Source organism: Seriola aureovittata, chromosome 11 (assembly GCF_021018895.1).
Source record: "Seriola aureovittata isolate HTS-2021-v1 ecotype China chromosome 11, ASM2101889v1, whole genome shotgun sequence".
NCBI classification, from domain to species: Eukaryota; Metazoa; Chordata; class Actinopteri; order Carangiformes; family Carangidae; genus Seriola; species Seriola aureovittata.
The window spans coordinates 5,684,572-5,972,929 of NC_079374.1; the positions used below are offsets into that span (position 1 = coordinate 5,684,572).

The 288,358-nt window shown below is 40.6% G+C and overlaps 4 protein-coding genes and 1 long non-coding RNA gene across 11 annotated transcripts in view; 3 read left to right on the forward strand and 2 right to left on the reverse strand.

The window, feature by feature from the left end:
• Positions 1–1,246: 1,246 nt before the first annotated feature.
• Positions 1,247–175,457, reverse strand: sema5ba (sema domain, seven thrombospondin repeats (type 1 and type 1-like), transmembrane domain (TM) and short cytoplasmic domain, (semaphorin) 5Ba). 6 transcript variants are annotated; one of them, XM_056388964.1, is made up of 24 exons: positions 175,122–175,457; positions 143,042–143,106; positions 105,930–106,154; positions 86,609–86,708; positions 85,980–86,025; positions 60,205–60,267; positions 59,322–59,420; positions 58,960–59,173; positions 51,733–52,018; positions 39,561–39,690; positions 38,628–38,835; positions 38,243–38,450; positions 25,732–25,849; positions 25,085–25,269; positions 22,543–22,686; positions 21,926–22,073; positions 20,958–21,183; positions 18,767–18,979; positions 14,790–14,960; positions 12,568–12,642; positions 11,913–12,050; positions 9,749–9,793; positions 7,923–8,128; positions 1,247–4,198 (listed from the first exon to the last, which is right to left on the reverse strand). In XM_056388964.1, the coding sequence occupies exons 3-24, from the start codon at positions 106,105–106,107 to the stop codon at positions 4,022–4,024; spliced, it is 3,378 nt and encodes a 1,125-aa protein (XP_056244939.1). In that variant the 5' UTR covers positions 106,108–106,154; positions 143,042–143,106; positions 175,122–175,457; the 3' UTR covers positions 1,247–4,021. The 6 variants fall into 6 exon arrangements, with proteins under 6 accessions (XP_056244939.1, XP_056244937.1, XP_056244940.1 ...); XM_056388962.1 differs by having other exon boundaries at positions 39,561–39,696; positions 175,122–175,455; XM_056388965.1 differs by lacking the exon at positions 9,749–9,793 and having other exon boundaries at positions 39,561–39,696.
• LOC130177331 (uncharacterized) lies at positions 61,009–68,571 on the forward strand. Its single transcript, XR_008828999.1, has 3 exons — positions 61,009–61,223; positions 66,953–67,088; positions 67,206–68,571. It is a non-coding gene; the product is annotated as an uncharacterized LOC130177331 (long non-coding RNA).
• An 802-nt stretch (positions 175,458–176,259) lies between the features above and the next one.
• On the forward strand, positions 176,260–229,592 carry pdia5 (protein disulfide isomerase family A, member 5). Its single transcript, XM_056389613.1, has 17 exons — positions 176,260–176,682; positions 188,526–188,652; positions 191,386–191,473; positions 196,502–196,585; positions 196,717–196,762; positions 198,592–198,684; positions 199,640–199,700; positions 200,575–200,642; positions 202,478–202,569; positions 205,655–205,726; positions 207,849–207,985; positions 214,104–214,174; positions 214,925–215,088; positions 215,582–215,712; positions 220,774–220,844; positions 226,389–226,523; positions 227,092–229,592. Exons 1-17 carry the CDS (start codon positions 176,617–176,619, stop codon positions 227,170–227,172), a joined length of 1,587 nt encoding a protein of 528 aa, XP_056245588.1. The 5' UTR covers positions 176,260–176,616; the 3' UTR covers positions 227,173–229,592.
• Positions 229,593–234,636: 5,044 nt separating this feature from the next.
• sec22a (SEC22 homolog A, vesicle trafficking protein) lies at positions 234,637–247,832 on the forward strand. Its single transcript, XM_056388835.1, has 7 exons — positions 234,637–234,757; positions 236,709–236,919; positions 241,182–241,345; positions 242,248–242,427; positions 243,970–244,088; positions 244,630–244,695; positions 245,057–247,832. Exons 2-7 carry the CDS (start codon positions 236,738–236,740, stop codon positions 245,255–245,257), a joined length of 912 nt encoding a protein of 303 aa, XP_056244810.1. The 5' UTR covers positions 234,637–234,757; positions 236,709–236,737; the 3' UTR covers positions 245,258–247,832.
• A 1,599-nt stretch (positions 247,833–249,431) lies between these two features.
• The window catches only part of adcy5 (adenylate cyclase 5), a 92,987-nt gene continuing 54,060 nt past the window's right edge, over positions 249,432–288,358 (reverse strand). The window contains exons 5-21 of one of the 2 annotated variants that reach the window (XM_056388834.1): positions 285,855–285,982; positions 285,231–285,389; positions 284,987–285,128; positions 269,601–269,738; positions 266,088–266,110; positions 263,045–263,189; positions 262,019–262,116; positions 260,090–260,177; positions 257,727–257,843; positions 257,450–257,608; positions 256,442–256,626; positions 256,296–256,316; positions 255,826–255,958; positions 254,910–255,173; positions 254,188–254,392; positions 253,777–253,901; positions 249,432–252,545 (exon numbers count right to left, since the gene is read on the reverse strand). In XM_056388834.1, the coding sequence (XP_056244809.1) occupies positions 252,417–252,545; positions 253,777–253,901; positions 254,188–254,392; positions 254,910–255,173; positions 255,826–255,958; positions 256,296–256,316; positions 256,442–256,626; positions 257,450–257,608; positions 257,727–257,843; positions 260,090–260,177; positions 262,019–262,116; positions 263,045–263,189; positions 266,088–266,110; positions 269,601–269,738; positions 284,987–285,128; positions 285,231–285,389; positions 285,855–285,982 (2,259 nt within the window). In that variant the 3' untranslated portion in view covers positions 249,432–252,416. Of the gene's footprint in view, positions 252,546–253,776; positions 253,902–254,187; positions 254,393–254,909; positions 255,174–255,825; positions 255,959–256,295; positions 256,317–256,441; positions 256,627–257,449; positions 257,609–257,726; positions 257,844–260,089; positions 260,178–262,018; positions 262,117–263,044; positions 263,205–266,087; positions 266,111–269,600; positions 269,739–284,986; positions 285,129–285,230; positions 285,390–285,854; positions 285,983–288,358 lie in introns of both variants that reach the window. The other variant, XM_056388833.1, reaches the window with a different exon arrangement.

Sequence of the window (288,358 nt, forward strand, 5' to 3'; positions counted from 1 at the left end):
TGCTCTCAGCCCATGATATAGTTGCTCTTGTGTAAAAAACAAACCGTACACTCAGTTATTTATGTGAGGGTGCACACAGAATGTTTTATGATTTCATTGAGTGTCTTTTCCTGTCCTGTGTGATAGTAGCTGTTCTCCAGCTTTGATCTTGATATTCTGCACAACAGCAGAATCATTGTGGTGTCATGATAGAGTGCTGGTGTCTAGGCCACTGGCACCAGCAGTGATCCACAGGCACTCTGCTGGACACACCCTGACTACTTGGCTCATTTGTGCCATCCATCTCCCCTCTTCTCATACAGTGAAGGATTCCAGCACTGCAATCATTTGTTCTGGGGATGAAGGGAAAGGATGCACTTCAGTGACACGTGTCCGAACGTGTAGAAGCATATCTCTAATATGCCCGTATAGACATTTAGAGAAAAAATAGTTTCTTATAAAGGCTAAGACTAATGTTAATTTTGTTTACTTTTATTACTTGTATCCCTGTCAGGAAGTCCAGTCCCCTCTGCAAGCTCCTCAGTTCCCCTGTCAGTGATGAGCTTCTGGAGGGTCTAACACGTTCCACACTGTCCCACCAATTCATACCAGAAGGTGCAGCAGCAAGGACAAGGTCGCACATGGACTTGCTACAGCCATGTTTATGGCTCAAAGGCAGCAGCTACAACAGTTGATCACTAAACAGATATAAAATAAAATGTCGTGTTGTTGGTCTCTTCAGGGGAAGTGTTGATAGAGTGTTGAACACTAACCTTATTATTCATTTCTCAAGTGCTATTTCTGCAAATAGCTGCCAACAAACTGTTATGAGCAGAGACACTGTCCACAAGTGTAGACAGTGTGTAGACATTCGCTTTTTGTGATTACCGTATTCCAAAGTATGAGCCTTGGGCTGGTTGACAGCAGAGCACAAAGTCGGGTAATTGGCTCCTGTGTGTTTACGAGAGGGGAGTTTTAGCCTTTCTGATGGATGGAGTGAACCAGGGGGGTTCACTCTTTTTGAAACTTTTGAATTTTAATTAGTGGCAAGGTAGTGTTTGGTTTAGATGGAGTAATGATTAAAGGAGGAGAGAAGGGAGAAGCTGTCTTTCTGACTGAACCTTACACATCTTCATGAGACATACTCTATTGACTTACAGTGGCACAGACTTTATTCACTCCTGCACAGCTGAAGAAGCTCCGGAGCCAACTGGCAGAGAGTAGGACAAACCACTGAGAAAGATATATATAGATATCTGCAGAGAGGTCAGACCGCACCATCTTCAACTCTTTATTGACACCTTCAGTTTAAAAATACCACAAATGTCAGCCTTTAAAAAAAAAAAAAAAAAAAAAATTCAAATCCTCCCCAAAACTGTAACTCCAACAGAGCTTACTAGCCACACCGGGTGCGTTGGCATCAAGGTTTATTATCCTTTATAATGTACAATATACAAAAATATAGGGTACCAAAAAATTCACAGTGTCTAAAAGGCAGTGATTACAGTCTACATGACAGGTCTAACAGTACACCTGGTAAGTTGCATAGAAGGGCACAGAGCCTCACATCGCAGGGGACAGAGCTCAAAATTGACCAATCAGACGGCAGGCTTTCACAACAGGCCAATAGAGGGTTAGCTTTGATCAAAAAGCCGACTTCTGAATTCTGAATTCAGAAGCTGTCTGTACTATTTGATACTCTCTCATATTATCAGTGCTATGCTGAGTTATTTTCAGCCGGGGTTCATGTGTCTCTCTGGAAATTTGATGTTTGAGCAGCTGGGAAAGGTCGTAAGCCACAGGCAGTTGGGTCACATTGTGGAGCTCTGTCCCCAAACAAACCTCATGGTTGGTGTGTACTTAGCTGCTGCACTTTTTTTTTTTTTTTTTTTTAAACAACTATAAGGCTTTTTTTTTAAACAAACAGTGTTAGCTATACAATATACAGATACATTTACACGATCCTCTTCAGGGTCATTAGATGGGCTGCAGAAGGCTGTCGCTCCTATATACAGATAGAGCTCTCATCTCGTGCATGTACAGTAGCTGATGTGAAAAGCATTGCTGGGTTAGCATTCATCGATCAGGCAATAATAATAAAATATAGCTGTGAAAATGCCCTTTTATAAACCAAGCTTTGACTATAAATAGAGTCTGTTCCACCTCTGTGGGAACCAGAGGTGCGATGCTTTAACTTACAATGATTAACATCTCATACATGAAATATAGAAAAACCAGTAGAGTGCCTGGAGTGTCAGTGACAGAATGTGGAAACAAAATGCACCAAAGAATAAAACAAAAACAAAACAAATGTCTTCTCATATATAGTCATATGTATGAAAGCATTTACATTGTACAAAATACAGTTACACCCCTTTGCTCATTCAGGCATACAGACACACATAGAGTACATGTGTTTGCATGTACACACATCTACACACACATGCACTCAGTTTGATCTTCACACAGGCAAACTTCTAAGCAAGCATAATTTACTTTTTTTTGTGTTTTTTTGTTCTTCTTTTTCAAGCAGGGCCAAATAAATGTTTTGTTACAATAATTTTTTTTGTAAAAACCATATCAGTAATCTTTTTCTTCGTGTTAACATTTCAGGTATTGAAGATGCGACAAACTGTTTAAAAAAAAAATCAAGAAAGCAAAAGGAATGTGTTTGTTCATTGAAGTGAAATTAGAGAAACAACAATTAATCAGCTATATCTTATTTAACAAAATATGTCCTCCTATGCTACAGCTCATCAGAGCATAAAACAATTATCTTAAAAAACAAACACTAAAAAAAAAGAAAAAAAAAAAGAACAAGTGCCAGTCTACTAGCTTATTCTACCATCATAGAAAACCCAATCCAGTTGTTCAGCACACTGGCCATATTTGATATGACCACCGAGCTATTTAACACTCAGTAGAATTGATGCATCCTTTGGAGAATCAATTGGAGAATCAATCAATTCTCTTTCAGAAGTCTTTATTGTTCTTGGGAAAAAATAAAACAGAAGAAATAGAAAGGAAACAAACCTCGCCCCTGCCCTCTATTGCATACAGGCACCCAAGGCATTCCCAAAGCTTTATGTACATTTCAGACCGCGTCCCACAACCCCCCTTGCTTCGACTCTACGAATGAACGTCCTTGTCCGCAAAAGGCGTGACTCCGATCACAGGCAGATTTTAGAGATTATTTCTCTCCACCTCAGGCTGATGTTTAGCGTTGCGACTCCTCCAAACATCCATTCAAACACTAAATCGACTCTGAAGTTCTTATCTTTTCTGTCACGTGAAATTCCAACAATGCAGGGTGTGCATCCGCTCCCGAAGAACCAAGCTGATATTGATCTCTAATTTATTTCATCATCGACTTCATTGAGTTTTCTCTTTTGTTGTTGCTCTCTCGTGCCGTGCTGTGTGGCAAGGATGTAATGATATGCGCTGTTTGTTCTCAGTAACTGCTTTTGTTGTCGAGGGACTCCAAGTTCATTACAGGCTGAGAATGGGGCTTGAAATGGAGAGGCGTAAAGCGGTGACCCAATTCCAGAGAAATGGATTTTTTTTTTTTTTTAAATGTTCTGTTCTCGTTCTTTTCTGCAATTGTGGATTCTAGACTCAGCACCTGCGCTGAGGTGTTCAGGTCACATTAATCAGTCTAAAGCCATGACTCATCGTTTTCCACTGGATCCCCACATGAAGACGAAGCTCCGGGTTGACACTGCTTTGTCAAGTCAGGCCCTTAAAATAACACCCCCGAGCTGGTTGCATCAGTCCCTGACTGCACCAGGACATGGGCATTGTTGTCCAAACCCACGTCTTCTAATGGAAAGTTCCAGAAACGCCCTTGAAAACACAAACCCTACCATGCGGAAGAGACTACGGGGGTGAGGAGAGGGGCGATGGCGAACGGAGGAACCTCTGGCTCTGAGAAACATTTCAGTTCATGTCGGTTCAGTTATGTCACCATGGCATTGGGGTGGTGTTCGTTTGGGGCGGCGGCAGGGGGGGCGGGGGAGCAGGAGAGCCAGTTGTGGGGCGTGTCTCAGCTGTTGTTGCTGTGGTTGTAGGTCCTGCATGGCGAAGGGGAGGAGTTGGGCTGGTAGTCGAACTTGCCGAGCGCTGTGGGATAGTAGGTGGTGGTGTAGACGTTCGTCTGCTGCAGCGGTGTTGGGTAGAAGTTGGATCTTTCATCTGGCAGCAAGTTGTTTTTGTTCAGTGTCTGGAATGACAGCAGAGAAAAAAAGTTGGATTAAACTCTCCACTCTTACAGCTTATCCATCACATGTAATATTCATGAATATTTTCAAAAAAATTGACTGAATTAACTCTGACGAGGAAAACATATCTGTCCTGCTAAAAGATTTTCTGTGTCTAATCAAGTTTTTTAAGTTTGTCTTTAAGGAATAGCTCTAGATTTTAAATTTTTGGGACTCTGGACAGGCTAGCTGTTTTCCTTTGTGCTAAGCTAACTGTCCACTTGCTGTAGCTTCATATTAACCATACAAGAAAGCGAATAAGCGTATTCCAAAATGTTGAACTGATCCTCTAAAATAAAACCTGCCAAAGCAACAAAATACTTCAACCTGTTTCCAATGACAATCAGCTGTCACGTATTTCCTAAAATATCTGCTTATTCTATTCTAAGATACCAGTCTCCTCTACAGTCACATCCCGCCTCCCCCAAGAAACCAAAATTTAAAAAACAAGATATTCTATTTAAGTCATTTACCTAATTTATGTGCACTTGTTTCATTTCAGCTGAGTGTGAGAGTCTCTACTGCGTTTTGCTGTCATTAACGGTCACGTACAGTCTCCTCTCCTCTGCTTTCTATTTCACTGTGTGTGTGTGTGTGTGTGTGTGTGTGTGTGTGTGTGTGTGTGTGTGTGTCTTCTCCCTACACACAGCAGAGGAGAGACAGGTTGACAACTCGTTACGTTAAGTGCAATAAAAGCTTTCCAACAAGTGTTAGAAAACCAAAGATGGACAGACACCGACCCCAAACGTTTGAAAGTCAGGCCCAAAATATGTTTTTTAAATGCACTCAATCTGGCGAGGGTGTCTGCTGCTGACGGCAGGGAGGCTGGTCTTGGCCCTCGCACTCACAGCTCTCCTGCTGTTACAGCTACAAAGCAGCCACCCAAGGGAAACACTGGATACAGACTCTCATTTCAGGAAAATCCTGTAAACAAGGGCGAGGGTTGGGTTTTTCATTGGAAGATGTTTTCAGTTATTATCTGAAAATAAAGTTTTGAGGACTTAATTATAGCCAGAACTGATAGAGATTGTTTACAGTGTGTTTTATTCTTGCCCTGCAGATGAATAAAATACCTGCACTAGTGTTGAGGTTATAGCTTGTGTGCTGCAAGTGTATTCATAACCAAAGCAAACCAATTGAACAAATTTAATTTAGTTCATGTCAAGCTTACTCAATACACTAATATACGAGATGGAAGGAATTCACTGCAGCTCTCTTAAATAAAAACAAGTCTAAAACCCACATTTTATTCTAATGCAATTGCTGAGTCTTGGTAAAAGCTGAACATAAGGTGAAACACTTTCCAGGGGAAGCATTAGACTAATGTAATCCATCTGAATAGCTCTGGGGACTGAGGCAGGAAGATAATCAGGTTAGAGTCGGTGAAATACACAACGCTGGGCATCATAAATTGGCCTGGAGGAGAGGGAACCTGCTGGATAAACAGCGCTGTAGTGGAGCACAGTGACATCGGCTGCAGATCCAGCATAGGCTGGCCGCCCCCTCTGGTCATTAAAGCTAATGAGTTCAGGCTCTCAACACCACAGCGGCTGTCAGCGCGGTGTCCACACACCAGCAACAACAACGGCAAGGACGGCAAGTGTCAGGAGGCTGACGCGATCAAAAAGACGGGGACGGGTCGTTGTGGTTGGGCACCATGTTCCTGCCACGCTTTGGTAGGATCTTTAGGTACGGCTTCATTGATAGCAAAGGTTAAGATGAATCCCTGCTGGCACTTGATAGCTGATGTCAGACACCGAAAATAGCTCTGGGTTAAAACAAAAGCAGGGGGTGCCATTTAGAAGATGAAATGCAATCCAGAAAGTGCTGTTTGAATAATACGTCCATAAAGTGAAGGCCTATCAGCTGCCAAAACACCACACAGCCGTTTATAATATCTAAGACAGGATTTTACAGAAAAGTTCACAAACACAGTGACACTAATTTTATTTTATACACCTTGATGATTGTGGGGTAAACAGTAGTCTACCAGCTAGTGTTAACTTCATTAATGTGAATCGTGATGAAATACATTCAACCTCTTTTCCCCATGATGAAGCAGAGAGTCCCCGGTTTGACTCCCGCTGCATGTCGTTCCCCTCCTCCCGCCTCCAGTTTCCTGTCTATCTCGACTGGTTCTAATAAAGGCAAAAATGGCCAAAAAATGACTTTAAAAACAAAAATGGTGACAATATCAATCGAAATCTCTATATTCATTGATGAAAAAAGAGGAGACATAATTACATCAACTTTTTTTTTTTTTTTTTTTTAAATGACATAATCCAAATGTCGTTTGAATGACTGCTTTACACATTTCTCTTGTGCATTCAAACATCCTCCCAGTAACCCTGCACACCAGCAGCACAGCGCCAACAGCACCAGCTTGCACCCAGCTACTGTATGGGCTTTAAACAGCACAGCTTTTTTCTTTAACTCAGGCTTTCTGTCAAATATCCTCAAGCTCAGCGTGATATAACCCTGATGACATCATCAGGGTCAGTCAAACAGTGTTTTCACTTCCTGATCCACAGTATTAGTTTAACATAACATGAAGCCCCACAGACTCTAAATGGTTCTGTCGACTGTGTCGTTGGATCAGGAAGCTGTTATACATCAAAAAACACATTTTCACCCAAAATGCAGTTTTGCAGAGGAAGCCATGACAATCACCTCACAGTGCAGTCTGAGATGCAACAAGTGTGTAAGGCGCGATGGATTAGTGTCAACAGGAAATGTGATGTCGTCTCCTGATAGGCATGTTCACTATGTGTCTGAAAGCGATGTCAAAACATCTGTTTGTTATATCGTTTCATGATCTGAGCTGATCTGTGACCACAGAGACTCAGCAGCGACGGCGACCTGTCCAACACTCTCAAGGTAAGACGGATGCAGTCGCTGATTTTGGATGATGTGACCGAATATAAGAGAAAGAAATGAATCACTGTGCTGCTTCTGAAATGCAGAATAATATATTTTGGAGTATCAAGTTCAACTTGGGAAAACAACGTGGGCAACAGTCATGAGACAAAAGTGGTTGGTGTAAGATCAGAGAATTTAATTAACTTAAATCAGTGATTAGGAGAAAAAAGCCTGGAGCGTCCATGCTGACAAAAAATGAAATGGTGGTGACAAAGATCAAACTGAACCCAGCTGTTTATCACAAGCTTGCTTTGAAGCACTTTACAGTGACAGGAAAATCAATCATCTCCCTGAATCAGCGATCGGTTAGGGAGCAAACAACAGAAATCGCAGAGAACAGGACATAACTTTGCACTGAAAGTCTGTGAATCTCCGGTGAAAACAGTTTCTTGACTTGCTGTAAATGTGAATGCACAGTAGAGCGATAGCAGAGGGGAGGTCAAGGGCTGACTAATGCTTTAGAAAGTTAATGGGGCCCATTAATAAGGACTTGGTTTGTGGGCAGGTAGAAAGGCTTAAAGCCTATAAGTTCTGTATAAGAGCAAGGAGGAATAAAAATGAACAGTAATTCATCTTCTGTGGTTAGCGCTCTATTGAGATAAATGCATGAATAAAGGCTCTAAATAAAACATGAATCACATTCACTGCCCTTGAATCCTCAACATTAACATTGGGTGTGTTTGTGCATGTGAGTAAGACCAGGTAAACAGTCCCTTTTACTTTCATCTGTTAAATATTTAGAAACGAAGCCCTCTGATGATCACGTACCTTGAACTCCATGGGCGTGTACTTCTCGTTCTTTGGCGTGGTGTTGCCCTTATAGTTGAGGTGGTTCGGGGTGGTGGGGTGAATGACGGCAGACTCCTGCGAGGGCTTGTGGAAACGTTGACAGTAGACGTAGATCAGGAAGGACAGCAGCCCCGCCCCGAGGAAACAAGACACACCGGTGGCGATTAGGTGGATGGAGGTGAACGCTGGGAAATGAAGCAGATACACGGGGCGTCATTAAAGCGTCAGCATACAGTGCTGCACTGTGAATGTGATAGAAGATTAAATTGGCGGTTTATCATTTTTAATTTACCATCATTAGTTGACGACTCATTCAGTTGAGTTTCTCCTATGATATTGATTGTGTTATTAGAAATAAATGTGCTTTTGTTATGCATTGAGGAAGCCCACTGTTCATGCTTTAGGAGGTCCGGGTTCAGAGGTTAAGGAGACGTCTGTATGTATGTATGTATATCTTGTGGGTGTTGTAATCATAAGCTGATATGTATCTTAACCAATCTGCGTTCATTTCTTTGTCCCTTGCTGTATGAACGGCTCAGCCCGACTCTGTGCTGTTGGGACAGGGAATGATTAAACTTTGTGTCAACCCTTTCCCATTATTGATCAATAATAATCTTTTTTATTAATCTCTAGCTCGATCAGCGTCTGTGTCCAGTGCTTTAACCAAAACTCCACTACATTATTCTCTTTTGAAAAAACCTGCTTCTTGTACAAGATTTATCACAATCCTCACTCTGAATTAGATTAAGACAGATCTTAAATAGGCAAAACAATATCCGGTGGCTTAATGGTTAAGACACCATATAATCCTAACGTTACTCCCCCAGTTTAATTCAAACATCTGTTGCATGTCATATCTCTCCACCCTCCACATATTCTGGCTTTATTTACACTGTAAGCTGTCCAATAAAGAAAAAGGGAGGAAAACAAGAAAGTAGAACCAATAATTAAAAATTCACTACTTCACTCAAAGTCTCTTCCAACACTTGATTAAATTATCGGGTCGTCACTGTTCTTGGCTTCCAATTTTCACCCTGGAAACATTGTCAAATGCTCCAAAAATCAGACTCTGAATAAATTTAGCTGAGAAACGAGCCTTTGCAGAATTATTCATACAGGTGGACTGCTCAGGCCAATATTACCTGGCGCTCCTCAATATTACTCTGTTGGTAACGCTCATGCCAACGTTGTTTGCCGTCACAGCTTTCGCCAAACAAAAACCTCGTCCAAGTTTTCTATTCGGTTGAATTAACCAAAGCGTAACACTCATGTATGTGTTTAAGGGGGGGATTAGGTCTCTCAGCAAAGTCCTTGGATTCTTTCACTGCTCCTTCAAAGAGCCGCTTCAGTATGAGTGGCCAGTTCTCTGACGCAAGTGACTGAGCTATTAGATAGTTAGGTTAAACGTAACCTCTTTTTTTCTTCTTATGATGGAATACAGCAGTAACTTTACAAGGGCTATGACATTGGCATCTCTTTTTTGTTGATCTGTCTTTTCAAGGACAGGGATGTGCACTTGGGTTTGTAATTTTGGTTTTGTATTACCGATCAGTAATTTATGACGATGTGAGTCAGGCATTTCTTTATAGTTATTCAACCTGCGGCCCCTTCCCGTTTCTTTCCGCCTCCTGATTGTTAGAGTTTTGCACAGACTGAAATAAACACATGCACGAAGATGCACATATAAATGTATGAAAACTCACATCGTGGACAGACATCTGTGGAGACATACAGGGGCATAAAAATAAACAAAAACCCTAACGTGCACACAGAAACAAAGCGAAGGCAGCTGTTAATCCACTTACCTCCACAGTGTTTGTCCTTATCAAAACCAGATGCAGGGAGAATGACTGCAGAGAGGAGAGGAACACAGGGTCAGACACACACATGCATGCACACACACACACATGCACACACACACACACACACACACACACACACACACACACACACACATACACAGTCCCTGGAGAAACAGCCTTCAGAACACAACAACCACCGACTGTAACACCAGGAGAGTTGACACATGGAGAAACAAAAACAGTGAATGAGAAATTGAAATGTTATTTAAAATGTTATGCAAACGGTCCACGGTGATTTATTTGTTTCGGTGAATTCCACAACTTTCTAAATAAAAATAGACCGTTGGGTGAAAAAAAACAGCTCTGCTCCGTCGTATTGAAAATCTCTAGCGGCTGTTACAGACACTTGACGTCAAGACAATAATTTAAATCTCCTACACATCCTGTCCTAACATATCCAAGAAGGTAAGAAGAAGGGAGCAGGGAGGGTTGGTATGTGTGTGTGTGAGTGTGTGAGTGTGTGTGTGTGTGTGTGTGTGTGAGAACAGTTTTAATTGCAGTGCCACATCTCCTGATTAATTTTTTGGCCTAATTCTTCAGCTTCCACAGCCGCCTCCCCTCTGCCAGTGACCTTAACAAATCCATCCATCGCCTCATTGAAATTTGCACTGAAATTAGATGTGATTTGGTGTTGTGACAACCCATTAATATTAATCGCCTTCGTCTGGACTCATTAGGGAGTCTGAGTGTGGAGAGGCCGGCTCTGGCAGGCCATGAAAGATCATTTCAGCAGAAACTTTCTGAAATCGTCATCAGCATAACAAGGTGCGCCGGGGCCAACGGGGTCAACTGCTAACTTGTTGGATTCACATGGACTTAATTATCGTTAATTAACAGAAGCAGATGAGTTTAGTGCACAAACAGGCTACACACACACACACACACACACACACCACACACACACACACACACACACACACACACATACACACATACACACACACACACACACACACACACACAAGCGACTGGGTGCTTGTGTGCGTGGACGTGAGTGGATAGGGATGGTGAGGATGATGATCATGCTGACACTCAATGACTATGACACTGTGTAAATATTTGACAATGACAGACGAGGTGTCCCAAGAATCACAAGCTGCTGCTGCTGCTGCTTCTGAATGATGCTAAAGGAGGACGCAGGGATTGTGGGCTGAGCCTGAAGCTCCTCCCACAGTTACACGGTCTGACCTCACAAAGTCGTCAAACCTCTGATGGATGATAAAGCAGTAAAAAAGTTTGATGATAACCTGATGTGTGTTTACCTCTTGTTTTAATCGCTTTGCACAGTTAAAACATCATAGTAAAAAACTAGTGCTGGAATTATTAGGCAATAAATGGACTAGTTGATCGTAGGGTTTGGTGATAAATCAGCACTATTTTTTAATTTTCAGTGGAATTATATTGGATCATATGATCTTATATTATTGTTCTAATCATTCTCGTCCAATGTAATTATTCCTTTGAATGATATAAACCCTAACCCTTCTGGGGTTTCTGTTTGTTTTTTCAACTGTTTACTTTTGTTGTCAACAGTTTTCATGTCCCTCAGATGACAATCTGTATTTTTGAAAAGGCGAACAAGCCCAAGCACAATGTGTACTTTGCTTTCCACACTGAAAGTACAAGCTTACGTGTTTCTATTTGAAGGTGTCAAAAACTAAAGGCAGTGTTAGCCTCGAGGTTAGAGAAGGGAGCTTGTGACCGGAAGATTCCTGGACCAGAAAAGTGAAAAGGCGATGCTTGCCCTCCCATAATAACATCACTGTGCTGCCCTTGAGCCCATCTGCTCCAGCGGAGCTGCTCAGTGGCCGGCAGGTGTGAGCAGCTTTCAGGTGTGAATGTGTGTAAGTGAGTGAATGTGATCAGGGTGTTCCTGTAAAAGAGGTTGCCTCTCAGCAAAAAACGAAAACAAAGCCAAGCTAAAAGCATGATAAAACAAATGGAAAGCATGCAGGGTATTTCAAGATATTCAGGGCTGCAAAGGTCTCACACAAGTCGTCAACGCAACATTTTGCCAAAAGAACATCGCACTAGAGGAATTCAACCTTGACCTCCCATAAAGGAGGCTGCACATGCAGGTTGTGTATCTGAGAGCTGACTGACTCACCAGGTATTTCATTGCAGTCTCTGCGCTGAGTGCTGTTCCCCACACAGGGGGTGTTGCCCTGAGCACCACACACCCGACTCCTCATCTGCAAGCCTGAATCATCACAGGCCGACCACAGCGACCAGGCCATCCAGCCACCTAAACACAGAAAAAAGAACAATCAATACAAACCCAGACAACCAGAAGGCCGCACCAAACTCAGACAGCCTGGAAACCAACGCGCCCACCCAGGCTGTAGCCACCCGCGGCCACGAACCCTTCCTGGCCAGCCAAACGGCCCCAAACACACCGAAAAGTGTTTGTGATGTAAACAGGATTGGAAGAGTAAACCCGTGGAGAGTTTGTTTAGTGCATAGCGGAGATGTTTGTCTCCTGAGCCAAGCTTTAGTGCCGTTTCCCCGCAGCAGGCAACCGAGCAGTAAACAAAGGCTCCTACCCAAGAGGAAAGAGAAAATTCCCAACTCTCCGGTCCTCCCTTTGAACCACATACTCGCTGCATTCTTTCACCCTGTATTTAAAAGCACCGGAGTGGAGGGAGCGCAGGCTACTGCAATGAAAGGCTGATGAAAAAGCTGGTTTGTTATTCAGGGTGCTCTCAAGTGTGCAGTTTTGGCAGAGAGGGCCAGAGTAGAGCCACAGGACAGGCCTCTTTTACCTTCCCTATCAGTCTGGTGCTCAGCGACAGGCTGCTCAGTCTCCACCACCTGTTCCCTTCTCGCGGCACAACCATCTAGACACACAAAACACACAGTCCACCTCAAAAATGTTTAATAACCGTGCATCACTACAGCCCACTTTAATTGCTTCATTTATTCCCATTTATTTTGGTCACCCAGACGACCTGCATATTCGCACATGTCGAGTCAGAAGGAACGGCGTCAGGCCCGAGGCTCCTCGTTAGTATTCTGTCCCGACAGTTCCTCCTGCTGTCCTCCATTACTGGTGGACACTTTAATCAAATGACCTGCAACAGGGGCATCAAATATCCCTGTGACTGACAGCCAGCTTGCCTCTAATTACACATGCAGTGGCACCAGGAGGACCCCCGATAGATGACTGATGTCGTGCCCGTCAATAATGTACGGGACAAGGAGACAGATCGGGGTTGGAGAGGTTGTTAGCAGACAGTCGATCGGCGCAGGCCCAAAGGGATGTGTTGGTCCACGTCAAACAGGAAAACATTAACCTGATAAAGGAGCCTGATTAGCATCTCGACAAAAGTAGGAGAAAAAGACAGAAAGCCATTTACCTTTCTTTGTAATTACCAGGACGGCTGACTGTAAGCGTTACTCTCCCAGTGAATGACAGCTGGGCTGATTCAATATGAAAAGCAGCTGAGGAAAACCACAGTTAAGGGGAAACTACCATTTAATTCAGGCAGAAATCATCCGCATCACTGCACGCACGCACACACACACACACACACAAACACACACAAACACACACACACACACACTTTCAAAGATATACGTGAACACCCCATGGATATTTGCCACAGCCAATTTTTGTTTTCCATCAAAATGAATAAAAAAAGAAAAAAAAGATGAAAATCACACTGTGGTGACAAAACGTTGAAGGCTGTTTGATATTAAACTCTAGACTCTTTATTATGAGTTCTGATACTGGACTTTTTTCTCTTCCCGGATTAGCAGGCAGATCTCTCATGAATATTTCAGTGTCCTTGAACGAGCAAAATGGGAGTAGACGGGAGGGGAACATGGAGGGCGTTGTTATACATCTCACATCTCATCATCACATGATGTGAGACTTTGGGCTAACGTCCAAATCCCAAAAAAATTAACACCATTAGAACATTAAATTTTATTTCAACCCGACTGTAGCATAAGCCACCTGCTGTTTCACGTTTTATCATACGTTAGTTATGTTATTAAAGGATCAGTTTATACAAATGACTAAAATACATTTACCTGCAGTGGTTTCTTGATAGTTTTGTTTTTAATTTTCAAGGCTTTAAGATATCCACTTCTGATATTTTGGTCTCCTTCCAATGGAGGTAAAAGAAATTACATTTGTTGAGCTCACAGCATTGAAAAATACCATTTAAATAACATTTAAAAGCAAAAAAAAAAAAATGTCGCTCTTAAACTGGAGGCTCCTCAGAGCCTCCTCTTTAAGTTTGCTTTCTACTGAGGAAACAGTTCGGATGAAAACTGTTGGCAGTGTGTTCTGTGGATTACCTGGAGCAGGTGGACTCAACACAGGTCGTAGGTCTGGAACAATGGCATAAAAGTTCACTAGCAAATAAGAGTTAACAAAAGCTGTTTTTGTTCGTTTTGCAAACTTTAGAGAATAAATGAGTTAACAGATTCTTTCATATCACTCCTGTTTTTCACTAATTGTTCTGTTAATCATTGTTCTGTTTATAATTGTTCTGTTAATAAATCTATTTTGGTGCAAAAACTTGGCTTGACCTAGAAAGTTAGACATAAACTCGATACTGTGTTTTTGCTTTTTACTACCAATATCCAACACGCACTTTACATTCACAGACTTTTCAAAACTTCAGATGAGTCATGTGAGATTTTCCATATGGTTGATACATCACAAGTGCCTCTCTTTTTAAACCTTTCTAGAGAGGTTGCCATGGCGCTCAGAGCTGCAGCAGCAGCAGCACAGTGGGAAAAACACGGTGGGAGGATGGGTTGTTCTCTCAGCAGGACTCTGTTTATCTTTTTCATACATCTATGACCTGGTTTATTCAGTGGGAAAAGATGGAGGAAGCAATTTAGCAAATGGGACAACACAGAAATGACACGGTGTGGGAGATGACTGCCTGCCTGCCTGGAGGTGTGATGAAAGCACACCAAGCTATGGTGGCATGACAGGGTTAGGTTCTGAATTTATGTGCGGCCTTACCATCGCAGGTGTGTGTGTTGCACAGGGCCTCTTCTGTGTGCAGTCCTATGCAGATGTCCCCTCCGTTGGAAGGCACAGGGCTGTTGCAAGAGCGCGTGCGTTGGTAGTGACCGCCGCCACAACCCACCGAGCACTGAGACCAGGACGACCAGCAGGACCACGCACCTTTCACTGTAACGCACACACGTACACGTTACAGAACATAATCTCATGCTGCCTTTGTAGATGTGATGAGACGCACACTAATCCAAACTATCCTGGCTGCCAGTTAAGACTAATGTTCTTCTTAGTGGCAGACGCTATCAGGAAAAACATTTTCTTCAGTAAGCCTGGATTGATTTGGGCTCAGTTTGAATGTCACAATGACTTAAGACTTGGCGGCTGTGATGCTTGACTTCCTTAAGACTTCAAAGAAAAAGAAACATTCTTAACTTCTTAAGTTTTGACCTATTAAATCCCAGAACAATAAAAACATCTTTAATATCTAAATATTTGGCCAATTTAAAAGACTCTAAACTATGTGAACAAAAAAACTCTGTTTATACAAGTAACATTTCATATTGGTGTTCAGTATTTACAGACTTGCTCATGAAGACTTGACAAGACTCCTAGACCTGAACCTGCTCTGCTGGTATCTTTTTGCTCTGTGTTATTTGCCGGTTGCACCAGCTGAATGTTCCCCAGGGCTGCTAGTAAAATGTGTTTTTACCCTGAGGCAGAATTCATATCTGTTGCACCACCCGGGCACCTTAACTTGTTTTTAAATATTTAGATGTTGTTCAGACCTTTATCGGGTCAAATAAAAACTGTTCATTCACCGATTTTTTTCACTTTCCTTCTCATGCTTGTTCATGTGAAATCTGATCACATTTTCATTTTAAACACATTTTTCATTCATGTTTGTCTTACTGCGCCCTGCACACAATGCAATACACAATACATTTTGTATTTCATATATTTTACCACTTAGTTTTCCACAGTTGTAATATCTTTTTGAGGTTTAGCTCTCTTGCTGATCATAGTCTACTTTGCCTTTGCCGTGTCCTGTCTTTACTGTTGCATTTATTTAGTCATTCCATGGGGACCGTTAATGTTTAATCTGATCTAATCAGAGGAGCATGACCGACTAATTGACTGGCTGGTTGAATGGCTGATGTCTGTCTGACTGACAGAGAGAAGCAGCGTTGCCAGGTAACATCGCAGCGCTGCAGAAAACTCCATTAGCTGAGTGGATTAGTGTGACATAGAGGCAGGAAGCAGGCTGTGGCCACTTAACTCTGACTAGCTCTCACAGCCAGCCACCGCTCTGCCCGACTGACTCTCTGACTAACTGGCTGTTTACCTGGCTGACTGGCTGAGTGTCTGACTCACTGAATTACTGAGCGGCTCACTGACTACCTGACTGACATACTGTTTTTATAGCTATTTGCCTGTCCTCCTGCTCAGAATAATGAAGTCAGAACGTGGTCAGAGTGGAATGCCTCTCGCTGTGTTTTCACCTGGTGCTAGCTAGACACCTGGCTTGTCATATCCATAGACTGTGGGTCATATCAGACACTAGGGTTAAGGATGACGTTAGGGGGTAAGTTGTTACCCAGTGCTTGTTTCAATTACACCATCTGTATTGATTGTTTTCACAGCAGAATGAATCGAAAGTCTAGCAACAACTTATAATCAACTCTCAAAACGAACAATACATCGTTTCAAAACCAAAGACTCACAACATTATCAGGAGAGAACTAGGCTCCTGTCGTCAGAGGACACACAAATATGAATCTGTTGAACAATGAATCGCATCGTGATCTCTTGCATACTAATTAGGTATGTTCTGGCACTGGATCACAGCCACAACTACAGCTCCATTTCCAACCTTCATGTGTTTGTTTGGCCGCCTCCAAACAACAGCTGTAGAGACTTGAGACTAGATCTGACTGACTTGTCTCCTCTAGCTGAAGTCTTAACTCAGACTTGACCTGAGCTGACTCGGATTGACTGGAGACTTAATGTGTTTTGAGCTGTGAATTGAGACTTGAGTCTTGGCTCGGACTGACTTGATGCTTGACAAAGGAGTGACTCGGAATGACTTCAGACGTGACTTTGACTTGTCCTGAATGACTTGAAAATTGATTTGAACTGAAGTTAGACTTGAAACGGGCTTCGTCAGCTGACTTGAGGCTTGACTTTGACTTGCTTTGAAAGATTTAGAATAACTGTGTTGAGCTGATGTTTAAAGGCTCTTTAATTGCACTCCTGAAGAAGAACTAATGTATTGCTAATGTACACTTGAAGTGACTTGAGGCTGGCTTTGTTAATACTTCAGATAGGATTTGAACTTCACTCACAATAAGTACTTATTGGACAAGCTCTATAGTATAGTGGTTGATTTAAAACCAAGCCATGTTGAATACTGAATTAATAATTACTTTAAATATGAAGTCTGCAGGGACAGTGTTGCTCGTTTGACATTATGCCGTGGAACTTGGGATTCAGAATACAGACCTGACTTGTGAATTACCAACTAACTCAATGACTCTTTCTCTTACACACTCACTCACAAACACACACACACACTCAGAAACCTGCTTCCTCCGCACATGCACTACCACGCATTTCAATCTCCTCTGTAATTTGTTTTATCTCCATCCTTCTCTCTGATCTCATCATCAATTGCTATTTCACACTCATTCTCTCTTTTGTCACTGGCCTCGTCCTTCTCACCTGCGTGTCTACCTGAGACAGACGCTCCGAGACCGGCTGCACTTGTGACACTGATTGCAAAAGGCTTCCTGATTGGCCGTCTCGCCTGGGCTTATTTAGGTTCTACGTGTCAGTCGCTAAGCAAACCAATAAATATTTTCATGTATAACAACTGACATTTAAATACACTACAGAATGAATCATTAATTCATAAGGTACGAGCCATGACTATTTAAGGTGACCTCTTAAGAGGAGTTCAGCCCTCGTGTGTGCATGCCTGTCCTCGGTCTGGTTTAATAAGTGTAGCCTGTCAGTGCAGCAGCCTGTGGTCAGCAGAGTTTTAGGTCAGCTGATTATGGTTTGATGAGTAGTTTGAAATAGACAACTTCATTTGTTCAAGGACTCTCCCTGCACTGCTGCTGCTGCTGGTAACCATTAGCTAATGAAGCTAATGATCCACTATGCAGTATTTTACCATTGACCTCCCACTGTCTCTGTCTCTACTTCTGCCTCAGTGTGCATGTCTTTTCTTTATGAACCCATAATATACTCCAGAGGTCAACTAACAGACTTCCTGCATTCATGTTGCATGGGAGAGTAAAAAAACAAACAGCACATGTTTTGTTTGTATCATTTTGCAGACTTTGGTGCCAGATATGCACTTTAGGTAAGTTCTTTCTTATCTTGCCAATTTAAAGCTGGAGATTTAAACCATATTTGTTGAAAATCTTTATTTGATTTATCTGATTTTAAAATGTTCTTCTAAGCTTCAATAGACATATATTGTGCTGTACTATATTAAAGAGATCTGGACCTGTTATCCATTAGATAAAACGTGATAGAAAAGGTGCCATCAGCAGCCTTAATGACTGTACTTGTGTTTTCTTTTATTGTTCTTTAAAAATTTAGAGATTTTATGCCCCTGTATCTAAAAACAAGGTTTTCTGCTCACAGAAGAAAACACTGTTCACCGCAGCTGGCAGTAAACAAGGTCATCTTGCTTCAAGCACAGGTCAGAATAGAAAGTGAGGAGACAAATGTTGAAAGGATGCACATATGATGTTCATTGTACGAGTCCTTTAAAGTAAATAAAAAGAAAAATGAATTGTGAAACTACAGTGTTTTTTTAGCCCAGATTTTTGTATTATTGAGCAATTTGTAACTGATTTTCAAAAGAAAATCTAAATAAAAAAAGAATATTTGTTTTCTCCCTTTATTCTAAATGAGCCCTAAGTAGTACTAGTCATGTAGACAATGGTTTTTGGTGTGTCTTCGCTCACCAGGACATGCCTGGACATTACAGTCCTGGTACTCCACAGGCGAGCCACGGCACGCAACAGGAGCACTCTTCCCCTCCGGCCCAGCACAGGTTCGCCGACGGGTGCGGTAACCTTTGGCACAGCTCTGTGAGCAGCTTGACCAGGTCTCCCATGACGACCAGCCAGCGCCCGCCACTCTCACCACCGGTGTCTTCAAGAGCTCCTCGACGAGGGCTGGTGAGAGAAGAAAGCCGGTAAAAGAAAAAAGAAGAGAAAGGTTCCAGGTTATATTAAAGTCACAAAATATATTCAGTGCTGGTCGACCGAGAGTAAAGAATTTAAAGAGAGCTATGAAGCATGCAAATTCTTTGAGTGTAAGTCTCACAGAGTATATGACTTTGCCAGCAGGCAAATTTCTCTCTCTGTCCTTCTCTCAAACTCTGTCTGTGTCTCTCATGTCGGCGTTTCATCAGTTTGTCAGAGTGATGCGGCCCCCCCAGGAGGCTGACGGGAGGGGGGGGCAGGTAATCGATTCAGGACAGGGGGGCATGAAAAAGCCACCAGCGGAGAGCAGTGGATTATGACCCTGTGTAGCTGTCTCAGTGTTAATGTGTGTGTGTGAGTGCTGGACTGTGACCCCTTCACTAACAGCATTTAGGGAGGCTAACAGGTCTACAGGAGAGCCCTTTCAGCATGTCACGCTCCAACTGGGAGGAATGCGGGAGAAACGCTGCTGCCTCCTCACTGTCTTCATACAGTGGCTATTTTGTGTGGTGTGTGTGTGTGTTTGGTAAGTGTGCAGTGCTGTGTGTGTCTTTGAGTGAGTACACATAAACACACAGATAGCAGATTATCATCCTATTGAAAATTCCCCGCACATGCACTAAAAAGAAAAAATCTTTCCTGTCTGCACATTTTCTTTTGTATCGACTCCCACGTAAAACTCAGATAATTATAGTTAAAGGAAAAATCCATACAGAATACATATTATTATTTATTCCCATATAAATGAATGCAGGCCGCTGTGTCCTCAAGGTGGATATTGGAGCATTAAAGTTGAACTGACTATGTCATCAAGTGACTTTAACATTCAGTTTATTTATAGCGCAGCATTACCCCAAGGAGTCTCTGCACAGATTACAGAATAAATAAAAACATCCGACACACACCATGGCTACACAAACACATGAATCATAGAATATAATGATTAATGCTGATAACAGAGACAATTAAAATACAGTTAAAGCGAGGGGTTAATAGTCATTAGGTAGAAGGTTATTCAGCCAGTTAAAACAGGGGTTCTGAGCCTACATTTGATAATGTGAGAGCACCTCCGTCTCATTCAAAAGGAAGGGAGTGCGGTAAGCAAAGGCTCGATCCTGTAGGAACAGTTAGATATCCAGCACCGACAAGAGTGTAACGCCGGGAACACACTGCCTGTGTGGCAGCTGCGTCGCAGAACTGCTGTGTGTTCACACTGGTTGCATCTCTGCTGTGTTACTGCTACTGCCAGCTCTGTCTTTCTATTTAGACTTTGCAGGCTACTCGAATGTTGGATTTCTCTTCATTATAAATTGATTTCTGATTCATTTTTTGACAGAAAATGTCACTTAAGTGCCACTATCTCCACATGCAGGTACTAAAATGATTAAAAAATATACAGTATTTCTGTTTCTTTATGTCTAATATTCAGATTCAGCCTAAACATAGACAACTATAGTGAAAGGTGTGAATTTTATGTAATGTTGCTGGTATGATGATAACAACAGCAGGTCTTTTCTCTGTCTATTTTTGCTGTGGGCTGCGCGCATCTCACGTGAAGAATAGGCGAGGCGAAGAATCTCTAGATCATGTGACACAGCCGTGAGGCATGAAATGCACATGTGACGCAGCCAGTGTGTCGACTCTAGCCCCTTAACATGGTTGCTGAAAATAAATCCAAGGCATTCTGCATCTGCCACGCACCCAGTGTGCTCCTGCCTCCTGTTCATAGTGTGTGATGAGCGTTTATCCCAGTTTAAGTAAAATTGTACACTTGGGAGGTCACTTTATCACCAAAGCCTGTGTGATGTGGGGCCTTTATGAGGAGGGCCCCGTCAGCTAATGTGTGAATTCTATTTTATGGTAGCTTTTCCCTTTGAGTGTATAGCTGTAATTTACCGACATTCACAGACCTGAACACATCACTGTATCTGTCAGCTGGTTAACTTACTGTCTGTCTCACAGGCTGCTGTACCATCGTTGGGACAGAAGCGCGTCTCCACCTTCCTGCGTCCGATCTGCAGCTCGTGGGGATCAGACAGGTGCGCTCGGCACATGTAGCGCATCCTCTGCTCCTGACGAGCTCCGCCCTGCGTAACATTGACGGGCATCCAAGGTGTCCAAGGTGTGTTCCTCTTCACCTCTGGACACGCCTCCAGGTTACAGGCCTTGTATTCCTGGAAGTAAAAGGTGGCGGAAGTCCATTCATTATTGAAATACGTTTTATATCAATCTTCAAATGTCAGTAATTTCATCCCAATCTCTGAGTCTTTTAAGATGGCAAACAAAGGTGTCTCCTGTACTGTGTATGTACTGTGTGCACAGTGATACTGAAATATTGACACTGAAATTAAAATGTTCCCTGTTTTCGGCTGAAAACTGAGCTGCAGGTGGTCCCCAGAGATTGTCAATCATTGCACAGGGCCGAAAAACATTCTGCATTTTCTGCATAAAAAAATGAAATGTGACATTTTGTTTTGACATTAAGGATTTCATTGACATTTAACAGACATTTTCTGTAAACAACAGGCTAAATGTGAACATCCACTCACTGTACTTACTCAAGCTGAGCCATTCAAGGTCAGGGGAGAAAATTGAAAATGTGTCTGTATTTATCTCCACTGTCATCATCACCCGCTCACCTCTATAATGATTTTGGCCTCACTTCATTAAAGTATCATTGTTGAGCCTCCAACACACAGGAATGAAAATTTTCTACAGCAACAGCACGTCTCTGTTCAGAAAAAAATTTAATTTATCCTTTCACAAATGTCTGCTTTGAAGAGGGAATTTGCATTTGATCTACGAGTTCTGTCACAGAGGCAGGGAGACGGATTCTGCTGAGGCTGACAAATGTTCTTCTGCGTCTTTGTTTGTAAAATCGATGTCGAATTTGTGTGTGTATAGTATATTTCCTACCAGTGCACATCCCGGGCAGCTGTTGCCATTCTCACAAGTACGGACCCTGGAGTGGACACCACCCCCGCACTCGGTGCTGCACTTGGTCCACGATCCCCATGGAGACCAGAAGATGGGCTGAGGACAGGACACCCCTTCATTGCAGAACCTGTGGCGGTGGTGGGAGAGCAGGTGGGGGAGTTTAAGAGGATTGATCGATAGAGTCTGACTTGCCAAAACAAACAAAACCTTCGTCATAGCGATCAGTGGAAGTTATTTGTATTTATTATAGTTTTGGAAGGCACTGATGTCCCACTGATGGTGGCAGATATGAAAACATTAAAAGGCTTATTTTGGCTCTGTTTTGTTGTTTATATAAAACCTGTTGGGACATCCTGTGAGACTTTCTTTGACAAGCCCCAAAAGACACAAACACAGTTCTGGTATCTAGTGAGTAAAGACGGGATAAATCTAATCTCTCTGGCTCGTACCGTAGCACTCATAATATGACTGTGGCATTTATCAATTTCAGCATGTTTGCTTACTTTATTAGTACAGGTGCTGTCAGCAGGAAATGATATTAGAAGATGATGTCATTAATTGATTGGAAAGAAGCATTTTTATAATTTCACCCTCACCTCTCGTCCCTGCTCGGCCCCACGCACACACGGCCGCCGTGCCGGGGTGAAGGGTTGTTACAGGAGCGCTGCCGCAGCTCGAAGCCCGTGCCACAGGTTGTGCTGCACTGTCCCCATGACGACCAGGGCGTCCAGCCTCCGTTTCTATGGCAACAGACATATGGAAAAGTATTAACAACCTATTTCATGGTGGTTCAAAAACCTGCATAATTATTTACCAGTGCTTTTAGTATAACTCTTTAACATGGTGTTTTCTAATGCTCAGGGTAGAAAAAAAAAAGCTTTTTAGTTTTGTCTAATTATTGGTCTGATTCTGAGCTTCTGGAAACAAAAATGCAAACACACACAGTGAGCACATTTGACTGGGAAACATTCATTCAATTTGCTTAAGTGCTTTGTTCCTGGGTAGTACTCCTCATGATTTAATTGCCACTTTCTGCAAAAGCACAATTCAATTTCGACACCAAGGATTAAATCTGGCACAGCTATCCAGTGGGATGAAAGTGCCTAATCTTTTTCTCTCTGCTCTGCTCTCTTTAACACTGATTGGCCAATTCCTCTGCATACAGAGGTGGTGAGAGGAGTCACAGGGAGAACCAGGATGTCACCTGCTAGGTGAATCTCTAATAAGATTCACCTTCATGATCTATCTCATGTTCGGTCAGAGCGCAAAAAGCGGCCTGAGGTGGATGCTTCAAAATCAGTCAGGACATTGCTGCTATAATAATAGAGTTTAAGTTCCTATATTGTATAAAGTGAGAATTCCATGTCTTTTTTGATTATAAAGCAGGACTAGGTTTTATATTAATACTGTGAAGGTATCAAAGTACTTAGTCCAGAGAGAAATGCACACAGCCTGTATTGAGAAACTGAGCCTTAAAACGAGCCGACAGGACGTCTGTAACTTTGTGATGTCACAACAAAGCAGTCACTGCTCTCGCCATGCCCAAAGCCCGCCCACCTGGATCCACCATCCAACCTTGCAGGATTTGGTTTACCTCAAATCTGTTATATTTTTTTTATTCAATTACTCAGAAAACAGTCAGCCAATCAGAAGAGAGGCTCAGACTCTCTCTTCTGATTGGCTCAATGACCAAAGAGAAGCCTGAGAGATGAGATGTAAAAATACAATGAGATGGTTTTGGTTCTTAAAACCACAAATGTATCTTCTTATGGAACAACTCTTCTGATTCATTTTTGACACAGGAAACATGTAAAATATTGGACCTTTAAGAAGAGTGTGTCTGATCCTGGACTGGACTCATCTGCAAAATGACAAGCTTGATGTGCTGAATCACAGTAATCACTTGTAATAGTTTCCATTTGACAATGTCCAGTAGACTCAGCCAAAAAACATTATAGGATCACACCATCTTTTTATTTATGATATACTCTAGATCATATTATTCATCAGTATATTTGCTATCATATATTATTTTTGAGGTTATGCCGCAGACCCACAGCATCAGTTTGGTTTTTGGCAGGGCATGTTTGCACATTAGTAAAGTACCTTTCTAATATGGAGAAATGTTCTACGTAACGCAAAGAAATCCATTAGACAAACGGTTAAAATACAATGAAGAGAGAAATAAAATCAAATAAAGTGGAATAAAATTAAATAAACTACAAAAAATAACAGACAAGGAATGGAGTCTAAGTCCGTTTACACTGCAGTAATCAGATGCCAAAATTAAATAAAGGAAACGTGCAGAGAAGAGAAATGAATAAAACTGCAAAGTAGCTAAAAGCAGCTTCACTGCAGTTTTGGTTCTTACTCAGGATAGTACAGACTGACAGTCCTAAAGGTCTAAGGGACCTACAGGGTTTATATTCTTCAAGCCTATCAGAAAAGTGCTTTGCCCACAGGCTGCTGAGTAATTTAAAAACCAGCAACAGCTGTAGAATCTATCCTGAAGCTAACTGGGAGCCAGTGTAAAGATTAAAGAACAGAATTTAATGTGCTTTGTTCTCCCGGTTCTTGTAGGAACTCTGGCATTTCTGAATGTGCTGCAGTTTTCTAATTGTAATTATAAGAAGACAGGACAAGAGACTGTGGCGATAATTCATCCTGTTGGGGATGAATGAATGAATGAATTTCTCCAATTCCTGTCTGAGTATAATCCTTTTAGTTCTTGATTCTTGTTTTACATGATAAAGGGCAGATTTAGATGCTGCCTCGATGTGAGATCTGAGTGGATTAAAACACCCGAGATTTCTGACTTGGTCTTTTCACCTTATACTTCTTCTTCTTCCTTGTTAGAAAACAGGGATTTCTTTGTCTTTTTTCAACTGACTGAAAACATCTTTCCAACTAGTAATATAATATATAACACCGTGTAATTATCTGTTATACTGTAGTCATTGTAATATTACTTCTTAAGACCTTTACTTTATAATAACCTTTAAATCAATTATCATTAAGTAGTAAAGTATTATCATATTAATACATTTAAAATGAAAATTCAAGATTACATTCATTATTATAAAGTGATTTTATCATCATCATCATCATCATCACCACCACATCTTTTTCTTTCCCGACCTGGAGCAGTTGGCGACTTCGATGGTGGGGCCCTCACAGTTTTTGCCCCCACATCGAGGGGTGGGGCTGTCACAAGACCTGGAGCGACACAAACAGGAGCTCACGCCATCCACACCGTCATCGTTGTTGCAGGGTTGCCATGGCGCCCAGGGTCCGAAGCCACCATTGGTGGTCTGGTTCCGCAGCTGGACAACAAACGTCAGTCGTGATGAGAGAAGGGTTCGGTTAACAGACATCAGTCTGAGTTAGTCAACCATACAACACGTGTGTGTCAGTGACCACAGTGACTATATTGTATAAGTAGTGTCAGAGTGCAGGACTTTCCCTTCAAAGATGGAGAGAGAGAGTTTTCAGGGGATTATACAGGAATAGATTTACTGCAATTCACTTCAGTCAAATTCAGTCCAGTTGATCTAATTCATCTAATCTAATTTATTTCACTTCAGTTCAATTCACTTTCCTTTCTTCCTCTACTGCTTCAATATCCAGTCCTGTCTGGTACAACAGACTGAGAAGTCATTAGTCATGGACGAAGCCAACCGCTGTGATATGTGAAAGATGACACCGAGGCAGCCCCACCAGGACAGACATGAGGCCGTGTCAGCCTTTCTTTACAGTAAGCGCTGCAGTGACGTCATCACTCTTACCGGACAAACGGTGATGTTCTGCTTCCACTGGCTCATGTTGGAGCTGTCCTCTAGCGTGGTGCATCTGCGCTGCCTGAAGTCCCAGCCGCAGTAGGGGTCCCTCGCCTCCAAGCACAGCCTGCAGGGGACAGGAGGGAGGAAGAGTGTGTTGTCAGCAAAATGAGGACTTTAATTGTTAAACAAAGACAGTGCACATTAATAAACATTACAGTGAATGTACCAGAGTTAAACAGAAAGTATTTTACATCTGCGTTCCCTGGACAGATGTGACATAAACAAAAAAATTTAAATGAAACAAAATAAAGTTAATATGTTTAAAGAGCAACTTTATAACCACGCCCCCCTCAATTATGCAAAATATATATAATAATAATATATCATATGAAATATAGTAAATTCAAATGCAGTCCATGCAAGAGTTGGGTATGTTTATACAGATGGAGTTTATTTCTGTTTTACATGTGTTGGACTGAACGTGATGTACTCTTGTACAAATCAACATAATTGATTTTTTTTTTTTTTTTGCAGATTTCACATTCACTAAAATGTTCTCTGCAAAAACCAAAGAACTGCTGCAGTAAACACTGTCGACTGGGACCTGAATGAGTTGATGGTAAAATTAGAGATTTTGGATTCCATGTTTTAAAAGTTAAAAAAAAAATATATATATATATATAAATACAAAAATAAAAAATAAAAAATACAGTGAAATTGTAGTAGGAGAAGAAGTTAATTAAATAAAGACAGCGTGAAAAGTCCAGTGTTTAAACACCAAGGCACCACTGTGACCAAGCCTCTCACACAAACACTATACATGGTACATCACCCAAACAGAGATTAAATATTTGTAAGCTCCACCAGTAAAACAGAGGCTTAATGACAGCTAATTAAATCTAAAGCTGTTAATGATGAGGCTAAGCCACCAGAGCTGATCTTGATGCCTCAGGAAAACAGGATAAAAGGCATCTGAATAACTCCTCTCTCCTCTCAAAGACTCCCCTCCACTTTCTGCCTCCCTTCCTTTCTTTCCTTCATATCCCCCCTTTTGTCCTTCTCTTTCTTCATCTATCCTCCCTCTCCCTCTCGACTCCTTCGTCACATCGCTGTAGCTCCCTTTCCTCTGCTCTCTCCATTCAGCTGAAAGGAGAGATTCTTGTTGTTGCTGTATTTTCTTTTTTTTTTTTTTTCTTTGCTGGCACAGAACATCGTGGTTTATTTGAAGAGCCCTGCAGTGTTTTAGCCTGGAGGTTGAAGAATCTCCGAGTGTTGATACAGCTCTCTGTGCCAGGTCTGGGGCTCCATGGTGAACCCGGGGTCGGCTTACATCCAACAGACCTAACTGCTTCGCCAGCACATCAGAGGTGACCCCACAAAGAGAGAGCGTGAGCAAGCGCAGGAGGAGAGAGCGAGAGAGGGAGAGGGAGAGGGAGAGGGAGAGGGAGAGAGAGAGAGAGAGAGAGAGAGAGAGAGAGAGAGAGAGAGAGAGAGAGAGAGGTCGTGTTCTTTGGTGATCTGTGGCACAGACAGAACAGGAAGACTTCCTCCAAGAGCGTGATGTATTCACCGCTAACCTTCTTGTGTGTCATTTTAATTAAGTGACACTATTACAGCGACGCTGGATGCAATCTCCAATACGGATGAAACAATAATCATAATGAGGTTGGCCACAAATTCACAGTTCAGTGAACCTAATGGCCCATTTGAAAGGGCATAGGGAGGAGCGTGTTGCCATTTTGGCTCAAGGTCGACCATATTGTATCTGTGATAGCTTTGATGTGTGGCTTTGCGTCGTCATCATAGCTGGAGAATTCTCATTTGGCTTTCTGATTACTAACACACTCACCTCCAACACACACACACACACACCATTACAGGGATCAGCTAAGCGGAACAATTAATAAGTGCGTCTTTCAAGGATGGAATAAATAATGTTTTATGAAAGGAAGAGATGGGAGAGATTTGAGGCCTAATTAGCTCTGGATAAAGTGTGCCGCGAGGCAGACAGGGAGACTTCTGACCTAAGGGAAAGACACATTTAGTCTTGGATTCACCCTGTTTGCATTAAGTCAGAGGAAAACGCTGGACAAAATATGAAAAAAGGACGACTACGGCTCAACTGAGTTCATGCTCTAAGCTCTTAAGACCAGAAAAAATGTTATCAGCTTGAAAGAAATGCTGACAAATTGATAGCAGTGGAGGTGAGGATAGGGGTCAATGCTGGAGGAAAACTATATTAACACATCTGCAGGCACATGTGTGGTGTGTGCTGACATGAACACACACACACACACCTAAAACACAAGGTATGCAAGTTGTCCCAAATCCATATGGCCAAAAGTATATGAATAGATACATATACAAACACACATACTCCAAAAGTATGTATACTTTTGTGTACTTTATGTCTGGAGCTACTTTTTGTGGTTTTTCTTAGTTTGGGTAAGTCCCCTTAGTTCCAGTTATGAAAACTGCTACAGCATATAATTCCTGTTTCCACATGATAGTGCCGCCCTGCACAAAACCAGGTCCATGAACACATGGTTTTCCCAGTTTGGTGTGGAAGAACTTGACTGGCCTGCATAGTGTCCTGACCTCAACCCCATCCTTACCATAGACTGTAAATAAAGATGGACGTAGCTTCAGTGACGTCAACCGTAGGTTTCCAAAGAGCGGTTTTGAAGCTCAGAGCAGGCTGCTCCGCTGTCGCCATCTTGCCAGTACCTGACTGTGCCGAACTCCTGGCTAATCCAATAATGGGCAAAGTGTGGCGAGCATACACTCACCCACCTGTTACTCAAAGTGGTATGCCCTCAATTATGCAAAGCCCTAAGCCTTGATAAAAAATTAAACGCGTGAGTTAAATAAAAATTCGCCCCCCGTTCAGTTGTCATGAAGAAGGAAACTAGCTATAGAGACCGTTTTGTACCAGGTTGTAAACATGTTTATTTCTGCTGTAAAGTTGGACATTCTCACATGGGAATCTATGGGGATTGACTCACTTTTCGAGCCCGCCTCAAGTGGTCATTCGCAGAAGTGCAGTTTTTGGTACTTCTGTGCTGGCTTCATTTTTCAGCCTTGGAGGTTGCTGCTTGGTTAATACCCATGGTTTTAGAAGGAGCTGTTCAATTACATACAAGTGCAATGTCCAAATACTTTTGGCTGTGTAATTCTAATCAAGTCTTGAGTATGTATAGTTGGGTGTTTACACTGGACGACACCAAAAATGACTCCATTATCTAGTGGTAGTAGCAGTAGCGTAGTTATAGTTAGATTTACACATACTGCATCGTTTTCTGCACAACAGTAAAGGACAATGATTTCTTCTACACTTATAGCAAAAGAAGTATTTTGTAACATATATAGCATACATAGTATATTATACTAGTATAATGTGGGATTAGGGCACAGAGCACACGATTGCAGTCTCAGAATTTCGTCCAATCATTTCCTTCACTAGGGGCCATTTAATAAACAATAATTTACTATGACAGAGAGAAAAGGGGGCGTACTGAGGCGTTAAGCTCTCACTCTGACCTTTCTGCAGCTGCATTAAACATCAGCCAAATACTCTCCATGCCTTCTTTTCCTGACCGCTCAGTTTTTTTAAAACAAGACCCCTGTAAAAGTCAATTAGGAGCACTGTGTGTGGAGTCGGGGCCGTGTAATGGGAATAGAAAAGCTAATTTCTCTAACAGGCAGTGCATTGGGATGTCAGCCGGGACAGTCTGGCTGAGTCTGCAGATACACTGGAATCTGAGTCATCTCTACTGTATGAGATTGTGTGTGTGTGTGTGTGTGTGTGTGAAAGAGAGAGTGTGTAAATAATCAAGTGTGTTTTCTGAATGTCCGTCCATTTGTGTACACCGGAAGGGCGTGTCTTTGCACTCTGGTTTTGCCGCCATGTGTGAGAGCATCTCTTTGACGAGTCTGCAGGGCACCGGCTGATATTTAATTCAGCAGTGTGCGTGCCCAGTGGCACACTATATCAAAACAGAGAAGCCATGGAACATGGCCTGTTAAATGTTAAACAGACTGAGCGGCAAAACCCACCAGCCCATATAACAATATGTCTGGACAATTGGCATCGGAAGATAAATCTGCAGGATTCTCTCGGTGGGGGTATAATTGACATTTTAAATCGTTTGCGAATGCTGTAAAAACCAGCGTCTCCTTTTATTACAGACCCTTTAACAACTAGACATAAAAACAATAGTTCACCTCATCTTTAATGGCAGGCCATCAGTGTATAATTGCAAATATGATCACCAGAACTGATAAATTATGGATTGGAATCATTATTAGCTATAGCACTGACACTCTGGGAATACGTTAGCAAAGGCTGTCTGGAGGGTCTGACTTGGTTAAACATATGTCTGCATATGCCTGCCTCTCTCCGTCTCTCCACACAAGCTATGTCTTTTTTTTTTTTTGCAACCACTCTCAGGAGACCACCGCTGACAGGCTCTTGCTCCTCATCCTCTCTCCAGGGGAGAGAGCTCGTCCCTGGGATTTTTTTTTCCCCACTGTGCTGGGCTGAGCTGGCCATTTAGGAAGTCTGCTCATGATGAATCAGAAATGCAGAGAACTCCTGCTAGCATTCAGCGCTAATACATCCAATTAGGCCCAGTTGGAGCCAGGCTGAAGAGTGATGGTGCGGGGTCCAAAATAAAAAAGTGAGATGGCTGTCTGCCCAAAAACGCCTGCTGTCCTCCATGTACAATTTCAGCCCCTGATGAATAAAAAGGAGCTGCATCATCACAGAGAAACAATGGGGAGGCCGAGACAGGCTACAAGACAGAGCAAGAGACAGAGGACGAGAAAATATAAATATACTAGAGGAGAAGGTGATCGACGTCAGAAAGATGGCTGAAATAGAGAGAGGAAGAGGTCAAAGAAACTGAGATAGTACAGAGATGGACAATGCAGATGTGGACAGAGATAACGCAGGACAAGAAAACAAAAAGCAATTCAGTATCTGAATCCTTTTAAATCCATTATCTGTACTGGCTTATCCTATCCCACGTCCTCGAGAGGTGGATTACAAGGATGGACAGGTCACCATTCCTGCTGACATTTATAGACTACAGCCACCTACAGGTAATTCAGAGTCACTAATTAACCTTCACGTCTTTGGATCCAGACACAGTGAGATCGTGCAAACTCCAGACAGCGCTACCCACTGCACCTCCTTCTGAAAGCCTTTATCAAACCTCATTGGGTAATCCTTCAACATTTGTAACCAGCAACTGATTTTAAGAACCTAAACCCAAAGATTCAGTTGAGATCTGTAGTTCTTCTATTGGTTGAAAAGACAGAAGCACCACAGTGCACCAAAGTACCAGCCTAATCAGTGTTCACAACCTGCTCAGTCCAACCTAAAAATGAAGCGTGCAGCGAAAGATCTGAAATCCTGACTAACTGTATCTGACACACTGAGATAACAGGTGTAGCCTACTGACTTGGCAGACTTTATATTTAACAAGCTACCTGCTCTAGATACCAGAGTTTCTGATTCAGAACTATTAAAACGATCAGGTTCAATTATTAATTTGATATAGATGAAAATTTAAATTGAAGATTCCAGCAACTGAAACTGACATGATGCAATCATCGGGATTATTTCTCTAGATAAGACTCACTGCTCCTTTTGTCTTGTTGAATTTATCTTGTGAGAACACGATAAAGAAAAAGTGTCTTTAGGGACGCTGGGAGCTCCGCGGAGTTGTTTTACAGAGTGGTAATTCTTTCTTTTACAAACTATCTTTGGTCAAATAGAGACACCAGCGTGCACCAGTCATTTCAACCAATCAATGCCTGTTAAAAATTAAAAACACAATCTGGATGTTTTGTACATTTCTGTTTGCTTTCAGAAAGGATAACTGGGTTCGATAAGAGAGTCATTATCCCCTGAGCTCAGCAAATCCAGGTCCTTTGCTGAATCCAAAGTGTAACCAGCTACCAAAGCCACTCGCTTGTTTTCATTTCTTTTTGATTTTACACCTTTCTCCACGAAAAGGGAGCAGAGTAGTTTGACTTTGTCAGCATCAGGGAATTTGAAAGGTGCTGAGCTGGAGGTTAAGACATAGTGCCAGTCCAAATCAAGGCTGAAAGAAAGAGAAGGGCGAGTTAGCAATATAGACAGAAATGGAAAGGGAGAGAGAGAATGAGACAGAGAGCAAAATGATTACACTGAGCCGCAGCCAGAACAAAGCCTGTAATAAAAGTAACAGCATTCTGGAGCAGTAATAAATACATCCGCTGTGTGAACACCATCTCTCTCTTTCTCTCTCAGTCCTTGGCCGCTGAAGTGTTCCTCTGATTGGTCATACAGGCTTAACAGCAGTGAGCTCTAGAGGCCTGCTGACAGGCTGGCAGCCACAGCCGACATTAAATTGGGTTTGCAGGGGACGGGCCTGTGAGCTCCCCTCACACAGAGACAAACAGGGAAGTTCACACCACTGCATAGGGGTGCTGTAGAGACTTATGCTGAAGTATAAGGAAAAAGCTGCTCTGCTACATGTCATATACGCTGGTTTTAACAAGCGGCCACAGACGCACACACAGACTGTAGCAGAGGTGCTAGTGGTCAGTGGTTTTCCTCGATGGCCACTTAGTGGGTTTCCCAATGATTTAAACTCCTGCTGAAGGCAGAGTGAGTGGCCTCGGCTTCATGGCGGCTGCCAGGTCACTGTTAATCACACATGACCATACATATACAACCACACACACACACACACACACACACACACACACAGACACACACACACAGCAAATGGAGCCAAAGCTCCTTCAGCAGAAACGTAACTATCACCAACAGGACAATCGCACCTCCTGTAATAAAACGTAATGTTTATGTAAGCAGATGTGCAGCAGTGTGAGGTTTTGCTGCAGGAATAGAGCTGCTACAAAAAGGCTGATTTGTTCCATTTCATCCTACTCAACATTATCCTCATCATTTATTCAGCGTTTCCTCCTTTGCCTGCTTCTTGTGGTTATTTATATTTCCATATTCCTTCTTCTCCTGCGCTTTCTCATGCGTTTTGCTTTTTCTACTCATCACAAGTTGCAAAAATAGTAAAAAAAAATAAATCTTTCACTTGAAACGTGCATGCAACAACACTTCTCTCTGTCTGACACTTTCAGTTTTGACGAATGAAAACCAATCCAGAACAGAAAAGAAGTGCCACTTTGCTTTCAAAGTTCGATTTGTGCTACTGTTCCGAGTGATACCAGTAGTTTCATCCTCTACTTGGCAGCGTGGACTTCCTTTCTTTCTTCAGTGAAAGGGAGAAGAAAGTCCTGTTGGATGCAACATCGCGGTTAAACTAGAACGCTGCTGCAGCCAAAATAAATCACTTCAATAACAGAGTAAGATAGAGAGATAGGGGCTAGATGGAGGACACAGTGGTGCTGTTAGCCTGAGGTGCCAATTGGCCTGGTCAAATATAATTACCACAAATAGAGGACAAACACACACACAGGCATATGCATACACACACACACATACACACACACACACATACCGGTACACAAGCTGCAGCATTTGTCTACGAGCTATCACTAAAAGGCTACAAATCACTGGCTGCTGAAAAGGTTTAGCAGTGTAACAGAAAAAGCACTTCAGTTGAAGTAAATGATGATGTAAATGTTATTCTACCCTCAGGGTTGCAAAGCTTGCCAGAGTTGCCGATATGGATCAATAACAAAGGAAAACTAATGTTAAAAGCACTTATACGTAATTGACTTTTCATACTGCAACAACTGTATAAGCATTCACGGCAACATATGTTTTTTTTTCAGCATTTGAGTCAGCATTTTAATTTCCATGTTTAAACAATTGCAAACATGCAGAAGTACATACATGAAGCATTTGTGTATTACAACTACTGCACATCCATTATCCTATTACAGCTGGATATTTTAAAACAAAGTTCTGGCTTTTCCATAAATCATGTCCCACCTTCCCTGTGTTGCCGTGACGCCAACCACAGCAGTGTACTGTACATACCGCCATTCTTCACAGCGTGCGTGTGCGCGCGCCTGTGTGTTTGTGTGACGGCTAAAAAAGCAGCATGCCCACCTGAGCGTATTCAGCTGTTATCAGTGTGTGAATGGACGCACAGCTTTATTTGAATGTGACGACCACACACAACGAAGGGGGGATGAACAGAGAAAGGCTCATTCAGGCAGCGGCACAATGACGGGGAGTGTGTTCAGACAAACACAAGGACAGCAGGTGGGTCTTTTTCACCTAGTCTGAACAGTGAACACCCAGAGAGACAGGCAGACACAGACGGTACAAAAGAAAAAAAAAGAAAAAGAAAAAGCAGAACTTGGTGGTAATGATAATGCAGTACCCAAGCAGCAACTTACTGTAATCACAGTAGCCTGATGCATTACCCAGTCCCTTGGGGATCTTTTCAGTGATTATTTTGGCCAAAAATGAATGCATTTCCAGCTGCTTTGCGAGAAATTGTGTTTAAATTAGAGAGATTGTTCACATTTGAGTGTAATATTTATGTTTGCAGACATGGTGGCTGTGGTACTCCATTCCCCCCGTGTTTGCAAGCTCTGAATCACCAAGTCTGTAATCTGGTTCCGCTCAGAGCTAGCAATACTGATCCCAATGGGACCAGGTTTAGGAGCTGCGTAATGGTGAGCCCGATTAATTTCTGGAGGGGATTGAAGAAGCTGTTTTCTAAATGTCTCAACAAGCATCTTGTGTGAGCCCCTTCAGCAGATTCCAGCTGGCCAATAATCCACGAAGTTTGCCTCCTGTTGTTTTCCTCAGGATGAGCAGCTTTAGATTTCATGCACAGGTAGGAACAAATTCATTCCAGCTTTCCAACACCCTCAGCTCCAAGTCCACTGTTGTCCATGTGCTGAATCTAGTTTAGCTTCTCAAGCCGTAAAAGATGAGTTTAACTCAGCAGCAAGAGCAAACCTGTGCCACACAAGCAGTTAAAGTAGTTGCAGCAATAATTTTTCACTGTTGACAACACACTCAAGAAATAAAAATCCTGATATTACACTAGTGTATCAGTGTTACACAGACAGAGTTGGTTAAATAGCTAAATGAAAAAAGTGTTGGAACACAAGCGTCAGCGAAGTTTGGAAACTGAAACCTTTTGCAAATATTCTCATAATAGAAGTCGGCTTCTATTATGAGAATATTTGCATGTTGCTGCTTGTTAGGAGTCCACACAACAGTTAAATCCTTGCAGTTTGTGAGGATTTCCTGCTTTTCTGCTTTAATCAGTGTAAATGAAGTATTTTGGGGGTGTTGGACTGTCGGACAAAACAAGCAATTTTTTTTAACACGTCGCCCTGAGGTTTCGGAAAACTGCGATGGGCATATTTCACTAATCAACAGATTAACTTTTAATGAAAAATATTAAATGCAGTCATATTCACATGCATTAATTAACTACCTGGCCTCCTTTTTTCCCCCTTTAATCTCCTGACTCAACGTCATGCATCTGCCCTTTTCGACTTGCTTCCAGACAAGTCCCTCCAGACAAGCTCAGGTGTCACACAGGCAGACAGGTTGACATCTGTCGTATTCTGCAGCTCAGTTTGCCTTCGGCTGCAGAGCGTTTCAAAGATTGTAAGAGTGAGCAAGCCGCAGAGGCGAGCAGAATATCGCAAACTGAATTAAGGACGTCCCATTCCTCCACCCCCCACCCCACTCCACCCCCCTCCTCTCACTCTTATCGTCTCACCCCACTGTGTCTTAAATAGGACTCTGGCTGCTCACTCTGCTCTTCTCCCTGTATGTGTTTCTCTTGGCTTTTCTCTCTCTTCCTGTTCCTCTCTCTCTCCCTCTCTCATCTCGCATATTTCACCCACATCTTATTAAATGCAATGGCTTCCCTACTTGATGTGTGTATATATATATATATATATGTGTGTGTGTGTGTGTGTGTCTTCCTCCCATGTGTCTAGGAGTTTGGATTTAGTAGAAATAGCGAGCTGACTCATCAGGCAGCGCGCATATGAGAACTCGTCCAAGCACCAACCCACACACAAATCACACCAAGTAGACTGACCTCAACACACGCACACACACACACACACACACACACACACACACACACACACACACACACACACACACACACACACACACACACACACGCACAGAGCGAAAAAAGCATCAAGCCATTTGTATGCTAAAATGAGGTTGACTTTGAAGAACTGAGGTGGCCGGCTGAGGATCCTGATTGAGAGCGCTGATGAGATACAGAAGGTTGGACAAACAGCCAGCGAGCCTTTCTCCCCTCACTCACCCTTGAGACGGGAGATTTTCACATGAATAACACTGAAGCTGGAGAAGGCAGAGCAAAAAAAAGGGCCCCCTCTCTCTTTCTCTCTCTCTCTCCCTGTTGCTCTCTCACACAAATGTACCTTCACAGAAACTTCTCTGGCAGTGTACAATGTAGCTTCACACACACCTTTTGTTCATCCTCTGATTCAGACACAAACAAAAGCCAGAGCAGTGCTTTTTTTCCCTCTGTATTATGCAGAACTTCATTACTGGAAAAAACCCAGCACAACAAATTAATTTCCTCTAGCGAGCAGATGCCGCCCCAGTCATTTGTCTGCTTCCATAAGGACTTTAATGATAATAGGCGAGGTCTTCCAGACATTAATCCTAGTTGGGGACAGATAATTACCCTCAGTGGAGGAACAACCAGGTTAAGATGAATCCACTGGCAAAACATATGAAACAAACAGTAAGATATACGTTGTGTATAGTTGTGCTTTCTGTCCTCAGGAAGTGAGGCCCTGTGGTCGAGTAGGAAGAAGGATGAAACTGATGGAAACCTGAACTGAGCCAAAGGGTTCCTGCCCTCTCCTCCAGCCACACAGACCCCACACCCTCCCTGCCTCCACAGCTGCTTCCCTCTCACGCCTCCCCAATGATTAATACAGACGGCTTACATTGTTCCTATCCCATTACCCCAATCCCCTTCATGGACTTTGACACAGTATCTCTCTGGACCTGCTGCAGTTTGCCTATCGCCCTCAGGTTGAAGTCGATGACCCCATTATCTGCCTGTTTCTACGAGCCCTTTCTCACCTGGACAAAGCAGGCACCGCTGTGAGAATCGTGTTCTCTCACTTCCCTAGTTCCTTTAACAGAACCCAGCCCGTCCTGCGGAGAGAGAGGCTGGACCAAGACTTTGTTAGATGCTATTTCCGGGGTAGTGGAGGGATAGAGATACCTCGGAGACCGTCTTCACAACAGACTGGACTGGAAATGCAAGCTTCCTATAACCAGAGGCTGTCTACAGGAACGGAGAAAGCAGAGTCTACTTCTTGTGGAAGTTTATGGCTTTTAATGTGTGCAGCAAGATGTTGCAGATCTTTTACCAGTCTCTTGTGGCAAGTGCAATATATTTTGCTGCTGTCTGCTCGGGCAGCAGCATGAGAGCCAGAGACACACACACCAACAAACAGAACAAACAGGAAGGCTGGCTCTGTGCTGGGGACTTGTGGCATCGGTTGTGGAGAGACGGATGCTGCACAAACTGCTGCTGTCATGGAGAACATCTCACATCCCCATCCACCACCTGCTGGTCAAACAGCAAAGCACTTTCCAGCGAGAGACTTCTTTGGCTCCGCTGGGACAAGGAACGCTACAGGAAGTCATTCCTGCCAACTGCTGTCACTCTGTATAATGATTCTCCTCTGTGTCTCAGGAGGAGGGGTTCTCCTGACAGAATACTTTTTCCTTGTAATAGGACAGACTCCTCACCTAGACATTTGGTATGTATATATCAGATTAATCTGATCTGTCAAGGTTTGCTCTATATATATCCACCCAACCTGCAGGTATGTGCAGTGTATAATAATATATTATATAGTAGTATATTATATTACCATCATTGTACCGTGTTTATTCAGCACACAGTGAAACTATGGGTCTATTTTTTTTCTAGTATTCATGTTTATTTTTTTATTTCTGACTTTATTTAGTCTATTTAGTTATTGCATAGAATTTAGGCTTTAATTGCATTGTTTATTACCTACTTCATTGTTTTTGTGATTTGTGTGAAGTGGCTGCTGCAACACTGTAATTTCCCTTTAGGATTAATAACACCATCCATCCATCCATCCATCCATCCGGCACTGTACATCAGCAGTGTGTTAACTGCAGCCCTCTGCTGTAGGAGCATCATCCCTTGTAAAATTGTTCACAGCCACAAGCTAAGTGTTGGTGCAGTAAGGAAGAACTCTCGGGCCATCTTCGATTCAAAGGTACCCTGTGGAGTTTTTGACCACTAGCACCATGGAGCCATGTTCTAATGGCTGTAGTCTTGGTTACTCATAACATCCTCCTCTGTGTAAGTACCCAGGGACATCTGCATGTGTGTTAACAGAAACATAATCCGAACTTTAGATGGATCTTAGTCGTTCTCATTGATGTGACTCTTGTCATATATATTTGTGTGGATCATGTTTCAAAAGAAATCTGGTGAAGTCTCCGGTTTAATGCTGTACTTACGTCTCTGTTTTGTAGGTGGAGCACCTCTCCAGTGGGATTTTCAGGACTCTGTTGTTGAGCCCAACGAAGAGCGACCTGTCGCTGTGCAGGATCTGCAGGCTGAGGATTGGTTCTCGTACCCCTGATGGGAGGAGCTCCATCTCCTCCAGGTAACAGCCTTGTAGGTTCTTGTTGGGCGTAGCCAGCGCCTTCAGGATGGTGCCATATTCTGATTGGACAAGGACAAGAAGAGAGAACTTGTATAAAGTTAGGCAAATTAAAATGCATTCTCTGCTTTATCTTCCTTTTTGGGCTTCATATTCTAGCTAAGGTACGTTTCTACTAAATATATGTGAGTTGTGTAAATATGCGTCATAGTTTTGTTCTTTTCTTCTGCTCTACTCACCTGTGCTGATATAAATAACATGGTAGAGGGTGTCCATGCCCTGAACAATGTCCACAACCAGGTTGGAGAAGCGAACGTCGTCCTGCATGACCAGCGGATCAACAGACTCCGGCTGGACCACGTCGTTCATCAGGTAAAGTCTCTGGGCGTCCTGCAGGCTGCGCTCTGTCAAACCCTCATTGGGACCCTCGTCATCTATAGTACCACACTGGAGGGGAAATGCAACGGGGAGGGGAGAAAATGGAAGGGTCAGATGTCAGAAAAGCATGTGAAAATGTGGGCAAGTACCTCACACTCCTGTCATTACTACAGTACTAAATGACCATGTCTGCCGAGATCGTTTCAGTTCTTACTTCTATTCTCAGTAATTGCAACTTTAACAAAACCGCTCGATGATTGTGATGTGACCATAGCAACAACACGGTAATTTAATGAGCCGCTGCAGAAGAATAAATATGAAATGACAGCCTTCAGAAAAGCTTTGTTTGGGTTGCACAGCTAAGCTGTGAATTACAGCTTCTGCTTCTTTGTGACTTGAAATGAGAGATTGATTTGTTGGTGGATACCATTTTTGGGTGGCGTTTGGAGCCGTAACACTTATTCTACAAATATAGAAGGTGTCTGATATGTATATTATTAGTGTACCGTCTTTTTCCTGTCGATTTCTCTGTGTGAAAAAAGGCCTGTCCCCTTGTAAATAATTTTTGGAGCCAACAGTGACTGAATTTGAAGCAGCTTTTCCAAAAACTCAAAAAATTTGTGACTATTTGATTGATTTTGCTCTAAATTGAAAAAATGCTGTGAAAAAAATGACCATTTAAAGATCTTGTTGAGAACTAATCAAATAAAAATGACTATCTGAATTTGATTATTTTTTACGATGAAGTGATTTGTAAAATTGTGGGCTTTTGAAAAAAATGAAAATAAACTAACCTGGAAGTTGTGGATGGGGTTGGGCGTGGGGAGCCAGGTGGAGCGAGGGTTTTCCTGGGAGCGGAAGGGCCCATTGAAGGCCTGGGTAATGGCGCTCAGGTTGAAGGCACACACTGCGGATGCTGCAATACTGTTGCTTTATAGAGAGATGGATGGGGGAGATGAGACAGCAAGCGGAAGAGAGTAGAGGCGCAGAAAGGGGAGAAATGATGAGAAGAGAAGAAGGAAGTAAAAAATAAAAATTATTATTTCAGCAATAGTATTCATATCAGTTTACATGTTGGCAGTAAATGTGAAACCATATCAGAAATCAACAGCCTCCAGCTGTGTAATGAAGCCATTCTGCAATGTGTTCCATCCTCTTAATGGAAGTCCTATCATTTATACCTGCACTAAACAGGCGTTATGTTACAGGCTTGCTTTGGCTGCAGGGTAAGCTATGGTATCAGCGCTGCACAGTGAATGGGGACAATATTAAGCTGAGGATATAGGAGGCAGTGGCACAGATTATGTACACACACAGACACATACACACACACACACACACACACACACACACACGCCTCACAGGTTTTACATACAAGAGTAAAACCCCAGCTAAACTGGCAGTGTGAGTAAAGTTATTATCGTGACACTCTTCGGCCATAATGTGCTGCAAGTTAATGAGTTCCTTAACTGCCTGCTACTGCTGAATGTTTTTCCCCCCTCTTCCTATACACCAGGCACTACACTCAGACTTTTTACTATGCAGTCAACAGCATACTGCCTTGACATGGCTGGTGAGATGCTAATAAACATAAACCATCAGTGAGAAGATAGTGAGTGATAACATCACAGGCAGACAGCGAGTCAGGAACAAAGAGAGAGAAGGAAACAGCAAGAGCCACAGAGAGGGAATCAGACAGCGAGGCAGAGACAGAAAGAACTTCATGGTGCTTTGCGAGCTGTATAAATCAGCGAAGGGCTGCTGGATGAAAAAGCTGAGGCAGAAAAGGCTCAGCAAAATGTGTCCCAGAGTTTGGTAAATGGTTTTAGTGAGACCTAAATATGTGGTTGTCAAGCCTTAGGTTGCTTTTGCTTGTTTTTCCATTCTCTTTATTTTAATTTCCTTATGACATAGTCACTAATCTTGTAGCTAGGACAATTATACTGTATACTTATTCAGAGTGAGTGCAGTTACCACTGGATTACTTTTGAAACACAAGAAAAAGGAAAGCTCTGAGGTTAGAGGGAGCGCCTCTCACCTCTCCTTTAGATCAGGCTGTTCAAAATGCACGATGATCACATCACACCTGTGCCGGCCTCCCTACACTGCCTTCCAGTCTATTTCAGGATCCAGTTTAAATTTTTATTATTCATTTTTAAGAGTCTCAATGGCATGGTGCCGCATTTCATGTCCGAGCTCTTACAGCGTCACACTCCAGCCAGAGCACTGAGGTCAACGAACCAATTGCTCTGGGAAATTCCTACATTCAGGCTCAAACACAGGCGATAGAGGCTTTTCGGTGGCGGCCCCTAATCTGTGGAACAGCCTACTTTTCACATAAGAGCTGCCCGGACCCTTGATGATTTTTAAAACGCTGCTGAAGACCCATTTGTTCTCACTGGTTGAGCAAGATACCTTGGTTTTTATCATGCAAGCACAATTTATTTCACTCTTGTTTTATTTGATGATGTTTTATTGATTATTTTAGCTCATATTTATTGCTGATTTATGTTAATAGGGATTGTTGATTATATTTATATTTGTATAGTTTTTACAGCACTTTGGTCAACTGAGGTTGTTTTTAAATGTGCTATAGAAATAAACTTTGACTTGACCTCTTTGTGGCCCATGCACGGATGTCCGCTCTAACCTCTAAAGATCCAATTACTAATTAATTGGAGCTTTATCTTTAACACCCATCAAAGAGAAGGAAAGTTGGAGGTTGTACTGACTCGAGCAGCATGTGTACGACCTCTACTCTTTCTGCTTTGACTGAACAAAGGGTGAATTTAAGTCTCCTGTGCTTAACAGAAACACGTTTTAAGAAATAAACTGGAAATTAAGAAAAACCTTGAGATTCATCTTTCTCTGAGAGCAATATCCTCAAAGATGTTTCTAAGCGTGCTTGAGAAATGTTCATTTTTGTTTTGAACAGCACTTTCTCACAGATCCAGTTCAGGATTGTGAGGAACCTAATGTGTTCTGCCATTACCATATGGTGGCAAGAGGATGTGCAGCAACAAATTAGCTCTGGCTAAACAATGGGGGAAGCCAAACAGGTGGCTCATATTGAGGAGGAGAACAGCCTCAAGACTTTTCCCCTCTCTCCCTCTCTCTCTGTCTTTTTGTCAATGGCTCCGGTGGAGACGAGAATGACAGGGAGGCAGAGACAGTGTGTGAAGCAGAGCGAGTGCTGTGGTAAGTCGGCGATAACCAAACTCCGACTGGAGGAAAACCACAGGCAAATGAGCTGCAATAACTGAGCGGCTGCCGCAACGGTTTTCTCGCCCTCACAAACAAACACACACACGGTCTGACATAACAGGAAGTTAAACTGTGGGTTTGTGGTTGTACTCCAGCTACAGCTTACACCGAAACCAAACTGTGCCACAGAAAGCCTGACGGTGTCCAGATTATTTGAGATGTGTGCTTCGGGAGTGGGTTGCTGCACATAATGGCGAGAGAACAGAGTGAAAGGGAGCACTGAAAGGAATACAGTCAATTGCACTAATGGATGCAACCCATATGTTTTGAGTCTGCTTTAAAGCCTGCGAAAGTGATGGAAAGCTGTTTGACATCTGCTATGCTGTTTGCTGTTGCTGCTCAGCTGCTCTCTGAGGCCCAGCGCCATGATGATCACTTTCATTATGAGTGAAGCTACTTCTTCAAGTGATTCATCTCGTCCTAAAAGCCTGATCCTGTCACTGGCTGTCCTCTCAGATACGTCTCCATTTGCCGTCTTGTTTTACAGAACCAGTCCCCGTCCACCTCTCTGTCGTTCTCTCCTTTTCCCTCTCTGTGCTGTGAACTAATTTGTTCAGACCTTTTTTCTTTTTTTTTTTTTTTTTATCAAATCTTCATATCCCATGTTGCTTTGGATTTCTCAGTGCATGCGCTCGCCGTGCACCCTGCGTGTCGCCGTGAGGGAGGGAATGACAGAGAAAAAGGAATCAGCAGGAACCTCAGGAGGAGGCACTGTCTCTATTCTGTTTCTTGTTTCTCACTCTCTCATTCTCTCTGATAGATTCCCTGTTTCTTCCTTTCTTACCGCAGAGATCAATGTGTACAGAGGTGCACCTGCAATATCTTCTCCAAACAGCCTGCGGTGAAAAGTAACCAAGTACATTTACATAGGTACTGTAATTAATCTTATTCAAGCTTTTTAAGGTATTTTAAGGTACATGTTCTACAATTAAAGGGGCTATCTGCAAATATTTTTCCTGCCGCCAAATGTGGTTCCTTGCTGGGAGTGAGTGGTGACAATCATGTAGAAGAAGAAGAAGGGTAAAAGAAGAAATAGTTCCTTTAAGTATTTACTTTATTTCTAATGAACTAAATTTCTTTCCTTTTCTTGAACTACCAGTATCAGACAACTCTAGTTACTGTTAAATCACAAGATTTTATGTATTAAACATATCACATTTTATACATTAGTCCAGTGTTTCTCAAAGTGGGGTCCTGGGACCACAGGGGTCCTTTAGGAGGTTCCTGGGGGTCTCCAGCAAAAAAGGGGAATAATTAATTTTCACTATAGTTCCATCCATAAGTAATGCAGTGACAGAATATATGACTATTTAGGTCATGGGCTTCAAACACTTTCTAGGGGTCCGTGATGTGAATAAGTTTGAGAACCACTGCATTAGACCACCCAGTTGCATATAAGCTGTTAAAATGATCTCCACCTCGAGGTCCTACATTAAAATGAATATCAGTAATAATATTCCTGCAATGTGTCTTTTTATATATGTCCTCTGAAAAGGACAGTATAAGTATATTTTGCTGCTAATGCATGACTATACTGCGCGGTGTTATTAGTTTTCCCTAAAGAATAAGCTTCGTGATATTCAATATCTTTCTTATTGTCAGCAAATCATCTGAAAGAAGCCAAACCAGCGATGAATTGATCCTACAAACAAGTACCGTGTGTATGTGTATCCACAACCTGATATGTCTTATTCCTCTGAGCCACCGAGCTCCGAAAACGATTAAAGACACATCAACATGCGAAACCGTTGCACCGGGATGTTCCCTCATTACCATGAACACACACCGTAGTTTATTTTGAGTCATACCCACATACATTGTCCTGCTGCCAGAAATACTCATTAGAGCAGCACATTCAGTCCTGTTTGAGTAAGATTTAAAATGTGCAGCGTCCAGCTGTTTCAGGAAATTAAAAAGGAAACACTGTATTTGACCCGTTATTAAAGATTTATGTCTTCAGTAGGAATCAATGGGTTCGGGTTTCAGTGTCACAGACAGGTTAAGTATCGAGACACAGACTAACACATTGTTGGTTTAGGTGTTTTCACAGGATTTGTCAACGATAAGACGACGGAGGATAACACCAGCCTTATCCGTCAAGTAAAGGAACTGAAGGCTCGTTTCACCTCTATTGGTTGACACCAGCCCGACACCCAGGTTACACCGCTGCAGACGTCAGGGCTGTTTTACACATAAATGAGTTGGATATGTAGCTCAGTTCAGCGCCAAAAAAAAAAAGAGGTGTTAGAAAGGCAATGAACTCCTCACTCAGCCTGGCTGTTTGGCTCCCTGAAAGCCACATTCAGTGCGGATCAGTACACCAGTGGGTCTGTGTGGTAAACACAAGTGGCTGATAAGCATCTCACTTGATAACCTAATCTTGGAGCTGGATGCTGGTGTAGCTGCTGCTGCACTTTTACACCAGATCTCAGACGTTTCCTATGATTTTTCTGTAGCTTTTTTATTGTTATTATATGATTATTTTTATATCTAATGCACATACATTTATCCATAATTTCTTTCTTTTTTTATTTTACTAAATTTCATTCATCTGACTGTATTTTTAATGTGCTGTATAAATAAACCAGTTTGACATTTGCATGTAGACATTTACATACACAGTGTATGATTGCATCACTGCAGAGAGAGCGCAGTGGAGTCCAGGTGAAACCCCAGGTTCTAGGCTAATGCACCTAACCTCATTTTTATGTGGAAAAAAAACAAGGAACAGCTAAAACCACATTAAGGCCAATGTTTCAACTTCAGTGAATACCTGCACCGCAGCAGAAAAGGAAAAAGGCCCACTCAGCAGAGCTACATGGCTGCAGGGACCAGAAATTGAACTGAGGCTGCCAGGATTATCTATACATATTTTTATAATGCACAACAATACGCCAGCAAAAGCAACAGCTTTGGCCCAAAACAGACACATTCAGAGGCAGCCTGAGTCAGCAACACCTATAGGAAACAATAAAGCAACACCACAGGTTCAATAGGTTGCACAAAACCCCCCAGTGTTAGATTTGAGCGATCATGAGGAAGTGCACAGTTCACCTCACAGGCTATAATGGCATTGTTAACCATTTCAGAAAGAAATGTTGATCCCTGTTGTATATTTTTATTTTTCATTTTTGTTGAGTCTGAGCTTGCCTTGACCTTTTTTTCACAGCATTTCCAATCAAATGCAAATAGGCCTGAAGTGAGGGAAAGCAAAGAAAACGCAAATAGAGGTTTCAACTTAAAGAATATCTGCGAGAGGAATGATAAAACCACTGGTCCACAAGCAGCAGATTCTGTCAGACTGTATTCAGATCAGGCTCAGTCTTCCACTGGGGGCCCGCAGTTCATTTCAAGGTAGATTTGATGCCAGTGAGTTGATACGACGGGTAGAGTAAAACCAAAAATACTGTACAGTTATGTGACCTGCTTCACTTGGCTGCACGGCTTATCATTTATCACCCACGTCAAATCTGATCTCACTCGGAGTCAGTCACATACTTCCCATGGATAAGGAAGGATTTTAGGATTCCTAGGACGAGTTCTGTGCATGTCAGGTTTCACACGTGTTGCGTCCCAGTGATTTTGAAATACATAAAAAAGTTTAACAGGGACGACTCCCGCATCGGATGGCCCTTTCCTGCGTGTCATTCCCCCTCTCTCTGCCTCCCCATTTCCTGTCTCTCTACTGTCCTGTCCATTAAAGGCACAAAAAGCCCCAAAAAATTCTTAAAAAAGTTTAACAATACGGAGAGACCATTCAGCGCCTTATAAGGGCTTAAGGTGTGAGGAGGCGGGACAGTGAACTTTTCTCTATTAACTATTCCAACACTATAGACTTCCTGGAAATGTACTACATATTTAAATGACGTGGTCAAAGAACACATAGTAAAAACCAGTTCTTTTCTGGCATTGTCTGGCCCGCCTGTACAGCTGTGTTGATCTCATACACACATAGAAAAAATGACTTTCACATTCTTAATCCTGCATAGAAGCTTATGTAGACAGCAATTCAGACATCTGGAACAAGTCTAATGATTAATTTCTTTTTTGTTTGACTTGTTTGAAAGATCCAAGAGCCCAAGCTGACGTTTTCACACTGCCTCTTTTGTCCATCCAAAAGTCCAAAATGCCAAAGATAATCAATTTACATTGACACAAAACTGAGAAAAGCAGCGAACGCAGATGCAACCAGCACGTTTGGCCAATTCGCCTCCTAAATGACATGAAGATAAATCACTCATCATAATTGTGAACAGCAGAATCATTTTTATATCATTCTTCTAATGAATTAATGGGCCATTTCTTTCAACACTCCTTATCCCGCCCCCAACCTTTCAGATATGAGACCCTTTGAGAACTAGTGAAGAGGAGGGGGTGGGGGTGGGGGGGTCAGTGAAGTCACCCAGAAATAGATAAGGAGGCTCATAATTAGTTAGTAATGGCAGGTTAGACACCTCAGCAGGAGAAGCTCTCTGCTATGCTGCTCTGAGCACATGACAGACGGACCCTGCCAATAAGGGCCCAGAGTTAATTAAAAGACCTGGCCGTGCTCTGAGGTCTTAAGTGTCCTCATTCTGATGGAATGCTAAAACCCTCCACTACATAACGGCTCGACAGGCTCTGTTGGCTGCTGCACGTCTCAGCAGAGTCATTCCCTTCTCTCTCCATGTCTCCTCCTCTCATCTGAAGGACGCCTGGAATTTCTGATTGTATTTCTTTTTTTTTTTTTTGACCCATATTGCACATCGAAATCAGTTTACCATTTATGACATGTACTACTCAGCAAGTAAAAAAATAGTTGTATAATATCTTCTGTGGCCCTGAAGAAGCTCTCTAAAGTCTGGAAAAAAATAAACCCAGTGATTTCATGAGGGTTATTTGGGCTTCCACTTGGAATATACTGAGAAATTTTTAAACAGAAAAATCTTGCATCAGAGTTTGGACTTTCAGAAGCATGAGTGTTAATGAGGCAGAAGCGGGTCTAAAGTACGCTGTCAACAAATATTCTAAATTCCATTATATAATCGAATTGTAAAAAAAAAACAGAAAGCAGACATTTGATTGAGAAAAATAGCCGATTGCTGAGAAAAAAAGCAGCACTGCTGAGTCACATAATGTCACTTCCATTGATTGAAAATGAAATGTAGGTCAAGCCCGAATGAACAAATAATTCAACAACTACATGTGTGGAAACGCAGCAACTCGGCCGCGGAGAGAATGATTTGCGCTCCGAGCAACTTTGGATTTTGGTCAGTAAACTGCAAAATTGTGGAACCTAAGGCTAAAGCGAGTTATGTAAGCTACAGTTAGCTCACCACAACCTGGGGGCACATCTCCAAAACATGCACCCTAATGACTCCTATGTAACTCATGTGTATAGGTGCTCATTCTGTAGTTATGTCTTTTGTTGTCTTGGTTTCCTCTCTTATGGACATGATGCGCAGAAATAGATATTTGAATGGTCTGAACATAAGCTCCTATTTTAATCGGTGGAGCTGTCTACGCAGGCTGCACAATGACTGGCGTTTCACTCCACTGGAAGCCTCTATTTACACTTGAAGTGTATTTTCTTCCTTTTCCACACGTAACCACAGTGATTTTGTATTGAGCCCTGAAACGCGGATTACCTACACTAAATACTGCGCCTGAATGCATCATGTGTAGACATGGGCAGAGGACCAAAGCTCCTACTGCTGTGGCTGTTTTTGCCATTGGGGCTGTGTAGACATCGTATAATAATAACCAAGAGATGCTATTGATTTGCGTTACAGGGAGGGTAGGCGCCAGGATTTTTGGTCTTACAAGGAGCTAAAAGTCAAGTTTTCTCAGCTTCTGTTACATTTTTGACACATTTAAAAAAGTGAAGTGCAATACTAAATCTCTGGAGTACCTCCTAAATCATTTCTGAGCACGAGATGACGTCTTCAGGATGCTTTGGGGTCGGGTTTTGTCAGATCAGACACAAAATATTTAATTTACACAATTTAAATTACACAGAACCAAAAGCAGCAGATACCCTCATCTGAGAAAATGATTAAATGATCAATTATATCATAAAAATTGTAGTTTCCTTCCTGTGAGTTAAGGGTTGAAAACACTTCAACAATCTGAAGACAGATTGGAGGTCACTCCACAGTATTGAGACCTGGCCCACATCGTGTGCAGACAGAGGGGATAAGCACTCTGTTCCAACTCTTCCTGTTTTGTTTTACAGCCCCAAACTCCTGGGAGCAGCTGTGATCCTGTTCAATTTAGGCCAGACAGACAGAGGCAGTGTTTGTGGTGATTACATTAACATATCCAACCCCCGGCGAGGGAGGCGGTTTTGGAGGGAGGATCAACGAGTCGCTTCAGAAAGGAAGGGCAAGGCAGGAGGAGACAAAAGGACAATGAACAAAAGCTTGGAGCTCACTGATTTTTCTCATTACGTCTACTAATTTCCTTCTACTCTCCATCTCTCTCTCTCTCTGTCTTTATTCCTCTGGTTTTTCTTTTCTTTTTGTCTCTCTACCATTTCCCGCCCTCTTTATCTGTCACGGAAGACGACTGCAGGCTGACGGGAGTGCAGCCATGTGGTGGCGAATACCAGCAGTGTAACAGGTGAGAGCGCAGAAGGTGAGAGGCGGGATTCAGCTTCTCCCCTGACGGAACAGGACACATCTGAACACCAACCATCATGCTGGCTGACACACACACACACACACACACACACACACACTCACACACACACACACGGTACAGTTACAGCATTTCACAAATGAAATCTGGTGTTTGGCCACTACCTGAGAGTTTTATCTGCATGTTTGTTTTATTCAGTAAGAAACCACAATGAAATAAAGAGAGTGTAAAGTCATTTCTGGTTCCATTAAGTTTTGCGTTATGCTTTAGGATTAGGCTTGTATTTGTATTTCTTTGGACAAATAGAGAGAAAACATGCATCATATGTGAACAGGCACGTGAATCCCCAGACCCAGATCTTCGAATGTGCGACGTGCGTGCATTCTGATATGAAGGGTGTGAAGAAGGGAATTTAATTCGTCAGTTGTGCCTCAGATTCAGTCAAATCCATGTGTAGCGGAGTCCCCTCTATCAAGCTTCTCATCTAACTCCTGGAAAAAAATCAAATAGGCACATTTCCCAAAACTATTCCTTTAGGTTTTCTTACTGTGTTTCTTATTCCAGTGCTCTGTTGGTGGATCCGAGAGGCTGCTATTCTCAGAGCCTCAGCAGGAGTGGAGCTCAAATGAAAAAGGCTCTCCTAATGGTGGCACTTAGGGAACGACCATGGGTTTAAAAATATGTACATATTTTGTTCTTAGGGAAGTGCATAACAGAAAACTCAGTGTCCATAATGAATGATGTGTCCACAATGTCCGTAATGAACAATGTTTGTCCTCTGAGGCGCATGAACGTGCTCAGAAAATTCCACACACTCACTGAGAACTAGATTTTACAAGAGGAAACTGTAGCTTGTCACGACGGGATCAAAACCAAATGGATGAATTCTCTCAGCATTTGTTGCAGGGGATTTTTTTTTTGATGCTTTGTCTCAGGCTGAAGAGTTGGCCAAGGGGAAAGTTTGACCTGCTGGTGACTTTAGATAAAAAGGTCAGGAGGAATCATCCTCTGAGAACCATGAATATTTATAGCCAGTACTTATTAACTGCGATATCTTCACTAATATCTTGTGGTGGACTACAGTGTTAGAACGACAGACACCGCCATCCTCTAGTCAGGCAAAAACATGATGCAATTACACTTTTGCTAACCATAAAAAGCATAACACGAACTGTAATCTCCACACGTTGACTCTCAGTGTTTCCTCTCTGTAATGAAGTGTGCGACACCCCCACCTGGAGCAATCAAACACCAGAGGGAGTGCGAGTCAGTCTGTGTATCCAGCTCAGCTGAGAGCCGCATGCATCCGCACTGATCATTAGCAGCAGCAGGAAGGCTCTAAACTCTGGGAAATTGTCTCACTCTGAATAGGAGGGAAAATGTCACAGTAACAAAGCTTATAAAGTGATGATATCTGAGGAATAAATGAAAAGATGCTGGAGTTGAAGTGTTTTGGTGGGTATGTCACTGCCCCCCCCCCCATTAATATTCTTGTTGCCATTGAAAGGGCTCTACAGCACAGCTGCAGCTTGTTTTGGTGGTGTTGTTTATCTTTTCTGTTCAACAGCGAGCGCAACGTTAAGGAGCAACACACGGATAAGTATTACATTACATAGGATTTCAATTTTTTCATATCTGCATAGATGCTTAGGTGCCGGTCTGTTCTCTGTTTGTACTATTTGGCTGAAGTTCGTATGAAGAGGCTAAACAGCAGACTCAGGATGAAATGATCTTAAAGTCCACCCAACCTGATCCCTGCATTTGTTTTCATCATCCACAGACAAGAACTGAGGTGATTTAGATAATAAATGTCAGTTTCAAAACTGTTTTCCTGCTCGAAGTATTCCCTCTACTATATTTTATTCAATTAAAATGATAGCAATAATAGACGGTGTATCGGGTTACCACTTCTATTCATGTTTATTGAGATGAATCATCTGAGCTGCGCCTTTTTAGAAAGTGCTGCAAATTTTGTCTGCTCCCAAAGGAGTCATAATGAAGGTAACAGTAAAGCGTTTGAAATGAGGAATAGGTAATAAAAGATGGAGTATATCACTTTTGAATAATGAACAATGTGCTGAAAAATCATTTCAGAGTGCATATGTTCCTTTCCAGATACAATAATAAACAGTGGGGGGGATTTGTGCTGGGGTTGAATACCAGGAAATGAGATTCTGTTATTACCAGGAATTCTTATCAAAATTTTTTCCCCAGGAAAAAAAAAACATTTACTAGAACCCAGGAGTTTTAGCATGTGTGCTCATGCGATCATGAACTAAAGACTAAGGAGATAATATGCACTGGAACACAGACACAGCCACTCGAAACCTCATTAACATGAACACCACACCAAATCCTGAAGTCTGACCTTGAAATGCTCTTATTACGACAAGATAAAGTGGAGCACCTTTTCAGCTACAACTGTTTCTTCCATTTGCTTTTCACGATAAAACAGCAGCTGTGTGAATAAATGTTCTCAGAATAAATGTGAATAAAGAGCGGAGTGCAAAATCTGCAAACAAAGACACAGGTGGTTCAACAACCGAATCAGACACAGAGGTGGAGCCAACGCTCCTGTGCACAAAGAAAAACAACATGTCACAACGGCTGTATGCAATATATGTTCCTCTGCACTAGATCAGCACTAATAATGACTAATAACGTATAGTTGTGTTTGTTCCAGCTCAATGAAAACTTTCTTTTACGAAGAATCTACCTAAAACTGGAATAAACATAATTTTTGATCAACTATCTCCAGTTCTGTGTTTGAATCTCACTTCCTTCTATAGGGAGAATGTATGGTGGCCTGGGAGAAGAGTGGGACAATTAAAGAAAAAATGTTTTTTGTGTAAATGATTGATGAGTTAAAGAATATGACAACTATTTTTTTTATTTAGCCGCAAGTTAATATAAAAAGTCATTTGATGCCTAATAAGTTATTTAATTGATTAAAAAACATGCATTTGATGATTAAAACGATGAAATTTAAATTTTGATGAGACGCCATAATTCGTTGCTCTACATTAGAATGGGTTAATGCATGTACGTGTAAACAGGAATAACCGCCCATTTGCATTCACTCACACATTGGTCGTGAAGATGCCGTAGATGAGGTCTTGCTCCGGCAGGTAGAAGGTGCTCTGCAGCTCGTTGTAGTAGAAGGGGATCTCCCCGGAGCGGGAGCAGTTGAGCCTCGCCTTCATGAACGTGGTCCAGGTGTCCTCCAGGAGGAAACGCCCGCCGATGTCATTCTTGCAGACTCGCGCTACGCGGGAATAGACCGTCTTGCCACAGTCGTGCTCCACCGCGTTCTCCCTCAGGAAGAAGAAGGTGAAGAGGCCGATGTCGTACGCTGAGATGAAGTGGGGCTCTGCCGGAGGGAAGAAGGAGAAGAAGAAGGGGGAGGGGATCATTACATGATGGCTCCAGGGATAAAGAAATATTTCCAACATTTATCTACTAGATGGTGTTGCTTTGACCCCGGTACTCCTTATTATTGATTGCAATAAAAACTTCTGCTGTTCCACTCCTGTTTAAGATGGTCTGGAAAAGAGCCTCAATGTCAAATGTGTAAATGAGAGAAGGTGCAGTGGGAGGAGGAGAGGAGAAGATAAAAAATGGTTACTAATAAATCTGTCTGATGTTTTGATGGTAAATCCATGGAGCTATGTCTGTTTAACTGGATGCCCGTGCTGCCTTTATTGCCCTGGGTGACGCAGTGAATGATTCATGGCCCTTCCTGCTTGGTGGGTTATCAGGTAAAGCAGACTGAATAACGATTTGAATGGGACGTTACTGTCATCCTTTGTAAACACGACTCATCACAGAATACTAATTCACTGCTGTGAGCGTGGAGGGAAAAGGAGCTTGAACCTCTACATCCATATTAGTCTTAAATCCATAACATTTTTGGAGGTTTCACATAAAAGTCTTTAAAACGGCTTAAAGGATTAGTTCACCCAAACTCCTCATACAACATTTTCCCTCATACCTTTTAAAGCATCTAATTGTGCAGATAGTTTTTAAGGTTATGGTTTTATGTGCAGACATTTCAAAATATTTCTAGCTGACGTTTCCTCAGATGCCTCAACACAATCTTGTTTTCGGTGCTCAGCATCTGAAAACGTGTCCTGCTTACTCCTGATAATCTCTGTGAATGGTTTTCAATAAACTGCTTCCTGGCAAACAAACGGTTCCCTGTGAATAATCAATGTGATAGAACTTAACCAGGGTTTAGGTCATTTGGGTGAACTAACCCTTTAATACCGGGATACAGCTGACGATACAACATCTGTCCAGGAAAAACCACAGATGTCAAAATGTTTTGTTTTTTTTTTAAATATCCAATCAAAACAGTTTTTAGCCGTTCATGAAAAGTTGACATCCTGGAGATGCGCAGAAGAAGGCGGCCCAGATATTGAAGTGCTAGTGTTTGTTGAAAAGTCCTTGAGAAACACAAATTTAACAAATATAATAGAATAAATAATAAAACATAGAACAAAAGGTCAGTAATTGACAATAGATTTATTCAATCCCACGTATTTTTCGTAACAGTAACTTCTTTCTTGTAACATTTATGATTTGAAAACATCGTTTCAAGCTGAACTGTCTAAAAAAAGAAACATGCACTGTTGTTGCTGTTTTGACACTGAGCTGACTGAGGCTGCATCACACTCATGTTCTGTTTTCTACTGCTGTGTTTTCCTCAATGAGGCGAGAACTGTGATGAAGAAACACAAAAAATGCTCCTCTGCTGTCTTCACTTCAGTTTCCCTCTGGGACCCATTTATTGTAAGTGATATCACACTCTCAGACACATGCTCACACACACACACACACACACACACACACACAAACGCTTACACACACACACACTTACACACCCACAAACACACACACACACACACATGCTCACACATACACACATGCTCACACACACACACACACACACTAACATGCTCACACATACACACATGCTCATACACACACATGTTCACACACACACACGAGCGCAAATGGAGGAATAAGCCTTAAGATGCACGCACACCCATAAACAAAACACAAGAGGGATGCTGATGTTGTAAACAAAGTCACACAGAAATACACTCTCACTCACACACATGCACGCACGCGCGCGCGCACACGCGCGCACACACACACACACACACACAGCGGAGATGACCTGTTAACAGCCGTGATGGGATGTGCCTGAGGGGCTAGTGAGGCTTTTTTTTAATAAGAGAATAAGATTTTGAAGCAGAGCAGGAAGAGACCAACATGGACAGAACAGCTCTTTAATTCCAGTCCGACAACAACAACCACTGGTCTGGACCGACCACAGATGAAGGCGTAAAAAAGCAATTTCAACGAAGAGAATCAGCTGAGGGAGCGATTCAAACTTTTTGAAACTAATCAATTTATATTAAATGGGCGGCCGGTCCGGAATGATGGTAGTTATTCTGCGAGAGTGTGGAGCGAGCAGGTTGAGAGTAGCAGTGCGATCTAAACAACTTCTACACTTTACATCTGATGAAGTGGAGATCGTTATCAGTTTGCATTTAAGATCAAAGGCTTAACAAGCAAAAATGTCATTATAGAACAACCCCAGCAGGTTCATCATCATCATTACTACCATTATGCATCATGTCACCCACGGGTAGGAAATCATTTAATGTTTATAAGTGATGAAAGAAAAAGCAACCTGTCCCACTGATCAATGTAATGTACAGCACATCCCGATCAGTTCATTGCTCCTGATGAACATGCAGATGGACAAGCCGCAGTCACAACGCATGAGCGCTACTCCCCCTGCAGATAAAGGCCATGTAAAGTAGCCAATTATGCTTATGTACGTCTCTGCTATTAAATGGAAAGTGTGTGTGTGTGTGTGTGTGTGTGTGTGTGTGTGTGTGTGTGTGTGTGTGTGTGTGTGTGTGTGTGTGTGTGTATACAGCATGCCTGAGCTGCTATGCATATGCACACAAGAGTATTTCTGTGTTTACATACCTGTGTTTGTGCATACACTGTACGTGTGTCAGCCAAAGGGCCGGCGGAGCCCACAGTTTCTGCACGATATTAGTGAAGCTGTGTGGGTGCAAATGTGATGAGCAGAGTTTTTTCCAGCATCCCGCAGAGTGGTAAACAGACTGTTCAATCTGGCAGGCTGGTTGGGTGCTGCAGGAGTGAAGCCTCCATCGCTAACATCACATGATGCTTTAGATCAGACACAGCATAAAGAGTGAGGCTATTTAAAGTGGAAATAGAGTTTTTTTGCTTCAACTTATCATTATGAAGTAAATGTCGGTTGCACGATGTAATGGCTACAGAATAATGACGCCACTGGTGTTTGGATTGGTTTTCCTGTGAGCCTCGCTTTCATTACGCAATCCTGTCTCCCGCTGGGCACCTAAAGTTCACGGGGAAAAAAAGTTTCGATTTACGGCATAAAGTGCGTCCGCAGCTGTCAGTAGCGTCTCCCAGGTAGCAGACATGCTACTCTACCCAGCAACCCAAAACGAGCCCCACTGACAGAGGAGGCGAAGAAGGTGAAGACGGAGAGTAATAGACAGTTAAACTTTATGGATTTTTTTTTTATTTTTATTTTTTTACAGTCCACCCGCCCACCAGGATTCATCCCAATAGCCGGTCCGACTATGAAGAGAGCTCCAAACTCACGCTCAGTTGGCAGTATTTCTACTAGATCAGTAAGTAACAAAACCTGTCTTCCTATTAATACAACCAGGTGTTTTGGCCTGAAGCCAATACCAGCTGACATTTGGCAAGGGCGGGGTTACAGCCTGGACAGGTCACCAGTCCATCATCTATATTTATACATATAGAGACAAACAATCACAAAGAACAGGGTTTTTTTTTTTGGCTGTGGTCTTCCTAAAACGAACAGTGATGAAACTCCACTATATGTTGTATATTATATATTTGTGACTGTGGCGCCAACAGTAACACCACATGGAAACACAAGGGGGGAAAGGTGAAAGGTTTCTATTCCCACTTTAATATTCACATAAAAGAATGGCGGATGACTCATTAGGGGAGGAATAATACCTGACAGTTTGATTAGATTTGGTATGAATGGATTTTTTTACTCTCAATATTTACTGCACTTGGTTATGACATCTGTATTGTGTTAGGTTAGTTATGTGTCTGGTCAGAGTGAAGACGAATAGTTCTACTACTACTAAAATCTACTACTAATTTGTTTCGCCAAATACTTTTAGGAGGGAACTTCTGCCAGGATCATGTTAGCTGGCAACTTTTATTTCCCAGTCCACAAAGGTTGGCATCCGTACACTGCACACAAGTCAAACATCTCCAATTTGTTCAGCTATTCAAATAGCTGTGGTGTTGTGATCTTTAACAGCTGTTTCTGCTGGCTGAAGAAACAGTCGACAGGCTATGACTTACAAAACTTAACAACTCAACAACAAAGACCTCTTAGTTTGATATAAAAAAAAAAAAAAAAAAAAGAAGAAGAAAGAAACAAAACTGTTTTCTTTGTTCACCTCTGGCTTTAACCAAGACTCGCCAAAACTAAACAATGAAAACATGCAGGTGTCGTAGCAAAAAGAAATACTGAGTATTATACTAAAAAATTCTATTTATAAGAACATGAAGTTGAATTTTGAATGTCACATGTTTGTATGTGCTTATATAAAGGGACTGAGAAATCTCTGGCTTTTGTTTCATTTCTGTGACTGTATGCGCCAAAATACATTTTTCACAAAAGCCGAGAGAAGGGTGAGAGCAAACAACACAAATTTGAATTGAGATTCATGTCATTCAGGTGCATGATGGGAAACAGTTGGTCAGCACCTGGCAGGCTACCAATCCAATAAGGGAACAGATTGATTAGATCCAGGACCCCCCTCCTTGCCTTTGGTTCTCTGGAGCTGGAGAGGCTTAGAGCTGGAAATGAGATTTTCATTCACACCCCCAAAAAATCCACCGGGAGCACAACTCCATAACCCTCACAGAATCAACCATGAAGGAAAGCAGCCTTTGTCTGTGATGGCACTTGTGTGTGTGTGTGTGTTTGTGTGTGTGAGTGTGTGTGTGTGTGTGTGTGTGTGTGTGGCAAGATTTGAGTGCAACATGTGTGCTTGACTGTGTGCGCGGCCAGCTGTGATTATGCTGATGAGGACATGATCTACTTAGCTACTCATCTTTTTTCCCTCCCACATACTCTCTCTCTCTCTCACACACACACACACACACACACACACACACACACACACACACACACACTGGACACACATGGATGCACGTACAGCATGCATAAAATCTATATACACAAGCACACTCACATGCACACACGGGCAGCGAGTCCCCGCCTGGTGTGAAGCGTGCTGTGTGCTGTAATTTCACCCTCTCCTTGCCGTGAGGAATAATTACGTCGCTCACTGACTCTTCAGTCTATCTTCTCTGCCTCCCTCTCATCCTCATCCTCTTCCCTGCCCCACAACTCTCACCCCCTTCCTCTCTCGCCACCGCACACACGCAGACGCACACCGTCACACTCTCCCACCTTCCGACTTCACTCGCTTTCGTTCTTGCCTTTCTCATTTCCCCTCCCCTCCCGTCTCTCCTTTCTTCTGGCCGACTCTCTAAAGTCCAGCTTTTTCACGACCCGCTTCTCATCAAAATACAGCTGCACTTGAAAATATGTGGATATTTGTTTGTTACATTTAGTGCTGATGATTATGCATTACTCGCACAAGAGAAAATTAATCAACCACTCTGGTGATGCATTAATCGATTAAGTCTTTTATCAAGCAGAAATGTCAAGCATTCACTGGTTCTAGCTTCTCAGATGTGAAGAATGTGCTGTTTTCCTCCGTTTCATATCATTGTTTTTCAGTATCGTTTGGCTTTGGACTGCGGCCGAGCTTACTTTGATTATTTTCAAATGTTATTTGTTAAGAATTTTTTTTTCTCTCTCTCTCTCTCTGTCTCCAACTGTGGTACTTCATGCATGCCATGTGTTAGAGTAGATACCAATGCCCAGTGGGAAAAGGAAAAGAGTGTAGCCAATGTGTTGCATTAGCCTGGGCCACTCAGCAAAGGATGGATGAAATAAAGCAAAAATATGTTTAACAGTTACGGTTTGAGGTCTTATTCCATTGGGAAACACACTTTTTATGTCCTTAGGCTTGTAGCGCTGACTTTGTTGTTCATCTTTAGTATTGATAGTTCAACCAGGAGAGTTTCCTGTCCGTCCAGGTAGTCACTTAACATCGTCTATGGTGCAGAAAATGAATCTGCCTTTTACGTCCAAATGCCTGAAATAACTCCTCCCATTTCGGTATTATATATATGTATGTATATATATATATATATATATATATATATATATATATATATATATATACCTCAATGAATCCAATAATCTAAGCTGTTCTGCATATCAAAGGAACTCACTGGCTGCCTCCTCCAGTGGAACGTCCATCTACATTTCTGCTGGAGTCAGGATGTGTGTCTATGGATTTGTGCAGCAGCGTGGTCAGAGGGAAAGGTACGGCGTCAGCAGCAGGGAGATTATTGACACTGACACCAGCAGGATTGACAGCATTTCATGCTCTCCGCCATTCCATAATTCCCGCCAATTCCTACGCCTAACCTGTACTGCGTGTTCCATACACAACTTCAAATCCAAACAGTCTTTGTAATCCTTTGAAAACACCCCCGTCGGGGTTGATCTATCATGGCTGGAACAAGAGAGCCGATTGTATTGGAAACAGAAGTGTCGCTCCAGGCAGGAAAATGTTTAAAGTAACAGGAGGAATTTCCAGAGATTGTCTTTACCCTGCGATTTAACCTTGTGTGGATTATTTGATAATCCAACAAGAGTTTAGACGCGATCAGATTACTAATACCGCTAGACTACATTTCTCACGTCTCATATGAAAACACCGTTTGAACACACACATTGCAACTCTAACTAGTTCACGCCGGACCATTTCATTATGCTCATTTTGCAGTATGTTGTGCTTTAAATGCTCTTAAATGAACTTGAATCAATCAATGAAGTTTAATCAACAATTTTAACAAAGCAATTAATTATCATTGTTGAAAAGAACGAGCAGTTTGAAAGCGTCACGTTGAGCTCGGGAACTTGTGATGCTGTTCTTCACAAATTTGTGACATTAAATATAAATCAAATGATTAGCCAGTTAATTGAAAAAAACAATCATTAATTGGTAATGAAGCAGAAAAAAAAAAAGCTAAATTTATGATACTAAAATTAACTTTTCAGTGTGAGCCAAGGAACTTCATATGTGGTAGTTTTTACTGTACCGTTGAGCCATTTTGAGTTGTACTGGGCGGTCCGGAGAGGCGGCATGCCCCCCAGGCTGCGGTATATGACGGGGTCACGGCCAGAGAAGTCAATAACGGTGGCGGCGTACAGCTCTCCGCTCTCCGTCACGACTGCTGTGGAGTTGTGGCGAGGATCGTACGGGCAGCGTGCCACGCCGTTCACCCGCTCCAGCACGCTGCTCATGTTGCCCACCTGCGACGGACGAAAAGACAGAGCGAGGCAGAGAGGGAGAGAAAAAGGAGTAAGCGAAAGTAACAGATCCGAGTCTACAGTGTTTTCTCTGAATTTGTACAACAAAAAAAAAAATCACACTAACACACTAACACACAGTCATTTGTACCTCTCGGGTAATACATAGTGGCAGGAATGCATTGGTTCCACAGGTCATGACCTCAGTCTTGTTCACCAGCAGGACTCTGATGTAGTTCTGACATTCAATCTGCAGAGAGGAGGGTGAAGAGGAAAGCTTTCAAACAGCTACAGCGGTTACAGTCTGAGCTGGTTAGCTAAATACTGTTCGACGTTTCGCTGAGAAGAACAATGGACCAAGTCGTCTGGTACCAGACTGGCATGCGACCAAAAGGCAGAGCAGTTCAGAGCGTGCAGCTTTTGCTCTCGTGAGTCCATTGTTCAAAAATATGAATGCTCGTTTGCAGCTGAATGGAAGCCCATTTGCGACATCGACAGAGAATTGACAATAACTCAAGTATGTGTGACAAAAAAGTCAAATCAGTTTTAACAAAGGTGTGAAATAGATTTACTGGCAATAAAACATTTTATGCAACAATTTGGTGCCGTCTTGTTTTGTGGAGAACAAATGAGGTAATTGCAGTGACACAGGTTTCAAAGAGAATTGATTGCTTTATGTATTTGGTATCACCCGTTCACTTTAAAGGCACAGTGACAGATAAAACTCACGTTGCAAACCCAAATAATCAAAGCAAGCATTGGTTATCAGCCATTTTTGAAAGGAAGTCTTTTTGTGTATCTCACTATCTAGCCCTAGGCTCTCTTGTGCACATTCTCCTTCCATTTGCCCTCTCTCTCCACTGCAAGAAAAACAACCCTTGATTGAAGGGTCTGAAATAGCTGTTCTGTACAGAGCCCTCCCGTGAGGCCCATAAGGACCTCGCCACAACAGCCAGAAGATATCAAGATGGCCTCTCTGTAAGCCAGGCAGCGCTGACATGAAGTGTTGTAATTGGGAGCGGGATCGAGGTTACCTCTGTTTTGCCTTTGCTCTGACAGGACCTCCTGGTTTCCTCGTCCGGTGCCCATTCTGTTGCCTAGGAAACAAAAACAAGAAAAAAAAAGTCCAATGATGACAAAGAGGCCGAAAAGCAGTCAGCTGAGTCCTTCAGACACTATAAAACAGTTACGCAACAACTGACTGTTGCTAATACTGTAGGCATGCACAAAAAGATGCATGAAAAGACTTTAACCTCATTGCTGTTTGTTTATTGTGTAAACATGGCGACCGGCTCGTCAGCCAAGAGCTTATTCGAGAGTAGCGGGCAAGGTACCCAACGAGGCAGTTGAAGGGCTAAGGGCAGTATTAGCATGTAAATGGCTTTCTCTCCATCTTCTTCTTCTTTCATCCCCTCTCTATCTCTCTCTCTCTCTCTGAAAGTTTGCAGCACTCGCCTCTGCTCCAATGCCCCCCCCCACCTTTTCACTCGTACTGCCCAATTATATTCCTGTTGAGGGTTTTGTCATTGGGCTTTATTATGGATGCAGGCAGCAGCACTGCACAACTGCACTGCAAACACATTAATGCATGTGCATACACATGCTGCTTGGCCGACAGAGACGCACTGGCTCTTGTTAAGAGGATTGAGAGATGTCCCTCTCTTGGCACAAACTGTATGTGTGCAAGGTGCCAGAGGACCCCCTGCCCCCCGCCCCCTCCCCTCCCTCCTGTGTGTCACTAGCCTCATTTTACTATCCTCTCCTCCTTTACTATCCTCCCCTCCTCTTCTCTGATCTCACTGCCCGAGTAGGAAGGTCGCCCCAATATCTAACAGTTAAAACGTCTGCCATTATGTAACATCACTTTATCTAATTCTACATCCTACTGTTGTTTGTGTTCATTTCATTCTCTCCTCTCCCAAAGGGATTATTGTCATGCACAAGACAACCCACCGCAGACAATCGCCCTCCCAGGACAATCGGCCAGTGGGACAAAGTTGTGACCCCACACTGAGTGAAGCCTGCCAACTGAAGCCAAGCAGCTCCAAACTGGGTCAGTATTCCAGGAGCCAAAAAGAGGACTCAAACAAACCATAAACTATAGAGTAAAAAAATACTGATCCGTCATGTAGCTCATCTTAAACACCTATATGCAGTCTTGGATAATTCCGTTTTTTTTTTTTAGGTGTGAATTTGTCCTGCGGTGACAACACTCACGCTTTTTGGATCCTCATTTTGCTTTAATTAAAGCTCAGCGGAAGGGACTAAAAACTGTATAGCCCCAAGACTCAGTGAGGGATTCTGCTGGGAAAATATAGTTTTGAATTAATCTCTTTTTTTTTTTAGATGCTCCGTGTAGAAAATGTAGCTCTTTAGGAATTTAAATGGAAATAAAACATTATAAGCATGTTTAATGAGAACTTAAGAGAACTGCCAAAGTCTTTCTGGAGACAATATGCTGCGTTTAAATTCTCCAAGTGTGAAAATCTCTTATTTCACAGGTCATGGAGTATTTCAACTACACTTGCAGGAGTGGAAGTTTATGATTTTGGATGATTAGCCTCTGCATAAATTCATGCTAACGAGCGAAAACACCAGACTGTACAGTACTATCCATCCACCGCCTAATGAGCTCGTCAAACATCTGCACATTGTGTTGGGAGTTCTTTTAATGCTTTTATACTAAGCTTATATTCATAGAAAATAAATGACTGTGTGATTGTTTTTTTGATTGATTGCACTGCCAGAACTGTTTTTGCTGCCAAAACACTGCACAACAAGTAATTCTTCCACATTTCTGATGCCATGTTTGATTGTTTGAGATGCAGCTTAAAGCTAATCAGCAAACACACCAGCCACTGTTCACTGCCTGCCGAGCACAGACAAAGTTAGCGACTAGCTGTTGAAGAAAGTGAAACATTTAGCAGCTAAAAGAACCAGAAGATTTTTGTCAGGAGGTGGTGGAGACCAAACATGAGCTAAAAGGAGACTTTATGAGGTGATTATGTGCCACGACTGTGTGTTCTTCTGCCCCCTGGTGGCAAAACAAATCATTTAATGCATCTTTAAATCTGCACTTTACCATTATTATTTTAATATTTTATTTTACTTATTATCAAATTATTATATAATTTATTTTATTTTCATTAATGTACACGTGAGTATTCCAGCTCTGTCTTTGTCTCTACTAACTCAAAAAATATCTGGTTCTCTAGCTGTTGGATGCTTCACTATGTTTACAAGGTGTTTGCTAACTTTGTTGCTGCAGCTAGACATGAAGTTAACGAGAGCGGTGAGAGTGATGCAGAACAGTAAAGCTGTGGCTGTGACTCCACAGAGGTGAATGGAGCTGCAGAGTCCGGTGATAATTCTGTGAGTTCTAGTCATTTGATCCATAATTCATGTAAAAATATTGATAAGAGCAACTTCATCCAGGCTAAACTACACATAAAAACCTCTGCACTTTACGACCATATGTAAGCGCAGGTTAAAGGTGGAGATTGAGACAGATTCATTAGCGTTATAAAGCTATGTTTAGCTGCTGCAGCTGGTAGAGAACCAGTAAGTAGGCTCTGGCCCATATTGATAGTTACAGCTCATCTCCCGGTCTCCCACAGCAGCTCCCTTCAATTAACCTGCTTCAGACTGCCCTGGAGAGAGAGACATCAGCAGGGGACAGCTATATAAAGTAAACTGTAATTAAAATGAAACTTGAGCTTCAGTCACTGAACACAAAGTAGTCGAAGAATTAGAAAAAAACAAAACAAAAAAAAACTGAAAGTAGCTAATGTGCTCTGCAGGAATTCGGCTGTAGTCACGCAGCTCACGCTGCCGACAAACAGTACGCAGACAATAGCAACCTCAAATCCACTTCCCATGAGCACAGTGAACAGTGTGGCACCTGCCATTCAGAGAGCAGCCCCGCCCCCTCTGCGGCAGTCCATCACTTCGCCTGTTGAAATGAAAACACTGCTCCTCCACAGCCCCTGCCCATCAGCCCCTGACAGCCTGGGGACTGATGTTATGACGTCATTGTAAACACACACACACACTCACACACGCACGATCACACACACACAACACACACACACACACGCAGTGATGGATGCCTTTGCGATGAATCATGGCTTGGGGCATTACCATCTTTTCGGCAGGGCCCCGTCTCCAAGGATCCCCATCGGCTTAACCCGCTGACCTTCACCAGAAAGTGCCCCCCGCCTCTCCCTTCCCCCTCTCCCTGTCCATCTCTTCTTCTTCACACCACTTTGGAACAAAGCCACACTCACACAGAGCCTGTGAGAATACCAATTCTGCTTCAACATCCTCTCCCTCAAATACCTTCCCTCAGTACCGAGCCCTGAATGGCCTGACTGCCATCAACAGATTGAATAAGAGCTGCATAATGTGTGGCAAGCATGCAGTGTTTATTTATCACTCAAAAATGCTCACAGCAAATGGAACATAAAGAAAGCTAAGAGATAAAGAGGGAAAATAATGTTGTCACTTATTCCAGCTTGATATACAAGCCCTCATTTGCTGTGTAATTATTCATGTTAAATGTAGAAGAGCAGCTCAGAGCACAGGGTTCACTCGCTGTGGCAGTCAGACGTCTGTTGACCTGGACTTATGAAAAAGTTTAAAAAGTTGCGTTGAGAGAAAAAGAAGAAAAACATCAAATAAAAAAAAAAAATAAAAAAGGTATTTACCAAAATGTCAAACTATTTGCTTCAGGGTATGAAATACTGTGGTCATGATTAAAGGAAACCAGTACTGACTGTTGGCAGGAAATGGGAATCAAACAACAGTCACAACTATGTTGACCTCTACCTCTTTACCTAACCAGCATGTCCACCACACCTGGCGCTGTCACATTCCTGTTCCTCCAACACTGCTCGAGATGAACCGAAGCCAAATTATCCGGTGTGCAAATGTCCGCCGGATAAGTTCAGCATCTGATGCAGCACAACCTCGGCTTTTTTCACACACTATCTTCATCGGCCAGGTGTTCTGCGCCTGTGAAGAGGGAACTCTTCATCTAGTGATTTGGTCATTTGTTTTTCTTGTTTGTTTGAGTCACTTCTCCTTCAAAGACCGTGAAGCAAGAAGAAAAAAAAGTTCTGAAGTTTTTCTTCTAATATTCAGGAAGTACAGATGAAAAATCATAATGCGATTATTTTGGCAGATGGTGCGATTGTGATACGAGTCATGATTTCAGTTGGAACGGTCATTTTTTAAATTTAATTTCCAGTGAAAATATGAAAATGATTTTTTTGGGGGTCATATAACAAACCAGGATGTTTGTTTACATCTGGAGAATATGATTCATTAATGCTTCATGTATGGTTTGTTGTGACACATTCTACCTTTATCAAAAAAAAAAAAAAAGAAAAGAAAATTGCACCGCCTGCCATTTGAATATTGCATGTGGCCACACTGCCATTTTGATAATAAGCCGTTAATTGTTCAGGTCTAACATAGAAGATAAAGGTGAGACAGCATCCTGCAGCCAATAGGAATCTGTTTGGAAATGTTTAGAGGTGTTTGAACAGTGACAGTGGTTTGAAGGAACCGTAGTGATGAGAGGTAAGACGTTTTCTGGCACTGTGGCAAAGTCAGTATTTCCACCTTTGCTTCAGTTAGAGATGCTCATAAGTTCCACCGTCTTATCCAGTAAACATCTACACAAGTTGACGCTGAACAAACATCAACTTGTGTTGACAACATCTGAACAAACACTGTTGTTTTCCTGGTCTACGCACAAACACCAGTATCAGGTTTGAAGATTTTATAGACGTACATTGAGCATAAATATTGGAAGAAACAGGAAACTTAAATCACTGCCTCGGATGCACAAAATACCAGACAATTAAAGAGTCAGCTTCCTCTCTGAGAAGAGTTACAGCCATTTTTCATGCTTGAATACAGCCCAAGGCCAGAGAGCCTGTTTATTATTTGCGCCTCCAGCCACAGTTGCATGTTAGAGTACATTTCCATCTATTAGCAAAGCCAACAACCATGTGCACTCGCTGCCATCAATTCCCCCTGCAAACCTGAACCTGACACTCCATTTCTCCCAATTTCGGTTCTCCTTAGACACAATAAGAAGATCTTGCCCACGGCATCTTTCTTAAAGGAGGGAAGAGGGGAGGGAAAAAAAACATGAATATTTTATAGGCGAATAAAATAGCAGAAAATACAATTAGTAGCAGGAAAGAGGATTCATCACTTTTACCGCAGAAAGATGGAGGCCGGGCAGGAAAATGAATTCTATTTTTACGAGAAACAGAGAGAAAGAGGGAGGGGAAAGAGAGGGATGGAGAGCAGGAAACACTAATGAAGTAAAGAGGGCTTGCGAGCAGCGACGACTGCAAATGCCGTTCCTGAAATGTGGTGCTGTGTTGATAAGGCTGCCTCTCACTGACACACTGCTAACATCATGTGTGACAACTAATTATAACTCATGAATATTGTAAATAAGTGTGTCAGGGGAGTAATGGTTGTTTGAATAGGCGCTGTCTGGCACTTGTTACAGTCAAGACAAATTTGTGTACCAGTTCAGTGGGATTGGACCTAACTGGTGTGAGCCGCGTCTGGGAAAGTATTAAAAATATAAAAAAAACATTGCAACAGTTGTTTAGCAGAAGTTAATCATTTCAACATCCAAACAACAGCTGAGCTATTACTTCATATGTTGAGCACATAATAACCTTAAACACTGTAACAGCCCGTTCTGCTAACACGCCTTGTCCATGACGAACTATTGCTCTGTGAGCATCGAAAATGAAAACTTAGAACATTTCCTGGATGTATTCACTCTGACTTCATGGTCTGGGGAATAAAACTTGTAAAAAAAAAAAAAAAAAAAAAAAAAAAAAAAGGTTTATTTATCATTCATGTAAGCGGATTATTTGCAATCACAAAACTCGAAGGACGGGCAAATATTTTTCACGCTGTCAGTATCTCTATAAACGACCACCTGACTGGCTCCTCGCGGTTTCTTCCTCATCTCATCCTGCTACACTTCACTGCGGGCTTTTCCTCTGAATGTTACTCAACCATTGAAGCAAGGGAGAAGAGAATCTGCATATTCACCCACCACCAGCAGCACCACCACCTCACTGAGAGAGAGAGAGAGAGAGAGAGAGAGAGAGAGAGAGAGAGAGAGAGAGAGAGAGAGAGAGATCATCTGTGTCCTCACTTCAAAGCATCCCACACTTTTACACTGTTAATTCCTTCCTCTTATTTCCAGCCCCCCACTCTTAATCTGCTATTTTAGGTAACAACCCACACCCAACACACACACAAACACACACACACACACACACACACACAGTACAATATGGCCAATTTTGGCACAAACTGGTGCCCAGGTGGCGCCGAGATGAAGCGCTCAGTCACCGACACAGCGACAGGAGTGAGCACCACTGGCGGTGTTCACAGGTGGGAAACCACTGACGCATCACATGCTTGTCAAATTATGACATTAGATGGTTCTTTAAAACATACACCACCCTGTCCCGGTTTTCATCATTAATTTCTAACATTATTAGCAACGTTAACATCATGACGCATCAGTGCAAGAGGATTTGAAACAACAGCACTGACGTCAAAGGCAAAAAAAAAAAACCTTCAACTTCCAATACTTTTACTCTCTCTGCTGCCTTTTAGGTTTTAGGAAAGTCACACTGACTCCTCAGAGACTCCTCAAAATCATGAGGTTTTGCTTAATAGATGTGTCAATGTGTCATTTCTAGTATGTTTTTTGCCTTTATTATTCGATAGGACAGTGAAGAGAGACAGGACATGGGCCAGAGAGAAGGGGAGTGACGTGCAGCAAAGAGTCCTGTCGGGAGTCAAACCGGGGAGTCGCCTGCTCAGAGCGACCACATGCTCTGCATCCAAACCACTCAGCTATCGGGTCACCGCACGTTATGAGATATTTTACCTTTATCAAAAATAATATAAAAATTTGCAAATACTGCAACATTTCTTTAATTCTTTACTCGGATTGTCTTCTCTTTACTTCCTGTTTCAGGTTCTGGATTTTAAACGCAGTGTTTCATCACGAAGAAAAAATGGGTCCACATAGTGAACACAGTGATCAGCGGGGCATGTCGTTAGTCATTGCTTTAATTAGTGATGACAGAGAGCGACTTCTAGGAAAGACTGAAGGAGTATTAACGGAGAAACGTGCACGTTCTGTGGATGTTTTCGCCATAAATCTTCAAAAGGAGTGTACTCCAGATGACAAGGAAGAATTATTCCTGTGCGGCCCTGAGCAGCATACAAAGCAAACTGAGCTGCTAAACAATTAAATGCAGGTAGCGGAGCAGAGGCTCTGTAGAAAGTTAGCAACAGATGAGTTTAATCGACTGTGAAATGGTGGTGAAATATTCTGTTACCTGCACATTTTATTGTTACAGCTGTAGGGGCCCACATGTAATGTTAAACAGCTTGTTCACGGCCCCACAGCGCACTGGGGCATGTGTAGAATAATGCACGGATCGTTTTGTTAGTTTAAGGGGGTTGTTAAGTCATTTGTGGTCGTCGGGGGCTTGTCTCAATCAAGAAATACAGTTCGTACAGTTTGCTGTTTCTGTGGTCCTCTTGATATCATTTGCATCTAACTATAACGCCCCTGGAATCTGGACTTTGACAAGAACTTTTTGGGTTGTTATTTGACATTCATTTTCTTTATCTTCAAAAAGGGTTTGCACAGTCTACGTCATGTTTTCCTTCATGCAGGAAGTGTGAGACTGCGTGCCTGTTATGCCCTGCAGGTGAAGCTGTTGGCTAACAGGTGAGACAAAGCCACTGATAAAAGCTGTAGTCAGAGGTGCAGCACTCTTCCAGAAGTAAAGGTTTGGACAGAATGTTTCTCTTGGCAGAGATGTTGAAAATCTGTTGTTATTGGAGAAAACGGTGGAGCTTGGGGGAATGTGTTTTTTGGGAGCTGAATACGCAGCGTCATCAAGAATGTCTTCAATAAATTTGAGGGGAAAATCAGGCCCTTCAATTCCGAGCATCAGCGTGGATCTGTTGTGGCAGACGGGATTTCATCAACCCCCGGCACGGACAAAACACTGAAATGCAGTTTTAAACTACAACAGCAAACGTGCCAAATGCCACTGAACCGTACATGAGCCATCACATCACACCCCTGTTTGAATTCCTCTCAGTGATTTCATTTTTTTTTTTTAAACTGCTGACTGCTGTTTATTTACTTTGTGAGCTACAGTATGTGTTCATTCGCCTTTCACACACTGTCAACACACTGTTTTAATGGGGCGCAATGGGACACAAGCCATACAGGACTGTAAACATATAGTCTTCCAAGAGTTGATACTGATCGGAAAATGTAAAAAAAATAAGAATAAAAACAGAATAAAGAAAGGCCTGAATTGGCCTTGATCTCGATCCTGTGGCCTGACGTGACGCTCTCTCTCTCTTATTAAATGAGTGATTAAACACATACACCCATGGGTCGTTATTCACTGTGTTTAACACACAGGTTTCCAAAGCCACATACAAAACCACAAACAAATGAGACACGACTTTCAACTACCCTTTGTCTCGCAGCTGAGTCTGATCGAAGGACACACCCACATCCTTTGAGTGACACACTCTCTCTCTCTCTCTCTCTCTCTCTCTCTCAGACTGAGTCGGTGCAGCATGAGGTCACTAACCTACACTTTTGTCCTCACACTGGAGAGAAACAGGCTGACAGTGTTTCAGAGTGTGTGTTTGTCTGCACTTCAGCGCACACACACACACACACACACACACACACACACACACACACACACACACACCCACCCACACAATTTCAAAAGTTCTGATTAAATGTTCACACTGTTGACAAATACAGCTCAGTGCAGACGCCAGCAGACGCTCATTCAGCCATGAGTGTGAATCTTTAGACGCTCATGACAACTTGCACTGTTTCAGCCTGACTTCAAGCTTGAAAGGCGGCATTTATTGAAACATCTCATCCTAATGCGCTACACATCCAGCCTAGTTCATATTACAGAGCTCAGTTCAACAAATTCAATCTCCCACTGAGGCGGTATACGACACGGTCCTGACGAAGCTGGGTATTTAACATCATTAGGCTTTGAGTTAAATACCAGGCTACAGACACCCACATGTGAAAGCATGAAGTTTACTTGAAAACTTTGGGGGATTTTTTGTTTGTTTACATATTCTTTGATTAGATATTACCAATTTAAATTTCAGCTAATTTGAGGTAAAGTTTGTGTAGAAGAGCTGATGCAACGAACAGTTTGTTTTAATGAAAATAAAAGGGGTAGGAAAAGCTGTTTTTGTTCCGCATATAAAAGTAGTGAAAAAGATTGTTCTGGTGTCAGTACTGTTGTTGTAATATAATACAACAACAGCCGTCTGTCAAAGTTCAAGTACGGGCAACAGGGAAGGGGCAACATACAGACAGGCAAGCTGGCAGAGCAAGATGAACCAAAGGGACTTATTCTCTATGATCATGCTCACAGACAGGCAGCTGGCCTAAATACAGATGCAGACACACAGGCAGAGACACACACACACACACACACACACACACACACACACACACACACACACACACACACACACAGACACACACAGACACACAGACACACACACACACACACACACACACACACACACACACACACACACACACACACACACACACACACACACACACGACCAGCTAGAACCACCAGGGTGAAGACACAACACAGACCACGCGGCCAATGGGAGCGAGAAAGTGGCGGTAAATGTAGACACCGAGGCTTAACGAGACGACGAGGGACAGGTGTGCAGAGGAGCGGCATCAGGTGACTGGGTGATTAGACTCCAGGGACACCTGGTGGACAGGTGGGGGATGACAACAAACATGAGACAGGTCAGCTGATCCTGGATGTATGATACCTTCTACTCTTCTATTGCTCGTATAAATAATGGTTTTGACAAATAAACCAAATTCCTCAAATAATAAGTCAAAGTTTAATGTTATCCTATGAGCCCTGAGAGGATTCTGACTAAATGTAGAGTATAACAGTATTACAGTAATAATTAACACAATTATCAATTAAATCAAGAAATACCTGATCAAAAAGATGATAAACAATATTTCAGAACTTGACATTTTTAAATTATTCTTTATTGAAAAGTAGTGAAGCTGCAATACACCGCCCTACTTTAAATAAGCAAAACAAAGTGAAAAAAATATGCTTTGTTATAAAATTCTTAAATAGATGAACTATCCTTAAAGATAACTCTGAAAAATCTTAAATTAAAGCTGTAATTCCTTATAAAGGATTTTAGAGCTGTTCAGAACTGCTTTTACTATTAACAAGTCATAGAAAGATAATGAAATGTTTAATAAATCCTAAATATAATTCTTTCATTGGAAATTTGGAAGAAATACAGAAATATGCTTCTATGAGGGATTATTTTTTAAAGAGCATTAATATGTAAAGTAGCTCTTTTACAGTCACAGTCATGATTATTTTACAGCAAGAGTGATTAAAGCGATCACAGCTGGGAACAGGAAGCTGTTTTCTCCTCTGATGTAAGTGTTGAGCTGAATACACTGTATGGTTCAGTATGTGCTAACAGTCTGTATGTGGTTGCCCACTCACCCTGCTGCTGCCTCCCACTCACTGTAATTCCACATTAGGGAGGATGGCAGGTAAAAGCAGACAGTCTCTCCATGACCAACCAACCAGCACAGTGGATTATTCCTTCTCTTCCACAGACACCTAAAGTACTTTGCTGTATGCACCCACACAGGTGCAGATAAAGATGCAGGTAGTACGGATGGATGTGCACACTAACATGGCATTAAAGCACATAGTGTACGCAGGTGGCTCATCATTTGGTTGTTTTTCGTAAAAAAGAACAATTATCACTGATTATTTTGAATGTGAAAAAGAACTGAGGGTGGAGGCAGTCAGTGTGAGAGAGCTGATTGGCTCTGCAGACCGGTGTGTCAGTGATTTCACACATTTAGTGCATTTTGTTTTCTCTGCCTTTTCTTTTATTCTTACACATCATCTTGTTCTTGTGGTCCCACTATGTCATTTCTTTTTACCATAATCATATATATTTTTATGTGCATATACTTTTTTTTTTTTACAAGATTCACAGTGGAACTGAAACATATTGTTTTTTGTTTGTCTTTCCTACTCATTAGTTATTTCATGCAGGTGTTGTCTCTGGATAGCTTGCAACTGGCTACAGCCTTGTAATCTGTATTGGTGTGTTCAGGTGCATCCTTTAATAGAAAGAAATATCTTTTGTCTTTCCCTGCGGTTAGAGTCAGGGTTATGCCGTGCTCTTAGCGTATTTATGTCTTCAGTCTCCATTTCCAAAGCACAATACTGGATTCATGAAGCTGATACCAAGATTCACAGCTTTAAAAAGTTTGATAATAATACGTATACGTAATACGTATTGTATTTTATTTGATTTGGACCATGCAGTTTAACATAGTTCCAATGCAGAGCATGAAGCTGATGTGCTGCACAGAGAGTTTAGAGCTAATGCTATTTTTCAACTCTCGTCCCTAGTTGGGCTTTTACAAACACAGTATAATTAACATATACAATTTACATATGCATTTTTCATAAAGATCTATTAGAGCAAATCCTTCAGTGATTTCTAGGATGCAATTAGTTTTTATTCATTGGCCGACATGAATGCCAAACCATTACAACTGTGATAAGCTAATATTGGCTGAGACATCAGTCAAGCTCTTGTACATAAACCTACTCAATCATATCTGTGCTCTTACATATTGTTTATAAGTACGTATACATTTCTTCATGATAAATGGTAATATTGACAGCACTCAAAGCACTTTACACTACATGCCAGTATTCAGCCATTCACACATTCACATGCTGACCTTCCGATTAGTGGTCAACCTGCTTTACCTCCTGCACCGCAGCCGCTGAATAAAACCAAAACTGAATCGAATCATTTCCCCGGCAGCAACCAACACAGCAGCTTTCCACAGTGGGAACACAAATCCCAGCAAAAATCACTTTGTGAAAAAACAAAAGCAGTGACGAATCTCTATATGTATACGCACAGGTAGCATTGCACACGGAACTTTATAGGTAGTTATTCTTTCTCAGCCAGCTGGCCAAGCTGCAGCACATTACAGGGTGACAAGCAGCCTCCACTTGCTCCCAGCTCTGTAGCTCACAGAATACCCCTCCATTCTGACAAAGAACATCAATAATTAAATCTCCGGCCAAATTGCAGCACAGAAATTAATGAAGAGTGTGAATGAAATCAGCTATGACTCATCACACTCAGGGCAAGAGAGTAGAGCTTGATACTGTGGACAAATCAAGGGTATGAATATCTGAGACGGTCGGTTTAATGTTCGTCCTCTGACCTTTCCGTCACTTTGATCCTCAGCTTTCTCCATGAATCCACTCTGCCCTTCAGCACCCCGAGGACTGTAGTTATATGCGACATGCATAATGTAGATGAGAAATCATGGATATATACCATATTATTCATACTAATACCACCTGCATGGGAAAAGGTCAGCGTGTCTCCAGCTTAACCACATGTGGATTCCTCCCGTCCCTAAGGAATCGTGAGCGTCCAGCAAAAACACCTACAATAACAGATACATTTATTTTTCTGCTGGTGTATCGGGACGTTCCCAGTGTCGATGAGGGAGTTTGCACGAGGCATTTCCTGTTTAAAGGAACAAACATTGACAGTTGACCTATTGACCTTTTAGGTCAGCTCTGCTCTCCTGACCGTGATCCACCACGGGGAAATGAAGCATGCTGGGACCAAGCAACAGCAAACAGACAAACCAGCTGCTCCCTTCAGTTGTAGCTGTCATTTCGGTTTTGTGACATCCTGTCTCATCTGCTTTCTGCTTCACCCAACACTGCTTACCGTACGTATGGTTTCACTGCAAAGTATTTCAACAGATATTTTCTGGCGCTTTCACCTTTGGCTTCACATCTAAGTGATGTAGATGGATAACTGCATTTACTTTGAGATTATTCTTCTTCTTTCACATCGACTCTCTCACCTGTTTTTGTCCATCTTTATAAACTCATGGTGTAAACTCAAACTTCGAGTTTACAAACACCAAATATGACGCAGAACATTTCCATCTGAAGGAAGGATGCAGGATTTAAAAACACTGAGTCTTGGGTTTGAATATTTCACTCAGAGTAAACTTCAATTTTGAGAAAGTTGAAGGGAAATCAGAAGCGAAGAAGTTAAACTGTTGGACTGCCTGACTACGCATCTACCACATGTTATTGCATTTCAGCTCGTGAGGAAAATGTTGCTACAGCCACTCAGAATGATGGGCTGTAAACAACTGGCATTTTTCTTCAAACAAACCAATCACAATATTAAAAAAATATCTTCAATAACAGAACTCTACCACAGAACGGCAAATATTTGAGATGTAATATTATGTTACAACACACAAAGCTCTATACGTGAAAAACCTAAACCTCAATCACCACCATCACAATATGGCTCCATTACAGCTAAAATGATTTGTCAATATATCTATTGGCTGTACTTACTGGCAACTATTCTAATAATAAATTAATCATTTCAGTTGTATAGCAATAAAAAAGTTTCTCCGATATGAGAATATTTTGCTTCAATCGAGACATTTGAAGACGTCACCTGAGACTCAAGAAAACAGCGATGGACAGAATGTTTTATATTTCAGAGACTAAATGACTGAAAAGAAAATAATTTGTAGATTAATCTTAAAGAGAATAAAATTCTGATATAATAATACTGAATTATCACCCTCCCATGACATACTGTTAGCAACTGTAGGAGACAATATACAAATAGATAAAGTGTGACTTACATTAAAAAACATCAAAAGGGGATAACTGCACAGAGAAAAATACTCTCTCCTTCTCTGAAGAGTGAAAAGTTTTGTTAAAGTTAAAAACACAGATTACAGTTTAAACACCACAGGCTGTTTTGCTTGAGTGCCACTGTCGGCCTGTATCCCAGCCTTGCATCTGGTTCTGATGTCTTTGGCTCCGAAGAGACAGACCATCATGCTGCACAGCAGGACGGCCACCTGGGGGCTGCTCATCATCAGCTGGCTGTGGGAGCCGGAGACCACGGCTCAACTCAAACAACCCCAAACACAAACAACACGTCAAGGACAAATCCCAGGACCCGTGCACACAGGGGACCACTTCTGTCTCAGAACTTCTGACGTGTTCACAGCAGGAAAATTAACAAAAAAACAAAAAGAAAAGTCCGGCAACTCGGAAAATAAGGACACAGCAAAATAGAAGTGACCTCAAGTAAGTCTGGACATCAAGCAACTTCTGGAAAAGAACAACAGCCCACTTTCAGTCCTTTCATATCAGGGATAATGGCTGTTGAAATTGGGGAGCTCTGGAGGGGAATAACCAAGAACTGTATTTTCGGAAAATGCGAAAATCACAAAAAAAAAAAAAAAAAAAAAAAGCACCGTCGTCCCCTTTCCACAACCCCATTACCCCCCATGCATTTCCAAAAAGGGCAAACCAATCAGAGGGAAACTGTGCTCTGACTGTGCTCTGCCACATGGAAGACTGCAGCTCAACAGCAGCACACCTACGGGATCAGAGCGAGGCTGTGTGTGTTTTGGAGCTTAAAGAGACAAAAATCAGAAGTCAGGCTGAACTGTTTTCACTGGTCGGCACTTCTGCACGTTTTCCACTCCTTTCTGGTTTTACGGTGATGCGAGACATCGGTTTGGATAAAATGAGCGGCTTTGCCAGTGGCATGTACGTCCATTATTGCCTGCAGCGCTGAAATAAGCACATACAATACTGCTTGGAGTTAAGGTCTGCATATTAATGTACAACCTGATTGTTCTGCACAATGGAAAACTATTGGCACGACATAATGAACGGACACAGAGAAAAAGATTCAATGGAAGAAGGAACCTGATAGAAATGCAACTGCAGTTCCACATCAGGAGCAAATATAATGTTCTCCTGAGGACAAAATGTCACAGGCTTTTTTCAGTAGATGAGAATGAAACGTGCAATGGAAGGAGGAAGAGGAGCCGATAGAGAGAATAAGACGGAGGAGGTGGTGGAGCGGTGGGTTAAGGCCAGTGGATGGATGGCGACAGATATGTGGAGATCCAGACAGTAATATGGTGTTTACATTCCACCTCCATGTTGCTGCCGTCTTATCTATGCAGGGATTATCTGATGGACTGACAAAGCCCCCCCCCCCGTCTCCTGCCTTTCCTTCTCCAGTCTTGCACACGTGAGCAAGCTGGCACTTTATATTTACTCCTGTTGCTGTTGTTGAAAAGCTTTTTGCCACAAGTGAACTTTTAACTGACCACGTGACTCGTGTCCACACTTTGCTTAATGTGAGTCCGTTTCTAGCCCGATCTTTATTTCCACCATTCCTCAACTGTTTTTTTCTTAATAAATGAATATTTTTCTGAGGCTTGTCTTTATCTTTCTATATCGTTTGTTCAGTGTGAGTTTGCTTTTTCATTTATTTTGCATCAGTGTTTGCTGCTTCATTCATTTCACACTTCTGTCTTAAGACCTATTGTAATATGTCCTCTCATTCAGTTTGACTTACACTGTAGTTTGCATTACATTTTAAATAAAAATCATTCTTTATAAGTATTACTACACAGTATGCATCGTACTAGATGATGATATTGGATTTTTTTTATTATATAATGAATTCTTAGGTGTGAATAGGATAAGAAAATAAAATCTATCAGGACTTTGGGCGTTCACATACTCTACCTGCAATCACCCATCATAAACTTCCTCTGCATCAGGGTAATTTATATAACTAATGGCTAGCAAACGGTTATTGCTTACTAGCTCACAGAATATCTTGGCTGTTGTTCGTCAGTTAACTCAGTCACATGCAACCGAAATAAACCACTAACACACACTCCCAACAAACAAAAGCTGCAAATTTAGGGTTTTAGTGTTTGTAACTTCCCTGAAAAGAAGACTGTGCTGCAGACGTGGTTTGAGAACAACCTACATTTTAACATCCCCTTCCTTTTCCCGTGAAGCTTTGTGACGGATGGGATCTGTTCAGCTAACTGCTGTGATTGCAAGATGACAACAGCTGCTCTGTGAGCTAGCATCAAACTTTCCAGATTCACCTTTCAAGCTTGCGGGGGGCGTTTGATACTAAAAACATAAGTAATTGGAAGGCAACCTATGATATAACAATCCCTTCACTTCCTATTCCGTTTCAATTTACAAAACATGCTGTTCTTTTTAGTTCCCCGAGCAGGGTGCAAAATGTATGAACTCTATTTCTACAAAAATGTCAGCAAAGAGCAGGTTACATTATTACTCTTTGCACTCCTGCATATTTCTACCTGCAGTCCGCCTCCTCCCTATTTTTCATTCTTTCTCCTCTCCTTATTTCCATCCCATGTCCTCCATCTCTGTCAATGCTGATACTTAAGCTCAGTAAAAAGTCAGGTCAGTACATCTGTGACCCCGTGCCGACAGAGTGGGTGACACAGGAGTTACATTCTTCACTCCTTCTTTCTTTTATGCCTTGCCCTTGTCAGATAACTTCACATCTGTGAGTGTATATAAGAAGTCAGAAATAGAGAAAGAAGGAATTTAAAGCAGCAGCGTGTGAAGACATTTCTGGGCATGAAAAAAAAAAAATGCACAGAGCATCTGACAAACTAACGAGAGAAACGCTGACTAGCATGACTCAGACAAACCTGGCAATCCAGCCAAAGACAAAGACATTCAGTACAATTCTGTAGCTCTGTGGTCTTGTTCAAATATGTTAGCGAGAGAAAAATCAATATTCTATCTCCTGTTAGTACCTTGCAACATGCACAAGAAAGAAAGAGCCGTCTAAACAGGGCTCTGCTTGTGTTATTTTCTGTTGCTTTCAAACTACAAAAGAAGGAAAGAGACAATGAAGGAGACAGCTGAGCATTCATTCCCATCGCAAACATGAAAAGTTTGCCGATCAGAAGTTACTCTTATTTCTTTATGTTTCTTCTTGACAGCAGTGGAATTGCTCTTAACACATCTGCATCCCGATACAAAGAAACATAAACAGTGACACACACAGGTGACGAAAACAGAGCCTTTGCCTCGGCTCTCCTTTCCCCTCTCCCGCCCATCCAACACTTTTCTATACTTTTACCACTCTCCCACCCCTCTGCTTTATCCGCCCACCACACACAGACACACACACACACACACAGACACACACACACACACAGACACACACACACACACACACACACACACACACACACCTCCCACCACCTTCTCCCTGCTGTTCTGATTGCGGCAGAGCTCAGGCTGACCAGCACATCAGCAACAGAGAGAGAGAGAGAGAGAGAGAGAGAGAGAGAGAGAGAGAGAGAGAGAGAGAGAGAGAGAGAGAGAGAGAGAGAGAGAGAGAGAGAGAGAGCTCTGTCAGTGGGTGCTTCTAGGACAGAGCATGTGGGTGGATTGCAATCAGACCCACCACCAGCACTAATACCAGCACTACATCTCACAAAAATAAAAAAGACGGGAGGAAAGGAGAGTGAGTGAAGAGTAAAAAGAGAAGGAGGAGGGTGGAGGATAGAGACACCAAACTCTAAGAATATGCAGCAGCATCTGACGCTCAGACTATCAGCTCTGCCTGAGCGGTCCCATTGTGAGGTAGCTGGGTGGGTGATGGTGCATGTGTTTGTACAGCAGTGACACTTTTTTTTTTTTCCACACTTCTCTCAAACGTTCAGGGTTCATTTGTTCATGTCAGTGTGTTCTTGTGGTGTGTGTGTGTCTGTATGTGTGTCTCATTTCTTAATGAGTGGGTTTACTGACGTCAATATTCCAGCATAAAATCATATAAAACACAACTCTAAGGGATATTTCTGCTTATTTGGCCATCATCATCTGTTAGTTTTCAACCGACCAGTTAATTGCTGAAATCTGGGAAGATGGCAACATCTCCACAACAAAGATGGTCAGACAGCAATTTAACCAGATTGTAAACTGTGATGGATGTTTACAACAGAAAGTTATCATGGGTAATAATGTCACTGTTAACAACCCGTCTTATCTTCTCGCAGCTTATGTTTCATGTCCTGTCAGGCTTCTTTTTAATCATGTTACCAAAGCTCAGCAATTAATTTGGTGACTACAATGTTATCATAACCAACAGTTGAGCCGGAGACATTTCCATCAAAGGAGTGATCATTTATAGCACACTGTCATACTGTTCGATTTGATAGAAAAGGCTCAGAGCGCTTGACAAACATATGTACAATATCAAAAACGTTTCCCATAAGGCTTCTGTATAAAAGGTATCAACAGAGTTATCAAAGTAGTAGGTTACAAAGGTCACCCAGTACAGCCAAGTAAATATGACTGGATGTAAAAGTCAGCCGGCAGCCAAGAAGCTGATGAATGTTGATGCATGAATAAAAATTTAGTGCTCTGACTGATCTGATGCAATCCTCTGCCAAAACTACCAAAATAAGATGCAAGTTATAATAAACTAGATTTATCCCATACAGTTTTGTCAATAACAGGTTGTGTTGAAATGTTTTATGGTGAGTATGCAAGATAACTACGACTTATTTGGGCAGATAAATAAAGAATTGGGATCACCTGAGTCATCCTAAAATTTTACATAAATCTCATGAGTTTCACCAGTCCGTGCTGGCGCCCCACGAGAAGACACTTTATTCAATCAAATTCTCAAATGCTCTTTTTTTCATCAGGCAGCGGGGAGAGAATCCTATTACCTATTCGGACATTGAAAACCACCAGCTACTTTACAAATCCGCTTCTCCTCTACAAAAACACAATAATGGGGAGGCGGTGTTTGTAGGTGTGTCTCTGACGGCTTTGAACGCTCTCTGCTTGTTTGACTCCACAGAGACGCAGAGGCTCACGGGAGGAAATGCCCGGAGAGAAAACGATGAGCTGGAGCAGATTGAAAGCTTGTCACCTCCCTCACACTCTCTCTCATATTCACTCCTCTCCTCTTTCTCATTTGTCTTCACCGGGGTCCTGTTTGTGTGAATTTCAGTGTTGTTCTCCTGGTCTTTGCTTACGTTTCTTTTCCTGTTATCTTTCTTGTCTTTCATTCTTCAGCTCCTTCCTACCTCTTTATCCTCAGCTCTCCTCGTCTGTCTGTCTCTTCTCCCTCCCTCTCGCTTTCTTTCTCCACTGATTGCCTACGCATTTATTCCTCTATGCTTGCCTGCTCACTAATGGCCGTGGCAGGTGTTCTCCCAGGTGCCTGAACATTACGGCTGAGCCTTTAAAAGACCTGGCATCAGCACCTTGGCCCCTCCCCTGGCATGGTCTGGCTTCAAAACCCTTTGCCACCAGAAAACTGCTAATACGGCATGTACACACTTGACCGTCTCCACAAACATACAGACACACACACACACACACACACACACACACACACACACACACACACACACACACACACACACACACACATATATATATATATATATATATATATATATATATATGTACGCACAAAGCAAGCAAAAAAATCTAGCACTTTATCTCTTCTGCTTCCACCCAGACAGTGGTTGTTTGGGCTTCAGGTGCATGATGGATTGGTCTGAGCCAACTCATTTGGTGCTGTCATGGATAGTCCAATGGATGACACACAAACAATCCACATACACGAACACATACAATCTCTAATAGTTTCACACAGGAGAGAAAAAGCGGGCACTAAAAGGGGGGAGGGATGGTGAAGGTGACAGCAGTGTGAGGTTACAGGTCCTGATAATCGCCCACTTGGAAAGTGCAGGCCAACCATGGGGGAATCGTGCAGAATGCAGCATTGTGATTAGACTGCGAGTAGGCCCACCCTCTTCGGTTTGCTTTTCAATCAATCACTAAGTCGTTTTCTAAACGGCATCAGAATGACTTTCACCTGCGCTCAATGGACAACCTTTGTTTTAAGGTAAAGCCAGTCATGCTTTGCGTCCCACGGGGGCTGTCTCCATTTCTACAGGTCGACTTGGTTCCTGAATGTAGATGCTGCAGGTAACTTCCACAGTGGCAGTTGATGCTGCCGTTAAATAAGGTCATATCTTTGACTTTAGAAGTCAAGCACAAAGTACGCTGATCGCTGGGTGACTGACAATAAAAATGAACTTCACCTTGTTCCCTTTTCAAAAGTAGTTAATGAGTTTGTCATCTACATTTCAATGACGCGCTGGGTACAACAAGGGGGTAGAAAGCAAGAGATAAAAACCCTTAAAAGTAGCTCCAGTTGTTTTTAAGAGCATCACAACTCGTGTACTCAGAGCTTTCCAAAAATGAATGAATGAATGCAAAGTCCTAAACATCAGTGGGTTGTTTAAAATGCATTCATAAACATAGTAAACGTGCCTGCATTTCAAAGCACCAATAACCTGAATACATGAGTAGTTTGGCTGCAAATCTGGTTGTATAAATACCATTTATGAACCATACCCGAATACACCTTAGTGAGGTGGTCTGTGATTGGTTCCAGGCAAAGTGCAGTAGTGTTTCAGAGCTCAATCAGTGCTTCCATAAGAAAATCAATTTACACACCATAGCATTACAGTTAATGTTGAGCATTTCGGCTCAGAGCTCATCACTCCCTGCAGTGTACAATCCCTGCAGAGCCTGCACAAAGAGATTGGGGCCTGATGATAGCAGGTGGATGTGGTTGTGATTGGGTGGATGCAGCAGTGATGGTTCTGGAGAAACCTTGCAGAGCAATGACGGAGCTGTAGCACTTGCAGAGCAGAGGGAGAACTGTTTAAATAGGCTGCTAAGTTGAAAAGGTGCTTTGGATAGCTGTTGAATAGGGGCAAGTCACATTTGAATGTAGCTGTGCAACTCCAGTTGACTACCTGTACTACTTTCTTGAGAAAATGCGACAGATAGAATGCCTCGTTGATGTACTGCAATGTGTAGCCATACTATATTTTCGTAGGAGAGTAGTGGAGTCTAGTTCTCCAAAGTCCTAAGCTGAAATAAGTTAACTGAATCACTGGTGACCGAATAAGCTGCTTTTTAAATTTGAAGCTCCGAGGCGACTCAACTCTCTGACATTCATCTGTCAGTTCCGTTGTGATCTGTATATGTATCCTGGGTAAACGCTGGTTGAAGGACAAAATAAAATACACAAAATAAGCTTACAGATAGTGATTGTACAGATCATGTTTTGTATTGAACCGAACGAAATAAATCGAACCAGACCAACTATACAAATAATCCAAGGCTAAACCGAGGACAAGAAGTACCATGAAGCGCGCAGTCCACTTATTATTGTGTTTTGCCATTTTTCCTTTTATATTTGAAGAACTCAAAGCATAAATAAAGAATAAAAAAGAAACAACAAATAAATGTGTGTTGCAATGAACTGAACATGTCCACTTTTTTATCCCTACACACTGTACATACTTCCTTTGTCCATTTGAATGGGTGTTGACATCATTTCCGGCAACGCTAATAAAGAGCTGCATTTTGATGAGGAAACCTGAGGGCCATGAGGGAGCGCAGGTAATTGAACTCAAGTTTGGACTCAAATAAACAAATCCAGTGTGAAAACAGCCTTCGTCTTTGACAGGTGGCTTGGATATTTAAGAAACATATCACTGGTTGAGGAATCTAAATTAAATGCCTTCGGGAGCCGAGCCTTTGATGTTGCAGCAGCGGCTCGGACTGGCAAGTGGGAGATTTGGGTTTGTTTTCCATTCGGTTATACAACAAAAGAAAGGGAGTATTTTAAGATGCCGCCCTCCCCCGTCTCTTTGGACAGCTTTCGTTTGCTGGCAAATGAGCACGGGGGTACAGACCCTCCTCTCCGCTTCATTGGGCAGTTTGTATAATGTTCTCATTGATTTCAGCCTTGGCATCACGGATGACACCTCCGCATTGCCCAGACTGAAGAAGGATCTACCTCATTTATCCCTATAGCTCTGAGTAAGCTGAGGATGTGTGTGTAGGCGTGTGTGTGTGTGTGTGCGAGGGAGAAAAACATTTAGAGAATTTAGGTAGCATGTTCGAGTGCGTGTGTGTTGGGTACTCGTGCGAACGCTCACTGTACATATCTATATGCTTCCTACGTGTCATAAGGACGTTAAGACAGCAGATGTCTTTTTTTTCCAGGGCAGAGGCGGAACAGTTTCGCACAGTTGCAGAGAACACACACACAACCAGCATGAAAACAAATACAAACCCTCATAAGTCAACTTCTCTCCTCCAAAACTAGACGACTAGGACATGCAAACAAAGGGTGCATTGATATCGGCAGTGACACACGGGTGGCAGCTGTACACATCATGTCATTCAGTCGTGGCTGCTGTGAAAGGGGGACTCTGTCAGATGAAGTGGAGTCTGGTGATGTGCTTTCATCCTGTGTGGAAATGTTGTGTAAAATAACGTAGGCTGTTGTCCTTGAAATTAGAATGTAACCAATGCTACAAATTAAATCCTTAAGTTGTTTACTTGATAAAGATCTGAAAAACTGATTTCCCTCCTCTATACCCTTATTTCAGTACATTTAGTCTTTCTTATTTTCTTGTCAAAGTGATATCATGAAGTTATTGTAACATGATAATACAGATGCAGATGAGAAAAATTAAAAACGGAAAATTCTGACTCAAGTATTGAACAGCAAACTTTTTCATGTAAGAATTTACTGAATTCACATTATCTATGCTGTTCATCTCGTGTTTTTTACTTTCCAACAACCAGCCAGTCAATACACGAATCTCAAATGTCAGAGCTTCCTTAAATGCAGCACCAAGGGAGAAGTTTTCAAAAGTCTTTAGAAACAAAAAAGTGAAGCTCACTGAATGTTCACAGTGACAGATTACAGCAAGTTTCCACCCTGATGATTTTCATATTGCACTGGCTTCATCTTCTGAAACCAGCGTTCTGCATGGAAGGTGGAAAAATCTATCTCATTACACGGGGTACACTTTGGAAAAAATACACAATCACTAAAGTACACAACATTTGTAGTTAATGAGCTATAACCACTACTATGGTCCTTTAAACTCCAACAGCAACATTGGATTTTCTCCACGATCAAAGATGAATCCGCGTGTATAGTGTGTTATTATACTCCGTACTGAGAATTAGAGCTGAAAGAAGTGACATTAACGATAACAGAATCAGAATATGTAATTAACTTTGCCTTGTAGCAGTTGGAAACTTTGGCAAACTAAGAAGAAGATATCCTACAGTCATTTGAAGGATGGAAACGGCGCTGTACTCAGGGTTGTATAAAGACTGCTTTTTCTTCACTCAGTGACAGTGTTATATCGGTTCAGATTACACGCTCCCATAGAGAGTTGGGGGCTTGTCATTTGTGATGCCTGATGCAACCGTAAGGCAACCCTGTGCCCCACAGCGAACACTCCCGGCTGTACCGAAGCTAGTTTGCCGCACAGCGCTCCAAATACCACAGGCCTTTCATAAAAACACACATATTACACCCGCAGGCGAAGGACACAGAGATGCATGTGTCTATGTATATACCACTCGTCGCACCCCTACATTTAATTATATCCTCTGCAACATGGAGGATAGTAAAAAATATTTACACTGGTCCAAAAGTCTGAGAACGCTTTCCCAGAAACTGGATGTTGATTCCTACCTCAGCATACACACTCCTCTCCTGAAGCTAATTCAAACTGTCATGCAAATAAATATCACCATCATTAACTTTTATAACACAACAGTGGTTTGGCCGTAGCTGGGAATGTGTTTTACTTCTTGTTAAGAGGAAGTTTGTAATAAACAGAAGAATAACTGAGGCGTCAGATCGTCATTGTGCCTCAGCAGACATAAAGCATCACCTACAGAGACTTCAACCGTTACTGACGGAAAATCAAAGAGATGTCACTTTAATGCCGACCATGTTTTACTGACATGTGAGGCGCTCATCACATGTCGAGCATCACAGCAGGAAGCGTTTGCTGCAAACATAAAATCAAATGACGAGGGACGTCAAAGATTTCAATTTTCGACTGATGCAACTACCGTATATATATATTTCTCGTTGCCAGGGAAATCTTGGATTTCAAAGCAGAAATATTTTAAATAATTGCTTTCATTTATCATCAAACTTGGCCATTTCATCAAGCTGATGCACAGCACACTGCATGTACTCTAATGTTTTCCCCAAGGACATGCCATGTAACTTCAAGTTGATGAGCATCATAGAACAAATACTTACCATCAAAAAAAAAAAGGTTATATGTTTAGAATCATCTACAGGAAATATTTCCTTAGAAAGACTATTATCATGACTTATATTATACTATTTCTAAGTGTTTTTATTAGACACATGCACACCACAGGATGTACGATGAAATATAAACTGAATTTATTGCATTAAGTCTTACAAACTATAAGAAAAACCTTGATCTAAGCATGACATGATATTAAAATAGGGTCCAACTGATACGACAGCTGTGACAAAACCTTCAGCCCTAAAGTCTGGAAATGTGATGAAAGCAAAAGTCAAAAGAGGAAAGGACTGCTCACCCGCTGTTTTGTTGCTCCCAGAGTTTCCCTCACTAACAAAAAAAAACTGTCTTTGTAGTGTCAGAAAACATGTTCAGTTTAAAAGTTCATCAAAGCAATGATATCCAAATGTCTTTGGAGGGCTCTGGTTGAGACTCTAGTAACTCATTCTATTAGATTTCTCTGGTAATCTGCTCCCAGAGCATCTAATCATATGATGTTTATGCCCACCACACTTGTAATAAATGAATATGATCTGTGGCTCTTTTCTATACCAGATGAGAACACACACACACACACACACACACACACACACACACACACACACACACACACACACACACACACACACACACACACACACACACACACACACACACACACACACACACACACACACACACACACACACACACACACACACACACACACACACACACACACACACACACACACCTGAACTCCTATGCTAAACATGTGCAGCCTATTTAAACACACATGCACGCACAAGAAGACACTTCCTCGCTGATTTGCAGTACTTTGTACTATAAGGAAGCAGCCCTCCGGGTCGCATCAGTGTTACAGTAGCTGTTGTAGCTAAAATGCTAAATTGCGGTTTTAAAAAAAGCGGTCATTATTATAGTAATAAAACTGGATCAACCTGCAGATGTTTCTTATTACATTTCATGCTACAAGAGCAGCTGCCTTAGATACAAAAGTTAGGTGGATTACATGTGAGTGAAGCAGAGTGTAATATCTGACATTGAAAGGGAAAATGTCAAAGGCAGACAACGAGTGGCCTGATCAGACACACATGCCTCCGGCTTTGAAATCACAGAACAGATTCTTTAATAGGTGAAGCATCGGATGCATAAAACAGCCACATAGTTCCCATATCTGCAAACACACCAAACAACTGGACTAAATCTCTGCCAAAGTGGCTGCATGTTAGAGATTCTCCTTCGATGCCACTGCAGGCAGCGATCACCACAGATCAACAGTACAGAAAGTCCAACAGCACCCCGCGGACACGGTGAGACTGGGAAGAGGATGTCCTGGATAACAGAACTCATCACTAGACTTTCAAAAGGAGCTACTGTATCTCATTTCTACTACTTCATTTAAAGGATTATTACCATAGGATCTGACAATTAGTGAAATAATAACAAAAAAAATCTCTCATTAAAGCCTAGTTTCACAGGAAAGATAATAACTTTAAAACCATTCATGCCCAGCAGAGAGAAAAGAGAGAATAAAAGCATCAGTTTGCCTACCTGTATCAGCGACATGTTACTGAGGTCCAGTCTGAACAGGTAGTTTCTGGATTGAGGAGAGAGGAGAGGGAGATATGTGAGTGTGTGCACAATCTGACTGACCTTTATACAGAAAGAAATGTGTTTAATAATGCAAATTAAGTATCAGAGAAGAGACAGGCCATTTTAGCTGCTGTCAACTTAAAGCCAAGCCGATTAAAGGCCACACTGTGACTGTCCCTCAACCTCAAGTCATTGTTTTTAGTTTTACTTCAGCCTGAGTTTCTGCATAATACATGAACTATTAGTTACATTTCTGTGTGCATGTGTTTTTAAGAGGGTTGAACCTGGTGAAAGCTAAACTCATGTCAGCTCATGGGAATATGTGCACGCGCACACACACACACACACACACACACACACACACACACACACGCACACACACACACTATCGTGGCATGACGTATTTCCTCCAAATCCATCCCCACTGCCAAATCCAAAGCTTGAATTGGTCCAATGAGGTCTCAGCAGAGCACTTAAGAAGCGTCATTATCCGAAAACCACAGAGTATGAGTGAGTCAGAAAGGGTATCGCGTTCTCAGTAATGTGCTCTGTGGGGTGAGAAGCTGAGTGGATTTACAGTTTCTTACCTGGCACCCACAATAAGCTCATTCCTAGTCAGGTCAAGGGTGAGCTGGGAGTAGTCTCTCACGCCAGGGTGGGAGAAAGTAGACATCCATGGACTGAGTGCTGCAGAAAGAAAGAAAGAAAGAAAGACAGAAAGAGAGAAAGAGATCTGTTAGCAAAAGCTAAACTGGGTCATAGTTCAAAAGCAATGACATCTACAGACAGTACCCACAAAACACAATGAAGTTCAGTAAAGCAAACAAAGGCTTTGTTATTTTATGCACAATTGTTGCCATATGTTTATGTTTTAAATGATCACATGACGCTGAAATCTAGAGTAATGACACTCAGTTGAAGCCATTTCAACTGAAACTGACATTAGCTGGTTGCAGCTTCTGTAATGTGAGGATTTTCTCACTTTTCCTTTTGTACATTGAATCCCTGTTTGTTTGGACCCCTGCACTATGGGGATTTGGTGTGGTGAACATTTCTTTTACTATTTTCTGACATTTTCTTGATTCATCAGTTCATCAATTATTAAAAAAAAAACATTACGGTTATACATGTGGATCATGATTAAAATGATTCGTTGCAGCTGCAGTGGTAAAAAGTGCAGTGAACAGAGGAGGGAATGGGATGTTCTCTCCTGCAGAGACGGATAAAACTGTCCAGGCCACATCAGACACAACAATCCTGATACAACCTGACATTCGGACAAACACAGCTCTGTGTGGCGTATGGGGCTGAAGCCTCAGCGCTGTTTGAAACTGGCTTCCGCAAATCAAAAATTTCAAAGCAACAGAGCAGAGGGGCCACCTGACGGGGGCTTTAAATGTCACACTAGAAAACTGCAGGAAAAGAACATTTGCTCTTAAATCTTTGTGTGTCCAAAGGGCAGACATTTAAACAGATTCCACGACATGGGAGGTTTATGCAGCATAAAAGGAATTACCATATTTCCCCTGTTGTACACAGAATCGCAGCAGTCACTGGGAATTCAGATGCCAGTTTGAAAAGCCATTTACCAGGCCATTATATGCTGAAACCAGGTTATGAAAACATGAACAATAAAAAAAAAAAAAAAGGAAAATGTAAAGCTGTGATCACAGGGGAAACATTTGGCCTCACTGCTGATTCATTAGGGAACCCGTCATCAAACATTTAAAACCTTAAACCTTAATTTCTTTAAACAGTAAAGTAGTGGTAAAAGCTCAAGGCTACGAGTGCAAGACTACATCAAAGTGTTGGAAGAAGTCAGAGTGAGCGGTGAAACAACTTCCCGTCATGTGAAGTGAAGGATTTTTAGGAGTGATAGGGCCCATATGGCTCAGTCACCTGGAAACATAACTGGAGATATGAGTGATAAAAAGACAGAAGGCTGCAGCTACACTACAGTATGGTGCTCTTCATTTAAAAGACGGATACAATCACACACACACACAGAAGGGAAACACACAGAAACTCACACATTCTGAGAGTAAGCGTGTCAGCACTGACGGGCTACATCAGTGAAATGAGAATTATCTGGTACAATCTGTTTTTTTCCAGATGTGGATCAGCAAGGGGTGGATTTCACCGAGCTGCTGTCGGACCGAAATTTACTCCGGGTTTTGCAGTTGAGACGTGATCAGAGCTGAAGGAGTCATCGTTTTTAGGATAAAATTAATATATAATGAGCGCATGTTTCAAATTACAATACAATTGTTATTATCATTTAAAGGATAAGACCGCTGTCGTTTCATGTTTCTGTCACAGTTAAAAAATCCCATGAAACAGATCAAAACAATGCATTAGTATGTAAATACACACATAAACATGTATATACTGTGTGTGTGTGTGTGTGTGTGTGTGTGTGTGTGTATGCCTGTATTTAAAACAGCTGGTAACAAACATTACTTGAACAGGAGTCAATACTGCATTTATTCTGTCTTTTTTAAGCTTCTGATTATTAAACATTCAGCGCTCTAACAGTGTGGACAGGACAATGTGTGTGTGTGTGTGTTCATGGAAATGAAGGAACATGTCACCCACTGCAACAGTGTGGCTCACTGATGTGTTTCTAATCGTTTGTGGACAACAATGGAGCTCTGCAGCAACAGGAATAAGATCTTCCTTTAGATACACACTATTTGTGAGGTCAATTTTGGTTCTGCTCTTTTTCATGGAGTTTCTTAACAATAAGAATAAATAAAATATTGCCTGGCTTATTCTTTAAAAACATCTTTGAAACTTATAAATAAGTCAAAAGTTGCAGGCAACCATAAACTTCCCATTAGACTGAGAATATTTATGTTATTGAAACAGAAGTGTCATTTTGTATGATGTTGATATTTAAAAAGACAAAGGCAGGACTGCTATAAAAGACCAACAGAGCGGTGATATTTTATTCATTTTCTCTATTCTCTATCTATTTTCACTGGGTTAGAGCCACCCCCAGTTGACATTGGGCGATACACACACCGGACCGGTCGCTTGTCAGTCCCAGGGTTGAAACACAAACAACCACTCACACTCACACCTATGGGAAACCAAGAGTCACCCATTAACCTAACCTGCATGTGGAGAGGGAACCCACACAGGCCCAGGACCAGGCACATGCAGACTCCACAGAGAAAGGCCCTGGGCGAAGCGGGGTTTGAACCCAGAGCCTTCTTGCAGATGTTTGCCATTATTAAGGTAAACAGAAAACTATGCAGCTATAAATATGAAAACATATTTGAATGTCATGATCAGATTTGGACATTTTTGAGTAATGTACCTCCAATGTAATACCTTACTAACTGTGAGCTCTAAAGCCAGAGACTTTTCTCCAAGTGACTGGAAGACCCTGAGAGGAACTAAGCAAAATAAAAGCGTAATGAACATTATAAACCCTAAAAAGGAACATGTCAAAAATAATTACATTTTTTATTGTGTTTGCACCTTCAAAACTAGATTTTTTTTTTTTAACAAACTGTTCAGTCCTGAATGTAAGTGTAACATATGCTCTGTATGTAGTGCACCGAAGCTCGGAAACAAAAAAAGTCAGAGCAGCACACACACTGCCTGAAGCAACAAAATGATACATGGTTAATTATATCAACAACAGCTCTGGTCTCATTCAGAACATTACAAGAGAAACATGAACACGGTGCTACAATGATTTTTAATCAACCAGCCGGTGCAGAGAAGTAATGTAACCTTTAAAAATTAATAACAGACTGTAAAACACTTTTACACACACATACGATTAAATCACTGATAACCTCAGCACACATAATAAATCACTGGGCACCCCAGTGTAATTCTAATACTAAACAAATTCTGCAAGAGGCCGTCTCTTATTCGCTCTATAAATATTTATATTACATGTATGCACATAGATTGTTTCCATTTCTCAAATTTGGTTCATGCATCTACGGGTTGACCATCTCTGACATGCTGGATGGGTTTAGAAACCATGCAAAGCTGGTGCAAGGAGGCGAGCAGGACCATCTGTACATCACCTCTGATTAATGGCTGCAGAGGGCAAAGCTGGACGAGCAGAGGGGAGCGCAGCGTAAGCCTCACAATCTTATATAAACAGACCTGAAGTTGACTTAAAGAATCCAGCTCGCTCACAGACTAGCACAAAGCAGCTGCATGTGTGAACAGAGCATGTATGTGTGTGTGCAGTGTCCCTGTAAATGTAAGTTTAAAATGAGATCATTAGAATGATCCAAATCAGTTCTTTAAACACTGACTACATTAATTTGCACAGCAACCTAATTAGTGTTCAAAAGATTATCTTCATATACGGTGGGCTCCAAAACTGAGATCACTGTTCAAATATTAGCCAACTATATTAAAGCTATATCCTACGTTTTGTGCAGGTATACTCGTGACTGGTGTGATAGGCAACTTCAATATTAACTTAATAAATAAACATGATTATAAAATGCTTTATGTTGAAATGCTTTAAGCTAAAATGATTTATGTTAAAACGCTGATACTGATATTGAGCTGATAAAGCTAAGAGTGATGAGAGCATTAGCTCTAATTACAATCATTGTGAGTCTGCAATATCTGCAAGTATTTGTTGCTTATTTAATGTATTATTTATGGTTTTTTCCCTCTTTTTTTGCTTTTTCCTATTTAAAAGGTTTTGTTTTCACCTAATGACTAACTATTAATGACTAGTGACTAATGGAGTTAATGGATTTGTGTAACTGAACTATCAAACTATATTGCTGAACCTTCCAAAATAAAAGGAGGAGAAAGGAAAACAGTTTGGTCATTGAGTGCACTCCAGTTAAAAAGCAGGGTAGATGGAACAATCTCTTCCAATTTGGGAAGCTGCACACACTCTTAAAGCATAACTTGACAATTGGGATGCAACACCTGGAAGGATTATGATTGGATACAAGAATATTAGGCAGTGGAACACTAACTAAACAATGCACCTTGAACAGAAGCATTGTTGATATTTGTGAATATCAACAATACTGTGCGCATAGTAATGTGATGAAATTTGAAGCGACAACAACAGTGGACTAATTAAAGCCATTGTTATGGGTCGATTAGGACTGTATGTGTTATGAGTGTACATGTAAGCACGCAGGAGGCCTGAAGGTGTATCCTGTGTTTTTATCCCTCACTTCCACCGTGAGATCATGTTACTATTCAAGACGCAGCTAGAGGTGAAATCAGAGAGGAGTGGGGAGATTATACAACAGAAGAATTGTTGTGGCAAAAACAACAGATAGGACTCTTGCTCATAAAAAGTAGGAGAAAGTTGATGTCAGTGCAGTCTGCGGGTGTAAAATGCAGCACCCATCAAATCAAACTCACGATCCACACCTTACATTACATGCTAAATATATTCTGGAAAACATCCAGAAATACAAAAATTATGTCATTTAGACAAATGGCAATCTGTTTAAAGGTGACTTATTCTCCCCATAAAATAAGACCATTAAAACAGAGCATATGACATGAACCATAAAATAAGAATGCGCAGTGGAGAAATAGATAACAAGAGAATTATTCCCACAGAGGCTTTTTGCACCTAACAGTAAAAACAAGAGCTGTTAGCGCTCAGTTCAGAGAGTTTAATGTAGAGCATAAATCAATTGAAATTTGAACTGAGAAGCATTTTGTGCATATAAACATTTCTCCACATCATGAATATCTCTTCAAAAGCTTGTAATAAAAAATATAATATCACTATCTGCCCCTCTTGGGCTTTTTGTGATGCTTCCTGTTTTATTTTGAAATCTCTGCCCTGTTGTGTTTATGGTTGTTTTGCTTCCTGTCCTTATGTGTTTTCCCACCTTTGTGATTGTCTGTGATACTAAATTTCCTTTTGCGACTTTTTTCAAAAAGCACTTTTAGTGACTCTGTAGAGGAGAGTATTGCCCTGTATAGTAGTATTACTCTGTGAGTTTGAGTCAGGTTTTCCTTCGGCAGCTAGTGTGAATGAGCTTCTAACTTTCTCTCTGAGTGATCATTTGATAAGTAAATGCAGCCAAAATCATAGCACAGCCGTTGTCTTTAACTCATGTGTTTGGTGATTTTGTCAGACGATGTCACAGTTATAAAATCAGGATTTCAGCAGTGCTGAGCAGTAGCTTGGAAATGGCTTGGAAGGGACTGCTGGTTGACATATAGTCTTAATGGGCTGCGTTTTCGGTTTCTATTTCGTACTCATTCTGTTGTCTGACGACAAAAACAGAAGGACATGTAAATGAGAACAGCTTTGGGAATCCATCTGTATTAAAATGCTGTATATGTGAGCAGAGAGTAGGAGAGAAGGAAAAAGATAAGGGGCAGAAACCAGCTGACACTAGGCAAAATGCAAATATAATGCGGTCCAGCCATTTACTAGGTTTTGATCTAGTCTTGTTTCCATGTGTTTTTGCTCCCTGAGTTTGGATTTCCTGAGTTTTGTGTCTTGTTTGCCTGAACTTCTTCTTTGATTACAGTACTGCCTCTATGTGTCTGCATTCGGGTCCACCCTGCCTGAGCCTGTGTTGCTACCAGCAACTGTGACACACGTCTGAATTTGATTCAGTAGCATGCAGGAGAGCTCATGAAGCCTGAGCTTGTTTACTCTCTTAGAAAGGCCTCTCTGACAGTGAGGGGTCTTTCACTGACTGACATTCATCCTTCTGTCTACAAGTGGTTTTATATGCGCCGCTCACTTATTCCCTGTATAACTGTAAGAATAAAGCCAGGATGAATATGAAAGCCCCCTCCCTCATGGTTGACTCACGAGCCCCAAGCTGGACTTGAACAATTATTGCGTTCTTTTTTTCCCCTCTGCAATTGGCAGGCAGATGAAGATATAGCAAGAGGTGAAATCAGAGGGGAGTGGGGAGATTATACAACAGAAGAATTGTTGTGGAAAAAACAACAGATAGGACTCTTGCTCATAAAAAGTAGAAGAAAAGTGAGGCTCATCTCAGTGCAGTCTGCTAACTCAAAACCCACCCCTTACATTACATGCTAAATATATTCTGGAAAACATCCAGAAATAGAAAATGATGTCATTTAGACAAATGGCAGTCTGTTTAAAGGTGACTTATTCTCCCCATAAAATAAGACCATTAAAACAGAGCATATGACATGAACCATAAAATAAGAATGTGCAGTGGAGAAACGGATAACAAGAGAATTATTCCCACAGAAGAATTATGCACTAATACTAAAAACAAAAGCTGTTAGCGTTCAGTTCAGAGAGTTTAATGTAGAGCATAAATCAATTGAAATTTTAACTAAGAAGCATTTTGTGAATATCAACATTTCCCCACATCATGAATATCTCTTCAAAAACGTGTAAAAAATAAATAAATAAATAAAAACGTGGTGTAACAATCTGCCCTTTTGAAATTTTCGTACTGCTTCCTGTTTTATTTTGAAATCATTTCCCTGTATTATTTAAGGTTATTTTGCTCCCTGCCCTTATGTATTTTCCCGCCCTTTATGATTGATATGTTTCCCCTGTGGTTCTTGAGTGAACTATCCTGTTCCCGTTCCTCAGTTCTCTCCATGTGTTTTTGCTCCTTGAGTCTGGATCACCTGAGTTTTGTTTCTTGTTTGCCTGCCTGAACTTTAGTTTGTACAGCTGTACGCCTGCAAGCCAGATTTTATTCTTCGATTGAAGTATTTCGGTACATCCGCCTGCCTCTGTGTGTCTGAATTTGAGTCCACCTTGCCTGTGCCCAGTGGCGCCTTAATGCACAGGCTTACCAGGGCTTGAGCCCTGGGCCTCCGATGTACCAGAAGCCTCACGAGACAAGAGCTTAAATTTATTTTTTTCCATATTTTTTGCCCCTGGCCTGACCGTGACAGGCTGGTCACCATCACACAAAATACCCAACCGCACCTATGCTGGACTCCAGATGTGGAGCATGAAAAACAAATTCTTAAAACTGATAACATCACTGTGTAAGAAGAGGACACTGACAGCGCACGGACAGACTCGACGGAGCAACACAGCGAATCAGCAGCACTGTGCTGCAGCAACTTTTTCAGACCATGGAGGGTAAAGTCAAAAATATCCACAAATCTGTTATATTGTAATTTATTCCCATGCTGCTGCTCTGAGGAGTCAGCAGGTCTTCTGACAGCAGCATCTGTCCCTCTCCTCTCAGGCAGGTGTGTGTGTTACTATGGTTACGGGGACGCTCTGTGTCGCTGTCACTCTGAAACTGTCTCAAGATTCAGGTCATTGTCTTATGCCTTTGCAAAATCATGAATGTAACTGTAACTCAATAATGAAATCTAGTCATATAACATCATTTTACATTTCTGGTTTACATTGTAGAGGGCTGCCAACACATTCTTATTCTCTCAAATCAATCTCTCAAATCTCATGTCGAATAAGAGGAAGCCTCAGAGCCGCTCCTTCATGAAGAAATGTAATATGTTAAACAGGCTTTCTGTGCACGCAGGCTTTTTCCAGAAAAAAAAAAAAGTAAATAAAATACTCCTTGTTCTGAGATAATGTAGGTTAAATGATCTGCTTTTGAAGTAATACTTATTCCTTCTTGTATAACATTACAACTACACCAGCTAGTGGTGCTATGGGAACAGCTACAACGAGAACCTGTGTGTAAAATAAACAGGTGGTGCTGGAATTAGTTGCTGTGAAGACATTTCATTCATCCAGATTGTTTGTACTTTGTTAGACTTTGAAGATGAGAATAGCAGCCCTCAGGTTTAACATTGTCTAACCAGGTTTACTTATCCAATTATATAGTGATGTGTTATAAGGCATTTTCATTTATATCCATTGTTTGTCCTTGAAGTTTGCCTTGTTCTACATTCCTTTAATAATTATTTCCTGTCATGATCCTAACAATTATAAACTGCTCATAATGCATTCTTAGCATCTTAGCATAGCACCTCAATCTCACTAATCTAGACAAGTACAGTTTAAATTAAATCACAATTTAGCATTGTTCATAAACGCATGATTTTTGAGACTCCTCTTATCTTGTTGTTATCTAACTTTTCTGAGGTTGTTGCAAATTCGTTCTGGCGCCGGGCCTGTACTTGTCAGGATTGTTCGCCACAGCGCTCTCCAAGGTGCTGAACCTGCTGTTGGGAGAAACTTGGGCATCGCCATGGAGTCCTGACAGTAGTATTACTGTCAGAACGCACTCTGTATTTTGTGGAATAACATTCCTCTGCAGCTCTATGGATCGATTTGGTGAATTATTCCATCCAAGTCCGAACCCAACCCGATTATTTGCATCTAGGGGCGGGGAGGTGGGGGCTCCAAAAATGTCCATAGTCCTGGAGCTTACAGTAATGTTAAGGCGCCCCTGCTGTGCCTGTGTCGCTCCAGCTACTGTGACACATGGCTGAATTTGATTCAGTAGCATGCAGGAGAGCTCATGAAGCCTGATCTTGTTTACGCCCTTAGAAAGGCCTCTGACAGTGAGGGGTCTTTCATTGACTGACATTTATCCTTCTGTCTACAAGTGGTTTTATATGCGCTGCTCATTTCTTCACCTTATAACTGTAACAATAAAGCCAGGATGAAAATGAAAGCCCCCTCCCTCTGGGTTGACTTGCGGGCCCCAAGCTGGTCTTGATGAACGATTATTGCGTTTTTTCCCTCCCTTCACAATCGGCAGGCAGCTGGATTAATGCATTAGCCCGTGGCTGCCAGAGGGATGAGGAGAGGGATGAGGACAGTGGCTGAGACATTCGTCTCAGACATAAATCATAACCCTTCTATCTCCTTCCATCTAACAGTTTTTAAGCATTCTGCTTTTCCTCACACAACCAGCATGTGGACAGAGTGGCACCCCAACTGATCTGAATCACTGTTGGACCAAGTCTGGACGAAGCACAGGCAAAGCTAGAAAATACTAATATCTTATGGAGCTGAGGGAATAAAGCACAACAAATTTCAGTTCCAAAAACCCTATGTCTGCACAGACAGACAGATACACACACACACGCACACGCACACACACACACAGCCACACAGCCACACAGCCACACAGCCACACAGCTCCAGCAGAGATTATCCATTCATTGCTTAAAACCAGATGGAATGTGAGATGTGAGAAGTTGGAGCGCAGAGAAAAGGCTATTTGACAAAGATTTAATCTTAATCTTACCTTCTTCTAATCACCATAAAAGGTGCAAAGTGTAATCGGACAGTTAAAGTTTGTATGTACCACCCTGAGCAAGCCATCCAGGTGGCAGAGCAAAGCCATGCTCGGGGGATGGGTCAGTCAACCACTTTGGTCCAGACTGAAATATCTCCACAAAGTTTCTATTCCATGAAGTTTTGTATAAACATTCATAGTCCCTGAAGGAGGAATCCTAATGACTTTGTAGATCCCCTGACTTTCTCCAGTGCTATCATGAGATCATATCCATACCCATTCATGTGTCCAGTGCTAACTAGCAAATATTAGCAAGATGATAAACATGGTAAACATTATACCCGTCTAGAACCAGCACAGTCTCACAGAGACACTAGCTTGGCTGTAAACTCCAAAGTTTTGTTTCCAAACAGAAGCTCAGGTTCAGTCTCTGGCGGTGGTAGCTCTGGCTTATCCCCACTGAATGAATTTGGAAGACGGTGATGGATTAGGTGCTTGTGGTCTGTCTACACTGTCTATTTTGTCTGGAATATGGATGTGTTCTACGATGGTGGGGCATTCATTCGAGTGAAAGCTCCTCCCTGGACGCATATGTCAAAAAAGTTCCTCAAGGTTCCTCAGGTGTCTGAGTTTTTGGGCCCATAGAGCATTAAAGTCCTCCTCTGGCTGTGCCTGCTGACTCCACACACATGAACTGAACAAAAATAACAAGATGTTTTAACTTTTCATTGACCAAATGTCTCAAACTGTGAAAATACAGGAGTAATTTCAGAGGGTATGTGTGGATCAGAAGCACTTAAAGGATTTCCAGCTGTTTCTGTGTATGGGAAAAGTTCCTTCGTTTCCATGTGATATTACCTGCAATTCCCACAAAATCCTCTCAAAGACCAGTTCTGTTCCAGCAGTCTACTCCCTCAACAGGCCAAAAGTAGGAATTAGCAGTTATTACAACCACTGCGTGACAAAACAGACAAAGGAAAAGGTAGCTAATATTTAAACCACTAATTACGTTGCACATTTTTGTTGCTTCCCTTTAAGGGCACATTTGTTACACGGGGTAAAAATGACTCTTTTTTCCACTATGGTGCTCCACTTTTGACTTCATGTTGAAATAATAATGAAGGGAGTCAGGCAATGCCCGAGCTCCCACTATTTCAGTACTCCAACATGGATTTTCATGTTAGCATGATGTAAGAAAGCTTTCAGAACACCAAAGTCAAACGGGGACAGAACTAAAGAGAACGAGGGGTAGTGTTGGTATACATGATGAGAGAGCTGGTGCCATTAAAGGCACTGACTGGGCGAGTTGGATGAAAATTAGTTTGACGGAGTGAGCAAAGGTTAGGAAACGGCTTTAAGATCCATTTAGAAGTCCTGGAGGAACAATGTGGCTGTTGACTCGACAAAGTCTTATAAATGCCCAGCAAACCGCCGGTGATGGACGAGGCTCAGATGACCTTTAAAACCAAATTGTGTATTTCAGTAAACTTGCTTTTTGTCACTTATGCTTTTTCCTCTCTTACAGCAAATGTTCATCTAATGACATCCTGCACTGTATCATTTTTTTTTTTTATCATTAGCATTATAATAAGGCATCTAGTTGATTTCTCCCCTCAAGCGCTGCACTGTTTAATGAGCTATGAATGACACATATTGTACTAAAGGTAGCTGTCTATCATCATCTTCCTTCAGGGGGGTACACAGGACCACAACGTCTTGCTAATAGGAAGAATAGGGAGAGGAAATATTAAAAATGGTTATCTTCAGGGCGAGGTAGTCGATTCAATATTGTTATCAAAACAGGTCACATGAAGATTCGCTGCTTTCTGCCATCTGGCAAATGGTTCTGTGAATGAAGTATCACCCCCGGTGTCAATTAGCACCATATATAATTGTATTCTGAATAAATTTAGCAACATCAACAGCAGGGAATGTGAAAATAACAACAGTGGGCAAATAATAGCATAGGAATGAAAATTTACATACAATGTCCGTTTACTGTAGGCAGGGTCTTGTGAAAACAAAGCTGAAGCAGCACCATAAATGCCACATCTCCCCACATTTTCTACTGTTGCTCAGTATTGGAGGAGAAAAAACTTTCACACCTCAGCCTTATCTGGCCAAAATCCCCTGAAATATGTTTTGTTTGGTCTTCTTCATATCGCTCTTCGCCCTTCCTTGCACCCCAGTCTCTGCCTGTCCCGCTCTTCAGTATCTCTCCTCTCCTAACTTTCGATTTTCGCTGTGGGTGACTCGCTGAGGGTGATAGTTTGAGAGAAGCTCAGTGGAGCACAACTTTCCCTCTATCCCTCCTGTCCTTTCATTCCTCCACCACTCCGTCCTCCCCTCCCCGTCCTCCCACTTGACTGAATTCAGATAGAGGGGTCCGCAGGTTACGGGCATTGTTGAGAAAGAGCCTGGGGAGACCGGGGACTGAGCAACCACAGGAGGAATGGCGCAGGGGCCAGGAGGCTAATAGCCTCTCAGTCAGCGACCGGTAAAGATGTCTGTCTGCCTCTCACAAAACCAATGGCGAAGCAAAATCCAAAACTATTGACAATTTGTCAGAGTCCCCTTATAAGGCTGACAGAAATGTGGGCGGTATTGTCAAAGGTAGGAGTAATAGCAGCAGAGCTGTTCAGACATGGCATCTGTTAAAATGCCAGCCTCATTCGTCTGTTGACTAGTTTTTCGGTATCTGTTACATTAATGTTCAGCAATGGTTTCATTCAAACATGGCAGAAGTGTTAGTGAAAGTGCCTCAAACTTCATGTGATATTTGGAGAGCAGTGGAACCGCCGGAGAACAGCGGTGAGATGGAAAATATTGATGCCAGTGATGAGGAGCGGCCTCAGTTCTCTTACAATCTGCATCAGTGATGGATTTTTGAAACTTATTTTTTGCATCTGTGACTTAATTAATGACCAACATGAGGGCAAATGACATTTTCCTACGATCTTTACCTCTAAGCAAACCTATAGATTAAGCTCTGCACAAGGCAAACTGTTGCCGAAATGTCAGCTTGTGGAATAAAGTCTAAGCTGCATATACATCATCCTAAAGTGCTGCTGCTTTCTTTTTCAGTTACTATAATCTTGTCAACCATTCAAATACTACATTAAAGTTGCAAGTCTCAGCTTTGATTTGAGATAGATCACTGTAGAAAGAACTGTGTGGGAGATATAGACCTTTTAAAACATAGTACCTGAAGTTTAGGGGTTCAAAAGTGATTGGACAGATGCACATGAAGTCAAAAATCATTATATTTTATATTTTGCAGGAAAATCCTTTGCAGCCACCTTCAGTTCTGGTCTTCATCAGGTTGCTTGCAGCTCAATTAAACTGAGATCAGGTGACTGATTCGGCCAGTAGCACATGTTCCACTTCTTCCACTTCCTGAAAAGCTCTTCAGTTGCTTCGGCTGTGTGTTCAGGACTGTGGTCCTGCTGAGTTATGAAATGTCGTCCAATGAGTTTGATGCGTTTGGCTGAATCTGAGCTCACACAATGCTCCTGTACACACCTGCGTTCATCCTGTTGCTTCCATCGGCAGTGAAATCATCGATAAATATAAATATAAGTGGCAGCCACACTTGCCCGAGCCATGACAGATCCACCACCATGTTTGACAGATGAGGTGTTGCCTTTGGGACATAAGACTTGCGCTCCTTGGTCGACCAGCTTGTTTGCTATTTTACTTTTCTCTTTTAGAATGTACTCACACCAAGAACCTTTGATATCTCTGAAAAGTATTTGTTTTTTGCTTTTGACCCTCTTTATTATCTTTTTCACTTGCATGTTCACCTCTTTACTCCTGATATTGACAGACAACTCCGCCACACTAAATAGCACCTCTCAACTCTCAATCAACTCTGAGCCACATGTGCATGAACCAACGTTGAAACACCACACAGCTGCACAGGAAACATTTAACAGCCAGTGTCCACTTATTTTTGGAGCCCTGAACTTTGGGTACTATGTGTTAAACAGTCTATACACACAGTTCTTTCTATATCGATGCAAACCTATTTAAATTAAAGCTGAGACTTGGCACTTTAATATAGTATCCATCATTTTATTTCAAACTGAATTTGCTGAAGCTCAGAGCCTGAGGAACAAAGGATTGGACTGCATTTAACTTCTATTTGCTCACACTGTGTATGTAAAGCTCTTCTGTGGAAATATTCACACTTTATCAAGTTTGTACGAGTGAAAGTTGAAAATTTAGTGAGACGTGTGATCTGATGATTATTGTTGTTTTCTGAAATTTTAATCTTTGAAAGTTTCAATCTATGAGGGGAAATAAACAAAAACACATTTTTATGGACTGACAAATTCAAACTGGCTCATTCACGGTGCTTGTGAAACTGATTTCATTTTCTTTGTGTGTAAGATAATTAAACAAATTTCTTACCTCACTTTTAAGAGGTAACATGATGTGCATTTTGCCCTTTGTTTTTTGCATGGTTTTCACTTTGCTGCTCATGCTGACATGACGCAGTTGGATTCAGAATTGAGCTGTGTTGGACCTGTTACCAGGTGGGACCCAGCGAGTCTGCAGTCTTTACTTCACCAATTGAGATGTAAAATTACCAATGCATTTGCACGTCTGAAATCTGTAGTGTCCAGTGGGACAGGAGAGGGAGCACGATCACAGAAAAACAAAGAGAGCAATTTTCCCACTGCCTGTCCACTTTTCAGTTAAAGTGCCAATAAAGCCTTTAAATGTTTGCTATTCTCTGATCCTCTTTGGTATCCCTCGGGCCTGCATCAGATATCCTGACATGCTATCAGTGGGTGAGAGACTCGCCCCAGCAGCATGCTAAACTCGGCTCCATTCAGCTGTCTGATTGATGGCTGCAAACACACCACAGCTCTGATAGCACAGCTCCAATTAGGCCCATCACTGTAATCATGAATGAGACGGGAAACAGAGACAGAGGTGGTAAAAGTAAGAGGAGAATATCAAATAAAGAATAAGATCAGAAATTCATGGCAAATATTTTTTTTCTTTTAAGTGAACAGTTATGTCTTAAAGGGGCATCACTCTCATGATACTCAAGAGCCCTTCAAATGGCGACATGGCGGCTAAACGACAGCACCATTACCCAAACGATGAAAGAGATAGAGGGACTCATACAAAGTGCGCAATACATTTCTCTGCCTATTATGGAGCAAAGAAAGAGCAGTCTGAGAAAGAGCAAATGATGGAGGGAGAGATTCGGAGAGGAAGGTGAAAAAGAGAAAGCAGCAAAGTGAAGAGAATGAATGAGAAAGGGAGGGAGATTAGGTAGGTAGAGAGAAGAATGCAGGCAGGGGATAAGAGAGGGCATAAAAACCAAATGGGACAGGGGAAGACAAGATTTGCAAGGTACTGAACAGGAAATGAGCAATGACACTGGTTGTTTCTGTTCTCTTCAGAGAGGAACATTGCACTGATTTTTTGCAGAGCAGATGACACACACTGTTTAGCCATCAGACAACTGGGGAGGCAGTGAAACCTGAGCCAGAGGTCTGATTTTCAGCCACTACTTTCTTATACATACACACTCATAAAAAAAACCCTTGTTGCCATGATGGATATTGTTGCACTGGGTGTTATAAAGGTGCAGAATTTATCTACTTCTCTTACAAACAGGGCTGACCCTTTACACACACTCCAAAAACCAGATCTCTGGGCCTTATAACATAATGCACAGCTGACTCCATAAATTCCAAAAACAGACTCCGTATCTAGATTCAGAGCGTTCCAGTTGCTGCCCTCATGCCATGCTCTTATCAGGCCTACAGTCTTACGCTGTGAGCCAGTATCATCCATCTAAATCACAAGCTGGCGGCTTGTACAGTGTGTGTGCCTGTGGGTGGAGGATACGTGATTCCAATGCTCTATTCCTGCACTGATCTGTGGCGTGTCTGACGTAAAACACTGGCACGTCCTCTGGAGCAGCACACATACAGGTACAAACATTCAGCTGACAGTTATTCACGGTGTGTTTTTTGGAAAAATAAAATGCTGTCGAGGCTGATGGAGAGGTTTGATGCCCGACGCGGCGCATGTTTGTCTAGACTGTCTCCTATCACCCACCCATCACTGCTGTCAACTACAGTGTTTGCATCGCATCACATCTTCAGGCGGTGTGTCTCTGATGTTTGTTTTTTTTCTACAGTGTGGGTGAAAAATCATATGTGTGCAGAGTGACTTTCCAAATCAGTAATTTAGAATTTGTAATCTGCAGCAGGCAGCTGTTTTCAGTGAAAGAGTTCTGAAAACCACAGACAGACACAGTTAGCACCTAGCTGGTGAACTGAGTGGAGCATTTAGCAGCTGAAGAGCCGGATATTTCCCTCAGGAGTCTGAGAACAAAAACAGAGCTGAAATACTGCTAGAATACTGCTTAGATTTACACCCAATGAATGGTAATGTTGCTCTGTATCTGGTGGATCTGTATAAGTATCCATTTGCTAACAAGTTTGACACATCATCAAAGGTAATGGTACGTCCATGTGGTGTACACAACTTGTTTCCAATCCCCCCAAGTGTCGAAAAGAAATCAGCTGTAAACAATCAAAGTGCTCACCATCATATCTGAAAGAACTAGTCTACAAATAAAAAAAAAAAAGAAGTTGAAAGAAAATTTTCCATTAATACCGTTAGGGATGTCACAAGAACCGATACTTCAGGACCAAGTCGATGCCAAAATTCAGAATGTGACGGTACAACATCCACAGTCCGCAGATGTTGAGGGTGGGAAGCTACAAGTGCCTTAGTCTGACATTAAACTTGTACGGAAGCAATGCCAATGAAAAGACAGGCATCCGCATCTGAGTGAGTTTCAGTTGTTAACTTTACATCAACAACACGTCGTCAAAATGTTCATGTCCTGAAATGTTACCGAACTGCAACAGCTGGAGTCTGTTGTAGCAAAGCTCATTGCTTTGAATTTCATTGGTACTGGTACTGAATACCAGATTCCAAAGGTTCAGGATTAGTTGTCTGTCTACAAAACCAAAAACAGTGGGTGTGCTAGTGATGTATCAGTAAATTTGTCCCGACATTTGACAAATTCAGGTTAGTTTGAATTGCTTAAAGCTTAAAAGAGAATAGAGCCCGGCTTTAAAGCAGATAGCATGCTCTCTTGGACAGCTGATCCCTTCATCCAGCTCAGACACACGCTGCAAGGATTAAATCTCACTGCATCACACACACAGACACTACCTGCCAAACAAAAACCTACTTAGCTAGCTGGTCAAATGTAAAAACACAAAACAAATACAATGACTTGTCATTATAGGAACATGCACTTAAAGCATGTATTGATGGTTACAAGCTCCTGCATGCCCATAGTAAAATCTTCTCAGCTAGCTCCCGGGTCTCCTCCAGGTGACTGAGGTAGCGCTTCAACAAGCTGCTATAAAACGCTCATCAATCACAGAAGCTAATCTCAGGTTCTCGCTGACACTTTCATTGTGCAGGCCTTTTTCTATACGGCTGCCTCCACATAATGCCCTGCTCCGCCTGCTTTGACAGGCCAACGGCCCTGCAGCTCCCTGCCATGAGAGCCATTCTCAAGTGGCATGCCTTTGAAGTGAAGCACCGGTGGAGCTCGGGCTAATCTGGACATCTGCAGGGTAAAGCAGGGCAGAGGCAAAGACTAAAGGTGACCTCAGCCCAGCTTTGTGGGGAATGAAAATAGCCATTTCACGGGTTTTGTGAATTGAAACTCCAATAAAAAGCTCTTTATGTCCATCTTCAGTTCCATTAGCCAGAGTTCAAACCAAAAACATGGGTGAACAGAGACCTGGAGAACATTACTGCCATCCAAACAAAAAAAGGAAAAAAAAAAAAAACGGGATAACCAAAAATACTTGAGGAAATGTCTCCAATATGGTTTGGAGGGGGTAGAGTATATTTCTAATCACAACAAAATCCTCTGGCCACCTCTTCAATTTTTGTGTGTCTGTCCTCGATCCCCACCAGCAATTTTTTTCGGTCCTCCAATCTTAGTCGCCCACTCTAGGCAGAGGGAACACAAACAGCCCTATTCAAAAATAAACACAGCAATTTTGTGCGTGTTTACCTTTCATTCTGCCATATCTATCTGTGATTCTGTGCCCCAAACTGTTCTGTTCCATTTCACGCCGTGAGGAAGACCTTGTTTCTTGGCCCACTGTACAGATGAATGGGCTAGATAGTGAGCGCCATTATTCTACACAATCATTTCTATCTTGTCCCCTCTTGCTTTTTGTTGTTCTTTTATAGCTGCATGCTGACCTGCCTGAATGCCAAATTGTGAGGTATTATTGCAGCTGGCACAAACGTATGTTTATGACAACAGCTTATTTTGTTGCTGGGAAAAATGGCATGTATAGAGTATGTTCCTATGCATAGAAAACATGTGATCGGTACTCAGCACTGCAAGGTATGATTATACAAAGAACTGTATCCCTTATGATACATGATAGCAATCATTTGCAGCACTGAACCTCTGACAAAACATGAAGCCCACACAGACTATTTCATTGTTAAGAGGCGATAGGAGAGATCGTAATCCATGAAAGCAATCAGGCTTTAAGGTCGATCCCATTCTCACTAATTCTTAAAATTTCATGTGTCAGAATGTAATGATGAATGCATTCTTTGGCTTATTTTGTAAGTAACTTCTGATTTTACATCGAAGAACCTTGTGGTTATTTACCATTGAAAGACTACTGAAAAGTTTGAGATGTTAAAATCAGCTCCAGTATTTTTTCATTTAAGTGAGTATGGTCATGTGGACACCTCAACATTGAAAGATAATTCAAATTACAACTCAGGTCTTATTTCTGTAGTTTTGGCCATCACTCCAATCAGTTATAATAACACTTATCAAATTACTGTAGTTGTTTATAGCAATGTCGCCAAGTTCCCTGAGGGGTAGAGTCCCACAGAAAATTATACCCATGTTGACTGATACGAGACATGATATGAGAAAGCCAGTTCCTGTAACTGGGTCAGTAATATAGGAAACCTGCTTAATTTAGATTTTTTTTTTAGCAGAGTTAAGGAGCTATTTACTGCTTTATTTATGTATTTATTAATTCATTTAAGTTTTGCTATTGCTACACAGCCATCACATTAACAGCTGTTTACTTACTTGTCCAGTAAAGAGCTTGTTGTGTTTACATTACAAGGGGTTATAATACGCCTTTAAGCAGCACTACTTCTTCAGGGCAGACTGGACGCTACTGTGATGAGATTGAGCCGACTGGGCCAAAGCTACATGGTTAGCATGCTAAGTTCAGTAGAAGAAAAGAAGTGGTAGAAATAGAAGCAAAACAACAGGGTTGCTTTCCACCGCTTACAAATAGCTCCTGTAACCAGATTTCTAACTGGGTTTTTGCAAAAACGCATGTGCATGACAGACAGTAGCTCCTGGCCTGGTAGCAATGCAATGGGATGATTATATTATATTTTCTGAAATTCAGACACATGCTGTCAGGAAAAACTACACTCACTACAGAGCCTGTTCTCTCTCTTTTCTCTCAGTCCAAATGCCCTTGTAAAAAAAAAAAAAGTTAATAAATAAATCTGATAAATCTTAAAATAAGCCACCCATGGTTCAACAGCATAGAAGAAAAGACAGATGTCTAATTACTCTCGAGCTGTATGAAAATGAAAGTTTTAAAAGTAACCATAACCTGTTTTCTCCCACTGTTCATGTGATTGTTGTACATACAGCATTATCAAATGTTTATATAAAACATACATGATGTCTGACCTTGGATGGAAACCTTTGGATGTTCTTTCTTTGTGCACTCTGGTTGGGTCAGCGGGTCAAACAACGGCGGGGTCGGGGTTGTCGGGACTGACTTCTGTGTGAAAACAGCCGGGAGGAGGAGGAGCAGGAAGAGGCCAGCCATAGACGAAGGTGTGGAGTCCTGCGAGGACGCTGTCATGGTGATGACCTCTCCTCTAACTGCCAAGGTGGGCCTCTAGGATACAGCTGGAGAAGAGAGGAGATGACTTCAGCACCTCAATACAACATTTTTACATCTGGCTTCAAAGAAAAGGAGCTCTCTCTGAGTCACTTCAAAATCATTTCTTCTCTCAAACTTTCAATTCCTGAGGGCTTCCGGCTCCAAATCCAGCATGGAAGAACAGAAAGAGAATGAAAAAGTAATGCAAAGGTATAAAATTTTGGTTAAAGGACATAAACGTGGGATGAAAGCAAGGATGTTAGGTAACTAGTGGGTGGCTGGAAAGACGAGATATAAAGCTGAGTAAACTAAAATACAGAAAAAAAAGAAGAGAGAAATAGAGAGTGTGAAGGACACAGAGTGTAAAAGCTGCACAAAAAACTCTTACGCTTCAGCAATGAGAGCATCTGAAAGAAGTGCCTCCCCTCTAACCTTCAGATAATTATTTAAAATGTGCAATTAAACTTCGGAAGTTTTAATAGCTGATTAAAATTGGAAAATTGAAAGCAATAGTGGACTGTTCAATGAGGCGTTAGCCTCCACAGGTCAATGAAGCAGAAATGAGTTACCTTAAAATTTGTGGCTCTTAAAAGATGTGCTGTAAAAATGTTTGCACAACCATATATTCTGATTCCTGTGCCCCCAAAAAACATTGTTACAGCACATGTGATTCACATCAACACATGAATAATATCCCGTTATTGTCTGACCTCCACATTCTCGCATTATGCAAGTAGCTCCAGCCGGCAGAAAGAAAGACACACACACTAGTGTTCCGACACAAAACACACATGCACTCGTTCTGAGTAAATGTAATCTCCTCCAGTCATAACATATGAGTCCACAGTGCTGAGCTGAAACCAGCAGTTCATCATCTCCCGCCCTGCACTCCTTATGATGTTAGCTTAGCGAGGTGTAATATCATTAAAGTAGATTAAAAACCGAGAGCATCAACTTTCTGCAGCACTTTGGCTGGGTTACATCTCTCTGTAGTGTTTTCCTTGCTAATGCTTCAATCAATAACAAATTATTAGCTTGGTTGAGTTGCAAATCAACCATATTGCCCTGCAATCAATTATCCCTCTCACTACAGCTGGTAACTAATTAGGCAAATGCACACAGTGCCTATGTTTGTCATTACAATACAGTGGAGTCAACAGGACTCAAGCTATTGCCGACAAACATAATGTTGATGAAACAGGTGGAAATATTCAATGTACACAGCTCTAGGAGACTGAGCCGGGCTGGATGACTCGCAGGGTTCAGAGCTCACTGTAAGGATATACAGGCACCGGAAACAGCACTGTATTTGTGTTGCCACAGAAACGTGAGAGGATGAAATACAATCCAGGAAGTCAAATTTTAGTGATGCATCAATCAGTTTCAGGTTTCATGCTGCCTCCTCATCGTACCCAGGCTTCTGACTTTGTCTTTCATATTTTCAGATTGTTGGTAAGAAGTCTAAAGCCATTTCATATCATAACATGTTAGACAAGACCTTTTTAGAGGCAACATCAGGTCACCTCCACAATAATACAGATTTATCGTATTTGAAAATGATGTTTGTATCAACAAAACTTCAATCATGCTCATACTTTCATATTATTTTCCGCTTTTCCATCCAGACTGAAAATGTCACACAAGTAGAAAAAAAAGTGAAATCCCCTCCACAGTGTACATGTGGGCCTCTCGAGCCAGCAGCTTTATTCCACTCATGCAGACACATCTCTGATTTTCAAAGAGTTGTTTACAGAGCAAGCATGAATGTTGAAGTGTGTCATCACGTCGAGACCCTCAAAAATAAATCATGCCATGCTGAGGTCTGTATCGTCTCATTCTTCTAGCTTGTCTCTCCCCCTCCCTACTTTTTATGTGTACGCTGTCAGCGTCATAGCTAAGCATTTGATCCACTCTTGTTACCTTCACCTCGGACTTGATGACTGAACTTGTCTCCCATTCGCAGACTGTAATCCTGCCCAACAACCAAGTAAACTACCTTTTAGCTCTAATTGCCATTTGCTGCCTGTCTGCACTTGGGTTCTGTTACCTGTTACCAAATCATTGGCAGGATGACATTACAGTGTGATCGCTGAGATCACATGACACTAAAATGTCTCCCTTTTCTCTGTCTACACAACAAAGTGGGACTGGAAGGATTTTTATGCTTGGAGGATCAGACTCATAGAGGTCAAAAAAGTTTCCATTAGCTGGACAAAGATGAAACTACACTTGAATGGAGATGACATGAGTCCAGCTTTTGACCCTGTAGATCATAGTATCCTCATTAGACATAGAGACAGTCAGTGTTAACCTCTGAGGGCCACACTACTCTCTTTATATTTGAATGATGGGAAATGGCCTCTTCACTTTATGACATGTGGTGACCCTCAAGGTTCAATCCTTGGTCCTTTGTAGTATTAATTGTATATAATAGCTCTGAATCACATTATCAAAGGCACAGCATTACAAATGAATGGGCTGATGACACATGTTTAATTCACCTTTATATAATTATATTCATAATAGTCATACAGTATCTGAATCATTGAGAGTGTCATTTCATGAGAAAGAGCAGTGCCAGTTTTTTTTTTTTGCAGTAGTATTTTCAAAGTAGAAAAACAAGGTATTTTCCCGTTTAATTCAGAGGTCTTTTCTTTTTTTTAGTCTTCTTATTCAAGTGAAATGAATAAGATTGAATCTGCACAGCTGATTAGCTGATGTTAAAGGCAGGGCATCTCACAAATCCTTACAATTTATTTCTATCGAAACCAAATGTCTTGTCAGAATTTTCAATGTACATGTTTTTAATTATATTTAACTTTCCTTTTGGCTTTCTGATTTATGTTTGGCTCTTGTCTTGATTTCGAGTAACATGCTAAAAAACTCTTCAGTCGTGTTTTTTTTTCCTAATTAAATAGCACTGATACCTGCTTCAACTAAAGTGAAGCAGAGCAACTTCTGTCGTTCTGAATGTTGTAGCAAGGCTTTTAATTAAAACTAAAAGTCGGACCATATGTTTCCCAATTTTAGCGTATCCTGATTGGTTGTCTGTTTGTTTCAAAACTGATATGAAGACTTTGCTGGTTACCCTTGAGGCTTTGCATGGACAGGTGCGTGGTTATCTCCTAAACTCTTACTTTCCTTTTTCCTCACCTTCTGTTTTTTGGCTCAACCAGTCTATTTATTTATAAAAAAAAAAAATTAAGGCACTTTATCACATTGATGTAAAACATCCTGTAAGTCCAGTATGGCCATTAACAGTATAGTATAACCACAGATATTAGAGAGAGAGCTACCTCAGTATAAAGGGTATGATATTCCTTCAGCAGACTATACATTCATTTTCATTTTTCTGACATTCACTTTTATTAGATACCTGACAGCAGAGAGTGACATGAAACATGAGGAGAGAGACAATGCAGGATGATATATGATTAAGGTTCCTGGGTGAAATCAAACCCAGAACATTATGCTTACAGGGCATATGTTTTACCAACTAGAATCCCTCATTCCTTTATTTCTATTATCTGCAGAAGCAGTTTTGGCAGGTGCTTAATTCACACTAAACCACTGAATCCTGAAAGTCAAAGGCTGACTCTACAAATCCTCTCATTAGTCTAAAAGCTGGACTGAGAGCAGAAAGGGCAGGAGATCATGACAGATGACCAGGACTCTGCTGTAAGTTCAGACTTTGGTGGGTGAGTTATCTTGGCACAGACACACAGAGGGAACCGTACTGTCAGCAGCAGGATGAGGTGGGCACGCAGATGTCAAAAATTTCTGTAGAAAGTCATGTCACACACTCAAGCAGACCGAGATGTGCACGCACACGCACGCACGCACGCACGCACGCACACACGCACACACACAGTCTCAGCTCTGAAAGCTGGAAAATCCAGCCATGGACAGCTGGTCACACTCCATATTGGGTCACAGCAAGTGGGCAGAACTGACGTACGCTGTGTGCCAACATTCACGCCCAAGTGTGTGTGTGTGTGTGGACTTTTATGCGAGCGTGTGTGCTTCCAAACATGACTCTTTAAGGCCACTCCAAAGAGGCCTGATAGAGTCCATCCAATTTCCTTTCCTGCTGTGTTTGGGTTTAGCAAGAGTTTGTCAGCAAGTAACCAAGACGATCTATAACTTTGAGGAAACTGTCCCTACAAACACTGACGCACACGCACATGTGCAGAGTCGCTGAACCACTGTTCAGTCAGTCAGACATCCTGCTGGATACAATGAGTTGATTTAAGGTGCAGTACATGCTGAGGATTTACAAGGTACTTTTGTAAATTGGACTAATAGATGACCAGGCACGTCTCTTTGTCAATAACTCTGTGACCAGTGAGGAGAGAGATTCACCGCCTGACTGCTGTGACAACTGTGTTTGCAAAGGAGGAAGAAAATGTTCAGTCCTTTAAAAAGCAACACCATCCCTATGTGGAAACACTGCAGTTAAAAGTCCTGCACACAGTAGTACTCCGTCATAAGTGTGCTCAAGTATTGCAAGTATTCATTGTGAAAAATCTCCAGTCTCTGTACATACTTGAGGCGTGTGTGATTAGGGTGTTGGAGCTTGCTACAGAGCCACAGACTTTGAGCAACCCACATTAATCTTCTACCCATCTGAGTGAAATAATATTCCAGGTTGAAACTCTGTTCCTTATCCAGGTCGCCAGTGAGCTGCTATCTTTGCTTTCATTCAGAAACAGAAGCACTACTTGGGGAACTTTTTTTATCCAGATGGTTAGAAGAGTCTCTTTGGGGATTCTGAAACTACCCTCAGTTACTCAATTACATAATGTGCCACCACCTAAAAATTGTAATGAAATATAACACGAGTAAATGGCTCTCGCCTCTGGCTGTGTACTCTGACAATTTACAGTAGGCACATAAATTGACCTAAGCATCCAAAGCTAGAGGCAGTGTATTTCCTGTTAAGGTACACTGCATTAATATTTCACCGGGATGCTCCAGCATGGTGCAGCATGTTGTAAACAACCCAAAGCAGTAGGTACAACACCTCAGTTTTTTTTCCTCCCAGTGGCCTACAGTAAAAAAGACTACATTGCCTTGGTGCTAAGATAATTTTGGAAAAGCTCAACCCAGATAAACATGGTAAGCCCTCCTCTTTAAAAAGATCATTTCTACTCTTTATCCAGATGGCAGTCAGTAAATCTCAACCTTTCCTTAGCACAGGCTCACGTAAGTCCCTGCCAATGCCAGCATGTATCTATGGCAACAGAGCGGCAAGTTGGTAGTCAAGCAGCGGGAACCAGGTTGAGTGTATTTCGGCACAGACCTCAACAGTCTCCCGGGAGGAGCTGGATGGCGGACTGCCCGCTGACGCAACACAGAGTGAGGAAGTAAAGTGCTTAGGACAATGGAAAGCTTGAAGTCACAAAATGAGTTAAACTGAGGCGATAACAGTGTGTGCATGTGTTTTACATTTAGCTGCAGTGACTCGCTCGTCATTTCTAAAAAGAAAAAGGTGCCTTGGCTCCAGATACTGTTCAACTAGAGAAAAGATTCAGGGAAAAGTGCTGGGGAGGGGGCCATAACTCCTGCGATTGTCAGACTACATCACATTTCTCCATGCTGCAGGACCTGTGGTGATCCTCCTCGTACCAGGTGTAAAAGCCTCACCTTATCTCATTTTTAACTCCCCCCTCCCTTGGCTTGTCACTACTTATTCGCTTTGCTCTCTGCCCCCCGTCGTTTCTTTCCTCCATCACTCTGAACTCAGTTACGGACCAGGAGTTTCCACAGCTCATTGCATCTTTGGTGGCCGTTTGCCTCTTCATTTCAACTTAGTCTGCGACCGGAGTGCCTCTAATTACAAGTCAATGCTAACTCCCTCAGCACAATCTCATCTGAATCTATTACGACACTGATTAAGTTGCCTCTGGTCCACTGGGAGCCAGTTGCCACCTGTATAAGAGAGCTGCCTATTTTATGCAATTTTGGAGCAGGATGAGGAAGAGAGTCTGTGTTACAAGAAGCTGAAAAAAATAAAATCAATGTTTGTTGCTTTTAGAAAAATTTGTCATCACAGATAGATAGTAGACAGTAGATAAGGAATGTAATTGGTAATTTCTGCAAAGAAGCTCCCAGAGGGGGAGTCTTTTCCCTTTTTCTTTGATTCGTTAGAAGTGATTAGACATCATTGTTAAGCATCTTTTAGCAGGATTTCAAGTTAAGCCCCTCCAGAGCTTTAAGTGAATGAAAAATGTGTTGTTCCTACAGAGCCCGCTGCGATCCTCCCAACGCTCATCATTAGCTTTCATTGCACAGGAATACCAATCTCCTCAACCAAAAACTCGCAGGAATTCTCTCCATACACACAAAAATGAGTCAGAACAGGAGGAACTAACACCTGTTTCCTCAAGGAACCGCACACAAGATCAGTGCCACCAATTCTGAGTGTGAAGTGTTTCTGTTCACTTGAAGAAGTTCATGTAAAAAACATGTGCGGTACATGTGTCTCTGTTTAATCAAACCGACAAATCAAACCAACTTTACAACACTGTGATAAATGCAGACAACCGCACTACGGTTGCATATTGCCACCATATTCCCATCCCATTCAACTTCTCCCATTCTTACCCTCAGGGGGTTTGCTACAGCCAAAGCTACATTGACCATGTCTAATTCAATTCAATAGCTCAACCCCACCAATCTCTTTAATGCCTGCACTGCGATGGGGGGGTGGGCAGCGGCAACGGTGGGGCCTCATGAGAGTCTCAAGGGAACGGGGCCGAACATGCAGACAACACACTTGGGGGAAGGACACAGGAATGTGCGATGAAGATGGTTACAGGGTGAGATAGTAGATTCTTTCTCTTTCTCTTCTCGGAAAGAAAGGGTAGCGGCGGGGTCACGGCACGCATCTCTTGTTTTTGAGTCACTTCACCCATGCTTGAAAAAAGCAGGCACAACCAGAGAAAAGACCTTCTATAGGAATGAGGGAGGGTTGACCTCGGACTGGAGAAAACAGTGTGTGTGTGTGTGTGTGTGTGTGTGTCTTTGGGGGGAAACATTGAGTGACAGGGATGATGAGGTGGCGAGGACGGCAGCCACTGTCTGGATTATGTCCGATATCAAATCAGAAGCTGTGGTGGAATCAAGGCATTATGGTTCCTGAGGGAAGGTGGCGTGTGATCTCCTCACAGCTCGGGCTCTGTCACTGGAGACGTGACGTGAGAGGAGACAGCGACACGGGGAAGAGGGAGAGAGACAGACACCGCATGTGTGCGCATATTTTGTTCGTATGTTTGTGTCTACGTACATGTGTGTATCAGTGTGCAATCTGTGGGATTGTAGGAGGGATAAACAGGCTCAGTATAATACCTGACTGTCTGTACGCTTTTCTAGTGCATTATTTTTGTTCTTTCTCTGGGAATTGTTGTCTTTGTCCTCCTTCCGTTTTTTTTTTTTGTTTTTTTTTTGGGGGGGGGTTTAGAAAAGTTTTTAGAAATAGAATGTGCAGCTGAATCACAAAATAGTTTTCAGCTTGACAGTTCGTTCTTGACTTTTTAAACAGACAAAACAATCTCAACGATCTTCACTGAAGAGCCGGTTCTTCGCTTGCACCATAGTTTTCAACTATCACAGCAAGTTTGCCCCTTTGTCATGGAACTGTAGATGTGTTACGACTTACTGCTCCCTCATTCACTCATTCACTACTCCCTATATAATATGACACTCGAGTTTACTTCGTCATATTTTGGAAATGTTATTTTCTTTAAAATGCTAATTATCGCCTTGTAGAATCAGAGAGTAGAGCGGACAATATTTTTTTCATTCAATATTTTCTCTCTACAAAGCCAGGTAGGGATCAGAGCGAGAGGGTTGTAACATTTGTGCTCATAAATTAGTTATTTGCATCCTTAAATTAATAAAACTGTGTGCACTCATTAGTAATAGGTTCCATTAAATTAATAACTAATGCACTTGGTTTAATAAATCATTTCCTGAAATTACACAATTCCTTCTCTTAAGTTGGACTAATAAGTTGCTCTAGCAGTCAGAGGTGAAGTCAGAGGTTACTGATCAGTTAGAGGAAAGACCGTCGAGGTGTCCTCACACTCCTGAAGTCACAGTCAATCAATCATTGCTTATCTTGTTTTGAAATCAGTGTTTTTGCATAGCTCCAGCTGAACCGAACTGAATAGATGATCAAACAAATGTTGGCCTCTTGTAAAAGGGGATCTCAATTATATGCCACTAGGAGCAGTAACAATCAGGAGAAGAGTATGGGAGTGATTGGGTGAGGGTCTGATTGAGGGATACTGTGCTGATGCCAGAGAGATGCTACGAATGGTCGGTAAATGGCAAATCAGATAGTAGTATTATTATAAAGTTTGACTGACAGCCACTGCTGAGGGTGGGAGAGGTCCTGTATCCTTTTCTTTCTTGTCTTACACACACACACACCTATACTGTCACGTGTACAATTACATGTGTGATCCATGAGATACACCGGGAAATCCTGAGCCCCCCACACACACACACACACACACACACACCACACACACACACCACACACACACCACACACACACACACACACACACACACACACACACACACACACCTGTAACAGCCAGCCATTTTATACCCTTCCACATCCCCAGTCTGTAATAACACACTCTGTCTGGCCCTCAGAAACTCTATTATGATTTCACTTGGCACTGTCAACCACAGTCTCACACCTTCATTCACACACACAGAAACCATAATGTGATATTATTGACTGCATTTCTCTCTGTGTCTACCTGATACTGCTTCGCCGCGTGAACTGGCAGCCCCCAGGCCCATATTGATTCGAACTCACCCAACTAGTTCAGTGAAGCTCGGGGAGTAAGAGACTGTTCAATTTTGGCCACCAGTTTCACATTAGAAAGTTTCTATACTGACTGAGCACAGGTACATTATTGAGAGCGGGTTGCAGAAAGCCTCACTGGAGAAACAATCCCACAGCAGTTTCAAAGCACCAGGTAAATGCCAAAAGAGAAGCATCAATCGCGGCTGCACAGAACAGTTGTGAGTGTGGAATACAGAAAAGCAAGTTAAAAAGGGAATCTAATTACCATTGATAATATCTTAAGATGTTCACTGGAAGCAACCAACAGCCTCTAATACATTTTTCATTGTATTTGTTAATAGAAGCAGTTTCCAAGAAATGTGGTCCTCATTTTGCAATGTTGAACATGTGAACGGTTGCAGAATGTGAACGGTTGCAGCTATGAAATTATTATTTTCACTACTGATTCCTCTGTCAACTTGTGTTCCACAGGCAGAATTCAATAGCTATTATATCTACCTTCCATAAAAACATAGGAGCAGACATTTCTCTCAAACTTTCAGCACAGTTGATTATTATGAAATAAGTTTAGAAAACTGAAAACTTCGAAGAACCCAAGTTGATGTCTTAGAAATCCTTATGTTCTCCTTTCAAAAGTCTAAAACCAAGAGACAGAAACCCCAAAGATTGTCAGTGATGTAAAACAGTAATAGTGGTTTATTCTAACGTTTGAGAAGCTGGAAGCAGGAGTCACCTCATGATTTACAGGACAGGAAATAAAACAATACATGTATCCACTAGGGCTAAACAATTAATTGAACAATGATTATATACATGGATTGCCCCGGCCTAAAAATCATTCTCTCCAGACACAGTAAAAAATTACATCATCATCATTATATTTTTCAGTGGAAATTGAACTGACCACTCCATCTGAAATTGTGACTCATATTGCAATCACAATATCTGCCAAAATAATGTGATTTTTTTTGCATATCATTCCGCCTGAGTGACTGCTACACAAAATTATGTATTTTTTGGATATTTCTTTCCAATATTTATTTTCCACATAAATTTAACAGAACATATTAATGTATTCAGCACATTTAGTATTCAGTCAGAAAATACTGAAATGGCCTTTTCTTTGTCATTTAGCAGAGCAATGTGTCTGAGTCGTGAGGTCAGAGGGACAGTGTCCAGATGATGGGCTATTAGGGACAAAAAAAAAAAAGCCAGAGACATGAGTAACCACTCAAACAAAAGGTCTGTCCAACACATTTCTGGCATGACACAGCCACAAAGGAGGGACGTCCGCGGCTCTGAGTGGAGGCTGTTAATTGGAGAGCCAAAGGTCACAAAGAAAAGGCAGTGGGGCTGCGGGGCAGTGCGAGCTTTTATCCAGGCTTCTGACTGATTAGATGTAGCCTCTATAAGGCAGAATGGAAAGGTGAATTACGTTGAAGTAAAAAGTATTTTTCAGTTTTCCAGAGAAAGATGTCTGAACTTTTTTAACTTTAAAACCTAAACAGATACTCATTAAGTCACTAGAGATTAAAAAAAGAAATAGCTGATTAATTAATAAGTTGATCCACAATTAATCAAAAATTTTAACCACTGGGTATAATTTTGAGTAATTTATCAAATATAAATGCTAAACATTTGTAAGTCCCAGTCTCCTCAATGTGAGGATTTATTACATGTTACCTGAATTCATTTGTGTCTTTTAAACTCATCTTTGGAACAAATAAGACATTGAAAGACGACACCTTAAGGAGCTTGAAGAAGGCAAATGCCCTTATAGTATAACACTATATAAAAAACAATGAATTGATAAAGAAAATGATGATTAGTTGCAGCACCACAGACAAGAGACTATATTTCATATTCACTGCAAGGCCCAGCAATTCAGATTTCTGTTGTTGATTAAACAAATCATATATATGGTAAACCAACAACCAACAACCGACTGAACTTTCAAAATAATGTACACAGTGATTGGTGAAATCAGTCCACATGCATGTTATATCTGCAGCCAGTATGATAATGTAATAATGTCATTATTGGATGTAAAAGCTGTGAAATGCAATTATTCTGTGACTGTGAATGAACACTATAAATATAATCATGTAACTTGCAGATAGATGACTTCAAATAAATTGCATTGCTGCCTATGAAGAGCAGGGGAAAATGCTTCCCTTTATTGTCCTCTTCGCATTTTTGCATTTAGTATAATGTTATCTATGTTGATATAAACCGCCACAAACAGGCAATTATTGGTTATTATTAGTCCAGAAATTCCACATCAGTGCATCTTTAGCAGTTACACTAAAGCTTATTTTGCTTATTTAAAGTACCCTGGTGGTCTCCGGACCTACTCCAAGACCTTTCATGGTTTCATATCTTTTTATTGTGTGTTGTTTGAGCTGCTAAATGCTTTAAGCGTGCCTCTGTGACGAGTTACAGACACAGCCGGGCAATGGAGGCTTGGCTGATAACAGCTGATAACGTGAGATAGTGCCATAATACTATCTCTTCACTTGAAACATCAAGGCATTGAAATATCACAAACCATCTGAAGAATCCTTAACCGGCTCACAAGTCAACACAACACAAACCAGAACGTGTTTACGTGGGGTTTAAGAAAACACTGGACTGATTCATCTGTAGCAATGGCCTCTCAGTGAGGTCGCCCTCTGGATGCACAGACGACCCACAGTCAGAGTGCAGGAGAACAGCCGGTGCATTATTTGCAACAAAAACTGAATTACCCTCCCATTCTGCATGCTGTTCCTCTCTGCTAGGCACAGGCATTATGAAGCAGCGATTCAGACAGCTCGCACTTATTAGCTGCTATCTCAAGGATGACACGACACGTTCTGTTCTAATTAACTGAAGCGGACACCAAACAAAACACACACAGAAGGCTGAGCCAGACAGTGTAATTGATGAGCGAATGTATTACATCCGACTTCAAAGGGAGTCTGGATCAAAACATATCACCTGATATGATGGAGCAGAGCTACAGATACATGATGTGTGGCTGCACTGTGTATAGTAGGAAAAACAAACACAAATACTGAACCACACAAAACTGCAGCTAATTATGAAGGTGCAGCTGCTGATGCGTGTTAATGCTGATTGCACGACTGTAATAATTATTTCAACCTTAGCTTGATATGCATATGTGACGATATTTACTTGAGAATTTGAAATGCTTAATAAAAATTAATCTTCAGTGCAGTGAGCAAAATGTTTATATAGTCTTTATCTAAATGTTTATGTTTTTAGTTTAAACAAAGCTAGTTATTTATGAGCCATTGCTGTAACAGATTTCACTTCACATTCAAATTGTTTAGCATTTATTTAGACATTTTAGCTCTGGTTTGGTCTCCACCAAGTCGTGAGAAAAATATTTTTCCCACCAGCTGGTCTCTAACTTTGCCTGTGAGCTGCTTGGTGCTGGGCGGGTTGTGCACAGTGCTGCTGGAAACAAGGGTGATGAAAGCGCTCAGATGTGTTGTGAGGCTGAAAAGCTGCGAGAGCTGCAGAGTTCAATTCAATTACATCACATCTATTTTCTTTATTTCATCATTAGATCATTATATATCAGGTGGCAGATATATATTTGGGGTGACTATTAGGGGATATTGACACCAGAGGGTCAACTGAATTGTCAAACAACTTGTCTCTGTGTGAAGATAACAGCTTCAAGTAATTGTAAATCACATTTTGTGGAGATTGCTGACCTTATTTTTTAAAATAACAGGCATATATATATATATATATATATAGAGAGAGAGAGAAAGAGAGAGAGAGAGAGAGAGAGAGAGAGAGAGAGAGAGAGAGAGAGAGAGAGACATTTTATATTTTTAATTATCTATTCAACTATTCCCAGAGATAAAGGCTGCCCCTTATGTAGAATCCAAAATTTTCATTATTGTCGGTTCTAGGGAGGATCCAATGATCAGAATCAGCTTTAGTTCCTCTACTATTAGATTCAAGAATCATCCTTATTGGTCCAGCTTACAAGTCACAGGTAAACCAAGCATCTCTGTTTTAATAGTTAACTTCACATTTCCGGTTGCTCTCACCTCCCAACTCCAGCCAATATCAAGTAGGGATGCAACTGATGATTATTTTCATTAACAACTGATTTACTGTTTGTTTGTTTGTTTGTTTTGTCCAAAGCTTAAATGTATTCTGTGTTCAATTTGATGTAACAGAGAAAAGCAGCAAATCCTCACATCTGAGAAGAAGGAAATCGAGCATGTTCAGCATTTTGCTTTATAAATGAGTTAAATGATAAATGGACTAAACACATCAGCATGACAATAAATCAAAAGATGAAAAAAAAAAAAAAATACAAATGAAGAAGCAATACTTTCCCGCTGTATCCTCACAGTTGATTGGTATCCGCCTGTGCCGACATGGCAATTAAGCCTTGTGTTTGTGAGCGTGAAGCAGGCAATGCCCCTTGCCAATTAGAGAGAGGGTGGGTGTGGAGTGTTATTAGCAGTAGTGATCCACAGCCATGATCCCATCAGTAGGAGTCATACTCGGGGACAGACAGGAGGGCAATGGAAAGAGCCCTTTGCCTGCTGCTGAGCTTGGGGTTTGGGCAGACCTGGCTGGATTCAATTCTACAGGCTGCCCCAATCACTCACCCTGGACGGTGGGCGGGAGTACATTAAGGGGCACCCATATCACAAACACCCACAATAATACACACCTACAATGCTGACACACACACACACCAACCTGCTCAGTGCTCAGGACATCTATAATGTCAAAAGAAATCTCTGAACAACTGTTGGTTGTGAAAACATCATAATGTCTTTAAAATGCTGCCACCTTTAAAATACTGGCTGCTGGTATGCAGCATGCTGGAGAACATTTTATCATGATCCAATCTTTTCAAATATCTACATCTTATATTGGACACTTATAGCAAATCACTACTATCACTGGTCTACAGGATAGTAGGACACTTTTTTCAAGAAAAAGGCAAATAAATTTAGTTGCAATAAACAGTTTCTATTGGGGCCAGAATGAATTGATATCAAAATAAAACTACAATAGCGATTTCTTGAAGTTACTGCAGTCACAACTCAAACCTTGGTAACACTTGGCTGCATTGAGTGGAGCTTTGGGGTTACAGTATTGCTAGACCTATTTTGTTCCTTTGACAGAAGCTAAGCTGGGATTCAGACAGAAATCAGCCCAGTGTTAACACGGCAGCACATGAGGTTGTTGGTGGGGGTGTGTAGCTTCAGGCACTGTTGAGACACGAAATTAGATCAAGGTGGTCCAGTTTGAGTAAGAGATCCATGAATGCGAAGGCTTCACAGATGCCAAAACTCGGCACAGTGGTTTATAACTATGGCCGTACGCAGAGTTTTAGAAATACAGATGTACTACAACTAAGCTTGCCAGGGAGGTTCGAAGGCATGCTCTCTGAAAGAAATCTGGATTTCCCCGCTCTACATTATGTGCACTGTGAGGCATTTGGAGAGAAAGAATTGGATACCAACAGCTTTAAAACTATGTCATAGGGAATAATAGAAATGTGTCTCAAACATAAACATTATTGTTTAACTAAGCCAAAAGCTTTCCACTGTCATTACTAAAGAACATATATCCCTGTGGTAACTGCACTGTTTGAATGTGATCAGGTCAGTTAGTGTGTGTGTGTGTGTGTGTGTGTGTGTGTGTGTGTGTGTGTGTGTGTGTGTTACAGCACAGGGACATAATGCTAATCCTGTCTTGGGCACTGCAAAAAACTCAAATCTCAAAAACAAGAAAAAAAAAAAAAAAGCAGTAAAAATGGAAAAAAAAAAAACTTAAAATCAACAAACTCATTTGCCAACAGAACAGGAGAATGAATGAAATGCTCCAACATAAAACTCCCTGGTAAGAAGAACGATCTTGTCGGACAAAAAAAGCCGAAGCTGAACTTTGTGCAATGCAGTCTTTTCGTTTTCTTCCGTGTCGGTGAGGAGAGTAAACACAGGGTCAATTGACATTTAAATGCAAATGTTACCTGCCTCCGCTGGGATACGCTTGCAATGAAAACAAAAATATATGGGGTTGCCTAATTTTAACGTGAATTTGAATGCTTTACACAAACTGATTTGAGAGAAAACTATTTGAACTTTCACTGGAAGTTTATCAGTCTGACACTGGATGGATGGAATTGACGTTAGCAAGCTAACTAGCTAGCTAGCTAATTCACTCAAGTGAAGCTAACTTTCCGATTGACGGCTATTGTTTAACGTAGCGCGAGCGCACAGGGGTCAGTTGGTCACATTCTGTCTGGGGATGACAGACGTTGAACTACAGGATATCCGCTAGTAAAATCCTCTAGTTACCTGTATCACGTTTCAGTGGTTCAGCTGCTTCTCCGGGTTGTTGACATAATCAAAGAACTACCGTGTTGAACAAAGATTTTATAGTACGGAGAAGATCATTCACTCCACCCACCAACCAACCCACCCACCCATCCACAATCAATGATGCCGGTGATGGTTTGAGAAAGTCGGTGATCTTGAGGTTGTACAATATCTTTGCAGCCGCAAATTAAAGTTAATTTTAGGCAAACAGCTTTCTGTGAACTGTTTGGTTCTCTGTTGTATCTCTATACTTTTGGAAAAAGAAATTCACCTGAAAGTGGATTTATACCTTGCAACACATTTAAATCCACTGAACAGAGAGTCAAAGGTTGAGGGCAACAGTTGATATGAAATTATATTTCCTTCAGTTGAAGTGCTATGACTCATTTTTCCCTGTATTTTCTGTTGAGTGTCTTTGAGTTTCTGTAGGTGACACTCTTCTTAGTCCACTCAGCCATGGCGACAGAACTTGCTGTTTTTGAAAATGACTCAGTTTGTCTGTTTATTCCAATCCCTGTCACTACCACTGGAAATAAAAACACATCATACTCCACACTCCTACCCAGTAAGCCCCCATCTGAACAAGCATATTGGTTTGTCCCTACCCTCTGATACGACCCATGGGAGCGTCTCCCAAAATAGCACACACATAGGTGGCAGGCGAACTGGACCTTCATCGTCATGGTTACAATAATAAATGTGCAGTTAAGGTTGTGCATCACAGGAAATTAACAACTGTCTTCTGTGGCCATGTCCTGTGTTTTATCGACCCGTCCATCTGCCCCTGCCTCCTAATGCCGACTTTGTCGACCTATATACTACATCACCGAACTTCCTCCTTTGCACCCGTCATCATTGCTACAGCTGGCAAAGACTACCCATAGTGCCGTTTATTAGGGGAAGTAAGTGAGATTGGCTGTTCAGAACAGCTGCAACTTTATAAAAGCTTCCATTTATTCTATGAAAATGCCTTATATTTATAACTTTATTTTTGCATTTCGTCTCAGGTTGCTGGAAAGAGTACAGATCTCTCTTCCACAGCACTGTCTTCTCTCTGTTCTATTTCTGTGGCACTGAGCAGAAAGAAACCCTTCTGCTCCTTGTCAGCTCCCTTCCTCTCTGCGCTGATAGATCTGAATTGTAACTCTACAACACCACACTTCCACTTCCCTGCCGAAATACACCCATGCAGCTTTAATCACCGAGAGCTGCGTAGGACTGGAACTCGTTGGAATTTTATGCACCATGAAGTGAGTTTTATGGCCAGGCTTGGGGTTTTTGTCCAGTTTGGTTTCTAATGTTTTATTTCTGAAAGCGAGTAAGAATTCACTGCAAATGAGATGGTGACGATAACTGAGCCCTTTTCGCTGGTGTGTCTCATTATTAATTCTATTATGGATAGTCTCTTCTCATGGAGCCCCATTAGACAGAGTCAGCCCGCTAGAGCACAGCAGACCTCAGGTTTAATTGACACCATGGCACACATGGGAACATGGAAGGTGGCATGATCTGAATGCATGACTGATCAACACAAATGCCAGCTTTCTCTCGGAGGAATCTGAACTTCAAGGAAGAACGAAGCAAATGATTGAATTAGTATTCCAACAGGAAAAATATAAAATTAAAGGTGGAAAAGCAGTAAAACTTTAAACACCACAAAGCCACAGCTGCACTTATACAAATTCTATGTCCTTTTCTAAGCGTCACTCTTGAACTGTAGTAGTGAGCGGTAATATTTTATTAACAATGACAGTTCATCTAAAACAATAATGACACAATACTGATCAGTCATAGAAAGCCTGACGACAGGCTTGTCACCAGTGCCTAAAGAGCTGTTTGTGTCTGTGCTGTGTTCGTGTTATAGAAGTGACTCGGCCGTGACAGTGGCACTGAGCTCAGGGCTTTGGTCACTCAGACACAACACAGACCACTTGTCTGGCTCTTTGCTCACTGCTTCTGTGTGAGCTGTTTCCCTGTCTGAGAGAATATCGTGGTGAATTGTGCTGAATGGAAAACAAAACAAAAAATAATAATAAACTGTCACGTCCTGGGATAGATCTGGATTTACTCTGTGAAAAAACAGCAATCTATATGAACATTGTGCACCTATGATTGGCGACACTGTGACTGATCACATCTCTGGTAGCACTACTGGATGAAAACAACAGCCAGACAAAACAGCACCAACTAAAAGTGTTTCTCCACATTCATTCTGCTTCTTACATGGGATCAAACTTTAACATTAGAATACGAGAGCCAACATTATTATATCTCTGCTGTGTTAGCCTTTCTGCATCGGCTTCTTATAAAATCCAGCTCAGAATTTAAAATCCTCCTCCTCACCTGCAAAGCCATTAAAGGTCAAGCTCCATCGTATCTTAAAGAGCTCCTAGTTCCCTGTGATCCCAACACAACACTGCACTCTGATGCAGGCCTACCTGTGGTTCCTAGAGTTTATAGGAGTGGACTGGGAGGCAGAGCTTTCAGTCATCAGACTCCTCTGCTGTGGAACCAGCTCCCACTTTGGGTTCAGGAAGCAGAGACCCTCTCTACATTCAAGATTAGGCTTTGATAAAGCTTATAGTTAGAGCCCTGAACCATCCCTCAGTTATAGGCCTAGTCTGCTGGGGGATTTCCCATGATGCACTGAGCACTTCTTTTCTCCCTCTGTCTCTGCATTTATGTCATACTGCATGTCAACTATGACAACTTTGTATTTTCTCACTTCCATAGTTTGTGCTTCTACTCTCTCTCTCTCTCTCTCTCTCTCTTTCTCTCTCTCTCTCTCTCTCTCTCTCTCATTCTGCAGGTATCTCTGATTCTGAAGCTGCAAGATCCAGATCTGTCACTACAACACTCATTATTATTATTATTATTATTATTATTATTATTATTATTATTATTATTATTATTAATAATTGGTGTTGTTATAATTTACAAAAGCATTACATCTATGGGTATTATTAACATCTATTCCTGGTCTCTTTCTCTTCCTGTTAAAAGGGAGTTTTTCCTCTCCACTGTTGCCAAGAGTTTCCTCAGTGTGGGAACTGTTTGGTTTCTCTCTATAATATTGTATGGTCTTGACCCTACCCTGTAAAGTGCCTCAAGACATTATGTTGGGATCCTGCACTATACAAATAAAATTGAACTGCAAAGTGAATTGAATTTGGAGTAGGGGCCTGGAGATCGAATGGATTATTCAACATTTTACAAATGGCAGAAAATCTCTCATTACCTATGGGAGAAAAGGAGCAGCTGCTACAGCAAATGCTATGACAAACTTCACGACCCATAGCTGTTATCCCTCTGGAATGCTAATGGGAAGTGGAGCAACTCAAGATGTCTGGAAGTAACCAGGAGGCATGAATCCACAAGAGGAATCTGGTATTGAAGATTTCTGTATCAATATTTAGCAAAAACAATACTTTTTAGATATATACACACACACACACACACACACACATATACCTTCTTAAATTTTAAGAGAGGAAGTCAAACTTCTCAAATGTTAAATGTTGTTTTCAACGCAAACATACATATAAGAACTTTGCCCACATACAATACTGTAAAACTGGCAAAATCTGGATTTAAATCAGAAACTATCAGATCAAAGAGTAAATGAACAAGAGGCTTCATACCATGCCTTAGGTCCAACATCTGTAACATCTGTAAGAGTACATATGCACCTGTCTCTGGCCCCAAAGAAAGCATTTTGTGCTATGTAGAATAATAAATGGTGTCCAATTTAAACACATTATTTACATTTACATCTGCCCCTATTGCAAAGACAATAAGTATTAACCCAGGCTCAGCAAAAAACCATTTCAAGTTTAGAGATAAACTGCTTTCAGAACTGCTGCCCTCATAATAAAACTCAGAGAAAACAAAACTTTCCACTGACCATGCTCAAAGTATAAATACATGCACATTATTATTGATAATGATAATCCTGCAATTTAAATGCCAAAACAAACGCTAAAAGTGCAAGCACAGCACGCTGCAAGAGACATTTACAGGTTGATGCAATAATTATTTTAGAGGATTTTTTAATTCAAATTGTATTAACCTTCAGAATGAACGCATTGCAACAAACCAACAAGTGCTAACACATGAAAGACTGTGAGTGGCTGAGAGTGAGGGCCTTACAGAAATACACCTATGTGACTATAACAGAAATATGAAACATCATTCCTTGCAACTTGGGTCAGTTCATAGAAAGACCATCATCTTCAGAATCTTTGTTTGCCTAACCATCCAGCCCAACCCCCTTCCTGTAAGACCTGTGGCGGTGTAACAATGTCAGACTACATCCACCGCGGTTTCCAATCGAGGACACTCATTTGCACAACCACAAAGGGTTGCTTGTCCAGGAAGCATAATACACAGGGTTGTTTTTTTAGTGCCTGAGCTGAGCAGGGTTGTCAGATAGGGTAGCAAGGTAACTAGGTGTGCTCTACCAGAGAAATGACAGACAGTTTTATTTATGAGCTTGCTCATAAGATCAAAACAAATCCATCAGACCCTTTGTTGTCTGAATACAGTTTTACCTGCGGGACTGAGATACATCATGTCCAGGCAGAGAACAAAAACAGGTATCACAGCCTTTGTCTCCTGCAGCATCCACCTACTTAACAAACTTTCTTTATTTTACAGCTGCGTCTTAGATATCGTTTCTTTATTGTTTTTCCTAATTTGTACTCTTTATAGACACATCGCTTGTGTCCGAGGCTTTCATATGCACGTCGTAAAGGTCTGTTGTGCAAGACAAAGGTTTCATTCATTCATTTCTGCTTTCATAATTCTTCCAAGCACATGTTTAGCACAGTTCTTCTTCAATGCCAGGCAGCGACACTGGAATCCAATACAAATCTTGTGTGAATGTAATCACGTGCAGGTTTTTTTGCATTCATGCTGCTGTCTCTCAAAGCCTGCCTGTACAGTAGGCTCCAATCTTTCAGCACTGAATGGTTATCCACAATGGAGACTACAGCAGACAGCTGATGTGTCTGACTATGTTGATCACCGACTGCTCCGGTGAATCCACTTCAGACTGGAAGCACGGGCTCGGCGAGACAGGCCGCCCAGGTAGGTGGCATTCCATTAAAGACCAAGCAGTGTGCCTCCCCTGATGATTACAGAGCATTGATCTGCCGTGAACAAACGACTGATTTGGAACCCTGCTGGTGGATGAGCGGCTCGGCGTGTGTGATGGCGTGAAGGAGAGAGACTAAACAGAAAGAGAGAGAGAGAGTGAGAGAGAGAGAGGGAGAGAGAGAGAGGAAAGATGGTGTCTGAATGAGTGAGCAAGAGCTGCCGTTCCCACCAAATCCATCTTATTGGATTCTAGCTGTGGGCATTCATCACTCTCTTCCATTGTGCTACTTGGGGATTGGCTGCAAAACTTTAATAAAAGCCGCCAACTACACACAAACACACAGTTTGTGAAAAGCACCTTTGTGATTCCAAAATGAAGAATTTTTGTTGAAGTATTAATTTTGTTGTTGATGGTTATATAACAATCTGGCAAAACCCTCCAATTACACACACATATTCTACTTATAATAAAGGCACTATGTGACACTGAGTAGGCCGTCACCAGCAGCCAAGTGTGTGGATGTGTCTGTGAGGAAGTACAGTATGTATGTGTGTGTGTGTGTGTGTGTGTGTGTCGTGTGTAGGTCCCTGCACTGTGCAGAGGAAAATCAGCTGCCGATTATGCATCGGCCCGAGCAGAGCAGCTCTTTTCTTCTTAACAAATCTGATCAGACTCTCAGTGGTCTCGACACGACAGACGCAACAGGTCAGCGGCGTCGGCGGCACCGCCTCGAGACAATCCAGACAGTGTCACCGTCTCATTAATTAGGCTGATCTGTGATATAATAATCATCAGTCCCATTTTCAGCAAGTCACATACTCCCACAGCTTCACCACAGTGCTGACCGGGACAGTGTCCAAACTGCACACAGCTCATTATTTTCTGTTTTTAAGAAAATTAGGATTAAAATGTCAAAAAAGAATACAGGTGGAAGATTTGAAAAACAACACGTGCAGCAAAAACAATTAATTTTAACCATTAATTTGCTTGTTTGTTTGCTTGTTTGTTTGTTTGTTTCAGAGTGCTAGAGCTAGTAGTTCTAGTGCATAATCAGCAGCTCATTTTCCGCCTGTTTCTCTTCACTTTCTATTAGCAGAAGCATTTTCTGAGCTGTGATTGTCACAAAAGGAGCTTATATCCTATACATAGTGTCTTCTCTTAAACCAATCTCCTTTTATAATACAGGCATCTTTCAGTGAAAAATGATTCAACAGAACAGAAACAATTACATTAATAAATATATATTAATAAAACAATGAGCATTAAATGATAAATGTGCACACTGAGTAATGTTTTTAATTTAGATTATGGAAAGAATTAGTCTTTTATTGTTAAAGAATGCCAGTTAACTTCCTCCACTCAAGTTTAATTCACCCTGTGAGCTCATTTCCTCCTCTTGAAAAATCAATTATGGTTAATAACTACACAAACATACAGCCGAGATGACTAAATATTCTTATTGGGGGAGGGTCCTTCTTCCCATGCCATTTCTGTCTTCAATTCCAAAGAATTGCTCCTGTTCTTTTGTTTGGTAGCATGGTTGTGATTTCTCACTCAAGGACACACGCATCTTTACAGACACACAAAACACAGAACTTCAGGTCAAGATTTGTATGGCAGACATCAGTCCGGTGCTGAAAATCAAGACTCAAATGAAAATCAAAACAACTTGGACAGGATTTGGACAGGTTTTTTTTTTTTTTTTTTTTTTTTTTAAATTGACTTAACTGTTTAATTTATTTTCATGATACAGCTGTTCTCACTGATAGGTGAAGACCCATCAGTTCAACATCAATTATTTGCTAAATTGATTGTGTTACCCAAAATTTCTTTACCTTTTTCAAAACATCCCAATCCTGAAAGAAATCCTCCTTTAACTCACTGGAGAAAGAGCACATCACCACACACGTAGAATTAAATGAAATGCCCTTCAAAGACCCAGAAAGCTTGCTGGCCTGACCCTCTCCAATTTGATTTATTATTATTGGGAATGTAATATAAAGGCAATGTTACACTGGATTGAAAGAAACCTGCCAAGTAGGTGTGAGGCCCAGGTGCATGTGAATTACGCCTTTAGCCCACTCAATCTTGGCTCCATTTTATTTGCCCCATCAACCCCCTTTCAAAGCCAATTTTGCTTTAATCCAGTGGTCTATCATTCAATCAGAATCCGAGCACAATTTCAAAAGCATTTCAAATTGCAGACAACAATGCTGCACTTTTCCAGACTAGAACTATCCTAACTTCCCACCTTCTCTCTCTCTGATTTGAACTCTGGCACTTGCTCCTCAAACGGTATACAATCTATTTCTAATCTATATGTGGACAGCGAGTTTGGATGGTTTGCACAACTCTCTCAAGGATTCGATTTACCTCAGTCTCAGAGATATCTCCAAATTAGATCCAGAGAAGTATTCCTTCCTTTCCAGACTTTCCGACAGACAACACGGTTCATCATCGCCTCATCATTCCCATATAGCAGAGTTTGAATTTATATCCTCTATGACAATACATATCATATCATCCCTCACTCACTGCAGGATGTTAGGAGATTTGGGGAGAACAACCTTGGAGAGGAAATGACGGATGGTCAATGGGAGGCAGTGCTTGACTTGGTAAAACTTATCAAGCTTGATACAAATCAAATTTGCTCTGAGAGGACATTTGACCGGGGTAAGACTTGTGAAAATTTCCCCTGACGTAGACCCTTCATGGCCTCGCTGCAAAGGCCAACCAGCGGATCATACACACATGCTCTGGTCTTGCCCCAGACTTAGCACATCGTTAATGCCCCCTCACTCCCAATCCCATATGTGCCTTATTAAGATTTACCCCTGAAATTTCCCTCCCTTAAAGGCAAAGCTTATGTCGTCATATCGTTTACCTCCGTGACTGTCAGACATCTCATTGCTGAGAGGAAAAAGCTCGTCCTGACTTCAGCAGATGGATTAGAGACACTATGCATTTGCTCAAACCTGAGAGAGTCAGATACAGCCTTAAGGGGTCATGCAAAACTTAACCCTTTTAAAGTACTATGAGAGCTTACAAGTACCATTAAATAAGGATGACACCAGTGTTAGAGTGAGGCATCTGTACTATGCTTCATATCCAAAACACACTGCAAAAAATTGTATGGAGGGTTTGATGGAAAATCAATAGAAATTGCTAAAAAAAAATATATATATATACAGTATATATAGGATTTGCTAGCAGCAGAATGATGTGAAAAACAATCACTGAAGGAGAGAATATTTATAACATCATTTTAGATCTTGTGTTCCAGTCAGTTTGACACTTTCTGCTGAATTTGACAAGCCTCGTGACACAGATACACATCTTGCTCCTGCTCACATGGCATTAAAACTCATCTCATGTGATCTAATGACAGCCAGACAGCTAAAAATACAACCGTTAACACAGTCAACACACTCCGAATAATCTAATCAGCCAAATTGTAGCTGGGGATTTTTTTTCGTGGGTCTCATTTGAACAAACACTTTCAGTGTGTAGAGTCAACACATACAATATTCTTGACCGCACTTGACCAACATCAAGTCCTCTCTTATCTTTTGATTATTAAAAAACGTCTCACCCTCTTTGCTTCTGCAGCAAACACACACTTAAGTTCATGTCTATCACTACATACAGGGCTTAAACTGTGGCAAACATGACAGCATAATGCATAATGCACCTCTCTTGTGTCCAGCTGTATGCTCAGCAGGGATTCAAGGAGAGCAACAGTGTGAAACTGTGACAGGAACACGCTGGGAATACTGAACATATGTGATGCGCGGAGGAGAGGTGTCTTATGTTGAGAGGTTTTTCCCATTATGCTGACCACATCGTGAATTCTTGTTCTTTGCAAAGGAACAAACTACAAACTTTTTACAGCAATGATGTAAATACAGTAACATAAAACAGCACAGATAAAACACAGCTAAATTACATCTTGAGCAACGTGCAATCACAGACGACACGCTGCTGCTTTGGGTCATTGAAGTAAATTTTCTCCTCGACTTATTGAGAGGCAAATATGAGTGATCGTGTTGTTATAGCTGCCCTCAACACTGTTACTGTTACTGTTGCACAAATCCACCCACAGATATGAGACAGATTAATGGGAAAAATCTGCATAAATTCTCATTCTCCTTGACATACATCTACTGGTCTCTGAACTGGAGGGATGGAAACAGCTCTTGAAGGAAAAAATATTCCCTCATTTGGTGGTTTGACAGAGGTGCTAAAGAGCGCTGTCGCTTCAAAAATCTCCCCTAGGCGTTCACTTAAGTTGAGATCTGATGGCCGTGACAGCCAGAGCATCAAATCAATCAGTGATCCCTTGAGCTTCTAAATTCACTTCTTTCCTTTAATTTGACACCTGTCTATATTGGCGTTTTTGCTTTTTGCTATACAGGACATTTTGGTCACTCGAGGGAAAACAAGGCCACATTTGTCTACTGTAACAATGTGCTCATGTGCTGCACTGTCCGACGAGGAAAATTATCCCACCTGTGCAGAAACACTGTGGTCCTGATGTTTTCTGTTATTTGCATAAAGAGCAAGACAGCAAAACCTGATCATCAGTTGTCTGTGGGGATGGATTTACAGACAAATGCATTACATCTCACAAGCTGGACACATGTAGCTACAGCTAAACAATGTCTCACACATGCACGCACACACACATGCACACACGCACACACACACACACACAGATAAAGTGGTCAGACATTTAGGAGAAACCACAAAGCCATTTCCATTTCACAAACTTCACACTGTTCAGTTTAGAGCTGTCACATCCTGCTGTTCTCACAAAGACGGAGAGCAAAGGAGGAAGAGGAGGTGTCAGGGAGAGGGATTTAAGATTGCAGAAGCACTATAAGCTGTCAGAAGAGTACAATGCTTTTGAACTGTCAGAGGTTCAACTTTTAAGAAAAGGCTTTGTGCACATGTTTATTGGAAGCGCTCTGAATGAGCCGTCACCTTCTGTGCGATCATTACGCAAAGATCACCGGAGTCTACTGATCATTAAGTTATCATTTAAAAGATCGTTAATTGTAAATTATTTAAATTCTTTAGAGACAGATACATGTTAGAATCAAACACAGAGTGGCAAAAAAAAAAAAAGGCTGCAGCGGATCATTTGTTCCTTTTCATAAACTCCTATATATTTCCCAAATGGTGCCAGTGTTTGTGTCCCATTTCATAGCCTCTTCCCGAACGCTGGTTACAGTCCAGGGAGCGAGGGAACATCCTGTCACAAATAAAAGACAGATGATCAAGCCCAACGCTATGTGCGACACTGTTGCTTTTGCACAACATGCAGCCGTAATTAAATCCATTGTGATGTAATTAGAAATTAAAAAAAAAAAAAGCATCTTGTATCCTGTTTTAATTGCTATGTGGTCTCACAACACAATTTCTCGTTACAGTCTTCTTGATGCGTGACCCAGGCTTTATGCCAGGAAATTTGGTGATGAAAATGAAAACAAGTCTGATCACTGCGGCATTGTTTACCACCCCAGCACACAACACGCCTCCAACGCTACGTGTATAATTCCAAAAGGGAGCCGTCGCCCTCGCCGAGTGCCTGAAGGGGCCGTGTTGTGTTGTAATTGTGATATAATCACCCGCAGCAGAAAAAAAAAGGAACTCCAGCTTCTTTTCTTGATGAAATAAAACAACCAAATGATTCCTTAATTTTTGTTCATTTTCTCATTAGTTCTGTAAATGAGCAGTTTGATCAAGCTGAGCTGTAAACTGGGGGCTGCAGCGTGGATATCTTCATCAGAGAATGTGTGAGGATGGTTTTATGATATGCCAGCGTCTTTAAGCATCCAAGATATCTTCAGCTACAACCATCAGTCGCCTGTACAGAGAGAAGGGGTTTCCAAAGACCTAATTACCAGTCTAATCATTAACTAATTGATATGGTCTGTTTAGTTTGATATATTACCACTTTTCAATTAAGGATCTTTCCTGTGTCTCTATTTTTCCGATATTCACAGAGAATATAACTAATAACACCTTCTCTGTCAGTCCCACAAAGGACACAGAGCCTGAAAACACAAAGAAATCTCCTCAGCCCCAAACCTCAGAGTAATTAATTCTGTAAAGAAACCTAATTCTCCCAAAAAGAGGTCATCCTTCACAAGAACAAGGATTACATGTAATCTCATTTTGATACGTTGAGGGAAAGTACCTTTTAAAAAAAAATAGTATAACTAAGTGAGAGGCTGAAATAAAATCCAGATGCCCAGAAAGATCCAGAGGGTTTGTACGAGAGTGTGTGCAAAGTCAAATGAAAGACGTGTGGACCAGAAAAAAAGGTTTGCTGTATGTGCTGTGTAGTGAGGTGAAGTTGGATACAAGCAAGTGTGTCAACAGAAGGTCAAAAATCTAACTTAATCTAGGCCATCTGTGTCAAAGTAGCGAAACCTTCCCTAAACAGAGGAGGAGGTCTAAGACGCCACCTGTCCCCGAACCTCCAATGCTGTCTTTTCATCCCTTCCCAGGAGATTTAACAAACACTCACACCTGACCTCAGGTGACTCCAACGACTGTCACGACTGTCGCTACACAACCAGGAGCACTAACGAATCAAGTGACATCAATGGCTAAACACCAGCCAATCAGAACTGCAGAAGCCTTTTGGATGAGAGGTGAAATGTCTTCAAGTATCTAAAACCAAGTGCAGTTGCCTAAGATTCAACTTTTCAACCTGGATGACTGAGAATCGTCACAGACATCTCAAACAAAAACTGGAAGCGATAGCAGCAGCTACATCGCTATCCAAAGATAAGTGACGTCTGTCCGTGGCATTGCTTCATTTAATCTGGGATGTGTCATGTTTGTTGACAAATCTGCCCAACACACCTAACTTATTTGGGTACTGAGATCGAAAAAACAAGGACGCTTAATAACACCAGATGTAAATTCAATCTGTGGATCGGACGTTACTATCCAGATAATGTATTCAGATACAGATCCAATGTTAATGCCAGGTATCTGTCTTTTAGCGAAGAGGCTAAACTAAGCTAAAGCTAACCAGGATCTCTCTCTCTCTCTCTCTCTCTATGTGCTGGACACACAGAGATAAAAGTGCTGGGTAAAGCTCAAATTATTCTGTGTCTGCGTAACCGTGAGGGTTTGTACAATTTCAAATTGTTAACATGCCCACATCTGCAGACAGATGTGCAACCAAGGTGGCCAAACGGTCTGTGTGGACTACGTACGGCAAACAAATGTATCTTCCAAAATGTTCAGTGTTAATTAAAACACATTTCATGATGGAAATGAATTTTTTTGAGGTTATTTCAGAGAACATACATTTATCTCCACAACCACCATATGGTTCCACATCACAGGCTCAACAAATAAGTGATGGGAAAATAGACACACTAATTTTATCTGAACTCCTGCTTAATAAGGTGCTTTGATTAAAAATGGATTGAACCATTTCCTAGGTGACGCTTGAAGAAATTGATTCGACTTAACAATGGAACACCCAAAAGACTGTGACAGGGTCTGATGATAAAAATAAACTCATAAATATAAAATTCAAACTCCTCTGTTGCAGCTCACTTCATCTATGAAGTGAAGGAAGGGGAAGGTGATATGAAACATTTCATGTCAGTGGGCAGCAGAGGAGAAAAAAAAACATGCTGTCAGCTTGTATACTTACGTCCGTTTCAAGCATCCCAGCTGACAGAAATCACAATGATCAAAAACACATTTCTGACACACACAGTGCAGAATACACATCTGGCCTGTTGTTAAGCCAGATGCTTGAGATGAGACTGGCAGCCATCATTTTACTATTATTCTCTTTCAGAACTCATGGGCATCAGTATATTCCATTGATCTATATATTTTTTGCTCTGGCGTTTCAAATTCAAAGTGTCTTACAAACACCTTTGTAATGGAAATGGATAATGAGCTTTCCCAGAGGGGTTAATCAAACCTATTGTTCTCCCAGAATGAAAAGATGTGAAAGGGAACTGATTGATTGTGTGGGAAGAAAAAAAATGAATTGGTGTCCTTTTTCTTTCAGGCAATTCCTTGTTTCCTCCTTGATATAGGAAGTGATTTATTTTGACAGCTTCCTCATTGAGTTTTATTTTATCCAAATGAAAAGTCTTTGGTGTGAGCCGAACAAAAGAGAGAGGGAGAGAAAAAAAGGGAAAAAGGAGAGAAAAGAGAGCATGGACTGATAAAAAAAAAAAGAAGAATAAAGAATAACAATAAAAAAGATGACAAGTTAACGACAAAGAAATAAACGTGTGAAAGTTGCAGTGGAGTGTAGCTGTGAGTAAGCCGCTGGCTGAGGGCCTGGTGGGCTAGATTTGACCCCACAGAGGAGGAGAGTGCACAGTCCAGGTCTATAATTAGAAAACACACAGTGCCACTAATCCTTACTGAATGATTAAGCAGAAAACAGCAAGTTTACAGCCAGGAGCCCACAACCGAGCGGCTGTGTGGAGTCAAAGTGGTGCTCCCGCAGAGTTCAGAATCTGACAGAGGAGATAGGTAAGTTCTGCTCTGTGGTACGACTCAGATGAGGCTGGTCTAGCCCAAAATAAATCAAGGGTTTCTAATAGGATTTAAGACATGTTAACACATTAAAGCTGGATTTATACTTGCGCTTTAGGAGCTTACAGGACTCGTATGTAACCGAAAGTTGGGAGTGACGACATCAACAGGAAACGTGTAGACAAAAAGAACTGAGATTGATCAGGTAGGTACTGGAGTATAAAGTATGAGTGATGAACTGTGTTCATTGTCAACATTTAGTTCCCATGCAGGAGGCAGTTTGCACTTTATGTTGTAAGGTAGAGAGGAGGGTGTTGAGGTCAGAGCGGAGGATGGCCATATTGCGTTTCTTTGATGCCAAAGACTGGATTCCCATCAGAGACCAATTAAATCAAGTGAAGTCAATTTTATTTATGTAGCCAAATATCGCATGGCACATATTTGCCTGCAAGGGGTATTAAATCTGTATCGCATACAACACCCTCGATCCCGACACCCTCATGTAAGTTAAAAACTTTAACAGGAAAAAATAGAAGAAACTGAGTTACGTTAAAAACTTTTTTTTTAAATTATTGCTAACCTCATGCAAGTATTTTAGTTAGCCAAGTTTAGCCATTCAGTTGTTGCCGTGGGCAGATCCTAGATCAGATGATGAGATAATCAATCAAAAAATTCTGGCATTAAATAGGCCTGTTCAAATGGCATTTAAAAGTTTTTTGAACATTATCTGCAACAGTGAGTCACAGTGAATAAAATAAGGTAAATTAAATTACTTTGGTTATTAATATTTGCACAATGATTTCCTTTTGTATAAGTATACACCTCCTGATGTGGTGGTGAAATCCTGCACTGGGCTGTAGATCAGTTTTGCTGGATGAAGCTTTGGTAGGAGAGGCCTCCTTTGCCTCCACACAACACTTACCTTACATCATCTCCCTTGAAAAATAATTAGTTCAAAGTCAAATTTGTAAGTGGACAGACTGATCATAGCTATTTTCTATCTTTGGTTCAAAGTCCAAAGTGTATCACAAGCCTGCATAGCTCCAGAATAAGCTAAAGTAATCAAGGATTTTTTTTATACATGGAAGAAAAGTGGGTTTCATTATCCAAAACACTGCATCTCCATCCTGATTTTCACAGAAGCCAATGATCTTCCTCTCCCATTAACCTAGAGAGTGTTCAGAGACGAGGCAATCTGCTCAGCTGCAGCACCAAGAGGAGGCAAATACTGTTTGTCAAATTCACAAGCACATGTGCACAAACTGCTCCACCATCTATTGTTGACTAGTTACATTAGCAGCTTTACAACACTTCAGGGCCACAAGCAGCTTAATACGTACACCCACTGAGCCCTGTATTAGGAAACACCTAATCATGTGGCATCAGGGCGATGCATGAAATCACACAGTGAGATCAGACGAGAATGGCCAGTCTGGTTGGAGCTGACATACAGGCTACAGTAACTAAGATAACCACTCTTTACGACTGCGGTGAGCAGGAAAGCATATCAGAGTGGACGACACGTTGAACCTCGGGGTAGATGGGATACAACAGCAGAAGACCACGTCTGGTTCTAGTCCTGTCAGCCAAGAACAGAAACGTGAGGCTGCAGCGGACTCAGGCTCAGGCTCGCCAAAACTGGACAGTTGAAGACTGCAAAAACAGCCTGGTTTGATGAATCTGGATTTCTGCTGAGGCAGCAGATGGGAGGGTCAGAAATTTGGCATCAACAGCATAAATCCATGGATCCAACCTGGTTAATGTCAACAGTCCAGGCTGCTGCTGGTGGTATAGTGGTGTGAGGAATGTTTTCTTAGCACTTTGGGCCCCTTACTACCAATCAATCATGATTTGAATTCCAAGACTTAGCTGAATGTTGTTGCTGACCATGTGTCTCACTTTATGGCCACAATCAACCATCTTCTAATGTCTACTTCAGGGGCCTCCCCAATCACCAGATGTGAATCCAGTAGAACAGCTTTGGGATGTGATGGCACGGAAGATGAATGTGCATCTGACAATTTTTGCAGAAATTATGTGATACAATCATGTCAACATGGAGCAGAACCTCTTACACCTTAACATGGCTGACTACCGCTTACTATGCAATGTTGTTGCACATCTTTACCTTTCCTTGCACATATGAAACAGATGTTACATCAAGGTCTCCTACTGCACTGAAGCTGTACTGTTGTCCCTCATTTGTAAGTCACTTTGGAGAAAGGCATCTGCCAAATGAGTAAATGTAATTGTGGATCTCAAGTGATGTGTTTCCAACATCTTGTGGAATCCATGCCACAAAGAACTGAGGTTGTTCTGAGAGTAAAGGGAGGAACTGCCCAGTATTAGTATGGCGTTTCTAATAAAGTGCTCAGAATAATCGCTTTATGCAATCATAAACCACTAACATTCCACACTAAGCTTTCTGGAAAACTCTCAATAGTTTAAGAGGACAGCAAGTCATCCAGATAAAAAGAGAAAGCATTTGAAGCCAGACTTATATGTTTTCAAAGCCTCCTCCCAGCAGCAGCAGCAGCAGCGGCAGCAGCAGCAGCAGCCGGCTCTGGAGTAGCTGTGGAGGACAGCTAATCATTAGCCAGTTAGCCTCCATTATGGCCTGGGATCCAGGCCTGGTGATAAAGAACCAAAGGACTCAGGGCTCACAGCTTAATGATCCAAAGATCAGTGCAGGATTTACGGGCTCAGGGTTTCCACCACAGCCCCTGGACAAAAGCCTCCTCCCTTCTTTCATCTACTTCAGCAGAGGGATTGAGTTCATAAAACCAGGAAACAATGTTGGAAAGTAATGAAATCTCCCACGTATCGCAGGGAAAAAAAAAATGAAATGATGGAGACATCAATTGTAGAGGTAAAGCCTCCAGTTGATTAGATGATAAATAAGGGCAAGTTGCCAAGAACAAACATTTCACACACTAGGAATTTTACAGCACCTTCAGCAGCTCGCTTATTTAGTTTGCTTTGAAGAGTTTGACATCACAGCTCATGGTGCATTCTGAATTTATGGGCGTTTGGTGAAAACTTGATTCAACCATTTCAAGCCCAGAGGATCAACTCTGATCACTCTATATTGAGTCTGAGCTACCTGCTGATGTTTGAAACGGCCACTAAATTTCCGCCAAAGCTTGTGGCGGATTCCATCTAAAACTGACAGATATATATATATATATATATATATATATATATATATATGTTGCAAGCAGTCTGCAACAGCTGAAATCTTTCACGTAGACTCAATGCCTCTGCTTTTCCTTCTCAGATCAGCTTCTACAACGTTTCAGAATTTCTCCTCTCAGAGGTGGAGGGACAGAAGACACCAGGGTTCATCCAATCATCTCAAATAACCCCTGAGACACTAAAGCACTGACCAGGTCAAACATTATATCTGCAGCTCTTTCTTTCTTCCCCGGACTGTGCACCTGCTCATTACTTTGCATCTTAAAACAAAACCAATGTTCTTAATGTGTTTTGGAGCAGCCAGCTTATTGAGGAAATTAACCAACAAATGGGATGCGGGGGCCTTTGGGAGTATTTTCCGAGCATGAGCATTCAGTTTGGTGCTTTCAGACACTCTGTTTTATTCCTTACGACACATGAAGGCACTTCGTACTGCACAGACAGGAGAGCTCTGCCTGACATCAAGTACTTTTAAATCAGTTATTGGCAAAGTGCTACCTGTTATTTGATTTAGTCTACAAACAAATTCGTGTAAGTAAATGTGTCCATTAGTTCTCCAGTCAACTGTAGTTACTTTGAATATATCAAATTAAGGATTGTCTAGTCTGGTTCACACAACATTAATCCAAGTTTATACATCTCCTTGTTGAAAGAAATGTCATTAAGTAATATTAATATTACACTGTGGAAAAATAAAGATAGCTGGTAAAATAAGAGAAGAAATCAATTAAGGGGTGTTTTACACATTATTGGTTCGTGTTTTTATCTATGAATCTATTATTTCTCAGTTAATTCATTTTTTTTTTTAATCATAAAAAATGTCTAGGGCTCAGGGAGACATCTTGAACCCAACAGTGTACAATTTATAATAATAAAAAACAGAGAAAAGCAACAAATTGGCTAAATGACTGACTAATTGTTTCAGCGCTAAAATATTGATGGCAAAATGTTTGTTAGATTTAAAAGCGTATCAGGAACAGAGCAGTGATGACTCTTCCTCTGTTGGTTTGTCAAGCCGACAATTAGTCTAACGTCCGTCCCTCGTCCTGCAGGAGTGACTCCGTGACTGCTGCTGCTGCGCTGTCCTCAGGGAACATACAGATAAACTGTGCACACCTGCACGTGATATTCACGAGAGACTGTTCACTGGATAAGACGAGACAAAGATCTGACAGCTGCTGTAGTTCACCTGAGGGAGCGACTGGAAATTACACAAGTTGAAGGAGAAACGTTCTCATTTGTAGCGAGCTGATGATTTTGTTGCCACACGGCTCAGTAGCAATTAAAGACAACATTCAAATCCTGGTGTGGCTAATGAATGAATACGGGGAGGTCACTTGGTGTCACTTTTTAACACACTGGGTACCCCTTCAGCACCACTGTTCAACATGCAGGGTACACTACAGCATTGCTACACTTTTCAACCTGTCTCCTACGAATAACATTTCTATGCAACTAAACTGCAACAACAAATGCGTTTTGTTAAGAAACATGAAAGCTGGCTGGGTTATGTTCAGAGGCATATTTCTTAAATGACTTTAGCACAACATTTATTAATGGCAGCAGAGCTTCCAGGAGATGGTTGGGGTAGATGGCGGGTAAACAAAGTGCACAACTGTCGCACCACATCCAGAGTCCTGTCTGTTCTTTGGTTAAGGTCAGGGAAAGATCGTCCCGTATACATCATCATTGGGAGTCTATCACGCTACCCTGCACATCGTAAAATGACCCTAAAGGGAGCCAGTGTGTAGAAGTGACACCAAGGAGTCGTAACCAAGCGTTCATGTGTGATGACTGGGGATGAGACTGCCCTCGTCTGACACAACTGACATGGAAACACGAGTCTCCCTCATCAGATCTGGGATTTCCACGGCTGATCAAACTCAAGACGAAGCCAAGTAATGACATCATCGGCTGGCATGTGCTTAAAGATTATGTCACACCGGCCTTGGCCCGAGTGATTTTTGCTCATCTCAGGAGACCCTCTCCATCACCGTCACCATCCCCCCGATGTGGTGTGAATGCCTCCTCTGTGAAACAGGCCAAGGATCTGCCAGCGGCCCCTCTCTTTGTGAGCTGAATGGGCACGGCTCGGCCACGTTTTAAGGCACCCTAATGTACCATGGCTGGACCACAAAGGCAGCGTGGTAATTTGCCAGGGATAATGACGCTCCCTTAATTCGGCCCTAGGGTTCACAAACAGAAAGCTTTAAAGAGAATCCCTATCCAGGGATGAGTCCCCTGTCCCCCCCTTTTTTTCTAGGTCTCTTTCTCCCTCTCAGTCCACTTCTTCTCTCTCTCTTACTGACCTAAAAGGAGCTTGTTTTCTTCCGGCTTATTGTCATCCCGAACTAAATATCTGCAAACAGCAGCGGGGCTGGAGGAGACAACATGCCAACCACGACTGGAGTCCCTGATCTCCTCCCAGAGGAGCGAGCGAACCAAGACAAACACAGAGGAGCTTCTTCACAGCAGCCAGAGAGGGAGCACCACTGCTCTGCTCCAATGACACATATTAGGGAAAGGCATTTAGGCCACAAATTGAATCGAGCAGAGTAAGTAAGAAGGAGGCAAGTGCTGAGCAAGGGGAGTACAACAACAGAACATAAGCAAATGCCAGGGCTGGCCTTCAGGGATATTAAATACACAGAGAGAGAAGTAGGTGAGATTGGAGCAGAAGTGGTCTGGGATTTTCATGATAAATTGCCCTGTTCTCTCCTACAGGGTTTCTGCTTTTGGCACTAATGGTCTGTTTGATGAGTTAAATGTTCAGTCTCATCTTGAGCAATGTTCTAAGCCCAGAAAGAACAGGATCTGGTTTTATTCATAGCCATGATCAAGTGATAAACCCTGAAGAGATCTCTTTTGTATTTGTGATAATATTGGTTCTTGTGTTGTTACCAATAAATCTAATAACTGATGACAGATAGCACCTGCTGAATGCGGCAGATAAATTAAAGGGTTATTTAAAGGGATTACAACATTTGATGATCTTGTTTTTTGTATGTTTTCTAAACGGCTTCAGGCAATTTGTTCACGTCTGTGTTTATTCACACCATCACTAATCATGCCTGAAGGAAGATACAGAATAAATTAGTTTCACATTAACCAATTACCCAAAAACATCATTTTTAATGAGCTGTTTGAGAGTTGAGTTTGGATTAAATTCGTTTTTGCCTTTGTTGAATTTACGAAGCATCTTACTGTAAGACTGCCAACTTGCATTGTTATTGTAACACAACTTGTGATGTTATCATCATCTTATTATCACTAACTTCCTGCAAAACAACCATTACCAGTGATCTTAATGTCCTCTTTCAAAGTAATACATACGAGCAGGTAACACATAGGTTTAAAGTAAAGATGCCATTTCATTTAAATCTTGAAGTTTAACCAAAAACAATTTTAAATATCTTATATCTAAAAATGCAAAACCCAAACTCTCTTCTTCGCCCTGATTCCCTCCATGACATTTTGCATGGTGTGTACAACATTTACAAAAGACTAAACTATATTTCATGGTATACATGGTAAGAGAAATCCGAAGCTCTGTTAATCCAGAAGCAAGATAACTTAAAATAATATCTATGATACTTCTGAGTTGGGCACCATTGTTTAAACTATCTCTAAAACAAAGTATTTTTAGCTGTTTTATAAAAAGTCCTGTTGACCTCCATGTTTACTTTAATAATCATTTAAAAAAAACAGATATTGAGAGTTCAATTTTTAGAAAGAAAACTCATTAACAAGATCAGTATTTTGAGGGGATACAACTTTTGCCACCAATGATTGTTTGCTCCCAGTTTCCATTTTCATTTTGTGTGAATGAAAGCATTTTTCTAGCCGTCCTTGTCACAGGAGGACCATATTTATTCAGCTGAAACACTCCTCTTGGAGCCTCCTGGATGAATGAGAACATTAAATCCAGACAATAAAAAACAAACCTTACACTACTTTGATTCTTTAAAAAAAAACCATTTTTTTTAAATGTTGGTAAAATTGGTGACAATTGCTGCATCCTGCTTTCTGAGGGGTTTGAGATGCTGACTGTGTCACCTCCCTCACAGCTCCCTCACTGTGTTCTCCCTAATAAAAGCTAAAGTGCCTGAAACAACAACGACAAAAAAATAAACAGCGAGCCTCAGGTGTGTAATATTGGAAGAACCGTCCTATGGTGGTTAGAATCAAATTAATAGCCAGCGTGTAAACACACTGACAGTGACTCCAGTCTGCTGTGGTGGTGAAGGTAATACCACAAGGTAATTGTGCACTTGTGTCACATCTCATCTGAACAATGATTTCAGCGTATAGTGTCAGCTCGGCTCAAGGCTGTCTGCACCCGAGTGATTTACTGCTTCACATTCACACAGAGCGAGAGAAAGAGGGAGGGAGGGAGGAGGGAGGGAGAGAGGGACGTGGAGAGGTAAAACTCATCCATTAATAGCCTGTATGAAGCCCCTCCACCCCCCCACCCCCCCCCCCACCTCTCCTGCTTATCCTCTTCTCTTCCGTCTCCAATGCCATATTCTCGGCGCTGCTTTTCAAATCATTTCACTCAGTCAGAATAAAGGGCTTTCACCAGAAAAGGCTGCTTTACTTTTTACAACTGAGGCCGGAGTAAGAAAGACATTTAGAGAAGTGAAGAATGAGAGAAGAAGAATAACAATCAATCCGTCATCATAGAGATATCCACAAACCCGGAGAGAAGTTTGGTGTTTGCAGGAAGGGTGAGCACACAGAAAAAAAGAAAATTGAATTGAATTTTTTTTTTATAAATAATTAAAAAAAATGTTAAAAAAAGAGACAGAAATTCAGGTAAAAGATGCATAAACTAATAGAAAGGCATGAAAGTCACAAGAGAAGTTTTCAGTGAAAAAGATGAAAGTGTACTCACCAGCTAAGCATCACTGGGGTGTGGGGACGGGGCTGAGAGGGCCGTCTGTCCTTTTCAAACCAATTCTGGAAGAAGGGGGAGAGAGAGAGAGAGAGAGAAAGCGGAGGGGGAGGGGTGAGTTCTTCACTAGCTGCTCGCCTCCTTCTCATAAGCAGTGTGCAGAGCCACAAAGAAGTGCTGGCGCTCTCGTAAACAAACCGCCAAGTTTTCAATGGAGCGGTGGAGGCGGAGCGGGAATGGCATTTAAACGGGAGAGATTTCTTGGAGTTGGGGGGCTGCAGGGAAAAAAAAGGTACCTGCAAGATGCCTTTAAATCAAGTGAAGGCCTAACTGGACAATAACAAACCACAAAGTTCGGGACAGGTCAAACACATTAAACTCTACACTCCATATAACTTAGGACGCCTTGTATTGCATAGAAAACGGAGCCCAAATATGTTCCACTATAAATTAACAGTGTAAATGTAAATGAGGTGAGCAGGATGCCTCATTGTGTGGAATCAAACACAGATGCTAATATGCAGAGAGCACTTTGGGTTGCATGCTTTTTGATCTCAACGCCACAGAGCAAATTGGAACAAATAGCCCTGGCTGGTTTCTACGGCAACCTGAAAGGGTAGCTTAGACTTGCCATCCCTCTTGTGGCGTCAACCGCCGTGATATGGCTGCTGTTTCCTTCACTTGCACACAGAACAGCAACTATGAAAAACAGAAGGATTGATTATTGTCATCTGATCGCTCCAGTAAGACTGATCACTTTTTCTTAGATGTACAGTATAATCAATTGTGCATTCACATAGGGTCCTGCTACTCATTAGCATGAATGCAGAGCTTGATAAACATGTACCCAGGAGATACCTCTCACTTTATTTAGGGCTGAAACTAATCATTTCATTATTGATTAATGCTGATTAGTTTGTCAATAAACTTATTTACCAATTACTCTATAACAATATTAGAAATTACTAAAACATTTTCATCAGAAGTTTTCACAACCTCTTCAAATGCCTTGTTTTGTCTGACCAAGAGTCAAAAAATCAAATCAAATCAATCCACGATGAAAGAAAACAGAGAAAAGCTGGAGCCAGAGAATACTTGGTCTTTTTGCTTCATAAATGTCAATTAGTTGCTTATTGACAAGTTCTTAAAAATCCAGTTAAAATGCTTTTCTACCAGATTCCCCAGCTCAGTGCTGAGATCCACAAAGACAGGTAGACAAATGCAGTAAAGGGGATTTTCTATGGAGCTAAGCTGAGAATTTAGGGCTGAGCAGCAGGAAGTGTCCACTCAAACAAAAAAACTCCCCATAATCTCCAATGTCAGTGTGGGATCAGGCTTTATTCACTGCAACAAGTGAGGAGGAAGAATTCTCATAAACTACTTAGTCTGTGACCTATAGTCTTACTCTCTTTCAGACACACACACACATATACATACATGCACACACACACACACATCCCAGTCTCCTGCAGTGATGCCTCTACACAACACAGCCGGCCAAAGAAAGTCTGGGAGTGAACCTGCTCAGATTCAATAAAACTTTGTTGTCCAGATATCTGACAGGAATTTGACATCCAGCGTGGTGCAGAACACACTGTAGAGTTGTGGTTTGATAAACACAACACAGATAACAAGTTGATAACAACGTCAGATAACATCAGAACCAGCGCCTGGTTCCAGGTTTCTGAATGACTGCCCACAGCTCAGACTGTTTGTGCTGAATCAAATCAGTCTGGTGTTGTGTTCACTGACGCCTGTTTCTACAGCTGGGAACAAAAAAAACAAGAACTGAGCCAGTCAGAGCTGTGTCAGTGCCATAAAAACAGCTGCAGAAAAATGGTGACAAGGGTGGATGACAACTGTAAAAGTAAAAATCAGAAGGTTTCTTCTTCTCTTTTGACTAAAAATGATTCTGACAGAACAGCATGCAGGTTTCTGCTGAATAATTTACTGTAAAATAAAAACAACTCCTACTCTGCAAACAACTGAGACAAACACTATGTCAGACTGAATTATAAAATGGAATAAAAACGGCAACTCAGGCGGATTACCAGGCCAATACAATCCTGCACATCCCACAACCCTAAGAGTCTGCAGCTACAGCAGCACATCTGTCAGACTGTACTTGGGCACAGTGGTGTTTTGAGCTAAATGCTAACATCAGCATGCTAACATGCTTGCTTGTTGGGAGGAGGACATGTTTACAGCTGACACAGGCTGATAGTTTTGCTGTTTTTTAGTCATAAACCAAAGTATTGGACAAATAAAAAATTGTGACCTGATGATGACGAGAGATGAAAAGTTATTGAAAATCTTCCTGTGGGGAACATGAATTTGTGAACCACATTTCATGACAATCCATTCAGTAGTTGTTGAGATATTTTAGTCTAGAGCGAGCAACCAATCAACCAACCAATAGACTGACATTGCCATCACTTGAGACGCGTTACTACTGTTGCTGACAGACCTTTCTCACGGCAGACATTTTGGCATGTCATAGCGGGAAACGCACAGGCGTGATTGATTACAACTGATTACATTAAAAATAACTGCATCCATTTAGGTGAGTTCCAGGGTCTTCATATGGGCCATGCTGCCTCGCTGCCCAACCCTGTCTCCTGGAAATGACATGTATGTACAGCTAAACTGCAACAGCAAATATGTTTTGCAGAAATATATTTTTGCAGTGCTCCCAGCTGGGTTTAATTATATTTGATGAACATAATGGTAAACGTTTCATGTGCTGTGCAGCTATTTATGCAAATCCCCCTGGGTCGCCGAGGAGCCCTGCGCTGAGAAATCTAGCACGCCTTTCAGGATCTGTGGCAGGGGTGAAGGTAACAGAGCCACATGTCCTCTGATTGGACTCTGCTTTGGGATTGGACTGTCATTGTCCAATCAGATTGAGTCCGATCAGAACTGGATCAAAATTTGTACTCATGACTTCAGTGTGACGCAGAGTGTGGGGAACTGAGTGCTGAATTTTACACACAGTTTTCTACTCTGTATCTGTATACAGATGTTCACAAAAGAACTTCTTCTTTCACAGTGTCTTTGTGTAACCTCAGCACTCGCTCACCATTTATTCACACTATTTTTTTCTTGAATACAAATCTTTTCTACACAAGCAGAAACTTGAATTTGTCATGCAGATTTATTTCACAGGTTTAGAAAGGCTGATTTACAAACTACACTTTACAAGCTCAAAATCTTTTTGACCCTGATTTGAGCCTATAGTTTATCTGGTGTTTAACTCTTTCTCCTGTGTTTCCTGTTCTCAAATCTGTGTGTGTGTGTGTGTGTGTGTGTGTGTGTGAGCATGTGTGTGTGCTGTGGGCGTGGCGCTCCTCACTCTCTCCTGGTTTCCTGATTGCCAATCTGCCAGCACACCTGCCATCCATCTAATCATCACCCCCAGCAGTATATCTACCCCGCTTCTTTGTTCACTCCTCCCCAGATCATTATTTCACTGGCTGAAATGATGATGTTCAAGGCTGCTTAAAGTTGTGTACTCACAGTTTTTTTTTTCTCCTTTGTGGTTTTCCCCTCCAGAATCTCCACCTGCCACACTTGCAACATCACCCAGCGTTCAAACGAGCCTCACCGGTCTCCAGCTTCCCTCAACCCTCCACCCGGCCTGCCTGCTCCCCTGTCCGTTCACAGGTCTGCTGTTCAGTCATCCAGCCTTCAATTCTCACTCAGCTCTCTCCTGCCAAATGCCAGCTCCTCTCTGCACTCTGCATGCACCTGCCAGAACCCTCGCTCCCCACCCGCCTTCATTCCCTGCGATTTAACAATAATTCTCCTCTTGTTCAATTTGCGCTTTGAGTCTTTGTCCTGTGTTTGGGTTCACCTGTTCATACTAATGGAAAATTTCACTGATATGTTCATTATCAACATATTTGCAACTTGCCAAGCACCTAAATTAACATGTCCTTATTATATTAATATAAAACATTCCTGTTGCGATTACAAAATGTTTCCAACTAAATGTATTTTCAGTTTGGTTGTAAGCTCACGTACCATATGTTTGTTAGACAGAACCATCTGGGAAGGCTTCACTGGAAAAGGGCAAGCACTTTTAAAAAATATTTGGCAGGTGATTGGATGAACCATCTGTCTGTCATATGCGTTGACGAGACACAACAAGGCTGCACTCTGAGCAGCTTTGTTGGTCGATGAGTCTTTTAGTAGTTTGGTCACAAGTGAAAAGCTTGGAGCCTACAGATGGATGGAGATCCAGCTGTTTTGCAAGGTTAGTTTAGTTGTATACAAAAGTAAGGCTTACCCAGAAACTTAATGGAACAACGATACCCTAAATGACATTTGTTTCACCATCGCTTTTCCTCCTGTGACAAATCAAAATGTCTGCTTTGAACAAGGGCTATGAGGAAACACAATCGCAATCATTCCCAAATATGTCTTTGCTCTACAGAGAGATGAAAGCAGGTAAAGATAATGAGGATAATCATCATAACTGGTCTGAATCTAGACTGGAAGACAAGAGACATCCCCTGACATCATGTCATGGTATCTTTCATAATAAAACAATAGTGGAGCTCAAACAATTTCAAAACGACCAACTGAATATTTGAGCCTAAGCATTTTATTATCTAAGAAAGTCATCAGGCACTTCATTTTCCCTCCCTTTCCCTCAAGACACACACACACACACACACACGCACACACACACACACACACAAACACACTCACTCACTCCTTTTCTAATCTTGAATTAGTCCTTGAAAGTCATTTGCCTGTCTGCCAAACAGGCAAGCAGGCAGATGTCTGTGTGCGCGTGTTTGTGTGTGTGTGTTTTCTCTTGGTGTTTGGTGAACTTGAGATGCTCTATAACCAGCAGTCCTGATATCAGTATGAGGCAGACAAAGCAGTTGAGAGGTCTTGTGCTCTGATCTGAAACTTTTCTTTTTGCTCTGTTGAAACTTTCTGTAGCTCGCCGCAGTGCACTTTTCTCATTTCAGTCCATATGAGATGGTTATCAACAGTCGCCATCGCATCCAGCAGCGAAAATCAAATTCTCCTAATTAAGCTCCAGTTACTGGTAACTGAATCAGACAGTTTAATGCAGACTTAGCGGGAAGTAGGTGAAGAGGCGAGTTACAAAACAGCAGGAGTTCACAACTCAACAACTCATGGAGTTTGTCTTCTCTCATAAACATGCACAGGAATACACATTTAGACGGTATGCTTGTGTACTTCCTCCTTCGGGCCAGTAAAAGAAATATGTGTAATTAGGAGCGAATTACTGCCTGCAGCTTTCCAGTTTACATCAGACAGTAGCAGGGTGCTGTGGCTAAACTTTTAGTGTGAAGGCACCCAAAGTGAAACACAGCAGACACCAGTTTTACTGCATCAAGGACACTATGCATGATATGAACAGTGCAACATGACAGCGGCACTCCAAAAGAATCTCTCACAAAAGTTGTTGAGTTAAAAACTTCAAACGTTGTCGCTGTAGTAGGTCACTTCAGTTTAACATTTTGTTTTAAAACAACACCAACTGTTAAAACTGCCTTTCATATTTCACTACAAAAGAAAGACGATGAATGATTAACTCATTCGAGAGAGAAAGTTTTTTGTATTTTTGATGGTGTAAAAAATTCCATGTACATCAGCAGTGTCTGTCAACACAGCACATTTCCACCAAGCAATGAGTGGGAAAGCACACTCTGCTCAGCAGTGCCGCCGCTTCCCTGCCCAGTCGCATTCAGCACAATAAACAATGAGTCTGCCAGACAAACCATGTAATGATGCTGTCTCTAAATTACCTCAAGCATATTTGCACATAATGGGCTGTCACTTCTTTTTTTGCATACATGCTGACACAAACACCAAAAGGTTGGTATAGCCTCAATAAGTCAACATGGCTTCAGTACATGGGTCCAATTGCACTTTCTGTGGCATAAAAAAAGAATTTAGCAAATGAGACACCATCCATTTTTCGAAAGCTTTTGTGCAGAGTTTTGTAAGGAGCGACTCTGAGAAAATGTCAAACTGCACACAGGGCAGAGATTATCCAGCACTGATCAGAATACTGAAAAGCGAAATCACATTCTGTCAACAAATCTGAGAAACAATGACCTCCACTTAAACTATTACAAGCCCGAGCACTGAGGGAGAACAAAACTCCCGTAACATTTAAACTGAATTTCTGCATTTCACAGCCTCAGGACAAAATCCACAGTAAATCAAACATAACAAAAACAAACCACGTCCAAGAGCCGTCACAGGGAGAACAGGCAAGGCTTTGGAAAAAAGGCTGTCAGAGAAGTGAGGCTGTATTCATAGAGATGGAGGTGGACTTCACAATTATACTGCAATAAATCTAATCAGATAAATTACTAATTAAAGAACACCTCAAAAACAAAGCTCGCCTGACTTGGAAAGAGGCAGTCAAGCCTGATGTGACTAATACTTTGTCACACCAGTAATGACCATCAGCTTCAATGAAAACATGTTTTTTTTTCCATTAGTCCCACATAGTGACTGGTTCTATCTAAATGCCACTGTCATGGAGAAGGAGCCAGTCAGACACACTGTATTAACGCCGCATTGTACCTGATCAATTCTTAATCCGAAAGTGAACTAATTTAAGCTGCTGAATGTTTTATTCAGTTTCGGCTCTGTGACTGGACGTTTCTTATGGAGTGGAAAGACAGAGAGAGAGAGAAAGAGACAGCGCCAATTACGAGGGTTAAATAATCTAACACATTCAAGAGGCCGGTGGCCGCTGTAGACGGTCAAGTGGCTGTGGTCGCATGGGAGCACACACAAGAGCACATACACACATACACACACATGCATGCTGTTTCCCAAAAGGTCGCCTCTTACGGACGAGACGGTTTAACTTGCACAACCTGAAACCATAGCATCATGTTGACGGGCAAAGTCATCCGTTACCCTTGTTATTCTGCCCCATTCTCCTACGTCTCTGCAGCGGAGGCAGCGGCAGGCTGGCCGGGTTTCATATGTCCTTGGCTTTCCATCATACCACTTGACACCTGTTTATATACGGCATGACCTCTGACCCCAAGCTCCCTGTTCTCAGAGACAATCTCTCTAGGTTAATGGAGAGGTCTCTTGTGTTATTACGAGAGTGGTGGCAAATAGCTAAAAAGGTTACTGCTAAGATGTAAACAAGGACTGAGCTTAAGGACCACAGAGGAACTAAAAGTATCACTAATGCAAATGTGGACAAGGGCGGCTGTTTGTGTCCGTGTACCCACACATCCACACCTCCACATATATACTGTAAGTGTTATATAAATATGAGTGTTCCTGTATTTCCATCTTCATGAAAACCAATTTCAGACCTTTGTGCCGTGTGTGTATTTCTATTTGATTGCTCACTAAGCTCAAATGGCTCTCTGGTCGTAATTAAGTGGCACCTCCATTACAGAAGCCGGGGGCTGCTAATACGTCAGCGTTTGCTTTAATGTTACAAACTGTGCAGCTGACCAAGTGGCTTAGAGAAATGATGGGGAGCTAACGATGCTATTTAAATGCATTGATCCTCAGAAATGTGACCTCACCTCATGCTGGCCATACTCTCCCAAGGCTGGGTGATATACTGAATATTAATTATATATTTGCAATACTTTGTTGAAGATACAAAAGAAGGCAACATTGTTATTGCTTTGCATTATTGCATCGTTGTTGTTCCAGTCTCAATATTGTTTTTATTCATTTATTTAAGTGTATTTTCATTTAATGAGGATAATGTTTTACTTTTAAATAATATACTGAAAGAATTTAGAAATACAGGTCTTGTTTAAAATTAACAATTCATTTCAAATGATATGTATCACTATCAGTCATAATTATGGTAATTTACTGCTGACATGCAGTAGTGGTGATTTAAAAATAATTTAAAAACAAATACAAAAACAGAACTTGCAGTTGTCTTAATGGATCTCAGGTCCTTGGGAGCGACGCTAGCTGGGGTTGCTAGCCCTTTGGCTAGGACTATCAGTTAGCCGTTTGCTAGCAGGGTCTAGCTAGCAGGTACAAAGGCTGGGCTAGTAAAATTCACAGCTGTCACACTTACACAATTATAAAACTTTAACAAGTTCTTGTTTTTTTTTAACTGCTCTTTAGCTACTCTCATTTTGCCCTTTCCCTTCTTTTGCTTACCTTCACTTGAAACTTGTGTAGGTGGTGTAATGTCCATGCACTCGTCTGCTGTCTCGTTAGCAATGGCAAAGCAGACTCCAATCAACGTCGCACAGGTGTAATCAGTACATTAATTATAGCTGCATTTCATTTAATATTCTGGTAGTGTGCATGACTCACTGGTAGAGCATACTAGGTCTACCTGAATGCAACATGGCTGCCATCAATGTTAATTCCACCTGGATTTTGACAAAAAGTCAACATGTCTGCTGTGAAAAAGGTCATTCAACTTCGTTATCATTTTAGCCCTTGCTGCAGGAGCCTGGTCTCATCAGTGTGGAGGAGTCTCTGGACTAACACAGCTGGCATTCAGGAGCTCCATGAAAGGTGCTAACAAGAACAAGCTAACACCTGGAGGGGAGCAATCTGTGATTTAGTCCTTAAAAAAAGCACCAACAGTGTTGATGAGTGAGCTAGCTAAATGTGTTATATTGTACTTATATTGTATTACTACCAATGTTGCCATATCCTACAATTACGCATTATACTTATTTGGACCAATTTTATCCAATTTTAGACAATTTTGCCTGTAATTTGACATTTTCTCAATGTAGGTTCTGCTATGACTGTGATTATGAACCACCAACACTATAAACATCAGTTTTAAAACGTTGTTTAGTCTTTCTATTTTAGGCCTTTTTATTACAAAAATACAGATGTTTGCTTAATACACACATGTTTTCTTATTGAGAAGTATGTCCATTCATCCACAGAATATGCATGAACTTCATCATATATATATATTGTATATCAATAAAAGATTAAGAACCAGATTATTTTTTTCCTACATTGCCATTATGAAATTTTGTAATACTGGATTATTATCATTATTGGAAAATCTGATCGACTGAGATTCATTTTGAATTCAGTTATAGCGAACAATACTGCACAGAACTGAGGAAAGGAAACCAATGACCATGAAAATAGTGAGGCAGACTTCAGAGCGAGGCGATACAAAAGACTTGCACCATGTTGAAAGTTCCTTTCACTATGTTCTACATACACTCACTGTGCGCTTTTGCCGCCCTATAGCAGTGCAATCCTGCCGTGTGACTGTGTGTACATCTTGAGTGAGTTCCCCTGAAACAGGTGTTTGCTGTGGGATAAAGTCTTTCCAACAGTGCATATAGTGGTCCTGGGGCTGTGGATCAGTCTGCAACAGGAGTAAACATGGTTATACAACAGGGTGTTTTTGTGCTATAGAACATGTTACAATATATATGTGCACCTCCAGCACTAGGTGTGTACTTCTTTCCCCCTCTCCGTTTCTGTGTCCTCGTGGGAGAGCTGCTCACGTGCATGAGTCTGTAAGTGAACTTGGTCGTTCCAATTACAGTTTGTTGTGTTGGTGCAGAGTGAAGTGCACAGTGGGGGGATTGAATTGTCTGCAGGCAGCCATCAGCAGCGACCTCGGCTTCAGACCAACATTATACTTATCGAGCAGAATATTGATCCACACATCCAAATTGTGCAGCAGCCAAATGGCTGTGCCAGTCCTGCCAAGCCGGCAGAATGAGACCTGGATCCATTTTACAGCACTTGACACAAACATGAAGAACATGTGATACACTGTTGTGCTCAAGTGAGAAATCCTATTGTGAGGGTGATGAAGTGTGTCGCAGGATAAATTAATCACATTTGTCTCAAACACTAAAATCATCAGTTCTTTTCAATGTGTTGCAATAATTGGTTTAATTTATTATGCCTCTGTGTGTTTTAACCCTAATTAGATAAAAGAGCAAACATGAGTGTGGTTTAAATAAGTGACGGCATTTACATCCACAATGTACTCCACATTCAAACTGCATATATTTAAACACAAATTTACATAACAGCGCTGTCATGAACTGTCGGAAAGAGAAAAACAAACTAGAATTGAACATCAATGAAACAGGAGCCTTCATAATGTTTAAAAGAGTCTAATCCTCACACTTGGTGCAGAAAATTAATCCTCTCTTTGTATTTCTTTTTTTTTTTTTAAACATGAACAACACAGACACACTGGATCACTAGTGTTGGGTTCAGATAGCCTGCTCCATTTTGGATTCAGTTCCAAGAAGGTAAAATATCCAAATTTGTTAAGCTCTGAGTCTGAGCCAGTCTCTTTTCTCTCTTCAAATCTTTTATCTTCAGTCTGTTTTAGTGGCACGCTGAACGGGAAGGTCATTTAGCTGAGGCAAATATGTAATTTGTTGAATTCTTTGGAGATCAATGTTTATAGTTATTTGTTTCTTATTTGTAATTTTTCTTACAAAAAGTTGTTGAAAAGATAAACATAGTTTGAGGTTGCAATAGCCACTTCCATCTTGGATCCAGCTCCCTGTCTCAAAATTACGGTGGCCCTGAGAAGTCAGTGCACCGCAGCTTAAGCAAATACAGAAAACATCTTCATCAATTTGACAACACGTGCGCTGCAAGTAGCACAGACAACAACAGAAGGGTTTCCAGGGGACACAAAAAAGTGACGAACCCGCATGCGACACGCATTGAACGATGAATGCGCATTGATGAATTACAATACATGTATTATAGTAAATCTGTGCAAGCGCGTCCCTGCCATGTTAATTGCTTTTTTGTGTCCCCTCGAAACACTTCTGTTGTCATCTGCGCTGCTTCTCGAATTTGCTTGTGTTTTGTCTGTTTGCATGTGTTCTCTTACGTCGCAGTGTGTTTGGTTCTCAGGGCCACCTAACAAAATACATGAAGTCGTCAAATCACTTATCAAGCCTCTCCTCTTATTCTATTTTATTAGCAACGAGAATTGACAAAACACTGAGGTAACACTTTGATTTTGGCACTGACTGACTAGTGAGACGTTCTGAATCCGGACCTCTTGTAAGTGCTGTCACATGAAAAATAAGATGTAGATTATGTAGGCTACACTGTTATTTCAAATGTGCCACTTACTTATGTAATCATTTCATGTCTTCTGCTGCTCGTCTCACTTTCAGGTTCCAGCTACAGCTTGTGCACATTCATGATGCGATCACTGAAACGTTCAATAAAATGTTTTAGCCCTAGCTAAAAGTAAATACGTACCATTTCAATACATATTTGACGAAACGCTCTTGAACCACAACCTTACATCGCAGTGGTTGAAGTAATGAACCAGGTCAGTACATGCAGTTGGAAAGTATCCGCACAAGAGTCAGAGTTGGCTGCCCTGCAGTGTACAGCCTGTGCTCCCCGTTTCTAATCCTGAAACCTGAATGAAGCTTTGTGAGAATATCCCCAACAGCGCGCACTCAAACCCTCTGTCCCTCATTATCCAAAACACTTGATCTCCGTTTCCCTCTCACTATTTCTTCAACCTCGCATCCCGGCAAAGAGAAACACTGACAGTATCTGCATCATTAAAACATGCGGAGCAATAGGATTCAGCCAAATCCCCCCGACTGTGGGTGGAGAGCAGCTGCACTCGGAAACACAGAAAGACAGAACTGATTCTTTCATGCAGTCGTGAAGTGGTTACTTCTCTCTTAGGACGATGAACCGTATGTGGCATTGAAAGAAGAAGGAAAGCCATTTGCACCTGCCGTTCACATGCATATTTACTCCAACAGACGGTGGGCTCTGAGATGTGGGGCCCTGAGGATGGGAAACGGAAGGACTGGGGGCGAGGAATTATTTATTAAGCCAAAGGACACCGGCTTCCATGGAGAGGAAAAAGAAAGGATAACGCTGCTTGTCTTTTCCCTGTTGCTCAGATGCCATCAAGGGAAGAAGTGAGCTGAGCTGAGGAGAGCAGCAGTAGGTATCACCCAGACTGAGGAAGAAAAGACAGAGAGTGGGCGATGAGGAGGAGGAAACAAGAGGGACGAGAGGGGAAGGGCGCATTGCAGCACCACGCAAATCCAATGAAATAACACACCTTCGGGGAGAAGTTGCCTGCTGAAGTCTTATATAGAACTAAAACTAAATTCAGTTTCCTTTCCTTTCCTGGCTGTGTGCTGCTGCATCAAAGCAAATTCAAACAGAGAGGGAGTCAGCTGTATTATGGCGATCGGTAGCCTTTTCAGCTGCTGAGTCTGCACAGCGCCTATGTTTTTTTTTTTACCCTCCGCTATGTAAATTATGAGTAGAAAATTGAGTGAAGTGTTCCCATCAGCCTAATGTATTATGTGCATTACGCTAACACAGCTCTCAGCCTGCACCGCTGAAACAACGCCTTGTGTGAGAAAGAAACTCGCTCCATATGAAAACAAGTGGAGAATTAGAAATAAGCCTGCCAGGGAAGAACTGGCCTGACCTTTTAACCCTTAATGTCCTGGGACTTTAATAATCCTCAAATAATCTTTTCAAAAATATGTGGCCATGCGAACATTACACCCATATGTGATGGTTTAACATGTCATTCCCAAACCATGGGGATTAATCTGATGCTTTAGCACCCTCCACTCCTCTGCTCTCACACTTTCCACCAGATTTTGGAGCCTGGCTGCAGGGATTTGCTCCCATTCAGCTAAAAGAGCAGAATTACTGAGGTCCAACACTGACGTCGGGCCGTGAGGCTGAGCTCACTGTCCAGTTCATCCCAAAGGTGTTGGATGATTTTAAAGGTCAGGCCTAAAATGTAGAAACAGGAAATAGTGTTCCCTCAAGCTGTTGCCACAAAGCACACAGCTGCCTATAATATCACTTTATTTTGTAGTATTAGATTTCCTTTTATTGGAACTAGAGGGCTAGGGCCAAACCATAAAAACTAGCACCCATTTGTGTTACTTTTTTTTGTTTTAACATCAAACACTCACAGTCCGTGGGCTTGAAACTCAGCTCTGCCACACTTGTAGCTTGCTCCTTTGTGGAGGATGGCAACTGTGGATTCCCAGCAGTTAAAATAACTTTGACTCAGACTCAGGGCAACCCGGCCTCACAGACACAGATTGTCAAAACGTACCATAGTGTCCATGGAAACTACTTGAACCACTCCTACAGCAGAAATCACTTCTGCGCTGACCCAAATGTTCCAAGTATTCACCAATAAATGAGAAAACACAGTCCAGAAGAGCACTGGAGCCATGAAGACCCGACAGAGCAACATAGAAGTATATATATATAGCCATGCTGTGCAGAAACTATGAGTGTGTTCAGCATGTTCCAAACACTTTTCTCCACAACATAGCAATCCTAATGACACTGGTCAATCTTGTAAACTGACAGAAATAAAGTGAGCGTATTTATTGACATTGACCGTGACCTTTGTCACTTTTGAAATCCCTTGGAACTTGTGTGAATCCACAACTGCTGTCCTCTGCGAAGGGATAAGCTCAAAAAAAAAAAAAACTTTTTATATCCACCTCTCAAGCGTTCAGGCTGTGAATATTTGATACTCAAAAGATTGATTTTTGGTATCCCTTTAACTCTTTATGTTTTGGGATTTATGCTGAAAACACACTAATCCAAACTGAAAGAATTTCAAGCACCAGCTACCTCAAATAAAACCTGCATACACACAATACAGCTGGAAAGGAAAAGCTGACCATCTTATTGTCTCCTAAACCTACACACAATCGTTCTGGGGGCTCATTTCATTTTGGGATCGACAGCCAGGAGAGTGAGGGATGGATTTAGAAAGAGAGCGGGCTGATAGAAAAGGGGCTGCAGGTGATTCATCTTCCTGAGCTGGGCTTGGTTAGGTGGACACAGAAGTGCAGGACACGTCTGGTTTTAATCAATGAAAATTCCACCTGGAGCAGAGGCTTAAAGAGCAAAAAAAAAAAAAAAAAAAACGGAGAAAAGCAGAAAAATTTGTAAGAGAGAGGCATCAAGCTCGGAATGAAAAGAGTGCCACAAGAGAAGCACCAAAATAAACGATGTCAGGCATTAATAAAAGCAGCTTCTGATGATAAGATTGATACACAGTAAATAGGAGAGAATAAAAGACGGAGATAAATGTTGAAAGTGTGACAAGAAGAGGGGCAGGAAAGAGCAAGAATTAGACCATTTAATGTAGGAGAGCTGGGAATCAAGCTCCCAATCCATCTTTTAAAGTGCAGGAATGAAACCCCCATTTATCACTAGGGTGAGACGATATAACTAAAGAAAAGAAAGTGGCAGGTAACCAGCTCCCCTGTCTTTATGGAACTCCTCTCCTGGGACGACGGCAAAAGACTTCCTGACTTAATGGAAAGGCAGCGGGGAGACAGACAGTGTTTGATTAAGTTATTCAGTGTTTACTGCCACGGACTCGTCTATAATACGCACCGTTTGCTTAACAACTCTTCAGATGGAAGTACTTGGCAATTAAGATTGAATTGCAGAACAGAGAGACAGGTTCAAATTTGACGCAGTAAAGGAGGTTATTCATTTGGGTTCAAAGACAGCATGGCCTGGAAAGGGGGGGGGGGATAAAAGGAAACAGTATGTTATTCTCCATCTGAAAGCCTACTTCTGACAGACAACATAATTAGCTCACTTCTGACAACACCTTGAATAGACTAAAGGTTGTACGTCCACATGGGGCAGTTTGCGAGTGATGAATAACGAGTCCACGTTTCATCAGGCGAAGAAACACATTTTCCTTTGCACAACGCTACCAGCTGATCGAAGATGGGATTCGAGTCTCCTTCCTCCTGTCAGCCTCTCGAAGCAGCTGATCAAAGCTTGCTGAGATTCAGACCGGCATCCAACCTTAACACACCTCTACTCAATTTCTGATTCATTTTTGCTCCACAACATCCAGGACACCGCGCTGAGAAACAGTTATTCCAGGCTCTTAAGGACATGAAGGCATAAACGTTATACAGCCCCTGAAAACTTCCAATAGTCTAGAGATAAACATCATTAGTTATTAACTAATAATACTTAGTTAAAACCCCAAAGCTCAACGACTTTCATCAGATTCAGATTCTTGTGTTGTTCTGATGGAAATACCTGACCTGATATCTCATGGGAAACAACAAGTGTGGCTCTAACTCTGGCTGATAATAAATGAGCGTTCAAGAATGTCCCATTGCTTAAACTGCATCCTCTGGGAAGACCATTAGATGCTAGAAAGGGAATTTTTAATTCATTAGCTCAAAAGTAATAGGGGTGGGTATCATTTAAATTTCTTCTGTACCAATAACAAAGAGATTCCTTCCTTGATATCCTGCACACGAATGCAAATATTTGCCTGAATAAAAAACATCCAACATCTAAAATTTGTTTGAAAGTCTTCCATTCTTGGTGCTCTCACACAGTTCAGTCTGCACCTAAAGAGTGAAGTTTTTCCACATCTGAATTGAAGGGTCTAGGGCAGCTTTTGTCAAAGAGCGGTCCACAAGAAAAACCTTGTGGTCTGTGAGTAAATTTGTTAAAATATCATGTTTTAAATTGAGTGTTTCTCAAATTGTCTGAGAGTGACCTCAAAGCCTGCGAGCCAGTGGTGTATATGTGATGTTTCCAAGATTAAATCAACCACTGTTGTGCAGCGTTGTTGGACTTACTAACCGACTGTTTTGCGACACTAGCTACACCGGTTTACCGTTTATCTTTTGGCATAAATCTTATCGTTTTATGTCAAAAAATGATCAGCTGGGCATTTGAAAGGAAATGTGGATGTGTTAGATGATCTGTGAGTTTCATTTTAATGGCTAAGTGCTTGGTCTGAAAAAAGTCAGAGACACACTGGCCTAGGGATAAAGAGTGTTGCATGTTGCACAGATCATAAAGCCCTCTGAAGCAAATCTGTGATTCCAGGCAATATCAATAAAGCTGACTTGAGTTAACTTGATGCTGAGCCAGAAGTAAGAAGCTGATAAAGCAAAGCCTTTAAATGAAGAAACTTAATAGAAGCCATTGAATAAAGTGCCAGTGTGATAAGCCACAAAAACCTCATGTGGAGGCAGGATGATGTGCTCTGATAGCTGCACCACAATTAATGCACTGTTATGAATCATTTATAGGGAAAACAGTAAGCCTGAGATGGGGTTGGCTCAGTCAGCAAGAGAGCCCATAAAAAAGCAGCAACTTATAGTTCTAACATAAAAAATTCAAACAAGGTGCTATAAAGTGTCGCAGTCAAAGCATCCATCACAGGAGACGAGCTCCAGAGTGCATATGTTGCATCAATTCGCACAGCGGTGCTTACAGATACCTGTGATTGAATGGAAAATAATGCTTTCATCATGAGCCAAAAAATTTCACCTCCTCACTCTTGTCAGTTTTGCACATCTTAGATTTTCTTCGCTCACAGCCTTGGGTACAAGCGCGCTTTGAAATTGTCCACCTGTGGCGCATCTGACTCTGGCACAGACAGAGAGAAGAGACACAACACACAAGTGGCACTGGAGGAAGAGGAGGAAAGGCTTGGGGTGGCTTAAGTCTTTTAGTCTTCATCACATTCCTGTGCCAGCCGGCTGTCTGGCTGTCCCTGGAGGCCACAGCCACCACACTCGATCACAGGGAGTGTCAGAAACACACACACACACCCACACACACACATATATATATACAGTAGCACAGAGGACTTGTCCTGTCCTATGTCCTCAGTATCAAATGGCTGTTGTCAGCAAAGGCAGGGACACTAAACTGGATCCCGGCCAGGTCATTTCACTTCAGAATATTTCATAGCAGCGAGGTCGTTCTGCTGCATCACAGAGCTCGGCAGCCTCACTAATCACAAAGTCACCATTATGCTTTTTAATGCTTATCTAAAACTACAGTGCTTACAAGTTATGGAGCCATATCTGCTCAATGGGTTACTTGCTTCCGCTGCATGCTGCACAGGAAACTGTTCTTTTTACAATTCCAAGTTATCTTTATGCACCATGAAATACAACAACCAGCTCTCATAACATAATTAAGCAGCTCACAATGAGGTGACGAATTTTCTCAAAATATGAAACCAACCTGACAGCTATTACTCAGCTTTTTCCAAGTGTCTTTTTTTTTTTTTGCTCTATAAATGAAGAAATTACACTTTTTGCTCCTGAAACCTGCTCTGTCTGAAAGTGTTGCAGACACTTTTGGTTTTTACTCTCATAACAGCTGAATTTTTACGCCGCTACATTTCACTGAAAATCTCATAAAACCACTGACACCACACACGAGTTCATAGAACAAGAGAGTCGCTGTGTAAACAAAATACTCAAATATAATAGCTGTTATATTGTGTTGGCAACACCTGCGGAGCGGAGCGGAGCACGCTCGTGGAAATTACAAGACAAAAACGCAAAAGTTAAAACTTCAATCTCCTCCAGATCCTAAGACGGGGCCAGGTTTCCAAACACATCACCTGTTGAAGATTATAAAAATCATATTTGAGCGCTTGATGAAACCAATCCAAGGCACACAACTCACGACAGAGCAAAGGAGTGAAGGCTCACCAGGAGCTCCCTGCCGACATAAATCTCTCACAGAAATATGCAGCCACTGGAAAACACTCATTTAGATCACATGCGGGTGTTACCTCTATGATACAAAAAGAAATCTCCACAAGGGAGAAAAAAAGAGAGAGAGAGAGAGGGGCAGAGAGAGGACACCTGAAGTTAAACACAGTCTAACCGCCGCAAATTGGCGCTCCCCAAACAACAGCCCTCGCGTTTATGTCTTGTTTATCTCTCTTTGCCGCAGAAGAGCGAGAGGGCCCTCTGTCATTTGTGCCGCCTTAATGAATAGGAGCACGTCTTCAGCAGAGTCAAAGACGCGTGGGCACGGCCGCCATCACCGCATGGTTTGTAAATCGCCAGGGCGTCTGGGCGTCACGCCAGCTGGGGCACGCTGTCGAAGCGGCAGGGGGCATCGAGGGTGGCAGTTTCTGAGCAAAGAAGTGAAGCCAAGAGAGCTGGCTATAAGAGAATTGTATTGACTGTAAAATACACTCAGTAAATGGCCAAAAGTATGTGGACACCCCAACATTTGCATATTTTTGGTCTGTTTCTCATGGTTTGGGTCAGACCCCGTCCAGTTTAAAATGCATAAAGAAACGGTTTTCTCAGTGCGGTGTGGAAGAACTTGACTTGGCCGGTGCTGACCCCTGACCTCGGCCCCATTCAACACCTTTGGAGCAAATCCCTGAGGCCAGACTCCAAAACCACCTGAAACAAGAAGAGCGCAGGCCGTCATAACTGCTGATCGATTAATGGTTTATTAATGACTTGTACTTTGACTGTCCACATACTTCTGGCCATGTAATGTGTGTTATTTTTAATGTTTTCTCCAAGAATTTAACTGTGAGAATCATACATAATGCCAACAATAAATAAATAAGTACAAATAACCACAATAAAAGTCGTTAAATTCTGCTGCGTAACTTTAATATTAAACACAGGAGAGGACGAGGAGAGGAGAGGAGAAACAGAAGGTTTTTTAATTCCAGGGAAATTCATGTGTTTTTCAAGCCCCTGGCTGACCCTTGACTTTTTGATTTTCCAAAAACAAATTTATATCCTAAGAAACAGTCAGATTTCAGCTGAATGTGCCGCGAACTCCAACCTCAACCTGCTGTGGAGGAGCCACAGGTTAAAAGTCAGCATCTCCTACGCATATTACAAACACAGAACCAATTTATTTATTCAAGGTGAGCGGAAGACAGACGTCGCCATCTGCATACAGAGGGGCCTTTGCACACATAAACAGAGACATCTGAGACAAGCTGAGCGACGAGTTGTTCTCTCCTGTTGTCTTCTCGCTGCTCCCCCGAGGGCGTCATAACTCACCGGAGCCAAAATGAGAAGCGAAACCAAGAGCACTGCAGAAAATGAGAGAGCAGCATGTGTCTAAGTAACACACACACACACACACACACCTGCCTGCTTGTCTGACCCCCTTGGTAATTGCTAGTGCTGTTGTGACGACATGACGTGAGTATTCATCTATCCACCTTCATCATATGTTTATCCAGCTAGGTGTTCATGAACAGTTCCAGGTAAATAAAAGCCGGTGGGTTCGACGTAAAATGGATTCAATGTAGAAACGAGGTCAGATCTCGGGACACTGAATCAGTTAGAGTGTTAGAGACCGCAAGGACAAGGACACATGAGAGTGAGAAGGCTATAGTGAGAAGTATAGTGGGCAGCACAAAAGCAATTCATGCGCATAAACACACACAGGACTTCAGTGTCTTTGTTTTTGTAAGTTTTGTTTAATATCCCTTAATGAATTAAAGATACACACACTGACCTCAATATAAGAAAAGCCTCTTATGTAGCTGTTTTTGGATAAATATTTTTTTCTTTTGGAGAATAAAAGAAGCTGCACTAATCAATATTTAATACTAAAGATATTAGTAGGAGATGCAGCAGCAGATATAAGCGGTAAAATGCTTCTTGGTAGGCCTATGTGCTTTTTAAAGTTTGCTGTCTGCCAGATTAACTGTGAAACATTTGATGAGTCCCTTATCATCTCTGAGAGCTTTTCATCTCGAAATAACAGTGTTGATGTTCATTGTAGTTTTTCTATTCTTTGAAATGTGTTTATATCCTTCTCAGTGAGAAATCCTTCAGCTCTTTTTCACACATTAAACACATTTTCACTTGTTATTGCCTGACAGACATTCTACGCCTGGGTCACGGACAGAAATGTAATATATGACATATGACATACAGTATGTCCCTATATCAAGAGGGATGTTGCCATATACAGTATGTCACCTATAAGGAGATATACTATTATCACATTTATACATCATCTGGATGTATGAAGATATAAGTATTTTTTTCAAATTAATTTCTCATTCATTTTAAACATGTCTTTATTCCCATTCAGGGAAAGTGGGTCTTTTAGACCCTACTGTATATAATAGCAACATATGTTGACAGGCTTTGGGGTGGATATGTATATTCAATATAAGAATACACACATAAATATACATATTTGTATGGGCTATTTGTTACAACTTCTAATAGGTTTCATATATAATTTTTACATACACATATTTATTTTATATGTACATATCATATATGGAAATTCAATATATATGTATATACAGCTTTTGTGTAGGTTATGACATGTGAGCCTTCTCCTTCCACTGAAAGAAGACTGTGAAATACAGTTGACAACTCCAAAAGACAGTAAGTGAACCTTTGAGCTTATATTATTTTGCTATATATAAGACAGCCACAGACCAGTCCTCCCTGGTGCAGAGTGCTGAAGGTAACATCACCTAAAAAATAAATTAAAAAGTTGTCATGAAAAGATTTGAATCCTGGTTTTGGTACATGCAGCAAGGACAACACACACTGCGCTCTGTCCAGCTGAGTTTTAGCAATATATTTGTCATTTAGAGACATACTGTAGGTTCAAGACTGCTATTGGGACCTCAGCCATAGTTTTAAAAGGGATTGACTAAAGCTGCTATCGTGGTGGGTGATGAATGGGGCTGCTGGCCAAGACTAGCAAGAGCAATCTGCTCTGAGCGGGGGCAGACATTTACTCTGCCATCAAACATCCAGTGGTTGATTTACACATCGCATGGAGAGTGCTCCACTTCCTGTTGCAGCTTCTTGTGGCATTTTGAAAAACAGAAGCAAGAACACAGGCCCACACAGTTATTCCAATGAGGTCAGGCAGAGAAGCCGGGACAGGTGCGGACAAATGACAAGGTAATGTTACCTCCTGTAGCCGAATGAATACACAGAGGAATGTGTGTATGTCTGAAGCTCATTCATCATACCCTCTCTAATTCTTACACCAGCATCACACACTTTGTTCGCTCTGAGCTTCTTTACAACGCGACCGACATGAGATGGGAGAGCCAGAGGGTCATGTCACAAAGAGCAGACAGTGTTTGAGGGTGGGTGGGTGGGTGGGGGGCAGGTGGAGGTAGAGGTCACTGGAGAGGAAGAAGAAGAAGAAGAAGAAGCTTTTTCTCCCACTCTGATGACAATCTTTACTTGCGATACACGGTGCTCACATACGCACATTATGCACTATAGCAGCGCGACAGAGGCTCCTTTCAGCTGCAGCGGTGGAGGAAAGGGGGCGGGGGAGGGAAAGTACAATGAAGTGCGGAAACCCAGACAGGGACCAGGATCCTCAAAAGCAGCTCTAATGGACCTTGAGATCCAGGTGGGAGGACATGAAAGAGGAATAGGTACCACAGAAAAGCTCTGAGGTTGTTTCTTTGTACAAAAGTGTGTCCAATATGACGAGAGAAGAAGGTGTGTGTATGTGTGTGTGTGGTTGTACGTGCAGGTATAGACTATCCATATAATGCAATATAAGGGACATCCTATATGCTTTCCATCGTCTAAACCCTGCTGGTCAAATATCCAGACTCAGTGTTTGTGGAGTGTTTTTTGTTGGGGGGTGGGGGGTGGGGGGGCAGTGGAATGAAGAAGCACGGATGGCTGCTTATCTCTATCATGCAGACGTTTGGCCTCCAGTCTTCCATCACCTCGCTTCCTTGTTAACAGGCTGCACAGAAGCCGGAGCGCCATGGGACTCTCAACAGTTGACTAGTAGCCCCCTCTCCCCACGCCGCCCAGGAAAGGGCCACGCCGACTCGTTTGATGTGTTCCAGAATAAGAGGCGAGCAAACTGACGCAGACACTGAGACAAATGTTTTGCCATAAATCAGCCGGATAGCGAGGACTGATTTCAGGAGACACACAGGTGAATCTCATTTCCTTCTCGGCTTAATCCAACATTTCAATTTATTCCGGCTTTCATCCGCCAAGTCGAAAGAGTAATAGATTTTTGTATAATAAATAATTCACATGATTGTGATTAAACTGAGGTGCAGTGTTGGTTGAAGGGGCCGGCATGCCTCTCAATACTCGGTGCGACGGGGCCCTAAGAGTCGACTGTCTCTGTTTCTGCCAGGACATTAATCACTGTCACACTCCTCTCTTTCTCTGTCTGCCCCAGTCTGAAACAGACCCCCCCCCCCCCCCCGCTGAGAGCCACTTCTATCGTCATAGTAACCAAAGCCAACCACGAACCAAACTCAGCGGTGCTGTGGACGTAGTGGGAAACAAAAAAAAACCTGTTCGCACTTCAACACTTGATGCTTGAGTTGCTGAAACTTACATGGATGGTAGTTTTTGTTCCACTTTGTTGACTTAAGCATTTTTTTTTCCACTCCTGTTTGTCAGACTGGTGACAGACAGAGCTACCTTTGTGTAATGCACTGCAGTCAGACATCAAATGAGGACTAGGGTCATATTCTTAAGGGGTCCACACTCAAAAGGTTTGCTGTTACACTCATATCAGAGACGTGTGGTCGTACATGTTCTCCTTGTTCACCACCAGTTAACTAATGAGCTCTTGATTAAGGCTCCTCTTGCAGCACCAGCCCCCTGCAAGCCTCAACTCCACGAATGAGCCTATAACTCTCACACACACAGAGAAACACACACACACACACACACACACACACACAACACGAATCACAAATCAGCCACTCGTTGGAGAAAAACTCCTCTCTGTTGGCTTAAGTCCAAGAGATTTCTGGCAAGGGCCAAAGAAAAAGGTCAAAAGATGCAGTGGAATAATTTCTCCTGAATGTGTGGCGGGTTAAGCTGCAGTAAAGCTAGGCGTGCATTGTTACCCGGGTCAAATAGGAGAAGCTATCAAATACAGACAATGAATAATAGCATAGTCTGATTCTCAGTGAAATGCTGAGGTGTTTTGGCATCTGAGATGTGAGATAGGCCACACAATATAATATATGGTCTCTTCTATTGCCTCCCTTTGCTACTCATTCCTCAGTTCAGGATCATGCTGTCTTTTATACACACACACACACACACACACACACACACACACACACACATTGATAGCTGATTTTCCGGAGAGGTTTTCACCAGAGAAAGCAGATTGTGGGCGATACTGTTGCTGGTGATTATTTTGAATTGAGAATATTGTATTAATGATATATCAAGAAAGATGATATTATGGAATCAGCACAATATCAAGTTAGAATCTGTTGAACTGTTGCAGTGAACGTCAGGTAACCAGAGGTTATTTTCAGCCGAGGAGGTACGTAATTATCCGACATGCAGGCGTTGTGTCTTCGGGTCAGAGTCGGTAATAACACGTGCAGCATGAAACATTTAGAGGCTCTGGATTCTGACAATGAGAGATGAACTTGTCACAGCAAAGGAAACAGGAAAAGTAGTTTAAATGGCAGACTCTTTGTGACGCATCCTCTGCTCTGCTTTTTACTGTTGGCTGACAGCGTAATGGGACAGCGGTCATGGTCCCGTGTCAGGAGGAAAACCAGATGAGGAGAAACAAAGACTGATTTGCGATGAAATTTCCCAAAGAACAGTTTGTTTTGGTGAAGTTCTTTTTTACTAGACAACAAACTGAATGAATGCAATTATAATCACTGTCAATCTTGAAGTGAAATAAATTGTTTGGGTCAAATATTATTAAACTGAGAACAACTACAGTGACATAAAAGAAGTTTTTTAATCTCTAACTGGTCATAAAATCATTAACCGGGACAAAACAAATCAGAGCTGAGGCGACAGCGGTGGAAAACACCATGCATTTTATTATCATTGTTACGTTTATCATTAACCTGGGTAAATGTGAGAATTCATCATGACAAAAGTATTTAGGTCATATGGCCCAGCCTTATTGCAAAATTTTAATTTCAATTATGACAGAGTTGAGAGGAAATGTGTGAGGATCAGGCAAGAATCAGGCAAAAACCGGTGCTGGGGACAAAACCTCTCAGGAGGAGGAGATGGAAAAAAACAGCTTTCGCCCACCAGCCCCCCCTCTACTCTCCGGTGAATTTAGCCATTGCAATACATTCCCAGCCAACATCTGACAGAGAGACAACTTCTCTCATCATATTTATTGCTGCAAAGTCATTAGGCTCATGCTGCAAATCACAGCCTGACATGTGGTTGTCCAATTACATGTGCGACAGGGATGCAGGGTTATGGGTAACAGTGAAAGCAGAGACCAACTGTCTGGTCATTACTGCAAATATATATATATATAAAAACGCAGACACACACATGTGCACACATGGACACAAACACATGGATATGCAAACAAACAGGCACTTTACCAGACTGCTGACCAGCAGAGATGCATGTGCTGTGCTCTCTAATGAGCCAGTTATACCACTCAGAGGCAGTTAATCAAAGTCTAATACTGGAAAGAAACCAATGCTAATAAAAGTTAAAGTAAACACTTCACTCTGAACTCTGATCTGCTTTAGCTAATGGCCTCCAAACCAGCTGCCATTGTCCAGATGACACACTGAATCATGACAGCCTCTTACACCTTGAAATAATCCACAAACACAATAGCAACATTGGTAAAGCATATATTTAAATCACTGTGTAAGTATATAGCTGGATAAATATTCCAGGAGTGGCCGCTGTGTCCTAATCCAGGTGTTGTTTGGAGGGTTTGCTGCAAACCCGTAACTTCACTAAGCACAGACTTTAACTCTCTCACTCCATTTAAGAGAGATATAACCATTGTAGACGGTCCCCCGGGCTAAAAATTAGCCTTATTCCATTTGGAGGGGTTTCTTAAATAATTATACGATGGGGCTTCTCAAAGTAAAATACCTGAACCCCAGAGATCCTTGAGAGGAATAATGAGGATACAAAGCAAAAGTAAGTGTTTGATGAAGTCACTTAACAACACTTATTTTACACAGTGGCTCTTATGGACTGTTATGAATTCCACAGTTGAAAGTGTATGCGAGAGATATGTCATTATATTAAAGTAAAATGTTTGTAATTTCGTTTCTGTTTTGCACTAAAACATTTTAGTATTCCAATTTATGTATCAAACATTTTTGTCCAAATACCAGGATTTAAAAAAAAAAAGAATGATTAAATGGAGAAACATAACAAATGCAGATGCTTCCATTGAGACCAGGAGGTATCATGGTATGAAAATAATGTGAATCATTCTTATGCTGTGGCCTTCACAGTCACCACATCTCAACTCAACTCAACAGCTATGAGATAAAAGTGTCAGACAGCGCATTCTCACTACTATCATCAAGACACCAAATGAGGGAACGCGTGCTGGAGGAATGGTGTTCGTCACTCCAGTGGAATCTGTGACAAGGAGCGTTAAAGCTGTTCTGGAGGCTCAGGATGGATTTGTCACCTGTGCTGGATATTGATTCGATGTGACAGTCAATATGACCATTGGTGATTTTAGATTAGATCAACCCCTTGAGGTAAATTTGCAATTTGTTATATTGGGCTATCTCCACTTGATTGTTGGTAGGACTAGGATCTGATCACTGACCTCCTCACAAACTGTTCTTGCAGCGGTATAACAACGTCACACTGCTTCCCCTTTTGTCTCAAAATGTGTGTTACTCAACTACGATGCCGCCGCAAAAAGCACATATTTAAACTATTCCACCATATTACAAAGTTCAAGAGGAAATGAAGTCACATAACAGATATTATACTGATACAAAGTTCAGCTCGACTCTTAACTATGTAGCTTTATGAATTGAATTAAGCAGCACAAGAGATTTTCTAATGGGAGCCTCCAGGAAAATGTTTCTCAGATCTTTTTGAGGACTTTGGAAATTCATGAGACCTCTAACATATGAGACCTCTCTAGTGTCTTGTAAAGCAAAAACTGACAACCTGAGAGCCCATCCAGCTCACAGAGCCAGTGGTTCAGAGTGGTATTAAAGCAGTGGAGCAGGGACAATGTTCCCACCGTCCCCACAATGGGCTCAACACCCATCTTCCAACCCAGTCCTCCGGGTCACAACAAGCCTTGAATAAGCTCCCTTCCTAAAGCTTCTGGGGGTTTCAGCCATGCGTCCACAGCATCAATGGGAATAGTGTTCCTCCCCCCACAATGGCCAAATCAACTGTGGGAGCACTTTCTCCTCCTTTTGCTCCCCTTTTATTCTTGCCCTGCTCAGACCTTGCCGGGGCTGAACAGAGGAGGGACGGGAGAGAAAAGGCACATGCCTTCACGTCCGCTTCGCACGCATACAAAGAGAAAAATCAAATTGCTCAGACATGCACGCATGCGCACATGCACGTATGAGCGCATGCTTGCACACAACACACACTCTCACACACCTCATCTAATACCAAGAGGGGATAACAATAAGAGTGAGTGAAAGGAAGAAAAACCCTGAATAGTCTGACAGTGTAAGGAAAACGCCTCCTGCAAATGACCAGGCAATGAGGAGAAATACAGTGCAGTCTGTATCTTCTCGTGATGGTTTTCAAGTGCAGGTTTGAGAAATATGTGCAATTAAACCACATTATAGCAGGGCTGCAAAAATAATTACTTTTGCTATTGATTAATCTGTCAATTGCTATTTTTTTTATTAGTCAATTAGTTGTTCGGACTGTAATATGTCAGAAAATAGTGAAAATTGTGCATCACAAGTTCCCAGAGCCCAAAATGACATGTTGAAATTGCTCGTTCTGTCCAACGGAGCAACAGTCCACACCCAATTCACAATGATATAAAACAGACAAAGGCACCAAACCGTCATGTTTAAGAAGCTGGGAAAAATAAATGTTTGACAATGTTGCATGATAAATTCACTGACTGATCGACTAATTGATTAATCAAATAACCATTTTAGGCTTCTAACACCTCTGGAAGAACTCCTCTGCATCCCAGGGGAGGTTGTGGACAAGGAATATGAGTGTTTAAAGCCTCCATTGTGGAGGCAGCTGTTTGGACATGCCATCAAACGGTTGTGGGTGCCTGTCGTGGCGGCAACCTGAGAACCTGCTGGTGACAGCAGTGGTGACGGAGGCTGTCAAGCTGAAGATGGAAGCCTTATGGGCACCATTGGCCCATTGGCCCTTATATAAGCTGAGTGAAAGTTGTGTTTGTATTCTTGACAGTAAGTCAAGCATAGTTCCAGTTGGTGTTGACCTCTACCGGGGTTGTCCCTTGTCACTATCCTGTTTATGATTTTCATGGATAGACTTTCAATGCACAGCCGGGGGGAGGGGTGTGTCCAGTTTGGGTACGTAAGAAATCGCATCTCTCCTTTTTGCAGACGATGTGGTTCTGTTGGCTTTATCAGACCATGACCTGCAGCGTGCATCGGGACGGTTTGTAGCTGAGTGTGAAGTGGCTGGGATGAGGGCCAGCACCTCCAAGTGTGAGGCCGTAGTTCTCTGCCATGCAACTATGGTCATGAGCTTTGGGTAGTGACTGAAAGAATGAGATTGCGAATAAAGCGGCTGAAATGATTTTCTTTTGTGGGGTGGCTGGGTTCACCCTTATAGAAAGGCTCAGGAGCTCAGACATCCAGAGGGAGCTCAGAGTAGAGCCGCTGCTCCTTTGCATTGAAAGGAGCCAGCTGAGGTAGTCCAGGCATCTGATCAGGATGCCTCTTGGGTGCCTTCCATTGAGGGATTTCTAGGCACGTCCAAATGATAGGAGGCCCCGGAGTAGACCCAGAACACACTGGGGAATATACATCTCATCTGGCCTGGGAATGCTTGGGGGTCCCCAAGGAGGAACTACGAAACATTGCAGGGGAATGAAAACCCTGGGCTACATTGGTTAACCTGCTTCCACCGTGACCCGACTCCAGATAAGCAGCAGAAAACGGATGGATGGGTTTCAAAACTACATTAAACAAACCAAAAGAATAACTCGTTAGGTGGAAACATTTTTCTCTCCATCTTATTTTTCTGCTTGACAAATTGCCTGCCCTTATCATCTCTGCTTTCCTTATTTGCAAACGTACAGTAATTACAACGCAGGAAAAAGGAGTGCAAACAATGATGGCAAAGTTGCAGAGACAAATTGAGACTGTTGGGTCGCATCAACCATTGATTAGCAGGGCTGCAGACAGAGTGTAGAGACGCTGCAGCTGTATCAGATTTCACAGGCGGATAGGTTGAGTGTCTAGGCAGAGAGAGATCAGGTTACAAACAACGGCCACACCAAGTGCACCCTGCATTCAGAAACAATGAGATCCTGGGAGGCTGAGGGGACCCAGACAGACATTGTGGAATTATTCATTTCCACCCACTGGCTCAGACTGCACCACGCAGACCGCTGGCCTCCCTCTGCTGACAGCAGATTCTCATCAGGGTGCTGTTGGAGTGCAGCAAAGTGTATTTGTCAAGCTACAGTTTGTTGCTGACAGTAAAATTGGCCACAGAATTCTCACATCAGCCTGCAAAAAAAAAAAATCAAGCCTAAGCCAAAATTTGCATGTTTCTGCACAAGTCATCAAATAGCTGTGGAATGATTTCATTTCAAATAAAACGAGGTGTACTCAGGCACAGGACCTCAATCAGGCTTCGGAGAGCTTGTGAATGGAAAATGGCAACATTTATGTCAGCACTGTGGGACAACATAATCACATTCAGGTGACAAGGCAGCAGAGCTTTGTATTCTGAGTATAAAGACCACAGTGAATATTGAGACGAGGGCTGCCGCCACAAGTCACAGCGCCTGAAGCTGTGATTTCAAATCTGGCATTATATTTACATAACAGAGAGCAACAGACGCTTCAATGTGGCTGCAGTGTTCAGAATATACAGAGCCACTTTAAGGAAGCATCTCGCCGTGCACTCGTTCCTTGAAACATCCTAACAAAAACATGGTATGTTTTCTGCTCTCTCTGCATGCGGACAGCTTTGTTTTTCCTCAGTGTCCCCTGACCTAATTACCATGTGAATCCTGCTCAAGAAGGCCACTTTAAAAGTCTGAAATCTCTCTGCTTCACTTTCACATGCCAGGCTCAGGCTTAGGAAAAAGAAGCAAAATCAAGATCAATTGTCGGCAGAGCACGTCTCAGCTAGCCACTCACTGCCTCGCAGCAGTTCTTAAAGCATCTTTCCCTGGGTTTTTAAAGTGTGGAAATGCATCTACGTTGCCGCCTCTCTCAAGTAAGGATTCAAAAAAAGAGCAAGCGGTGTTATAGAGCATAAATAAACTGAGGTCTGGTTCATGAGAGCATCAACAGATGTCCTGGACTGCTTATTGGACGTGCGTGAAAAGCCAAACAGCTGAATGTCCGACTAACAGCAGAAATATAATGCTGTAAGAGTTGACGCTTGGTTTTGCTGGGGGAAAGGCCGCACCTTGAAATGACCAAACAGTCCGTCAGCCCCAGGAAGACAGATTAGCTTTCCTTTAAACTTATTTTCTAGTTTTATAGACCTGAAGATATGTTAAGAGTAACTGTATGAAGAGTGTGAGCTCAGAGCAGACTGAATCAAACCTGTTATCTGTATCTGTTCTCTCTTTAGACAGACACACACACTCATGGCGGTCAGACCATCGTCTTGTTTTTTTTTTTCTTAGAGAGATAATATTGGGCAGAAGAGAAGACAGATCCAGTTCTTCAGACATTAAACTTTTACATCCGTTGTTCCCCTCTCAAATGATGCCTGACAACAGGAGTAATCCACATGGCACAGCTTAAATATGCATCATTAAAAATTTGATGAAGAGGCTGTCGGCTCATCTACTCCACACCTATCATATTTGTTAATGAAAATGAATTATTCATGTCGACATCAGATGCCACGAAGATACGGTCCCTTACATATAATCAAAAACAAAACACTTTCACACACCTAACTACAAAGGCATCAAGGAGAGAGCGAGGAACAGAAAGAAGGAGAAAGTGAAGATGGAGGTGGTCTAAGAGGAGTTGAGAGGGAGGGAGTGGGGGGGGGCTTCCATCCAATTTTGTATTTTGTTTTGGATCTCTTTTGCTCTGCTGGTCTGGTTCCCCTCACCAGGACCTGTCAAGAGCCCTCATAAGTTCATCAAAGATGAAAACCTGTTTTCCATTTGAAAGGACTGACCCAGGATACTAAAACAGCTCTTCAAATAACAAAAGCGTTAATCATCCATAAGACAAGCATGTGGGTCTGACAAAACCTGTAAGAATATATGAATATCAATCAAAAGATAGGGGGAGATATGGGACTTTCACATGTGTTGATTAATGAACAAAAGTTTAAAAAAAAAAAAAAAAAAAAAGAGCTGCTATTTTGAATTTCAGATGTTGAGAATGAAGCTGTTTGGTTATGAAACAGGATTCCATGTGTCCATGTGTTATGTGCATGTTACTGAGAGGGAGATTAGAGGAATAATACTGAGGAGTATATATTTAACTAAACACATTTTCCTGTGCACGGCGTGTTTTAAAGAGAAGCAAAGTGGTTTTTAGAAAAGCTGAATTGCAACATAAACTTGTTATGATGTCATCTGACACATTTCCGACAACTCAAACGAGCCATGCTCAGTTATATTTGAGAGCCATTTGTATGCTAATGAACAATACAGTGTCCTTCATTGATGCTGTTGAAGACACTGGACCACTAGGGCTCAACAAAATGTTACAGATGAAAAACAGCACAGCTCTTAAAAAAAGGTCTAAAGGCCCAAGTGGTGATGGTTTAGTGGCGGTGACGAAACAGCTTTCAAGTGAATAAGTTGTTTGATGAATTTCAAATGAATGTGTTATTTTAAGCCGCAAATAATTCCAGCTATGGACAAAATATCTCTGAAAGCTGTTCCCAGATAAAAGCTTGTGCAAAAATGCCTGACATTTAATCACCTTAAACAAAAAAAACAAAAAATCAAGCAAAAATCCATTATAAAGCAGTGTTGCTCTATGTTTGTGGATGAGTGCTGCACCTTTGCTCCAGCGCACAAACAGCCTGGTCTGCAGCACTGTGTCTGTTCACTTGTGGAGAGCACAGCAGACAGTCCAGCACATGCAGCAAAGCCTCTCACAGCTGTAAAGTGCTGCTCAACACTGCCCTCTGTCGCTCAGCAACAACACAGCCCACCTCTTACTCAAACAATGCATTTCGGGAATAATCAACTTAAATGCACGCAAGAGGGAAATGTCCTATTTTACAATACTGTGTTTCTTTCCTCGACATTCCCAACATGGGAGCCTTCTGCTGGACACTTATCCCTCTCTAGAATTTAACATGAAACAGATCTGGAGTGCCTGTATGTATCTGGGAGAAATGGAGAAGCAATTCATCCTAGTGATAAGCTCATGAAAAATGACTTTCAGGGCTAATGTTGAGTGTTTCCACGCAGAATTAGTCTCACAAACGTTTGATGAGATTTGGAAAAAAAATAAGAGAATGTAAAACAGTCGGAATGGTGTGCGCAAACGCTGCACATTCCGCGCGTAAAAGCCAACCTGTTAATTGAAATTGATAAAGCAAAGAGGTCATTGTGTGCAGTCTTAAGTCGGTCAACAAAGTTCCCCGGCAAAGTGGGAGAAGGGACAACAAGGTGGTCAATTGTACATCACATGTCTGTGGCCACAATTTGATTACCACGTTTAAAATGAGTCAATACGAGAAAAACAAGGCAAATTAAACGCACAATTGAAACACTTTCTAGAGGGATCATATCATACAACTTTTCTCTTAAGATTATTTTAGCACAAAATAAGTTTGACACAGTGCTAATGTGGCTGGCACAGGCAGCTCCGGCAGCCCACAAATGCTTCTCTGATCCTGGGATGAAACGTGAGTGGAAAGTAAAACTGGCGAGGCATAAAGGAACTGTTAACTGCTCTGAATAACACATGCTACGGACAAATCACCTCACCTGAAACAGTGAAAGTGGGCAACAGGACAGAAAAGTGTTTGACGTTTAGAATTTAAAAAAAAAAACGCCAAAAACGCCAAAAACGCCGCTCTGATAGAAAACTGGTCCAGAGAAAAACGGACCTCACAGCATGGCTGAATAAAGCTTTCGAGTAGCCAATCCATTAGTGATGTAGGGTGTTTTTTTTTTAATTTTATCTGAGCAGGTTACTCAAGCTAAAGCAGGGCATTGTGTTGATTTGTCTCCAGTATAAAAATCCATGATCTCAACCAAACTCAAACTACATCCATTTCGCCTGTAAAGGCAAATCTGAAGCGACACACAGGCTGGAAACTGGAGCACAACACACCTAAAAAGTGCTTTTGCGTCAGTCAGTTCAGGTATTTTGCCAAAGAAAACAAAGAAAAAGTGATTTTCCTTTTACCTTCGAAGATGTTTGTATTCCCCAAGTTGATGACAATGCCAGGCAGAGACGAGGAGAGAATCAGACTCGCACCACTGGGCAGTAGAGACAAAATAAAGACGGGGTCTAGTGTTGTGTCCTCAGCCGCTCAGCGCGTCCCTCTCCGAACGACCTGCAGCCGACAACTGCGCTCTCTCTCTCCTTGATCGTCGGACGATACCACCGGCTTCAGGGGGGGAGGGGGGCGGTGGGAGGAGAGGAGTGATGGGGGCCGATTTGCGCAATGTAGGGAGGAAGCGCATGGACACCCCCGCAGAGGTGGAAGAGTGTCGCAACAGCGCGGTCGTCCAGTGCGAAAGCAGGCTGTGTCTGAGAGAGAATCACAGCATGGACCTGAGGGAGACAGGAGGGCTTCTGGGAAAGGTTTGCCCTACGTGTTGTTGTGTTGTCTGGGACTCCACTGTACCTGCTGTGTGCCTGTGTGCGGACGTAACCTGGCAATGTAACTCCAATGGGGATACAAGTGTTTTATGTAGCCTATTTATTTATTTATTTGCTGCTTTGCTGTATTGTCCAAAGGAAACAATAAAACTCAAACAGTTAGGCCTAACACATACACCTGGACCAAAGTCTATTCTATTCTATTCTATTCTATTCTATTCTAAAATAACACGAGCCAAACTCCACTGAGAATTCTTTTGCCGTTTTATTTCTTTATAGCCAACAGCGTTTTCATATAGCTCCGTCTATTCTATTCTATTCTATTCTATTCTCAGTGATTAGAATGATGGAGGCTAGAAAGGTGGGTATGACTTATATTAGGATATTATGATGAGGAAATAATCAGTTCAAACCAAACTCCATTCAGAAAACCACTTATATAAGCTGTTTTCTTTGTATTTCTCTCTTCTAGCCAGCTACAAATAAACCTAATAGTTAAACTGAACCAATAAATAAGATTAATTCAGATGAAGGCTGCAGGTATTCAAATCTGTTTTATTCTTCCCATCCTTTCCAAATATGAACCTTTCATGAAGGAATTTATTTAGCCTATTTCTGTAGGCCTACATGGTGGTTATAAAACCTTTTTCTTTTTCATTCGTGCATTTCTATACATTTACTTTGTATTGGCCTATTGAGCACTGATCAGATGCTGTTGATAACATTTCACAGCTATAGTCAAACCGAATACTCTAAAGGAAAGTAGGTTAGTCGAATTGATAAAGAGCTAATTAACAACCATTCAATCACAAGCCAATTTGCTAATTACCCCCTTATGTAATTAATTGTCTTGCACTATGGCTGCATTACGCTGATAAAAACAAAATCATGTCGCTCACAACCGCCCTGATAACATGGAGGGGAGCGGGCTGGTTAGAGGAGGGGTGGAGGCGGCAGGTGCAATACCTCCCCCAGACTTTTCTTCAGAACCACATTTCCCAAGGAGCCTTGCGCCGTGCCCAAGATTCCGTGGAAAACCGATTGCGCCTGCGTATCCAGACGTGGCAACGGCATCATGGCTTCTTGGAATCGCTACGGGAGTCGGATGAGAGAGGCGAAAATGTTCATGTTGGTGATGCTGGTGAGTAAATCGAGCCTCTTCTGTGTCTCGTGTAAACTGTAACGGTTTTCGGTGACGTGCCCTCGCGCAGCGGAGGTTGTTTGTGTCCGTTAAGGAATTCAGGAAAAAAGAAAAAAAAAAAATCCAAACCGCTCTCCGCCGCGTCTCCTAGCCTGTCCGCACAGGAGGTAAAGTTGACAGCCCTTGACCGAACTTGGTGTTCAGATTTAACTAGCTAGTCGTAATGTGGGTGGACTGCGGTTTTCCGTGGCGCAGGTAAAATTGCGTGATTTATTTATGTAACCGCTTTCACACAGCGGGTTTCTGGTCAACGGTCGCCTGTGTACAGGGGCTCCCTCCCCTGTGGTGTCTGAGCCATGACTAACGTCCAGTGCAAACGTGTAAACACAGGAGAACCAGACCTGGTGAGCCAACTTTTCCTTTTCACTTGGATGAACCCACTCTTCCACCTTCTGGAGGCTCTGCTGCTCTTAGTTTCATTAACGGGTCATTGTAGCGTTTACTGTCATTAACAAAGCAGGACTCAGTCAAAGACCCGCGTTCGTAAACGGAATTGAAAGTTCAAAACTTTGTGACTTGAACAAAAGTAATGGGTGGGAACTGACTAGCCTACTATAATTGTGTGTAAAAACAGAAGTGCCCTTTGGAAGAAGTACATTACTCTTCCATGTCATGTGACTGTCAGAGCGGAATTAGTTGTCTGAAACAATATGTTGCAGAGCAGGGCTGCAGATAACATGTATTTTGTATTACTTATTAATGGAATTTAATGTTTATGATTAAAATGGTGAGAGATTCTTCATAAACACAAGCTATTTCCGGAGCTTTCAACCTTATCTGTCAGCCGTCTTCCAAGTTCATGTTCCAAGTTTATTTAGGCCTATGGATCAGTGTCCTGGTTTTGAGCCTCCTCCTGTTTTTTGGTTGCATTCGGGTCATGGGGATTTCATTGTACATGAAAAACCTGGTTATTCATATCCCTATTCTATATCTAGAGTATCTAGTTTTCTAATGGTTCTGAAATCTGGATAAGGTGTTTACAAACCATAGTATCTTGGTTTCTATCTCCAGTTTGTATATCCAGCTTTCTGAAACCTGGGATAAGCTGTTTACATGAGCAACACACAACCAGGATAGTCCAATAACCTGATCATAACCATGATATTAGTCTGCATGTGACAGTAAGTTTTAAGTTATAAAAATACACTTACAAAATACACACACCTCTGATAAACTACTAATTGAAATATGGACTAAATGAAAATGTCTTGACTTTATTGTATGTGTCTCCAAGGCTGCAGGATTATATCTGTGGTTTTGCATATTATTGTCCATTTGCTACAAATCACTTTTAACTGTATATCATGACTAACCATTTTGCAGATCATGATGCCATAAATCGGAAATTTGGATGTGTCTTTGCCACTGGGTTAAGCATCTATTAGTTCCCATTCCTTTTAGTATGGTATGAAAATCAATAGAGTACAGTAGACTCTCGTGATTGTCTCGACATAATCTATCACAGTGAGAATCTATACTGTGTTCATTTTCATCACTTACATTATTGTGGTCAGGTAACACAGCGCAGACGTCTAATAACCTGCTGCATTATCACAAAACAATAAAAGTAAAGTAAAATACTGCAACAGATATAAAGGGAAATGGTCTGCAAATATGTACAGTGAAATGAAGGAGCTAAAACCTGCCAACATTCATTCATTACACCATCAGCAACTGTGTTAAATACTGATACAGACCTTTTCCTGCTCTGCTTCCTGTTGCACGTTGTCTTTGCAAATAAGGGCGGTGCTTGGGTGTATTTACAGTGCACATTGTTTGCACTTGGACGGGGACATTATTTGATATTTTGGTACCGTGCCACCGCGCATTGCATTTGAAATGAAATCCTGACGATGGGGTTAAAGTGCTGACTCTCTGCTCTTATTTGACAGTATTTACATCCACAACAGATGTACGATGTAGGATATGTAGACCCTTTCCTTGATTGTTAATCCTCTGCACTCAGTGACTCTCCGAAGTGTCCGACCCTCTTCTTGGTTGCCTTGTCTAGATATTAAGGATCATTGCTCTGCTGCATTGTCATAAAATTGGAAGAAACACACTTGAATTAAAGTTTGCAGTCGACATTTGTCCTCATAAGGCAATAGAACTGTCATAATACATGAGAACTGCGCTTTATGTGTGTCATCAAAATGTTCTCATATCTACATATAGTGGCTGACAGTTCTCACAGTCTTTAAATGACTGAAATTTAATCTCACTAAAATCTGTCGCACTGTAAAATGTCTTTTAGCACTTGAAAAATCTGTACTTTGGTCCACTAAAACACAACTGTGTAAATGAATATGATGAACATGAATTGAAGTCTATAGCATGAGAGTCTGAATACTCAAGGGAACATTGTCAACATGTGTGAAAACAGTCAGTTGTTTGGACTAGACTGACACATTGCAAAACAGTGCTAGGTTTAATTTCTTGATGTGAGGAAGTGCTGCTTTCCCCTGTTTTATTTAATTGAGAGTAAAAACCCTTTGGGACTTTTCCTCAGACAAAACAAGTAATTTGAAAAGGGCACGTTGGGCTCCAGGATGTTGTGGTTGGACCTTTCAACTATTTTCAAACATTTTATAGAGCAAATGTTTAATAGCTTAATTGAAAAAACAACCAACAGATTAATCGATGAAGGAAAATAATTATTAGCTGCTGCCGTAAACATGACAACAATTTTGCTACAATGCTGAGACTACTTTTGTCCTTATCATCGTGTGTGCCATGTGCGTGTGTGTGCGTGCGTGTGTGTGTGTGTGTGTGTGTGTGTGTGTGTGTGTGTGTGTGTGTGTGTGTGTGTGTGTGTGTGTACTGGTAGGTGGCACTGTGAGGTGTATGGAGGTGATTCCACAAGGGAGGAGATAAACCACTGCAGCACTTTGTTGCGGGGTTGCTGTCTGGGTGGTAGAGGCCTGCCTGTCAAAACAATTTAATCCAAACTCCCTCCACAGACACACACACACAAAATGAACTATTTGGTTTACTTGCGTGTGATTGGTAAACTCCCAATTTTGTCTCCAAGTCAATTATGTGTGTGTTTTTTTCAAGCCAGAACAATCAATATGTGTGACCCTACCTGTTTTTAGTGACATTTTATTTACTGATTCTTAAAATAAGCAGTGTTACATGCCACAGGGCAAGTGGCCCTTATTGATTTATCCCTGAAAGACAGATTTTACTGGCATTTGGTCTTTGGCAGGTATTTCAGACACTGCACATAATCAGATTTTAACAAATGTCCACCACTGTGTGTTTCCTTAATAGATATAAATAATCTTTAATTCCCGATTGCTGATAAACTGAAAGAAACAGATTTTTGTTGAATTTAACTTGTTTTTTACGTACTTACTCAAAGACCAGCAAAATGATGAATGCCTTAATTTGTAGGTAAGTACTAAGCTTAGCACCTTATTTTCATTATTGATTAATGTGTTGATTATTTCTGTTGATAATCACGCTTCAAATTTATACGTCTTTGTAATTTTGCCCAACCAACAGTCCAAAACCTAAAGAATATCAATTCAAAGTTGTATAGATAAATCTGTATAACTGATTCTATATAAATAATCAATATAAATCTTCACATCCGAGAAGCTGGAACCAGCGAATGTTTGGCATTTTAAATAACTCAAATAAATTGTTAGTCATATCAATTCAATCTTTTTTGTGCTCTACTAGTGGTGAGAGTAGCCCATCTTAGCTTTATTAAATGTCAACACAATTAGTAGCAACACATCTCAAAGGATATACTTTTCAAAACACGATTCTATTCTAACAAAATTACATGTTAGAAATTTCAGTATTAACAAAGAAATTAGATAAAGTCAAAGAACAGATTAATTTGCTTAAAGAACCTCCATTCACAACAACAGTGCCCGTAAGCCAAAACTTATGAACAAGTACAGAGGCAAGTGAACCCTTGGACTCCATCTGATCATGTGGTGCAGTAATCTGATCACTGAGAGGAGGACCAAGCTGCAGGCAATAGTGAACATGGCCTCCAAACTCTTAGTGAAGCCACAAAAGCAGCTAAATAGTATGTATGATGAACTCTTAAAAAGTAAATTTGACAGAATTGTTAATGATCCTTCTCGTCCACTGTACAGTGAAGTTGAACTTTTGCCCAAATGGAGACGTTATATAGATCACTGATGGCTAATAGAAATATCTACAAGAAATCCTTTGTCCCAAGTGCTGTCAAGGTAATAAAAGAAACTAGGATTCGGCAGACTAGGATACAGGGTGGTGTTCCTGACTTTGCTGCATTTTTGCATTGTAGGTTAATGTGATATGGTGTAGAGACTTGTGCATTGTGAGTTGTATTGTTATGAATGAGTATGCTGAGATGATTTATGTGTTGTCGTTTTGTGAAATTTAGTTTTTTTCGGGAATGTGGATGCTGAGACGATATATGTACTCTGTATTGTATTATTAGGTTTTTTATGACGTTTTATGGTGAAACTGAAGGAAAATTTCCATTGTGGATAACAAGTTTTTTGTATTCCTATTTGTACCTCAAACACAAGCCTCCAGTAGCTGCCGGTCAAACCTGCACAATATTCAGGAGGAATTTTGGACCAATTTTCCTCAGAGAGCTGCTTCAGCTCAGACATGTGCTCAGGATGTCTGGTGTGAACAGCTCTCTGAGCTCGTTCCACAGCATCTCTACTGGGTTCAGGTCTGGGCTCTGACTGGGCCAGTCCAACAGGTGGATTTTCCTTTTTTGAAGTAATTCTGTAGTAGATTTACTTTGATGTTTAGGGTCATTGTCCTGCAGCATCACCGCATCTACCGAGCTTCAGGGTCAGGGTATCTCTTCACAGCAGGTGGATCTCATCCTGTAAGATACATTGATAAACCTTGGAAATCATTTTCCCCTCTGATGGATGAGCTGTCCACACCCAGAGGCAGCAAAGCAGCCACAGATCTTGATGATCCTTTGACCCTACTTCACCTTTGGGATGATTTTTTCCTGTTGATAAGCAGTACCCTTTTTTTACAGAATACATGGTGCTGCATTTTGTTCCAAAACAATTCAACCTTAGTTTCATCAGTCCACAATACATTTTCCGGTAGTGCTGTGCAGAGTCAAGCTGTGTTTTGGCAGACTTCAGCAATGATGGGTTTTTGTTTTTGGAGAGCAGCAGCCTCCTTTGTAGTGTCCATGGCAGCAGCAACATGTTCCATGCAACCATGTACCATCATTTGCTTATGGTAGACTCATGAAAAGAGACAAGCTCCAATGATTGTTTTAAACCTTTAGCTGTTACTCTGAGGTTCTTTGTTACGTTACTGATCGATCTGCTGGCGATTGGAAAAGGGTTTTCAGTGTGATTGCTTATGATTGATGACTGGCTGAACAGTCTCAAATATCCGATTCTGTGCTGGTCACCTTGATATTTAATAGTTAATAATGGAATCAGTAGTGACTGGTCATTCTGCGTTGTGCTTTTGGAGTCTTCTTAGCTTGGCTCCAACTTGTAGGGAAAGTAGTCACAGAACTAAAACAAGTTTGTCAAACTGTGAACTGATGAATATCTAAAGTCTTTGAGATGACTTTGTGACCCTTTCAGCTTCATGAAAATCAACAATTCTTTCTCATAAGTCCTCTTAGATCTCTTTTTTGTGAGGCATTGTTCAGATACCTTTTCCAGCCATATTTTAGGACAGATTTATACATAAATGGAGTTAAATCAAAAGGGTTAACATTTTCTTGTCACCATCAAACTGCACACAGGAAGTCCAAACATCTTTAAGAGGAAAAACATTTGCATTTGGCTTCTAGATAAGTCATCTATGAGCTTATGAGACTCTCAATAAACACAATAAATTGCTCAATTCCATTAAAATTGATCTACTGTGTACAACTGGCTTTCCTGATAATGATTATATCCTCAAATGTTGATAATGTGCATACTTAGAGTGATGTGAATAGTCCATAATCCGCAGAATTGTGATTTTAAAGCAGCAAATATCTGACTAAGAATGAGTAATGAGACTATGAATATTACTACATTCAGCACCATTTCTCTGTACTTGACACTTTTTTGATACTCCATTTATACTGACATATTTTGGTCAGTACCAAAAAATGATTGCAGTACAGTAACCAGGATTATCCCACAACAGGCATGTTAGTAGGCTCTCCAGCCTCCCCTATGACTTCCATGGCTGATAGCTGAGATGTGATAGTTGCTAAAGCTGCTAAGTGATTGATTCTCTGCTCATTTGAGAGCTGAGAAGCCTCTAAATCAGCACTCTGTGTGTGTTATCGGATGCTGCGTAGCTTCCTTTACAGCCGGTCCACACAGACCAACACACACCTGACTGGCTCATTAGTCAGAGGAAACTCAAGGCAAGTGCTTGACAAACGCTGGTGTGATTTGTGCTGATTCAGAACTGCCCCTAGAACTGGATGCCATTTATTAAGCAGATTTGTCACGGCAGATGGAGGGTGTGGGCTCACAAGCAGGGGGGCTGGGCACCTGCTGCTTAGTAAGCTCCACATTTTTTACAACAACGTGACGGGACATACCTTTATGGCAGATAAGGAAGGTTGATGTATAAAGCGCTGATGGGTTTCCTCAGAGTATTGAGTCAGGGTTTGTCCTGCACTGACTCATGTAACCACAAAGGCCTCAGCGGAGTGATCATGTGCAAGGTTGTGGTATGATTGATGATGGAAGAATTTCAGGTAGATTACCATTATGAGAATAGATTCTGTTGAAAGGTCATAGTTGACACTTTTAAAAGCTGTAGGTTGTGTTGCTGTTGATTTGAATTGTGTTTTCAGAGTATTGGTGAAATAATAGAAACATTTTTTTTTTGTCTCTTTCTTTTAGAATATTGTTTGCTGTTTACCTTGCTGGAGAATATCCATATTTTCACATGATTGTTCACATGTTCATTCAATTAATATACAAATTTGGTTAATTGTTACTAAATTGATTTGATAAAGAAAAACAATTATTTCTCTTGAATCGAATCACCAGCTTGAAGAACATCATTGCACCTCAGCCAGTGATTCAGAACTTTATATACTGAAGGGTTTTCTCTCTCTGCTTTGTGTTCTCGTTTCTCATTTAGCATTTGTGATGGAGCCCAGCAATGTGTAAATGTGTGAAAAATGAGTTTGTGTATGTTACGCCAATTCATGCAGCTCTCCTTGGGTCTCATCTTCATTGAACTGCGTTATATCAATGAGGCTGTCTCGCTGCAGCGTGTGTTGAGGACGTAGTGATAACGGGGAAAGACGGTGTTGGGAAGGTTTGAATGCAGCAGCATTATAATGTGATGGCAGAGCTGTTGTGGTACATGCCTAAGTGATTGGTAGCCGTTGGTGGGGTTTCTCTGTATCAGTCAGCTGCCAGCAGAGATGCTTTTGGATGGAATTACAAACATAATGGGTTACTTTTGCAATAAAATGATATTACCAGCCTTAGCATTCCATCCATATGATGGGAACTGTAATGTCAAAACTTTTTCATTTTGGTACCAACTTGAAACAAGAACATTCTGTTCAATTTGCTTTTTTATATTTCACAATCAGTGCATCTTTTGACAGTATTAAGGCTTAAAATATCCAGCAACTGTCCAGCAATGTTCCAGCAACACATATTCTCATTCATATGCAGATATTTTTCAATTTCTCACATGTCTAGTTAAGACATATATATTTTATATATATATATATATTTCTTCAAAATCTTTTACCATTAAATTGCCAATTTAAGGACATTGCATTTACTCTTAATGTGCATTTGTCATTATTTTTGATCACTGATTTCAGATTATCTAATTTTGCCTGTTTACTCATCAGGTCTTAATAATGGATCACAGCAGGCTGCAGAGTACATGTATTCATGGACCTTGCCATCCCACCTGCTGATGGTGATGAGGGTCAGTTATTAACAATTCAAGGGAAGAAAACATTATTATTCGCCTATTGATACACATGAAGCTGCATATATGTGTTTCAGCCATCATCCCAGATTGTGCTGTGAAAGTCAGTGGGGTTGTTGGTGTGAGAAACTTACAATGAAAGTGCGCCATTTGTGTTTTTTTTTTTTCTTCACACAATTAACTGTTGAACTTTGCTGAACCTTGAATCCATAGAAACAGGACATCATTATCATCACTAAGTAAAAGACTGAGTTTCAGAATATGCTGGGTTTTTTTTTCTTGTACTGTATCCACTGTGCTCCCTCCACTAGAAGTTGATCTATTGTGCAGGTTTCATGAATTACAAGAGCTTTAAGTGCAACAACATACAGTTTAGGCTCCAAAGCTGGAAACTATAAATAGCAATGAATGTGAGGTTTTGAATAGATATTCAAAAATCTACTTGAAAGGTCACCATTTTACTTCAAAGGTAAAATACTTATTTTTGCATTTTGTTTAATTTATTCGAATTTGAGAACTTTTACACTCTTAAACTTGGGAGAAAGAATTAAAAAGAGTCTATTTTTAAAGATTTAAAAGAATCCTCTTGTCTCCTCAAGTGAGGGACACGGGTGAAAAAAAAAACCACATGTGATGAAAGTGAATGTCAACTGAACTATTACAAGATAACTAGACAAGTTTTTTGATTAAGACTGCTGTGATCTGATAAAAATGGAGTTGTGCGTTGTAGTCTATCATCACTTGCTTGCATTTATCATTTGCAGTTCTTGTTGAAAAATTGCCACTTATTGTAGAAGGCAAGCAGCCCTAGAAAAGAGGGGAGCATCAGCACTCAACAGATAATTCAGATTCTTATCACAGCTTTTTTTTTATTTTTTTATTTTCAGTTTAATTTTTGTTACTTGCACCCTTCACATTATCTGAATACACTCTTCATAACACTGCTCATGTTTCTATTTTAGCTGCCTGTGCGTGTGCATCATTGTAATAAAACTCCAGCCTAAATCGTCAGCAGTGCAGTATAATGCTGCTTCTCAATAGGCCTGTCACTTACAGCGCTTTGTTGGGAAACTGTCAGCACAGTCTAGTTATTTCTATTATTGAGCATCTGTTACTGAAAGATGACGCGTGCTTCAGTTGGTGGAAGACTCGCATCATATCACGATCATCGGCAGTGTTGGCTTGACGACATCATTTGTGTTATTGTCAGCTGCCTCGACTGTAGGTATGAGGTATCGTCAGTATATTTCATGCTACAGGAAGTACTTAGAAATACATCTGTTTGCACATTAATGGAACTAAGTAATTACTTATGGGGTTTTTTTGAGATTCATGCATAACCAGTATTCAGCTCACAGTCTGTTCAATACTGTATGCAACCCATGACTGACAGTTCAAAACACTATCAGCACTACTTATTTCTTCAAAGGCGTCATGCAAAAAACAGCATTTTACAAAAAAAAAAAAAATTTAACAAGTTGATCTTTATGTATATTAAGCTTAATAATCCCTTGATGAGAATGTCTTTATAAAGATGATTATATTTCTGAACTAACTTGGAATAACATTCTCGAGTCACTTTGTTGCCCACAAAACCCAAACTAGGGAAACGCCATCAAGAATCTGTCTCTAGAGTTTCAAACACTCGCAGCCTGGAAGGTTTAAAGGTGTAAAGAAAGTTGGATACAGTTATTAAGGATTCCAAAGGTGAGTCAGAGTCACACCAAAACATGTTGAAACGTCTGCAAAACATTCCTCTTAGCTCCTAAGTTCCACTGCATGCAGCATAAAGTATTTATTGATTTTCTGGAGAAACTATTCTTTGAAACATACTCAGCACAGATGGGTCAGTGGTACACAAGTGGTGATACCTCTGGAGTGGTTTGTGATGGTTTTTTATATGTTTTGACAATTTTTTTTGCTGTGACTCTGGGTCACCATTGGGTCTCTTTTGTAATTTCTGTGAATTGGAAAGTGGCACACTTTTCAGAGCCGCCTTTCAAACCTACAGGAGGTGAGTATTCAGAAAAATGTCAGTGGAGTGTTCCTCAGAGAAACTGACTGTGCTTAGACCAGAATGTCTAAGCACAGTCAGTTTACAATGTTAATGTATGTAAGCTTGTCAGAATTTGTACCAGAAAGACAATAGCAGTAAATGTGCCACTGTGTAGGGAGAGATTGGGTGGTTAATTAAGACTCCTGCTCAGTTTTCGTCATTTTAATCCTTCTAGCAGGCCATCAAATAGCCTGTCGCATTTCCTGTCTCGCATGGATAAGTACGACAGCCTGCCATCTCATCTCATCTCTTCCTAATCTTGCCCCCAGCTCCTCCCTCTCATAACCACTGAATGCCCATTTGTGCTGACAAGTGTCACCTGGCCAGCCTAGAATTAGCCCACCCTCGGCGTTGTGGTTCCCGTGGGTCCTTAACTGAATCCTGACGCAGTTTCTGTTTATCTTGTCGTCACATCAACCTAATCAGAATCATTTACTGACTTCAAGTGACAAAGTAAACACAGATCAACAGCCAAGCTCAATTCAAATAATACTTAGAAAGACTGATTATTTACCTCACATACATAGTATATATACCCAACTCAGCACTTAAGTTGTCTGCTCATCCTTTTCTAGGCCCATGGTTTTTCTCGGTTAATTTTGAAATTTAATGCTGTGCAGTGTGGTGTCTTGAGATTCCCATCAAACTCACCTCAAAAGAGCAACCAGTTGGGAATTAAAATTATAGAATGAGCCTGACAGGTGTTTGTTTTCATTCCAGGTGATATCAGTCATCAGGCAGGATCCGCTGAGTGAGCAGCCAGCGTTTGGTGTCTAATTTTGTTCTCTGTAGGCAGAAAGGAAGAGCTTTTTAATGAATGGTGATGGCACAGAGACAATTAGAATGCATGGAATAACCTTCATATGGCTTGAGTGTAATCAGTCTTGTTTTTTTTTTTTTTTTAGTCATCTTTGATTAAAGTGCAAGCCTTTCAATATGAGCTTTGTCTCTGATATGAGCTGTTTCACACCGTTAGCCCAACTAGCAGTGTTTGGAAAGTCAAAGGAGCCATTCAGACTAATAATGCTGATGTACCCATCTGTTGCTGTCTTTGAAGCCACCTTTTATACAGGTTGGTATTTCAAGCAGCACCCTGTCTTGTTTGTGCCAGAGTAGGTGAAAAGAAATCAGTAATTATATAAATGTGATGTTGGAGTGTTTTATTTATTTCCACCTCGGTGTAGATATCAAGTTAAAACTGTTGATGGCACTTATAAACAAGTGCCATGGACTGCTGTAGTGTCATAAAATGAGATTAAAGAAAGTGTCTGAACATGGTCATTCATTTCATAATTGCAGCATGGCCTCAGTTCAGGCAGAGCACTGAAGATGCACTTGCATTATCTCATTGCATCAGCGGCTTTATTTATGGTTCACTGACGGTGGCTGCTTGGCTCCCAGCTGGCTAGTAACACACGACATACAGTGTGGCCATATTAATCTGACTCTTTTCACTATTACTATGTTCATGAACATGTACAGCATGTGTTCATTAAGAGATTTAAATTCTTTTATCCGTCTCTGCTAAATTTAATCATTTGCTAGAAATGGTCAATTCCTTAATGTGATCAAGACTAAAATCCTGCTAATGACACTTAGAGATGGAAAGGAGGAACCCGTCAGCCTCTGGAGAGCTTTAAAATACCTTGTAAATTTCATGGCAATCTGTGGATTTGATTTTTATATTTCCTGTGTAGTCAAGCAAAATTGCTCAAATGTCTAAATATGAGCAGCTGTACAGGAAAGTGATGAAGTTACTTGGGGGAAAAAAAACAACCTATTGGTAACAGTTGTTTGTACGTGTGTGTCTCACCAGGTGTGGCTGCTGCCGGTGCTGGGTGCAGTGAAGGTGTCTCCTCTCGTAGAGAAGGTCAGCGACCACAAAGACTTCAAGAAGCTTCTCAGGACGAGAACCAATGTCCTGGTGCTCTACACAAAGACAGGTAGATAATAGATCAGGCTTTAGATTTAACCAGAATATACACCTGGTTAAAGGGGATGGTATTAGGAAAAAAATATTTATCTTGTTGTTGGGTAGAATTTGCTGTCAGATGTTGTGTTATGCTACTACGTATAGTCTCGTGTTGTAGAATAAATGACGTGGTTGAGCATCCAGTGTTTCTGTCAAAGGAGGAGGCAGGGACAGCAGTCCTACCAGACAATAGTAATGGATCAATACTAATGCTTGTAGTATCTCAATGACTCTCAATTAGCCTGTCACTTCAGAGGTCGCTGTGAAGCGCTGGAAAGCTGAATAACATTTGGTGCTATAATGAATATCATAGTTGTAGAGTATGTTAGCTACTATGTCATAACTAGAAAAATATACCATTTAACTATACATTTTTATGTTATTATATTGTTAGATCAAAATCTTCATACTTTTTTATTTCATGAAAAGCAATGTGTCCCATTATTGCTGACGTCATTGAACTTGCACAAATGCATAATTATAGATAATTATAATCATTTTAGTTTAATCAGAAAAGGTAAGTGTGAAATTCACGTGTTCAAAATGACACATTTAGCAGCAGTGACCAGTACAACCTTTAGTTGTGTTTGAAAGACACACACAGTTGCATCCCAACAGCTAAGTTGTTTTTTTAGAAATTCATGATTTATGAAAACAGGAGAAGAGGCACAAAATAATTCAGACTATACCTGTTGACTGTTACTTCTCACGTTATGTGTTGCTCTAACATTCTCATTCAGAGAAGTGAAACTATCGACTTTCAGATGTAAGGTGCCATTTCCTCCAAATGTTGGAGGGTAAGTGCAGTTACATGCATGATCCCAATATTTCTAACATTATGAATGCAAACACAATGGGCACATTCACATAGCTAATGTGAAGAGAACTTAATAATTAACATTAATTCAACATTAGTGCAGTTAATTGTCACAATTTTTTGCTTTAATTTAAAATTCCTTTGATCATTTAAAAATAAGAGTGGAGCAGCAGCACAGACCAAATCTCATATAATTAATTAAAAAGCATTTTACCACAGTATCTTAAAATATATTTAACATTGATGTTTTGTACAGCTTTAGCCTGCAGGCGGTTTTACAGTGATGATCACAGTGGTCTGTCTCCGTAATGAATTTGGAAATATTTGTTGTTAAATAGAAACTAAAACCCTTAATGCATCAAGCAGAGTTATAAAAAACTTTGTTTTTCTTCCAACCATTAGCGAACGCCTAATGCACCCCAGTAGATTTTAATTCCATTTTCATTTGCATATTTCTGAGAAGGAGTGAAATGTACTCAGCAGGCTTCTGGAAGGATATTACTTGATATTACTAATTATTCCATTCAAAAGATTCTCCTAACCTTCAGTAAGCAGCAGAGGACTCTCAGAGCCCCACAGCCACAGATTTATTTGTTTCATAATTCATGGTCCGGATCAGTCAGCATTAGGTCATTGGGTAAGGCTTTCATGTATTGAGCAGTACCTCTGATTGATCACTGGCTGCAGCGATTGCTTCTCTGAAGACACCAAAGTTTCCCCTCCTCATTGCAGGATTTCTGCCGGGCTGGCTTAATGTCCTCCTCACAAACCAATTATCTGACCACTCCTTGTTACATCACATTCACTCCCTAGACAGTCCTGCCCTCTTCCTCACCCATCACCAGCCTCTGACCCTGTGCAGTCAGTCACGTCCCCGTTGAGTTTTGCTCGTGTGAGCGCCCATCAATCCTTTAGAATGAGCTGATCTACGTAATCCACCAGCTACTATATGCTCACCTCACCTGCTCCACACATGGTATTAAACTGACAGTGAATTGCCAGTTGTTTTCGTTACCCACCCGGTACAAGGCTAGACCCTGGGGAGTCATGGCAGTGCCCCAAAATCTAAATATAGTCATGTCCTGGAGGGATTGTTGTCTTTATGCAGTGAATAAAACACATTGGGTTTCTGGGAGAGTTTAAAAATGATGTATTGTGTTACACAAGGACTAGAATAATACACTGTGTTTATTTTAGTCAGAGGAATCTGCTTTGCTTGCCATATCTGATCAAAATCAGTAATATCACTGTGTGTTTTGTTGTTGCTGGTACAGGTTATTACACCCTAGTTTCTCCTCTTTCCTAACACAGAGAGCTAACTGTACAGCTCAGCCATATTTTCTCTCTGACACAGTCAATTGTGCAAATCTCCAGGGATCATGAACCCTCGTGTTGTCCTTGTCTGAGCTTACACTTGATGTTCATCATGGCTCACTATATGGTGGTATTAGTAAACAGCATGCAACAGATACAAGCTATAATTCACTAAAACACAGCCGCTGTATTTCACCCTTTTTTGCTGAGAAGTTGGTCTGCTTCCGCAGTGGCAGAGTCTTTGTGTCACCATATAATCCTCCCATCTCCTGCTTAGTCACACTATTGTAAGATGTTGAAAGCTGATGTAACTTAAGCCCCCTCCCTGAACCCATCCAGTGAAAGGTATTAGAAAACGCTCTTCCATCACCCCTCTAACCCAAACTCAGTGATCTCTTTCTTCATCACTTGGTGCTTTAGTAAGACACTGAGCTCCGCTGTAACTCAATTCCACTTAGCTGTGTTTGACATGACAGTGTCCTCTGTGTCTCGAGACTCTGGGTTGTCCTCAGCTATTGAACGGTTTTGGTTTTGGTAACAAGGCTCACCATGGTTTATTCTCTGTGTCTTTAGCTACATCAGGGGACTCCCACCTGAAACTGCTGTCAGATGTAGCCCAGACAGTAAAAGGCCAAGGGACTATTGCCTGGGTCAACTGTGGGTAAGTAATGGGATGATTTATAAAAAAGTGTAAAAAACAACACATTCTAGGGCGTCTTCTCTCTCTCTATCACACCCATTGATTCCGTGCCTTTCACAACATTACTGCTTCTATTGTCGAAGGAATTTTGTGACAGCTGTTATAAAGACAGAGCAATTTACTCTTCCCACGAATGTCTCTGCAGCCATCCATCTGCACAATTTATGGCTTTTTCACTGAGCTGTAAATGACCACTTGTTCCAGTGGTTCTATTGTACGGGCACCATTTGACAGGAGGCCACTCATTATTGGAGCTACTACAGGTTTGGGTATAATGTGTTCCATCTCTTTATACCATTTCAGTTCCCCCTGGGTTTCTTTAGAGTCCATTTCATCCTTAAATAAATGATTGATAAGGAAGGTCCTGGCTTAATAACGAGTGACTCTTCTCTGGTGATGAACATGAAACATTCCTTTTCATGTTGTTCTTTTAGTTTCTGTTAGTTTAAATTTGGTTGTAAATAAGTAGAACTGATGAGTGGCATCAGTTTTGAATGGAGCGCTGAAATGATTAGTCAATTGCAGGGATGGGTCTCATTTAAACATTTTTGATACAAGTTCTAATACAGTACAGTTTTGGTACCACCAGTGCTTTGTTTTTGTTTGGATACCTTGCTTTGAGAAACATAAACATGCTTTTCTACAAATAACTTTTTTCATTTAATATTAGAAATTCATTAGAAGTTCATTTTTCAAGCAGAAGTAACAAACATACTAGAGTATGGGATGTTTGAAAACTCCAGTTGCTGCTTCTAAACTATGAAGTTTGCTGCTCTTCTTTGTTTAATGTGACAGAAATCTGATAAAACAATCCATTAGAAGATGTCACCTTGAACCATTAATCGGTTTATCAGTAATTAAAATATTAATAAGCTTCAGCCCCACTTGACACAGTACTTGGCACTCACCAAAATTGTATCAAGGTTCAATTCCCAGCCCAGTGGAGTTAAAAGATATGATATGACTATTTTGGTGTGTTGATCATAGAAATTTGAAGATGTCAAATCATAATGCGTTTTTTTTTCGCTATTTTTTCACTTAACAATTAATTGATTAATCAAGAGAAAAACCTACAGATATTCAATAAAATTTAAATAATCATACGTTGACATACTCCACACACTATACACACACTAAAAGAGAATACACATCTCATCTGTCATCTTTCTTCTGAGGCACATCTATCTCCAGCCCACACTGCAGAAGTGTTTACATTAAGAAAATGCTGGATACTCCCAAGACACCAGCAGGAATTGTTTCCTCTAAGCACAGCTAGCTTTGCTCCCCAGTGATCTGATTTTGGCTTGTTGTTCTTTCTGCCCTTCCTGGTGTTCAGTTCCACTTACTTTATTTCATTTTTTTTCTACCTGTCAACCCATCAGCGGCATGGAGCATCGTCTTCACCAGAGAGGAAAGAATGTATCATAAAACAGGAAACTGTGAGGAAGGCAGTAACTCCCCTTTGACACCTAGTGCTCGTAGCACCATTCACAATCTCTCTCAAGCTTATCCGGGATGGAGGACCATGAGGATAGAGAGGAAGAGAAACTCAAAATGGTCTGAAGAATTGTCAGAAGTGTTTTTGTCCGCATTCGTCTTCAAAGCCACTCCATGATACTGATGTACTTTACTGTTTACTTTTAGACTCAGTCACTGTTTTTGTCTGGGAGAGTATGGTTTCATCCCTGTCTTTTCCAACAACTCCAGCATGCTAGAGACTGTGATAACGTTAAGCAGAGATTTACACAGGGCCAGGTTCCTGCCAGGGGAGCTAGAGCGAGCCGGGTTCATCACTGCAGGACTCATGGATCCGGTGCCAGGCTCTATAGCGAAGCATTGTGCTGTGTGGCATATTTCTCCACCATCTCAAATGGACCGGCTCCAAATCGAAGCCCCAGCTGAGAGCTCATGGTGGACAGTGGGGGGAGAGAGAGTGAAGCGCATATCGCAGCGTGAGAGTGGTCAGCCCTGCCAAGGAAGAGGGCCACCAAGGCCAGGATGACACACTTTGAACAGATGACAGGGACCTGAGCGTTGGCCAACTGGGATCCACCAGAGGGATGGATGATCTCATACAGGAAGGGACTGTGCTGCCTGGCTTCCTTTCCTCTGAAAATGTATAACGGACATAGAACATGCTAAGAAACATGGTCCTGTCTGGATGAATGGGAATAGCAGAGAGCAAACAATCACAGCACGGATTAGGATTTGTGTTTTGGAAGCGTAATAATTAAATGGCATGCAGCGCTTCATCCTCTTTGCATTATGAATCCATTAATAATCCGTCACAAAAGGGACTCTGTTGACTTTGGCCTAATGCAAAGTGTTGTTTCCAACTTGTTTTTTTTTTTTTTTTTTTGGTTTTTGTATTTCAATGATTCTTCAATCTTAAAGGCGTACATTGCTCAACTACCTCATCGCTTCAAGTATTTTTAGTTTAGTATGTACAAGTTCAAGAAAAGGTCACTTCCAAATCTTCAAAGACTTTTGATATTTTTTCTTGGTAAATGAGTCACAAAGAGAGCACACATGTTTTGGCCTTTTCTCCAGTGTGCTATAATTCTGGTTTATTAACGTATTAAACTTAGTATCATTAACCAACCGTATGATTAGCAAGTACTTGCTGAGATCTGGGAACACAACAACATTGTTCCCCCAGGACAAGAAACACAATCATTCAGATAAAGCAACTGGTTGTAACAAACCAACAATTTAGCCATATTATATATCACTTCATTTGTTGGTCCAACCGATAGTGAGCACACACCAAATGTAATTCAAAGTTTGGGTTATAATTTTACTCTCTGCGTTTGCTACTTATTTGCTTATTGTTGCAATAGCAACAAGGGCCAAAGCAAAAAAACAATCAGACCAGAGTTTTGAGAAAGTCATAATAAACTCTAGCAGGTCATGATCAATAAACAAGACACAGTGAATCAGACAGCATGTGAGTTTAATTGCTGACAGTGCTGTATGAACCCAAGTCACATAAGGCTGTACTGCAGGTGAGAGGCCTCTGTAAACTCTAGCAGTCAGAGGTTGTGGTGTCCTGTGACCTCAGTGAACACTGAAGAGAAAAACTATATGACAAGAACATTGTGAGCACTTTGAGTCTCATCACCACCTTCTTACTTCACCAGCCATAGACCTGCTGCTCAGTCCAGCGTTGGCGCTTTGGCGCTGACGCATCGAGTGACGTTGCCACAGAGAGGAATGCACAGCAGTTGTGTTCATCCAGATGAGCTGCCATTCATGGCCTTTGTTCTTCCTGTACTGAACATTAGCCAGTGAGTCATTCTGACTCCTGTAGACTTCCATTTGTTCTGTGATTGAAGAGTGCTGCTCTTTCACTGGTTGATTCACAGAAAGTGAAGTTCAGAAACATAATGGCACGTAGCTTTTTCCTCTGAGTCATTTTAACTGTGTCCTTATGACCAAATGAGTAAGAGGCTGAACTACTGGCCCATAGCCAGGCATGTGGCCTCTTCACAGTCTTCCAAAAAGTGCCAGTTAACAATACCTTGTCATATTTAATGCCAGCCCTGTACACATGCAAAATTGACATGACATCTAATAACAAAAATCTTTTTGGGTAGAATTACTTGAATGAGTGTCCCTTGTCTAATTGTTCCTGGTTTAGGGTTCTCCTTGGCGTGATAGTTTGGGGGATTTTTTGAGTACAGTTTGTTACTTGCGGCAGTGTTTCAGGGACTTGGAAGCAGCAGCAGACTGGTTTTGAGTCGGATGACTGCGCGTCCAAATAAGTGTCGAGGTCACATCTGCTCCTGGTGTGCCCCAACTGGTGCCATCTGCCTTTATGAGTCAGCAGTATTTAGCATTAAGCACACAGTCATCACCTGAAATATAGTCTTGTCAATACATGCACACACAGATTGACTCTTCCTCATGTACTGCAAAACTACACTAAACATATTAGGGAGCCATAACTGAATTCCTCCTCTTTGACTTTTTTAGCATCAGGCCTTCTCTCTCTCTCCAGATTAGTGCTTATTTTCCTTGCTCTTTATTGCAGAAGGGGAACTGTACTTCATGCTGCTGATAGTGCCTCATTGTATCAAGTGTGAAGTATGTGTAGGTGGCTAGATGCATATTTATTTCCTTTCCAACTACAGCCCTTTTTTTCAATTACAGAAATAAGCCTCTACCCATCATAGATCCTCTGTATGCTCACACACTGTGCAGTACGGGTTATAATCAACATTGCATCCCATTGCAGATGTATGTGTTTGTGTATGCACACAGCTAATGAATGAAGCAGGGCGCCCTGTTTATATAATACTACACGTGGTCAGATTGATCTGATGAAATGGTAATGCAGTTATGTCTTCATGCGGCATCTTCTCTCTTCCATTATAAATTCACTTCAGTGAAGTTTTATTACAACAATATTGTGACCAAAAAATATGTTTACAAAGCATGTTCTTCAATATAATTTAGTACGTAATACAAACAATGAATATATGAATAATACCATGAATTTAACCAACAGTTACTGAACAGAGGGAAGAAAATAATATGTGTTATATAAAGAAGACTGAAAAATTATGCCTTATGAGAAAAGATACTTACACAGATGATAAGCTTTAGGCAGATATATATTCAAATTCAAAGGTATAATCTCCTACTAGTTCTGTCACGTCAACAGTTTCACCAGGAGAGTTTAAATAAGTTTGTTTGAGGAAAAGGCAGAAATGCCTTTTTTTTTCTATGACGACCTGTTTCAATAGCAAATTGGTGATAACCATGTCTGTATTTAGTTAAAATTTGGGGCTAGTGTTTGGATTTAAAGATAACACATTTCAAGTTTTAGGTTTTATATTTGGAGGAAATAATTTCCTTTTTACATTTTGTCCAGTTGCTGAGCTGATTTTCTTTTGGTTTTCTTTCCAACTTTTTTTAATGAGTGTATATATAAGGCAAAGTGGTTGTAAGAGTCTGAGTTTTCATTTTTTAATCTCTCTCTTTCAGAGATTCAGAGGGTCGTAAACTGTGTAAGAAAGTGAAGGTTGACCCAAGCTCCAAACGTGGCGGAGCAGAGCTGCTACATTACAAGTGAGTAACCAGAAACTCAGCTGGCTGTCAGACACGTTTCCACGCTTCACTGCTTTCTGGAAAATATTAGCGTTATGTTATTCACTGTTTATTCCTGGTGTTGTGAGCACTGTGCCTGGTGTTTCTTACAGAGATGGGACGTTTCACACCGAGTACAACAGACCTGCTACCTTCAAGGTGAGCGCTTGGCAACAATCCTGAACCCTTTACATGTGCAGTCTGTGTCTGTCTAGTATTTACTTACGACTCTTCACATTCATAGTGTTGTTTTTTCCAAGTCAGTAACCACATTATACTTTCCTGTGGAGCCCTGTGTGTCGTTGTTCATTTAATTTATCAAATTAGTCAGATAAGAGCAACTTCACTTTGCTTTTTTTTTAAGATTGTGGATGAATAATTTAGGGGAAATTTATAAATGTGATTTCTCTGACTAATATAGCAATTTAAATTCAGATTATTTTGTAAAAATTAATCTCCAGGCCTGTATTGGTGGTTTACACGGTTTTGTACAAAGCGTTATCATATCTTGTTTCTACATGAAAAGACACACAGTGTTGTGGTTGCTTGTTCTTTATGTTGTCTCTGGTTCAGGTTTCAAACGAGTCAAGTTGGGGCTATAATCAGTATTTTTATTATAATAATTGTCAGTAATGTTACAATATGAAAGGAGTTGCTTGTAGCGATGAACTTTGGACAGAAACATCACTCGAATCTGTCTCTATCATGAGCCTCACAGAGCTTTATAGTGATTTTCAGCTCATAGTTTAGCTGTCCAGCTCTCACCTTTACTATTATGATTCACTCTCGCTGCTTGTTGCATCACTTTCAGCCACGACAGGCAGCAACTCTGCACCACACGGCAGACTGACACAGCACGATATTGCTCTGTTTTTGGAGATCAAAATCAGAGCTGAAATAGAGTGACTATTGAGCTTATATTCACCACTGTATCATATAGTTAGCCAGATATACAAATGAATGCTTTCTCTGTAACTTCTGAATGTATAAATAAGCAACTGTCATATCAACCATATAAGCCTAAAATGTGATCAGTGTTGTGTTCACGGCTTGTTTCCGCAGCTCTCAAGTGACCAAAAAAATATACATTGCGGGTCTTAGAGTTATACATGATATTACCTAATATACTGTATATATCTTTTATAAATAATCATGTCATTTGAATGTAGTAATTCTAGTTCTTGATAAAAGCTACATACAGTAGGATCCAAAAGTCTGTCTGTGGTGTCAGCACTCCCTCTGATTCTGTGACACAGCGTTCTTTCTAGTGCTTTCTCCCTAAGACACCTAACATATGAAAATTGTAATGTGAAATAGCACATCATGTAATTTGAAATTCTTAAAAATCTAATTATTATTTAAAAATGAAAGAGCCATAATTAATGATCTATAAATTATCTAAATGTGACTCCCTCTGTTGGTTTTTACTCCGAGTTTTAAGAAAAACCCATCATAAGCAAATTTGATAGCTGTAGCTCTTTTCGTGCATGATTTTATTATTCTATTATGATATTTATTTCCCTGACAGATGGAAAGGCCTCTGAAATAATGGAACTGTGAAAGTCTCCATTTAAACCATTACAAAGTAATCCCCACAATAACATCATGGTCATTAAATATTCTGCCTGTGCCCACACTGTCATTGTTATGGTGCTGCTGAATGAAATATTTCCCGCTGTTGCCTCTGCACATATGGTTCAATATATTTACAGGAAGCTTTACCAAGCTCATTACCAGACACTTAAAGGTACTGAAATAGCTCCGACACTTCTTAGATGCACAAACATGTTGGTCTATGTGAGCTTCCATCTGGCGCTGCCTGCAGGAGCAACTTCTGCATCACTTACGTAAATCATCACCTGTCAGTCTATTGTTCTCAGGATAATTTTGTGCCAGTGACAAGTTGTAGCATGATCTAAGTGGTACCCTGTTTTAAGATTCATCATTCCGACTTACTATCTATTTTTTTTTTTTTTTTCTCCATTCAGTCTATGGTAGCGTTCTTGAAAGACCCTTCGGGACCCCCACTGTGGGAGGAGAACCCTGAGGCAAAAGATGTCGTCCACGTAGAGACAGAAAAAGTAAGTAGTGACCTAAGCAACCTTTTGGATAAATTGTAAAGAATCTGCCACCGCATCCGGAGCAATGTTGATGTTCATGTTACTGTGATTACAAGCTGGTGAAGAAAGCAGTTAATGTGATGCAGGTTCCTGCCTCTCCTCTCCTGTCCCATTGAGGGTGTGATCAGCTTCTGCAGCTGACACAGCAGCATGTCCACCTCTGCAACACAAAAGCCTGCATATGAAAGCAACATAGTGTATGAGGGCTTTATCATGAAACAGCTGCACTGCGTAGTTCATGAAGTCTGCTAACAAAGCCCTGTCCTTACAACCCAGAAAACATTTCGAGACAGCTCTCGTCCATCCAGGTCAGATGAAACCCTCAACACATTCACCCCACGGCCTGACAACCCAAGACACCCACAGATACACTGCATTATGAAAGCCCTTTTTATTTAATGAACAGCTGTCCTGGCCATCCACTCAAGCCGGGAGCCTTGTTGAACATGTCAACAAAAGATTGTGCTGAATGTGGTTTTTTTAGGAAGTAGCTGAGCTCATGAAGGTGATGATGAGGAAGAGAAACTGGTATGAGGGCTTATCTACCTGCTGTCCTAAGAAGAAAGTCCTCTTTTTTTTTTTCTTTCTTTCTTTGCTGATGTGATGACTCCGTGGCTTACACACAGTGTAATAAACTGCTGAGAAGCAACTACTGAAGCAAAGATGGAGGTGTGCTTAGTTACTTTAAAGCTCTGAATGCTAATCAGAGAGACAATACCCTGAAGCAAGTCATCAGAGGAATCAACCTGTTGTAGTCGTCGTTGTCACTGAGCTTTAGTCAATATAAGTGACGTTTCTTGGTCACATTTATCATCAATTTCATGAACTGAAAATACATTTTGTTTATAAATAATAAATCCTCGTAAACATCTTCTTACCCGCACTCTCTCTCTTTCTCTCACTCACTCTTTTTAAGGACTTCAGGAAGCTGCTGAAGAAAGAGGAGAGGCCGATCCTCATGATGTTCTACGCTCCCTGTGAGTCTTTTCACTATCACTGTGTTCAGTGGCTCAAACATGCTGCTTCAACATGTTGTGATGGGTAGACAGTGCAGCAGGAGAAACTGACAGCAGATATTATCGTCCAGAAAATATGCAATTAACTTAACCACATGAGCTGCCTCATTTGAAGAAAGGTGAAGTATGTGGACTAGATCAATGAACTGGGCTATACTTGGCAATATTGCACTGTCTTAGTCAATACTGGGATGAGTTTTTCAACATTCATCATACCTGGCAAATCACTTTCTGATCTTTGAATATATTCTAATATACTAATATCATTTTTATGATCAGGAATAGGACTACTGCTAATGAATGTTTTTATTCTGATCAATCTCTCAATATTTTTTTCAATTAACTGTTAATTTTGTGAGTAAATAGTTAAAATCGCCGCTGCTGTCACCTGTTCCCAGAGCTTGTTGTTGAGTGCTTGACATTTTTTTTTGCATTACATGACTTAAACAATTGACTGATTAATAAAAGACTTAAATTCGTTGATTGGCTAAAAGCCCAACCCACTGATTGTTTCAACAACACAACTTCAACAAAGTCATGTTTTCATCTGTGGAGGAGTTGATTGTCTTGTGTACTATTGTCGCTCAATAGTAAATACATTACTTTACACCAGCTTCTCCATGTGTTGTGCTCGGTTATTATGGTCAGAGGTTTTCAGTGCATCATATCTTTCACAGCAGATAGCACACTGCAAGCTGCTATTGGCAGAAAAACCAATTCCCCTGGCAGATGATGGGAAATCTTTTAACTGTCATATCGATGCTGTCAGAGTGTTGGTTACTATTGAGTCCTCTGTAATAACTTGCGGTGGTCTGTTTTGTGTTTTCGGTTGCAGGGTGCGGCGTATGCAAGAGAATGCAGCCTGTCTTTCAGCAAGCGGCCACGGAGACAAAAGGAAAATATGTAAGTGTGCTGATGAGTCTTTTCCCTGCACACTTGGTCAACTGTCCTACTGCGTGAACCGCCTCTGATCTGCTGCCGCCCTTCTCTGATGTTTGCAGATTAGATGAGATGTGTCAGCAGTGTGAATGCCTGGATGGTTACCTTGGCAATCTGCAAGTGTACAGTCTGTCAGCCTGACCTAAATGAAAGCTATCCCTGGTTGTATTTTCTACAGAACTTCTCAGAAGTAGAATACCTCAGCAACTTTTACGCCATAGGTTTTGATTCAGCAGCATCATAACTCAGATGGCCTTTAAAGGCACCTCTGAAGCCCTGATCCACATTCTGCTGGACTTGATTTATACTTTATCTGGTTTTTGGTTGTCCTCAACACACTAGAGCAATTACAGAAGGTCAGTCAAAATAGCACCAACCTTGCCCAGAAAGATCTGTCTCACAGTTTTAATGATTAGAGTGCTTTATAGTATTGTACAGATCTATAATCAGTGACTATATTAAATGTGTTTTTTACTTGGTTTTCACCACCGGGCACCTACAGCCACAATTAAATGTCCTTCCAGCTGAAGTTTACAACCTCTCTATAGATTAAATGTCAGTTTAGTCTGCCCAGTCTTTGTGTTTACTCCCCAACTTTTCCTGTTTTCATCCCATTCTCTTCCCCTCCCTGGTCTCATGGGTTCCCCAAAGACCCATGCTGTTAGTTTGCAGACAGACAGTATTACAAACCAAACTTGGTGAGAGGGTGGATGGTGAGGGGGGTTGCTCTGTTCCCAGCTGTTGAAATGGTTTTTAACAGCACTGTAGAGAGGCACGCACGCACAAAAATCAACCGCGGGGCCGATGCGATCATCGAGGGAAACGAATCTTTTGTGTTCATAAACACTTCCTCTGAAGCACCGGGAGAGGTCTGAGAGGGAACCTCCTGTACAGTGAGAGCAGAGAGCGGCAGCGGCCTGAGGAGATGGTGATACAGAGCAGCACGTCGTCACGTTTGCCTCACATGAAGCTGGAAATGAATGAGAAGATAATTAACTGCATGTGTGTTTGATTATTAGACGGTGCTTATGAGTGATGAAATAGAGGGATTTATGTGTTTTTTTTATAGGTTTTTTTTGGAGTGTGCCTGTTATTGCAGCAGATTAATAGGGCTGCTGAGAAGTGAAAGGTTTGAATACTGAGTTGGTGCTCACTAAGCCAGGCTGTGAACTTGTGACACGGACACAAGAAGGTGTAAAGATGATTTTCTTGGTTTGCTTTGCTTTGATTGTATCATTTGTGTTTTTTGGGTTTATTCACTATTATCTTTAAATATCAATTTTGACACATACTACTTAAAATAATATTCAAACTTTAATAAAATGTTCATGCCAGTGAAGCACATTTTGAATCTGATATTATTGAAGTGCTCTGTCGACTTAAAACAGGAGGAGAAGGCACAGAGAGCTTGTCATGACTCATGGTCATGCTTCTATTTGTTTAAGTTATGAACAGGGTCTTGTAGTATTTCCTCAGAGGGAACCTGGGAAGTTGCAGTTGTTTGACTTATTTCAAACAAAAGAATATCTCATGTTCTGTCTGTTAAATTAAAATGTCATTAACAAGTTGATCACAAAAAGTGAGTGTTGAATACAGTCTGTTCATCTGCCTTCATTATATCTATGTTTCACGGTGCAGTCTCTTCTCATGCTTTGAGTAATCCATCTTTTTACTCTGGAGCACTTTGATGATGACTAACCCGTTCTGATGTCCTTCCTCTTTGTTGTCTCTCAGCCTTCACTTTCCTTTACCTTCCCGACAACTCATGCCTCTTTTCCCCTTTATTTTGTTGTCTTAAGGTACTGGCAGGAATGAATGTGCACCCGGCTGAGTTTGACGGCCTCAAGCAGGAGTACAACGTCAAAGGCTACCCGACCTTCTGCTACTTTGAGTGAGTCGAGTCCTCTCATCCGTCTCACTTTAGGCTCATTCCTCACTTCTAAGGCTCAGAACATGAGAGTAGGGCCACTTCAAACAGAAAGTGCAGTCCGGGCCTCTTAAACACCAGCAGACTTGATGGAAGCAGGTGGAAAGTAGAAAGTTTCTGACAAGCTTTAGGATCTTCTGGTGTTCCCTTTGAAACAAAGTAAACTCGGGGGGGGGGGGGTCAAGGATGCTGGGTGCCATCGTCAGAGGAGTGAGACAGACATACAGGTGGTGCTGAGTGGTTGGTGATGAAGTGAAGAAGTGAAGAGCTAAAAACAATATGTCAAAGTATTGATTGGGTTCATTGACAAAATATTAATCAGCAACTATTATCATGATTGATTCATCATTCAAGTCATTTTTCAAACAAAAATGTCAAAACAGTCCCTTGTTCCGGCCTTTTGTGAAGGTAAACTTACGGCTTTGGAGTTTTGCGGCGCAGCATTGTGGCAAAAGTTCTCTGCTTCAGGAAGTGTACTGTGCCGTTGCAGCTGCCCCACTGAAATGAATGGAGAGGTTGCATTTTTTTTTTTTCACACAGAGCTGTTGTCTGCCTGAAGACTCATAATGAGTCAGCGGTTTTAATTATTAATGTGTCAGACTGAGTAAAGGTTTTTCATTTATTGTATCAAAGTTTTTTTTCATCTTCAAGAACACCCTTCAGGCCGCAGGTGACAGTGATTTAGCACTTGGCCTCTGATTGTTTTGTTTTTTTTTTGTTCTTTTAGAGTTTGGAGGAAGTTTATGCTGTTGATAAAGCTGATCATTTAAGTTTAGTGTCTAAATATGCATAAAGACTCTCTCTCACACACACACACACACAGTCAGAGCTTGTAGCCCCTAGTGTGCATGTGGCTACAAGTGTGTGACTAACAGTGTCTGTAAATGCAACAACCAGAGCACCCCCTTACTGTCCTTATATGTACAGTGTAGTTAACGGTGCTGGTGCTGTGTAGCTCCCGCTCTGTTGGCCGCTTCTTATTCCTCCTGCAGCAGCTTTATCAACCCCATTTTCACATTAAACACTCTCTCATTCCAGTCTGGCCTTTTAATTAGACCGGGACTGATTAAGTGCCTCTGTGGTTCGCCAGTGTGGGTGCACTTCTTTTTTGTGTACGTGAGCGTGTGTGTGTATTGTGTGAACGTGGTTTACACGCGCGTGCCCCTGCACTCATGTGTAGCTGAGCCGGAGCCAGCCTGTTAGCCAGGAGCACATTAGTGTCAGCGCAGGGCTAGCTAACGACCATCCGAGCCCATTGGCTGCAGTAATGAGCCTCTCACTGATAAACAGCAGCTAATCACTGCAGGGTAAATCAGCATCAACACCACTGGAGTTATCTTGCCGTTGCACCCGCTTTAAGACCAAGTGTTCAAGGTCCTTTACCTTTCCTGTCTTACAGATTAAGAAACCTTACTACTCAACACAGCAGCACAACTCGGCTTTCTATCAGTTAAATAAACAATAAAAGTGAAACTGTTTCAGCTTCTATGTCTTTGCGGTGTCCTTGAGTAAAGGAAAACACTCGAAAGCATCGGGCAAATGACATTTATTTCACATTTCCTCAGCTTGATTTTTACAAGGTGTGGGTGTACTTTACAGCAGCAGAGATAAAGCAAGCGAATATAGAGTTGGTCATAAATCTCACTGATTGAATTCCAAGCAGCCATCTCCGCCACAGTAGTCAGTTCACTTAAAATGCAAGTTTTAAGCTCCAAAATCCAGTGTGTGTAATCGTGTATCACCTTTAACAGTGTCCGTCCTGTATCTCGGGAGCTGTGACTGTGGTCGTCCTCACCCTTTGTATTTGCAGATCCACACTGCCCAGAGCCAGTTACTACTGACACTGATTCTTCAGCAGTGGGCTGAGCCACCACATCCGCTTTCCAGCCTTCATTTAGTCACAGCGAATAGAGAAGATAAAGTCATTCCTATGAAGAATAATCTGCTTAAATTTTTTTTTTCAGCCTGTAAAGCTGCCAGGATGCTTCCAGCTCATTTCAAATGCATTACGACGGCTTACTGGCATTTCTTATATGTAGAGTATGTTTAAGCTAGACATACAAACGCAAGACAGAGGACGGAGTATCAATCACTGCTGAACTTCTGTCAGTCTTTTTAAAACATTTCTCTGTGGTTTAGAGCTGTTCTATTTCTCACAGGTCTGACCCAGCTCTTTGTCTTAGAAACTGGGTTATATTATGTTTGCTGTCATTGTTTTTAGGATCCTGTCTTTTTGTCCATCACACATGACCTGGATTACTGGGTTTCTTCAGTGTCAGTCCTGCAGGATGTGATGAGAAATCAAACTTCACTACATCAAGTAACAAAAAGTGTAAAGCACTGAAAGATTTTATGTTTTGATCACATCTGTTCTGATTCTAAATCCTTACACTTTTTATTAATATAACAATAGACACTGTTTTTTAAGGAGTACTGAAAATTGATCTTTTTTAGAATAAAATTGTATTTATTCACCCTCTGTCAGCTTGTAAGTTCTTGAGGAGGACAGCTTTGATTAACAACAGTGAACAACACTGGATTCCAACTGTGACTCGGTTTCATGGTGAAAAATCATCCACAGAAAGCACAAACCACTCTCGCAGCATTATTCACTCCTCTGCTGTTGGTCCTTATGTTGACAAGGCTCGAAACAAATGTTCTTTAGCAATAAATCATTCTATATGCTGCTTGTGTTGCTTTCATGCTGCAGTCTTGCCTCTTCAGAGTTCCAGATCTCAGCTGGAAGAGCTGAAACACACTGAACACACATTACATGGCTCAGTTTAGAAGTGTGTTTGGGAAATGTGTACGCTCTCTGTATCTGCTGCTGTCCACAAAAGAGCAAGTGACAAACTTATCAGATCCACATTTCAATACTGCAGATAGTGAGTTCATGACTAACCTAACTCATCAGGAGGATTTTCAGTGGCGTCATCCTTTAAATAAAAATGTACAAATATAATCAGTTATCAATATTGGCAGCCATAATTGTGCCCACTGCTGACGGATGGTTTATAGATCATGTTGTTCTTGCTCTGTTGTCTTTCAGGAAGGGGAAGTTCCTTCACCACTATGAAAACTACGGAGCTGCAGCCAAGGATATCGCTGACTGGATGAAAAAGTGAGTGTTGTCCTAGTCACTTTCACCCTCTTAACATTCATTTCACAAGTGATTAATTCATGATCTTTGTGTCCAAAGCTGTTTATATTTTAGCTGATGAAACAAACCAACATTCTGCCTTCTGTCTGAGACAATAAGTAAACTTCCTGTACATCTCACCTTAAAAGTCTGGCATCACCTTTTCCTTCTGCTGTAGTCTTCATCACACCTTCTCTTGCCTCTCCTCACCCTGACTCACCTTGGCTCGGTGTCATCAATCTGCACCTCCTCAGTTCTTGTCTCATTTTTCTTTCTCACCTTGGCTCACTCCCTCTGCCCGCAACTCCCCGGCTCCCTCCTCGGGTTGGCCATCCTCTTTCCCATTTTCCTCCACCCCCCTTTTCCACTCGTGTTAAGGGCCTGGCAGGAAAGCCATGACTGTCCACAGGGTTGCAGCCAGAGGGCACAGAGCAGGGCTTTCACAGCTATCGCAGGAAGCGGAGCGAGACAGGCAGAGGATGTATTCCAGCACTCTCTTTAGCCCAGAGGCATAACAACTCCCTCCCCAGTCCTAAGCTGTTAGTACTCTGCTCATTCAGGGTCCAGCAGTATAATTTAAAAGTGGTTGCATGGCTGGCAATTAGGCAATCAAATTGACAGAATGATTACATGTTTAAAATTGAGTGATAATGCTAAGCATAATTACACCTCAGATTTCAGTTTTATTTTTTAAAAAAGGTGATAAACAGTGGTGAAATTGGATTTCACAAACATTCATTTCTCTTGTATTTGAGCTGTTCCTCCTCCTCTTTCTGGCACAAAACAAAAAATAATTTTACATGAACAGACTGACCCTAGACTGTTGAATTTATATTGTTGATATGCACATAAATATGTTCCCTATGGTAAAAAAAAAAGATAGAAGACTGGCCTCCCGCAAGCCTCATCACATCTGCAGTTTGTCATCTCAGAGGCTTTTTTCATCTGGAGATGCTACAGATGGGGAAGAAAGCTGAAAAGGGTTTTTTGAAGTAAACGGTGTTGAAAGGTTTTTCCGGAATAGTCGGATTTTCTGCGTTCGTAATTAGAGACGTCGTGTCCATGGTGCTCTTTTTGTAGCACTCTCTGTCTCCGATTTTTTATCTCCATCTCTTTCATCAGCCCTACTTTGCCTCCCAAGTTTTGATGAAGTTTCTCTTATGTTCAGATTCAGCTGTCTCAGTTTTTTGATTCCCCACTCGGCTTCACATGGCTCACCCTTTTTCACCGACCTGAATCATTCTTTTTTTTCTATGCAAACAGGAACAATAGAGGTCAGGATCTGACAGCTGCTCTCAAACAACACTATTGAAATACTTTGCTCCTTTGCTTTTCTGTGTTGCACATTATAACCAAATCTAGTTTGATGGCAATAAGTACAGGGAAGGGTCAGGATCTATGATGATCATATCAGCCCTCTGCAGCAGTGTTGCGCCAGTAATGGAGTTGAGCAGGAGTGGTGTGGTTGCATAGTGGCACGAGGAGAAACTGCACCTCATGCTGCAGAAGAGCAACCAAAGATGTCATCTGATAATCTGATCTGTGGCTTCAGTCCCTGATAAACCCTCATCCTGAGCTTTTTATGTAGATACAGATATAGATAGATATAGAGAGCGATACAGTAAATATTAGACAGATGACATTCTGGATAAAAGATGAATATTTGGAGGAGGTGCAGCATTCTTTGCTCACCAGTTGCATATTTCTGGTGTTTTTAAACGATCTCCAGTCTCATGCATGTTCCTCTTCAGCATGTTGGCTCAGGCCAGAGTGTGTGAAGATGAAAAAAAGGTTTGCAGAAGGAGGGTGTGTGTATCTCGTTTTAAATGACATGTGTATATGTACACAAGTTCATGGAGTGTGTACTTGTTTATATCTGTGTCTTGGCGTTGCATCACTGTTCTCTGTCATCAAGGCGTGGCTGCTTCGGTCCAGATGTGTGTGTGTGTGAGTGTGTGTGAATGACATGTTGGGTGGAGTGTGAGTTACAGCTGCGTCTGATTTTTGCTCTGCACAAATTGCACACCAGCTGGAATTTTGTTTTCTTTTTTTTTTAAATGTCCCTCACCTCTGTTGCTTTCTCTGTCTCCACTTCCTGTTTCAGCCCTCAGCCCCCCCAGCCGAAGACCCCTGAGGTGCCGTGGGCAGAGACAGATTCCCCAGTCTTCCACCTGACCGATGAGTCCTTTGACAGCTTCCTGGAGGAACATCCCGCAGCCTTGATCATGTTCTATGCCCCATGTGAGTAAGAACGCAAGTTCCAAAAGATCCAGATTTTCAACTCAGTCAATTGTTTGATCCTTACAGCGTCATAAAATAATGAAAAATGAACATCAAAACTACGCAGAGAAGTCCACCCAGTAGCCCAAAACTTAAAAGATATTCAATCTGCAATTATGTAAATAATAACTGAATAATGAGAATGAACTGGAATAACTGAAGCCAGCAAATGTTTACCTAATGAGTTTCTCAAGTCATTAATTACTTATCAGAATTGCTGTTGATGACTCTTCAGTCGACAAATACAGTGTTGAAGTCTCAGCACCTAAAAAGAGTAGTGCAGTCCCATTGACAACAAATCTCAGGAAAAAGACTGAAACCATCACTGCATTATTCTGTGTCTGTGCTTCACTCTGTGTGTTGAACTCAGCCCTGAGCTCATTGGTTCCCACTGAAGATGTGTCACAAATATATAATTTTATTTTTTAAAAGGCTGAAACACACAATACTTGTTAGTAAGATCAATTCATTGTTACTTTTGTTCTTTTCACTGGATGAATAGACAAGTAAATAATATAGAGTAGTGCCAGCCTTGTCTTTTAACAGCCCTCTGGTCACCATCAGAAATACAGAGATAGAAAAAATAGTTTCAGTTGTAAAATATGCGCAGCAGCGAGTCAGAAGAGCCTCACATTCCTTCCTGCTGCGTAGAACATTCACTTGCACGTCTCTCGGGTAGAACTGTTATTTAGTCACACAAATAACATCACTGTTTCTCTGTCATGCACACTATTAACGGTCAGCTGGAGAGAGAAACCAAAGAAGGACTGGAGATGGAAAAACAAACCCAGAAGACAAGCTGGCTGCAGCAACTTTAGCTTTCTGTGTCACTCGCTCGCTCCTGAGCTCATCCTCACTAAGAATACATCATTGTTGCCATACGGTTCGCATACATCTGCTTGCCATTTTATTCACGCCCCATACTGCTGCTGTTATATATGCTAGATTTTGTCAGTGGGCTAGATTGTTTTTTTTTTTTTTTTCCACTTCCTGATAGCTTTGCTTAGGTCCAGCCCTCCTGCATGTGACGGAGCTATCCAAGAAGATTTTACATATTGATAAATACGACCGATTCATAACTGTGAAATCATGCAAATAGATTTACCACATTTAGAAACACATTCTGAGCACAACAGCTATGCGACGCAGTCTGAATTCTATTGCAACCAATTTCTGGACCTTTCTCTTTTCTTTTTTTTTCTTCTTTCTTCTTTAAGCTACCTCTTCACTTCTGACCATATCACCTCCTCATCCTCTCTCCTCTCTCTACCTGTCCAACTGCTCCCTCTCTCTCCGTGCTCATCTCAGTCTCCACACTATAAAAATAAATGAATAAATAAAAATAGCGCCCTTTCCTCGAGCTTTCGCCATAATGATGAGTCATTGTTTTCAAAATTTCATCACATACTTTGCTGAAGTGCCTTCATACCTCCAGGTTGCTGGGAGCACTGTGCTCCACCCAGAGGGCAAACACACTCTCCAGCAGTTGAAGTGATTAAAACACATCTTTAACACTCACACACACTGCAGTGGGACCCGCTCCATCCACTTCTCATTACTCACGACCGAAAACTCAAAAATATTTTTGCACTATTGGATGGATTATTTAAACTAACTTCTGCCAATTGGCAGGACAAAAAAATGCAATGACTTTGAATTTCTGTAAATATGATCCACTGAGCAGGAAGAGCCAAATGACATCATTTCATTTATCAGATCAGTCTGTTTGGAATTTAAAAACAACCATTACACAAGACGTCCCCAACCAGGATAGAGTGAAATGTTGCATGCGACTTCTTGGATCAGCTTTTGGTCAATAAGTAGCTACAGTGCCTAAACTGCATTTATCATTTTCTTCTTTTTTTATACATGTTAAAAACAAACATGTGCATCAGGCAGCTTTGGAGTTGTTGGAATCGACCATAGATGGAGCCAGGTTTAATATTTCCTCCGGTTTTTGCGATTAGCTAGACTAAACACATCACAGAGCTGTCTCTCTGTTGAAGTCACAGAGATGAAACTGATATTAACTCATCTAACCCTCAGTAAAACATAGTCCAAAATGTCTTATGTCACTTGGCCAATTAATCACAGGTATGATAGCAAACAAAAATCACCCTCTTCAAATCATTTAGTGAGGTCAGGTGTGTGTGCTAATGTTTTACCGTAGTACACAGCTATGTAGCGGTTGCAGTAAATGAAATGCATTAAGTGTAGATAATTAGCATTATCAGAATGATAAAAGAACAAAAACATTAGATTCTTTGCTATTTTAGTAATATACAATAATAGAAAAAACAAACTTGGAAGTGAAATTCCTCAAAAACAGCAACAGCTTGTATTAAAAGAGCATATTATTGTCAAATGGAACCTTTTTTGATATCCATACAGGAGTTTTATATTTAACTATTCATCCTTGCTTAAAAATGCTCTAGAGTTCTCACATTCTCACTTTTATATAATCATTTAGTCAAGCTTTAGCAGACGCCGCACTCTATCCAGCAAACTTTAAGAGATGATTTTATTGTTGTTAGTTGGTGTAGTTATTAGTTCTAGGACAGAAAACATGCCGGAATAACTCTGGATAAAAAGTTTTTTCCCCCCCATCATCCTGAATGTACAGAGAAATGTTTGTGAGTTTGAACAGTGCATGGAGTCCTCCCTGCTCCTACACAGTGTCACAGCTTCACTTGTCATGCAGTCGACTCACCCTGCGGACAGCAGCCAGTCACCCACACACTCAAGTCAAGGGCAGTCAGCTGAAACAAGCTGCATCAAATCTTTTCAGTTTGCACTCACAAATATAAATATCTGTACACCTGTGACACATATCAAATACATATATCACAATATGTCACAAATATTTATTGCAGTTACTCTGCATATCCCTCTCTCTATTTTTCACATATACACACACACACACACACACACACACACACACACACACACACACACACACACGGATGCCCTGTGTTGCTGCTTCAGTGCAGTTTCTTAATGGCCCTGCTGTCATAGTGAGATTAATGGTCTCCCAACCACCACCATCAGCTTGTATTTCTGTCCACCTCTCAGCACGGCCATTCTCACCGTCCTCTGAACAGCACTCACTGGGGGTTGTTTGCGTGCAGCTCCACACGAAGGCAAAACCGGCAGCAGGACAGGACGCCGTTTCCCAGAGTGAACCTGTTTACGTCCCAGACCAAAACAAAAGTTCCTCTCTGCCAGCGTTGTTGGACGAAAGCACAGCAGCATAATGAATGCAGGATGTTGGTCCAGCAGATGTGGCAGTAAATGGCCACCTTTGATCCCTAAATGTTTGTTTGGGCAGCAATCGGTGCATCAGGAAGTTAGTGGGTCTGATTTTAACATCTCTCCTGACCGGCCACTTAGCAAGTAGCCACAGGCTCAGCTTACAGCTGCAGTGGACCAACAGGAGATGACCTTACAACACACTAACCCTAACATCTGTAAAGCAGAGGGAAGTCACCAGGCTTTTAACTTTCTAGCATGCATCAGTTTTTATTAGAGCTACAGTGATGTGTGTCCTGTTTGTTCATTCTGATCTCTTCTCAGTCTGAATCAGCAATATTTCTGTGTGTTTCTGAACCCCACCCCACCCCCCTCAGACACACACACACACACACACACACACACACAGTTTATGACTATGAATGTGGAGCAGGGCTGATGCAGAGCACAGCACAGACATTTGGTTTTCCTTCTTACTCATCACTTTGAAGGGTCAGACAAAGTCCTTTTAGTCACTGTTTCTCTGCTCAGCCTCAGCACAATCTGCATGATCACACACTACATTGATTTAGATGAAAGAGAAGCAGCTCCTTTTTCTTTTTTTTTTTCCAAAAGGCATATCACACTTGATTTATAGCCTGCGCCAGCACTGCATTATATATTGAAGAAAGGAATTCTTGAACTGTTATGACAAGGGCAATTTACCAGGTTTGGAAATGCACCAAGTTTGTTTCATGCATCTGTGCACAGCAGCGCTATGAACACATGCACATGCACACACACACACACACACACACACACACACACACACACACACACACACACACACACTGCTCATCCCTGATCAAATAGCATATTCATTACATCTTAAGACAAAACATCTTGTACTCGACGAATATTGTTTTATGTGTTCGAAAGTCATTTTAGATCCAAAAATAAAATGTTTGCTCATGCAATATTAAACACACCTTCACACCAAACGGAGTTTATTCACGATGTTTGGAGCTCAAACAGATTTGTTGCAAACACGTTCACACAGAAACACACACACATGCACAGACACCACTACCTCCAGATAATACAGAGTTATACAGAGCAAAAACAACACTAATGCTGTCCCTCTGTCTTAATTAAAGAGCAGAGAGGTACAGTGTCTGGCTCATGGCGACGTTTGGAGACATAATGGAATTCACTCTCTTTAAAATTTTGCTCTCAAGTCTAGAGCTGGGAGATAATTCATATCATCATAAAGTGACTGTCAGTGGAATCAGACTGAAGCAAAAAAAAGTTTGAAGTTGAAGAGATTGATGCTGTTCATAATGATGAGTTATATTATGATATATATTGAAACAGGAAAAATATTCATTTGAATTAACAATACCACCATAGAATTGGTTCACGATTCTTCAGAGCATTTTTTGCAATAATAATAATATTATTAACAATAAATCTGTCTGTGGTCAGGGTATAGTTGATCTGCCGTGCTATCACAGTATTCTTCGTTCATGTCTGGGAGTGCTGTCTTTGAAGCCTTCGTTTTTAGCTGTTTGGATCACCATCATGTCTGTAATCAAACACACCGTGACAACTTCTGGAATTTCTCTCCACCTTCTATTTTTTTCTATCAAAGAGAACAAGTTCCAAATATTTTGGTTATGCTCTGTCGTGTCAACGTAGATTGTGTCTTCGGTTGTTTAGACCTCACATCAGCTGTTGCACTTTGATTTGATTTGATGTCCTGCTCTCTTTGTGCTCAGCCGGTGGCTCTACTTGAGATGGTGGAATAAGTTTTGCACATGAAGCCACCTTCTCGCTGTAACAGTCTCCTAACACCATTTACATATTGTTGTGGCTTCTTGTAAATCTGATTAATCTATTTTTAAATCCAAACCATTTTCACACCACTACATTTTTATTGGAAACAACTCCTCGACAACTTGCTGTGAGACATCAGAAATTATATTTGTGTTTACCATGAATGATAAGATATAGCACACCACAATATTCAACCATATGGCCCAGCTCCACTCACACCTCCACCAGTTTGCTTCCCCTCTCTCCCTCTCGCTTCGTTCTCGTCTTGCTCTCTTTCTTTCACTCCCGTATTCATCACTTACTCCCACCCAGCTCTTAGTCTCATTCAGTTTGTCTCTAACTGTTTACTCAGACGCAAACACACACACACACACACACACACACACGCACACCCATGCCTGAAACGTAGTAAACAATCAGACATGCATTAACTCTGCTGGTAAGCATGGGAGACTGTGGTCATCTGGTTTACAGTTTCACCCTCAGTGTGGCAGCAGTAAACCCTCAGCCAAACCAGGGGGAAACAGCAAGACACCAGAGAATTACAGCTGTTGACGCATAGATTCAGTGTGACGGCTCTGTGGATGTAATGTTGTGCAAAGATTGCAAGATTCCAGGACAGCTCTCAGCCTTGGGTTGAAAGGAGATTCCTGTCTTATTTACTCTCATTAATTTGACTGTTTTTGATAGTAGGCTGTTATTATTGGCTCGTATTGGCCCGTGTGTGAATGAAGATTGCAGGACATAAATGTTTTATACTGTAGGATGTATTTTTCTTGACATTTTGTTTTATTTTTTGATTTTAGTTTTTATGTATAATTAATTAAATTTGCCATTTAAAGTGATAAATAACAAGTTTCAAGAGATTATTATCAAATGTTCTTAATAAGAGGTAAAAAAAAAACAAATTGGCAGATACATTGTTTTCAGTTTTTTTGACTCTCGAATAGCAACACTGATATCAGCCTCAGAAATCCGTCAGGTCCGACTCTAATGTGTAATCTGAATCTTTTAGGGTGTGGCCACTGCAAGAAGATGAAGCCAGAGTATGATGAAGCTGCTGAAATACTTAACAAGGGCGCAGATGTAAGTTTCATGACCTTTGCTTGTGTTTTTGTGTGCACAGCATGCACGTCTACACGTCTGTGTTTTGTTCACGTTTCATATTTCACACTCTGATGAACATGCAGGACTGCACGGTGTAGCAGCGCCTCATTAACAGATCATAATAATCCCCTTGGCTTGAAAGCTGTTGGCCGACACAACTGACACGCTGGTCAGTCTGTCCGACGGCCCAGTTCTCGATGTGTTTCTGATTAGTCGGGTGTGTTCCTCACCTCTCCTCTCCACCATTATGTCCTCTGTGGTAATCTAACACTCCCCAGCCAGGGGCAGGGCCAATAAAACTCCAGCCTAGTGACTGTAGCAATTATCTCATCCATGAGAGTCCCCCCGGCCCGACGCTTGGACCTTCTTCTTGTGGCTCTCTGCCCAGTACTGGAGGTCAACAGGAGAAGCCTGACCATTATCTAATATGGATTGACTGGAGCCTCTCTCACCCTTTGCCCTTAAGGCCCAGAATATCATTTATTTTTCTCCTCTTTGGTTCCCTGCTAGTGTTTATTAATGCAGCATTTTTAAATACACAAAAAGCCCAGTGTGCTCATTTGCAAAGGTTGAACATGGACTGTTTCTAAAGTAGGTGGTGTTAATTGGTGTCATGTAAAGGGTAAATCTAATGAACCTTTATTGGTCTAATTGGACAGATCTCTCTATAGTTATTATTTTACCAAAGTCCCACATGATTTAAGCGTTGCTGTTGTTATCACTTCACAGAGTCCGGGCGTGTTGGCAGCAGTGGATGCCACAGTGCACAAAGCTGTGGGGGATCGCTTCAAGATCTCTGGCTTCCCAACTGTTAAGTATTTTGAGAAAGGTGAGGAGAAGTACACGCTGCCGCAGCTCCGAAACAAAGACAAGATCATCGAGTTCATGCACAAGTGAGTCACACAATTTCCAACAAACACTGCCCATGCAGGGTTGACACATTTAGACACAGATTCAAACTCATATGCATTGTATTAATTTAGTCCTGAGCTTAAACATTAGAGCTGGACTCTTCTTTGTCCGTGATTAGCTGCAACATTTTTTACATAACATCCTCGCAGTGTAATAGATTCATCTTTGGAAAAGGTCCATGTGAAAAGTAATGAATTTGCAATGACATCAGTCCAGCTGTGGCAATTACAGGCTTCATAAAGACAAAGTCTGCAACCAGAGGTCAACACTATTTTATATATGGCTGATGTAAAGCTTCATTCATTGAGTAGTATTATATCACTAGTATTCACATGTGACCATTTTTCTTTTTTGGAAACAAGCATACTGTAGATGCCTACTCAGTATCTTTGTACACAATAAATGTAAAGCAGTGTTTTTCACTCCTTTTTGTACACATAATAAATATTACTTTGCTCTGTTTCATGTCTCTAGTCCCCAGGCACCTCCTCCACCTGAGCAGTCTTGGGAAGACAAGCCCTCCAGCGTCAGCCATCTTGGATCAGAGGATTTCCGAGAGGCCCTGAAGAAGAAAAAACATGCTCTGGTCATGTTCTACGCTCCTTGTAAGAGCTTCATTCATACCAACTCTACTTAACACCCATTAAATAACCTTCAACAAAAGTCTGTAATTACTCCTGACAGGCTCATCTATACTTGGCACTAGACAATTTTCACAAACTGTTGAATTTCATATGTTTGATCAAAATATTAAAGTGTGTGTGAAGTTTTTGAAACCAAGTGTGATCACAACCCTGCTCAGTTGGGCTCAGTGTGATCATATCCTGGGTTTTAAGCAGTGTGCATACGTAACTGAGCTGCCTGCCAAGTTCCTCATCACACAGTATATAAACTCCACCTAAGCCATGGGGAGACTGAGGAATGATTCAGATTACTGAGAATAGATTTGTGCAAGTTAAAAAAAGAGAACAAATTACTCTTCCACCTCGTATTTCAGGGAAAATGTGAAATTCTATAATGCAGCTTTATAGTTAAGCCCTGAAGAAAATCTCCTAGAAAAAAGAAGCTGTCCTGTTAAATGTTTTAATTAGCAACAAAATGACCTTTATGTTGCTGCATGAACTGTCACAGGCTGACCCGTCAAACTGTATCTTTGCCCAATGTCGCTGCAACAGCTGGCAGTTTAAATTTCAGCCTGTTCAGGGAGTTAAAACTGTGTGTAATCAGTTCTCAGTGTTCAACTGATGGCTTTTAATCAGAATCAGAAAACTTTATTAATCCCCTGCAGGAAATTATGTTGTAGTGCCCCATTCCACATATACAAAATATATTAAAAATAATAATAAAAATAAAAATACCCATATTCAAAATATAAAAAATAGAAATATACCCTGTCAGTAATAAACAGTATAGTTAATATTTACATGCCATTTACAGTTACAGTTAATTTGTATTATTGATTGATTGAATCATGTACAGAATTGTAATCAGATTATTGAACCAAAATGGTAATTGCACATGGGTGGAAAAAACTGTCCAATTGACTGATCGATTCTCAGAGGGAAGAGTTGAACAGATTGATGGCCACGTGCAGGAGTGAGTTCCTGTGGTGCAACGTGGGGGAATGAGTCTCTGGCTGCACTTGCTACTGCTGGTCAGCACGTCGTGCACGTCGTGCACGTCGTGGAGAGGGTGTGAAGAGTTTTCCAGTGTCGTCCTTATCTTGGACAACATTCTCCTCTCTGACACTGCTGTCAGAGATTCTAGCTCCCCGTCCACAATGTGGCTGCGAGGCCTTGCGGACGAGTTTATCAAGTCTGTTGGCGTCCTTCACCCTCAGTCTGCTGCACACAACGGCATAGAGGGTGGCGCTGGCCACTACAGATTCATAATACATCCTCTGCATCGTCCGGCAGACGTTGAAGGACCTCAGCTGTCTCAGAAAAAAGAGACTGCTCTGGCCTCTTCCTGTAGAGGGCGTCAGTGTCAATGTCCACACTGACCCCACAGATAGAAACATAGAAACAGATCACGGGGCTCCAGTCCTCCTCATGTCCACCACCATTTCCTCCAAGCTCCTCTAATAAATATTCTTAATAGTTGAAATAAAGTATTATAAAAGGAGTTTCTAGTAGTGATAAGTTTTTAACAACTCTATTGGGCTTTCTAGCTTCTTTTAGCTCATCGTTTTGATTTTACATCCCATTTACTGTATGGTTCAGTGTCCTCAATGTTTCCAGTAGCAGCAGGCAGCAGTTTTCATTCTGTATGAGCCCAGCATCAAACAGCAGACAGACAAGTCTAGCAGCAAAAAAAGCCAGATCTTTTTCTCGGGTTTGTGGCGTCCAAAGCAAAGCTAAACAGACTCACATTCACCAGTTGGACACAAAGCGAATCCAAATGAATAACAAACAAATTAAAAGATCCTGTGAAGTGCTGCTCAGAGGGCTGCTATTATAACCTCTTGTATTATAAAGACGTTGATGGCTAAAGCTCTTGTCAAGCGACAGTCACCACCACCACCCCACCCCCCCTGCAAGAAACCACATTCAGTAGCAGAGAAAACTCATAAATAGCCCCTTTAAAGGTCACCACAAACAAACACAATTCACAGACTCAGCAGAGTAAATTCTGAAACTGAGTTCATGTGTTCTCTAACTGGGTACATGTGGCTAACGGAAGTCAGGCCTCAGTTTTAGAATATAGTGTTGGCACTAACTCACTCAGCTGCTTTACTTTTCCATAAAGAGAAAGGCAAGTCTTTGTCATTGAACATGTCTTTGAAATGAACTCTTCCACAATGTCGGGACCCAGTGTTATGACAGTCTGAAACAAAACACAGATGCAGAAGGAATACAGAGTAGACGACTTGCTTAATTATCAGTACACACATAGACACACACCTGCACCTCTGGCCCTGTTTTTTCTTTTCTTTTCCCTTTGTGTCTGATGAGGGCGTTGAAGCCAGACGGGGCACCAGCGGTCAGGCTTCTGCCTCCGTCGGCCGCGTCTTCTACAAAGAGACGCTCCGAAATGCACATCAGTCAGCAACAACCTGCTGCCCCTACACCCCACCCACCCCATCGGCACCCTCACTGTATCAGCTTGCGTCTAATTGAGCATTAGGTGACTTACAGCTGCGTGAAGATTTAGCAAGTATCATCAGGCTGATACTTCAGACTTTAGGTTATTAACTTTAAGCCCTGAGTCAGCATAACTGAAACAAAACTGAAACTAAGTTATGTCATAGCTTCTCTCTCTTGCTGGCTCTTTCCTGACCTCAGACAATACGAGCAAAGTTGATAGTCCCTAAATGCCCATTTGTAGCCACCTGCACTAGTAGTTATAAGTGATGCTAAGTTCCAAACAAAACATTATGATGCATTTGATGTCAAGGTGTATTTATATTTCTTAGCTCACTTGTGCAGTTTTCACAGGATCGATGATGACACACTGCTTCTCCTCGGCTGTCTCTTTGTCTGCTGTTGTCTCTACCTCACTGTCTGCCTCTGTTGGTAATTATGAGAAAGACAAGTGAAAGTGTCTTCGCAGGCAGAGGAGAGGAATGAGAGTGGCAGGTCTCATTATCAGCTGCAGACCTACCTTTTCATCTGCCTTTAAACAGCTTGGATGACAGGAGGAATGTGAGATGTGAAAGCTGAGATATTCCTATACAGTACTTGGAGTGCAGCCACCTGCCCTTTACTTAGTTATCACTCTCAATGTCTCTGAGCACTTACAATGATCTGTCTGATAAGTCTGTTGTCCTCATGTGAGGGGACAAAACACAGCATATGCATCTGCTCTGGTTTTTTTTTGTTTTTAGATATATCTGTTTCAGAATTGCGACAGAGCTTTTAAAGGTTTAAAGGGCGTTGAATATTGCAGCTAATAGGGAACTTCAGCAGAAAATGCTTTTCTAAGCTGCGCTGAATGCAGCCTCAGAGAGGTAGCTTTGGAAAGGACGATGAATGGACAGTTGCAGAGTTGATGTGTAATTGAGTTGAAGGTAGAGTTATGTGCATGTATCTTTGTGCACATACACTCAACAGTAAAATACTAAGTTATAACTGTGGCCACCACAGTGTGGTCTGTCCGTGCCCTTCTGGCCTGTAAAATCCATTTACAGTGGGATTAATGTTAATGACTCATGGGAACAAATCCTGAGATCTTGGTTATAACAGGGCCAGTGTCAACAATAGGTAACTGAATATATTTGCTTTTGTAAATTCTTTTACAAGATGAGATGCATCTTTAATAATCTGTTACACTATGGGGATGATCTCCTACCTAGTGGCTTTAATCTTAGGGAGAGCGAGTATACTAAATGGCCAATTAAGGGGAAAATGTAACAATAACATTTTTAGATAATAGTGCTTCTCCAATTTTGTGACAGCAGTTTGATCTGGAAGAGAGAAACGAATACTACTCGATCGAACACCTTTATGGTGAACCTGCGAGAAAGTCCTCATCACATCAGTGTTTGACCTCACTAATGCTCTTGTGGCTTAACGTGAGCAAATCCAAAGTGTGAAACCTGGATGGAGGCGGTTACAGGCACAGATTAATTCCCATGGTTTTGGAATGACATGTTCAGCAGTCACATGTGGGTGTGATGTTGGGTATCCACATATTCTCGGCCGTGTATTAGAGGGGTTAGGTGAGTCAAACAGCACCTCGAGAGGGTTTAACCAGAAGTTGTTGCATCCTGTTAACCAACATGTTTCCATCCAAAGAGCTAGCACTGATTAACGTAACAATAAGCTTAGTTAGTAAACCCATGGGAAGACTTGTGAGAAAAATATTCTTCCTTTTAAAAAAGAAAATAAAGCAATAATGTATATACCTCCTTAAAATAATTGTCCGTTTGTTACTCTTTGTCATGGGCTGACTGACTGGTCATTTCACCCTTACCCTCCACACAAAGGCTTTTATCCGGTTACCCACTGATAATGTGTTCGTCACCAAAAGAGCTGTTTCTGCATCTCTCACCTCTCCTACAGAAGAATTCAGTTTCCAACAGAGGTAACAGCAGTTTGATTGCACTGAACGGAAAAAAACTGTGTACTTGACATTAGCAACAAAAAGAATAAGACAAACAGAAAATCAAAAGTCATTACAGCAACAATCACTCTGCTTGATTGCAAGTGCCATGCAAGAACACATCTTCCTCTCCTTAGCGCGACTAAGCCGGAATCAGAAAATATTCCCTCACCGTTTAATACTGACCATACAACCTTCTGCCTGTAAACATGATCTGTCGTGTGGTACCTAGAGGTGTATTTGTGTAAGTATTGACATACTGTAAATGGATGGCTGCTGGAGCAGAGAGAGCTCCGGGGAGGTTGTGTTTATGGCAGCAATAAAGAGATTTACAGTCTCTCATAACACACAACTGAACCATCTCTAATGTGGCGTGAGCCCCTAAATAACTGCAGGATTGTGACAGGGCCACGTGCTTTATGAACGTGTTTGAGATTGAGTAAACGGTGTATTAAAGTGATTTTGTAGTACCTCTGATTGTGTGCGTTTTTTGTAGCATGGTGTTTATGTGACATTATTGCCCCCCGCCGCGATGTTGTTTAGGATGTGAGGCCGGATGTTGTGTTGTAAATGTGTAATGATGAGCTGTAATAATGTCCCATCTGTGTGTTCTCCTCTCACAGGGTGTCCACACTGTAAAAACGCTGTCCCCCACTTCACCACAGCGGCGGAGCTCTTCAAAGAGGACCGCAAGGTTAGTGTTGCCTCTTCACACATTCAGTTGAAAACGTACTTTTACACCTGGCAGCAGCAGTGTGGTAAGGATACCTCATAGCTCAAGCTAGTTTCCTGATCATGACCCAGATCAGTGTGGATTTCATCGCTGTGTGTCCAGTGCAGTTTCAGTGCTGGGATGTGTTTAGCCTCTTAAATATACAGTATGTGATTTTTTTGTTCCTAGTGTTCTCTCAATCAAAACCATAACAAAAGATTGAGTTTGGTGACATTGTGAAGTGGGATCATGGGAGTTGTTGTCTTCACCGCCATTGCTGTCATTGCAGTCAGCTTTTCCCAGTTAGAATTTCCTCAGTGTCAGTCTCTCAGGAGGTTTTTTGCCGGGAGCAAAATTATCCGCAGAGGTCTCTTACTTTCCGGTAAAAACTGGTAAAAATACTGACTAAAATTTCATTTAAAATCGTCCCATAGTAGCTGCGATCCAAGCTGCTGTTAAATTTTGCTCAGTTGTTTCTCTGATAACTTTCAGAAGGTTTTTTACCAGTAGCCAGATTATCAGCAGAGTTCCCCTTGTCTCCAAAACAAACTGACCCGGTGACTAAATCTGGTAAAAACGCTGAATTAAGCAGTTTCACATGATAAAATCAGTGTGTGTCCCACACTGTTCGGTGCCTCAGAGGGGCTCCGTGCTGAGCTGCTGCTAATGTTTGCTCAGCTTTGTTCTCTGATAACATCCGAGATGTCCAGTGAGTAAAATCCTTCATCCGGTTAAAATACATAGTTAAACACAACCAAGATCTAAAAAAGTATGTCATAAAAATGTGGCTTAAAAAGTCTATTTTGAGCTTCTGGCACACAACCACAATAATGACTCGTGCAAAAAGGGGGGTATGACATTGACAGGTGACGAAATGAAATGGACCATTATCAAGATTAAAATGATTCATTTCTGCAGAATTTAAAAATAGATGGAAACAGTTAAGATAATGTAAGAAGACAACTCAACAAAATATATAACATAGGTCTAGTCACACTTCCAGTTCTGTATGTATTGCTATGAATTGGATTTAAATGTTCACGCAAATGTTGACACTTTATGTTAATTCTGTAACTTTTGTACAGGCTTTTTTGATTTTAATAACAGCTCAATAGATGTCAGAGTTTTGTAAAAACAAAGAAACAGGTCATCTAAAATTAGCCTGCAGAGTGATTGCACTCACATATTTCATCAAGATGTCTGATCAGATCTTAGCATTACAGTGGTATCCTGAAAACTCACAACCTAAAACTCAGAACTCCTTCCACCTCGTTCCTCGTATCTGTCTCCATGTGACAGTTAGGAATTTGGCCCCTTGGCTAAAGCCAACACAGTCTCCACAAATCTTCAGGTCACTGACTGTTCATGGAATTACAACAGGACACACATTCATCCTCATCCTCCATCATCTCTACTCCCTCTTATTCCTTCTCCCTCAGGACTTGTGTCCCGACACCTCCCACTCCTGCTCTTCCTTGTTAATACCCTCTGACTGCAGGGCTCAATATTTCCAAGCCTCCTTAACTGTGTGACTCACTCTCACACACACACACGCACAGTTAAAAAAAAAAAATGTGGGCGCGTGTCTGGCGATACCGTGAGCTATAATTTATCGTCTCAAAGTGACACTCACCTTTTAAAAAAACATCAAATTGTTGACTCATTGAGATGCTTAATGTTAAGTGCACATGCTCCAGTGGTGCTCAGGCAATGTTATTGTCTCATTATTTTGGAATTTTTCTAAATCATTGTCAGATGGCTCGAAACAGTGACATGTCCTCAACATCTTAGTCATCCATTTTTCTGAGGCAATCCTTTGTAACATTTCTGGATAGTATTAAACCTCAGCAGACGAGCTGTTTGTGTACAAGTCTGAGTACTGCCCATCAGCTACCACTTTAGGAACTCGTACATTCCTTTGTTCATTCCTTCATTTCACACTGAAATACACCAGTATAACCTTTACTTATATAAACAGGCAAGTCATTAAGAACAGATTCAGGCCCTGCCTGGTGGTTTGACACCCGTCAGTCCAACGAGCGCAAGCAACAATACGGAGCTATGATTCCCAAAATGGCCACCATGAAACACAAAGTATTGACACCCTAACAACCTAAAAACTTTATTTGAAGAGAAATGTCAGGACTTTCAGAAGAGTCGGAAATGTTTAGTTTTGACATCCAGTATCCAGTGGCCACAACAGCTCAAGGCGCTTTGACATTGCTTCACCGCTTAGCTGTGTTGTTCGGATCAGTATCCTTATGGTAAAACCTCCACAAGCTGCTGAACCAGGGGACGCTCATATCTGCAAAGGTTATATAAGTACAGAAGCTTAAGATTTCTTCCCTATCGTCGTCCCTCAAGTGGCCACTGGAGGTGTGAAGTTGTGTTTGAACAAGAGAGCTCTGAGTGTTTACTTGGCAATCCTCTCTATTTATAAAGCCGAGACACAGTGTATTGTACCAGGCCAGTGTTGATCACAGTCTATTAGCTGCCCTTGCCTCATTTACCAAAGACAAACACGAGCTTAGCTCCGGCTTTGAAGACACAAACAATTAAAACATTCTGTGCTGTATGACAGCAGGGGAGCTGTGCTCAGGGTTTGTTCTGAGCTGTTTGTCTTTTCCCCAAATTCCAATCAATAGCAGCATTAAAGGTGCACATTGGCTGAAGCTGCTTATTTCCAAAAGCTGTCTGAACATGTAGCAATATAGAGTTTCCTCCCTGTTATCCATTGTATTCGTACATGATGCAGCTGCACAGTGAACACCCCATTAAATGGAGGGTTACTGGTACATTGTCACTTCCTGGAAAATTATGACAGAGTTTTACTGTAGATCCCTGGTAGCGCTATGAAGCTGTTTTTACGTGAGTCCCTGTATTGTTTATCCTGTGCAAAAAGGAGCCCTCCACTTTAGCGCACGGACGCTAGAGACTTCTCCAGTCAAGCTGAGTAAGAGCATGCGTGTCCAGGAATCTGCCTGCTGTGCTGGCTAACTCCCCAAACACATGAATGGAATAAAATAAAAACTAAAACGACTTTTCTAGACTTTCCAAATGTTAATGGAGAGAATGAATCAAAATTTGACAATAAAAAAAGTCAAAACATATATTTAACATTTTATAGCTGCTCCTTTTCCAATAATTGTGTATGGGAAAAATTTTTGTTACTGTGTACTTTGATGAGCACAACGTAGCCATAAGCAATACAAATGATGGCCAAAGCTATAAAAATAAGATCCAAGTCAGAATTATCCACCCAAGTATCCCATTTCAACTGTAAATACTCCTTCAGCCAGGAAGGAGTGCAGAAAGGTGAAGATGTCCAGGCAGCGTGCAGCAAGATGCAGGAGAGAGAAACTTTCAGCACAGGAAAGACAGGCAGCACAAAGTCATGAGACGGGTCAGGCCCTGAATTTAAGAGAGATCTGCTGCCACTATTCATGAAAAGGAGAGTGTATTCTTTTTTTTCAAATGACGTTGTCTCTCTTCAAGATAACTGATACTGATCTATTAAAATATTTCTTGATTTACTGTATTTCCAGTATTGCATAGCAGCTTGGGGACAGCTATAAAGTACAGGGGCTTTGTTGTGAGAAGCGAGCACGTTGTGAGTGTTATCGGTATAGTTTGATTACCGCTCTGCTCCTCAGTCTGACGCTGGTGGATTGAGACCAAGTCGACCGGTAATAAACGGCTCCTCGGAAATGTTGCTGTTGGATCGGTGGCGTGATGTGTGGTCCTCTGCCACTTGAAGATGGGTCAATAATGGAAGCAGCTGCAGACTTTGAAGAACAACGTCTCCACGACTTCATTTTGTTCTGTCAATTCACAGCAGCCCCGATTGATTACACAGGGACGAGCAGCCGGATAAAGTCTGTAGTTACATTATGTCCCTTGTTGCTGCTTAAAGCACTCTGTGTATTTCAAACTGTCGTTACTCAGAAGTGGATAAATATTAAAAGCCTCTCCAATTGTAAACTATCTTTTCGTGAACTAAGAATAGGATGATTTTAAGCAGTGTTGTCAGCTAGATTTTTGTTGACTTTTAATTTGCTCTTTCAAAGGGGAAACACCTCAGTCCTGCTGAATAAACACAGCTTGTAGCAAGTCTGTGAATTCCTCTTGTTGTGGGGGCACATAGAGTTGAAGGCACTTGAGTAACAGACCGTAGAGGAAGATTATCCCTTTATAGGCTCTGTCTTGCCCACTGGTGTGTAGTAGACTCAAGTTTTATTCCCGTCCACTCCCTTTGCATTCCGATGTCTTCGCTGCTGACGCAGACAAAGTCGCCACTCGACAACAGTGTACTCATCTAACAGTATGTTGGTGCTTATGCAGATTCTCAGCATTTGAGTGTTTGTATTTGCATAATGGAAAAAAAATTGAGAGACACTTGTATTTTGTAATTAGGACAAGAAGTTTTAGAGAGTCGCTTCACGGTAGGCCATGCAGAGAAAAGTGTCTAATGTGTTTTCGTTCTGCAGCAGATCTGTCATTTCCGCATTCAGCTCGAGCAGACAGATGGACAGCGAGCGATTATTTGATGTTGACAAGTTCACTGTGCGGCGTTCAGCACCCTGAGAGAGGGTGACATTTCAGCTGTCCAAAAGGACACGCTGAGTGAGCCATGTATCAGTGAGGCGGCATTTACGCCTCATTGGGTGGCTTGTCACTAATCGATGCAACAGCTTCGCAACATAAATCTCCCTTGTTGTTTTTATGTAGGAGTGACTGTTGTGGGATCTTTTTTTTTTTCTTTCTTTCTCCATCACCCCCCACTTCAAACGGTTTAGCTGAAGAGCAATGCATCAGTCATTTTCTTGTAACCTGGAAAGAGAAAGTAGTGGTCTAAATTTGGATGAGAGGAGTGTGCTCGGTCTGCTCAGGGCCAGCAGCTGGAAGTATGTAAGCTCTTGTTGTAAATACCCATTTTAAGTGGATAAATATTGAGTTCTCTATTACATTCTCATGTAATACTTTGTGTGTATTTTTTTTTTATATAGTATTGATCTACAATTATAATAAAGTTTATTTGCTCTCAAAAATATAGTGAGCGCATCGGAGACACCGGAATAATAACTAATTGAACAGGAACAATAAAAATGCTGAATGTGAATTAAAATCATTTTTATAGAACAATAAAACAGGGACATATAATGATAGAATAGGAGCCAAATCATAAATAAACTTGCTTTCAACAGGGTTTAAGAGGCAAAAGATGTTTCAAATCTTGGCAGCTTTTATATCCACAGGCAGCACAAATGAGTAGCTACATTAAACTTCATCAAGTTTTCATTGGGTAATTTTTTTCTCCAATATAGATTGAAGAATGTTTTCTAAGGAGTTTAAACCCACATGCAATGCGTCCTGACAAGTATGCTAACACGTGAAACATATTTCTTAGAGATTTGACGACTTGAAATTATATTTTTGACATTACATGAGGTTGATAATAAAGTTGATAAATGCTTCGCCCTATGTTGCATTATTCTCTGCTCACTGTTGTCATCTGTTCTTCTTCAGATTGTGTACGCCGCTGTGGACTGTACAAAAGGACAGAATCACGAGCTGTGTAAGCAGGAAGGGGTGGAGGGCTACCCGACCTTCAACTACTACAACTACGGCAAGTTTGTGGAAAGATACAGTGGAGATCGCGGGGTAAGTCGGAGTGAATATCTCACCTGCTTTGTCACTTACTGCCTCTGAGACTACACACTCGACATCTAGTCTGCATGTTCACATTCTCAGTAGCGATTCCACCGTGTCTGTGCAAACACGTGAAAGAAGTCGTCTGTAATGTGTTGTTCTTCTGGATCTTTGCTGCAGTTTTTCACGCCTAGACTTTTTTCTGGACAGATCACCACAAAAGGACAGAAATATTATGCTAACTGAACTATTTATGGCAAAATATAAGATTGTCCAGGGCCGGTGTCGTGCACACAGCGCAACCTTAAGTGGATTATTAGACGATTGGCAGCAGAGAATAAAACAGGTAGATGTTAATATTTTGGATGCGGCTAAGCAGATTGACCTTGAACTTGGCAACAACATTAGGATTCTGCGTTTACATTTCTTATCTCCCACCTGTCAGGCCAAGTTGAGATAATGTTTAATGACGGGACTCTTGATTTAAATTAGATCAGAAAAGGGCATTTCAAGACTGATAAGCTGCCTCAAGTTGTGAAACGGTCACTAAGTGACTCACTAACTGTCCCTCTCTCCACAGGAGGCGGGTTTCACAGGATTCATGCGCAGCCTAAGAGGACGCGACCAGGAAAAGGTTGTCAAGAAGAAGGAGGAGCTTTGAGGCTGGTGTGCAGTGAGGGAGGGGTGGGGGGTGGGGGTGTTGCACTGCACAGTTTGTCATTGCACTGTGACCCTTGACCCTGGCAAGGGCCCTATCCGCACTGACATGGGAGACTTGATGACCTCAGCGAAAGGCTATTTTTTATACCGTGGTGATCACGTTTGTAATAATACCAACAGAGTACCTACAGTCAGACCGACCACCTGAGACTTCTTTTTTTTTTTTTTTTTCATGGATATTCTGATGGGCAGAAAATACACAGACAAAAAAGTGATTTCATTTTTCATTTTTGTTTTATTTTGCCCAAACACTGTGACTGCATATGTGAAAAGCTACACCCTATACAGTATCTATGCAATACTGACCCCTGCTTAGCCCTGTGGGGGTATGTGTGACTGACTGACACCCATAGTGGAGGGTGGTGGGCATCATTAGTTAAAGATGGAGGATACACTGTCCGTCACTTTACAGGGGTCCTAATCAAGTCCCATCATCCCTGCTCCGCCTCTAGAAGAGACACATGCTGATAATTGTCATACACCTGATCCAATATTTTTGTACAGAATCCTGACGTCTCAAGTCCACAACCATCCAGAATATTGCTTTGTTATCTTCACAGATCAGCTGGAGGATAACTGCGTTTAACACTAACATGTGAAACAGCCCAAAGCTGTGAGAAATGCTACTGTAGGTAATCAGGTACCGTAGCAATGTGAGGTAGGTGAAATCATGGCCAAAGGGTCAATAATCAGTATGGTTCCAAGCTTTCATGATTCGTTTTGCTTTTAAAAATGACTCTTTTTTTTTTTTGTTTGCTCAAATGTGCTGTGGCCTTACAGATATAAAAAAAAAAAAGAAAGAAAGAAAAATAGCTGGAATTGCAGAGATATGAAATGATGAGTGGAGGGGAATCAGAGGCCTGGTGCCCTTGCAATTCCCTGAAGTAAGTCATGGAGCAGAACACGTCAAACGAGAAGGAAAAAAAAAACATGAAATGCCAAATATTACTGCGCATTGCCCTTGATATTTTCATGCATTGTACTTTCCAAATATTAACATTCACAGCTGTAGTGACATTTCACCTCTTGTACGTCCTGTGTTGTTCATTCACAGTGGGATTTCATCAGTTTTAACAAGCGTAGGGCTCATTTACACAGGTATGGGAGAGGCTCATCTATATTGCATGCTGATCATAAAATGTCGAAAACGAGAATCTTCCCTCCTCCTGTTAAAGTAATCACCCAATATCCTGCATTCATACATTGTTCAGGGAGATGTTGGAATAATTCAGACCACTGGTTTACACTTTGGGCATTCAGGGTTTTTGTTTAAGTTTACAGTCTGTTTTATGGCCACACGTTTCCACCACTCTCTGCTGAAAAGAACGACAGCAAGGAGCCAAAAGCAAAGTGACAGCACTCAGGCCAGTTTTGCCCCGATCTCCATCTGCCTGCCTGCCATGCCTTGGCCTCAGTCAGCTTGGACACTGCTCTCCCATGCCCTCCATCATATTCAAAGAGATGACTTCACAGTGCATCCAAGACGTAATTAAGCGTTAAATGAGTGAAGTCTCCAGGCTCCCTTACCGGCTTCTCCCAGCGTAACATCATCATTGATTCAGAGCTATCATTATTACCTCTGTGGCCACTTTTTTTAATGTTTGTGTTTTCAGCTCCCACGCTTCGGCCGACATAAATATTTAAAGGCTTATCTGTAGCTGAACTTGTTATTCAAGACTTTGGTTTCTTTCATCATGAATACGGTTCTCAGGGATAGCGAAACACAATTAAAGGGAACTAGTTTGTTTGTAATTTTGCATTCCAGCTGAATAATTTTGAGCCCCTAGGTCACCAAATCAAATATTGTTTGTATCCCAAGAAGAAAATATTGAATTGTCCTTTTTCTGTGCTATATCAGAATATCATGTGTTGAATAAGACGTATTGTCAGTTGATGTTACTGAACCATTTCTCGTCAGACGAATAACGTTGTGATTCTTAATGGACTAATTCCAAGAGAAACTGTCTCAAATGTTCTGGCTGGCACCAAACACTTGTTTGTGTTCAATGTTTAGTGTGACTCATGGTATGCAAGAGCATTTTGAACGAGTTCTTTATACAGTTAGGTGTTGACATGTCACCGTAATTAGGTGTTGATTCTCCTCTCAAGGGGAAGTAATTACCTTTTGATTACTTCTGTCTGTTTTCTTTAGGAACCTCCACAGTTTGTTGAATAATAGAAAGACCACCTCTGTCTTATCCCAAAGGTATCCATGTTGTGTGGGGATCTGTCACACTTAATGCCAAGAAGTCATTGTTGCCTTTGTTGATTTTTCTGTGCCCAGCCATATGTACAGTTTTGCCCATTGCAGTAAGGACCTTGCGAGATAAAAAATAAATAAAGTCAAACATTTCCAGAACATTTTTCACTTGTTTTTATACCTTATATACAACTCTGTTCTGTTTGTGTTGATTTACAACCCAGTTTTATTATTTAATAATTGTTGAGCCATGGTTTGGATTGTGGCTCTGGGGATGGCAGTGGTGTCTGTCGGTCCACCACTTCCATCGACAGCGAATTGTCTCCTAGGATAGATTACTGTGACATTTGGCGCACGCATTCATGTCCCCACAGGAGGAATTGTAATTGTAATAACCATCAGGTCAATGATTTGACCAATAATTTGTTTCTTGACCAAGTACCTGACATTCCCTTCAGCCTCAACTGCACTTTGTAATGCTAACGAAATGTTAGCATGCTAACATACAAAACTAAGATTGTGAAAATGTTAAACATTAGCAATTAAACATGTAATTGATATTCTATATATAGTCTCTGTTGACATTATGAACATGTTAGCATGCTGGCGTCAAAGCACTGCTGTGCTAGTGCAGACGGGCTAACATGACTGGCGACTCCATTCATTAGGGAAATGGATGAGAAGCACTAAACAGCATTAATGTTGCTAATAAACAACACAAGTAATTGATTATTGTAGTAATTAATCATCGCTACAAAGGTGAAAAAATGGTCCCAACTTCTAATGACTGATGATGGCTGCCTCGTCCGTATCCATCCATTCTGAATAAAGAGACTCTTTATTCTCTTTACACGCTTTATAAACTCTCAGCTCAGCGCTGAGAGTGTGAACACATGTTTACAGCAGCAGCGCCAGGCTGCTCTGTTGACACAATGAAAAAATATAGAAGTTGACCTTGTCTGTTGGCTCGGCTGATGGACAGTCCTGGTGAAAGCAGTTTTTGTGCTTGTTTGTTTTGACATTTCTCTCATTTCTGCATCTCTGAAAGGAAACAAATGGACCATGAGCAGCACTCAGCAGATCTGACACTGATGGCTTTATTATGAGAAATGGCTGGAAAATGGCACAGGACATAAAAATGACCCCACTCATGGTGACGTTGGTGAGGGAGCTGTCACAGCTCCTTTGCTTGAACTTTGTTGTTTCAAAGAGGACAAGCATGACAAAAAAAAAAAAAAAAACACTTAGGATCGATGTCCTGAGAAACCTGTGTGGAGTCAAGACTTCACATCTTCCACCTGAAGGCTCGGTCTAAGCCGAGGAGTGACTTTGAGACTGAAGTTTCTTGTGTTCAGTGATTGCAGGGTCACGTAGGTCTCCTTAGATAAAGTGCTGTTGTTGGGATGCATGCAGTGTTGAGCCATAGCAGGCTGATTAATGCCTTTGAGCACAGGCAGAAATAACCTCTCAATCCCAATTTCACTTTAGAGGATTTTCAAAGGGGCAGAGCATTTTTCATGCCTGGGAGCTTTGATTCATTACTTCTTTGTGGGTTTTCTTGGAGGGGAGGGACACGCACTTTAACCTGTGGAAAATGAGCATAAGAAATGGAGGTTTGTTAATACTAAGTCAAGGTCTGCTTGCATTCAAGTATCCTTAACAGAAGCCATTTTCCCTTTATGGATAATTGTGTTTGGGGCTCTTCAGGATTATATCTTTGTGATGTCAATCTGCATTCTGCCTTCATCCGTCCGCCTGTCCTCTACCTCCCCTCTGCTTGCCTGTGACATCAGTGTGTTCATTTGTTTTTATACAAGCCCACACATGACCCCTTCTTTTTTCAGATGCATCATTAAAAAGCAACGACCTGTTTTCTGTACTTTAGTCCCATCCCATTATTATTATTATTTTTCTCTTGCCTATCAATACGCTGACGCTGGGACAAACAGTGAAGTAAATGGACCTTTGAGTGTCTGCTAGAGAGAGGTGAAGATTTTCTTTAGCTCGTTTCTCATGAGGCAGTAATTAGAATTATTTGCATTCTTTGCTGAACGATCCATATGTTCACTCTGTGTGAAATTCAATGGAGCTTTCAGTCAATACCCGGAGGAAAAGCATTTATTTTATGATATCGCTGGTAGAAGTTGGTCAATTAAAATTTAGGAAATCCATCAAATCTGTGCCATGAAAATGTCGAAGACTGACTGGTTGACCGGTGGAACCGTCAGGGGAAACTGAACTGACCTTTGAATGAATAGCTTCCATGTTTAACAACCGACAACAAAAGATGTTTCTGCAAATGAATGCAAGCTAGACTTACATAAAAACCATGTTCTGTGTAAAGAGTGACAACTGACTGTTGTCTGACTGTTTCTGGTGGAATTGACCTTTCAGGTAAATCAGGTGTATCTTCTCTATATTAATCTTATTTAGCAGCAGCAGCTACACCCTGTATGCAACTTTAATTCACACATGGACGTTAAGTGTACAGCTTATTATACCAAGACATTTACTGTTAATTATTTATGATCAGTTCTGTTCAAGACCCTCATTTCCCTCATGCTGAAGATGCTGTATTCCAACTACATACTTGCACATTAACAAAAATCAATAACTAAAAGAGCATTCCAATGATAAATTACTTTCATTAAATCGGAGGACTTGCCAGAGTTATATTTTTGGAAAGATTGATCCATGGTGATGCAGCAGAGACTGAGATATCTTGACATTTAGTCATAATCATGGATCATGCTCCAAAAGCACATCCTACACTTCCTATAATGTACTTCGATAGGGTTTCCTCCATTGTGCCTGGTAAATGTACAAGTCATTCAACGGAGGATCTCTGACAAAAATGTATAGTACATTTCTCCCACACCAAACTGGGAAAACCATGTCTTTATGGACCTTGCTTTGGGAGCATTTTATTTTCTATTGTGTAAAATATCATTGTATGCCAGACCAGTAAGTCGTCCCTTCACTGGAACTACAAACTGCCCTGTAGTAAGTGGACTGTTAAAGAGAGTGTTTTTTCAGAGCTCCCTTATAGCGACACCTGCTTTCACAGCCCGAGTAGTACTCCCCATGGCTACTAAATGAGTTCTCTTTGTTAATTTTTTGCGTCTTAACGTGTTTGACTCTAAACAAATCAAATATATCAGATCACTACACACTGAATGTCCATCAGTTTTCTGTTACTTTGTCCTACATTTTGGTCCAGAGAAAGATTTCAAGATATGCAAACAGCCACCAGAGACAGTGGCATAAGATTTGGAGGAGATATTCATGGTCTCCAGAGGGTGATTTCTGATGAACTTACTGGACATTTCACAGGCCTTTAGCAGCATCCTCAGGACAAACAAAACTTTTAGCAACGGTGGGTGCACACATTGTCCGATCTCTAACTTTGTTAATAGAAGATGTAATGAATGAATCATATTGGTTCTTACCCAAGACAGTAAAAAATACATGTCATGAATTTTCAGGAAAACATGTCAAAATCCTGCAGGTGAACCAAGATAATGTTCTGCAGGTATATTTTTAGATATGTCATAGTTCTCAAGAATTGCTGAGCTCAAAGTTGAAATGTATAATGATGACATCCTGAGAAAGAGGCAATTCGCGCTGATGCATTTGAATGCTGATGTGTTTGCACATCTGTTTAGACTGTGTCACTGTGACTGACGACACTGTGCTTTCCTTGCACCTGACATTCTCTGCACTAAACACTCACTGAGACCTGTGGCTATTCATCAACTTGTCAGCAGCAGCAGACATCCATCATCCACATTCACTGTGTGTCTGTCTTTCTCCCTCTCTCACACAGGCCGTGAGGGTACTCAGGAGGTCCCTTCAGGCTGACACATTGCCTGAGCTCTGGGGAGATTGCATAGGTATGGTGTGTGAAGGATGAGGCCACTAACTGTCTCTGTATTGTTTTCATTTCCTCTATCCACAGTTTTGTTTTTGTCCATATTCTAACAGGAAATGTATGAAAATAGAAGAAAATGCTGACACCAGTGAATGGCCTATTTCAGGTCTGAGTGGAGCACTAAACCTTGGCAGGCTTTGGGTACACATTATTCATTTTTCATGTTATTTAAATTTCAGTGTTTTAAAAAAAAAAAAAAAAAAAACTTGGGAGTGCAGCTAATTTGTTACTGGCTTTCAGTGGGAGAGTAGCAACTAGGGCAAGTACAGAATAAAAAATGTAGTGAAAATTTAAATTAGCCTATGAAACATAGTATGTATCACAAAGTTAATGAGCTCATGAATATTAACAATGTCAATTAAGGAGGAATAAGCGAATAAAGTAACTATTATTATTACTATTTACTTTTTTTTGTTATGTTGTTTTTATGTTGACTTACTCTTTCCACTTTTTATTATAAAATGTTCTGTAAATAGTATACTGATGGCCTAGGGGTATAAGGTGCTGACCATGTAATTGTAACACCCCCAGTGTGAAATGTACTGAAGGCTCCAAAGGAACCTAAATGGACCTTAAATTAAGAATTTTATTATTTTATTTCACTCATATCTCTTACCGCATGCAAATTAAGTAATGGTTTATTAATCATTCCTATTATTTTCAACAATCTAATCAGGAGTGTGTTGCCAAATTAGTCGTCAAATAAAGTCATATAAAGTTTAAGTTAAAATAACAAGAACACAAATAATCACTGCTGTAATTGTATAATTATTATTTTAAATACTCCATGAAATTAGAGACAAATTAACAACTTTATTGAAAGAAAAATAATGATAGATAATAATTAATAATTTTAGAGATTTAAACAATTGATTTTACTGTGGCCAATCTCAAAAGTAAAAATGAACTAAATTAAAACCAAGTGATCTGAAATAGGGATGAAAAATATATATTACAGCAAATATTATAGCACTTCTAGATGAGTGAGTACAAAAGTAAATCAATGCGAAATTGACTCAATTATGCAGAAGACACAGGGATAGGGAAAGTGTCAAAGATTTCAATCGTAATTTCCTCAATTAGATTCGGGAGCAAAAATCTGTTAAATTCTATCCATACATTTATTTCATTGTCCGGGACGGAAGTCAAACATGGGACAGAATTAAAATTATTCCTGGTGTATTGTTACCACAGCTTCTTTCTTATTTTGTTATTTGTTTATTTGTTTTTCCTGCAATGCTAATAGATGACTTTCTTTACCCACAATGCACAGCGAAACAGCCACGTAAACGTAAACGGTCCTGCTGTCTGTGGCTCGCTAGCTACCTCTGCTCACTGCACACTTCCAGAGCAGCATATCACGGGTATCCACACGATGCAACACTCGTTTGCCAGGTATTAAGTATCCAAATAACTATTATAGATTGTCAGGGTTAGGGTTATGTGTATTTTGTTCAGGTTTGCTTACAACGTTGCACTGAGTTGTTGGTATGCAAAGCAGCTAACGGTTAGCTCTTCAGCCTGCTAACGTTAGCATACAGGATATGTTGGCGAACAAGCTAATTTGGTTAGCTGCTAACGGTGGCTATGTGGCTAATATGCTCTAATGAATCCAGCAAGTTGATTTGCTCATAATGTCAACTGACTGCTAATACATAAACGTTAAGAGAAATACGAAACTTCTAGCCAATGAGACAAGCGTTCAGGTGAGAGCTTTGTACGTAAATAGAGATAACTCTACTCCTTGGCTACTGACCCACGGCTCTAGCTAACATCTTTCCTCTGACAAACCGTCGTCGTAATGTCTTGCTGTACTTTTAATTGATTAAACCAGGTAGTAAGGTCAAAGTGTTGAGTTTACTTTAAAGCTATGAAATGTTGACGTTTTGCCACGAGGACAGTAGGTCGCGACATAATGCATCCAAGAGCTTCCTTTCAACGCCCCTCATTCAGTCTGTGGAGCTGTCCATGGTTCTAATTCAAACGAACACATAGCGACTGATGGGTTGTGTTCATTATAATAACCCATCATCAATGAAGGAAGAAACTTGCAATGCAAAGACTCCAATTATTAGGTCTTCACTAGATAGTTATACTTGTCATGAAATAAACCTTGTTTTACATTTTAGGTATCATTAAATGCCATTGGCTGAATTCACTAACTAATAGACTGCAAAATAATAAATAAACACTTCACCACCTTTTCAAATACCTCTAGAGGAAACATTACCAAACTCCTCCTTATACTCTTCCACTGCTTTGCTTTGGAATAACTGTCACCTTTCTCTTGTGTTGCTGCAGGTGTATAATAGTTGATGGCTTTTAAATATTTCACTGTATAACAGGTCTCACCACAAATCATGGTGGGCTCCCATAATTTCTAAGTGCTCAACACCACAATACCGTAACCATTGTCATTATATTTATGTTTTGACCTGACTTCAGTTTGCGTTTAAAGATGATATCTAGTTGAGGAGGACCCAAATCTGACACACTGAAAACACAATGACATTAAAGGAGACAGAAAGTCATTCAAAGCACACAAGGGAGCCAAATGATATTATAAGCAATATTGGTGTCACAACAGGAGCATTTGGAACTCTGCAATAAAAAAAAATCAAAACAAAAACTAGAGACCATCTTGTGATGGGATCACACCAGCTGCGATGCCCATCAACATATTGCTCTTCCGACCGAGGATTACTCAGTTGGTATTACTATATTATTTCAGGAGAACTGAGAACCACTTCTGTGGTAGTTCCCACTATAGTAGGTGTCCGTAGGACCACATTTTGCCATGATGACGCACACAGACTCACAAGGTGAAACAATACCACTCCCACTATTTCAGCTAGTAAAAATCGTAAGTGTAGGGACTCCCCTTAAAATGTCTGCAACCCACAGTGTCACAAACTCAGTTACACATTGCACATTTGTTGCTCATATGCTAAGATAAACTTGAATAAGAGAATTAACTTTATGAGTTCTCAATCCTTTTCCAGTCAGCAATAAAGTTAACAAGCCAAGTTTGAAGATGGGTGTGGTCCGACCCATGGGTACTGAGTGCTCCTTTGATAATGTAGTAATTACTACTGGGGTGCTGATGACATGGGTCAGAATGTCAACACGTTAATGGGTGTCATGGTTGTTGTGATCCCGTTGCTAGATGGTCTGTAGTTTAAACTTGATTTTGAACAAGATTCATGGTTGTTTGACACACAACATGGACTGAATTGAAAACCGTATATTGAACAACATTATTAGATATTCAACATATTATCAATACAGTCTGAAATTCAAGCTGTCTCTCAACAAGCTCTCTTCCCTGTTTTACTTCTGTTGGCAGGCCTTCAGTGAGATTGCCAGAGCTGTAAGATGTCAATGGTGCTGTTTGCCTCTGTGGTTCGGGTCGGGGATGGCCTGCCTCTCTCTGCATCCACTGACTATGAGCAGGATAAAGAGCTTCAGGAAACCAAGAGGCATCTCAAAGGTCTCTCCAAGAAACTCAGCCAGTTCCCTGACCGCTGCACACTTAAGACTGGACCATACAATGTCAAGTAGGTCTTACTGTATGTTGATATAAATTCCTGATGTATGGCCCTTTTAGAGGAACCTTTTAAACTCAATTGATCTACTAATTAAACAGGCATAAACTATTAAATGTGAATAACAGTCAGTATAAACCAGATAAGAAACATCATAACCAGGTACACATGATATGGAACATTTGTATGTATTTGGTTTTGAATTCATTTGTTGAATACATTTAAAATTCAAGGTATGAAACAGAGATTTAGATCATTTTTCTGCATCCTCATCCAAAGTGGCACATGGGTGATTAAACAGTCACTGCTGACAGTTTTCCTCCTCTCTTCTTGACCCTCTAATGCAGTTTTGATTGAAAAATGCCTCTTAATTTGAGGGATTTGACAGTTAGGCTTTCATTTGAGGTGTCAGACTGTTTCTGAAAGCCCCGCCAGTGCTCAGGGAAATGCTTTGAAAGTCTCTCAAGTGCTGTTTGTTAAGATGTTATGAGTCTTATTAAGACAGAGTACATGACCTCAAAAGAAATTAAAAATCAGCCATCAGTCAACCAGCTATACCTTTCAGCAACCAAGGCCTCCTTTGATAAGAGTCTCTTTATTGATGGAGAGCCATAAGCATCTGAAGAAGAGGAGTTCAGAAGACAGAATGAGGTGGGCAGTGTATAAAGTCACAGGTTAATTTATTCTTTAATACCCAAAGCCATTTGGAGGCTGTTGTTAAGTCTGTTATAGTTATATACAAAATGGAAGATTCCATATTCATCTTCAAATGCCAGTGCACTATTTATTTTGTGAACTTAAAAAATAGAAAATATTAAACAATAATTTTGGAATGTGCAAATGTTTGGGCTTCTAAGTCAGTACTCGTTAACATCCCACTTGGCAGATGCAGTGCATTTAGAAAGTTTTCAATCCTTTTTCACGTTTGTTATGTCGCAGCCTTATGCTAAATCATTTAGATTATTTTTTTCTCTAATCAATCTGCACTTAATAACCCATAATGACAAAGTGAAAACAGAATTTTTGAAATCTTTGCAAATTTATTAAAAAGGAAAAACTGAAATATCACATTGACAGAAGTATTCAGACACTTTGTTATGACACTTGAAATTTAGCTCAAGTTCCTCCCATTTCTCTTGATCATCTTTGACATGTTTCCACACCTTGATTGGAGACACCTGTGGTAAATTAAAATGATTGGACATGATTTGGAAAGGTACACAGTACACATCTGTCTATATAAGGTCTCACAGGTGGCAATACATATCAGAGAAAAAACCAAGCCATGAGGTCAAAGGAACTGCCTGCAGAGCTCAAAGACAGTATTGTGTGGCACAGATCTGGGGAAGGATACAAAAAACTTTCTGCTGCATTAAAAGTTATCAAGAGCACAGTGACCTCCAGAATTATTTAATGGAAGAAGTTTGCAACAACTAGGACTCTCAGCCCTAGAGCTGGCAGCCTGGCCAAACTGAGCAATTGGGGGGAGAAGGGCCTTGGTAAGAGAGGTGACCAAGAAGCTGATGCTCACTCTGGCTGAGCTCCAGAGATCCTGTGTAGAGATGGGAGAAATTCTCAGAAGGACAACCATCACTGCAGCACTCCACTGATCTGTGCTTTATGGCAGATTGGCCAGATGGAATCGTCTGCTCAGTGAAAGACACATGAAAGCTGCTTGGAATTTGCACTCTCAGACTATGAGAAACAAGGTTATCTAGTCTGATGAAACCAAAATTGAATTGTTTGACCTCCTTTGATTGGTCAGGATTGAGGGAAAGCTGAATGGAGCAAAGTACAGAGATATCCTTAATGAAAACCTGGTCCAGAGCACTCAGGACCTCAGACTGGGCCGAAGGTTCACGAGAGTCAGCCGTCCACTGATGGTCCTCATCCAGTTTGACAGAGCTTGAGAAGATCTGCAGAGAAGAATGGCAGAATATTCCCAAATTCAGGTGTGCAAAGCTTGTTGCATCATATCAAACAAGACTCTTTTTGATAAATTAGCAAAAATGTCTAAAATTCTGTTTTTGCTTTGTGATTATGGCGTGGTCTGAATGCAATGTACCACAGTTTGCCAACACTATTTGTAGGCAGCTATGAGTCTTTCTATTCTTGATTTAGGATTTTTCACCCACTCTTCCTTGCTGATCAGGTTCTGAGATATTTTTAGGCTCTCTTGCACACACAGCATGTTTAAGATCTACCAACAGATTTTCAATGATGTTCAAGGCAGAGGACTATGAGGGCTATTCCAAAAGCTTCAGCTTGTGTTTCTTGAAGTAGTTAATCATGGATTTTTGAGGTCTGCTTTGGATCATTGTGTACTGTTGTAAATGCCAGCCTCTTTTCAGTTTCAGAATTTGCAGATTTTTAGTGGATTCCATTGTTCTTTCTGTCTGTGCAATGTTTACTGTGCCACTGGCTGCCACAGAGTGCCAAAGCAGAGTATTTCCACCCCCATGCTTAACAGTCTGCAGGGGGGAGGGTTACTAAGTACTGACTAAGCACAACATGCCACAGATACTCTAAATTTTTTCTATTTTTGAAGTTCATGAAATTAAAAGTAACAGTGTATTAACGTTTGAATTATTAATGTTGCTTTGCTGCAGAGGTTGTACTTACTTCTTTTCACTTCAGAAATCAACAAAATGTCATTTGCCCAGCCATACCCAAACATTTGCATACAAATGGATATATTTGTATGATGAAAACAGCAGATTCCCTTGTATCTTTCTGTGCGAAAATAACTCGCCGTTGGTAAACTGTAGCCTTAAAAGCTGACTTTATTTAGACATTCTTACGATACGTTCACTTGCTTTATCATTCCAAGCTTGGTAGAACTTACCTGTATAGGGATTTAAAATATACTGTTATTGGATAGGGTTAGGGGATTTAGGGACTTTGCAGTGATGTTAACATAGATTACTTTACATTCCATAATATTTTAACATGCTCAAGCTGTATCCCATGCATCATCAGTTATACCAGTTATACCTCAGGACTTTATCTAGCTTTATTTTATCTTTTACTCAGGAGTAAGTTTATGATATATTTTCTGATCTGTCTGTGCATCAGTCTGTGCATCCTGTCTAGGGAGTCGAGATAATGTGAAACAGATTCATCCACTAGGAGGATGTCAGAAGTGGTGAAGCACTAGTTGAAGCTGAACATTGACTTTCGTCAGGCCCTGTAACAGGTCTTCTTAGACCAATCTTTATTTCTTTTCTCTGACTTTTCAGATTTCAAATCAAATTCAAGATTCTTGTGATCAGATTTAGAGCTCTGCATGGTCAGGCACCTACCTGCTGCTCTGTATCACTTTTAGGTGTCTGAGGTCTTCTGATCAGGGAGGGTTGTTCCTCCCTGTAGGTTTAAAACCAAAGGAGACTGTACCTTTTTGAAGTTGTGTCTCCTAATTTCAAAATTCATTCCCCTTGGACCCTTTGAATCTTAGGGTTTCTTCTGTCTTTGTGAGGCACTTTGTGATGTCTGGTCTTGAAAAGTGCTTTATAAATGAACTTCACTTACTAACTGTGGGCGTAATAGTCATAATCGGTCACATCGTTATTGACACAACCGACTTCATGGTCTGTACTAACAGTGAATGAAGAGTTTGTGTTTTTCACATCTGTGAAACTAGAGGTCACAATATAAACGATCATGTAATCTATGAGATTAAGTTGCCTGGCTGCATCCCTACTTTGTGTATGAGTCAGTTAGTTCATTTTTGAGGAACTGCTGCTGCACAGTGACATGCTGGTATCAGGTTTACCCTCATTCGTCAGATATCTTCTATACTTTTGTTTCTGTTTTTTTTTTTTGTGTTTTTTTCCATCTTGCCACATGATAATCATTACATCAGTCTTTCTATTTGTTGACATTTATGTTTCACATCCATTTAGATGTGATAACCAGCTTTCCGCTCAATTGTGTTCTGAGCTATTCAGATCATGTAGAAAGCCGTATCTGGGGAATTTAATTTGTGCTCAGTGTATCAATTAACTCTGCAGGGCCCAAAGATGTCTGCCGAGGTGCATATGAATGTGATTGTGGTTCTATGTTTAATTAGCTGTGAATGTGTGAGTTTTAGGCAAGAATGTGCTGAAATAGTGTCTGTACTGTTCAGAGCAGCAACCAGCAGATTCAGAAGTACCATTGTGTTTTCCTGTAATCTGCACTGTATTTAGCGGGATGTCCTAATTACAGTTTCCCAGGATTTCTGTGAAGAAAAGAGTGCAGGAGTAATAATTCTTGTGCATGTATGCATGTTTCAGTTTCACAAGCTCACTGGGTGTTGGATACCTGATGGTGTGCACCTCAAACTACCCCAACGTGCTGGCCTTCTGCTTCCTTGATGAGCTACAGAAGGAGTTTATCGTCACCTATGACCCCAAGCGAATCAGCAGTGTTGTGCGGCCGTACTCCTTCATTGAATTTGGTGAGCATTGATTTCTAAAGCATGTTGAGGCATGTTTTAATTAGATGAGTAACCACTATTGGATTTTATAGATCTATGCTTTGCTTATTTTCCCATTACTGCTACAATTTTTCCTTCCTCCTGTATCTGTATGTTTAACCTCCTAAGACCCGAACTCTTGCATGGCGTGCATTTTTAATTTCTCTTTGCTATATAGGCTGATTGGGACCTGAGAAAAATGATGTCCACATATGAGGACATTAGTTTTAAATTTCGATTACTGAGTGGCAGTATAATATCCTCATATGTGGTCACCAGGCCCTTGTTGAGAAAAAGTTAGTATTGTGGTCTAGAGAACCCAAAATGTGAGGTCCACATATGTGGACGCCAGGTCCTAGGAGGTTAAAAACACTAACCACATTCTTCAGTGCTCAACACAATGTATTCTGGGAAATGTATGAAATGCAATAGAAGTAGATGTTAAAAAAAATTACTTCCTGCAAACATCCCACCCAAACATTACAGTGTATCCTGAGGAAGGCTGCGTGATTATTTCCATTCTTGATTATTCTGTTTTTTAGTCAGTCAAATGTCCATCACAAGATCTCAAAGGCCACATGGGCCAACAATCTAAAGTGCAAAGATATTCAATTTGTAATGACATAAAAAGATTTATAGAAACCTACAACCAGAGAATGCTTTGCATATAAACTTTTATAAATCAACTCAAACAGTAAATAATCAAAATGGTTTCAATTGATCAGTTTATTAAAGAATCATTTCAGAGCTAATCCAGTGTATCAAAGACTGAGATCTTGCTTTAACCCTGACAGAATGTCACATACAAATGATCTGTTTATCTCCCTCATTTTGCTCCGTGTGTTATTAGCCATCTTGTTGTTGTGCTAACTGTGATCCATCAGACACCTTCATCCAGAAGACCAAACAGCGCTACAACAGCCCTCGTTCCCTGTCCACCAAGATCAACCTGGCTGACATGCAGACAGAGATCAGGCTGCGACCGCCCTACCAGCTGTCCCCTGAGGACCTACGGGCTATCAATGGATTCTCTGTGCACACACCCTCCAAGTACAAGGGCATAGGTAAGACATGAGCTGCTGTACACATATACACGCCCCATAACAACCTAATTCCAGTATGAAAGAGGTTTGTTGTTGTAATAGACTACCTACTTAATTTCCCTTCTGGGGATCAATAAAGTGTTATCTCATCTTATCTTACACTCATTATTTGGCACTATTAATACTGGTACCACTGGTCTTTGTAACACAGAAAGGTCACTGGTGATTTTCCTCACTGCAGCAGTAAAGAAATGATACCGGATGCACCATTGCACCTGTCATTGTTCATATCACTTTAGAGCTGTTGGGTTATGGAGCAGTTCACATCAAACCTGTAGACTCTCCCAAATGGTTATATTGCTTAGAGGTACAGTACACTAGCAAAATACCTTCCCATCTGCGCATTTTTAGTAATCAGCAGTTATCTTCTACTGGCTTGTTTTTGCACTTTGTGTAACACGACAAATCTTTTTAATTACATTTGAATTATTGGAATTTGTTTATGGATCACTCACAGTATCAAATGAAAATCTATCTTTCTGTAGACAGTTATCTCTCTTACCTCATCACATTTTCCCTTGAGACAAAAAAAATGTATTTTTAAATTCATGTGCGTAATGCTGATGAAAACCTTATTAAAATCAATAATTTAGAAATTAACTTCAGAAATAACATTTGCAGCACAAACACATTGTAGGTTTAACATTTATTGTTTTAATAATTACTTTTCAAGGATAATTAAAAGCTAATTTGGCATTTTCTCTCACTAATTCATTGCCTTCACTTTCAATTACCGTTCTCTATTCTCTTGAGTTACCCTTGCTGTGAGAGGACATTGTTTACTTTAAACTGCAGTGAACAGTATATTCTTGTGGCAGGAAACTTTTGCAAGCATGGCAACATAATAACTCTGTCAATATCAGGTTAAAACCATTTCTTTTATAAACTCTGGGTGTTTTCAGTAAAAATCTGTAGGTAAAAAAAAAACAGAGAACCGGAAATGTACTGCATGTCTAGTGGTCTGACATCCCTTGCATCAGTCAACAGTTCCACTGTTGCTTTGTGGCTCAGACCCCCGACCCCTCGGTTGCTCCAGAAAACAACCCTCTTGTACGCACCGTCACACCTCAGCTGACCCACCTCGGGTCACTTAGAACTGTTGTGCTTCCCCTGACATCCTCTTCAGAACAGCTCTGCACGCTTTGTTCGCTCTCTGTTGGTTGCCTTGCCAGGCTCCATTTTCTGAGAACATAAATCATTTTTCTAGGGGGATGAAGTATGCTAATCTGATAATAGTTATGGATCACTCCTTTAACTGTGCCAGAAAGTTGTGGATGTCAGAAGATTTAAAAACGGTGTATGCTCAGACTGTCAATTCTATTCAAGGATTTATCCTTTTATCTTGCATATAGTGGTTTTTTTTTTGTAAATAATTACATTTCCTAAAATATATATGTTGTGTTATCTACTTTGGAAAGCAGATTTTTTTTTCTTAATGTTTTTGAAATGAATTTGTCATGGCAGATTTTGTCTGTAATAAAAAGCCCTTTTTGTCTCGTCCAGCTCCCACACAGATGTTGGAGCCAGTGACTCTCCCGGGCATTGTGTCTTGTGTGCTCAGTGTCCTGTGTGGAGGCCTGAACCTGCTGCGAGGAGTCCACGCTATAGAGAGCATACTACAGGTGAGAATCGGGGCTGAGGCAACATTGCTAAAAAATAAAACAAGCAGAGAAAATGAAGGCTTCTCTCTCTCTATCTGTTGTCATGTACTTACTGTACTTGTCTGTCTCGGGCTGTGAGCGATCAGTGCTGACATTGTGTGTGTGCTCACTTTGAGCTTTTCTTTCAAATAAAGTGTCGTAAAGATAATTACACTTAGGCTCGTTTTCTGATTATTCAGGTTTCCTGCATCATCATACTTTCATCACATGGATCATACAACCAATAAAACAAATGGAAAGAATTACTTAGATAAGACCCATATTGGCTTAAATCTGAATTTTCCTTTCAGTATACTTTGTAGAATTATTTCAACTTGGAGAGCATAAGAGCATCAGTCTGCCATATGCCATCCCTTCTGTTCCTTGACACTCTGTATGTTGCATTATATTCTTTTAAACCAAATGAGGCAACTTGGAAAATATGTGAAGTTCATTGACAGATTGGTTTCATGATGCCTTGACAAATAAGCTTTTTTCTGTATGCCTTTTCTTCTGTCTGCAGAATGACGATGAAGACTTTAATTATGTGATTGCCTTCTTCCTCGGCACAGCAGCCTGTCTTTATCAGGTAAGTGATAGTCTGCGGTAAGAGCAGCCCATCACCGGCTGACTGGCTGACTAATGGCCCTGTACTTTACAACTCAGCAGCTTGTCAGCTAAACCAACATTAGCAAAAGCCCAGTGCCTTTCACCCACTACCTTCTCTTTCATCAGCTCAATTTGTGCAGCTCTTGATACTAAATTGAATTTTTCCAGAAGCCACAGATCTACTGAAAACTAGTAGATTAGTGAGGTGAATAAAATTATCAGACAGTATTTCTTATGTACAGAATTTACTTATTGTTCAATGAAGGACATGCTACTAGTCAATGTCAGTCACACAAAGTGTGCAGAATTCAAATTTTTCCTCTCTGCCATTCTCCTTTCAGTGCTACCTGTTTGCCTACTTCTCTGTCTGGAGGAACAGTAAGTCCTTTCTAGCATTTGCACTCATCTGTCTGTCCAACATGTATCTGTATGAACTGAGGAACATGTGGCAGATCCTCTTCCATGTGGCGGTGGGGGCCTTCATGACCCTGCAGATAAGACTGAGGCAACCGCTTGGCAAAGCACCAGACTATAATGTCTGACAAAAACTTTACACCCAAAGGACAAACGGACCGTCTGTCAGATGTCTCACCTGCTCTGGAGATGCAGCGGAGACAGCTCTGGCCAGTCTGGGGACAAAGTGGAAACAAAAAACAATCAATTCAGGAAGATAAGAAATCTTGCAGCACCACAGTGGTCCTGTTCTCACTCAATCCCAGCACCAATGGACAGAGTGTGATACTCCACCGCAGCCTGAATCATCTGTGGATCTAATTGGATTGTTTTTGGAAGTTGTCTGTTCCCCACCATTGTCTCATAAAGACATTTACTTTTACTTCATTTCATTGCAGCCATAGTTAAGGTCAGAGTCCTGCATACAGGATGTCTAGTTTTGCTGACCTGTAGCTACAGGTCAGGTGTAACCTGCAACCCTAACTTAAAACCAAATACAGAGGCCATAGTGACTCTGTTCAAATACCAACACCAAGATTATACTTTCTTTCATATCTTACTTTGAGGAATCTGAAACCTTGTTGTTATTTAAGATATTAAGCAAAGTAAGAGTGAAATAATTATTTAAATCCATGTCATGCAGCATCACATCACGTGACACTCATAACTAGCACAGGTGCAGGGGTTTTGATTCTCATCAGATGCAGTTTATGTTGCCTTTAAGAATTTGAATCTCAGTACTTGACATTCTTCAATTCTTGAGTTACAGACATATTTCTGTTTGCACCCAAAAATTTATTTGGTTTAATACCCAACCAACCATGTGGTCTTGGCTGAAGGCTGGGCTGAACAGAAGAGCATACAGCAGAAAATAAACTGATCAAAGATAATACATAGAAAGGCAGCAGGATTGGACCTTAATCCAAATTTGTCTAAACTTATCCAATTTTGTGTTTATATCACCCGTGTCCTGCTTGCATCTAATTATTCCTCAGTTCAGTTCATTTTCCTCTTTGTTTCACCCGTTACATGCACTTTTTGCACATGCACCCTTGGATACCTGACCTGGTGCAGGACTCTGGTTTAGGTCTTGGTTTAAAACTATGCAATGCTGCCTCATATATGTGGCTTTCATTTCTGTTTTGGTGTATTCTGTATTCAGGAGTCACTTATCATATCTTATTTTGCAGATATTTGTCATTTTTGTCGACTGTTAATTTTTGCTATTTATTTACTGAGAGATTGTTGATTGGCATGTGATCAGTGATGATTTTTACAGATTTTATCAGTGTTATTTGTTGTTTTATGGTTGCTCCATTTTTCTTTTTTAACGCAGACTTGTATCTACTTGTCACAAAGTAACTCCTGCTCCAGTAGACACAAACAGCGTGTTAGCATTCATACCCTACTTCCTCGCCCACACAGCCTCAAGCATGTGGAAGTGTCAAGTGACTATGTTAATAAACAAGTCTGTGTTGGCAGCAGTAAAGATACTAGCTGTGTTGTCGGGGCCAGAGGCAGCCCATATCATCTGAGCAGCCTCTGGCGTGCTTTTCCTCCCACCGAGTCCCCGAGACATGGTTGCGTCTGCCACTTTGGAAGACAAAAACTCAGTCTCTCACCCTCTGCCTGTGTAATGGATATTAGTACAGCATTCACATCTAACGTAATTACAATCAGGGGATGCAACATTCATCGTTTTTAAGCAGTGTGAGATTTGTCCGGGAAATTATGGGAAGCTTTCCTGGCTTTTCCTGCATCATCCCAATAAATAATAGCCAAACAAATGGCGAAGGGTAGAGAATTGAGTCATGCCTTTATTGTTCATGAGTAGCTCAACAGTTGTGCCAAGATTGTCATGACGTCTTTCTTTTTTCTCTTTTTTTTTTTTTAAATAATCTGTCTCTCACTGTATGGAGTTAAAAGTGAAAATGAAAAGGAGTATAGCCACGCAAATACACTCGATGTCCAGCTGGCATCTGCACATCAGATCTGTCGGGGGAACGCTGCAGCGCTACAGCCTTGTGTGATTCATCATTGCTCTCTGAATGTTCCCAGCTTTCCCAACAGCAGTACCACACCTACATGACCTAATAGTTCTTTTCACAACATGGCTTGGACTCAGTTGGATCTGAATTGTGTTTCACTGGCTCAGATTGTTTGCGTTTGTTTGCATTCTCCTTTTCCACCGCATTTATAATAGATGTGTAGAGCACGTGTGTTGTGTGAAGTAGGAAAAGTAAAATTCAAGGTATTTATGCTGGTTTATCCAAGTATGGAAAATGAATGTGATCATTTCCAGGTCTTTAAAACGTGGAAATGAACTGCTGCAAATTTGTTACACGTGTTGCATAAATTTTAATTCATTTTATTTTACACTAGCGTGTCCCCAGTCATGATTAGTTCACAGACTAATATGAACAGTGTAAATTCAGGAAATGAAGATCTGGGAAAATGTGTTGGAACGCTGCATTCAAACTATATCTGAGACCAGAAGTGCTTTAATTTGGTTCATTTTCTGTTGCACATGGAGGCACATTTCTTTATAATGATGTGATCTGGTCCTCTTCACTCCACTTGAAACATATCTTCTCTTGTATTAGGGCTCATTGTGTCTGAGATCAGCTCTGGAACATTGAACATTAAAAAAAATCTAAGACATTACCATTACAATGATAACCATTCTTCAACAAAAACTGAATGTATTGTTTCTGCTGCAAGCTGCAGCAGCAGACAAGAGATTGCCTCATGATTCAGAGGCAGCTGAAATACTTTTCAGGCAGCTCTGTTTTTTTTTATTATTTCACCAGTAATAGCACAAGAGGTATTATGATTATGATGATTATAATTGATGTTATTTGTGGATTCCTCATTTTAAGGAACAGCAATTTCCTCCAGATGTAATTAATGGAACAGGGATATATTCTTTCCTGAGCAGGAAGTATGTGGATTTTAATGACAAATGGCTGCTGCAGCTGTACACTGTAGATTACTGTACTTGAAGGTGAATTTTAATTTAACATGATTCAAGTGAATGTCAGTGGTGATAATGTTTCTGTGGCAAAGCTCGCTCGCAGTCAGGTGCTCACAGGTTGGCTTTGCAGAAAGGTCAAAATCAGTAAGTGTGAGGCTCTGAGGATTTCGTTTGCATCGACATGTCCTCGAATTTCTGCGAGAAAAGCCAAGTAAATACTATTGTGGTCACTGGCTGCAGTACAGTAGCCTTTTATTCCATTACTGACCATTCTTCAAATTCAATTCAATTTAAATGAAGAGAGTGAGATTTAAATTGCAGTCCAACCCTGGTACTTAAATGCATATCAAGAGTTATTAAATTGGCTATTAACTAAGACACTAATTCATTCTTATTCAATGAAATGGCAAGTGATTTGACTTCTATATAAATATAGATATTAAAGCTGTAATGGATGAAGTAACACTAGGAGTGCTAATCAGCAGATTAGCATTTTGCTTCCTTCTCTTCCATCATGTATAAACAATTATCTTGATGAAAAGAAGACAAAGGACCTCATGTATAACCCAAGTGATGAAGTGCTGCTGCCATCTGTTGGTGGGCTACATGAACAAATGAGAACGTCATGTCATGCTTATGGGTTTTTAGAAAACTTACACTCATATGTGATTGATGAGCAAAAATATAATTGTATGCAGCAGCATTACAATTTCCCTGAATTGGAGCTAAGGCCCCGTTAATGTCCATATACCTTTGGCCATACAAATAATTTCTTAAGTCTTGTAACGGATAAAAGACGAGCTCTTCTGTCAAACCTTTTCTTTGGTGTCTTACAAGTGTGCTGAGCCAACAGCTTACACAAGGTAAGCAGGCATTCATCTAAATCAATTAGTCAGCTGACAACACAGGCAGATTATGCAGAAAAGAATCAACATGCAGTCATGTGGTACCTGTGAAACATCTCAGCAGTTTATTTGTCTGTAAAAAAAAAAAAAAAAGAATAGTGTTTGGCATGACAACAAAAACAACCCACGGTTTTGTCTCTGAAGCTGTTTTTGTCACAGACGCTGCCTCACCTTGTCATCTTGTCAGAGTCATCATGAGGATCCTCAGCTGTAGAAATGAAAAGGTGAGCTTCTCCTGCTCTTTAAACATAAGAACTCATCCACTCAGACACCTTATAGCTACACCCCTCATCTCAGATCTGTGCTTCTCTCTCACCCCCATGTGTTTCCTAATGGCACACTCTCCTGCACAATAGACAGTAGAAAAAGGGGCTCACATGGGTGTCAAATGGGATGACACTTAAATTTTTTACTAGTGGTGTGTGATAATGGTTGCAGCAGTACAGTACATTAACAACACAGAAACCACCAGAGTAGACCAGCGCAGGCTTTCCACTGTACAGGCTCAAAGCAAACCTTCCAAGTGCCAAGTTTCTCTTGTTATTTTCAAACAGGAAATTAAAAGCAAGATCACCAACATTTAAAGGATAAAGCTTGTGCCAATTTACTTTTTTTAACTCAACAAATCCCATGAAAAGACCAAAATCAATGAATTGAACCTTCTAAGTATTGCCTATGTAGTAAAACCCTAATAAATATTATTCCTCTGTACTCTAGAGCTCCAGTTTCCCCAAAACTATTAAAAACACATCAGTTAGTCATACTATTGTACATGTTTCTCCATTAACGTAAACAGAAACTCTTATAGAGCCTTTTTAAAAAACATAAAAATAATTGATCAATTTAAAAGGGTTAGCAAAGCTATTGTAACTTTTTTAATTGTATTTGCATTCAAATCATGTATTATAAAACTCAAAGTAAAAAAATAAAGTTTTTAATTAGCTAATTTACAATCTATTTAACATTTAATCAATTTCTAATAAAGACATGATTAATAATTGAATTTCTGAATGGAACTTGAAATAAGTCTTTAAAATGCTCTTAAATTTGACATTTTGTAATTGCATTTATTCCATCCAACAATACATTTGTGCACTACCTAGTCAAGTCAAATTTAACTCCAACCTGCAGGGCATCAGCAGGACCTCTGATTGGCCAGATGTCATTTCAATGCCATTTTCTTTACTGTGATTAATTTCTAACAACTTTTTTTTTTTTTTTTTTTAAATAGATCAGTTTATTAATAAATTTTATTTTTTAAAAGTCTTCAAGTATTCCAGTGGCACAGTCAAGACTCCATACTCTGAATTCCATTTAAAACAATCCCACATACAACGACCTGGTGGCGTAAATACCCACTAGTGTAAAACACTAAATGTGTATTAAATACACAAATAGTTTCAATAAATTATGTGTTTTACTCGTGTTTGAGTAATGTTTCTTTATAACAGTATATGATTTAACAAACAGGCAAGGGCTGTGGGTGCAGTGTGTGTAGAGACAAAGCAAGAAGTCAAATAACACAATGTTGATTTTGTTTTTTTTCATGAGATTTGTTGATAATAAACAAAATACTGAATAATGCTTGCCTTATCCTTTAAGCTTCCGTCTCAAATTTGCTTTGTTCCTCTATATAAAAACTTGACACTCTGCCCAGACATTCACTGATCACTGTACTCTGACTCAGCCAAGACAAACAGAACCAGCTGTAGTGATTGGTAATAACATCACTAAAAATCACTAAAATCTATGAAACGGCCAGGTTAAAGACAGTTTGTCGGAAGACATGCTGAGTAATGTTGTAATACTGAAGAAAACTTTTCTGATACGAAAAAAAAAAAACAGCAGATAAAAGGGCACATTTCCATATGGGCTTGTCTTTCCCTGTCCACAGGATGAGAATCATCACCGTCATTAGTATAGAGTTCATATTAAAGGCCTCATCGGAGATCATTGGACATTCATTGGGTCGTACCATCTGATTGAGCAAGCAAGAGGGAGGTGTGGAGCAGTGCAGGAAGGGGCGGACGGCTGAATGCACTGGAGTGCAAAATGGCTTTTGAGCACCGAGACCGATGCATTCCCGTCCTCTAGTCTTGTCATTCAAAGTGCGTACTCGCTCGGCTTGGCGCTTCCTTCTCGCCGTGAGATTTAAACACACTACTGAAGGGAAATCATCAGAAACGCCATCTAATCACCGAAGGATTGACTTCCTGCAGATCGAAAAATGCTCAATTCGGTGAAAAGAGCAAGAAAAAAAAAAAAAAAAAAGGGCATTCAGGTGCATCAATCTGCTGAAGTTAATGGTACATTAGCTGTGGCTCCACTTTAAGACCAGGCAACACTAGTGAGGATTTCTGAAATCCCAACACGAGAGTGATAGAGTATGTACATCTGAATACACGTTGGTGTTTATAGATAGCTCTCTAATATATTAATGTACAAAATATAGAATCTTAAAATATCTGATAGGGTTTGGTGTTCTGCAGTCAAAATACAAAATGTCGAAGATTAGAAAAAGCTCTTCATTGACATCCTCTTAGTGTTTAAGGTGTGTTTATATGCTGTTGATACTGTAGTGAGTTTGTGATTTTATACGTCTGACGGGAAGCTTTCTGTAAACACTGTTAAGCATTTTCTTTCTGTTCTTACAAAACAAAACAAACAAAAAACAGTCCAAACCGTCTCTGAGGGACCTCCTCACCTGCAAGACTCACTCTTCACCGATAAGACGCAACTTAGTGCAACTCCCCCATTAATCTGTTGATTGCTGACACGATCAGATATTGATACAAGGACAGGTAGTGCTGTGGTGCTGGCTCCGCACTTGAGAGATTTGTACCTGTATCACGACAACATGGACAAAATGTGTTTCACATACAGTACATAAAATCATATACATACACATAAAACTTGTCTGTGTTTTACATGTACATATATACTTCAGCAGGAGAAAGGCAGAGAGAAAGAGGAAGTGACACGTCTTCCCGCAGGTTTGTCCGAACCCCTCCGAAAAATCTGGCAGATTGAAGCAAATAAAATTTCTCAGAGAACATTTTTTCCTGTAGGAACCTCTCAAAGCTGGCGAAATCTTGTTTTTTACGCTCTGATTGGACGTCTTTGGTCTCAATGTCAGAGTCAGGCTAGCTATGCCCCTCCCACTCCGTCTCCCCCCGCAAGCTGAGCTTTGGGATGACTTTCCTCATCCGTCCTCGTTGTGGCCTCTGGGTTCGAGAAGGGTCCTGCGCTGTGAGAAGAGACGCTTCAGCTGGTCTCAGTCCACTGTAATCTGTCAGAGGTCCATGAGGCGGCTCCTTGCGACAGAGGTGGAGTTAACACCCCTGCGTGTTGTTTGTCATTTAGCGCAGGTTAACTGTTGGAGGGTCCACTGGTGAGGAAATAGGTCATCATCTCTCCTTTGCCCTTCACTGTGACTACGCCCCTGTACTCCAGTGTGTAGTTGTAGGAGCTCAGTACCTGGTACAGGTCTGCGGTCACCTGAGGGCAAGAGGGGGAGGGAACAGTGAGCGGATGAGTTTTCTAGGTATTCATTATTTTGTCCTCGTTTGGCACCTAATGACTCACAGTCGGCGATGATACTGTGATTTACAGGTCGAACGATGTCTAGATGTCAGGCTTCATTTATTTGGCAGGCAGACTTTATTTAGACGGCTAAGGTTACACAAAACCTTTGCTTTATCAGCATTTAAATCACTAAAATTCCTAAACTCATTATGACACAATTTAACTCAAATGTCTATAAGGATAAATTGAACCAACGACATTTTATATCTATATATTTTTGTGGCCAGCGACTGCCTCCGATTGGTCAAAAAATTGTGGGGTACATTTAGCCTATAGAAGGAAAGCTTGGCTTGTGATATCTTTTTCCTAAAATAAAATCTCAAATTTATGGTGCATATTGAAAATTAAAATATAATATGACCGACTTTAATACGTCTTATTGAATAATAGGCGGAAACCAGACACATTAAATTGTCTGTTCTAAATTTTGTCGTCTACAAAAAAAAAAAAAAAAATAGATTGGAAAAGCTACACTCAGGTGCTGATGGCGTCGTCGTGCTGCTGCTTTGTCACTTTATTCACGTTCATTAGGAAGCAGTGGTTCATATTTGCTCCTTCGTTAATGGTTTTTCAGGAGGTCCAGTGGAGGCGAATGAGATCAAATTAAAGGTTTCCATCTGTGTTCAAAGTAGCTTTGAGTTATTAAGCCTTAATGATTTCACATCTGATTGAGCCAAACCAATATGGCCATTTATAATTAACATTTTTCATTAACCTGAGTAGACTTATTCTAAATCCAGCCAGCAGCTATGTGTGAAATGCAATTTTGCAGAGTTTATTCACATTGAATTCCTAGTTTCTGACTAAAGTAGATTGCAGCTGACAGCCATCCTGAGCCCTGCAAATACTGTAGATTTTATTTGAGCTTTTTTACCTAAAATGAATGAATATGAATATGTTTGTGATGTGTTTTGACACATTGTGGTTTCAGAGAAGGGAAGCTAAGACAAATTAATATTTAAATTCAATATAAAAGTAGATTTTTCCATCAGTGTTTTTTAGTATTATTTGTTGACTGGACTTGTTTGTTTTAACCAAAGTGATGCGGCCTTAGGATTACTGTACAAAACTGTCAGCCTCTTACTAAGTAAAATGACATGTTAAGGTGAATATTTGTGCAGTGCAGCGTCACACGTCATGTCACCTGGATCCTCTCCGGTACACCTGTGCTGTCCATGCGACTCGCCACGTTCACTGTGTTACCCCAGATGTCATACTGAGGCTTCCTGGCCCCGATCACCCCGGCAACCACAGGGCCCATGTTAAGACCTTAGGAACAAAACAAACATAAGACATCGCAGAGAACTTCATTACTACCAAACTAGCTGGACAAAAATGGAAAAATAAAAAATACTGATATCACAGGATGTAGACAATTTATTCTTTTTTCTTTTACAAACCTTATTTTTCTTTCTCAAAGTAGATTTATTACATATCAGTTAGGAAATTAACTCTCCACTTCTAACTTGGCAACTGAGCGTTAATCACACCATCTGCATCCCCATTAAATCTACAAGAAGAATAGCAACGCCCTGCTTTCTCTTCCGCAGCTCACCTATCTTCATTTTGAAGTTGTTAAAGGAGTGTTCGTTGATGTATTTCATCTGGTCCATCATCCTCATGGCGTAGTCGGCCAGAGCGCGGATGTGCGAGCGCCCGGCCTTGTCGTACGTGGAGTCGTTGAGGCCTGAGGCCGCCATGTAGGTGGAGCCGATGGTCTTGATCTTCTCCAGTTGACGGAACTGATCTTCGCTAATGATCTGATGGTGGAGGGAGAGAGGGAAGAGGGAGGGTTTAATCTATAAACTTCCATATTGAGCAGGGTTTGGGTTCAGGTTCATTGGATCCAATTGTAAGTTGATAAAATAACCTCATTCTCTGAGCTCTAGGTCTAACTGCTGTATTGATTTTTGTTGTTTTGTAGTTTGAGTAGCAAAGAGCACTGTACAGAAACATTTAAACAGTCTTATCTTATCTATATTTTAAATTCACATTAAGTCAAATCCCTCTGTCTAATGTTACATCATCTAGCTGGTTAAAGATCCAGGTATTTTTCTTATGAGTTGGAGGCGACCAAACCGAACTGACTTCTATAACTTGTACTGTAGGACATGCCTTCATACAGTATTACACACTTTGTATAATGTGGGTGGGAACTGTGCAACTATCTTAAAGTCTCTTTTTACAAGCATGAAGTAAAATCTCATTTTACAGCGAAACAACCGTCTCCTAAAGCGCCACTGACGCAACCTCCAGCTGGCTTCGTTCCCGCCTCACCTCATCAAAGTCGGCGATGATCTCGTTGAGCAGCCGCAGACACTCCACTCCCTCGTTGTTGGCCTCCAGCTCCACGTAGAACTCGGAGAAGTTGCTGATGGAGGCGAACATGACAGCGACGCACTCGCACGACTGGTAGTAGAGCTCGTCGTTGCGCCTCTCGCGCTGCAGGAAGTGGGCGGCCACATCTTTGGGTAGGATGTTGTGGAGCAGACGGCGGTTGTATGCCTGCAGCTCCTCCATCTCCTCCTTCTCCTCTGTGGCCTAGTGAAGAGTTCCAGACGGGGATTGAAGAGTTAATGAAGACTGAATCAATGGAGACATATGAAGGTTCACACAGAATATAATCATGGGATTCTCCGTCAGTGATGGTACACAATTACTCCAGCAGATATTCTTATTTCTATTGACCTTTACTCCACTGCCCTTTGGCCAGTTTTTGCTTAAAGTTTTTATCTGCCTTTTCCCAGAGCTGCTAGCATGGCTGGAGACTCTTAGTCTTGTTTTTTAAATAACCCGTTTATCCCCTTGCCTGGATTACCACCCACAGGCAGCACCGCCTGCCCCAGGACCTCCATAAGATGTCAAAGAACCCTGGGGCATCTCTTGAGGCATTTTATTATGAAACGAATACTTCACTACTCATTTGAGTATCCAACACTTCCCCCCTGTAGGCCTGAAAGGTGGCTGCATTCTCAGAGGAGAACAGAAGAGTCGCAACAAAATGTCCACAGAAACAGGATAATCCATTGCATAATTTTTTGACCAGTGTAAAAGGGGCTTTACATTAATTACCCAAACCTGAACAATAACCATAACCCAAGTCTTAACCCTAAAACTTTATGTTTCACATTGAGGAGCCCTGCTTTGTGGAGATGCAGTTTAGATGGAGAGTCCCCATGACACAGACACCAACCTGCAGCTTCCAGAGGAAGTCCAGCCTGGCCGTGGACTCCACCTGCTGGGCGTGAAGGTAGAGGGCGAGAACGAAGACAGTGATGACCACCGGGGTCATGATCTTCAGAGGAACCTTGGAGTCCATCACACAGCTGGAGGTCCACACACACACACACACACACACACACACACACACGGTTTTCACGTGTTTTATGCCGAGTGCTGGACTAATTCAATCAATAGTTCTCGTCTAACATACAGGTGTTAAATAAAGTTATATTATATGGGTGTAAAGGAGGACTCTGGAATACTGTGACACAAAAACAAGCTGCCCTCTACATCTTGGCTCATTAGCATTAGCATCTGTTGCCAGCAGGTCATTATAGTTACATTCGTGCCAGCACAGTGATAATGACGCTGTTAGCTTAATCAGATGATGGAGGTGATGCTTTGGGTCTCTGTGGAAACAGAAGCCGCCATCAGGCTCACCTTGTTCCATTCATGTGCTCGCTGTGGGGGAGGAGGAACAGAGAAGAGCCAATCAGCTGTTAGAGCATCTGCATGTTGTCAAAGATTCAAGGATCACAGGCGTAACAACACACACACACACACAAAGCAGTACTGAAGTGACTCACACAAAGTTGATGGCGTTGGCCATGACCAGCAGGTCCTGGTTGTCGAAGAGACTGACTTTGGGCACCTCCATGATGAGAAGGTAGAGCAGCTCAATGAAGAGCATGAGGAAAAGTTTCCCGAGGCTGCTGACCTGCAGGAAGACGGAGCAGGCCAGCAGGCTGAGCAGCACGCAGGACGAGAAGTACTGAGGGAGGAGAACGTTAGCAGAGAGAGGATGTTAGGAAAAGTACATTTGTTTTTATATCTCTGGATATGAGGGTTTATATTCTGTAACAGGCAGCGCCGACTGAATGAGTCACATCCAGAGGTGTTATAAAACACTCAATAAACCCACAATTCTGACCACTTAGCTGTTAATTTAAACATTACTGTGCAAGCTAAATACCTTCACTTAGCACCCACTTGTTCTGCTACCGTTCAGAATTATATCACATTGAAGTCTTAAAATATACAAACGCAAGTGCGTTACTACAACAGATTGAACATTAATGTTCTTTTGAAAAAAAAAAAACCACTGAGTTAATCCGGTTGACGAGTAGAATATGCATCTTATTTTAGCTTGATAACATGCAAGACACCACTGGACACAGCAGAAAGTCATGTATTTTAAAGGTCTTGTGTTGTTCTGCTGGCATTTTATGCTTCTGTGCCAGACCTGCACTAAAGTCTTTTGGTGAACAAACCTGCCTAAACATTTGTGATATATTTGTTTGACATAATCAAGTCACAAATATAAAATGTTTGAAACATTTTTCACTCAGAAACTACTTTAGACAAATTTCATGCTCATTCTGAGTTGAAGTTTTAAAAAGCCTCAGTTTGCACCACATGCAGTAAATCCGCATCTGTTCTGCTTCATTTGCTTCCTTACTTAACCTGCATTATGCTCATGGCACCTGCTGAAATAAACTACACAACAAACACTACAAGTTACTTTGAGTCAGAAATTATACGATGCAAATAAAGAGCACACACACGCACATGCACAGAACAAGGCACACCTGTACCTCAGGAAAACTGCAGACGAGGGCGCCGTCTACACAGGGGCTGTGCTGCGTGTCCAGGCTGTAGTTGAGGAGGTGGGCGTGGCAGGCGTTAACGCGGTCCAGGCTGATGTTGAGCTCTGCTGTGATGCAGCTCTGCAGGTCGTGGCCGCTGCAGGTGAACTGAACCGTGACAAAAAGTGAGTGAGGACAGGTGGAAGGACGTCAGACTCCTTTTACTGAATGTCATCTGAGGAATGTGAATTGTTCTTGAATACAGCGTTAAAATGTATCATCTTACAATATTGATGAAAGCTGAAAGAAAGACGATGATGATGGTGAAGACGCCCGCCAGGGTGCTGTTCAGCCTGGACTGGACTATCCTCTTAGAGAGCGTCTGCAGAGGGACTGGGAATAGCTGGTTAAACAAGGGAAAGTCTGTCAACTGTAGCACTGTTAGCTTACAGATCATTTTAATTGCAGCTCCTCAATAAATAAATCAGTGATTTAACATTCTGGGACAGTTGGCCATGACATACATGCTGACATAAGGTGCGACTGTAAACTGATACCTGCAACTGAACCAGTTTTTCCTCAACCAGTATCCGACGAGAGAGGACTGACACCAAAGTTCTGTCTGTACGTTCAGTACATGTACAAGTGGAAGGCTTATTTTTCCCAGTAAAAAAAACCATGACTCATCAGTGAAAACCATTAATAGCAGCTCTACTTTCATCTCTCCTGCACCTCAAGGCCCCTCGGCAGGCACAGAGGAGGGAGTAGATGGGGGGGGGGGGGGGGGGGGGGCCCTGAGGTTTGTGAGGTGAGATCTGCTCTTTGGTATCAGTTCTACAAAACAATTATGTTAGACACAGCAGCTGTTAGAGTTGCAGTTTATTTAGTGACTGATTAATTGATTGACTGGCTGAATTATTGATTTTTAATCTCAAGATTAGCTACATTAGCTAATAAGGCACCAAATATACAGATGCAGTTGTGAAACATAAAAAACAAAACAAAACAGAACAAAAGGTGACGGAACAGAGAGAAAATTCAAGTAATATTTTACTAAATACCTGTTGCTTAAATCATTTGATGGAGGACACAGAAAACATAAAAAGGATTGTATTTCAGTGCTGCTTAAATTGGCCCCGAAAAAGGACGCGGCGTCCCGACTCTGATGTGCACAATAAATAAATACTGAGCCGAGCGACAGTTAACAGTCTGAGTGCAGTTTGCAGTCTGGTACTGTGATCATTTACGAGATTTAGAGCAAACGTGTTGTTCAAGGTTGAACGCTCTGAACTGCAAAGTCTTCCGGATGTGACAAAGAGGTCGTCCCAAAAATAGGAAACACAATCTTAAATTTGCCAGTCGCACAACCTGTGATTGAAGTAAGTGGGACACGGAGCAAAGATTGTGCTAGACTCGTGTAAATGTGATGGCGCCTTTAAAGTTAGAACTGGTGTGAGCTGAACAGCCTCGATACAGGCCTACGGTGGAACAGTCATCTCAGATGATACTATAGATACTCACAAAAACTTGACACAGTGATATACACATCCCACTTCCAAGATGAGCTCTGTTCTAATGTCTGTATAATACTGTCATCGTTGTAGCTGGGGAAAATGGAGTCGCATGGTGACACCTACAGTTTGCTTTAAGGAATTTAGTTGAAAACTCTTCTCTAAAAAGAACTTGTTTCAAAAAAGGTATTTTCACTTTTCCAGTGTTTTATTTAAAGTTTTGATACCCATAAAATATATATATATATATATATAGAGAGAGAGAGAGAGAGACTCAATGTAGTTTCACATCTCCTCTCTCTTCTCGCTTCTCTCTGGAGCTCCAGTAACAACAGGTCGGTGAGCCAATCGGACGAGAGGAGGCTCTGAGCCTCTTCTTCTGATTGGCGGACTGTGTTCTGAGTGTTTGAATAAAAAATATAGCAGATTTCAGGTAAACACTCAGAGAAACCAAATCCTGCATGGTTGGATGATGGGTCTGGATAGCCCAGGTAGGGGGCGTGGCTGAGAGCGGTGACAGCTTTGTTGTAACATCACAAAGTTACAGAAGTCCTAACGGCTCATTTTAAGGCTGTTTCTGAATACAGGCATTTCTCTGTGGACCGAGCGCTTTGATACTTTCACAGTATTAATGTAGAATCTAGACCTGCTTTATAATCAAAAAGACATGGAAATCTCACTTTATACAATATGGGACCTTTAAATCACAACTAATCTCTATATAATAAGTAGCTGCACTTTGTTTTAAGGAATTTAGTTAAAGAATCTTCTCTAAAAATCAACTTGTTATGAGTTCAAGAGCAGAAGAAGCTAACATTTATAACTCACTGACATCATCTGGAATCAATAGCAAGTGCATCATCAAACCTGCAGCCTGATAAAAGATGTATCTCTATGATGTCTGATACTGAACTTCTACATAAACAAATGAGAAAAAGCAAGGAAGAGAAAAGCTGGCAGTTCTTCTCTTTGCATGTTGCTGTGCATTTGAGATAAATATCTATAAAACTGCATCCTTTTAAAAAATCTTCCTATCAATTATCCCTCAAGAAAAGACCAATGTCTTAGATCTGAACATGGTGGCACATTTTTTGTTTTTTTTTGGCGTAGTCACTCATCACAAGCCGAGACAACTCACCCCAAAGCAGCAGTAGACAGCTGAGACGAACATGACGGCTGTCAGGATAATGAGACAGGTGATAAAGAAGCCGATCATCAGACTGGAGCTGCAGACAACAAAGAGATAGGATGTGATTATATACATATGTTTATTTCTGGATGCATTTTATGATTTAGAGATACCTTGTCTGAGGGTAAATAATATGGAAGGCGGCGTTATATTTGTGTGGGTGTGACAGGAAGAGAGAGCGTGAAGACAGTGAAGGAAAACAGATTAAACAATGAGACAGAGGAGGCAGCGAGGAGACGGCGTAGGAGGGACTCTGAGGAGGACCGAGAGGTAGAAACAGGGATAAAAGACGAGGGGGGAGCGGTGAGATGAAAGGATCGAAAAGAAAGGTTAATAAAGAGGCAGGCTGAGGGAGATCAATACTGAGAGATGGGCAGGGAGAAAAGTCTGAGTGCAGAGGAGATTAAAAAAAAATGGAGGGATCTGCCAGAGCTTTTTGAATCTGGCTGCTGCTCATATACAGTGACACTGATTTTGATTTGATATTCTCTTTTATTCCTCATTTATTCAGCTTCTGAGTTATGAAAACGACATTTTCTTTTCTTTTTTTTTTCACTTTTATAATTCTGGTTGACTCACGGCTAAAGACGGGAGAACCTTACAGCAGATACTGTGAAGACTTCAGTGATGAGAAGGGTTTGAACTGAACGTTTCGAGAGCCCGGCCACAGCTGACGTGTTTAAGAGATTGTCAAACTAAAGTTCAACCACTTTCTAGTAAGACCTAGCTATGTAACTACTGGATTTATTAATGCTTATTAGATTGGAGATTGTAATGGACATTTATACTTATTATATAGATTAATAAGGACAAGTTTAGGGTTACCAGGTTGTTAAAACAAAAAATGTTCAACACTGAATGTATCTTCTATCACCTTAACTTCTTTTCTTTTAAAGGATAATTCTTGTTTATTACTATTTACGTCTTATTTTTATATTTTTAGTCATCATTTGGATCAGTTATAAAAAACATTGTACTCACAAAATGTGCATAGTGTCATTGCTAAAAAAAAAAAAGAGCTGTTTGTGAGTTTGAACTATCAGCTAAACTCCTGCCCATCCTTATATAGATTTTTAAACTGTTTTGTAAGGAATCATCTTGTGAACTGACTGTCGGACTGAACTGGCCCTGGAGCGAAGCACTGTTTGCAGGATTTACAATAGATCTGGATTCCTGGAACTTGTGCATCTTACCCCACAGGACTTCTTTGTAGTGGTGGAGCTGCGTTTGCCAGACGTCAGCAATTACTGCAGTCAGTAAAATGATCACAACCAACAGAGACGATGGCCAAAACAATGAAAAATAAATAAATAAATAAATTGCAGTTGTAATAAACCAGAATTAGATTTGAACTCATCAGGTATCACTCAGTCTTCATTCACATGTCTCGGGCAGTGTTAACACTTTCACACATTATTTTATTATAAGTTTGAGTAATAAACATTTTTTTGTTTGTTTTTATAAGAACCGTTCATCTTGAAATTTAAACTTTATTAAATCTGTATCGTTGACACTACTTCCTGTCTGCAGCCTGTTCATCTCCTGTACAGTGATTTTTTTTTGTTGTTGCTGTGAACAGTTTTGTCTGTTACACTTACTTTCTACATCAATGAAATATTGTCTCTGTAATTTAAAATATTTTCAGCATCATATTGCTCATAGATTTGCACATCACTCAGAGTGGTGGATGGGATTTGTTAGCATGAAGGGGACACATGGATGATTTTAGCAGCTGTTAGTCCTGCTGTTGGTAAAATGACTGAAGTGTTTGTGAGGAGCCAAATTACTGTCATCTCACTCTCTCAGTCACAACAATGTGAGCTGGTGATGGCGGCATATTTCAGTGAAGAATCAGAGCTAGAATCAGTGTTCACTCACGGCGGCACAATGACGATCTGGATGAAGCAGATGAAGAGAAAAACGAGGGAGGCACAGGCCACGTAAGCCCCGAACCTGGAGTCCACCTGCTTGGAGTACTGCAGGAGGGAGGTAGAGGAGGAGAAAGAAACAGCATTTCAACATTTGACAAAAGACTTTTTTTCCCTTACAGTCTGTCCCTCTGAAAGAAAACCTTTTTTTTTTTTTTTTTTAAATCAATAGCTTTATTGCTTGAAATAAGTTTTTTTTCTAAAAATGTTTCATCTTTATTCTGAAAATCAGGGAGCAGTGGCCCCTAATACTGTGGTATACTTGAGACTTAACTTTAAAGTCCTGAGTTTTGAGCTGGTAAAATCCCATTTGACAAGACAAGGGCTTGAATATTTCATTATTAGATCGCTGCTTTTGGAATGGCTTGGTCTCAGTTATGTTAAAAAACAAAACAAAAAAAAACAGTTTAGCAACAACTCTGAAAGGAAAACGTTCAAATGTCGTGGTGTAGCATTAAGGCCTGAAAGATTCTTGACTAATGGGGATTTCAGACTTGCCTTGGACTTGAGACTAAACCCTGAGTGACGCTCGGTTTTTCAGATACAAAAAGCACATAAAAGCAATCCAATAAAAATACATCAGCTGAACTTTGTTTTGTGGCATAAACAAATACTTTGGTTATTAAAGAACAGTGACATATGGATTAACAACATTTTACAGTTGGAAAAAAAACAAGGACTTTTCCTGGAAGACAAACTTTGGACTAACCGGCTAAGATATACACTGCAGATACTGTTATACAGTATCAGCGCTGACCCTTGATACTGGTCCCTGGACTTGCTACATAATCCTTAAAATAGCTGCTTGGTGCCGGAAGGAGGTGAAACTCAGACTGTGGCACTTAGACAGACTTTTTGCACAGGGAAGATTGCTGGTCACAGCTAATTATTTCCTGCAATATTGGCAGTGTGTTTCACTATGTGTGTGTGTGTGTGTGTGTGTTGTGTGTGTGTGTGTGTGTGTGTGTAGCCTAACCTTTTTCTCCAGGTCAGGCTCTCTGAAGGTGAGCAGGAACTTCTTGACGTGTTCGGAGCGCAGACGGTCGATGCTGCGAGCGTCGATGGCGCGGCCCAGGAACTCGTCCACCTCGTCCTCTGGGTTCAGGTTTTCCTGCGTGTTTCTGAAAATGAAATGCCTGAATAAAACAAGATGAGACTGGGTGACATTTACATCTCAAGAAAACTCAAGGGTCTTTAGATTTTACTGGCTGAGGAACTGAACACCTGCAACTGAGCAGTTAATTCTCCTTCCACAAGGGGGGAAAAACTATAGATTAAATGGACCATCCATACTTGTTGTATAGTCACCCTAACAGCCTACTGCACCCTGAGGCCCCCTGAGGTGCAGTATCATTTAGGTAATCATATGCAAAGTGAAAAAGAGCAATTGACCTAAAACACCATCACTCCCCTCGATCCCAAAAGACTCTGATGAGCCAGTTCGTCTTGGACTAAACACTAAATCTGCAAAGTCTCACTTACACTGATTTGCCTTGTTGACAAGAACGAGTCAGCTGATGAGATTATCATGCTACTGTGATCACAGTGATTGTGTGTGTGTGTGTGTGTGTGTTTCCAGTGCTCTTCTCTGGAGTAGGAGACATCTTGTGTCTAATAGTCAAACTTCTGAGATCAACAATATTTGAATATTCATAGAGTCTAGATTTTTCAATGAGAGCAAAATTACAGTAGATTTGAACTAAAATTGAACTTTTTGTGGAAAAATAAAAACCCCACATCAGCCACAAATTATTATTCAAAGCAGAGTATCTCATAAGTCTTAAAAATTTAAAAATCCAGATGTCTTAGAAGGAGCAGATTGATTTTAAATCGATTGGAAAAAGAAAAAAAAAAAACCTGGGTGAAAACTAATCTAGATTTTATGTTTCAATTGACACAAAAACTGTTGTTTCCTGGTGCAACAAGACGCTGATCACCGCAGTTTACAGTTAATAAGGTTTTCTTGTGGTAAGAAGGAAAATCCTTTAGAAAAACAAAATGAGGCACATCACTGATATCCCTACAGATTTATGTCTTTTATACTTTTTTGGCATTTTAAGCTTTTATGATAAGACTCGAACCAGGGTTCACAGTTGACGTCTTAACGCCCAAGCTGCAGGCGCGCCCCTAAATTAAGTCTTAATTCTTGCTAATTAGGATCTTAATATAGTGAAAGAGAAGAATTTGTATCAGTTTAAGAATCATTTTTCACTCCTGACTTCTGCCTGAGGTCACGGTCAAACATTCAGAGACGGTCAGAGATGACTTCCATACAGATTTCCACACTAAGCTGTGAAAAAATACAGCATGTACTTCCTCTCAAATCCAAGAAGCTGTCAGCGCGCATGAGAAGCAGGATCTGTGCTGCAGCCCGGAGCGGCGGCTGGCCGTGTGAACGCTGCTGCTCAGTGTGATGTCAGAGCAAACTCGCAGCTACAGAACAGTTAGGGAGGAGAGGAGGAGGAGGAGGGGGAGGAGGACAGCTTCTTCACTTTAATGTCTGCAGCTCCCTGATCACTGACTGACACTTTTATAGTCTGGATGTGACAGTTGGCTGCACCACTTCATGAACATCTCTGTCTGACGGCAGAACGACAACATCCTCTTTGAATTTAAACAAAATGATTTAAACCTTCTGAAAAAGGACTTAAAGTCTCAACTCAACCTTGTCACAGTTACAAACACTGCCAAACAGGTTGGTCTCGTTGAGCTGACTGCCAATCAGCAGCAGTTACCCGCTATAAAACCTGCCTGCCGATCATCAACTTCATCTCTGAGTTTCCATGGTAACATGAGATGACTTTAAGCTTCCCAAAAAGGCAAATTTGTGTTTTCAAATGCCACAAAAGCTGCAAAATTACTTCATTTGTCCACTTACTGAAACAGAAATCACAACAAGGAGTGAAACCACAAACAAAGTGATCTCAAGTTAAAATGAACCAATGAATGAAAGTTGAGTGGAGCTTAATTGAGCCAGATTTGAAGTAGTGTTTGCGAAATGACTCTTTTATTTTTATTTTTTAAAGCTCCTGAAAACTCGGTGTCTAAGTGTTTCTCTCCAACATGAAATATTCACAACTAAACAAACAAGCATCAAAGTTAAAGTTCAGGGAGATTTATCCTCAGGCATTTTAAAATTTTTTTTATTAAACAAACACTCGCTAACGTTAATCTGCTTCACCGGGTCTGCGGGGGTTTGGTTTGATCCATCTTGAATGATTGACTAACACCCCCCCCAAAAAACCGGCTGATTTGTATTCAGATGTTGCCCTCACTATCTTCACACAGCCTCCCCCACTTTAAAAACCAGAGAGGAGCACAGACGAACCGGGAAGAGAAGAAGAGAATGAGTATTTTTTTGGCATTTGCAATTATTTTAAAATGTTAATTCTGCATGAGGTGCTTATGTTCGTTTGTCTACCTGAGGTGTTGGACGTATTGAGGTGAGGTCATACCTCCCTGCAGACCCAACTCCCAACAGAACATTGTTATTATTTTATATGTTGTTGTTTTTGTATCGTCCTGAAGCAGCAACAGGTTTGAAAACTTCAAACTAAAATATTAAACTTTTATGTTCAGTCCTCGTAGCATCCTCTAGGTGCTTGCTATCCAGGTGCACAATGCTTTAATGTTACCATCTGTGCTTTGTTTATGCAAATTGCGAAGCGTCTTAATGGGTGTTTACATCAGCAATAAGCAGCTACAACATTAAGTCTCTCGTAATACTTCAACGCCGCTGATGTTAATGTGTTTTCCACTGTGGGGAGGAATGAATGGAAACAGCAGCATAAACACATCCGCACTGATGTCCTCTCTGCCTCAAACAGAGCTTTAAAGTCATTATGCCAATTATGATTCCTTTCAGGGCTCATGTTTGTTATTGATTGCAAAGTGGCCCATTGAGTCTATGTTAAAAGAAACAAACTCTGCCTAGTGTAGGAGAAAGTGCAGATTCATGTCCAACAGGTGTAAAGAGGAGAGGGAAGACACAACAGTGTTGAAGAGCAGCCACTACTCACTTGTCCTTGGGGTCTTCAAAACCCTGCAAGACAGAGAAGAGAGATAAATACAAGTTAATGAATAATTAGCTGGGAATCGCAGCTTCCAACAGTCTGACAGCAACAACTGGGAACTTTATTTTTTACCTGCTTTGAGTCAGACTCACTTTTTTTTTTTTTTTTTTTAACTTTACCACCCATCCCATCAACAAAAGTTTTTTTTTTAGATTTAGAGATCTCTGGTAATTGACAGGATATTATTATCATTTTTTAAATTGATGAAGTAAATGTCAAACATTTGCACAGCGGACTCGCTGCGTTTCTCTGCTCGACATCGCTGTAAATGAAACATCTTTGTGTGTATAATAAGCACTTTGAAAGTTCACTTTTGACTCTGGAAAAAAAAAATTCATATATTTTATAGAAGATAATGATAATTGCAAAATCATGAATAATGAGCAGATGGAAAATGATTGTTAGCTGCAGCACAGACATCAGTTCAGCTGATGAAAGGCAGCTCAGCATTAACTTTCACAGTGATGCCCGCACAGTTTTAAGCTAGTAGATGAATGAGCTACAGTACATACACTTATTTAATTTCAAAAACATTTAAAGTTTTGCCGTCGCTATAACTTCTACTGACCTTTCTGCAAAATCATTTTAATCTCCCAAGTATATATTTTTTATTATTATTAAAAACTGAGTTAAGGAGCTTCAGTCCACCAATCATCCCTCTGACTGCACATCTGCTTGTTAAATTTAATTATAATTATCACATTCAACACTGGCATTATAATTTTGAAAATAACAGCCCTTCTTCCTGATGACATAACATCAGGCCTCCAAGAACTAACTAGCTGACATAGATAATTAGTACGAGCCAGAGAAAATGAAATGAAGCAGGAGGTATGGAGGGAGAGGCTCCCCGTGGCTGGAAGCAAGTGAGCAGGAAAAAAATCAAGTAGGCGTCAGCTGAAAAATGAAAGATATTTGCGTCAAACTGGGCTGAAGATTGGCAGCGCTCTATTCATATCCCATCCGCTCTCAGCTCAGCACAGCAAGAAACAAAGGCTGCAGTTCACAAGTGATTATAATAAGACGTAAAAAGTTTTCTGGTTCCTGAGATCTGATAAAAAAAACAAGTCACAGAAGAGAGAAATGAAAGGTGGAGGTTACAAACAAAGAGACAAACGGGATGCGTTTCACTTTTTCTTCTTCCAAAATGCGCTTGAATGAGAGTCAAAAAGGTTCATAATCGCACAGATAAGAAACACTTCATGTTAGGAGAGCTGTGTGCATGTTCATCATCTTCCACCATTGTTCTGATGATAATCTGATCCAATGATTCAAGTTAAATAATTAAGCATTGCTCTGCTTCTACTTCTTTCAGAAATTGGTATTTGCTTCGTAACAATATAATTTCTGCACAAATTATCATGTCGATCTACTGTGATACACTCATGCATCATGCAGTGGTTGGTTCAAGAGTTTCTCTCTGTGGTGATTAACTTGGAATTCAAATTTCTTTTTGCCTCTAGGCATTTTACAACAAGGGAACTAATGTGTTTCTCTGGCTCCCTCTTGTGGATGAAACCGTTAATGAAGGAGCTGAGCAAAGACTGCAACCTGAAAAAAACAGAAAGGAAGAAGCTGAAATGTTGACACTTCTGCTTGTTCCACTGTTTCCTCTCATGAACAAATAGTAGAAAAGGAAAGCACATGTGTACAAATTCTGGATGCCTCATAAGTCATTCACAGTCCAGTGCTCAGCTCCATCTGTGTCTGGACAGACAAAAAAAAACCACACAGAGCATCCATTCATAACACCCCTCCCATCCTCCCTCCCTGCCATCCATATAAAATTCCTCCCTCATGCCCTCTACGCGTCTTTGACTCTTCACGCTCTACAACTTGCTTTATCTTCACAGCTTCCCGGGTGATTAATGAGCAGTATGGAGATAGAGAGTGATAAGCAGGGAGGGGGGACAATAGAGGCCGAGGATGAAGAGAGACTGAACTGTGGCAAATAAAGTTGCTGTCAAAAGCGCTAATGTTTCTGCAAACTCTGAAAGGACTCTGTGAGTCAGGGCATAAACTTGGGTGACACACACAGCAGTAATTGAATGTACTCGTGCAGAACAACAGAGATGCACCTGTTTTTGACAGGTTTTTTTGTTTTTTTGAAGATGAGCAGCCTTAAATCAGTTTGAAATCATTTTGTTGTTTTGATTTTCAGAATATCAGAAGGTGGCACTCTTCTCTTTGTTTGCTCAGTCATATTAGCTGCTGGTTGCTAATGATGCTATAAATATATATATAAAAACTAATAATCATATAAGAGTAATTGTGTGCGATGTGGAGTTCTAAAAAAAAAGATTAAGAGGAAACTGTTTTGAAGAACACTTGCATAATATGCACCTCACCTTCAGAATAAAAGCAGGGAAAGACAATTGAGTATCAAAAGGTTTTTAGGTAAGGTAATGAAGCATGTGTGTATGCCAGCTTGACAGCAGTGTCCCTCTCTGGTTAATGTCTGCATCTTTCAAGCTCCATGACCCAGGACTGGAGTACAGGCTTTCTGTTATAAATGCATAGTCTCCAAGTCCAAGCTGAGATAACCCTGATGATGCCAAAGAAAACATTTTGTTTTCTCAAGCTGTGTAGCACTCCACAGGACGGGAAAACTTAATGTGCCACTTTTTCAATATAGAGTGTGTAGAACAACAATGTAAAAGTTAAACAGAATGTGGCTTGGCCTTCGTCTCTGTCTGCCCTATAACAGATTCATTGAGAGAGGTGGGTGGATTGATGATATGGATATGAAGAAAAACAATTTGTTTGTGTGTGTGTGTGTGTGTGTGTGTGTGTGTGTGTGTGTGTGTGTGTGTGTGTGTGTGTGTGTGTGTGTGTGTGTGTGTGTGTGTGTGTGTGTGTGTGTGTGTGTGTGTGTGTGATTCAAATGTGAGCGCATCCATTCACTGAGTGAGTCAGTGTTTGCAGGGTCGGCTCAGCAGGAAGAGCCACAGTATGTAAATAAAAATGATTCTCGGTGTGGTCACATCACTCTGCTGCTGCATTTCAAGCTTTTCCTCCACATCAAATTAAGCCCATGAGAAGGTGAAGTTTGTTGGATGGGGAACGCTCTCTTTTTTTTTTCTTTTCTTTTTTTTTTTTGCTGCTCAACTGGCAGCAGTGCACCGACAATTTGTTGTGGTACCAGCTTCATTGCAGCCACCTACACATTGCCGTTGTCTCCTTGAGTGCTCTCGAGAGCCTCTCAGGGCACAAGGTGATGTATCAGAGGCGGCGTGTGCCATTAAGGGCCGTCGCTCCTGCTACTCAGGACTGCAGATCAAAGGATTGTGGGTATTAACAATGAGGTAGGTTCATCACCAAATGAAAGCTGAGATGAGATATTGGCAAAAGAGTCACCTGGCTGTGGCACTCCAATAACACCGACAGGCATAACAGAAATGCTACAAAGCAGACGGTCGGGACAAGTATAACAATCGCCACTTTTTAAATCTTCCTCACCATCCTCTTCATCTCCTTGGAGACCTGGTTCCCGCCCAGATGGTTGTAGAATGGACGGTCAGTCCAGTGGCCGCTGTTGTGGGTCACAGAGTTGGTCCTCTGTCGGTTCATTTTGGCGATCATTGCCTTTTCCTCTTTCTGTCGGAGACACAGAGGCAGAAATGGATGTCAGAATATATTCATTATATGCTGACAAACAAAAGATAAACTTTATTTACAGACACAAAATCACTTTCTCTTGTTTAGTTGATGTACTATGATGATGGCGGAACATACATTGACTGCAGTGCTGTTGTGTGTCATGTTCACTTTTGAGGTAATTGTATTCCACTTGAGTAATTCCATTAAGTGCTACTTTTGAACTTTACTACTGAATACAGGAGGAAATATTTAGACAAATGGTTGTGGCTCCAAATGGAAGTCAATCCCTATAGCCTCCCATGTTAAAATACCCAACTTTACAGCACAAATAAACATGTTTACGTTTTCTCACCACAAACCAGCATGCACTGAAGTCTCAACTCCGCACATGCACCCCATTTTTGGATTAGCCAGGAGCTAGGTCAAGTCAGGCACTGCCAAGATGGCAACGGCAGAGCAGCTCACTCTGAACTTCAAAACCGCTCTTAAGAAGCCAATGGGTGACGTCTCGGAGGCTACGTCCATCTTTATTTACAGTCTATGGTTGTATCATATGCAAATCATAATGCAGGTACATATCAAACACAGATGGGTTCTCAGTTAGGAGGTGGTTTTATTATTCAGCAAGTCATTAGTGATGTAGGCAACAACTTGAAATGAAAGCCTTAATGATCAGTCTGACTTTGTTCATAACAGTGAAAACTAACTAGCCTGTTCCTGTTGTCTTGTCTTTTTTTAACAGAAGAAGCAGTCAAAACAAAAACAGCATCACCAGAGGAGAACCTCCTTCCATTGCAGACACCAACTTTAAAGATCTATTTACTCATCAAACTGTGAGAAATGGTAAATAAAAGCATCGAACTGTAATACTGTTGTTGTGTCCTGCAGAAATACAATCTTTTTTAGTTCTCTTTTTGTTGTGTTGGAAAGATTGTTTTCAGAGAGTCAATCTGTAACTATTTATTTCTTGCAGATCTGACATAAGGACAGTGTACTGTCTTTAGGATTTTTTTTTTTTTTTTTTTTCCAGAAATAAGAAAGTAGCCACACTAATTGGATTATACAATCTTCCTTCTGTCTCACAGCATGAGCAGCAAAGTGAGAGGAAGATATCACTTCACATGACATTCTATCTATAATCACAGCTTGTGATAGTGCTGGAGGACAGAGACAGCTGATAAAAGCAGTACAGTCATAAACAAACTGGAGCTCACGCAGCGAGGCAGAGATGAACTCATTCCTCTCCGAATCGCACTTCACGTGACACAATACCACTTCATAAACAATGATATGCGCAACAGTTAAACTGTGTTTTTTTTCCAAACCTTAATACACATCAGGCCTGAGGCTGCAGGTTAGACCTTTCAAAACAATAAATCAAGGGCATGGTATTGGTCTCAACATTAGTAGGGACGCAACAATCCTGCCACCCCTCCAAAACAAAGATTGGCTTTTTAATGCCGTCAACCAAACGGTTGTAGTATAGCCGATATATGTAAAGATTACATATGACACCTGTTAGAAATTGAATAGAAATCATATATTGACATAAAGGTGTAGCTAATAGAAACATGTATTTAGTAAGTTTATATCATAGACATGTTACATAAATATATATCCATCCCAAAGCCTGTCAGTATATTTTCATATCATATATGTAAATATAAAAGATTGACGTGTGCTTAAATTTAATATGAAATATTAAGAAAATCATATCCAAACACATAGAATTTTAATAAGCATGTTGTTTTATTCTCGTTTCCAGGTAATGGACATTGAGATAGTGGACTCACAAAAAACTGGGGGTTCACCTGAACAATAAACTGGACTGGACTCACAGCACTAGTGCACTCTACAAAAAAGGACAGAGCAGGCTGTATCAGCTACAGGGACTCAGGTCTTTTGTAGGGCAGGGGGCGCTCCTGAGGGCCTTTTTATGACTCTGTGGTGGCATAAGCCATTTTCTACGGCGTGGTCTGCTAGGGCAGCAGCATCCCCACTGCTGAAAAAAACTGAACAGACTGATCGGGAAGGCCTGCTCTGTCCTGGGATGCCCTCTCAACCCAGTGGAGGTAGTGTGCGACAGAAGGATGATGGCTAAGTGTTGGTTGTTCACACAGTGAACTACAACCACACATACCAAAGACAACAAACACCATGTGGAATAATTTAACTCACCAGCTGTGCAATATTACTAAGTTACTTATTACTGCTATTGTCTTGTGTTTTGTTATACTTATTGTCTAATTGTACATATTATTATATTCTTCATTATTTATATTATCTTTTTATACTACTTGGTACTGCCATTTCACAGTTTTTTCTTTCTTATGCTGTCATTTTGCTGCTGTAATACTGTAATTTTGCCCACTGTGGGACTAATAAAGGAATAGCTTATCTTTTAATAAAGTTGTATTTTAGTGCTTTGCTTTATTGCATTTTATTTCATGTGTGTTATACACTTATATATTCATGTATCCAGAGGATGTATATATTTCATAATAATATATCCTCTTGTAGGTGACAAGATGTTAACATCACTCTTGGTATAGGGACATATATATAATAAGTCATAGTATACTAAGGCATAAAACATCAATAAAATGTCATAGTATAGTAAAACAGAAAACCGTCATGGATAAGTCAGCATTAAGATTTTCATAATTATTAAGACATAAAAAGGTCAAAAAACATCATAGCATAGTAGGGCTTAAATGTCAAAAAATGTGATAGTATACTTAGTCATAAAATGTCAAAGGACGTAATAGTATAATCATGCATGGAAACATCAAAGGACTTCATATTATAGTAAGGTATAAAAACGTCATTATAGTAAGGTATAAAAACTTCATATTAAAGTAAGGCACAAAAACGTCAAAAAATAGTAAGGCATGAAAAAACGTTGTACTATAGTTAGGCATAAAAGCGTGAAAAAACGTCATAGTATATTAAGTAAAAAAAGTCCAAAAAAGTCCTAATATAGTAAGGCATAAAAAAGTCATTGTATAGTAGGGCATAAAAACGTCAAAAAAACATCATAGTATACTTAGGCATTAAAACGTCATAGTATGTTAAGGTAAAAAACATTATAGTTTAGTATAATTTACAGTTAGGCACAAATACGTAAAAAAAAACGTCATAGTATAGTAAGGCATAAAAACTTCAAAAAATGTCATAGTATAGTAATGCACAAAAATGTCAAAAAATGTCATAGTATATTAAGGCATTAAAACATGAAAAAAGGTCATAGTATATTAAGGTCAAAAAACGTCATAGTATAGTAAGGCATAAAAACATAAAAAAAACGTCATAGTATATTAAGATAAAAAACGTCATAGTATAGTAATGCATAAAAACGTCAAAAAACGACATAGTATATTAAGGTCAAAAAACGTCATAGTATAGCAAGGCATAAAAACATAAAAAAAAAACATAGTATAGTAAGGCATAAAAACGTCAAAAAAACATCATAGTATATTTAGGCGCAAAAACGTCAAAATACGTCAAAGTATATTGAGGTAAAAAACGTTATAGTATAGTAAGGCATAAAAACATGAAAAAACGTCATAGTATAGTAAGGCATAAAAACATTAAAAAATGTCATAGTATAGTAATGCACAAAAATGTCAAAAAATGTCATAGTATATTAAGGTAAAAAACGTCATAGTATAGTAATGCATAAAAACGTCAAAAAACGACATAGTATATTAAGGTCAAAAAACGTCATAGTATAGCAAGGCATAAAAACGTCAAGAAACGACATAGTACATTAAGGTCAAAAAACGTCATAGTATAGTAAGGCATAAAAACATTAAAAAAACGTCATAGTATATTAAGGTCAAAAAACGTCATAGTATAGTAAGGCATAAAAACATAAAAAAAACGTCATAGTATATTAAGATAAAAAACGTCATAGTATAGTAATGCATAAAAACGTCAAAAAACGACATAGTATATTAAGGTCAAAAAACGTCATAGTATAGCAAGGCATAAAAACATAAAAAAAAAACATAGTATAGTAAGGCATAAAAACGTCAAAAAAACATCATAGTATATTTAGGCGCAAAAACGTCAAAATACGTCAAAGTATATTGAGGTAAAAAACGTTATAGTATAGTAAGGCATAAAAACATGAAAAAACGTCATAGTATAGTAAGGCATAAAAACATTAAAAAATGTCATAGTATAGTAATGCACAAAAATGTCAAAAAATGTCATAGTATATTAAGGTAAAAAACGTCATAGTATAGTAATGCATAAAAACGTCAAAAAACGACATAGTATATTAAGGTCAAAAAACGTCATAGTATAGCAAGGCATAAAAACATTAAAAAAACGTCATAGTATAGTAATGCATAAAAACGTCAAAAAACGTTATAGTATATTAAGGTCAAAAAACGTCATAGTATAGTAAGGCATGAAAACATTTAAAAAACGTCATAGTATAGTAAGGCATAAAAACATTAAAAAAACGTCATAGTATAGTGAGGCATAAAAACTTCAAAAAAACATCATAGTATATTTAGGCGCAAAAAAGTCAAAAAAACGTCATAGTATATTAAGGTAAAAAACGTCATAGTATAGTAAGGCACAAAAACATCATAGTATAGTAATGCATAAAAACGTCAAAAAACGTCATAGTATAGTAATGCATAAAAACGTCATACTAAAGTAGGGCACAAAAACGTCAAAAAACGTCATAGTATATTAAGGTAAAAAAACGTCATAGTATAGTAAGGCACAAAAACGTCAAAAAACGTCATAGTATAGTAAGGCACAAAAACGTCAAAAAACGTCATAGTATAGTAAGGCACAAAAACATCATAGTATAGTAAGGCAAAAAAAGTCAAAAACGTCATAGTATAGTAAGGCACAAAAACGTCAAAAAATGTCATAGTATATTAAGGTAAAAAACGTCATAGTATATTAAGATAAAAAAAACGTCATAGTATATTAAGATAAAAAACGTCATAGTATAGTAAGGCACAAAAACGTCAAAAAAACATCATAGTATAGTAAGGCACAAAAACGTCAAAAAACGTCATAGTATATTAAGGTAAAAAACGCCATAGTATAGTAATGCATAAAAACGTCAAAAAACGTCATACTAAAGTATGGCACAAAAACGTCAAAAAACGTCATAGTATATTAAGGTCAAAAAACGTCATAGTATAGCAAGGCATAAAAACGTCAAGAAACGACATAGTACATTAAGGTCAAAAAACGTCATAGTATAGTAAGGCATAAAAACATTAAAAAAACGTCATAGTATATTAAGGTCAAAAAACGTCATAGTATAGTAAGGCATAAAAACATTAAAAAACGTCATAGTATATTAAGATAAAAAAAACGTCATAGTATAGCAAGGCATAAAAACATAAAAAAAAACATCATAGTATATTTAGGCGCAAAAACGTCAAAATACGTCACAGTATATTAAGGTAAAAAACGTTATAGTATAGTAAGGTAAAAAACGTCAAAAAACGTCATATTAAAGTAGGGCACAAAAACGTCAAAAAACGTCATAGTATAGTAAGGCACAAAAACGCCATAGTATAGTAAGGCACAAAAACGTCAAAAAACGTCAAAGTATAGTAAGGTAAAAAACGTCATAGTATAGTAAGGCACAAAAACGTCAAAAAACGTCATAGTATAGTAAGGCACAAAAACGTCAAAAAACGTCATAGTATAGTAAGGCACAAAAACATCATAGTATAGTAAGGCAAAAAAAGTCAAAAACGTCATAGTATAGTAAGGCACAAAAACGTCAAAAAATGTCATTGTATATTAAGGTAAAAAACGTCATAGTATATTAAGATAAAAAAAACGTCTAAAAACGTCATAGAATAGTAAGGCACAAAAATGTCAAAAAACCTCATAGTATAGTAAGGCACAAAAACGTCAAAAAACGTCATAGTATATTAAGGTAAAAAACGCCATAGTATAGTAATGCATAAAAACGTCAAAAAAACGTTATAGTATAGTAAGGCACAAAAACGTCAAAAAACGTCATAGTATATTAAGGTCAAAAAACGTCATAGTATAGCAAGGCATAAAAACGTCAAGAAACGACATAGTACATTAAGGTCAAAAAACGTCATAGTATAGTAAGGCATAAAAACATTAAAAAAACGTCATAGTATATTAAGGTCAAAAAACGTCATAGTATAGTAAGGCATAAAAACATTAAAAAAACGTCATAGTATATTAAGGTAAAAAACATCATAGTATAGCAAGGCATAAAAACATAAAAAAAAACATCATAGTATATTTAGGCGCAAAAACGTCAAAATACGTCACAGTATATTAAGGTAAAAAACGTTATAGTATAGTAAGGTAAAAAACGTCAAAAAACGTCATATTAAAGTAGGGCACAAAAACGTCAAAAAACGTCATAGTATAGTAAGGCACAAAAACGCCATAGTATAGTAAGGCACAAAAACGTCAAAAAACGTCAAAGTATAGTAAGGTATAAAAACATGAAAAAACGTCATAGTATAGTAAGGCATAAAAACATGAAAAAACGTCATAGTATAGTAAGGCTTAAAAACGTCATAGTATATTAAGATAAAAAAAAACGTCTAAAAACGTCATAGAATAGTAAGGCACAAAAATGTTGAAAAACGTCATAGTATATTAAAGTAAAAAACGCCATAGTATAGTAATGCATAAAAACGTCAAAAAACGTCATACTAAAGTAGGGCACAAAAACGTCAAAAAATGTCATAGTATAGTAAGGTAAAAAAATGTAAAAAAAAAACGTCATACTAAAGTAGGGCACAAAAATGTCAAAAAACGTCATAGTATAGTAAGGCACAAAAATGTCAAAAAACGTCATAGTATATTAAGGTAAAAAAACGCCATAGTATAGTAAGGCACAAACACTTCAAAAAACGTCATAGTATAGTAAGGCGCAAAAACGTCATAGTATAGTAAGGCATAAAAAGTCAAAAAACGTCATAGTATAGTAAGGCACAAAAACGTCAAAAAACGTCATAGTATAGTAAGGCACAAAAACGTCAAAAAACGTCATAGTATAGTAAGGCACAAAAACGTCATAGTATAGTAATGCATAAAAACGTCAAAAAACGTCATAGTATAGTAAGGCATAAAAACATTTAAAAAAATGTCATAGTATAGTAAGGCATAAAAACATGAAAAAACGTCATAGTATAGTAAGGCATAAAAACGTCATAGTATAGTAAGGCACAAAAACGTCAAAAAACGTCATAGTATAGTAACGCACAAAAACGTCATAGTATAGTAATGCATAAAAACGTCAAAAAACGTCATAGTATAGTAAGGCATAAAAACATTTAAAAAAATGTCATAGTATAGTAAGGCATAAAAACATGAAAAAACGTCATAGTATAGTAAGGCATAAAAACGTCATAGTATACTAAGGTACAAAAACGTCAAAAAACGTAGTATAGAAAGGCACAAAAACGTCAAAAAACGTCATAGTATAGTGAGGTATAAAAACATGAAAAAACGTCATAGTATAGTAAGGCTTAAAAACGTCATAGTATATTAAGATAAAAAAAACGTCTAAAAACGTCATAGAATAGTAAGGCACAAAAACGTCAAAAAATGTCATAGTATAGTAAGGTAAAAAAATGTAAAAAAAAAACGTCATACTAAAGTAGGGCACAAAAACGTCAAAAAACGTCATAGTATAGTAAGGCACAAAAATGTCAAAAAACGTCATAGTATATTAAGGTAAAAAAACGCCATAGTATAGTAAGGCACAAAAACGTCAAAAAACGTCATAGTATAGTAAGGCGCAAAAACGTCATAGTATAGTAAGGCATAAAAAGTCAAAAAACGTCATAGTATAGTAAGGCACAAAAACGTCAAAAAACGTCATAGTATAGTAAGGCACAAAAACGTCAAAAAACGTCATAGTATAGTAAGGCACAAAAACGTCATAGTATAGTAATGCATAAAAACGTCAAAAAACGTCATAGTATAGTAAGGCATAAAAACCTTTAAAAAAATGTCATAGTATAGTAAGGCATAAAAACATGAAAAAACGTCATAGTATAGTAAGGCATAAAAACGTCATAGTATACTAATGTACAAAAACGTCAAAAAACGTAGTATAGAAAGGCACAAAAACGTCAAAAAACGTAGTATAGAAAGGCACAAAAACGTCAAAAAACGTCATAGTATAGTGAGGCTTAAAAACGTCATAGTACATTAAGATAAAAAAAATGTCTAAAAACGTCATAGAATAGTAAGGCACAAAAATGTCAAAAAACCTCATAGTATAGTAAGGCACAAAAACGTCAAAAAACGTCATAGTATATTAAGATAAAAAAACGCCATAGTATAGTAATGCATAAAAACGTCAAAAAACGTCATACTAAAGTATGGCACAAAAACGTCAAAAAACGTCATAGTATATTAAGGTCAAAAAACGTCATAGTATAGCAAGGCATAAAAACGTCAAGAAACGACATAGTACATTAAGGTCAAAAAACGTCATAGTATAGTAAGGCATAAAAACATTAAAAAAACGTCATAGTATATTAAGGTCAAAAAACGTCATAGTATAGTAAGGCATAAAAACATAAAAAAAACGTCATAGTATATTAAGGTAAAAAACATCATAGTATATTAAGATAAAAAAAACGTCTAAAAACATCATAGTATAGTAAGGCACAAAAACGTCAAAAAACGTCATAGTATAGTAAGGCACAAAAACATCATAGTATAGTAAGGCATAAAAAGTCAAAAAACGTCATAGTATAGTAAGGCACAAAAACGTCAAAAAACGTCATAGCATATTAAGGTAAAAAACGCCATAGTATAGTAATGCATAAAAACGTCAAAAAACGTCATACTAAAGTATGGTACAAAAACGTCAAAAAACGTCATAGTATAGTAAGGCACAAAAAAGTCATAGTATAGTAAGGTACAAAATACGTCATAGTATAGTGATGCATAAAAACATAAAAAAAAACGTCATAGTATATTAAGGTCAAAATACGTCATAGTATAGCAAGGCATAAAAACATAAAAAAAAAACATCTTAGTAAAGTAAGGCATAAAAACGTCAAAAAAACATCATAGTATATTTAGGCGCAAAAACGTCATAGTATATTGAGGTAAAAAACGTTATAGTATAGTAAGGCATAAAAACATGAAAAAACGTCATAGTATAGTAAGGTAAAAAAACGTCATAGTATAGTAATGCAAAAAAAGGTCAAAAAACGTCATAGTATAGCAAGGCATAAAAACATTAAAAAAAACGTCATAGTATAGCAAGGCATAAAAACATAAAAAAAACGTCATAGTATAGTAAGGCATAAAAACATGAAAAAACGTCATAGTATAGTAAGGCATAAAAACGTCATAGTATCGTAAGGTACAATAACCTCAAAAAACGTAGTATAGAAAGGCACAAAAACGTCAAAAAACGTCATAGTATAGTAAGGCTTAAAAACATCATAGTATATTAAGATAAAAAAAATGTCAAAAAACGTCATAGTATATTAAGGTAAAAAAACGCCATAGTATAGTAATGCATAAAAATGTCAAAAAACGTCATACTAAAGTATGGTACAAAAACGTCAAAAAACGTCATAGTATAGTAAGGCACAAAAAAGTCATAGTATAGTAAGGCACAAAATACGTCATAGTATAGTAATGCATAAAAACATAAAAAAAACGTCATAGTATAGTAAGGCATAAAAACATGAAAAAACGTCATAGTATAGTAATGCATAAAAACATAAAAAAAAACGTCATAGTATATTAAGGTCAAAATACGTCATAGTATAGCAAGGCATAAAAACATAAAAAAAAACATCATAGTAAAGTAAGGCATAAAAACGTCAAAAAAACATCATAGTATATTTAGGCGCAAAAACGTCATAGTATATTGAGGTAAAAAACGTTATAGTATAGTAAGGCATAAAAACATGAAAAAACGTCATAGTATAGTAAGGTAAAAAAACGTCATAGTATAGTAATGCAAAAAAAGGTCAAAAAACGTCATAGTATAGCAAGGCATAAAAACATTTAAAAAAACGTCATAGTATAGTAAGGCATAAAAACATGAAAAAACGTCATAGTATAGTAAGGCATAAAAACGTCATAGTATCGTAAGGTACAATAACCTCAAAAAACGTAGTATAGAAAGGCACAAAAACGTCAAAAAACGTCATAGTATAGTAAGGCTTAAAAACATCATAGTATATTAAGATAAAAAAAACGTCTAAAAAACGTCATAGAATAGTAAGGCACAAAAATGTCAAAAAACGTCATAGTATATTAAGGTAAAAAAAACGCCATAGTATAGTAATGCATAAAAATGTCAAAAAACGTCATACTAAAGTATGGTACAAAAACGTCAAAAAACGTCATAGTATAGTAAGGCACAAAAAAGTCATAGTATAGTAAGGCACAAAATACGTCATAGTATAGTAATGCATAAAAACATAAAAAAAACGTCATAGTATAGTAAGGCATAAAAACATGAAAAAACGTCATAGTATAGTAAGGCATAAAAACGTCATAGTATCGTAAGGTACAATAACCTCAAAAAACGTAGTATAGAAAGGCACAAAAACGTCAAAAAACGTCATAGTATAGTAAGGCTTAAAAACATCATAGTATATTAAGATAAAAAAAATGTCAAAAAACGTCATAGTATATTAAGGTAAAAAAAACGCCATAGTATAGTAATGCATAAAAATGTCAAAAAACGTCATACTAAAGTATGGTACAAAAACGTCAAAAAACGTCATAGTATAGTAAGGCACAAAAAAGTCATAGTATAGTAAGGCACAAAATACGTCATAGTATAGTAATGCATAAAAACATAAAAAAAACGTCATAGTATAGTAAGGCATAAAAACATGAAAAAACGTCATAGTATAGTAATGCATAAAAACATAAAAAAAAACGTCATAGTATATTAAGGTCAAAATACGTCATAGTATAGCAAGGCATAAAAACATAAAAAAAAAACATCATAGTAAAGTAAGGCATAAAAACGTCAAAAAAACATCATAGTATATTTAGGCGCAAAAACGTCATAGTATATTGAGGTAAAAAAACGTTATAGTATAGTAAGGCATAAAAACATGAAAAAACGTCATAGTATAGTAAGGTAAAAAACGTCATAGTATAGTAATGCAAAAAAAGGTCAAAAAACGTCATAGTATAGCAAGGCATAAAAACATTAAAAAAACGTCATAGTATAGTAAGGCATAAAAACATGAAAAAACGTCATAGTATAGTAAGGCATAAAAACGTCATAGTATCGTAAGGTACAATAACCTCAAAAAACGTAGTATAGAAAGGCACAAAAACGTCAAAAAACGTCATAGTATAGTAAGGCTTAAAAACATCATAGTATATTAAGATAAAAAAAACGTCTAAAAAACGTCATAGAATAGTAAGGCACAAAAATGTCAAAAAACGTCATAGTATATTAAGGTAAAAAAAACGCCATAGTATAGTAATGCATAAAAATGTCAAAAAACGTCATACTAAAGTATGGTACAAAAACGTCAAAAAACGTCATAGTATAGTAAGGCACAAAAAAGTCATAGTATAGTAAGGCACAAAATACGTCATAGTATAGTAATGCATAAAAACATAAAAAAAACGTCATAGTATAGTAAGGCATAAAAACATGAAAAAACGTCATAGTATAGTAAGGCATAAAAACGTCATAGTATCGTAAGGTACAATAACCTCAAAAAACGTAGTATAGAAAGGCACAAAAACGTCAAAAAACGTCATAGTATAGTAAGGCTTAAAAACATCATAGTATATTAAGATAAAGAAAACGTCTAAAAACGTCATAGAATAGTAAGGCACAAAAATGTCAAAAAACGTCATAGTATATTAAGGTAAAAAAATGCCATAGTATAGTAATACATAAAAATGTCAAAAAACGTCATACTAAAGTAGGGCACAATAACGTCAAAAAACCTCATAGTATATTAAGGCACAAAAACGTCATAGTATAGTAAGGCAAAAAAAGTCAAAAAACGTCATAGTATAGCAAGGCACAAAAACGTCATAGTATAGTAATGCATAAAAACGTCAAAAAACGTCATAGTATAGTAAGGCATAAAAACATTAAAAAAAATGTCATAGTATAGTAAGGCATAAAAACATGAAAAAACGTCATAGTATAGTAAGGCATAAAAACGTCATAGTATAGTAAGGTACAAAAACGTCAAAAAACGTCATAGTATAGTGAGGTATAAAAACATGAAAAAACGTCATCGTATAGTAAGGCTTAAAAACATCATAGTATATTAACATAAAAAAAAAACGTCATAGAATAGCAAGGCACAAAAATGTCAAAAGACGTCATACTAAAGTAGGGCACAAAAACGTCAAAAAACGTCATAGTATATTAAGGTAAAAAACGTCATAGTATAGTAAGGCATAAAAAGTCAAAAAACGTCATAGTATAGTAAGGCACAAAAACATCATAGTATAGTAAGGCATAAAAAGTCAAAAAACGTCATAGTATGGTAAGGCACAAAAACGTCAAAAAACGTCATTGTATATTAAGGTAAAAAACGCCATAGTATAGTAAGGCATAAAAAGTCAAAAAACGTCATAGTATAGTAAGGCACAAAAACATCATAGTATAGTAAGGCATAAAAAGTCAAAAAACGTCATAGTATAGTAAGGCACAAAAACATCATAGTATAGTAAGGCATAAAAACGTCAAAAAACGTCATACTAAAGTAGGGCACAAAAACGTCAAAAAACGTCATAGTATAGTAAGGTAAAAAATGTCAAAAAACGTCATACTAAAGTAGGGCACAAAAACGTCAAAAAACGTCATAGTATAGTAATGCATAAAAACGTCAAAAAACGTCATAGTATAGTAAGGCATAAAAACATTAAAAAAAACGTCATAGTATAGTAAGGCATAAAAACGTCATAGTATAGTAAGGTACAAAAACGTCAAAAAATGTAGTATAGAAAGGCACAAAAACGTCAAAAAACGTCATAGTATAGTGAGGTATAAAAACATGAAAAAACGTCATAGTATAGTAAGGCTTAAAAACGTCATAGTATATTAACATAAAAAAAAACGTCTAAAAACGTCATAGAATAGTAAAGCACAAAAATGTCAAAAAACGTCATACTAAAGTAGGGCACAAAAACGTCAAAAAACGTCATAGTATATTAAGGTAAAAAACGTCATAGTATAGTAAGGCACAAAAACGTCAAAAAACGTCATAGTATAGTAAGGCACAAAAACGCCATAGTATAGTAAGGCAAAAAAAGTCAAAAAATGTCATTGTATATTAAGGTAAAAAATGTCATAGTATAATAATGCATAAAAACAAAAAAAAGTGTCATACTAAAGTAAGGCATAAAACCATCAAACATCATCATAGTATATTAAGGCACAAAAATGTCATAGTATAGTAAGGCATAAAAACGTCAAAAAACATCAAAGTATAGTAAGGCATAAAAACGTCAAAAAACGTCATAGTATAGTAAGGCATAAAAACATCAAAAAACATCAAAGTATAGAAAGGGATAAAAACTTCAAAATACGTCATAGTATATTAAGGTAAAACACTTTATACTAAAGTAAGGCAAAAAAACATCAAAAAAGTCATAATATATTAAGGTAAAAAACGTCATAGTATAGTAAGGCAAAAAAAATCGAAAAACATCATAGTGTATTAAGGCATAAAAACGTCAAAAAACGTTATAGTATAGAAAGGCATAAAAACATGAAAAAACGTCATAGTATACGTCAAAAAAAGTCATAGTATAGTAAGGCATAAAAACGTCAAAAAAACGTAATTGTATAGTAAGGCATAAAAACTTCAAAAAACGTCATAGTATATTAAGGTCAAAAAGCGTCAAAAAACTTCATAGTATAGTAAGGCATAACAAAATGAAAAAACGTCATCGTATAGTAACGTACAAAAACGTCGAAAAACGTCATAGTGTATTATGGCATAAAAACGTTGAAAAACGTAATTGCATAGTAAGGCATAAAAACGTCAAAAAACGTCATAGTATATTAAGGTAAAAAATGTCACAGTATAGTAAGGCATAAAAACGTCAGTGTAAAAATATCAAAAAACGTCATAGTGTAGTAAGGCATAAAAACGTCAAAAAACGTCATAGTGTAAAAATATCAAAAAACATCATAGTATAGTAAGGCATAAAAACATCAAAAAACGTCAAAGTATAGTAAGGCATAAAAACTTAAAAAAACGTCATAGTATATTAAGATCAAAAAATGTCAAAATACGTCGTAGAATATTAAAGTAAAAAAAATGTTATAGTATAGTAAGGCATAAAAACGTCAAAAAACGTCATAGTATAGAAAGGGACAAAAACGTCAAAATACATCATAGTATATTAAGGTAAAAAACTTTATAGTATAGTAAGGCATAAAAACGTCAAAAAACGTCAAAGTATAGTAAGGCATAAAAATTTCAAAAAACGTCATAGTATATTTAGGCATAAAAACATAAAAAAGCGTCATTGTATTATAAGGTATAAAAACGTCAAAATATTCTAAGCTATAAAAACGTCATAGTCTAGCAAGGCACAAAAACGTCAAAAAACATAGTATAGTAAAGTTTAGGAAGTTTCACCTCTCATCCAAGAGGCTTCATCAGTTCATGTACGCATCTGACCAGGCTGGGACTGTAGTAAGGCATTAAAACGTCATAGTATGCTAAGGCATTAAAACGTCATAGTATGCTAAGGTCTAAAAACGTCATAGTATGCTAAGGCATTAAAACGTCATAGTATGCTACGGTCTAAAAACGTCATAGTATGCTAAGGCATTAAAACGTCATAGTATGCTAAGGCATTAAAACGTCAAAAATCATCATAGTATTATAGTATTAGTATTATAGTATTAATCAAGAACCTATACCTGCTTTACAATCAAAAAATCTCACTTTATACGATATGGAACATTTAATTCATTGCTTTGGTTTTAAGTCTCAGTCAACCAAAGACTCTACTGTACACTACCTGCAAAGGTATGCTTCTTTGCGTTTGTCTTATGTATAATATTTGCTAATGCAGTGGACCTGAGAATTTTATATGGTGGTAATATGTAAGGGCTATGTTTCTGTCAGCTTGTTGTGGGATTTTTCTGTACCATATGCAGTTCTAAATAATAATATTAAAGAAACATAATAATATGCTATTAATATGTTGTATCTTTTTTTTATGAGTTCTTTGGCCTTTGCAAATTCAGACAATGGTGAGGACTGTACCCTTTTCTGACTGCAGCCCACAATGAGGTAGGTTTCTATGTTGTTCTTCTTCAGGTAGGCGTTTCTCTCTCCCCCTGATCCCGGCTCCACATCGTAGTCCCCATTCAGATAATTCATAGTGGCCTTAGTGATATGAATACGCCTGAAATGAGAACAACACACATCAACACTGGCAGTACACACAGTTTTAGTACAATGGACTGGTTTATGGGTAGTTTGGAGCTTGATAACTGGAGAGACATACCCAGCTTTGCCCCCAGCTTCCATCTGATTGGCTAATGTGACGTCATTGGACCAGACATCAAACTGCCACTTCCTGAGTCCCAGCACTCCGCAGTGCACCCTGCCGCTGTGGATACCCACTCGCATGTTCACATTTACACCAGTTACCTCCCGTACCAGCCTGCAAGAAACATCAAAACAATAATCACGAATGTCCAAACATTTATCACTAGATTTAGAGACTTTTTGGCTTTGGTGTAAGAGCCACTTGACACCAACTCTAAAAAGTGTACCCAACCAGGATGGATGTTGGTTGAATTTCTTATATGAAGTTTCTGCAGTAGTGAGGACCACAACAGATATTTATTTAGCCTAAAAACAAGTTTTGGATTATCTTCTAATCTAACTTCACAAAAAAGAGAATTTGCCTTTTTTTTCTCAAAATGTCAGAGGTTTCCTTTATGTAGTCGCCCCAGGGAGGCTGGGATAGGGCCCTACACAGTCCTTTGCTAATCTGAACAGGCCAAACAGTGACAGATAATTGAATAATGATGATGGTAAATTGATAGAGGGGATACTGCTAATTGCTAACACAAAAGAGTCATGCAGATCTGCTACAGAGACTGAGAAACTTGAGGCAACTTACGAGATGGCCTCTATCATGTCCAAGCCCATCTCCACACAGCAGTGGGCGTGGTCAGCCCTCGCCTCTGGCAGCCCAGACACACAGTAGTAGCAGTCTCCCAAGATCTTAATCCGCAGACAGTGGTTCTCCTGTCAGAGAAGAGAAAGAACAACTTACTGGAAATGTACAGCAGCTCATACATTGGATTTACTTTGGGGGGTTTCATAATGACTTCCCTTTTACATTTCTTCCCTTGGGGGCTTTACAGCTTGATCTATTTATACACCATAGGTTCATTCATCCTTACATATTAGTGTCTACTGTAAGCGCTGGTGTAGGACCTGTGGGACCCGGGGTTTTTAGTATGTGTGCGCTCATATGTCTGTGCCTGTATTTGTGTACTGAGGAATACTGTATGCAGCGAAACAAAGATGCCCACTACAAATCATGATCATGCAACTGTTGTAGCTAAGACCAACTTTAGCAGTTGGCAAATTTACAGCAGCAATGGTTTCTTCTAATCCCTTGTCATGTCCAGCTAGGTAGCAAAAATATTTTTTAAATATGTGTAAGTGAATAAGTGAAGTGCAAAATCTGTGAATAACAAGTCCCTCAAGTGACTCTGATTAAATACAAGAAGGATTTAGGGTGTGATACATGCCTAACATTAATACTAAACCTCCAATACCAAATGTCAAGCCATTGAAGCAACACAGCAAAACGGCTGCAGGTCATGGAATTCCTTCCCTGCCACCAACCCCAGTAATAACCTGCGGTCAGGACTTTCCTTAAAGATGCTCCTATATTCACTCTATGATGCATTAAGGGATGAAATGATCCTGTGTGTAAATCTGCTTTCTGTATGTTGCCATTGAATTTTTTCCCCTCACAGACTGTGTTCTTCTAAGAGGAATTGGTAATATGACCAACCTCATGATCTAATGTATGAAGTGAAAATAAATACCATTGAATGATTAATTCTCCACAGTTTTCATTTGCAGTTAAACTTAATTTATTCAACAAAAATGTGAATCCATAGTTTCCAGGCAATGACCTTTAAGTTTGGTCAACTGTTGCAGATTGATGATGAGCAAATCTTTTGCCATGCGATGTCCTTGTTGGTCCAGTTATTTTTAATGTGTTTACTTTTCTTCTTTCAACAGAAATCAGAGGTTTCCCAGGAACCGAGTTCATTTGATTTCATTTCAGGGATAGTTATATAGTAATTTAGATAGTAAAAGCATTAAACCACAGCACAGTAATATAAAAGTTTCCAATCAGGAATAAGCAACAAAAAATGCTTTTCGAAGGAAGCAAGTGTTTAAACACACTTGTTTCTCAAAACCACAGTCGCAAGGACTTGAAGCCGTCTTATCAGTATTTTTTCATACTAACAATGGATAAACCAGCCGCTGTTTCCACTGAACAAACCAGAATGATCTGCATGTAAAGATAACGCTAGAGGTAAGTAGGTTTTTTTTTCCACCCTCAGAGCCAAATCTTTTCTGCTGACAGGAGAAGACACGCATTTGCAGTTATGACAAAGTCTTACATGGAGAGCAGGATTCCACAATAACATTTTAGCATAGATTTTACACATTAGCCTTAATACTAAAAGAACTTTTAGCAGTGTGTGGGATGACCATAAAATAGTCTTTGTGTATATATGTGTGTGTGTGTGTGTGTGTGTGTGTGTGTGTGTGTGTGTGTGTGTGTTTCCGTAGGGCTCGGAAGAACACTGTGTCTCATGATAGCCACCTGAATATCTCTCTAACACATGGCTCTGGGAAAATACAAAAAGACCACTGTGTACAGAGCACAGACAGAGAATGTGTGTGTGTGTGTGTGTGTGTGTGTGTGTGTGTGTGTGTGTTTGTGTGTGTGTGTGTGTGTGTGTGTGTATTTGTGTGTATTTGTGTATGTGTGTGTGTATATATATACACACAGATACAAGGTACATCTGGCATGGACATAAAAGCGTCAGTAGCAACGTTTCTGGTTTATAATGCCATTGTGCCTGTTTCACTCATAAATATTGATTAGCACATCGTTTCACCTTTCACAAACAAATTACATACATTGAGCGTTGGCTGGATAAACAGTGAAGCTTCTGGATAAAGAAACTATCAATATTCATGAATGTGCTGCTTATGAAGCTGTGATATTAGATATTACAAAAAACCTAGAAATATTAGAAAGGCTGCAGGAAACTGATGGCAGATAGGAAATAGAAATCTTGGTGCTGCCATCTAAACCCTGGAAATCTGTGCAAATGTCTGTTTTTATGTTATTATTTTTATGTTAGTATTTCATTACTGTATTTTTCATTTTTATTTTGAGAGTTACATTTTCCAATAATTAATTGGGAAAAAATTAAAAAAAAAAAAAAAAAGAGTGGAAGATTTTTCTGCTTTACTGGCCTTTTAACCGTCTCATGATTCCTCCAGTTTATCTAGCGACCCCTTGGGTAGAGCTCCACCCCCAGGTTGTGACATGAGCGTACCTGATAGGGACCATGCCAGTGA

Excerpts from the sequence above, each read along its gene's own strand:
- sema5ba (XM_056388963.1), bottom strand. The coding sequence starts at position 106,107 with ATGACAGCGTCCTCGCAGGACTCCACACCTTCGTCTATGGCTGGCCTC. Across the intron at positions 38,836-39,560 it reads ACCCCATCCACAACTTCCAG|TGTGGTACTATAGATGACGA; the intron begins GTTAGTTTATTT and ends TTTCCCCTCCAG. Across the intron at positions 12,643-14,789 it reads CAACACACACACCTGCGATG|ATGGTTGTGCCGCGAGAAGG; the intron begins GTAAGGCCGCAC and ends TTGTGTGTCTAG.
- pdia5 (XM_056389613.1), top strand. The coding sequence starts at position 176,617 with ATGGCTTCTTGGAATCGCTACGGGAGTCGGATGAGAGAGGCGAAAATG. Across the intron at positions 176,683-188,525 it reads TGTTCATGTTGGTGATGCTG|GTGTGGCTGCTGCCGGTGCT; the intron begins GTGAGTAAATCG and ends GTGTCTCACCAG. Across the intron at positions 188,653-191,385 it reads GGTGCTCTACACAAAGACAG|CTACATCAGGGGACTCCCAC; the intron begins GTAGATAATAGA and ends CTGTGTCTTTAG.
- sec22a (XM_056388835.1), top strand. The coding sequence starts at position 236,738 with ATGTCAATGGTGCTGTTTGCCTCTGTGGTTCGGGTCGGGGATGGCCTG. Across the intron at positions 236,920-241,181 it reads ACTGGACCATACAATGTCAA|TTTCACAAGCTCACTGGGTG; the intron begins GTAGGTCTTACT and ends TGCATGTTTCAG. Across the intron at positions 244,696-245,056 it reads CAGCAGCCTGTCTTTATCAG|TGCTACCTGTTTGCCTACTT; the intron begins GTAAGTGATAGT and ends TTCTCCTTTCAG.